Genomic DNA, 288,358 nt, shown 5'->3' on the forward strand with positions numbered 1-288,358 from the left:
TTCATTTTCTTCTTTTATTTCAAACTATTTTAACTTCAAAAACAGGCTCACTATTTTTTTTTTTTCAAGAACAAGCAACAGATGTTTAACTCAGAATAGCCACCTTAATGGTTATTTGTGACACAGACTTGATTATGTGAGCCTAGAGAGCCTCCCCACCTCTGACTCCCCTGGGGAGGGGTGAGTCTTTGTGTGCTTTTCTGTGATGGTTCCACTGAGTTCATTACAATAGAGATGGACATTTGATATTCATAACGATCCAGCATCTGAGCAATCTTCTGTCGAGAAACACCATGTTTATTCCTCCTACCAAAAAAGAAAAAGAATATATTAGGCTTAGAGCTTAAAAGTATTTTAGATTCACATAATATAGATTATAAATCTTTGGCAAACATTAAAAGTTATAATTCATTTACTCACATTTTATACAAAGATTCATATTGGCTGTTGCACAAAAAAATGCTTTTTACCTCCTTTACATATAACCATCTACTAGTATATCCCCTTTACAAAACCAAGATTTTTTTAAAAAAAAGTAAAAGACTAAATTACATAATTTAAAATTAAGAATTAAATGAACTTTGAGGGCTTACAATGCAAAACAGGTTATCATTTCTTAAAGGTATCGTATTTTTTAAATGTATTTTATTGCTAACACATTACTAAAGATAAAACAATTTGGCATGTCTCAGGAACAAATGTTGAATGAAATAAACATAGACAGCATTTGCCTACAACGTGTAAAGATCTGAGTTCAGTACCCAGCTCTATAAAAAATTAAAAATAACTTTGAAAAAGTGGCAAGAGATAACTAAATGCAGATGCCAAAATCAAGGACTCAGTTTCTTCTTCTAAAAAATCAGAGTATGCCAGATATCAATTAAATTGGCTTTCTTATATAAAGATAGGTTAAGAAATATAAAAATACAACAAATGTTAGTGATGTCATGATTTGACGATTTAGTCATCCATTTACTCAGAGTAACTCAATTATCTTTAAATTTTAAATTTCTGTCTCTTCTACCTCAAGGGTGATCTAGTTTGGCAGGCAAGCAAGCAACAGCAGATGAGTATGTAAGAACACAAGTCAAACAGTAGCCAAAGGAATAAATGATATGGCAAAAGAATTAGCTAGATCCCATATACAGAACACACTTTGCAAAGGCTAGGGATGTAACTCAGTGGTAGAACTTGATGATAAAAGAGGGCAGACTGAGAGAAAAAAAAATTAGTTTAGAACATGGAGAGGGAAAGCTGGGCCTGTTGCTCCTCACCTATGGTACCTGGTGATAGAGACATGAGGATCACAATTGGAAGCTTAGCCCAGGCAAGTTAGCTAGAGACCTTACCTAGAAAACTAAACTAAAGCAAAAGTATGGGGGTGGGGGGAATGAATCATGGCAGAATATTGACTAGTAAGCAAGGAGATGCCTTGAGTTCAATCCTCAGTGGTGCACAAAAAGGTGGGGGAGATTTGGGAATGATGGCTGCACAACAACTCTGGAACTAAATTGAAAATTTATTGAAATTGTATGATAAGTGAATTAATCCTCAATAAAATTATTACCTAAGGAGGGAGTAAAAGTACAGAAGGAAAACAGGAATAGTCAGGAAAACCAAGGACACAAATGGAAGAGCTAGATGGAAGAACTATTCTCTGACAAACACTGCAATCAGATAATAGGAAATCTGGTCAGATCAGATCTCTACTCATTTGGCAGCATGACCTACCCAGAAAAAAAATTAGATTGCATAGGATCTTTCTTCTTAGACTGAATAGTCATGATCTGCTGAAGAATTATTACAATGTTTGACTGCAATATACTACTTACTTCTCTGAAAGGGTAGTGTTACAAGGCAAAAATACTGTGTTACCTTCCTAAAAAACCCCCTCCATTAAGAAAAAAATCGATTGTATATAGATTCCCTTCTTGAATACTTGTTTGTTAAACACATCATTTGAAATATGATGTAAAAGTCAATGTTAATAAATTCTTCAATAAAAAAAAAAATCACAAACCAGGGGAGTGGTCTTATGGTAGAGTGCTTGCCTAGCATGCACAAAGCCCTGGGTTCAAGTTCTCTGTAACACATACACAGAAAAAGGCAGAAATGGAGCTGTGGCTCAAGTGATAGAGCTCTAGTCTTGAGAATGCCCAAGGATAGTGCCTGGGCCATGAGTTCAAGGTCCAGGACTGGCAAAATACATAAATAAATACATACATACATATGCACACACATATATCATATACTATACTATATATGTGTGTATATATAGCATATATTATATATATATATGTACATATCACATTGATTATAAGGATCTTGGTGTAGAATTAGGGACCTGAAGTAGTGAATCTGAACAAGGAGAAAGAGAGAGAGAGACAGAGAGAGAGAGAGAGACAGAGAGAAAGAGAGAGAGAGAGAGAGAGAGAGAGAGAGAGAGAGAGAGAGAGAGAGAGAGAGAGAGGGAGGGAGGGAGGGAGGGAGGGAGGGAGAATGAAAGTAACAAGGTAGCTGGGCACAGTGGCTCATACTTATAATCCTAGCTACTCAGGAGGCTGAGATATGAAGATCAAGGTTCAAAGCCAGCCTGGGCACTACAGAGCATGAGACTCTTATCTCCAATTAACCTCTAGAAAATGCCCTATCCTTGGCTCAAGGATAGGTTAGTAGATTTGAGCTGAAGAGCTCAGGGACAGCGCCCAGGCCTAGTTCAAGCCCCATGACCCACAAGGGAAAAAAAAAAAAGAAAAGAAAAGAAAGTAACACGGTAAAATTGATGATGGGGCCCCAAAATGCCAAAATATGGAGATGAATGAGGAAGGGCAAGGCCTAACTAAAAACCATGGAGGTTTATTACCCTCAATGTTTCCTAGACCCACAATAGCATTTAAAAAAACAAGATATAAGAACTCACATTATTAACAAAGCATATCTAATAAATTTTAACAAGATAAGGCTCCTCAAAAAACTTTTAAGTTAATGTTCCTTGAGAAAATAAAAAGCATAAGTAACAGACAACATGCAAAGGCTAGGAAAGAAACTGGCCACATAAAAGAAAAAAAGTATGAAGATTCAAAAAAGAATTTTGAATGCCTTACTTTTCTAATTCTTCAGGATCAAATTTCCACCAAGTTTCAGGTTCATGAAACTCTACTCTGTATCCTTTTCCTATGGCCTACATAAAGAAAAGGAAAAACAAAACAAAACCCATAGAACAGTTCTTAAAAGTAAAAAGAAGGCAGATAAATACAAATTTAAACAATACTTCTAAGTTTGCTCAATCAAGAAAAGTGCTACATTGTAAAATAGTATGCTTGGAAAAAATATTAAGACTACTGAATTGGACATATTTCAATTAGTATTCAAGACAAGAAAAACTAACAATATGTTTATTTCATGATAAGCACCCTTTCCAATGTAAAAAAAAAAAAAGAAAAGAAAATCAACAAAACTTCTTAGAAAACAAGGACAAATATATCAGTCAGATAGCTCACACCAGTAATTTAGCTACTCAGAAGGCTAAGAACTAGAAGCCAGCTAGGGCAGGAAAATCTGTGAAACTCTTCTCTTCAATAAACCAGCAAAAGCCAGAAGTGGAGCTGTCTCTCAAATGGTAAAACATCCATACACAGAAAAAACTAAGGGTCAGTGTCTCCCTGAGCTGAAACTCAGTACTGGCAAAAATAAATAAATAAAAATAAAGATCAAATCAACCAAAATTTCAGAATAAGGAACTGACAAAAACAAAAAACAAAAGATCCCACATCTCATATTTACCATTTCCACATATGGTTTCATTTCCCAAGCTTGTGTATTAGTGTTGTCTATTATAACTGGAGATCTCCCCTGATCAATAGCTTGTTTTGCTGAAACAGAAAATATATTAAAAACAAATACAAAGAAAGTTTTAGTCTAAAATATACAAAATAAAGTTAAATATTTAATTTTAAGAAATAATGTGTCACAGAACTCTGTATTTAAAACACCGGGAGTTTGGCCTAGTGGTAGAGTGCTTGCCTAGCATGCACGAAGACCTGGGTTTGATTCCTTAGTACCACATACATAGAAAAAAAGCTGGAAGTGGTGCTGAGGCTCAAGTGGTAGAGCTCTAGCCTTGAGAAAGTCCAAGGACAGTGCTCAGGCCCTGAGCCCAAGCCCAAGACTGGCAAAAAAAAAAGAAAGACATTTTTAAGACAATTTAGTTGACCTTGGAGCTAATGATGCTTCTAGACTGGTTTCATTTGTAGGAATTAAAGTGATAAAAGAATAAATTACAACTTAATACAGATCCAATACAAAAAGAAGTGAAGAGCCAGGAGTTTGGCCTAGCCATAAAGTGCTCATCTAGCATGCACTAACACCCAGCACAGTGCTAGCCTTGAGGAAAAAGCCCAAGGACAGTGCTCAGGCCCAGATTTCAATCCCTAGGACTAGCCCCCCCCCCAAAAAAAAAAGTAGAAATGTATTTATCTAAAAAGTCAGAGATTAAGCTGGGCGCCAGTGGCCCATACCTAAGATCTGAGGATCATGGTTCAGAGCCAGCCTGGCACAAAAGTCCTTGAGACTCTGATTAACCAACAGAAAACCTGTTGCTCAAGAGGTACAATGGGAGACTTGAGGTGGAGAATTCAGAGACCTCACCCAGGTCCAGAGTTCAAGCCCCACCAAAAAAAAAAAAAAAAAAAAAAAAAGTCAAAGGTTATTAAATGAAAGGGCAATAGTTAAAATACTGGAACACAATAGTTAAATATATATTAAAGTAGAGCTTAGGGGCTGGGAATATGGCATAATGATAGACTGCTTGCCTAGCTCTGGGTTTGATTCCTCAATACCACATACACAGAAAAAAAAAAAAAAGCCTTAAGCAAAAGAAGCTCAGGGACAGTGTCCTAGCCCTAAGTTCAAGCCTCAGGACTGACAAAACACACACACACACACAGTCACACACACACACAGTCACACTCACAAAGAAAGCACAGAGCTGAACTAATGCAAGGGGAGATAGGAATGTTTTCATTTGAGGTTTATCTGTATTATCTACAAGTGATGTTTTTAAATTAACAAAGGCTTGTGGTTAAAAAAAAAGAAGCAGGTGTTACTTAGAAGCAGTTGTTCAATCTGGGCACCAGTGGTCCATGCCTGTAATCCTAGCTACTCAGAAGGCTGAGATCTGAGGATTGCAGTTCAAAGCCAGCCCAGGCACTAAAGTCTGTGAGACTCTTAACTCCAGAAAACAGGAAATGGCACTGTGGCACAGTGCCCAGGCCCAGATTTCAAGCCCCACAACCCACAAAAAAAGAAAAAGAAAGAAAAAAAAAGCAATAACACAATAGAATGTAGTTTTATTCTAAATTTTCAATGTCACCTTTTCTATCATCTATCATGAGATGAGAACCACTGTCACAATGAGGCAGTTTAAAAAAAAAAAAAAAAAAAAGGAGCTGGGTGCTGGTGGCTCATATCTGTAGTCCTAACTATTAGAGGCTGAGATCTGAGATTTCTGTTTGGGCAGAAAAGTCTCCTTGAGACTCTTATCTCCAATAAGCTACTCAAAAACGCTGAAGTGGTACTGTGGCTGAAGCAGTACAACAACAGCCTTGAACACAAAGAGGCTCAGGGACAAGAGTCCAGGCCCAGAGTTCAAGTCCTATGACTGAATGAACATAAAGAAAAAAAAAAATCAAAAAGATTTGATTAAGTAAGGTTAATTTTAACCATAAAATATATGAAATACATAAAATCCAAAAAATATAACTTTCAGAATTTTTCTTTTCTGAGACAAGAATCAGGGTGTCAAGAGGTATTGTGTCACTAGACACTGATGGCTCACACCTATAATCCTAGCTACTCAGGAGGCTGAGATCTGAGGATCACAGTTCAAAGTTAGCACAGGCAGGAAAGTCAGTGAAACTCTTAACTCCAATTAACCACCTCCCCCCTACACACACACACGCACTCACGCATGCATGCACGCACAAATGCACGCTGGAAGTGGAGCCATGGCTCAAGTTGTAAAGTACTAGTGTTGAGCAAAAAAGCTCAGGTCAAGTGCCTAGGGCCAATTTTCATCATATTTTAGAATAATCTGGAGGAATTAAAAAATGTTTATGCCTCATTCCAGACCATTAAACTATAATCCCTGAGAATCAGGGATTTTTAAAAATGTAGAGGATGAATAATATTGAAATGCACTGCAACCACACATCCAAACAGCTTAAAAAAATCAGTGAAAACCAGGAATGAGGAGAGTGAAGACAGAGAAAACAGGTTCTGTTGGGGGTAAAAACCAGGAATGAGGAGAGTGAAGACAGAGAAAACAGGTTCTGTTGGGGGTAGTGAGTATTGCTAGCAAGAGGGCGTTCAACTAACAAGGTAAATGAGTATGAATATAGTCAAAGTAGTTTCCATAGACCACAACAGAACAATGAAATCTGCATTGTCTTAGGAAACGGGAGGAAGGGGTGAGATTGACTGAAATCCACTGTACACACGAGCAGAAATGTCACATGAACTCCCCTACTGTGTAGCAAATGTATGCTGACTTTTTTTTAATAAGGGAAGGAAGGAAGGGAAGAAGGGGGGAGGGGGGGAGGGAGGGAGGGAGGGAGGGAGGGAGGGAGGGAGGGAGGGAAAAAGCCAGGAGTTTGGCCTAGTGGTAGAGTGCCTGTCTAGCATGCATGAAGCCATGTGTTCCATTCCTTCATACTACATATCCAGGAAAGGCTGAAGATCATGGTACTGTGGCTCAAGTGCACAATGCTAGCCTTGAGAAATCCCAAGGACAGTGTCCAGATCCTGAGTTCAAGTCCCAGGACTGGCAAAAAAAGCCAGGAGCACTGGTGGCTTATACCCATAATCCTAGCTACTCAAGAGGCTGAGAGCTGAGAATCATGGTTCAAAGTGGCAGGAAAGTCTGTGAGACTCATCTCCAATTAACCAACAAAAAAGCTGAAGAGCTATTAATCAAGTAGTAGAATGCTGGCCCTGAGCAAAAAAGCTAAGGAATAGTGTGTAGGACTTGGGTTCAAGCTCAGGACCTTCAAGCAAACACATGAAACAAAACTAAAGGAGGCTGGGAGTTTGGCCTAGTGGTAGAGTGCTTGCCTAGGTACCACATACATAAAAAAAAAAAAAAAAGCCAGAAGTGGTGCTGAGGCTCAAGTGGTAGAGCTCTAGCCTTGAGAAAGTCCAAGGACAGTGCTCAGGCCCTGAGCTCAAGCCCAGGACTGGCAAAAAAAATAAAATAAAATAAAATAAAACTAAACTAAAAACTTGGGCCAGAACATAGCCTAGTGGTAGAGTGCTTGCCTAGCATGCACAAAGCCCCTGGGTTTGATTCCTTGCTATTGCATACACAGAAAAAGCAGGAAGTGGTGCTGTGGTTCAAATGGTAAAGCACTAGCCTTGAGAGTTCAAGCCCCAGCACCATCAAAAACAACAACAACAACAACAAAAAAAAAAAAAAACCTGACTACTCAAAATTACAAAGTTGGAGAGGTAAATGTAATATTCTACAGAATCTTAATTTTAATTCAAAGTTACTGTGATTGTTTCTATGATATTCTTTTATTTTTATTATAATTAGTTATGCAAAGGAATTTCAATTTAACATATCAAGCTGTGTATAATGTATCTTACTCAACATCATCTCTTCCATTATCCTCACTGTCCTCCATCTACCCCAACATGATCTTGTTTTTTCTTTTTTCTTGACTTATAAGCCAGGCATGATATAGCTGTAATACTAGCTACTCAGAAGGCTTAGATCTAAGGATCAAGGTTCAAAGTCAACCTGGGCACAAAAGAACCTGAGACTCTTATTTCCAATTAACCTCTAGAAAATGGGAAGTGGGCTTGGCTCAAGGGTAGGATAGTAGCCTTGAGCTGAGGATCTCAGGGACAGCACCCAGGACTAGTTCAAGCCCCATGACCCACCAAAAAGAAAAAAGAAAAGAAATATTGACCTATGTATGTCAGACTGAGTAGGTTTACCTAAGGAAAACAATACTTAAATGTCCAATTTGTAACCGCAGTGCAATCATAATGCATATTCATGTAGGTAAACATTAAAAAGTCCCCAAGTAATTAACCACCATCATCAAGATTGTTGTTCATGAAGAAAAGATACTGACTGACATAACTCAAAAAACAAATGTATTACATAGGACTTTTTACAGCACACCAATGATAAAAATTTTCAATATTAACAGAAATTATACTGAGTTGCGAAATATACTGACATTATTCTCAGGGGAAATAACTTTTACAATGTAACAATAGTGTAAGTTATCTGAATTTATTCACAATCTAAAACTCACTAAACTATGACAGTGCTATTCTTTTATCAGGAATTATTAGTAAATCATTAATAGTTCATAACATATTTTATATAAATTCAATAATTTCCACAACAACTTTGATCTGGCAGGGCAAATATAATTATCAAGTTATCGAAATGTCTTGCCAAAATCATTTAGCTGGTAAAACTCTAAGTCAAGAATAAACCCTATGTTTTCTGACTGTTAGCCAAATCTATCTCAAGACACTTAGCCTAAAACACACCTCTGTTCTGGTTCCAGTCATGGGCATCACCAAGTTGGTTAACATTATACCTGTACCCATCTTGATGGTGAAAATAGTCATCAGTGCTGAACACAATGCCATCACGGCTCTGACTAAGCAGAATTCTGTTAATAGAAAAGAAATCATAAAGGGCTATTTGTAAAATTTATAATGAGAAATAAAGCATACAGAAAGTCATTAAATGTCTGGTATTCATTCTTAAGCAACAGAATCACATTATTTTTTAAATCTTTACAATTAGAACCACTAAGACAAGCTTTTTAAACCAGCATGCATATTGCAATATTAAAATAACACAATATTTAAATAATGTCAAGTAGTGTATATTTTGTGTTTTGTTTTGGGGGGAGTGGTCAGTGGTCAGTTGCAGGGCTTGAACTCTGGGCCTGGGAGCTGTCACTCTACCCCTATAGTCACAGAGCCACTTCCCATTTTCTGGTGGGTTTTTTAATGGAGATAAGAGTCTCACAGATGGGCCGGGAGTTTGGCCTAGTGGTGGAGTGCTTGCCTAGCATGCATGAAGACCCAGGTTCAATTCCTTGGTACCACATACATAGAAAAAAGCCGGAAGTGGTGCTGAGGCTCAAGTGGTAGAGCTCTAGCCTTGAGAAAGTCCAAGGACAGTGCTCAGACCCTGAGCTCAAACCCAAGACTGGCAAAAAAAAAAAAAAAAAAAAAGAGTCTCACAGACTTTAGTGCCTAGGCTGGTTTTGAACCATGATCCTCTAATCTCAGCTTCCTGAGTAGCTAGGATTATGGACATGAACCACTGCACCCAGCTATTAATCATAGTGTATTTATATTTGGTAACTAAAACTGCCTTAATTTGATATAAAAGGAAGTAAGATTAAGTAGTGCAGCCCATCTAGGAAAAGCCATATTTAACCATGTCTGCTTTGCAGATGTTTTTAAAAGATGTCAATACCATTATCCATAGCTGTAGTAATGTATTTGTATCTAAGAGATGGTTTAACAGGGGCCGGGAGTTTGGCCTAGTAGTAGAGTGCTTGCCTAGCATGCACGAAGACCTGGGTTCGATTCCTCGGTACCACATACATAGAAAAAAGCCAGAAGTGGTGCTGAGGCTCAAGTGGTAGAGCTCTAGCCTTGAGAAAGTCCAAGGACAGTGCTCAGGCCCTGAGCTCAAGCCCAGGACTGGCAAAAAAAAAAAAAAAAAAGAAAGAAATGTACTCACTACCTGACTTATGAAATAGTAGCCCCTCAAAACAATATGTTAACAATAAAATACTTTTAAATGCTATACTTACTGGAGGCATGGGTCAAGTGGTAAGAGGCATCGTAAGAATTTGAGGGAGGCCCTGAGTTCATTCCCTTCCAGCACAAAGGAAAAAAAACAACAAAAGCCTTTTCTTTTTCTTTCTCTGTACATACTAAGCAATCACTCTACCACTAGGTCAAACTCCTGGCCCCCAACCAGAAACATTTCTGTCATAAACTCTGCTTGCCTACTTTCTCACTTAAAAAAACAAAACAACAACAACAAAAAAAACAACTAGGGGTCAGGAGCTTGGCCTAGTGGTAGAGTACTTGCGTAGCATTTACAAAGAATTGGGTTTTATTCTTCAGTACCACATATATAGAAAAGGCAGGAAGTGGTGCTGTGGCTTGAGAAAGCCCAAGGATAGTGCTCTGACCCTGAGTTCAAGCGTGGGACTGGCAAAAAAAAAAACAAAACAAAAAACAAAAAAAAAGTAGTCGCATGTGAATAAAGAGAGGCCCAAGTAGCCAAGAAATAAGCCTACAAGTAAGGAACTAAGGTCCTCAACCAAAGATAGTTCACAAAGAAAGTCCTATTAACCTGTGAGAGTGCTTGGATCATACTATCATCAAATTAAGCCTTCTTCATGATTACATTTTTAACTGTTAGAACCTTGAATCAAAGGCATTAGCAAACTATGCCCAAAGTTCTGATCTACAAAAGCTGAACAATAAATGTTGCAATCGTGAATTACTATGGCACTTTGTCCTTATAATTACTCACTCAAAGAACTCTGCTCCTCAAAAGAGGCTTATAAGTTTTATTTTCATGATTCATCCTTTTTTTTTGTGTGCCAGTCAGTACTAGGGCTTCAACTAAGTGCTCAGGGCTAGCTCTCTACACTTATGTCACAGCTCCAATTCAAGATTTTGGTGGTTAATGAGGTAAGTCTCTCATAAACTGCTTAGGCTGGCTTTGAACTAAGATCATCTCAACTTTCTGAGTAGCTAGGATTACAAGTGTATGTCACCAACACCAGGCTCATAATTTATTTTTAAGATTTCTGAGAAGGAGGTGGGGTATTGAGGAGAGAAAGTGTGAGAAAAATTAGAGAAGATAACAATGTTCGACAAGAAATGTACTTATCACTTTATTTATGTCACTGTAAACCCCTGTACATCACCTTTACAATAAAATAAATTAAAAAAAAAATTCTGAGGCCTACAACATTCTGAACTCTGACAACCCTAAGACACCGCCTTACCCAATTAGAATGACCAATATTCTCAACTCAGACAATGACAAATGCTGGGGTTGCAGAGAAACAGGAACCCTACTGCACTGCTGATGGGAATGTAAACTAGTTCAGCCACTCTGGAAGTTTAAGAATAGAAAACAGACCTTCTCTATGATCCCGCCATACCACTCTCGGGCACCATATACCCAGGATATGGTAAGGATACCTGCTCAGCCATGTTCCTCTCTGCACTATTCATAGTAGCCAAGAGACGAAAACAACCCAGATGCCCTACTGCAGATGGATGGATACAAAAAATGTGGTGTGTGTGTATATATATGTACGTATGTATATACAATGGAATTCTACATAGCCAACAAACAAGATAAAATATGGCATTCACTGGAAAGTGGATGAAATTAGATCAAATCATGTTGAATAAGATAAGTCCAGACCAAAGGAACAAAAGGTACATGGTATCCTTAATGAGGATATTTAGATCCAAACAGTATAAGAACGATGACAATATTTGGGCACCCAAGGTTATGAACATGGTCTTGGAGATATAAATATAACTACACAGATATAAAAATCTATGATGGAATATATACTCTATTGATATAATGTTTTATTATATAGATTAATATGTATCTATACATACAAACCCTCAGCTAATTTTTTATGGTCTAAAATCTATGTGCCAGTGATTGCATATAGAGATTCCTTTCTTGAATACTTGTTAAACATGACATTTGAAATATGATGTAAAAATCAGTCTTAAAATCTTTAAAACAAAAAACTCTGAGGCTTGGTCCATGGCTCATGCCTGTAATCCTAGCTACTTAGGAGGCTAAGATCTGAGGATTGATGTTCAAAGCCTGAAGTCTGTGAGATTCTTAACCATCAGGAAACCGGAAGTAGTACCTGTGGCTCAAGTAGTAAGTAGCCTTGAGCTGAAGAGCTCAGGGACAGTGCTCAGGTCCAGAGTTCAAGTCCCACAACAGAAAGAAAGAAAAAAAAAAGAACTGAAAGCTGCAGACTGTGTTCTTAATATATCCATGTGCATTTAAAGTGATTTATAAAGATAAAACAAATATCTAAGCAAAAGACCCTTTAGCCAGGCAAATGGCTCATGCCTGTAATCCTACCTACTCAGGAGGATCATGATCAAGGATCTGAGGATCATGGTTCAAGGCCAGTGGGAAGGGGGGGGTGCACTAAAGATCGTGAGATTCTTATCTCCAATTAACTACTAGAAAACAGGAAGGAGGGCTGTGGCTCAAGGGGTTGGGTATTAACCTAGAGCTTAAGAGCTCAGGGACAACACCTAGGCCCAGGGGTAGGGCAGTAGCCTTGAGCTGAAGAGCTCAGGGACAGTGCCAAGGCCCAGAGTTCAAGCCCCATCAAGGAAGAGAGAGAGAGAGAGAGAGAGGGGGGGGGGGAGGGGGAGGGAGGGAGAGACAGAAAGGGAGAGAGGGAGGGAGGGAGGGAGGGAGGGAGGGAGGGAGAGAGAGAGAGAGAGAGACACAATCCAGTATTCCTTCTTGAAAGCTCTAGAAAAATTTTCCTTGTATTTTTCAGCTTCTATCAGTGAGCAGCATAACTTACTTTGGCCAAAGCTGGCAATCTAGAATCTCTCTTCCCTGACCTCTGCTTCAATCCTTCCTTATTTTTTAACTCTAATCTTCCTGCCTCTCTCATATAAAGAACCTTTGTGATTATATAAGCTAATTAGATAATACAGGATAATCACTTCAAAATGTTTAATCATACCTTCATAAAGTCTCTCTTTTTTTCTTTTTTGTCCTATAGCAGACACTAGTTTTATAAAGGGGGGTTTCATTATGACATTTCTACTCATGCATTTAAATCAACCTAACCCTTTCTATCATTCTTCTCTACCCTTTCCCTGCTTCTTAAAAAATTTCAATGGATTCATCGTTCTATTTTCCTGCATTCAAAATAAACAGCTTTGACCATACTCTTCCTCATTTCTTAGCACAGTTTTAGGAATTAGGTCATAGACATTTGGGAGAATATTACTGAAAAATCTGCAAAAGCCAAAAACAAAAAAATAATATGCTTTCCTGGGCCAGAAGATTAGCCTACTGGTAGAGTGCTTGCCTAGCATAAGCATAGTCCTGGATTCAATTCCTCAGTACCACAGAAGAAGCTGTGACACTGTGGCTCAAGTGGCAAAGCACTAGCCTTGAGCAAAAACAATGTCCAAGGACAGTACCTAGGCCTTGAGTTTCAAGCCCCAGGACTGGCAAAAACAAAAAAGTTTTCTCATGTTTTTTTACACTTAATTTCTTGGATAAGTCCCTTCTCATTATTTCATCCAAATCCTCAATTGTCTTTTCTCTCCACTCCCTCCTCAATCTCTCTGTCTTGCTTTTTTTTTTTGGGGGGGGGGGGTGGTCATTAGGCTTGAACTCTGGGCCTGAGCGTTGTCCCCGAGTTCTTCAGCTTAAAGCTAGCTCTCTATACTTAAGCTACAGCACCACTTCCTGTTTTCTGGGAGTTAACTGGGGGAGGATTAGAGTCTCATGGTCTTTTGTGCCTGGGCATGCTTTGGCTTTTGAATCGAGATCCTCAAGATCTCAGCCTCCTACATAGCTATATTTACAGGTGTGGGCCATCAGCTCCTGGCTTTCAATTTTCCTTTTTAAGTCCACATTTTCTTCTGGTGGCTAATTGGAGATTAAAGCCTGGTCTTTTGTGCCCGATCTGGCTTTGAACCAAGATTCTCAGATATCAGCCTCCTGAGTTGCTATGATTACAGGTGTGAGATACCAGTCCCCAGCTTTCAATTTTCCTTTTAAGTTCATATTTTCTTCTATACAAAGTGGCTTATAGGGGCCGGGAGTTTGGCCTAGTGGTGGAATGCTTCCCTAACATGCATGAAGACACGGGTTCGATTCCTTGGTACCCCACATACATGGGGGGGGGAGCTGGAAGTGGTGCTGTGGCTCAAGTGTTAGAGAACCAGCTTTGAGGAAAAAAGCCCAAGGATAGTGCTCAGTCCCTGAGTTCAAGCCCCAGGACCGGCAAAACACACACAGGCACACAACAACAAAAAAGTGAAGGTAAAGATGTAGGGGAGAAAGTACATTAATATTTTTATCTCATTTTTTTTGTAGTTTCTCCTAAACTAATCTAACCTTTCTTCTTTTACTTGTTCCTATAAAATAAAAATACAACCAACTCATCACCCAAATAAATTTGAAACTTATGAAACAAATGGTATTTGTTGGCATAATCTTGATCATAGATTATAATCTAGCTTGATATATCTTTATATTTAATCTTTCTCTAAATTCCCTTTTCATTTATTTAGACCACTTATATCATTTTATAAGTAAATAAAAACTGCTGTAAAGTAGTTCCTTCAACTTCATCTTCACCAAAAGATAGCAAAGTTTTTCCTTGTCTGGTATAAATACTATGTAACTGTGAAGAACTGATACTGCCTTTTTTTTTTTGGCTAGTCCTAGGCTTGAGCTCAGGGGCTGAGCACTGTCCTTGGACTTTCTCAAGGCTAGAGCTATCCACTTGAGCCTCAGCACCAATCCAGCTTTTTTCTATGTACGTGATACTGAGGAATCTTCGCGCATGCAAGGCAAGCATTCTACCACTAGGCCAAATTCCCAGCCCCATGATACTGCTTTCTTTCTCAACTGAACAACTTCCTATAACTACATAGAATCAAGTACATTATGTTTAAAATGTAAATAAATATAAGAATTTGAAATAATTTGTAGTACACTAAAACATTACTGGTTCTAGCTCCATTAACTCACTTCAAACTCCTTAAATTTTAAGAACCAAAAAGGTTCACTCTGCCAATAAATGGTATGAACAAGGCACACTCAAAATTCCTTATGCTATCTATGTGTTTCTCGAATCCTAAGAAAATAACACCAAACTTGAGCAACTTCACAAAGCGGGGCAGAAGGAGGCAAAGCCCAAATCTAACATAGCCCAACTTTCCTTGAATAACTAGCTGGCTATAAAACACGATCCTAAGTTCTCAAGTAGCATTTGCTTTCATCACTGCCACAAGTATACATGTACAATTTTAAAGCCCTTAGCAGAAACCAAATATAAACATAAAGGGAAATTCTTTCTCTACCAGAAAATATTCAAGGAATAATTACAATGTTAGATGTCATTTTCAAGTACATGAAAGCATCTGTTACTGATTACAAATAATTATTTTTAAGTAACAAATTACCAAGCATTCCCTTGGCATCCTTTACTTACCGAGACAATGTTGTTTTCCCAGAACCAGGCAGACCTCTCAAAAGAATAAGTAACTTCTGCAATTTATTTAACTTTTCCTCTTGAAACTGCTGATTCACAAATCTATGTGTTTCATTATACTTGTCAATAGGGTCCTTCCAAAACCCTTGTCTGATTTCACAGAAATCATGTCTCAGATATCCATCTTGCACAGTGAAGCCATTAGAGGGATGAGCATCACTACTATTTTCAATAACAGTATACTCACTGTTCTGATCAAAAGTCAAACAATCCCAGTTATCATGACAACTATTTTCATAATACCCATTTCGCATCAGGGAGTTATCTTGAGCAGGGAAAATATTTGGTGGTAGATTTGGTGAGGTATTGAATCTTGGAATATTTAAATGGTAGTTAAAACTAGGAAGAGGAGGACCATGTGGTACTATAAAAGGATGCATTGACTGCCATTCAGGCCTGAAGGAAGTAAATGAAATATCACAAAATGTAGGTATTTCTTGTTCATCATAATAGTGGCATAGCTCATTCTCTAAGTACTGCTGATAATCACACTGTGCCTGAAAAGTAGTACAGAGCTCCTTAATGTCATCAGATTTTAAGATATCAGTACTATAGCGCTGGTGATATGGAATAACTTGTTCCTGAGAAGATTCAAGTTCCTTACAAATACCTTCTTCTGGATCATCTTTTTCATTTTCAAGCTCTTCGATTTCTTTGTAAAACTGGGATAATTCAGTGTCAATCTCTGGTTTTTTGGAATTAAATTTCTGTTTTTCCTCTCTTGTTTCTTTATCATTTATACCACTGAGAGTGTTAGTCTGATTTCTTCTTTCCTTGAACTTCTTTTTCTCTGGGGGTTTGTAAATGGGTCCTATGAATGCTTTACTTGTGCTATATATCTCATCATCTGTGGATACTAATGGAGGGTTTCCACCTTGTAAACCTTCTGAATCAGTAGACTCAGTAACATCTACCTTATTACCAGGTATCTCATCATGCAAAGGTTTCAGCAAATCTGTAGTTTGGGTTTTGTCTTCCTCAGGATAACTACGTCCTTTGACATCAATTACGGCCACAGGGACCCAATTATTTCCAGCTTTCTGTTGAATTTTGTGAAAATCAGCACTATCATGATGAGGGAAAACACAAGCCTCTGTAGTTGACTTCAATTTTTTATAGCATGGTTCACTTGTTAGTTCATCTCCAGGTCCAGAGAACTTAGTTTCAATTTTAGCATAAGGCATCTGAGGAGGAAAAAAAAAAAAAAGCAAACAATTAATAGCAAATAGATTTTTAAAAACCTAAACAGTTGGGCCTGGAGTTTGGCCTAGTGGCAGAGTGCTTGCCTAGCATGCATGAAGACCCTATTTCAATTCCTCAGTACCACATACACAGAAAAAGCCAGAAGTGGTGCAGTGACTCAAGTGGTAGGGGTCTAGGCTTGATAAAGCCCAAGGACAGTACTCAGGCCCTGAGCTCAAGCCCAGGACTGGCAAAAAAAAAAAAAATTAACACTTAAATTTGTGATAATAGCATTGAATAGCACCTTACCAGCTACAAACTTTAACTTTATAACCACATTTTTTTTTTTTTTTTTTTTTTTGCCAGTCCTGGACTTAAGCTCAGGGGCTGAGCACTGTCCTTGGATTTTTCTCAAGGCTAGAGCTCTACCACTTGAGCCTCAGCACCATGTCCGGCTTTTTGTAAGTATGTGGTACCAAGGAATCGAACCCGGGTCTTCGTGCATGCTAGGCGAGCACTCTACCACTAGGCCAAACTCCCGGCCCCTAACCACATATTTTTTATTGTAAAGGTGATGTACAGAGGAGTTACGGTTACATACGGAAATGAGTATAGTTCTTGTCAAACATTGTTACCCTCTCATTTTCTCCCACTATCCCTCCCCCAACACAGATTCTTTATAAAGACTGTTATAACCTAGTTATTTATAGGAGGTCTCATCTAAATTAGCACTCTTTTAAACTATTTACCTCACTTTTAAGCAACCCATCTCAAAATTTAGAGAACTTAAGAGTTTGCTAAATTGAGTCAATAATATACTATGTGTGTATCACAAATGAATTTTGGATCCAAACTGGCTGTGTTACACTGCATAATAATCACCTTCCTGTTTAAACCATTCTGTCCTTTCAAGTATATGACTCCAGCTTCCAAACAACAAACAGATAGCATCCAAAGGTTAAACTAAGCTAAACCCAGGTTTTAGTAGGCCATTTGTCTGAGAGTAGTGTAAAACTGGTTGCCAAATGGGTGAATATAATTTGAAAGAAAAAAGAGAAACTGATAGCCACTCAGGAGGCTGAGATCTGAGACACACAGTTCAGCCTGGGGAGGAAAATCTGTAGGAACCTTAACTCTATTCATCAAAACCAAACCAAACCAAAACAAAAATTGGAAGTGAAGCTGTAGCTCAAGTTGCAAAGCACTAGCCTTGAGAAAAAAAATGGTCAATGGCAGTGATTAGGCCCCAAGTTCAAGCCCCAGGACCACCACAAAAAGGGGAGGGAGGGAAATGACAGAGGAGAAGGGGAAGAGAGAGGGGTGAAAAAAGAGGAAGGATGAGTGAAGTAAGAAAGCAAGAACTTGTGTTAAACTGGTAACACATTGTGCTTACAGAAGAAACAGGGCAACTCCTCAAGATCAATGTCTTCAATCTTTTGTATGACTGGTATGTCTCGAACATAAACTTTGTTCTCTTAAAAATTAGGAACCCTAGCCAGGTGCGATGGCTCACCCCTGTAATCCTAGCTACTCAGGAGGCTGAGATCTGAGGATCAAGGTTCAAAGCCAGCCGGGGCACAAAAGGACCTGAGACTCTTATCTCCAATTAACCTCTAGAAAACGGAAGTGGGTCAAGGTAGGACAATAACCTTGAGCCGAAGAGCTCAAGGACAAGCCCAGGCTGAGTTCAAGCCCCATGACTCACCGCCACCCCCCTCACCCCCAAAAATCCTAGCTACTCGGGAAGCTGAGATTTGAGGATCAAGATTCAAAGCCACCCCGAGTAATACAAAGCCGACAGACTCTATCTCCAATTAATCTCTAGGAAACAGGAAGTGGGGCTGTGGCTCAAGGGTAGGGTGGTAGCCTTGAGCTGAAGAGCTCAGGAACAGCACCCAGGCCCAGGGGTAAGGCGGTAGTCTTGAGCTGAGGAGCTCAGGGGACAGTGCCTAAGTCAGAGTTCAAGCCCCATGACCCACCCCAAAAAAAAAAAAGGAACCCTGGGCCGGAGTTTGGCCTAATGGTAGCGTGCTTGCCTAGCATGCACGAAGACCTCGCTTCGATTCCTCGGGACCACAGGAAAAATCCGGAAGTGGTGCTGAGGCTCAAGTGGTAGAGCTCTAGCCTTGAGAAAGTCCAAGGACAGTGCTCAGGCCCTGAGTTTTAGTCCCAGGACTGGCAAAAAAAAAAGAAAAAGAAAAAGAAAATTAGGAACCCTGAAGAAAGCAACCCCGAAGTGTGTTTTATTACTTCTTCAGCTACGGTCTCTCCGGTGTTCCTCTCCATCGTAACCAAAGAGGACAACCCGCCCTCCCCCCTCTACTCTCCTCCCCCCCCCCCCAAAAAAAAGGAACTAGGGAAGGCTGCTGGAGGCAGCCACACCAGAGGAGAACGCCAACCTCCCGGAAGGAGCCTCCCCACGACCCCGGCCTCCTCCCCGCTTCCTTTTCCTCATCCATGAGAAAGGTCAGAGCGAACTACCCGGAAGTGGGAGCGGGCGGGCGGACGGCGTTAAAACTCTTTGCGGCCTATATACAACCGGAGCCTCCCGAGCTCCAAAGCTGCGTGTCCCGGCCCCGCCGTCTCAGAGGGGAAACGTTAAGGCCAGGCCTCAGAATTCTGACGCTGCCGAGGCTCCGGCTTCTACGTTCACAGTCTCCGAGTCACAGCAGAAACCGACAACCAAGCCACCTCACAGAAAATGGGTGTCTACTCACCTTACGCTACAGTCCTGCATGGGCCTTGACCTCTCCTACAAAAACACAAACCTCGTTCGATGAAAACGGGGGGGAAAAAAAATACCAACACGATACGATTTCACCACAAAGCGGACCAACAGGAGCGACGAAACCACCAGGCGTCCGGACAGACGAGAGGCAGCGAGCCGCACCTCCGTACGCAAGATGGCGGCCACCTCTCCGTCCGGCAGGAATTGGGGAACTCGAGCGCCAGGCATTGTGGGAATTGAAGTCCGATATCCGCCCGGACTCTTGAGAACTTCACTCAGCGAGACTTGCGTCCCCAGAATCCATTGCGTAACGCACGCACTCGCCTAAGCGCGAACTAGACCGGAAGGAGTTTCTAGATCTGGCGGTGGGAAGCTGTTTGGTGAAAGGGGGCCAAGCATCCCAAAATAGAGGCGTATGCTCCTCCCAGTGCATGATTTTATGGCTTTCTGGGGGACAGAACTTCTCAAAGGCCACTCAGCATTTTATATTGCAGAGTTGTGTTGCCATCGTTTCTGGAGAAAATTAATAGGGGTAATTATGGCTCGTGCTTTTCTGTTGAAGTGTAAAATGTTTGCAGTCAGGGCCCTGGTCACAGATGTAGACAGAAGCAAGCAAACATTCATTCATTCATTCATTCATTCATTCATACATACATACATACATACATACATACATTTAGTATCTTAAATGAGTTTTGCTTTGTTTGGGAAAATACAAACCAATCACTAAACTTTCCCATTAATAGAGGCAAAACGTGAAAAGCACAGAAGGCACCTCGTGAGAATGAAGGGCTGTTTAAGTGACTACTTAAAAATAAACACTGGATAACTAGCAGCCTCGAGATACTTTTCCTGTCACCTCCCACTCCCATCATCAGGGATTACTCAACTCCATCCTTTGGGTTTCTAGAGGGAAACTTCTAATCCCTTCCTATTTAAATAATTCTTTGAGGTCTCCTGCCTTGGGATGCTCTGATTGATGAATGTAGTTAAGCCGGGCGCGGTGGCTCACGCCTGTAAATCCTAACTAAAGAGGCTGAGATCTGAGGGTCGCGTTCAAAGCCAGCTGGGGCGTGAAAATCCATGAGATTCTTGTCTCCACAAAAGTGGCGCTGTGGTTCAAATGGTAGAGCACTCGCCTTGAGCTAGGGCTCAGGGGCAGCGCCCAGGCCCAGAGTTCAAGCTCCACGACTGATAAAGTATATATACATATACAGCTAAAAGTGGCAGTGTACAATACTTACCTGTGATTATTGAATTAACACACGTCTGTGACCGAGAGTATTCATTGAAGCAACCTATCTCCTGACTACTTCAAATAGAAATTCCCACACAAACCTTTTGTTTCCCCATGGTAAGATCCAAATTTTACATCTTTTGAAATGTGAAGGGTGTGGTCTTGTCAGAATACTACTTCAGAGCTATGGAATGTCTGTCCATTATAAGGCAATACTTACCTTTATTACCCCATCAATGTGTTTTCTTCGAAACTCCTTGCAACTAATAAGCAAGATATGAGGTGACACTTTCAGTCCATGCAAATAACCAGCTCTTCATCAAACTTTACCTGAGGGTTCGGATTCCAGTAATGACTCTGCTTGTCTATGTTCACAATGGCTACAAAAATATTGATGTTCCTCTCCATTTATTCCAGTCCTCCATGTAATCAGCTCAGGTGCTACTGTGAAAAAAAAATGAGCCTTATTATTTGCCATCAATATGAAGTTACAAGTTGCATTTTTAAATGGTTATAACTCATTGAAAAACATGCATTTTTCATTGATAGACATTTTAGTAGAGGTTTGTGTGGGGGTGTTTGTGTACGTGTGTACGTGTGTGTACTAGTACTAGAGCTTGAACTCAGAGCCTGGACACTATCCCTTAGCTTTTGCACTCAATGCTAGCACCCTACCACTTAAGACACAACTCCAATTCTGACTTTCTGGTAGTTGGTTTTGATTGTCTATCCTTAGATTCCAGCCTCCTGGGTTTACAGCAGTGAGCACCAGCACCGAGCCTAATCAGTTTTTAATGCACAGGAAAATTAAGCAGGTGGTATAAAGTTCCTGTGTACCTCATACAAATTACTTATTACTAGTTTCTTACATTTTTATGTAAGAACAGACTCGGATACATTAATATTAGGAAGTTCCATATACTTATTTAGATTGCCTTCATTTGGTGTTTGTTTTGTTTCTTGAGACAAGGTTTGGCTGTGTAGCCTAGACTGGCCTCAAACACAAGATTCTCCTTGGTCTCCTGAATACTGGGATATAGGTGTGAAACACTACAACTGGCTTGCCCTGGTGTATATCTAATGTCTTTTCTTTTCCAGGTTCCTATCTAGGATGCTATTTTAATTGTCATGTTTCCTTACGCCCCCTCCCCTTTTTTGTAGTGGTGGGGGCAAGGCGGGGAGGTCAGCTCTAAAGGTGTCTTGGATTTTGCTAGTCAGAATATTGTGTAGATTTTCTTCACAATCTAACTGGAATTCTGTGTTTGAGGAAGAAGAAAGACCAGAAATGTTAGGTGTCATTTTCTTTCTTCCTTTTTTTCATGCTGATACTGGGACTTGAACTGGGTGCCTCACGTTTTCCCTTAGCTTTTTCACTCAAGGCTGGCACTCTACTACTTGAGTCACACCTCTACTTCCAGCATTTTACTGGTTATTTAGAGATGAGTCTCACCAACTTTTCTACTTGGGCTGGCTTTGAACTTCAGTCCTTACAGATTTCAATAAGAATACAGGCATAAGCCAACAGCATATGCCATTTTCATCACATGATATTACCAAATGACTTCTGATTAATGACTTAACTTGATTACCTGATTGAAATAGTGTATCAGGTTTATCCACTATTCCCATCCCACCCCGCTTCTCCATTGTCTTCTCTGGGATAATTAACTTTGTGGAGTGGAAAGTATTGCAGTTCAAATGCCCCTGGAAATTCAAGTGCTGAAATATAATTGCCAATATGGTCGTATTAAGTAGTGGGGCATTAAATAAATCGTTACCTCATGAAGGAAGAGCCCACCCAAATCATGTTATAAAGGAAGCTATATAAGTGATAGGCTCTTTTATCCTTCTTCCTTCTACCATGTGAGGACACACCATCAAAGTGCCAATTTAGAATCGGAGGGCAACCTTCACCAACTAATCATGCTAGTAACCGGACCTTTTTTTTTTTTTTTTTTTGCCAGTCCTGGGCTTGAGCTCAGGGCCTGAGCACTGTCCTTGGGTTTTCTCAAGGCTAGAGCTCTACCACTTGAGCCTCAGCATCACTTCCAGCTTTTTTCTATGTACCGAGGAATCGAACCTGGGTCTTCATGCATGCTAGGCAAGCACTTTAACCACCAGGCAAAACTCCCGGCCCAGTACCCGGATGTTTTAACTCCTTAATCTCTACTACTGTAAGAAATAAGCTTCTGGATTTCCCCCCTTCCCTATCAAATTTCAAATAATCAAATACAAATAAATTCAATATATCAGATAACAAAGTGAGGTACTGTAACAATATGAGAAGAACGGGGGAGGGGGAGAGAGGGGGGGGGCCGCGGGTAATTGTACCACGACATGTGAAAAGGTATCAATCTATGTGAATTAATGCACCTTCTATATGGCAAATATCATGAAATATCATGTAACCCTTTTACTAATTACAATAAAAATATATATATATAAAAGAAATAAGCTTCTGGAAAGGATGCTGTGGCTCAAGGGGCAGAGTGGTCGCCTTGAGCTGAAGAATTCAGGGACAGTGCCCAGGCCCAGAATTCAAGCCCTGTGACTGACAAAAAAAAGGGGGGGGGTTATTGCAGGGTGTGGTGGCTCATGCCAGTAATCCTAGTTATTTCCAATTAACATCTAGAAAACAGGAAGTGGGGCTTGGCTCAAGGGTAAGGTGATAGCCTTGAGCTTAAATGCTCAAGGACAAGGCCCTGGCCCAGGAGTAGGGTGGTAGCCTTGAGCTGAAGAGCTCAGGGACAGTGCCCCCCCAGGCTGAGTTCAAGCCCCATGACCCACAAAAAAAAAAAGAGGGGAGAGAAGGAGGAGGAGGAGGAGGAGGAGGAGGAGGAGGAGGAGGAGGAGGAGGAGGAGGAGGAGAAGAAGAAGAAGAAGAAGAAGAAGAAGAAGAAGAAGAAGAAGAAGAAGAAGAAGAAGAAGAAGGAGAAGAGGGAGAAGAAGGAGAAGAAGGAGAAGAAGAGGGAGAAGAAGGAGAAGAAGAGGAAAAAGAAAGAAAGAAGCTTCTGGGCTGGGAATATAGTTAGCATACCTGAAGCTCTGGATTCCATTCCTGACTACTGCATAAACAGAAAAAGCCAGAAGTGGTGCTATGGCTTATGTGAAGAGTGCTAGCCTTGAGCAAAAGAAACTCAGGGACAGCACCCAGGCCCTGAGTTCAAGCCCCAGGATTGGAAAAGAAAAGAGAAGAGAAGAGATGAGAAGAGAAGAGGAGATAATTTATGTTCCTTATAACTTTCCCAATCTGTGACGTTATGTTATAAACACACAAATAGACTAAAACAGAGTTATGTTCCACTACCTTTATGGTGGAATATTGGAGAGGAAAAAGATATTTCTTCTACTCTATTGGTTCTTGACTGGGTCTCTGCAACAACAACAAAAAAAGCATGAAGTCTATTTAGTATTAGTTAGAAAGATCTGAAACTAAAAATGCCCAAGTGTTTTATACTAGAACTAATAAAGAGTGAAGAGTTGTGGGAAATTAGCATAGCCTGTTCATTTGACTCCTTACCCTGCCTCTCTCCATATTCATAGTTAACTATGTTCCTTTCCTCCAGTTTAAGTAGTTACTTCTGACATGACCATGTTGTGACCAGTTCAGGAAAAGAACTGGTATCTTCCTGTATCTAATTCCTTCATCTTAAAATATGCAGTTTGCCAAGATAGTACCATGTCCACCTCACAGCGCAAAATGCAGTTACCCAGCTCCACAAGCTTCAGAAACCTTAACAATTCTGTCATCAGAATACCAATGCCTACAGTTCCAACCCAATACCAAACTATGTTTACTTTCCTTTACCCATTTGTTTCTGCCTGATTATGCACTAGGAACTCCTATTTCCCAAGGGCACAAGGTAGATACTCACTTGCTAGATTCTCCATTACTTACAAATTAATTACAGAATTATTACACAAACCCAGCAGAAACTTATAGCTATCCCCTCTCTTCTCCCTTGAGATTTTAAATTCAAAGTTCTGTGTACAAAAATTACACGGATTCATTCTCTTTCTTTTCTCTATCCTACTTAACTGGGTTTCTAATAGTCATTTCAACTCAAATTCATTTGCTTCTATTTCTGAGTTTTTTACTTTCATTGCTCATCATTTCACTTTTATTTGAATACGTAGAATATACTTTGAACACAGCTGGGCGCAGTGGCTCATGCCTGTAATAGTAGCTATTCAGGAGGCTGAGAACTGAGGATCACAGTTCAAAGCCAGCCCAGGCACTAAAAAGTCTGTGAGAGTCTTATCTCCAATTAACCACTTGGAAACCGGAAGTGGCACTGTGACTTAAGGGGTAGGGTGGTAACTTTGATCTAAAGATCTCAGGGGCAATGCCCAGGCCCAGAGTTCAAGTCCCACAACTGACAAAAAAAAGTGAACACCTCTATACATTGCTCTGAAAATAAAAGCAATTAAAAACTAAAAAAAAGTGAGCAAAAGCTGCATTCATAGAAGTATGTCCTATTACTTGACTGTTTCCTATCTTTAATTATGTATATATAATTGCATTATGTCTATGTTATTTTTCTTGGTTCTGGCTATTATTTTTTAATGTGTAGAAATTCTTTAATTTGATATAGTTGTTCCATTTGTCAGTTCTTCCAATCTCCAGGCAATGACATCCTATGTAGAAAAACAATATCCATGCTTATATACTCCAGACTTTTCCCTGTATTTTCCTATAATAGATATAAAGTTTCAGATCTTACTTTGAGCTCTCTGATCCAAATGAGGCTGTAGAATAATTTGAAATCTAGCATTGTAATGATTCTGCTTTTTTATTTTTTGTCGGTTGTGGGACTTGAACTGTGGGCCTGAGTGTTGTCCTGGAAATCTTCAGCCCAAAACTACTGCTCTGCTCCTTGAGCCACAGCTCCACTTCCCGTTTTCTGGTGGTTAATTGGAGATAAGTGTCTCACAGATTTTATTGTCCTGGGTGGCTTTGAACCATGATCCTCATATTTCAGCCTCCTAAGTAGCTAGGATTACAGGTGTGAGCCACCATGCCCGGATTTGATGCTCTTTTTATTCAGAATGCTTTTGCTATTTGGTATCCTTTATTCTCTATACACAAATGTTTAAACCAGGATACTAGAAAGACACCTGCATATCCATGTTCATATTCACAATAGCCAAGTTATGGAAACAAGTCCGGATGCCCTACAATAGGTGAATGGAGCCAAAAATAATGGAATTGTATATAACCATTAGAAAGAATGATATTATGCCATGTTCAGGGAAATGGATGTACCTAGAACAAAAAGAATAATATTCAGTGAGATAAGCTAAGCTTAGAGAGATAAATGGTACATGTTTTCTCTTATATGTGGACACTAGATCTAAAATACACTGTAAGTTGGGTGTGGGTGGTTTATATCTGTAATCCTAGGTACTAAGAAGACTGAGATCTGAGGTCTGCAGTTTGAAACAAGCCTGGGCAGGACTCTTATCTCCAAGTGAGGCTCTTATCACCAAATTGCCATCTGAAAACCAAAAGTGGCTCTGTAGCTCAAAGCGGTAGAGTGCTAGCCTTAAGTGAAAAGGCTCAAGGGCAGAGGCCAGGCCCTGCATTCAAATTCCATATTCAGCTCAGAATGTAGCTTAGTGGTAAGAGTGTTTGCCTAGCATTCCTGAAGCCCAGTGTTTGATTCCTCAGTACCACATAAAGAGAAAAGGGCAGCTGTGGCGCTGTGGCTGAAATGGTAGAGTGCTAACCTTGGGACAGTGCCCAAGCCCTGAGTTCATCAAGCCCCGGGACTGGCAAAAAAGAATTCCATAACCAAATAAATGAATAATTAATTAATTAATTAAATGCATTAGAATTTAGACATTCATACACAATAAGTCCAAAGGAATATACTCTTAGGAGAGGAATGCAAAGGCACAATGCCTCTGTGAAACTAATCATACAAAACAAAATTTACCAAAAATGAACTGCAGAAAATGAAACAAGAGGGTTTTTTTGTTTGGTTTTATTTTTGCCCGTGCTGGGTCTTGAACTTAGGGCCTGCACGTTTTCCTTGGGCTTCCTCTAGCCACTCTCCAGGGCAAGAATTTGTTTTTGTTTTTGTTTTTCCCTTTCTTTCTTTGTCATTTATTCTTTTCTTTTTGTTCTGTTTGCTCACTTTTAGGTCTTTGGAAGTATAAGGGGAGACACAGAAATGGAGGGACAAAGATGAACAAATGGACACTGTTGAAAATGAACTATAGTAAACAACTTGTGGGTGAGATGTGAGTGAAAAACTAAGAGAGAGGAAAGGGGTGACATTCTCCAAAAAGAAATGTACTCTTTACTAGATTTATGTAATGCAACCCCTCTGTATATTACCTTTATAATAATAAATAATTTTACAAAAGGGAATGTTAGGATTGATTTCTCTAATTCTGTGAGAAATTATATTGGGATTTTGTTGGTTATGTCATTGCATCTATTGTACGATCATTTTCATGATCTTAATTCTACCAATCCATGGGTGTGAGAGCACTTTCCATCTTCTGATTCATCTTCAATTTTATTCTTCAGGATTTTTTTTTGCCAGTCTTTGCTTGAACTCAGGGCCTGAGCACTGTCCTTGGGTTTTCTCAAGGCTAGAACTCTACCGCATGAGCCACAGCACCACTTTCAGCCTTTTCTATATTTGTGGTACTGAGGAATCAAACCCCGGTTTTCATGCATGGTAGGCAAGCACTCTACCACTAGGTCAAACTCCTGGCCCCTCTTTAGAATTTTATAGTTTTTATTGTAGATATCTTTCATTCCCTTGGTTGTTAATACCTAGGTATTTTATTGTGAATGGAACTGCTTTCCTGTTCTTAGGAAAAGCTACTGATTTCTGAGCATTATATTTTTGTTGTTGTTGTTGTTGCTGTTGTTGTTTGCCAGTCCTGGGGCTTGAACTCAGGGCCTGAGCACTTTCCTTGGTCTTTTTCAAGGCTAGTGATCTGCCATTGAGCCACAGCACCAATTCTGGCTTTTTCTGTATATGTGATACAGAGGAATCAAACCTTTGTCTTTGTGTATGTTACCCAAGCACTCTACCACAAGGCCAAATTCCCAGTCCCTGAGCATTGTTTTTAATCCTGCTACCTTTCCAAAGGTATTTACCTGTTCTAGAAATTTTAAATGAAGTCTATAAGGTCTGTTAAGTACAAGGTCAGATTATCATTATCTATTTTTTAGCATTTAGTGTTCTTTTATTGTTGTTGTTGGCTTCTTTTTTGTTTTTTTTTGCAGTGCTGGGAATCACATATTTAACATTCATGTGCTTTGCCTATGCTAGGCAAGCACTCTATTATTAAGCTATATACTCAGTGCTTGTTTATTGTTTGTTCTTGATATTCTTGTATATTCTGCAAACTTTAGTATTAAGTAGAAGACAAACCTCCCAGAAAAAGCATTCTGGTGTTTTCCAAAATTGGAATCAAGAAGCAATGTAGAAATAATACTGATATGTCCATACTATGTTGCTCATCATTCTATTACTTTAAGTAATACTTGGAATAAATTGACCCATAAAATGAAAGATTTACTTTGGCTCATTATTCTCAGAGGTTTTAATGCATGGTCACTTTCCCCTGTTACTTTTGGACCTGTAGCGATGCAGCATATCATGTTGGGAGCTTCCCACAGAATGGTGGCCAGGAAATAGTAACAACACTCAGTGAGAGAGCCTGTTCCACAATCCCTTTCGAGGCCACCCTCCCATCACCTAAAACTTTCTATTAAGCCATCCTCATTAAGCTTTCCCACCAAATGTCAGGAGTGTCATGATGGGGGACCAAGACATAAACACATGAAACTTTGGAATACAAGCAAGATCCAAATGATAGTACCAACCAAGAATCAACATAGTTCAAGCCTAATTTTTTTGTTTTTCATGAATATTTTAGTTTCCTTCAGCTTTTTGCTGGTTATTTGGAGATAGTTGCATGAACTTTACTGCCTGGGTTGGCTTTGAACAAAACCTCTAGATTTGGGAGGCTGAGGCCTCCTGAGTAGCTAAGATAACAGGCATGAGTCACTGGTGCCCTATCTTAAAAAATTAGCATATATTATTTGTACAAGGAAGGTTTCATTGTGAAGGTTCTACATATGTATACAATATATCTCAGTCAATCTCACTCCCCCATCACTCTTTATCTCTCTCTCTTAGGCTCTACCAGGTCTCATTCTTCTTGCTAACTTTGGGTTTTTTTGTTTGGGTTTTATTTTTGTGCCAGTCCTAGGACTTGATCTTGGGACCCGAGCATTGTTCTTGAGCTTTCTCAAGGCTAGCAATCTATCATTTGAGCCACAGCATCACTTTCATCTTCTTTTTCTTTCTTCTTCTTTTTTTTTTTCTGTGTACATGGTACTGAGGAATTGAACACAGGGCTTTGGGCATGCCAAGGAGGCATTCTAGCACTAGGCCACAGCTCCTGGCCTAACTTTCTGGGGGTGGGGGGGGTTGTTTGTTTTGTTACAAAATGATTAGAAAGTGTAGTATTTTTAAAACTTTTTTTTCTTTGTGAGACTGTTGTGCCCAGAAGAGGGGTCTCCCCAAAGAAGACCACTGAGATAGAGGCATCTGAAATGCAAAAGCAAGGTTTATTGCGATACAAGCTAGTCAGGGAACTCATCCGCAGGCATTCGGCAGCAAAGCTGGGAGGAGTCATTGATCAGGGTTTACACAGCCTTTTTAAAGGCAAAAATTACACCCATCAGGTGGTCGAGAAAGATAAGATTTAGGGAGCTTCCCAGGCTGGTGGAAACTGAGGGAAAGTTCTCACGCCAGCTGGGTCCCATTCAACTGTCAGAGAGTAGTTTTATGGTTTTCAGAAGTTCCTGTTTGTACCGAAGGGGGTGGGTCTGGGGGGTCTCTACAAGACTAATCCATCCTTCCTTCCTTCCCTCCTTCCTTCTTCCTTCCTTCCTTCTTTCTTTCCTCTTCCTCTTCCTCTTCCTCTTCCTCTTCTTCTTCTTCTTCTTCTTCTTCTTCTTCTTCTTCTTCTTCTTCTTCTTCTTCTTCTTCTTCTTCTTCTTCTTCTGCCAGTTTTAGAGCTTGAATTTTTTTGCTCAAGGCTAATGTCTGCCACTTGAGCCACAGCACCACTTCCAGCTTTTTGTGTGTATGTGGGTACTGGGGAATCAAACCCAAGGCTTCAGGCTTCATGGATGCTAGGCAAGCACTCTACCATTAGGCCACACTCCCTGCCCAAGATTGATACTTTCTTTATGATCTAACATATTGATGACTTTTGTGAATGTTTTACATGACCTTGTGAAAAAAGTATAGTCTCTATAACAGGGGAACATCTTCAACATATTCATAAAGACAATCATTTTTGTGAAAGTATTTGGGCTTGAATTAAGAGCTTTACATTTGCTAGGCAGGTACTCTATACTTGAGCAACTTAAATGTCCCATTTTAAGCTGGCTAAATAGAAAAATAAGCTAGTGCACTAAGTAATGATAACTAAAAATTCACTAACTAAAATGACTAAAATAACTAAAAATTGCTTTATGCACCAGCCAACCTGCAGTCCTTCTATCTGTGTTCCACATAGCTAGAATGAGAGACTTGTCCCACAGTACTAACCATTGCTTAAGGTAGAATCTCAAAAAAAACATCATTTAAAAATTTTTTTGCTTCTTGTTTTGTTTTGGCCTGAGCTGGCCTCAGCCTCGTTCCTCCTCTCCACCTCCCAGGTAGCTAAGATTCCAGGCTTGAGCCACTTTAAGAGGCTTTTATATAATAATCTTGTTAATGCCATTGCTTGAATTCTTATACCCCCTTCCTACTTAGAATCTAACATAAAGCTTCCCATATATTAGGCCATTGTCCTACTACTTGAGCCATGACTCTTGTCCTTTTGTGTGTGGTTTTCTTTTTTGGTTTGTTTGTTTGTTTGCCAGTCCTGCAGACTGAATGCAAAGCCTGAGCACTGTCCTTGGACTTTCTCAAGGCTAGAGCTCTACCACTTGAGCCACAGCACCAGTTCTGGCTTTCCTATGCATGTGGTACTGAGGAATTGAACCTGGGTCTTCATGCATGCTAGGAAAGCACTCTACCACTAGGCCAAACTCCTGGGCCCAGTCCTTTTGTTTTTGAGAAATGATCTTACTACTTTTTTTTGAGGGGGGGGTGCGTGGGGAAGGGTTGAACTGATCTTGATCTCACAATACTCTTGTTTCTCTGCCTTCTGAGTCTAGAGGATTATGGGCATGCACCATGAGATGTAAAAAACTTTCTAAGTCTTTACTTTTGCACCGTGAATCTGGATTATATTGAGAAGGATGTGTCAATATATACTATTATTTAAATATTTATTTACTATTGTTTCAAATATTGTTGAATTTATGTGCTTTGTAAATATATATGTTCTACAGCTTCATCAGTTACCGAAAAACAGTGAAACAAGAAGGGTCAAGTCCAGATCACCAAGAAATCCTCCTACTATAAGCACTGATACTTTGTAATCAGTAGTCTTATGAAATGTATCCAGTTATTGAAATATATTCCTGTTTCTTATCTTTGTTCTCAGGGTAAAATGTCTTATGCTGACAAACAAGGTGATCCATGATTGGTACCAGTAGTTCTTAGCCAGTGATAGGCCTCAGGTCCACCTTCACGACATTGGGGAAATATGCATACCCTGGCTCCTAATTTTTTTTTTTTGCCAGTCCTGGGCTTGAGCTCAGGGCCTGAGCACTGTCCTTGGACTTTCTCAAGGCTAGAGCTCTACCACTTGAGCCTCAGCACCACTTCCGGCTTTTTTGTATGTATGTGGTACCAAGGAATCGAACCCGGGTCTTCATGCATGCTAGGCAAGCACTTTAACCACTAGGCCAAACTCCCGGCCCCATGGCTCCTAATTTTTTAAAAAGTATTATTACCTCAATAATTCTGGGTAGAAATGTACCATGTACATTTTGAAACAGCTACCAAGATAGATGATTCTGATATGCAAATCAATTTGTAAGGAGAAAAAATACGATATAAAATGCTAATTAAACCCATGATAAATTTCCTAAATTATTTTCTCATCACAGCCTCTTCATCATTTCATATTAGTTACCAGAGAAATGTACTGCATGTATATTTGCCAAACCTATAACCAGTTCTGTAATCAGGTCTAGATTTCTCTTCTCTTCTCCTCTCCTCCTCTTCTTCTTCTCTTCTCCTTTTCCTCCTCTTTATTTTTTACTGTTGAGTTACAGCCCAGTTCCTGATTATAGTTATTGATAATAAAATATATCTTACAATGTCTTAGCATGCATCATAAGCTGCTTTAGAAAGCTAGTTATTTCTAAATATTCCTTTATACTTTAATGCAGTTGATGAATGTATATCCCATCTGAACTATGAAACACATGCTCTACCTTAATGATGCTTTTTTTTGCCAGTCCGGGGCCACGAATTCAGGGTCTGGGCACTATCCTTGGGATTTCTCACAGCTAGCAATCTACCACATGAGCGCACTCTACCATTTGAGCCACAGCACCACTTCCTGTTTTTTTCTATACATATGAAATGGAGGAATCAAACCTGCTAGGTAAGCACTCTACCACTAAGGCCAAACTCCCAGCCCCTTTAGTGATTCTTTTATGGGATTCTTCACTTTCTTTTTGCTGTTTTGAATGTTTTGTTTTGTTTTGCCAGTCGGGGACGTCAGCTCTGGGCCTGAGCACTGTACTTGGGATTTCTCAAGGCTAGTGCTCTACCACTTGAGCCACAGCATCACTTTCAGCATTTTTCTATATATGTGGTACCAAGGAATTGAACCCAGGTCTTCATGTTAGGCAAGCACTCTACTGCTAGGCCAAACTCCCAGCCCTGTATTTTGAATTATTTTATCTTTCTATATCCACCTTTGCTTCAGACTACTCCCAATTCAGTATACTCGCAAATACTTTTAGCTAAAAACAAACAAACAAAAAAGACAAAAAAAAAAAAAAAAAGAAGTCAGGCCGGGAAGTCTTGGAGGCATGGCTCAATTGATAGAGCACTAGTCCATGAGCAAAAGCTTTAGGTACTGAGTTTGATTCCTAGTCTTCCACAAAAAAAGTAAGACAAATAGAAATAAAGACAGGCTGGATGCTGGCAGCTCAAGCCTGTAATCCTAGTTACTCAGGAGACTGAGATCGTAAGGGTTATGGTCCAAAGCCAAGAAAGTCCAATTAACCACCAGTAAATGGGAAATGGACCTGTGGCTCAAAGTGGTAGAACATTCATCTTGAGTAAAAATGCTCAAGGACATCACCCAGGCCCTGAGTTCAAACCCCTAGACCTGAAAAAGACAGAAAGAAGGAAAGAAAAAAAGGAAGATAGAAAGGAACGACTAAAGAAAAAAAGAAAGAGAAATAACAACAGAAGATAGCCCAAGTTAGCCTTAAACTCATAATCCTCTCATTTCAATCTCCCAAGTGATGGGATTAAAGACATGTATTACCACATCCAGCAAAAATCATACTTTAAATCAAGAAATGTGATTTCCCCACAAAAAGTAGCTTGTAACATCATAGGTCACATTAAACGGGGGTGTTAGTCTTGGAGTGAAATTGTTTTATATGAGTGGTTGGCAATTGGAAAGTAATTGATTCTTTGTGGAATTTGCCATGTGGTGAGCTGAATTTCAGTGAATTGGCTTTTAATAAGCTTACCTCTAATGCCATAAACTAAACATATCCTACACTTAATATTTTCAGAATACTCTGTACCAGGGAATACAAACTGAAAAATGATAAAGCCAAAGGAAGGAACATGACTGAGCAAAGCCAGCTGTGTACTGTAATAGTATGAAGGCACTAGAGACTTTGCTTCAGCTAGAGGAGGTATCACAACTCAGTTGAATACAATCATGTATCAAATCTGTTGTTTGTCAAGAGAAAGCTCTGTGTGTGTGTGTGTGTGTGTCCTTTTTTTTTTTTTTGTAAGTCATAGGGCTTGAACAGTGGGCCTAGGCACTATCCCTGAGCTCTTCAGCTCTACCACTCTACCAATTTATTTATTTATTTATTTTTGCCAGTTCTGGGCTTTAGCTCGGGGCCTGAGCACGGTCCTTGGACTTTCTCAAGGTTAGAGCTCTACCACTTGAGCCTCAGCACCACTTCCAGCTTTTTTTCTATGCATGTGGTACCAAGGAATCGAACCTGGTTCTTCGTGCATGCTAGGCAAGCACTCTAACACTAAGCCAAACTCCTGGCCCCCACTCTACCAATTTATTTTATTGTTGGGATAATATAGAGGGGCTACAGTTACATTTGTCAGGTCGTGGATGCATTATTTCTCAAACCTTGATACCCCTTCTCATGTTTTGCCCCCTTTTCTTCCCCGCCTCTTAATCATCTTGTCTTTTCCCCCTTCCCTTCCCTATTTCAAATAAACAAATAAACATATATACAATATACCAGGTAACAAAGTCAGATACAGTGACCACATGAGGTTAATCATAAGGGAAAAAAGAGGGAAAAAAGTAACTTCGCATAGTACATTAAGAACAGCAATCACTAAGATAAACTTCTTGTTTCCATATCCTACAGTTCATTTCATTTAGTCTCATCCTATATGACCATATGTATATAGCTTTTGAGCTATTATGATCCCCTGCTAGGAGAGTGCTAAGTGTGTACTAATTATTTATTTGTTTGTTTATTTATCTATTTATTTATTTGCCAGTCCTGGGCTTGAGCTCAGGGCCTTGGACTTTCAAGGCTAGAGCTCTACCACTTGAGCCTTAGCACCAATTCCAGCTTTTTCCTATGTATGTGGTACCGAGGAATCAAACCCGGGTCTTCGTGCCTGCTAGGCAAGCACTCTACCACTAGGCCAAACTCCCGGCCCGAGTGTGTACTAATTATTACAAATGAGGTTACTTCACTTAATATGATTTTTTCCAAGTCTTTCCATTTCCTTATAAATGGGGCGATGTCATTCTTTCTGATGGCAGCATAGAATTCCATTGTGTATTAGTACCACATCCATTCATCTACTGAAGGGCATCTGGGTTGGTTCCATATCTTGGCTATGGTACATAATTCAGCTCTACCAATTTGAGCCATGGTGCCACTTCTGGTTTTCTGGTGATTAATTGGTGATAAGAGTCTCAATATCTTTGGTGCCCAGGCTGGCTTTGAACAGCAATCCTCAGATCTCAGCCTCCTGAGTAGCTAGGACTACAGGAGTGAGCCACTGACATCTGGCTTGAATTGTCTTAATTAGAAAAAGTATTGTCAATAAATTTAAATGCTTTCAACATACTTTGAATGTATACTGAAATAGCGATATCACAAATAAATCCACATTCAAGGCTATATAAAGACTTCAGGGCACTGATTTGCAGATACTCTGGATATTCAATGTGATTTTTTTTCCTTCTCTTTTCCTTGACACATATTGATCCCATGACCTCCTCCTGCTGATTGACATTTTAGTCATCTTTTAAGACTTGAATTGGCTACAATGTCACTCTTTAGAAAATTCTTCTGATTTTTTTTCACATCTCTAGGTTGACATGCCACTCCCTCCCCCCTTTCTAAAATGCCCAATGGCATTTATTTTTATAGCCTTCATCACAGAATACCTGTTTTTGTCTCTGACAAGATCATAGGCTTCTCAGAGGCATATTTAGTTCATGCATTTCTGTTGAGGATACATTGTCAGACAAATTAGCTCTTAGTTTTAAAAAACATACCTTTTCCTCCTTTTCATTTCTCTTCATTGTTTTTGTTGCTGTTGTTGTTTGTAAGATAAGGTCTTACTGTGTAGTACAAACTTGAACCCTCATTTTTTTCTGCCTAAGCCTTATGAATGCTATTATAGACATGTTCTTCTTTTATTTACAATCAGAACTACTGTTGGGCAAATCATGAAAGCAGATGTCTGCAAACCCAGCTACTCATGAGGCAGCAGTGACGAGTTTCAGAGTCTGAAGCCAGCTCAGGCAAACAGTTACCTGATGCTGGGCATGGTGATACAAGCCTATAATCCCACTTACATGGTAGGTATAGGATAGGTAGGAGGACCCAAACAACTCTGAACAAAAATTTGAGCCTCCATACAAAAATAACTAAAGCAAAAAAGGGTCAGGGCATGGTTCAAGTGGTAGAGCACTTGTCTAACAATCATGAGGCCTTACATTCAAATGCCAGAAGCACTACCAAGAAGAAGGAGACCAGCACTGGTAGCTCCAGCACTGGATTACACCTGTAATCCTAGCTACTTAGGAAGCTGAGATCTGAGGATTGAAGTAGGAAGCAAGCCCAGCAGGAAAGTCTGTGAGACTTGAGTTAACCACCAATTAACCTCCAATTAACTGCCAGAAAGCCAGAAGTAGAGCTCTGGCTCAAGTGGTAGAGTGATGCAAGGAAGCTCAGGAACAGCACCCAAGGACAAAGGAAGAGCAGGAGGAGAAGGAGGAAGAGGAGGAGGAAGAGGAGAAGGAGGAAGAGGGAGAGGAGGGGGAGGAGGAGGAGGGGGAAGAGAATTGTTGCTTGAATTCAATTTAATTGTTGGCCATATTCTAGTATAGACCGATTTTTTAAAAAAAAAATCAGTGATAGTAATTTGGCAAGTTTATTCATAAATTCTCACTCATAATTCTTAAATATTTTAATTTACATGAACTCAGCTTAGCTGAGTTCTAAACTAATCTAAAATGTATTCATTCCGGGCAGGGAGTTTGGCCTAGTGGTTGAATGCTTACCTAGCATGCATGATGACCCAGGTTTGATTCCTCCATACCATATGTACAGAAAAATAAATAAATAAATAATAAAAAAAATAAAATGTATTCATTCCTCTCAAGCATTCTTCAAATTAATTTTTTTTGCTAGTCCTGGTGCTTGAATTCAGGGCCTAGGCATTGTCCTTGAACTTTATCAAGGCTAACACTCTACCACTTGAGCCACAGCACCACTTCTGACTTTATCTGTGTATGTGATACCGAGGAATTAAACCCAGGGTTTCGTGCATGCTGAGCAAACACTGTACTACTTTGCCACACTCCCAGCTCAAATTATTATTCATTTATTTTTGGTTGGTTGTGGTCTTGAACTCTGGGCTTAGGTACTGTCACTGAGCTCTTCACCTCAAGGCTACCGCCCTACCCCTTGAGCACTACTTTTGGTTTTCTGGTGGTTAATTGGAGATAAGAGTGTCATGGACTTTAGTGCCCCGGCTGGCTTTGAACCATGTTCCCCAGATCTCAGCATCCTGAGTAGCTAGGATTACAGGCATGAGCTATGGCACCCAGCCAAAATTAATGTTTTAAATTAACATGCTTTTATGCTCTAGCCAAATATTTTTCATTTGATGAATTAATTAGTGATAAAACCGTTTGGGACATTTAATTTCTTAATCTTTCTTTTTATTTTTCAAACAACTTTTAATAAGCCATACTTTATGATCCTTACATTTTTCCCCATAGTTACTTCTCCCAATACTATTCATATAGTTCCAGATTTTATACTATCTTTGTTCATAGCAATAAAAAATCTTAGAATGATGGGGCCGGGAGTTTGGCCTAGTGGTTAAAGTGCTTGCCTAGCATGCATGAAGACCCAGGTTCGATTCCTCGGTACCACATACATAGAAAAAAGCCAGAAGTGGTGCTAAGGCTCAAGTGGTAGAGCTCTAGCCTTGAGAAAGTCCAAGGACAGTGCTCAGGCCCTGAGCTCAAGCCCAGGACTGGCAAAAAAAAAAAAAAATCTTAGAACGTTTGCTATTTACAAACATTTGTTCCTTTATAAAATGATAAAAATATTTATATGGTTTCTTTAGTGGCCTTTTGTTTTCTCCTTTGAATTACTCATGTTTACAAAATCAAAATTACACCTTTGAGAGTTTACCAGTACTTTGGATTTATACCATATATACAGTACTTATTATTGTTCGTGTTTATATTGCTGGTGTTTAAACATTGAGAATTAATAGGATCAGTTTTCTCCTGGATTCTTATCACTTTCTTGTGATGTGTACTGGTTGATGACTTGTTTGTCCCTTTTGAACTCTATCCCCAATTGTAGCTTATCTCATTTCTTTCAGCCCCTGTTCCATTCTGATTGACAAGTGTTAAGAATTGATCCATTAATGATTACTGAGTTATTTTTCCATACATAGCCATCTATATTTACAGATGCAGAAGGACTTTGTAAGGCTATCACTTAGCTACTCTGTTAAATTATAAAGAAAGAAAAGGGACCGGGAGTTTGGCCTAGTGGTAGAGGGCCTGCCTAGCATGCACAAAGACCCGGGTTCGATTCCTCGATACCACATACATAGAAAAAGCCAGAAGTGGTGCGGTGGCTCAGGGTGGAACACTAGCCTTGAGGAAAGCCCAAGGACAGTGCTCAGGCCCTGAGTTCAAGCCCAGGACTGGCCAAAAAAAAAATAAAGAAAGAAAGAAAAACTCAGAGTAAATTCTGCTACATATGTAGACATATGTCATCAAACATCACAAAACAGAGTAAAAATAATAAATGTGTTTTGAAATACTGTTGAAATATAAACCACCATATCTTTGTGTTTGTATGTGAGTGCTAGTACTGGGGCTTAAACTCAGGGTCTCCTGCTTTTACTTGGCTTTTTTTTTTTTTCATTCTAGGGTGATGCTTTTACCACTTGACTCACCTTTCCATTTCCAGATTCTTTTTGGTTAGTTGGATATAAAGAGTTTCGTTGATTTGTCTAAGTAACTAGAATTATAGATGTGAACCACTAGTGCCCATCTCCAACCTTGTCTTTGAAATACATGAACTATAACTTTCATAAAGTACTCATGAGAGGCAGACTCAGACACTTTTTACAAAGTAAGTGGTAAGAATCTTCAGAACTAGTGCCTGACCATAGACTTTCTCAGAATGAAACTTCATATGATAAATTTCAAATCCTTCAATAAAGGATATTCTGCTAACGCAAGGGTAAGGATTATCTTTAGTTTTACATGTTTATACACTTCATTTATCTGTTAGCTGACATTTTTTTTGCCAGGTCTGGGATTTGAACTCAGGGCCTGAGCACTGTTCTTGGGCTTTCTCAAGGCTAGATCTCTACCACTTAAGCCACAGTACCATTTCTGTTTTTTTCTATGTATGTGGTACCAAGGAATCAAACCCGGGTCTTCAAGCATGCTGGCAAGCACTCTCACATTAGGCCAAACTTCTGGCCCCAATGTTATTAATTTCTTCAACAAAAAATGCATTCCTAACATCTTATACTTGACCCAACAGAATGTTGCATAGAAGTGATCAAAGGTAAAACATAGTGGCTATCTATGAAATGTGGATTAAATGCTAGCAAACAGTCTCTGAAATACATATTACTAACTATGTGTAGATTTAAACTAACACATTGATTGCAAATGGTTTCTGCTGAAGTATTGGGGGGGGGGAACAGTCAACAGAACAAGTTATAAGCTAAGCTTTAATACATTTGTTCTTCCTGCCTAACTTGTGTTTGCCCTGCTCCCAAGATGACACTAGAAAGTTTTTTTATAAATGATGAATCAATTTATTTAATTGCCTTTGCGTGTTTAGTGTTTTGTCTCTGAAAGTAACAGTGTGGGTAAAGCAGAGGAATAGGGAGAAGTTAGAAAGAAGCTGAACCTGCTGTAATAGTAAGAAAGGACATGAGGACACTAGTGAGTTGGATACAAGGTCAATTTTCTCAAGTCAGTCTAGACTTTGATGCATCTGAAAAGTAGATCTGCTGGCACCAGTGGCTCATGCCTGTCATTATTGCTACTCAGAAGACTGAGATCTGAGGATTCCTGTTTGAAGCCAGCTGGGGCAGAAAAATTCATGACACTTCTGGCGTTTTCTGTATTTGTGGTACTGAGGAATCAAATGCCGATCTTCGTGGATGATAGACAAGCACTCTACCACTAGGCCAAACTCCCAACTAGGCTTCTTTTTTTTTTTTTCTTTTTTTCTGGCTGTGACTCTTATCTTCAATTAACTAGCTGGAAATGGAGGTGTGGCTCAAGTAGTAGAGCACCAGCCTTGAGTGAAAAAGCTAAGGGAGAATATCCTGACTATGAGTTTAGACTCTAGTACACACACACACACACACACACACAATCTTCTAACAAGTGTATGCTCATAATAGATACCATGACCCCTTCTCATCTTTCTTACAGATATTCCTTACAGATCAAGATTTCATGTTGGATATATAAAGCCAGATTTCATAAAAATAAAATGATGAAGGGCCATGAGTTTGGCCTTAGTGGTAGAGTGTTTGCCTAGCATGCACAAACACCCGGGTTCAATTCCTCAGGAACACATACATAGAAAAAGGGTAGAAGTGATACTGTGGCTCAAGTGGTAGAGCTCTAGTCTTGAGAAAAGTCCAAGGACAGTTCAAGCCCTGAGTTCAAGCCTGTTGACTGGCACAAAAAAAAAAATGATGAGAGAAAGAAAGAGGGATGGCGATTCTTTTCAATAAATTCTAAAAGTTATTTTTTAAAACATAAATTATCTTGCTAAAAGTGTCACAGTTTTTATTTTTTAATGAAGACAGTCTTCCTCTAGTAATTTCTATACCTTAAAAGGACATTGTAGGGGGTAAGGTGGAAAAATTAACTTATGTAGTAAAATTTTTCATAGTTTTATTTCATGAAATGGAATTACTTTCCACAAGTTTTTATTGATTTTTGTAGCTAAAACCATTTAAGTTTATAATCAGAAGTTTGAGAAATAGCACCGTTTTTTGAATGTTTAGCACCAGGGTCATTTGAAATTACACATTGTAGGTAATCTTTTAGAAAAACTAGTTAATAATTAGCTTTTTAAAAAAATGCACAGCCTCAATGAGAATTCATATAAGACTTATCTGGCTTCAATAATTTTCCATCTTTGATGTGATCTAATTGATTTTCATATTATAAAAACTTGTACTCTATCCTCTGAAATTTATTTTAAATATAAGGACATGTCATTATTAGAGAAAACACTTGTCTCTTAGAGCCTAGAAATGCAGAAGCACAATTTATTTTTATTTATTTATTTATTTATTTTGCCAGTCCTGGGCTTGAGCTCAGGGCCTGAGCACTGTCCTTGGACTTTCTCAAGGCTAGAGCTCTACCACTTGAGCCTCAGCACCACTTCTGGCTTTTTTCTATGTATGTGGTACCAAGGAATCGAACCCGGGTCTTCATGCATGCTAGGCAAGCACTTTAACCACTAGGCAAAACTCCCGGTCCCCACAATTTATTTTTTAACAATTGTTTTTGAAGGCTGCTGAAGACAAGGTGATAGTGTGGTTTTCCTTTATAAAAAAAATTACCAAAGTGATGCATTATTATGACAGAACATGTCAAAATACAGAAAGAATAAGCTGCAATACTTGGAAGTATAAATGCTATCTCTGGTTAGGCTAAGCAGGAGGGAATTTATGGATTAGTTCTCAGAGGACATAGAATCCAGGATTAGGTGGGGATTCAGAGTGAAAATAAAATTCAGACTCAATTGATGTCAGGGTTGATAGAAAATACCTGCCTAGAGCAAGAGAAACACATAAGCAGTTTAGTAACGTGACTTGCAGTGAATATCTTTGACCACTACAAATTTTACTTTTAAGTATTAAACAGTACCCCCTCATATCACTTTTATAAGGTCCCGAATCAAGGACTGTCTGCAAGTATCTCAGTGCTAGAATACTTGCCTAGTACATGCAAAGTCTTAGGTTCTATCACCTGCATGATAATGATGATGATGATGACAAAAATAATGTCACAGTATCCATGTCTTAATTATCTTCTAGAGGCTCCATCATCTATACTGTGATGGTGGTGATTAAGTTTCAGCACATGAATTTGGTATAGGAGAAGACACATTCAAACCATAGTACTTCTGTTCAGAAATGAAAGAACCAAAAGATACACCATCCAGAGTAAGGAGCAGGGAGATGAGTAAAAGGAAATGTTGAGAGTGGAAGATGACAGCTGACACTATTGTCAAGATAGATAAATGCTGCTGAAAGGAAGGTTAAGGTCAAGGATGGAGCCGTTGAGGAAAAAGATCCCAGTAAAGAATTAAGTGTGTGCGTGTGTGTGTGTGGGGGGAGAAGTTGTCTTATTTATTTAAAGAACTTAAAGACCATTTATTTATTTTTGCCAGTCCGGGGACTTAAACTCAGGGCCAGGGCACTGTCCCTGGGCTTCTTTAGCTCAAAGCTAGGGCTGTACCACTTGAGCCACAGCACCACTCTGTCTTTTTCTGTGTATGGGGTACCAGAGAATTGAACGCAGGGCTTAGTGCATGCTAGGCAAGCACTCCACCACTAGGCCAAACTCCCAGACCAAGCCCACTTATTTTCATAAAAGAAAGAAATGTCTGTGGGCAATATCCTCAATCTACATGTGTTCAATCCATTTCCATCTTTCTGTTGTAGAGAGGAATCTGGTAAGAGGTTCTGGAAGGCAATACCAAACCAGCCCATCATTGTCTAGTACTGCATCTCTGTATCTACCAGCATCTTCCTACCTCTGCTCCCCTGCTCCTTTGGGGGCAAGGAAAGTGCTGGGCCATTTACAATCCTCACACACCTCACATACTCACTGGTATTTTCTAGTAGCAGATTTGATTTTCTCCTAAAAGTGTACTTACTACTATATATCTGCTGTACATGAATATAGTGTAACTTGAGAACATTCTTTTATTATAATTTAAAAACCCTAGTAAATATTCACACTGTTAGAGTAATTGACAGAGATAACATGTGACTTAAAATTCTCAGTACATGGCACATTTTTTTTCCTTTGGAAGCAGTCACTGGTGGATGAATCACCACTACTGATTTATTATATAACAAGTTGACTTCTCATCAGGCAAGATAAAACACAGCCTTTAAGAGAATGACAAAGTTCTAGTTCTTTCTCTCATTATTGATAATGCTATCTAAAAGTTCATGGCACTTTTACTTATATTTCCCACAAATATTTTACTATGTTGGTTTTTATTACCATGGCAAAATTATTTCAGAAGTTTCAGCTTCTATGATCTGCACTCATAAGTTATATGTTTTTAACCCAGAAACTCTGTTGTAAGTGTATTATATGTTTGACTTATTAAGTCTCTGAAGTTTCTGAAGCTGAACTAGGATAACATTATCATTTCTATTTTACAAACTGTGAAACTTAAGAGTTCCATGCTCCACTGAAAAGCATATAACCAGTAAGATGGAGAGCCTGAATTTGAATCCTTGCAATCTACCTTCAAGAGGCTACCCTGAGGGGGGCTGGGAGTTTGGCCTAGTGGTAGAGTGCAAGCCTAGCACGCATGAAGACCCAGATTCGATTCCTTAGTACCACATCCATAGAAAAAGCCAGAAGTGGTGCTGTGGCTCAAGTGGTAGAGCTCTAGCCTTGAGAAAAGTCCAAGGACAGTGCTCAGGATCTGAGTTCAAGTCCCAGAACTGGCACCAAAAAAAAAAAAGAGGTTACCCTGAACTATAAAGATGTAGATAAACTTAAACAGGAGTATGACTTGTGTGCATGAGTAGGCTTATCATTAACAGGATATGATCATCTTAAAATTATTCTTTTGGGGGGGTTTCATGGAGTTTGAACTCTGACCTGGGTGCTATCCCTCAGCTCTTCAGCTCAAGGTTACAGCCCTACCCTTGAGCCATAGCCCCACTTCCCATTTTCTAGTGATTAACTGGAAATATGAGTCTAATGGCTGTGTATTGCCCGGGCTGGCTTTGAACTATGATCCTCAGATCTCAGCCTCCTGAGTTGCTAGAATTACAGATGTGAGCCACTGCGCCCAGCTTCATCTTAAAATTATTCTAATATTCTTCTTTAGTCACTGTAAAATAACGGTATGAGTGTAACTGGACTTGTAAAAAATTCTATCAGTCTACAACAGATGAAAGACATAGAATTACATAAAAGAAAAGCTAACCACTCCCCCATCCCCCGACACAGCCCGACTCACTATACCAACTGTCTGGGAACCATTGTTAACATCATCGGATGTGTCTTTCCACATCACTCTTCTTATTTCTACAACTATATACACATATGTTTTTCTTGTAGCTTGAAATTGTACCATACACATCCACTTATGGCTTCCATCCTTGCACTTCTTTGGTGCAAGAAAGTACATTGGCATTGTAAACAATTTCTTTTTTTTTCTTTTTTGGAGGTGGTGGTCAGTTGTGGGGCTTGGACCCTGGGCCTGAAAGTTGTCCCTGAGCTCTTCAGCTCAAGGCTACCATTCTATCCCTTGAGCCACTGTGACACTTCCGTTTTTTTGGTAGTTAATTGGAGATAAGAGTCTTTTGGATTTTAGATCCTGGGCTGGCTTTGACCCCAACCTCCTGAGTAGCTTGGATTACAGTTATGAGCCACCGTGCCCAGCAGACAATTTTTTTTCTTTATTAACGTTGAATTTCACATCATATTTTAAATGACAGGTTTAACAAACAAGTGTTCAAGAAGGGAATCTCTATTTACAATCACTGGGACTTAGTATTTAGAACTTAATCAAAATTAGGCTAAGGGTTTGTATGTCATAGAAACATATTAATTTTAGAAAATAAAACATTATGTCTATAGAGTCATAGGTTTTTATATCTATATAGTTATGTTTATATTTCCATTATCATGTCCATAGCATTGAGTATGCAGATAGTGAGTCCTTGCTCTTGTACTCTTTGGATTTAATAGCCACATATTAAGGATACCATGGGCCTTTTGTTCCTTAGGTCTTGACTTGTCTCACTCAACATGATTAGCTCTCGATTCATCCACTTCCCTGTAAATGCCATTATTTTATCTTGTCTGTTGGCTATGTAGAATTCCATTGTGTATATATACCACATTTTCTGTATCCATTCATCTGCAGTAGGGCATCTGGATTGTTTCCATTGTCTGGCTATTGTGACTAGTGCAGAGATGAACATAGCTGAGCAGGTGTCCTTATCATATCTTGGGTTATGATGTTCAGGGTAGATGCCCAGAAGTGGTATGGAGGGATGGTCGGGAAGGTCTATTTTCAGTTCTTTAAGAAACCTCCACACTGCTTTCCAGAGTGGCTGAACTAGTCTACATTCCCACCAGCAGTGTAGTAGGGTTCCTTTTTCTCCACAACCCGGCCAGCAACCGTCATTGTCTGAGTTCCAAATCTTGGCCATTCTTGTTGGGGTAAGGTGGTATCTTAGAGTTGTTTTTATTTGCATTTCCTTTATGACCATAGATGATGAACATTTTCTCATATGCTTTTCTGCCATTTTAATCTCTTCTATTGGTAAGTCTCTCTTTAGTTCCCTTGTCCATTTAGTGAATGGTTTATTGGGTTTGGGGGGGATTAATTTCTTGAGTTCCCTGTAGATACTGGATATTAAGTATTTGTCAGATGTATTGTTGGTGAATATCTTTTCCCAGTTGGTTGGCTGTCTCTTTATTTTTGCAACTATGTTTTTATCTGTACAGAAACTTTTTATTTTTTGGTAGTCCCATTTATTGAGTCTCTCTCCTATCTGTAGTGACCCTGGGATTCTGTTCAGGAATCTTTTGCCTGTTCCTATGAGTTCCAGTGTCTCTCCTACTCTATCATGTAACAGTTTCACGGTTTCCAGTCTGACATTGAGGTCTTTGATCCACTTTGAATTAATGCTTGTGCAAGGCGAAAAGCTAGGGTCAATTTTCAGTTTTCTGCATGTGGCTGCCCAGTTTTGCCAGCACCAATAATTGAATAGACTATGTTTGTTCCACTGTATATCTTTGACTCCTCTGTCAAATGCAAGTTGACTATAAGTATGTGGTTCTATTTCTGGGTCTTCTGTTCTGTTCCATTGATCTTCTGGTCTGTTTTTGTGCCAATACCAAGTGGTTTTTGTCATTATGTCTCTATAGTAGAGCTTGGAGTCTGCATTGCTCTTTTTGCCTAGAATTGTTTTGGCTATTCTAGGTCTTTTCTTGTTCCATATGGAATCTTTTAATTATATATTCTATTTCAGTAAAGAATGTCTTTGGGATTTTGATGGGGATTGCATTGAATTTGTATATCAATTTTGGCAGTATAGCCATTTTCACTATGTTGGTTCTCCCTAACCATGAGCATGGGATGTCTTTCCATTTCCTAGTGTCCTCTTTAATTTCTTTCACTAGGCTTTTGTAGTTTTCATTGAATAATTCCTTTACATCTTTGGTTAAGTATATTCCTAAGTATTTTATTCTTTTGGGGGCTATTGAGATTGGGATCGTTTTCTTGATTTGGCCTTCTGTTTGTGTATTGTTGATATACAAGAAGGCTACTGACTTCTGAAGGTTTATTTTGTATCCTGTTACTTTGCTAAAGTAGTTTATTAATTCTAGAAGTTTGGGAGTGGAGTTTGTTGGGTCACTCAAGTAAAGGATCATGTCATCTGCGAATAGAGATAGTTTAATTTCTTCTTTCCCTATGTGGATCCCTTTGATGTCCTTTTCTTGCCTTATTGCTCTGGCTAAGGGTTCCAACACCATATTGAAGAGAAGTGGAGAGAGTGGGCATACCTGTCTAGTTCCTGATTTTAAGGTGAATGGTTCTAGTCTTTCACCATTTAGTATAATACTAGCTGGAGGTTTTTCATATATGGCTTTAGCTATTTTGAGGAATGTACCTCTTATTCCTATTTTTTCTAGTGCTTTCAACATGAATGGCATTTTGTCAAATGCCTTCTCTGCATCCAGAGAAATTATCTACATTGATTGATTTGCAAATGTTAAACCAGCCTTCCATCTGTGGGATGAAGCCTACTTTATCATAGTGTATGATTTTTTAAATTTGTTTCTGGATTCTGTTGGCTAATATTTTATTGAGGAGTTTTGCGTCTGTGTTCATTAGAGAGATAGGTCTGTAGTTTTCTTCTTTTGTTGGATCTTTCCCTGGTTTGGGGATGAGAGTCATATTAGCTTCATAAAATGAGTTTGGTATTGCTCCTTCTGTTTCTATTTCTTGGAAGAGTTTCAAGAGTATAGGTGTTATTTCATCTTTAAACGTCTTGTAGAATTCCACAGTGAAACCATCTGGACCTGGGCTCTTTTTGGTTGGCATTTCCCTGATTGCTTCCACAATTTCATTGGAAGAGATTGATTTGTTTAATTTGTTAACCTCTTTGTTGTTCAGTGTGGGTAGCCTATATTTATTTAAGAAATCGTCCATTTCTACTAGATTTTCTTGTTTCTTTGAATATAGGCCCTGGTAGTACTTATTCATTATGGACAGTTGTGATTGTTCCCATGGGGTCTCTAATCTTGTTTATTTGAGTCTCCCCTCTCCTTTTTCTGATTAATCTTGCTAGGGGTCTGTCTATTTTGTTGACTCTTTCAAAGAACCAACTTTTTGATTTATCAATTTTGTGTATGGTAGATCTTATTTCAATCTCTGATATTTCTGATTTTATTTTTGTTATTTTCTGTCCTTCTAGTTGTTTTAGAATTAACTTTTTCTTGCTCCTCTAGGTGTTTCAGAGTTTTTTTTTTTAGGTTATTTACATGCTCTTCTTCTGTCTTTTTATTTTTTTATTTTTTATTTTTTTGCCAGTCCTGGGCTTGAGCTCAGGGCCTGAACACTGTCCTTGGACTTTCTCAAGGCTAGAGCTCTACCACTTGAGCCTCAGCACCACTTCTGGCTTTTGTCTATGTATGTGGTACCAAGGAATCGAACCCGGGTCTTCATGCATGCTAGGCAAGCACTTTAACCACTAGGCCAAACTCCCGGCCCCTCTTCTGTCTTTTTAATATGTGCTTGTAGTGTGATAAATTTGCCTCTTAGAACTGCCTTTGCTGTGTCCCATAAGTTCCTTTGTGATGTCTCTTGATTGTCATTACATTCAAGGAAGTTTTTAATTTCTTTTCTGATCTGATCTGTTACCCAGGAGTTATTCAGAAGTGTGTTGTTCAGCTTCCAAGTGATTGAATGTTTTTTGACTTTGACTGCATTGTTCAGAGTTAGTCTGACTCCACTGTGGTCTGATAGAATGCATGGGATTATATCAGTCCTCTTGTATCTCCAGCAGACAATTTTTAAAAAATTGCTTCTTGGCAGAAGGTACTTCAAACAGAAATAAACCCTGCCTACCTAACAGCCAAGGCAGAAATCTCTCAGGGCCTGCATGGCTGTTGTGCCAATCTTCCATGGCCACTGCAGCAGGGATGTTGAAACCACACAGAGCAAGGAATGTCCTTGTGACGCTGTGTAACTGAACACACCACAATTGTCCCTTAGGTACATTTTGTTTTTTTCTACCTATAAATGGTAACACGGAAGTCTATAAAACAAAGACACTTTGTACTTGTCCTTTGAAGCAGAAGCCCCTAATTGGTCTAAACTTGTCCTGGAGTGTCAAATAGTAAAATGAGAGAAATATTTGTTTGCTGATATTTGGCAAAATGGTAGTACTTTGCTTCTAATTTTTACTGATGATCAATCTTTATGTGTGTGTGTGTGTGTGTGTGTGTGTGTGTGTGTGTAGCTTTCGAATTGCTCACTCTAATGACATTCAAGGAAGGTGTTAGAATTGATTCTTAAGGTACTTTGTAATGTGTGTGGCAGAGCAAAGCTTCCTTAAAAGAAATGATCTTCAGTGCCAGAGGCTGGAGGGCAGTGAGGCACCACTGTATAATTGGGAACAGAGGAGAGACCTTGTCACTACCTGATCACAGGGAATCCCTAAGATTTCTTGGATTGAGCAGCCTCTTACCCAAGAAAATTAAGGGTAGAAAACATTTTCATAGGCTGGAAATGTGGCTTAGTGGTCAAGTACTTGCCTGGTTTGCATGAAGCCCTGGGTTCAATTCCTCAGTACTGTATAACCAGAAAATGCTGGAAGTGTTGCTGTGTCTCAAGTGGTAGAGTGCTAGGCTTGAGTAAAAGTAGCTCAGAGACAGTGCCCAGGCCCTGAGTTCAAGTCCCAGGGCTGGCACAAAGAAAAAAAAAGATATAAAAGAAAACATTTTCATAGCCACAGCAATTATTTTTCTTGTTGGGTTGTAAGAGAACCATTGGCCAGGCGCCAGTGGTTGATAATTTTAGCTGCTCAGGAAGCTGAGTTCTGAGGATCATAGTTTGAAGCCAGCCCCTGGAGAAAAGTCTATGATACTCTGATCTCCAGTTAACCAGCAAAAAAGCCAGAAGTGAAGCCAGAAGTGCCTGGGCACTAGGCTTGAGCAAAAAAAAAAAAAAAAAAAAAGGCTAAAGAAAAAACAAGTCCTAATACTCTTCCTCTCTCTCTCTCTGTCTCTGTCTCTCTCTCATACACAAACATTAAAAACAAAATTTATATATATATTAACTCTTCCATATACTGTACAAATATCTGATGCTTGCAGATACACATATCTTAAATTTAGATCTTTTTTAAAAATTTAGTTTCTTTCAAGACTTTTATTTCTATCAAAGTATCTGAAATTTTCTGTTTTTCTATCATTACATCTTTTTTTTAATAGGACCTTAACAAAATATAGTAAAGTACATGAAGGTGATAAGGCAAAATTGTACCATTATAACTGTTTCTTTGTTTTTGTTTTTGTTTTTTTTTTTGTTGTTGGTCATGGCGCTTGAACTAGGTCTGGGAGCTGTCCATGAGCTTTGTCAGCTCAGGGCTCCTGCCCTACCCCTGAGCCAAGCCCCACTTCCCATTTTCTAGAGGTTAATTGGAGAGGTTAAGTGTCTCAGTTTCTTTTGTGCCCGGACTGACAGGCGTGAGCCACTGTGCCCAGTTGTAAGGAAAGTTTTAGAGGTTAGAACGAACAATGAGAGGTAGAAACAAAAGTGATTTTTAGCACAGGCAGGCTTTATTGCAGAAAACCAGAGAGGGTCTCTTTGCATCAGGGCAGAAGGAGGGAGGGAGGATGTCATGAACCAGTCATGTCAAGTTATCTCAGAGGGAAAGTGGTTAGAGATTGAGGAAAACACACACATGTACACTTTAGAGAACGTTGGGACTAGGTAGACCGTCAGCAACAGAAATCTGAGGGACTAAAGTAGCCCAGCATATCTATTTGTCTGTCTGTCTGTTTGTTTTTGAGAGTCATGGGGCTTTCCTGACTTTTTTTACCCAAGGTTAACATTCTACCATGGTACCACAGTGCCACTTCTGATTTTCTGGTAGTTAATTGGAGCTCAGAGTCTCACAGACTATCCTGCCAAGGCTCTTTTTGAATCAAGATCCTCAGATCTCAGCCTCTTGAGTAGCTTGGCTGAGCCTCCAGTGTTCACCCCAGAATATTTATTTATTCAGGATTTGTTTCACAAGGAAGGGAAGGGACAGATCAAAAAGGGTGAGACAAGTTGCGTTCAGCAGGCACCAGAAACTTTAGCAATACAGGAAACAGAAGACTTATGGTTAGAGATAGTAAGATAAAAGAAACATCCTCTTTCAGCCTCTGGGCTGATCAGCTGTTCCTGCTCCAGCCATGGACTGGGGTGACAAGGCTCATAACTGATGCCTCAAGAGTTCATGCTTCTGGGTCCTAATTAGAGGGGAGGAAGAGAAGGAAAGAGAGAAGGAGGGAGGGAGGGAGGGAGGGAGGGAAGGAAAGATTGCCAAGATAGAGGGGTTTTTCAGGGACTGAACAAGGGAAAGGTTAGACTGTTAGAGAAAGTTTCTGGGAGTAGTCAGTTACTGGAGATGAAAAGTTAGGTTCTGCTAAGCCTAAGGCAGCAAGGCCTGAGGCAAAGGTTGCTTCTTTGTTCACTGTTTTGTGACTTTCTTCTCCAGAAAAACTTCTAGACAGCTGGGTGCCAGTAGCTCATGCCTGTAATCTTCTCAGGAGTCTAAAATCTGAGGACCACTGTCTGAGGACCACGGTTCAAAGCCAGCCCAGGTACTAAAGCCTGTGAGACTCTTGTCTCCTATTAACCACTAGAAAATCAGAAGTAGCGCTGTGGCTTAAGGGGTAGAGCAGTAGCCTTGAGCTAACGAGCTCAGAGACAGGGCCCAGTCCCCTGCAGGCTTCAAGTCCCACGACTGACATATACATATACATACATATATATATATATACACATATATATAATTCATTAAAAAATAGATAAACCGGGCTCCATCCAAATAAAAAGCTGAAATATCAGTGTTATACCCCTGACTCAAGCTCAAGGAGTTTCATGCATCAGGGCTGACCACTTACCCCTCCCTAAATACCAGATAAAGAGATACAGTGAAGAACACAGAAGAGTGATTTCATTCGGGGCACAGGCAACCATAGGAGGACAGTACTTCAGCCCATTGTCATCCATTAATTACTAATTGAATTAGACAAAGCATTGGGGGTAGAGGGAAAGGATACAAAAAAAAAAGTCCTATTCAGAGCTGGCCTGACAGTATGTTTTCTCAGGATGGGTCAAGTGGAGCATGGTTATACTAAGTGCTGCTGATGCCCAGCTTCTGGTTTGGGTCTGTCCATTTCTTCCAAGCTTCCATGGTCAGTGCAAACTGACTGCCAGAGAGAACGGCTCAGGGCAAAGGGCATACATAGAAAATACAAGTTGAGGGCTGGGAATTTGGCCTAGTGGTTAAAGTGCTTGCCTAGCATGCACAAAGACCCAGGTTCGATTCCTTGGTACCACATATATAGAAAAAGCCGGAAGTGGTGCTGAGGCTCAAGTGGTAGAGTTCTAGCCTTGAGAAAGCCCAAGGACAGTGCTCAGGCCCTGAGCTCAAGCCCAGGACTGGCAAAAAAAAAAAAAAAAAAAAAAGAAGAAGAAGAAAATACAAGCTGAGATGACAAGATTTTCTCCTGCTTTTCATGAATTTGTGGGTCCATGTAAGTAATGTGTTTCAGCAAAAGTAGCTTTTAAGAGCTATTTACAATACAACTAAGAGAATGAAAAGGCACTCACAGAGAAGGAGAAAAATGTTTGTAAATCTTGTATCTGAAAGGAGTTAATATCTAGAATATATAATATATATATATAGAGAGAGAGAGGGAGAGGAAGAGAGAGAGAGAGAGAGAGAGAGAGAGAGAGAGAGAGAGAGAGAGAGAAAAGGATGAAAAATGGAGGAGGACATCCAAAGCAGGCCACTTGGCCAATAAGCACATAAAACAATATTCGATGTTTCAATGTTTAGCATGATCTTAGTATGTCTCCCATAATTCATATTTTAGAAACCTAATCCCAATACATCAGGAGATGTAGCCTTTGGATAATATTTAGGTCAAGAGAGATCTACTCTCATGTATGGATTAGGGTTGTTATTAAAAGGATTTGTAGAATGTGCTTGCTCTCTTCTGCTCTTCTGCTGCTTGATAACAGAGTGAATCTCTTATGCCCTTCCACTATATGAGAGCACAGCAAGAGACCTACACCCAAAGGCCAACACGTTGATCTTGGACTTTCCAGTCTCCAGAAATGTAAGAATTGAAAGCAGGGACTGGAAGATGTTTGTATCCTCACAATTGTAATAGTGTTATTCATAAGAATCAAAAGATTGAAGTTACCCACATATTCATCAGTGGGTGAGTGGATAAATAAAATATAGCATACACATACAATGGATGATCTTTCAGCTACAGCTACAAAGAAAATCTTGTCACAAGGTATAGTACAGAGGAAACATAAGGGTGTTAACACCAAGTGAAATAAACCAATTACAAAAGGACAAATGGGTATATGATTCTACTCAAATGATGGCCTCCAGCCGGGCAGAATGCAGTGGCTCACACCTGTAATCCTAGCTACTCAGGAGGCTGAGATCTGAGGATCAAGATTCAAAGCCAGCCCAGGCACAAAAGGACCTGAGACTCCAATTAACCTCTAGAAATCTCCAATTAACCTCTAGAAAAATGAGAAGTGGGCTTGGCTCTAGGCTAGGGTGGTAGCCTTGAGCTGAAGAGCTCAGGGACAGTGCCCAGGCAGAGTTCAAGGCCCCATGACCCACCAAAAAAAAAAAAACAACAACAAAAAAAAACAACCCAAAACTTTCCTTACATTCTTCTGGTGCCAGAACCCAGAAAGAACTCCCTCAAAGCTTAAATACTTCCCTTACACATATGACCAGAGCATAAACTGTCCATATATTGTATAGAAAGACAAACTGAAGTGTCAAGAAACTGTTGCTAGTGGATGCCAGTGACTCACAGTGATTCTAGCTACTCAGGAGGCTGAGACCTGAAGATTGCTATTGGAAGCTAGTTAGGAAAATCCATGAGATACCAATTAATCACCCCACATTCAAAAGGGGAGCTGTGGCTCAAGTGGTAGAGCCCCACCTATTAGTGATAAAACAAAGGGGCAGTACTCAGGCCCAGAGTTCAAGCCCCAGTACCAGCACAATATATAAATAAATTAGATAGATAGATACTATGTTGCTAAAACATAATACATCAATGATCTGTAAAACATATTATGGAGTTGGGTTTTGATCTGAACAAAAGGAAAGCAAGAAAATATGAAATTAGAATTGCCTTTTAAAATTTGGGAGGGGCCGGGAGTTTGGCCTAGTGGTAGAGTGCTTGCCTAGCATGCACGAAGACCCGGGTTCGATTCCTTGGTACCACATACGTAGCAAAAAGCCAGAAGTGGTGCTGTGGCTCAAGTGGTGGAGCTCTAGCCTTGAGAAAACCCAGGGACAGTGCTCAAGCCCTGAGCCCAAGCCCAGGACTGGAAAAAAAAAAGAAAACAATAAAATTTGGGAACAATTGGTTAATACAGGGAAAGAGGCTTCAAAGAGGAGGCTATTGCAGTAAAGAGGGAGGATATGAAGATAAAATCTTAGAAATGAGGATCTTGGACAAAGTTACTCCTGTATGTGATTCTTGATTCTTCCCTGTGTCCAGCTTTGGCTCTTTTCTCCTTTGAATGGGCAAACAATACTCTGTCTGTCTGTCTGTCTGTCTCTCTCTCTCTCTCTCTCTCTCTCTCTCTCTCACACACACACACACACACACACACACACACATACACTCATAACTCACAGCTAAGTAAGTTGTTTACTAGAGGCTTACAGTCTGGGTTTCCCTACCACCCCTTTGAAATGCTGGAAGGGCTATTGGATGATGCCAAGTAATGAAGAAAAATAAAGGCAGCAACTTACCAGTTAAGTAATTCAAAGAATGAAGACATGCTATACTTTGTCACACAAGAAATGGTAAATACTGTTTAGAATATGCCCACTTTAGTTTGGGATATTTCACAGAAGATGAAGGGACTTGCTAATGGAAGTAGATGATCATTTCCATTTAGTAAGTGATGACATCACACCAAAAATTGCATTTGGAAATACTCTGAGACTGTGGCAGTTTTATAATATCACTGATGGCAAGGAATCGAGGGCACCTTTCCATGCCTTGCTGGCATTACTGTAGCCTTCCAGAAATTGTACACCATGCAAACCAGAAAACATCTCTCTAAATAGAGTGATCAGGACTTCTTAGGATGGGATTGCCAGATGCATGGCCTTCTCAGACTTTGAGGGGAGTAACATGGGACTGGAGGGGGTCATGGAATACTCTGGTGAGGACCAAGTGTGGATATGAGGAATGATCTTAAAGTGGTTATTTGGGTGGAGGTGAGAAAGTGCATATCAGGAAGGGTGGCCTGCCAGAAACAGTGGAGGTGGGAATAGAGTTATTTTCTGGGGCGAGCTCCTCGACCAGCGAGGAAGAACGACCACCACTCGAGGATTCTTCTCAAATCATACTTTATTGGAGAGCCTTTTGATTGAAGGGGGAGCAGGAAGCGAAAGGGGCTGGGCAGGGAAATGCAGCTGCTTACATACAATCAAGGAACCCGGGGTTTTTTGCCATTGGTCGCTCTGTTGCCAGGGCCGTTTTAAAACTCGGGATTGGTCAGGCCTCTGACGTCATACGCGCAGACTCAGAGGAAAGAGCAAACGCTCTGCATTCACATACCAAATAAGGAGAACTAAGAGGTTGTTTAGTGGCGGCCGCTCCGGCTCCCCACAATTTTCCACAGAGAAAACTAAATCCTGTGCCCCTAAAGTCTAGTCAAATGGTAGAAGTTCTAATTTTTAGTCTTTTTTTTTTTTTTCTGCCAGTCCTGGGGCTAGAACACCATCCATGGGCTTTCTTGAGGCTAGAGCTCCACCACTTGAGCCATAGCACCACTTCTAAGCTTTTTCTATGTGGTACCAAGGAATCAAACTTGGGTCTTCACTCATGCTAGACAAGGACTCTACCACTAGGCCAAACTCCCACGTGAAGGTGTAGTTTTAAGTGGGTTATCCAGTCCCTGTGACATCAACTCTGGGATCTGGGTGAAAGTGGTATTTGTTTGTTTTTCTGCATTAGATGCTCCAGGAGCATGATTATAATCCAACTGTAACTGTGAGTTCCTGAAGAAAAGGGAGATTGGTTATTTTGAATGCAAAGATAGTTAAAGAATGAAGGCTGAAGTATTTCACCAAAGCAAATAACAACAACAAAAAGCTAAGGGACAGCACCTAGGCCTGAATGAAGCCCAGTATCAACTTAAAAAAAGTCAAAATAGTGCATATATGTGTGCATATATATATCTGCACACATATATGTATATATTATCAAGTTAATAATATATATTTCAATCAACAAATTAATGCTATATTTTCTTTTTTATTTTATGTTCCTGAGCTGTTTTGCTTAAGCCTAAGGCTCTATCACTTGAGTCCCAGCTCTATTTCCTGTTTTTTGGTGGTTAATTGGAGATTGGAGTCTCATGGACGTTCCTACCTAGGCTGGCTTTGAACCATGGTCTTCAGATCTCAGCTTCTTAAGTAGTTAAGATTATAGGTGTGAGTCACCAGCTCCTGACTTAAGTGTATTTTATGTCTTATAGTTTATTATTCAACTGTTTAACCAAAGAAGTTCATTAAGTTATGGCATATATAGCAGTATATAGTTACTAAAATATTGGTATAGATATGTATTTATTCATCTGAAAGTTATTTGTGTCTTATGTAAACTTTATAATATTAAGTACACGCTTCTGTGGTAGCAAAGGTAACACTGTGATAAATTTCTTTTCTATTTTTGCTCCTAAGCCACCCTGAATCATTTCTATAATTCTTCTACTCTTGTATGTCCTTGAGTGTTCTACAGATTTCTGGCACTGATAGTTTACCTGTTATTTATTGATGTGATATATACATTGTTAAAATAATGAAACACTTTTATAAGGTTGTTATATAGTCATTTTCCTGGGCTCTTGCCTTTTCCCTTGGGCGATCAACACAAGTAACTTTTGTTACTTCAAAGACCTGGCCAATAATCTATCAGCTAACGGGTTAAGGTACAGCAAAGGCACACAGGGGCTTGCTTAAGCTATACCCAGTGTGCAGTCCTATTGGCCTTGTATGTCCTGTATAGTTACAAATATTTTAAACATAATCCATATATATATATATATATATATATATATATATTTGCCAGTCCTGGAGCTTGGACTCGAGGCCTGAGCACTGTCCGTGGACACTTTTTGCTCGAGGCTGTGCTCTACCTTTTTAGCCATGGCACCACTTCTGGCTTTTTCTGTGTATGTGATATCAAAGAATCAAACCCAGGGTTTCATGCATGCTAGGTGAGCACTCTTCCACTAGGCTATGCTCCCTGCCTAAAGTATATTTTGGACTTTAATGAATATGGAAGCCTTAAAGATCATTTTCTCTGGTGGCATAATTATGAGTGATCTATCTTACTTCCTCTTGCCTCCATTCCTCTCTGTTTTTCTCTCTTTCCCGTGCTGTTTCGAGCTTTTACATTTTTGCTCAAGGATAGCACTATACTACTTGAGACCCAGTTCCACTTCTGGCTTTTTTTTTTCTTTTGTGGGCGGGGTGGGTGGGGGTGGGGGTGGGGTTAATTAATCGGAGGTAAGAGCAGCACAGAGATTCCTGCCCAGGATGGTTTCAAATCTTGATCATCAGATCCCCGCTTCCAGAATAGCTAGGATTACAGGTACCACTGAAGCCTCACTTTTTCTCTTTTTAATCTTTTTTTTTGGTCAGTTGTGGGGATTAAACGCTGGGCCTGGCTACTGTCCCTGAGCTCTTCAGCTCAAGGCTACCTCCCTGCACCTTGAACCACAGCGCCACTTCCAGTTTTGTAGTGATTAATGGAAGATTTTAGTTTTTTAGTGCCCGTGCTGGCTTTGAACCTTCATCAGATTTTAGCCTCTTGAGTAGCTAGGGTTACAGGTGTAAGCTACCACGCCCGAGTCTTGTTTTAATCTTAACTAAATTTCTGGATTTTTCTTACAGAATAAGCACATTATTTGTACAGCAAAATATTCACTTGACACTCTAGTTTTAATTCAGAAAAAAAGTAACATTGTTTTTCAATAGCTCCACCTGCTGGCTGCTAACGAAAGCTCATGTTTAAATATTGCTGAAGTGTTGGTTTTACTGAGTGGCATCTATAGCAAAGAGCATAAATAAAATATTTGTGTTGAAATACACAGTAGTTGTTGCATGTCTGTGAAAAAAAGAGTCTGGGGAGTCAGTATTCTTGTCTAACAGACTGATTGTCTGAATCACAAGGGTGAAACTAAAAATGATTTTGGTGGATTCACCCATCTGATTTTGTTACATGTTCAAAACAAATACTATGTATCAATGGTTGTGTATATGTATATTGGAAATACAGTCATTTCATTTAAATTCATTTGCCTTTGCACAAATATTCAGAGCTACAGTCTATGTTGCATTTTGTCATTCCTATTACTTTTCAAGTGAAATTGCTCTTGGCCTTCAACTCATGATAAATACTTTCCCAAATTCAAGTCTCTGAACAATAACACGAGTTTTGATAATTTGTGTAAGAAGCTGTCATCTGTTTTTGGAATTTTTTTCAAACAAAGTGTATTCTGAAGAAGAACATAAACAATAACTTTGAAGGAGCATATTAAAACTATCATGCACTATTGTTAGTATTGTATTTTTCTGTTGTTCTAATGTCAGCATTTCCTAAACTCAGTATTTACTTGTGACTTAAATGGCCTTTAAAATGAGTTTAACTGTATGTTAACTGGAAGATGGAGGAGAGAAATTCTCTTGGTGAATATTCCTGAAAAAATCACTGAGCCTTTTGGGTCTCAATTTCCTTAAGTAAACTGAAAGAACTGAAAGAGATGCTCATTTCTATGCTCGATTGAGTTCCGAAGTTTTTGTTTTGTTGCTGTTGTTTGTTTTTGGAGGTACCCAGAGTTTGAACTCAGGGCCTCTTGCTGAATTGGCTGGTGCTTTACCACTTGAGCCATACCTCTAATCTGGCTTTTTGGCACGCTTTTATTTTTGTTTTGTTTTGCTTGTTTGTTTTTGGAGATGGGATTTCTAGGACTGCCCATCCAGATGGGCCTCAAATCCTAATCCTCTGGTTCTCAGCTTCCTAAGTAGCTAGAGGTATGGGTGTGAGCCACCTGAATCTGGCTTCTGAATTCTTTTCATGCATATTTCTGACATTATTTTCTAATTATTTCTGAATCAATAATATTTAAACAGATGATAAATTTGAAGAGCCATGATCCTGTAACTAAAGAATATTGGGATTATTTTTATGGAAGAAATGATACCAAATTTGATTCTATAAACAAGGAAATCTCCCCTACACAATGGGGAAAGTGACATGAATTTAAGAACACATTTATTAAATGTTTATTAAATATTAAAACAGATTTGTTAACAGAGAGTTAATATAGTATTCATATCCCATTTGCTGAGGTCTGAGCAATGGCTTGCAAATCTTAAACCAAAAATATGATTCATAAGCTGGGTGCTGGTGGCTTACGCCTGTAATCCTACCTACTCAGGAGGCTGAGATCTGAGGATTGTGGTTCAAAGCCAGCCTAGACATGAAGGTCTGTCAGACTCTTATCTCCAATTAACCACCAAAACGCCTGGAAGTGGTGCTATGGATCAAGTTGTAGAGTGCTAGCCTTGAGCTGAAGAGCTCAGGGACAGCGCCCAAGCCCAGAGTTCAAGGCCCACGACCACCACTACCAAAACAAAAAAGGATGTCACAGACTTTTCTGGGCTAGGCTAGCTTGGAACCATGATCCTCAGATGGCAGCTTCCTATGTAGTTAGGATTATGGGTGTGAGCCACCAGTACCCAGCTGATTTATATTCTTGACTATCTTAAATGATACAACATCCAATTACAACCATCCTGCTGAATTTCAATTTGCTTACTTTAAAACATCCTCGAATGTATTAGAGTACTTTAGTATAATTGTGGAACCCAGTTTTCCTAGAGCCTTGCTTTAGATGAGGGCTTATATTTCTCATGTATGTAAATCCATTGGCTGTTGTATAAAAGTAGGTCTTCCATGAGAAACAATGCTTTATTGAATCATGAAGTGATTTTCCTCTATCCTTCCTAAAGGTAAATGCCCAGAGCTCATCAGGCAGCTCTTTCAAGATCACCTCCTTTCTGCTCTTTTGTCAAGAGTTCAATCCTGTTGAGGTGGTTGCCGATGGTGGGCAAAGTTCACTCATGACACACAATGTTTTTTTAATTTTTTAAGTTTTAATTTTTTGCTAATAACTTATTTATTGTAATTAATAGATGGGTTACATTATATTTGCCAGATAGAAGATGCATTTCTTCACAAACACTGAAACCCCTTCTCATGTTTTATGACACACCATTTTATAGTGGGAAGGGTTTAATGGTATCTTATGGTTTGGATAGGAAAGGTTGTCCAACACTTATGTGTTGAAAGATTGGTACAATGTGCAGAGGTGGAACTTTGGGGAGGTGATTAGATCACGAGGAAAGACTCAGCCCACCTAATCAATGGATTCTTTCACTGATGAATGCATATCTAATGGCATTAGTGGGAGATGGTGGAAACAAGGAAATGAGACTAGGTTAATGGAAGTAAGTAAGTCACAAGGGCATGTCCTTGAATAGTATACCTTGTCTTTGGTCCATTCTTGTTTTGTTTCTGGCTGCCAGGTTTGCTCTGCCATGAGGTCTGGCCTTACCATAAACCCAGGAATACCAAAGCTGGTCAATCTTGCTTTGTTGGTTTTGTCAGATTTTTTTTTTCCACAGTAAGGAAAACTGATGATCATAGTGAAACCTTTTGTCAATTCAAGACTTACTGCCACATATCAGAGGGAAAACCACATTTTTAAAATTTTTTTATTTTATTTTTTTGCCAGTCCTGGGCTTTTAACTTAGGGAGGGGCCTGACCACTGTCCTTGGGCTTTCTGAAGGCTAGAGCTCTACCACTTGAGCCACAACATCATTTCTGGCTTTTCTATGTATGTGGTACTGAGGAATTGAACCCAGGTCTTCATGCATGCAAGCACTTTACCACTAGGCCAACCTCCCAGCCCCCAAATCACATTTTTATACAATTTGCACATTAAGAAATATGTGGCACCTAGCTAGTAAATCCTAGCTATTCAGGAGGCTGAGACCCAGCCTGGCCAGGGAAGTTTGTGAGACTCTTGTCTCTCCAGTTAACTTCCCAAAAGTCAGAAGTGGAGCTGTAGCTCAAGTGGTGGAATGATAGCCTTGAGGAAAAAAAAAAAAAAAAAAAAAAAGAAAGCTCCTGGTCAGAACTCTGGACCAGAGTTCAGGCTCTTAGAACAAACACAGGAGAAAATTTACTGAGCATCTATTATGTGTCAGATAGTGGGGACTAGAACAATAAACATTTTCAACAAAAATTCTTGTACTCCTTTGCTGTTTTGAAATTTTCTTGCTGTCTGTCTTTGGGGGTTTGAAAACTGAAGAGTATAACATGAGAAAGCAGAAAGTGAGGAGGCTGAGACTGGGAGAACATCTGTGTCAAGAGAGCCTGCGTGACTCCATCTCTAATTAACTAGCAAAAAGCTGAGCTGTGGTATGGTTCAAACAGGTCTAGTAAACAATGGAGGCATAAGCACAATTGTCCAAGAAATGCTTGTGGAATTGAAAGAGGTAGGTCTCTGTATCTTTGAGTGCTCTGGCCCCAGGGACATTTGCTGTATCAGGACTTGAACTTGGGAATTTGCATACTTTTTTTTTTGTTGTTGTTGTTCAAGGCTGGCATTCTACCACTTGAGCCATATTTTTACTTCTGGCTTTTTGCTGGTGTGTTGGAGATATGTCTCTTGCATTTGTCTGCCTGGGCTAGCTTTAAAGGGAGATCCTCCCTTTGAATGGGATCTCAGCCTCCTGAGTATATTATAGGTGTGAGCCATCAGTCCAGGCTTGCTAAACTTCCTCCCCCCCCAGTCCTGAGATTTGAACTCAAGACCTGGACACCGTCATTGAACTTTTTTTGCTCAAGGCTGGTGCTCTACTACTTGAGTCACAGATCTACTTCCAGCTTTTTTGGTGACTAAATGGCTCTCACAGGCTTTTGTGCCTGGGCTGGCTTCCAACTATGATGCTCAGATCTCACCATTTTGAGGAGCTAGGCATACAGGTGTGAGCCACAGAAACTGGTGACTTAAGAATTGAGTTAGTTTTATTTATTTTTTTCCTCTCTCGAGGTTAGTATTCTAGGCTTAAGCTACAGCTCCACTTCCAGCTTTTTGGTGATTGATTGGAAATAAGAATCTCACAAATATTTCTGCCCCAGCTGGCTTCTAAGCGAGGTCTTCAGATCTCAGCCTCCTGAATAGCAGTTGTGAGCCACAGATAACCAACCTTTAAGATGCTTCTTTCCCACTAAAATAAGCTTAGTTTGTCAGCACCGCCTATTTTTGTCGTTGTTTCCAATGACAAACATGCGACTTCAATCCATTAACTCACTTTTTGCTTGTTTACTAGTCATGTCTGGAACATCTCAGGATATCAGGGAAAACCTGTTCCCCGCAAGACTGTCCTCTGGCAGGGATCACAGAGCCCCACCCCAGCACACAGCTGTAGAGAGAGGGGAAGGGGAGGGGGCTAAGAGGGAAGACCCCCCCACTTCTTCCTGGAGTGCATCCTTTGTGTACAGTTCTCCCACCCCCCCAAGAACAAATCCGACCAAGTCCTGGATGCTTTGTTTACAGGTTAGAAGACTGTCTCTCTCCCTCCATATCTCCTTCCTTCACATTTGGAAAATGGAGGGCTACAGTGAAAATTCAACAGGCACCGTGTGGGGAAAAAACTGTCCACATTTCGAGATCAGAGCTACCGAGTAGTTAACAGTACTGATTTTATCGACCCTGTACAATATCATTGCAGATGTCAATGTTTTATTATTAATTTTTAATCTCCCGACCTCTACCCTCTAAGTTAGGAGAGCCAACTATCGCCCAGTGCGTAGCTTCGGAAAAGAGAAAGCACCCCAGCAGCGGGACGCAACTCCCGGGCTAGAGCCGCGGGAGCCTGCGCGTGCGCGTCGGTGCGCGCCCCTCCAGGCGGGGCGGAGAGGTGGGCGCGCGCGTGCACTCCCGGGGGCGGGACGGAAGGCGGACGCGCGCGCGCTGACGGGGCGGAGCGGAGGAAGGGACGCGTGCGCGCACGGGGCGGGAGCGGAGGCGGAGCCCGGGCCCGGCTGGCGGGCTCGGCGGGCGGGCGGAGCCATGCCGTCGGCAGGGGGCGCTGCTCCCCCACGCCGCGCTCCGCCTGCCCCCCGGGTGCTGGTCCGCCGCGGTTCGATTGGAGCAGCCGCCGAGGAGCGCTTGGCGCCATTTTGAAGCGGAGAGGAGGAGGAACGGCCGGGGCTGGCTGCGGAAGGGGAGGGGGGGAGGAGAGGAGGCGATTGGATGCGGCGGCGGCGGCGGATCCCGGAGAGCCGCGGAGTAAGAGGAGTACCGAGTCGGACACCCGGAGGTAAGCAAGCCGTGCGGTGAACAGGGAAGGGAACGTCTTGGTGCTGTGTGCTCGCCGCGCTCCATTTTCCAGCGCCCGCCACCGAGGCTGTGTGTGTGTGTGTGTGTGTGTGTGTGTGGTGGGGCTGGAGCGCCGCCCGCCCGCCTCGTCTGCCCGCCGAGTCTCGGGTCCCGCTCCCGCGACCGGGGCTTGCAGCGGCGGGCGGGCCCCGGGGGCCCCCGGAGGGTCGCGGGCGCGGGGCGCGGGGCGGCGCGGTGGGGGCGGGGAGGCCCGGGGCCGGCGCGCTCCTCCACGCCGCCACCGCCGCAGCCTCTGCGAATTAAACTTGCCGCTCTGCCCCCGCGGCGGCCGGGGCTCCGGGGTGGGGGGGGAGGGAGAGGGGAGTCGCGGCGGGCGGCCTCGCCGGCGCCCCGGCCGGGCGGTGACCTTGCGCTCGGCGGGGGTCCCGCAGCCCCGCACCCCGCGCCCTCCGCCGGCGCCCCTCCCCCTCCCCTCCCGCGCCCGCCGGGCGCGTTTCCCGGGCGGCGCGCCGACGGCGGGGCGCTCCTGTTGAATCCCTCCCCGGCCGGGCTGGTTCCCCCTCCATCTCCCACTCCCCACCCCGTTCTTCCGGACGCGGTGGTTCACCCCCCCCCCCCCACACACTCTTCCCAGCCCGCCCGCGCTCCACCCGGCCTCGGGGACACCGGCTCCTCGAGTGACATTTTTACACTGCTTAACTTGGCAGTGGAGCGGGAGAGGAAGGCGCGCACACCGCGCCCGGTGCTGGTGGAGGTGGTGGTGGGGGGGGGGTTGTGTGTGTGTGTGCGTGGGGGGGGGGTGAGCCGAGGAGCTAGTTCGTGTAGGAGGGAGCACGGGGTGTGCTGACGGCTCCCCCGGACACTCCGAGGTTCGAGCTCTCTCCCCCTCCGTTTTTTTTTTCTTTTTCCCTTTTACCATTTAGGACCGTTCGAAAGGCAAAATGGTGTGCGGCGGTGCGCGGCTCGCCTCCCCGGCACCGTTATCTCGGTGACACTTTCAAAGTTTGCGCTCCCAACCAGAGCCTTGGCTTCCTCTTCTGCCTGCGGCCGCGATCCCTGCTGTCGGTTTCTTTTCTTTTCTTTTTTTCTTTTTCCCCTGAGTTCGTTCGAGGCTTGCTCTCTGGGCAGATCGACTTGTTATTTCCAGGAGTCAGTGTGAACCCCCAAAATGCAACTCCCTGGTCCTGAGGACCGTACGCTTTCCGCGGTCTTCGGCGGCCCCGAGAGAGGGAGCTCGGCCAGGGGTTGAAAGAACAGTTAGTTCTCCACCCTCTGCGCGCGCGCGCACACACATGCACACACACACACACACACACACACACACACACACACACACGCAAGGCTTCTCCATCCTCGCTCCTCCCACACTTGTATTGGGGAGTGATGGATGGGCAGTGGTGTCCCTTGTGACCTTACTATGTCTAGGAAACACTTCGGGGAGCTTTGGATGTTGCCCTGCATTGCCAGAGTTTGGCTGTGGTCTCCTGAGAGGTGGGGGGGCGGGGTGGAGTACCGTGTGTAATCTTACCACTCACCTTTCAAAATGCCAGTGGGTTCCTGTCTAGGAGGCGAGCTCTACGTGCCTCGTACCTAAATCCTGAAAGGCAGGGTGATCTTTGTGCTCTTATAAACACATCTTGATGAAGTTTCAAGAGAGAACTCCATGGGAACGTGTGTAGAAGTCGAGCAAGCAGAATATCTGTGATGATGAAAGTGTCATGGCAGGGGGGTGTGGGGGGGGGAGGGAAACGGATACCAAGACATGTGAAAGGGTATCAATGTATGTGAATTAATGCACCTTCTATCTGGCAAATATCATGTAACCCTTTTACTAATTACAATAAAAAAAAAGAAAGTGTCATGGCACTTAAGATAAATGCATTTTTAAAAACTTTGAAGGAACCCCCTTATTTTTCCTGTTTTAGCTTTGAGACGGGATCTCCATATGTAGTCCAGGCTGATCTCTGAGTTGTAATCCTTCTGCTTCAATCTCTCCAAAGTACCAATATTACAGAGGGCTGGGACAAGCTTGCCTCACTACACCTGGCTCACAAGTCACAACATTAGTCTGTACATATGTAAATGTGCACACATGTATACATATATAGCACAACATATACGTAGCTACAACATACATAATTATACATAGGTAGATGTATTGTGTGCACATATAAATATCTTACATAGAACCGGGTAAATATATAACTATATATGTATATAAAATGTACTTTAACTTTTTTTGTTGTGGTTTCTTCAGTCGTGGCACTTGAACTCTGGGCTTGGGTGCTGTCCCTGAGCTCTTCAGCTCAAGGCTAGCGACTCCTACCCTTTGAGCCACAGTGCCATTTCTGGTTTTCTGGTAGTTAATTGAAGATAAAGACTTTCATGCCCTGGGCTGGCTTTGAGCCCCAATTTTCAGATCTCAGTCTCCTGAGTAGCCAGCTGTGAGCCATGGGCAACCAGCCTAAACTTTTTTTTTTCTTTTTCTTTTTGTTGGTTGTGAGGCTTGGACCCTGGGCCTGGGCTCTGTCCCTGAGCTCTTCAGATCCAGGCTTCTGCCCTACCCCAGAATCTGGGGGTTGTTCTGAGCTCTTCAGCTCAAAGCTACCACCCTACCCCTTGAGCCTCAGCACCACTTCCAGTTTTCTAGTGGTTAACTGGAGATAAGAGTCTCTCAGACGTTAGTGCCTGGGCTGGCTTTGAACCATGATCCTCAGATCTCAGCCTCCTGAGTAGCTAGGATTATAGGTGTGAGCCAATGTGCCTGGCTTTTTTTTTTTTTTTAAATTGGAGTACTTCCCCTTTCTTTCCTTCTTTTTACAGCTGGTTCTGGACTCCAGCTGTCCCTGTGCTTTTGAGCTCAAGGCTACTGCTCTACAACTTGAGCCACAACTGTTTCCTTTTTTTTTAAATTTTAACTTTTTGTTTTTAGTATATATGCATGTATGCATGCATGTCAGTTCTGGAGCTTGAATTCAGGGTGCTGGATACTGTCCCTGAGCTGCTTTTGCTCAAGACTAGCACTCTACCACTTAGGCTACAGTGCCACTTACAGCTTTTTCTGTTTATGTATTACTACTAAGGAATCAAACCCAGGGCTTTATTCATGCTAGGCAAGCACTCTATCACTAAGCCACATTCCCAGCCCTTTTTTTAGTGCTTAATTGGAGATCAGAGTCTTCTTGGGCTTTCCTGAATAGGCTGGGTTTGAGTCTCCACATTCAGATCTCAGCCTCCTGTGGAGCGAGGGTTACAGTTATAAGCTACCTGTGGGTTCCTCCTACCCCCTTCTCTGATGGCTTATTTTTTTTTCCCTCTTAGATGGGTGTTCCTTGAAGTGTCATTTAAACAAAGAAATTAATTGCTTGTCTTTATTTTTCCCATGGTTCCCCTTTCCTTAAGAATTTGAGAAGGTGGATGATGGTGATTCTTGGCATGAGGTGGCTTGTAGATGGCTGTTGGGAAAAAAACCTATTTTAATTTTGAGTTTTCTTAAAATTGTTTTGTAGCTTTAACAGTTTCAAAGTGTGACATTTTAAGGACTAAACTATCAATAATTTGTTAAGTAAGTACAAATCAAAGTGGTACCCTATGTTAGACAGGTCTTGCCTTGGCAGAGAGCAAATGTTTTGGTGCACTTAAATTTTTGTGAGGAGAGGAATATTTTGGGAAGCTGTTTATTCCCTTGGCAATTTTAAAGAGTGTCCTTTGGCTCCCACACTGGTATATCTTTTTGATCATGTTTGCTTAGAACTAATAGGAGAGCTTGCTCTGATTTTGCTTATAAACACATAGATCACATGTACCATATATATTAGAAAGTAATAAACTTTCATTTTCTTTGTTAGTGTTAGAGAACTACAGGAGGATCTCCAATTCTGGTAAATGTGAAATTAGATTTACTTGATTTGAGCAATGTCACCATTAGACTATACATTCTTGTGATGGGATTGGGACTAGCCCTTAATTCACTGGAGGCTTATGAGTTTCTGGTAATTTCTATTTTTACTTACAATACTTAACTATTTAATAAAATTTATTTAGCAATGTTTAAAATCACTTGCAAAGGAACACATTATTCTTCATTCCCTTTTTACCTTTTTACCCCTTCTTCCTTCCCTCCCTCCCTTCCTCCCTTCCTTTCTTGGGCCTTGAACTCAGGACCTGGGCACTGTCTCTGAGCACTCTACCACTTGAGTTACAGCACCATTTCTGGCTTTTTCTGTTTGTGGTATTGAGGAATCCAACCCAGGGCTTCCTGCATGCTAGGCAAGCACTCTACCACTAAGCCATGTCCCCAGCTCCCTTACCTTTTTTAATTCATTCAACCACATAGTAAAGCTTTAAGGTTGACCATCTGTTTTGGAAACCGGTTTTAATAACTACTCTCCAGGATTCAGTTCTTAGTTTGTTTCAGAAGATAACCATTGTCTCCATCTTCTGGAGTTACTTACTCTATTGTTGTGTAACACTGTTTGACATGGTGTTTATCTTTGTGAAATTTGTAAGGAGAAATTAGTATGGAACTTTATTTTATTTTCAGAGTTACAAGGTTTAGCATATGTGAGTGTGTGTATTTTCTTTTTTTGTTGTGGTTCTGGGTTTTGAACTAGAGATGTTCTGCCTCTTGAGCCACTTTGATACTTTGATTTACTTTTCTGGTAGGGTCTGCCTAGGCCATCCTTGTTGTAATTCTCCAGCCTATTCCTCTTGTGTAGCTGGGATTATAGATGTGTATCACCACATCTAGCTTTTTTTTTTTTTTTTTTTTTTTTGGTGGGTCACGGGGCTTGAACACTTCCTGGGCACTGTCCATGAGCCCTTCAGCTCAAGGCTACCGCCCTACCCCTGGGACTGGGCATTGTCTCTGAGCTCTTCAGTTCAAGGCTACCGCCCTACCCTTCAGCCAAGCCCTACTTTCTGTTTTTCCTATGGGTTAATTGGAGATAAGAGTCTCAGGTCCTTTTTCTCAGCTTCTTGAGTAGCCAGGATTACAGGCATGAGCCACCAAGCCCAGCCCAGCATGTTTTTTTTTTTTTTAGACTCTGGGCCTGAGCACTATCCTTGGGTTTTTCCTCAAGGCTAGTGCTCTACCACTTGAGCCACAGCACCACTTCTGGCTTTTTTCTATGTATGTGGTACCAAAGGAATCGAACCTGGGTCTTCGTGTATGCTAGGCAAGCAGTCTTACCACTAGGCCAAACTCTCGGCCCCCAGCTAGTTCTTTGAAATAGTCTTCAATTTTATCCCCCCCCCCAACTTGGCTTCAAGCCTTGGTGCTTTTATCTCTGCCTTCCTATAGCTGGGATTATAGGTATAAACTAGGTATAAGTCATTGGTGCTGGTCTGGTTATTTTTCTTTTTTGTTGGTCGTGGGGCTTGGACTCTGGGCCTGGGTACTGTTCCTGAGGTCTTCAGCTGAAGCTTAGTGTATTACCCCTTTGAGCCACAGCTTCACTTCCAGTTTTCTGGTGGTTTATGGAGATAAAAGTCTCATGGAGAGGTCCATGCCAGACTGGCTTTGAACTATGATCTTCAGACTCAGCCTCCTGAGTAGTTAGAATTACAAGTGTGAGCCACCAGCGCCCGGCTGCTCTGGTTACTTTTGAGATAGGTCTCACCTTTTGCCTGGGCTGGACTGGATCACAGTCTTCTGTTAAACTTTCTGCCATAGATGTGCTGAAAAGTGTGGTGTGTGTTACTATACCCAACCTTTGCTGTTGAGGTGGGGGATTGTCTCTTGAACTTTTTGGCATGGGCTGTCTTTGAACCGCTATCCTTTTGATATCAGCTACCCTTGTATATGTGATAATAGGCACATGTCACCAGTCATTATGCTCAGCTACCAGTTGAGGTAGAGTCTTATCAACTTTTTACTTGGGTTGGCCTCAAATAGTAATGTTTCAGATTTTAGCCTTCTGAATAGTTAGGGTTACAGACATGAGCAAGCGGTCCCTGTTGGTTTTTTTTTTTTTTTTGCCAGTCCTGGCTTGAACTTAGGGCCTGAGCACTGTCATTGGGCGTTCACAAGGCGAGAGCTCTACCACTTGAGCCACGGCATCACTGGTACCAAAGAATCAAAACTGGGTTTTCGTGCATGTTAGGCAAGTACTCTACCACTAGGCCAAACTCCTGGCTCCCTGGTTTTACTTAAATTTAAAGTTTTAGTCTTCAAATGGTTATACGAGGGGGTTACAGTTTGACATTTCAGGTGCATCTTGAGCAGAGTCATCCTTTCATTCATCATTCTCCCACATCATATCTCCCTCAGTCATATCATATTTCCTGTTTCCTTTTTCATATTTGTATATAAAGTATTAAGACTTTGGGAAAATATGTAGCCTTTGTCTTTCTGTGCCTGGCTTTGCTCACTATACTGTATATTGATGGCTGTCTATCTATCTTTATTTAGTTTTGTTTCCTTTTTTTCCCTGATCCATCCATTTCCTTGCAAATGACATCTTCCTGATGGCTACATAGATGTGTCATTTATACATGTATGTATGCACATGGATGCATATGCATCTTATTTTCTCAATTCATTTGTCTGGTTTTAGGACATTTGGGTTATTTTCATAACTTGGCTATTTTCATAAACAGTGCTATAATGAACATGAATGTGCCATGTGCATGCCTTTGTTGTATTTTGTCATGCAGTCTTTCAGATACTCCCAGAAGTGCTATTACTGGTCCATAGGATAGTTCTATATTTGTTTTTTGAAAAATCTCCATACTGATTTCCATAGTAGTTGCACTAATTTGCATTCCTAGCAACAGTGTTTTAGGGTCCCTTCTTCCCTATATCCTTGCCAGCATTCGTTTTTTTTTTTTTCAAAGAACTTATTAACATTGATTTTTACATCATATTTCAAATGACATGTTTAACAAACGAGTGCTCAAGAAAGGAATCTATATACAATCACTGGCATTTAGTTTTTAGAACATAATAAAAATTAGGCTAAGGGTTTGTATATCATAGATACATATTAATTTATGAAATAAAACATTGTATCTATAGAGTCATAGGTTTTTATGTCTATGTAGTTGTGTTTATATTTCCAATACCATGTCCGTAGCTTTGGGTATGCAAATATTGAGTCTTTGCTCTTGTACTGTTTGAATCTAATAGCCACATATTAAGCATACCATGCGCCTTCTGTTCCTTTGGTCTTGACTTGTCTCACTCAACATGATTCGCTCTAGATTCTTCCACTTCCCTGCGAATGCCATTATTTTATCTTGTCTGTTGGCTATGTAGTATTCCATTGTGTGTATATATATATATATATATACACCACATTTTCTGTATCCATTAATCTGCAGTAGGGCATCTGGATTGTTTCCTTGGTCTGGCTGTTGTGAATAGTGCAGAGATGAACATAGCTGAGCAGGTGTCCTTATCATATCTTGGGTTATGATGTTCAGGGTAGATGCCCAGAAGTGGTATGGCGGAATGGTAGGGAAGGTCAATTTTCAGTTCTTTAAGAAACCTCCACACTGCTTTCCAGAGTGGCTGAACTAGTTTACATTCCCACCAGCAGTATAGTAAGGTTCCTTTTTCTCCACAACCCCGCCAACATCTGTCATTGTCTGAGTTCCAAATCTTGACCATTCTTGTTGGGGTAAGGTGGTATCTTAGGGTTGTTTTTATTTGCATTTCCTTTGTGACCATAGATGATGAACATTTTCTCATATGCTTTTCTGCCATTTTAATCTCTTCTTCTGATAAGTCTCTCTTTAGTTCCCTTGTCCATTTAGTGAATGGTTTGCTGGGTTTTGTGGGGGGATTAGTTTCTTGAGTTCCCTGTAGATACTGGATATTAAGCATTTGTCAGATGTATTATTGGTAAATATCTTTTCCCAGTTGGTTGGCTGTCTCTTTACTTTTGCAACTATGCTTTTATCTGTGCAGAAACTTTTTATTTTTTGGTAGTCCCATTTATCGAGTCTCCCTCCAATCTGTTGTGACCCTGGGATTCTGTTCAGGAATCTTTTGCCTGTTCCTATGAGTTCCAGTGTCTCTCCTACTCTATCATGTAGCAGTTTCACGGTTTTCGGTGTGACATTGAGGTCTTTGATCCACTTTGAATTAATGCTTGTGTATGGCGAAAGGCATGGCTGCCCAGTTTTGCCAGCACCAATAATTGAATAGACTGTGTTTGTTCCACTGTATATCTTTGGCTCCTCTGTCAAATGCAAGTTGACTATAAGTATGTGGTTCTATTTCTGGGTCTTCTATTCTGTCCCACTGATCTTCTTGTCTTTTTTTGTGCCAATACCAAGTGGTTTTTGTTATTATGTCTCTATAGTAGAGCTTGGAGTCTGCATTGCTCTTTTTGTCTGGAATTGTTTTGGCTATTCTAGGTCTTTTCTTGTTCCATATGAACCTTTGGATTGTATCTTCTATTTCAGTAAAGAATGTCTTTGGGATTTTGATGGGGATTGCATTGAATTTGTATATCAATTTTGGCAGTATAGCCATTTTCACTATGTTCTCCCTAGCCATGAGCATGGCATGTCTTTCCATTTCCTAGTGTCCTCTTTAGTATCTTTCGTTAGGCTTTTATAATTTTCATTAAATAATTTCTTTACATCTTTGCTTAGGGACAATTTCTTTTAAAGTAAGGTTTCAGGTCTTACATGGAGATCTTTTTTTTTAAGTGGGTCATGGGGCTTGAACTCTGGGCCTGGGCTCTGTCCCTGATCTCTTCAGCTCAAGGCTACTGCCCTACACTTGAGCCACACAGCCTCACTTCTCATTTTGTAGCAATTAGAGATAAGAGTCTCATTGCTTTGTAGTGCCCAAACCTAGGCTGGCTTTGAACTGAGATCCTGAGATCTCAGTCCAGAGAGCTCAGCCCCCTGAGTAGCTAGGATTACAGGCATGAGCCACCCTACCCGCACCCCTGCTTACATGGAGATCTTTAATTCACTTTGAACTTAATTAGTGCAAGGTTATATACAGAGATCCTGTTTGTCTTTTGTGTATGTATGTCCAGTTTTCCCAGTACCATTCTTTTTTTTTTTTTTGGGCCAGTTCTGGGGCTTGAACTCAGGGCCTAGGCATTTTCCTTGGGTTTTCTCAAGGCTGGACCTCTATGACTTGAGCCACAGCACCACTTGCAGCTTTTGGTGTGTATATGGTACCAACAAATTGAATCCAGGGCTTTATGCATGCTAGGCAAGCACTCTACCGCTAGGCTAAACTCTCAGCACCGCTCCCCCTCCCCCCCAATACCATTTGATGAAGAACTCAGTAGGTTCCTTCTGCTTCAGCCTCCCTAGTACTGGGGTTAGACCCAGGTGCCATCATGCCCATCTTCGTGTTCTGTTTCTCTTTTTTCTCTTCCATCCCTCCCTTTCTTCTCTCCTCTCCCTTCCCATATAGTAGTTGAAGCATATTTTGTGACATTTCTACAGATACATACAATGTATTCTGATCAGCATCCCCCTCTACTATTATTACCTCCATCCCACTTTACCTTTCCATATTTCTAAGCTTTCAGAAGCTGCCAAATGTGGTTGGCAGTTGTGACTCGGAGAATAGAGACAGGTCTTTCTTCACACTCTCCTGTTATGAAGCACCTGATTCCCAGTACTAGGAGGCTTTTTATAATCCTTTCTAATTAGCTCAGAAGTAAGAATAAGTTTGCTATGTTGAGACTGATTGTTTTTACTGGCATAAGTGTGAACAGTAAAAAAAAAAAGTCATGCTGCTAAAATGCAGATGAATTAGAGTTAGTACAATTTTTTTTTTTTTTTCAGTCCTGGGGCTTGAGCTCATGGCCTGGGTACTGTCCTTGAGCTTCTTTTGCTCAAGGCTAGTGCTCTACCACTTGAGCCACAGCACCATTTCTGGCTTTTTCTGTGTATGTGGTACCAAGGAATCAAGCCCAGGGCTTTGTGCATGCTAGGCAAGCAAATAGTATAAATTTTAAAGCAATTAATCAGGGATATTTAAAAGTATCCATAGTTACCTGACTTATGTAACAGTACCTCTTCTATATATCACCTTTTGTTATAACAAGTGTAATAGTTAGTGTAGTCTAATCATCAGACAACAGTATGTAGTAATTGTTAGTTGAGTTGTGTACAACCTAAAAGTCAGCTATGGAGTGAATAAGAAAGATTGACTAAAGCAGAAAGCTATTCTGAGGCTCCTTTTGGTTTTGAAAGTATTCTTTGCTTTCCTCTTTTATCTTTGACAGAACAGAGAGTATACATATAATACCAGGGACAACACAATAGAAATCATTGAGGCATCCTGTCCTGTAGATATGTAGAGTAAGTAGTTGGTGACCGCACTAGAGGAATGATAGATGAATAAGCTGGACAGTAGCACCCTGATGTTAACTAATTCTGAAACAAGAAGGCTTTCTTTCCTGTTCCTTGACGGTTGAGGTTGCTTTTCATAAAGATTACTGGAATCATTTAAGAGTACATATTACAACTGATATATAGAAGTAGATTTAACCATGGCAATACTCTCTCAGCAAGAATGGTTAGAGACCTGAAAGGAAAGCAGAATTGTGGTTTCCTAGGCAGCAATGTTGGATTCTTGTTCTTTTTTTTGTAGAGGTGATTTTTAGGAGAGTGAGGAGATTTTATGTATCTCAAAGTATATCCCTTACTGAGGTTCATCTAGATGATTTCAGTTAGCCTTCAGATCTGAGACTTGGCTGGGGAGTGGGGAGTTGATGCTAAGAGTGATGGGTAGGATTGGGGCACTAGAGTAATGTATACTTTAAGTTAGAAAATTGTACATGTTAAGCAAATCATTCTAATGATATAGAAAACAAAATAAAAATTACTTTTCCTCTTCCAAAATTGTAGCACTGTTAGCAAATCTCAGATATTTACTTAAATAGTATTATTATTCTCTGTCTATAATGCAGTTTATTTTTTTTCCTTAATGTTATTTATTTTTGCCAGTTGTGGGGCTTGAGCTCAGGGCCTGAGCACTGTCCTTGGACTTTTCTCAAATCTAGAGCTCTACCACTTGAGCCACAGCACCACGTCCAGTTTTTTCCTATGTATGTGGTACCGAGGAATCGAATCCAAGCCTTCGTGCATGCTAGGCAAGCACTCTACTACTAGGCCAAACTCCCTGCCTTCCTTAATGTTATATAGTAGTGTCTCCCCTCGCCTCCGGCCTTTTTAATATACTGGTCAAAGGGCTTGAACTCAGGACCTGGGCACTCTTTTCCTTAAGGCTAGCACTCTACAACTTGAGCCACAGCTCCACTTTTGGCTTTTTTCTGAGTAGTTTATTGTAGATAAAGAGTTTCAGGGACTTTTCCTGTTTGGGCAGGCTTTGAACTGTAATCTTAGACCTCTCATCTTCTGAGTGAGCTACTGAGTGAGCCACTACTGCCCTGCTCTATAATGTTTTTTTTTTATAATGCCACATATAGATCAGTATAACTAGAAATGAAGAATTATTGTAACTATGTGTCATAATTGAGTGATATGAGGTCATAACAACCAGTCATGTATGGCAGTTACATGTTTAGTAAGGTGGGACTTTCCCAGACTTTATGCTTTTTGTCCATTAGTTGGGCTGAAGCTAGTCTTGTTTTAAGTTGCAGTTCTCTGATTTATGAGTTAGGGTAAACATTTGTTCATATGTTTTTTGAGGGGAGGGTACTTACAAAAGCACAAATTTAGTTCTGGTAGTTTAGTTGCTGAAAACTCAAGTTCCCTTTATCTCTTATCTAAGAGGTGAAACTTTGGAGGGAAATAAGATTTCCCTTGAAGGGAATTGATTCTCTGAACAGAGAAGTTACTGTGCTAGACTTTGAACAGCAAGGGTCAGCATGAGACTATTGAAAGCCTTTGACTTGGTGTTTACAGAAAGTAGAAGATGGGGAAGTGGAAATTTGAGAGTCAGAAGAATTAGTATTGTAGTCTTAGTTCTGTTTTGTATTATCTGCTTGTCCTATTCCATTATGCCTTACATCTTCCAGTGCCTGCCTTCCCTTGGTCGCAGTCTGTCTCCCTTCCTCCCTTTTTGATGGCCCCAGGGTTTGAACTCAGGGCCTCATGTTTGCTCTGCTTTCTTCCCTGACTGGAAGAACTACTATTTGAACTGTGCCTTCTGTCTGGTTAATTGGAGGCGAATTCACTTTTCTGCCTAAGCTGGCTTTGAACTGTAATACTCCTGGTCTCTGCTTCTTGAGTAGCTAGGATTACAACACTGGGGACTAGCTGTCACTTTGTTTTTTACTCAAATTGTCATTTAATTTGCTCCTTTTTGGGGGGCAGTAATGGAAACCTGGACCTTGTTTGAAGCTTCTCTTGGCTTGAGAGCTTAATTTTTGGGGGTGGGGTGGGGTTGGTTGTGGGGCTTAGACTCTGGGTTTGGGCGCTGTCCCTGAGCTCTTCAGCTTAAGGCTACCATCCTATCCCTTGAGCCACAGTGCCACGTTTGGTTTTCTAGTGGTTAATTGGAGATGAGAGTCTCCCTGTTTTTAGTGCCCGGCTGGCTTTGAACCAGGATCCTCAGACCTCAGCCTCCTGAGTTGCTAGGTGTAAGCCACCATGCCTGGCTCTGTTTTTTTTTTTTTTTTTTGCTGTCCTTGGGCTTTCTCCAGGCTAGAGCTCTACCACTTGGGTCACAGCACCATTTTTGTCTTTTTTTTTTCCCTTTGTATATCGTACCGAAGAATTGGTACCTTGCATGCTAGGCAAGCACTCTTAACACTAAGCCAAACTCCAGTTCCTCCCCTGCCCCCTATTCCTTTAGTATCTTTATTTTCGGCTTTTTACTCCTTCCCTAGCCTTATGATAGAACATTAGTCTGCTTTTTCTAGTCTTCAGGTGGAATTTGGAAGTTTCTAACATTAAAGATGTGAACATATATAAAGTACATTTTAAGCATTTGACATAATATTTGATGAAGCTGGACACCTGTGGCTTACTCTGTTATCTTAGGTACTCAGGAGGCTGAGATTTGAGAATAGAGGTTCAAAGCTGGCACAGGAAGGGAAGTCCATGCAACTGACTTCCAGTTAACAATCAAAAAGCTGGAACTGGAGCTGTGGCTCAAGTGGTAGAGTGCCAACCTTGAGTGTCTGAAAAAGTTAAGGGACAGTGTCCAGGCCCTGAATTCAAGCCCCAGTACTGGCAGACATACACACAAAAGATATTTGATAAGTGTAGTGCTTTTATAAGGAAGGCAGAACAGCATGAGCGTCAAGTATATAGACTTAAAAGTACTAAAATTTTTATTCAGGCTCATCCCTAATTAGCTGTATCTACTTGGGCAAATTACCCCGTCTTGCTAAGTGTCAATTTCTTGATCTGTAAATATTCTTCTATCTTCTTTCCCCCTCTTAGAGGTACTGTGGTTTGAACTTGGGATTTCACACTTGTTAGGCAGACACTTCCACTTGGATCATATCTGGCTTTTGCCAGTTAATTGGAGATGAAGTTTTGTAGACTTTTCTGCCCAGTTTGGCTTTGATCCTCCAGGTGTCCGCCTCCTAGGAAGCTAGGATTACAGGGATGAGACACTGGCACCTGGCTTAAATAAACATTTAAGTAAGAGCCTTATGCATGCAAGAAGAGGATATCAATATGTGATCTTTTTTTAAATTATACATTTTTATTGTAATTAATAAAAGGGTTACAGTTATATTCACCAGATGGAAGGTACATTACTTCACAAACATTGATACCCCTTCTCATGTTTTTGTTCCCATTTCCCTCCCCCCAACCCCTCCCCTAATCTTGTTTTCCTCCCTTCATATTTCAAATAAACAAATGTATACACAAAATATGTGGTCTTATACCTTCACTTTGGTATTTCCCTTTTAAGTTTAGTTTTATCCCAGTTAATTGACTTAAAATCAGTAATTTCGTAGATAAATTAATTTTTTTGGGGGGGGGGTCGGTCGGTTGTGGGGCTTGAACTCTGAACCTAGACATTGTCCCTGAGCTCTTCAGCTCAAAGCTACCACTCTACCCCTTGAGCCATAGCACCATTTCCTGTTTTCTGGTGGTTAATTGGAGATAATAGTCTCAGGGACAGACAGGTTGGCTTTGGACCAGGATGCTCAGATCTCAGCCTTCTGAGTAGCTAGAATTATAGGCATTGAGCCACTGCGCCCAGCTGACACTATTGTTTCTAATAAGATGATCAATCTAGTCCTCCCTTATAAGAGAGAAAGATTGGGGGAAGGGTAACGAACCAGGTGCCCAGGCCCAGAGTTCAAGTTCCACAACTGACAATAAAACAAAACAAATCAAAACAAGAAACCCTAAAAAACTTCAGTGTCATCCTACCTGTTACCTCCTTTTACCTCTTACATCTAATGAGTTGCCAAATGTTGTTATTCTCATACTATTTTTATTTTTAAAAGTTTACTGTTATTATAGAGGGGTTATACTTACATGTATCAAGTAATAAGTGCATTTCCTTTTGTACAGTGTCTTCCTTTACTCTATCCCATTCCTTCCTTCCCATCACTACCCACGAATTGAATAGTTAGTTCACTTTCATCAGTGTCCACTGTGCTCAATTGCTGTACTTTTTACCCGTTTCCCTCAATTCCATGCCCTCCTTTCATACTATTTTAAAGTTTTAAAATGACTATGCATAAATATACTTCAAAAATAAAGCTAAGGGGCCGGGAGTTTGGCCTAGTGGTTAAAGTGCTTGCCTAGCATGCATGAAGACCCGGGTTCGATTCCTCGGTACCACATACATAGCAAAAAGCCGGAAGTGGTGCTGAGGCTCAAGTGGTAGAGCTCTAGCCTTGAGAAAGTCCAAAGACAGCGCTCAGGCCCTGAGCTCAAGCCCAGGACTGGCAAAAAAAAAAAAATAAATAAAATAAAGCTAAAAGAAGATTGAGAAAATCCCTCATCCTTCTTTTATAATGTTTTGCTTCCATATTCCTGCAATAATTCCTAAGTCTTACTGCGTTCCATTAACCTGAGGAGTTTATTAAAGCAACTATATGATTATATTTACCTGTATGTAAATATCCTACCTCCTCTTCTCCCTCCCCTTCATTTTGCACTAATGTTGGAAATTTGGTAACTATTTTTCACTGAACAGCATATTTTGGAGGTCTTTCTGTATTACTTTGTAAGGTACTTGTGTGCATTTCCCTCTTGACAGCTGAATGTTTATTTTCATTTATATATCAGGATTTAGTCAGTTGGTAGATTGTTTCCAGTTTTTTTTTTTTTTTTTTTTTTGCCAGTCCTGTCCTTGAGCTCAGGGCTTGAGCACTGTCCTTGGACTTTCTCAAGGCTAGAGCTCTACCACTTGAGCCTCAGCACCACTTCTGGCTTTTTTCTTTGAATGTGGTACCGAGGTACTGAACCTGGGTCTTCGTGCATACTAGGCTTGCTGGATAAGCTACCATTAGGCGCCCCCTCCCCTCCGTTTTTTTGGTGTGTTACTGCTATTTCTTTTTTTATTAAGTGATTTTATTAACATTGATTTTTTTTTTCTAGTTGCGGGTCTTGAACTGAGGGTGCTGAGCACTGTCCTTAGGCTTTTCTCAAGGTTAGCACTCTGCCACTTGAACCACTTCACCACTTCCAGCTTTTTCTGTGTATGTGGTACTGAGGAATCGAACCTGGGTCTTCGTGCATGCTAGGCAAGCACTCTACCACTAGGCTAAACTCCCGGCCCTAACATTGATTTTTTTTTACACCACATTTCAATGTCAATTTTTGCAAGAGAATGGGATCTCTGTATGCAATCCCTGGCACATAATTTTAAGAACAATTTAAATTTAAGCTGAGATTTTGTCATAGATACATATCAATTTATATAACATGTCTATAGAGTATATATCTCATAGATTTTTATGTCTATGTAGTTATATTTATACCTCCAAGATCATGTCAATAACCTTGAGTACCCAAGCATTGAGTCATCGCTCTTGTACTGTTTGGATCTAATATCCACATATCAAGGAGACCATGCGCCTTTTGTTCCTTTGGTCTTGACTTATCTCACTCAACATGATTTGCTCTTGTTTCATCCACTTCCCAGCGAATGCCATTATTTTATCTTGTCTGTTGGCTATGTAGAATTCCATTGTGTATATATACACCACATTTTTTGTATCCATTCATCTGTAGTAGGGCATCTGGGTTGTTTCTATCACTTGGCTATTGTGAATAGTGCAGCGATGACTATGACTGTGCATGTGTCCTTATTTCCCAAGGCCTTTTTGAAATCACTAGTTAAGCATTCTACTCCTGAGCTATACTCTTGCCTTTCTGTAGTAGAATCGCTTTTCAGTTTTGTAATTTTGTAGTGATTGCTCTGAGGATTACAGTATTTACCACGAATACTGTAATGTTACGTGGGTGTTCACAGTTTATTTAGTATTAATGTTATGCTATCCCTATACATTAGAAAGTCATTGCAAAGCATAATTACATTTAAATGTAACCTTTGTTATCATTGTATTATATATGCGTCAGCATAATATCCCTTTTGCTATAGTCTTTGAAGAATTTAATGAAGAAAGGCCTGTGTATTTTAGCTCTTCTTTATACATTTGTGTATTTGAGCTAAGTTCCATATAATGCCATATCTTTTAAGCTTGAACTAAATTTTCCACAACATCCCCAGCTTCATGACCATGAAATGAGCATGTTTTATTTTTACTTTCCAGCGTTATTTTGTTGGATATAGAATTCTGGATTTTTTTTCTCAAAGATGCCAGTTTTTCTTTTTTCTAGTTCTTATTTAATTTAGTTTGATGTATAATTTAAGGCTTTTTGTACTTAGGTTGATTTATTGTATATTTATGTTGTATTATGTTGATAATGTTTCAAAAAATGTGGGCCATTTTAATCATTTATTTTTTATTTCGAGCTCTTCTGCTCACAGCTACGACCCTATCCCTTGAGCCATAGGGACTCTTCCGGTTTTAGGTGATGAATTGTAAATAAGAGTCTCTTGGACTTTTTAGTGCCCGGGCTGGCTTTGAACTGTGATCCTCAGATCTCAGCCTCCTGAGTAGCTAGGATTACAGGTGTCAGTCACTGTACCTGGCCCTCCTGAGATTTTAATTACACATGTTTCTTTGCGAAGTTATCTTAGAGGTCTGTAAGTCTTAATTTCTTTCTCTTCAGATTGAATAATTTCTACTGACTTTCAAAGTACTGACTTACTAATGTTATTTCAAATTACTGTTAAGCCAATTTTCAGGTAACCCCTCAATTCTAGTATTTCATTTAAAACTTTTCCATTATTTTTAGAGAGTTCCTCATTGTCACCTTGATCTTTAATTTTTTTTTTTTTATTTGTCAGTCTTGTACTTGAGTTCAGGGCCTGAGTACTGTTTTGTGCTTTCCCAAGGCTACAGCTCTACCATTTGAGCCACAGCACTATTTTTGGCTTTTTCTATGTGGTACCAAGGAATCAAACCCAGTTCTTCCTGCCTGTTAGGCAAACGCTCTACCACTAGGCCAAATTGCCGACCCTAAAATTTTCTTTTTTAATTTTTTTTTTTTTTTATTGGTGCTTCATCTCAGGACTTACTGTCTTTGCTTGACTTTTTTTTGTTGTTGTTGTTGTTGGCCATGGGCCTTGAACTCTGGGCCTGGGCACTGTCCCTGAGCTCTTCAGCCCCTTGAGCCACAACCCCACTTCCCATTTTCTAGTGGTTAATTAGTTGGAAATGAGTCTCATGGAGGACATTAGTGCCCAGGCTGGCTTTGAACCACAATCCTCAGTTCTCAGCCTCCTGAGTAGCTAGAATTACAGACCACTGTGCCCGGCATAAATGTAGATTTTTGATATATGTTATACATTTGTGAGTTTGGGACTAGTGTTGAAGTTAGTAGAACTGGGTCAGTTGGGAAGAAGGTAAATGAAGTGTCCACAGAAGTAGGAGAGAGCATGATTGAATAGGAATCAGCAATGAAAGTTTGGAACTCATGGGAATGAACTAACTCATGCTCAGTAAACAACTTTAACAACTGAGGAATTGCACAAAACCTGACCCAATGTTACATGGAGAAACTAAAGAAAACTTGAACAGGAATTGGAAGAGAACAGAAATTGCAGGAGCCATAGGCCCAGTTGCTATCTATGGTAACAAACATGAGCCAGAGCATCTGTATTTGCCATGTGTTTGTTTTTTTTTGTTGACATTTTGGTAACTTAAATCTCAAGGGAATTCTGTTGAGGAAAACCCTAACTTACAGCCATGCAGGGAAGAGAATTTGGAGAAATAATAGTCCCAACCTAGCTACAGCAGTAGACCATAGAGCCATTCCAATCTGTCTCGTCATCATGGCATGAATACACACCTGCTTAATTGTATTTAACTTGCAAATAAAAGTTACAAAATTATACTGTAGTTGTGTATTAGTGCAGATACCTGTTGTTCACATAATACGCAAACCTCCTCCTAAAAGAGGATATAAAATCCCTTTCTCCATTGTTGGAGTAGTTTCTCTTTTACCTCATCACATTTTATATTTACATCTTGTTATTTAAATGCTGTGCAGTGAGGTTGGCTCCTCATTAGGAGCATGTGGAAAGGAGGATAAAAAATAAATCTGTTAATGTATACATACTTTTTTATATTATAACAAAAACATTAGAGTTCCTATTTCTGAGCTAGTTATGTGTGGTTATAGTTGTTACCTGTAATTACCTTCTTGTACTGTCATTCTATAATCCCTTTGTCCTTGGCAAGTTCCTCATCTGGTTGTGGTTTCTTGTCTGGTGGAGTAGTCTGAATTTTCATTCTTTAAGAGTCTGGGCAGTTAGCAGTTTGCCTGGATTGTTTTCATTGATTTTAATCACAGTATATGGATAGAGTAAATGGCATCCCAGAGGAACTGGCATTCCAGACATATTTTTTGTTAGCCTTTTTGTGTACAAGCAAGTCACTTTTTCCCTTGATAGGAGTGTAAGACCAGTAACCCCCATCAATTCTGTAATAATCCTTCTTTGGTATATCCATTGAGATGAGAAACTCAAAGTGTTGGGTGGCAGCTTAATGGTACATAACATTTCTGCATCCCTTAGAGAAAACATTTCTTTCATTCTTTCCTTAGGAACTGAGATCTCTAGATTACCAGAGAATGGGAATGGCAAAGAAAAAGGTGAAAGAAATAAGTACATATTTATATGCTGATAGAAATACCCTAATAAGAGGAAAAAAACAGATGAAGGCAGGAGAGATGATACAATTGTTGGAACAATGAGGGAAAGATTGACTTTAGTGTAAGTGTTGCCTTTATTTAGAAGTGCTGACAAGTTCTTTTATGAAGAAGACACGTAGTGCATGGGCATAGATTCCCAAGACAGATTATATGATTATGAATTAATCAAAGTTGGCAATTAAAAGAGAATGAGATAACATTAGATACTATGTTGAAAATAAACTACACAGTTTGTGGAGGAGGGACTTGGGAGGGAAAAACTGTGAGAAAATGAGGGAAAGAGGTGATACTGTTCAAAAAGAAATGTACTCATGATCTCACTTATGTAACTGCTAACTTCCTCTGTACATTACTTTTACAATAACAATAAAAAGAATGAGTTAATACAAGTTAGTATAAGGACATTTCACAATACTTGATAAGTTAACTGCATTTAAATATTTACTTTGTTGTTGTTGTTGGTTGGTTGTGGGACTTGAACTCTGGGCCTGGGTGTTTTCCTGAGCTCTTCAGCTCAAGGCTACTGCCCTACCCTTCGAGCGTAACTTCTGGTTTTCTGGCGATTAATTGGAGATAAGAATCTCATGTACTTTAGTGCCTAGGCTGGCTTTGAACTGAGATCCTGAGATCTCAGCCTCCTGAGTGTGAGCCATCACACCTGGCTAAAATATACACATTTTTTAAAAAATTGAAGTTTTCTGATTATTAATAATCAGTAAAGTGCAAAATAAATTAGTGAACAGATGACTTTTTGGTGTGCCATTTTTTATTTTGTGTTGTTTGCCTAAAAGAACAAATAATTTTGTGTTTTTATAGGTTAATACTAAAAATCCTATGTCCAGTTGCTAAGATATTTATTATTAATTTACTGTGCCTAATTTATATATTAAATTTGTGTGTGAAAATATAGAGTAGCACATGTAAGATTTGATACTACCTGGGTATTAGGCATCAATGAGGGGCTGTCTTCAGACTTAACATTGCCATATAGAGGAATGGCTCTTTGGATGTATGCCAGTAAGTGCCTAATAAATGTCAAGTATGATTAACTCAGTAAATTACTTTTAGGTAATTTAAATTTATGACTAAATCCTCTTAACAGTCCTACAATACTTTTATCATTTTCTCATAGTATAAAGAGACAATACCTAAGTTATCAATACATGAAAGCTGGTGCTAGATTCAAATTTGAGACAAAAATTATTTCTTCCACTAAAAATCAAGTTCTTTTCATTGAGAGCCAATACAGTGACTAAAAGTCTGAGCGCTATACTTGAAGGCATCCTATTGAAAATCCTAAATTATAATGTCAACATAAATGACTTTTAAAACAAAATTTGGCTTCTACAATGCTGATGATATCTTAAGAATACATAATTTATAAATATCTATGCATATTTTTATAGTGATATCTAATGGAAGAAAAAAAAAACCTTTATTTTAATTTTAATTTTATTTTATTTTGCCAGTCCTGGGGCTTGAACTCAGGGCTTGGGAACTGTCCTTGGACTTTCTCAAGGCTAGCACTCTACCCTTGAGACAGTACCATTTCTGGCCTTTTCTGTGTATGTGGTGCCAAAGAATGGAACCCAGAGCTTCATGCATGCTAGGCGCGCACTCTACCAGTGGCCGTCTCCTGGCTCCCCCAGACAACCTTTTTTTCAACTTGTAAATTTTATTGTAAAGGTCATGTACAGCGGGGTTATAGTTATATGCCAGGTAATAAGTGCATTTCCTTTTGAACATTGTCATCCCTTCCCTCATTCTTCCCCAGTTTTCCCCCTCCTGAATTCCCTTCGCTGCAAGTTGTATAGTTCATTTTCAACATGGTGCCTAGAGGGTTTCACTGCTGAATTGGTTCACTTTTTGTCCCACCATGTCTATGCTTCACCTTTCTCTCTCCATGACAGAGGGTACAGAAATTTTAAAAAAAAGCAGTGACAGAAGGAATAAACAAAAGCAGAAAGGAAAAGCACAAAACAAAACAACTACAAACAGTACAGTAAAAGATCTCTTGCTTCCCTTTCTTGAAGTTCATATTGATGAACTTGTTATTCACTTCTGGTAGGCTTTCCACTTCAACTCCATCATTCTTCAACTCAAGGCTACTGCTCTACCCTTTGAGCCACAGTGCCACTTCTGGTTTTCTAGTGATTAATTGGAGATAAGAGTCTCATGGACTTTAGTGCCCAGGCTGGCTTTGAACTGAGATCGTTAGATCTCAACCTCCTGAGAAGCTAGGATTACAGGTGTGAACCAGTGCGTCCTGCTTGCATCACCTATGACTATCACAGTGTTTTACAGTATCTCACTGCAGCCTGGGAGGAGGTGAGTAGCTCAGATTATGGAGGATACCAGCTGGTCCAGAAGGCCACCACTAAAGGGATGGGTCCTTTGTCTTTGGGCAAGTAGGTGGTGCAGAATGAATTCTTTGGAAGCATTTTGTTACATTCAGATCTCAAAGTAGGACTGGGACTGCTTGGCAAAGTTAGCCTTCTGTCAGTCACATCCTGGAAACTGTGCCTCCATGGAGGCATTTACTACTCATCAACAAGGCTGAGGACAAGACCTCTTTTAAATTATCATGGTCTTCTTGGCCAGTTAGGGCCAACTTGTGTAGTTGTAGTAGTGCATTTATAAATGCAATGCAGCTTCATTATCAGAGAGGTGTAATGATTTTGGGGCAGGGACTTACATATGTGTACCATAATTGTATTGTTATAGATATCCTGACAATGTGGAAATATAACACAAAAAGTACAAATACTGGAAAGGAAGAGATCAATATGACATTCTCTCTTTTTTTTTCTCTTTCTGTGTCTTTAAATTTAGTAGTCATTCTCATCCTTTTTTTCTTGTGATAGAGCACAGGCTTGTTACATCTATTCACATGAACTGTAAGGGTTACATAATATTATTTTAAGCCAACTGGCAGTGTTCCTTTCCCTTGTTAGTGTCTTAATAATGGTATTATTACCTGCTTCCAGTTTTACTAGTATAGTAGATAAAGTCCTTCACTGTGTCTTTTCTTCAATGTGAGGTGTGATGAGTGGGTATTACATAATATGTAAGTACACAGTTAGTGGTTTTTCCTATAGCATATTTTGTAGCTAATTTTAAGACAAAAAGACGTGTAACATTTATCATCTACTTTTTATTCTGATTTCAACTCTCAGTTTTAAGACAGCAAGAATTCTGTCCAAACACCATTTAATATGTTTTAATAATACATATAAATTGTACAAAGTAGTGGGTTTTAGTATGGCATTTGTATAATAAGATATAATATATTTTGATCACATTCATACCCCACTACCCCTTTTTTTTATTTTTGTGCCAGTCCTGGGGCTGGAGCTTAGGGCCTGAACACTGTCCTTGGGTTTTCTCAAGACTAGAGTTCTACCACTTCAGCCACAGCACCACTTCTGGCTTTTTCTATGTATGTGGTACCGAGGAATTGAACCTGGGTCTTCATGCATGCCAGGCAAGCACTCTTACCACTAGGCCAAACTCCTGGCCCTACCCTTTTTTATTCCCTTCTCCACTTTTATTGCTATCCTTTCTCAGGTTGTCCCCCTTCCCCCCCTTTTTTTTTGCACTAGTCCTGGGGACTGAACTGAGGGCCTGAGCACTGTCCTTGGGCTTTCTCAAGGCTAGACCTCTACCATTTGAGTCACAGTACCACTTCTGGCCTTTTCTGTGTATGTGGTACCAAGGAATTGAATCTGGGACTTTGCACATGCTAGGTATGCACTCTACCACTAGGCCAAACTCCCAGCCCTGTTCCCCTTTTTTCATGTTTTAAAAAACAATCCCGATTTAGCATATAATAGAAAAAAAAGTGATACTTGTCTTTTCTGATGCTGGTTTAATTTCACCGAAGCTGATGGTTTCTATCCATTTCTTTACAAAGGACATGTTCTTTGTGGCTGGTTCATCTAGCCCAATAGATAAATGTGAATAGTGCTTGAGTGAAATGAGTGTGCAGGTATTTCTACTATTTTCTTAGATACCTTGAGGTATATAGAGAAAAGTGGTGCATAGTAGGGTCAAATGGTAGTTCTGTATTTTGTGTATGTGCACGTGTGTATGTGTTGTGCATGCAGGTGATAGGGGGCTTGAATTCAGGTCTTCGGTGTTGTCCTTGAGTTTCTTTGCTCTACCACTTGAGCCACAGCTCCACTTCTGGCTCTCTGCTAGTTAATTGGAGATAAGAATCTCAAGAGCTTTCTTGCTCAGGCTGGTTTTGAACCGTTGAGCTCAACCTTCTGACTAGCTAGGATTATAGGCATGAGGCACCTGCATTCAGATATTTTTAGTTTTTAGAGGAACCTGCATACATATTCCATAGCACTGGATTAATTCACATGTTCATCCATAACGTATAAGGGCTCCCCAGTGCATAGCCTTTCTAGTATTTGCTGTTGTTTGCTTGATGATAGCTATTCTAACTGGGATGACTTGGGATCTCAAAGTAGTTTTGATTAGATTTCCCTGATGACTCAAGTTGTTGAAAGTTTTTTCATGTATTAATTGACAGTTGATAAATTTCATGTGCTCATTTATTGGTTGGATTATTTCCTCTTCTGTACAGAAGCTTTTTTTTCTAACTCACTGTAGTCCCATTTGTCAATTCTTGCTATATTTCTTAAACTACTGGAGTCCTATTCAGAAAGCTATTGTCTGTGTCAATATCTGAAATTGTTTTTCCCAGTAGTTTCAGTGTTTGGGGCCTTACATTAAGATCTTTGATCCATTTTGAATTAATTTGAGAGTTAGGGATGCAGTTTCAGTCTGTATGTGGATATATACCACCATTTATTGAAGAGGCTGTTTCCCCCTCCCCCCACCATATGTTTTTGTCACTTCAGTTAGGAATCAGGTAGCTGTTCGTTACTTACTCAGAGGAATAACACTTGGATTCCTCCCTTAAAGTGTACTTTCTTTAGTCAGTTTGTAAATGTATTGAACACTGTATATGTTAGCATGCATACTCAGTTGTACTTTAGGTCTAGCTTCTACATATGAGAGAAAACTTATGCTATTTGTCTCTCTGAGCCTAGCTTACTTCACTTAACATGATCTGTTTTAGGTCTATCATTCCCCAGCAAATGGCATAATATTTTTTCTCACAAATGAATAAAATTCCATTGTTTTTATATATCTTGTTTTCATGATCTACTCATTAGATGTAGGGGACCTGGGTTGGTTCCATAACTTGGTATTGTGAATAGTGCAGCAATGAACATGGATATGCAAGTGTCTTTATCCAGGCTTGTAAATGTTCTGGGGAGATGCCCAAGAGTTGTTTGGCTGAATTATAGGGTAACTTTTCTCCCCAGTTCTGGGAATTGAACTCAGGACCTGAGGGTTGTCCCCTGGGTTTCTTTGCGCTCAAGGCTAGTGCTTTACCAGTTGAGTCAAAGTGCCACTTTTGGCTTTTTCTGAGTAGTTTGAGATAACTTGAGTAGTGGAGATAAGAGCCTCATGGACTTTCCTGTCCAAGTTGGCTTTGAACTACAGTCCTCAGATCTTAGCCTCCCAAGTAGCTAGAATTATAGATGTGATTCTCTAGTGCCTGACTAGTTTGGTTTTTTCAGGAATCTCCAAACTATCTTCCAACATTGTACTAGTTTATATTGCTGCCACCAATGCAGGGTTCCTTGTTCCCTACATTGTCTACACCACCATTTGTTGTTGTTTGAATTCTTTTTTTTTTTTTTTTTTTGGCCCCTTTCTCTTTCTGGCCCCGCTCGCTCTGGCCCCGCTCGCTCCGGCCCGGCTAGGCCCCCTTTCTAGCTCAGGCCCCGCTCGCTCCGGCCCGGCTAGGCCCCCTTTCTAGCTCAGGCCCCGCTCGCTCCGGCCCGGCCCTGCTCCTGGCTTGCTCTGGCCCCGCTCGCTCCGGCCCGGCCAGCTCTCGCTTGCTCCTGGCTCTGCTCGCTCCGGCCCCTTCTCGCTCTGGCCCCGCTCGCTCCGGCCTCGCTGGCTCTGGCTCGGCTCGCTCCCGCACGCTCCGGCCCTGTTCGCTCCGGCCCCGCTCACTCCGGCCCTGTTCGCTCCGGCCCCTTCTCGCTCTGGCCCCGCTCGCTCCGGCCTCGCTGGCTCCGGCCCTGCTCGCTCCGGCCACCACTCGGTTGGGCTCTGTTCACTTCAGCTCAGCTCGCTTCTTTCGCTCTCTGTCGCCGTCGCAGTCTCGTCTCTGCCACTTCCGGCTTGGTTGTGTATGTGGGATACCGAGGGATGGAACCCGGGTCTTTGTGCATGCTAGGCAAGCACTTTAACCGCTAGGCCAAACTCCCGGGCCCTGTTGTTTGAATTCTTGATGTTGACCATTCCTACTGAGGTGAGATGAGATGGGATCTCATTATTGCTTTAATTTGCTTTTCCTTTGTGGCCAGTGATGTTGAGCATTTCCTCATTGGCCATTCTTACTTTTCTTAAAGGGAAGTTTATTTAGTTCCTCTGCCCATTGATTGGGTTTTGGAGCTGCTTATATATTGAGTAATTACACTCTTGTCTGATGTATAACTGGTAAAGATCTTCTCTCAGTCTGTTGACAGTCTTTTTGGTTTAGTAACTATGTCCTTTTCTGTGCAGAATCTTTTTAGTTTAATGTAAACCCATTTTTCAAGTATCTACTATTTGTAGTGCCTTTTGGGACTCTTCAAAAAGATCCTTTGCCTATAAATTTTATTTTTCCTAATCAATCTTGCAATAGTTTCTTCAGAAAGTTCCTGCTTATGGCCATAAGAGAGCCATAAGTTCTGATGTTTCTTCTACTCCATCTTCAGTAGTGTCAAAGTTTCAGGCTTGATGCTGAGGTCTTCGATCCATTTTGAGTGTCAGTGACAGACTGATCCAATTTTAGTCTTCTGTGTAGTATATGGGCAGTCAGATTTCCCAACACCAGTTATTGAAGATGATGTCTTTTTTCCAACATACATTTTTGGCTCCTTTGTCAAATATCAGATAACTGTAAGTATATGGGTTTATTTCTTGATCTTCCAATCTATTCCATTGGTCTTCCGGCTTTTTTTTTTTGCCAGTCCTGGGGCTTGAACTCAGGGCCTGGGTACTGTCCTTGGGCTTTCTAAAGGCTAACACGCTACCATGTGAGCCACAGCACCACTTCCTGCCTCTTCCTATGTACGTGGTACCGAGAAATCGAACCTGGGGCTTTGTGCATGGTAGGCAAGCACTCTACCAAGGGGTCACACTCTTGGCCTCAGATATTTTATTTTTTGAGTCTATTGAAAATGGAATTGTTTTTCTGATTTCTCTCTCTGCACATTGTTGTGATACACAAAAGTGATTCTTATCTTTGGTTCTGTTAACATGTGGCATATTATGTCTATTGATTTAAATAAATATATATGTACATTCATATGTACACACACACATATATCTATATTTGTAAGTAAATTAAGTTTGTTTTTTTCCTTTGTGCCAGTGCTGGGGCTTGATCTCAATTCCTTTGTGCACTGTCCCATAGCTTTTTGGTCAAGGCTAGTGCCCTACCACTCTCCTCACCACACCTCCACTTCTGGTCTTTTTAGTAGTTTTTACTGGACATAACCATCTTCACAGACTTTCCTGCCTGGGCTGACTTCAAACTGTTCTCATCCACTCTCAGCCTCCTGAGTAGCCTGGATTACAGACGTGAGTCATAGGTGCTCCATTGATTTATGTACAAAAACTACTAGCCTTGTATCTGGTATAGATTCTCCAGTCTTTTTATTTGTATACTGTATGTTGCATGTTCATTTTCTTGAATGTTAATCTGATTATATGAATCTTATTTTGAGGTCCTTGATGATTTTTATTTATTTATTTATTATTTTTTTTTGACAGGCCTGGGTTTGAGCTCAGGGCCTGAGCACTGTCCTTGGACTTCTCAAGGATAGAGCTCTACCACTTGAGCCTCAGCACCACTTCCGGCTTTTTTCTATGTATGTGGTACCGAGGAATCGAACCCGGGTCTTTATGCATGCTAGGCAAGCACTTTAACCACTAGGCCAAACTCCCGGCCCCCTTGATGATTTTTAAAATTACATTTCAGAATTATTTTTTTCCTCTCATTTCAACCATTTTGAAATGTTGGGATTCAGTTATGGCTTAACATGGATAGGAATTCTATGGCCTTGCTTTTTCATATTTGTTAGGTTTCTTAATGTAGAATATCTGTTTTGGTTTTGCTGAGTAGCCTTTTCTTAACAGCTCAATACTGAGTATTCACTCAGAGTGAAGGAAACAGACTGACTTTCTAACAACAACACTAAGACAAACCAGATGTAGAAATACAATGAAAACCAATTAAAGCATTTGATTACCCTTCCAGTCATCATGGAAAGGAAGGGTTACAAGTAATGTAAATAAGCTATGAAGTTAAAAATGAATAAAGACAAAATAGTAGTGATAAAATAATGAAATGTATAGAGGAGCAAGGAAAGGAAAAAGGCAAGGTTAAATAAAAAATGAAAAACATGTGAGGCAGAAAAAAGAGGAAGACGTTAAAAAGTTAGTTTACATGTAATGAAAATGAATGAAATATAAGTAAGAACAAAAGGATTTTAAAAATATAGGGGCCGGGAGTTTGGCCTAGTGGTGGAGTGCCTGCCTAGCATACACAAAGACCTGGGTTTGATTTCTTGGTACCACATACAGAGGAAAAAAAAAAGCTGGAAGTAGTGATGTGGCTCAAGTGGTAGACCCCTAGCCTTGAGAAAGCCCAAGGATAGTGCTCAGGCCCTGAGTGCAAGCCCCAGAACTGACCAAAAAAAAAAAAAAGTTAATACTACAGTAACAAGAAAGAAAAAATATTCAACATAGAATAGGGAAGGAGTAGGGAGAGGAGAAGGGGAGAGAGAATGAATGAATGAATGAATGAATGAATGAGAATGAGACAAGAGAGACTGAGACAGTTGTAGAAGCTTCTTTCCAGTTCCTGTAATAATGGATTCCTCCAGGTTGGTTAGGGAACATGTATGATGGATAGTACCTGATCTGTATTGTAGTTTCTCTGTATTGTATTGGTTGTACTGCTTAGTAAAAGACGATAGCTAGGTCAGTCAACGATATATTGTTAGTGTCAAGGTTGTAATTACTTTAGATGATTCCCTTCTTTTTGTACTGACAATTAATGGCATATTGTTAGTGTCAAGGTTGTAATTACTTTAGATGATTCCCTTTTTGTACTGACAGTTGTCTGTAATGAGTTTGGTGGCTTGTAGCTGGACAAGTTTTTATTTGCTTCATTGACTCGAGTTTGTGCACCCAATATGAGTTCTCCACAGTTTATAGTTCTCAGTGGGTCTGCATGCATCCCAACAACTGTTGGTTGTTGACGTCTTCCATTCAGTGACTTGGACAATGTCTCCTGGCTCCTTCCCTGTTGCTTTTTTTTAGGTCCCCAGAGTAGCTGAATCTCATAGAATGGGTTTCAAGATTCCTGGCTATAACTTTCTGATTCATATAGTGTGACAATGGATTTCTTCTCCAGTGATAGATACCCTGTCACATAGGAGCAGTCAATGTCAATGGATTTAAGCAGTCTCTGGATTTAAGGTTTGGGGAAACTATAGGCTCCTGTGGTTTGGACTGCTACTTTGTTGTCACCAAGGTTGCTTAGACTGTCCAGACTTAACTCGTGGTTGGGGTTTCTAGTTCCCTTCTCCACAGGGGAATGGATGTTATAGACTGGTTCCTACTTTTCTTTATCATTTTGTGTTTCTCTGTATACTTCAGTTGTCCTACTACATTATGATTTTCAATGCTGTTTTATCTCCAGTAGAGGTTCTTCCTCTAATTGTCTTCTCTTTTGCTTCTCAGAATATATCCTGTCCATCATAACCTTGACTCCACAAAGTTTCATGGTAGAAACTTTATTTGTGGTACCAAGGTTTGATCTCAGGGTTTCTTGATCACTGTACAGGTGCTCTACCACTGGGCTACCCAGCCATTTTTATACTAATTTTGAGATAAGGTCTTGCTTCTATCCTGTACTGCAGTCTGCCTATTTTAGGTTTTCTTTTTTCTTCTTGCCTTTTTTTTTTTCTAGTCCTGGGGCTTGAACTCAGGGCCTAAGTACTGTCCTTAGGCTTTCTCAAGGCTAGAGCCTACCACTTGAGCCACAGCACCACTTCCGGCTTTTTTTCTGTGTATGTGGTACATACATAGAATCCCAGTCTTCGTGCTAGGCCAAACTCCTGGCCTCTATTTTAGGTTTTCTATTGTAGCTGGGTGACACATGCAGATTTAAAAGAGGGCCTTGTAGAGTTGAAGAGGCCTTGTAGAGTTTTCTACAATCATGGTCCCTAACCATGATTTTTCTGCTCTAAGCCCCCCAAAGTAGCTAGGATTACAGGCATGAACCACCAGTACCCAGCCTATATAAAGGAAACTTTTAAGTTCTTCATTTTACCTTGGAAGCCACCTGCTTGTTCTTATTTCATGTGCCAGGGGTGTGAAGATTTTCCAAAGAAGATGCGCATGTGTTACAGATACTCAGCATTAGCTATTAGGAAAATACAAATCAAAATGATAATACTATTGCAGTAATGGAATTACTAATTAAATGAAAAAATTCCATAAAATAAAAACTGTTGGAGAGGATGTAGAAAAATTGGAACTCTTATTTGCTGGTATTGCCAACTGGTGGTGTTTTTAAAAGCTGAAAGTGAAATTACCACTCCTAGCTATACACTGAGAAGATTCGAACCAGCGACGTAGATATTTTTACATATGCTCAATTGATAATGTTGTTCACAGTACCTGAGAGGAAAAATTAGTCATGTCAAATCAAGAGGTGAATGGGGACCAGGCATGATGGTGAGTGTCTCTAAATCCTGCCTACTCAGGAGGTAGCCATAAGATGCCATCTCCAAGGAAAAATTAATAAAAAAAAAGTCTGATGTGATGTCAAATTCCTTTAATCTCAAGTATGAAAGAAGCAGGGAAAGGGTTATTGCTGTTGAAGGCTGGCCCAGAAGAAAGTGGGAGGTATTATTAGGAAAACTTAAAACAGCCAAAAGGACTAGGGCTTTGGCTGAAGTGGTAGACCACTTTCTAAAGGACCTGAGTTCAAACTCTAGTCCCACCAAACAACATGAAACAGATTTACGAATTAAATAAATGTAATGTGTTAGTTGTAGAAAACAATGTTCTGATACAAGTCCAACTACATTGTGGATATATTTTGAAAACTATATTAAGTGATTCCACTTACACAAGACTCTAAGGTTAAGCAAATTCATACCTATGGAAAATAGATAGGGTGTACTAAGGGCTGGGGAGAAAAGGGAATGATTCTAAGTTTTTGTTTGGGGTGGTAAAATAGATGGTGATGGCTATAGAATATTGTGAATGCAATTAATACTACTGGACTGAAATGATTGTAAGGGTGAATCTTATGCTATATGTATCCTATATAATAAAGAATTATACATTGCATACCAAAAGCAGTTGAATGGTATGCTCTAAAATATGATCTCTCATGAATTACATTTCAATTAAACAGTTTAAGAAAAAGAAAAAAATAGCAGACAGGGACCCTTGTTTGACTGTAGTGCCACAGAACAGTTGTTGATTTTTGCCAGGCAGAATGAAAGGTAGCTGTTGGCAATTATCACTGTCATAGAACCACCTCTGCCGTGCTTCTGTGGACTGAGCAGCTTTCCAGACAGGGTTATTAACTTGCAAAATGTGTAGGTACAACCACATGAATAACAATTTCATGTGTTTGGAGTTATTGGATGAAATTCAATTAAGAATACTGGGGAATAAAAAGCCAGATGTCTGTGGTACACACCTGTAATTCTTGCTACTCAGGAGACTGAGTGGAAGAAAACATGGGAAAGGGTAACAATGGTCAAGAAGTAATATGCTCTCTGAATGTTGTTGTCATTACCATGACAACAAAATAAAATTAAAAAAATACGTATACATATATATTTATTTATATATAATCACATAGTCCTTTGTTTTTTTTTTTTTCCCCCGTTCTGGGGCTTGAGCTCAGAGCATGAACACTGTTCTTGGTTTTCTCAAGGCTAGAGCTCCACCACTTGAGCCACAGCACCATTTCTGGCTTTTTTCTATGTATGTGGTACCAAGGAATCGAACCTGGTTCTTCATGCATGCTAGGCAAACACTCTACCACTAGGTCACACTCCGGGCCCCATAACCATATATTCCTGAAGATACTAATTTAGAGGTAGTACCTTGTTTAATCTACATTTATGGATTGCTGCTTTTTCCAGGTTTAGGTTTTTTTTTTTTTTTTAAACTTTTTTGGGGGATATTTGGGTTGCTGTTGTTTGTGTCAGCCTTGGGGCTTGAACTCGGGCTGGCTGCTGTCCTCCAGCTTTTTTGTTTAAGGCTAGTGTTCTGCCTGTTGAGCCACAGCTCCATATTTGACTTTTTGGTAGTTAACTAGAAATAAGAGTCATAGAATTTCCTGTGTGGGCTGGCTTTGAACAGTGATCCTGAGATCTCAGCCCCTGAGTTGCTGGAATTATAGGTATGAGCCACCAGCCCTGGTTTTAGGACTATATTAATATGTTTATATATATATTTTTTCCAGTCTTGGGGCTTGAACTCAGGGTCTGGGCACTGTCCTTGGGCTTTCTCAAGGCTAGTACTCTGCCACTTGAGCCACAGCACCATGTATGGCTTTTTCTGAGTATGTGGTACTGAGCAATTGAACCCAGGGCTTTGTGAATGCTAGGCAAGCACTCTACTACTAGGCTACCCTCCTGGCCTAAAATGTTTATAATTTCATCTATGAAATATTCATTATTAATTAACATTTAAAAAAGCAAACTTGCCAATTATTTTGCATATTATATTACTTAGAATTAAGATTTACATTCTGATTTGCTCTGGTTTTTCAGTGTCTTGATTTGTAATTTCCAATTCATAGTCCTTAAATAAAATCTGAAGTAGAAACTAAAAAGCTTTGCCCCCTGTCCTGGCTCTGCCATTATTGCATTTGACTATATATTACTATGTAATTTCATTTTATTTATGTGGAAAGTAAGGATAATTGCTACTTTTACTTTATTGAGTTAAAAGAAAATATGGGAATTAAGAAGCTTTGAAAATCACGGTCTGGTTTTTTTTTCCTCCCAAATTATTAGTTATGCTTACATATGTAAGAAGTGTTGGATGGATGTGGACACAGTTGAATTGTTAGGGTTTGTTTTTTTTTTTTTTTGGTGTAGTATTGGATAGATTTGAAGCTTCATGATACCTCAATACCTAACAAGCCCCAGGTTTGTTGGTAGAGTGCTCGCCTGCATGCATGAAGCCCTGGGTTCGATTGCTCAGTACCACATACTCAGAAAAAGCTGGAAGTGGTGCTGTGGTTCAAGTGGCAGAGTACTAGCCTTGAGCAAAAAATAAAAGAAAAGTGTCCAAAGCAGCCGTGGCTCATACCTGTAATCCTAGCTACTCTGGAGGCTGAGAACTGAGGATCAAGGTTCAAAGCCAGCCCGAGCACAAAAGGACCAGAGACTCTTATCTCCAGTTCAAGGGTAGAGTGGTAGTCTTGAGCTATAGAGCTCAGGGCCACCACCCAGGCCCAGGGGTAAGAGCTCAGAGACAGTGTTCAGGAAGAGTACAAGCCCCCTGGACCCACCAAAAAAAAAAAAAGTGTCCAAGGACAGTGCCCAGGCCCTAAGTTCAAGCCCCAGGACTGGCAAAAAAAGGAAAAAAAGAATTGTTCCATCTCTGTCTGTCCGTCCATCCATCCATCCATCCACCCACCCACCCACCCACCCACCCATCCATCCATCCATCCATCCATCCATCCATCCATCATGCTAGTACTGGCTTGCAGGGCCTTATACTCTCTGGCTTTTCACTCAAAGCCAAGGCTCTACACCTTGAGCCTTGTCTTCATTTTCCGGCTTTTATTAGTTAGTTCAAGATGTGAGTCTCATGGGTTTGTTTGCCTAGGCTAGCTTTGATCTTGAGATATCATCCCGCTGAGTAACTAGGATTTACAGGCATGACCCACCAGCATGATGCTAGAGTGTTTGTCTTTTGTCTTCCTTAGGAGAGAAATAGACTAAAAAAGTAGAATACATAGAGTAAGAAGCAGAGTAAATGATCTAGAATTGAGTTATTAATATTTAGAAGCTGTTTAGAGGAGAAATAAACAGTTGCAGCAAATAGGAATGGCTAATATTTTAGTATGTCAGAAAAATGTAAAATAATAAAAGCTAAAGGAAAACAGTGTTTCAAAAGGAAGCCAGGGCTAATTATATCATACTGCTGTCATCCATTAAATAAAAAGTGGAGACTTATTAATTTGATTTGACAAATAAAGGTCAATGTTGATAATTACTTACTTAGCATAGGATATTGTCCCTGATTTTTATTTTCATTCCCAATTTTTCTCATTTGCAGTTTGGGTTTGGTGGTTCAGCTGATGTCTGCTGGGCCCACTCTGGCCTGTGCAAGCATTTAGAGGTGTGCATTTGTATTTACTTGGTGGTTTGGTGGGGCTGACTTCTTCAGAATGACTATGGTCGCCATAACTCTGTTGCCTTTTCATATTTAGCAGAAGGATACCTTACATCTGCTTACAGGCCCAGTGCCGGGTTCCAAGAGCCGTAAGTTAACAAGTCTAAAGCATCAAGTACTTATTAAGTAATAATAATAATGTTCCACTGGGTAAAGAAAATCAGAGCATTTCAGATTCAAGTGAAAAACAACTTTTCTTGGTGAGAACGTCATGCTGCAAGTGTGTAAATACAGCGAAAGAACTTGTTATTTTGAAGTCTGTCATAATGAGTACAGCAACAGAATTATTGCTGATAATAGTGTGAAATAATGATGTTTGAAAGCTAGATGGATTTAGTATTAAAAGTTTGTGAAAATGGAACATAAATATAAATTACTCTTTAAGAAGCTTGGGTTTAATTTTATTTATTTTTGGTGTTCTTGGGTTTTGAACACGGGCCTCAAGGCAGATACTTCAGCTATGCTTGTTATTTTTCTGGTAAAGATAGGGTCTGTCTGAACTGTCTATCTTGGCAGTATTGGAATTTGAACTCAGGAGTATTGTGCTTGATACTCTGCTTGAGCCATCCAGCTCCCCACCTTTTTGACTCAACTTTTTTTTTTTTTTTTTTTTTTTTTGGAGCTATCTTGCCTTCACCTGCTTCCCCTAGCCTAGGCTGGCCTTTGATTTTCTGCTCTCCAGCTCCAGAGTAGGAGACTACAGATGTGAGTCACCAGTGCCTGGCAGGTCTGACCCATTCTCAGACAGCTCTACCTAATAAGCCTCTTACCCAGCTGATGATAGTCTTGCTAACTTTTTGCTCCGGTTGGTCTCAAACCCAGTAACTACCTTCTGAGTAGCTGGTTAATTACTTTTTGGTTATCTTTCAGGGTGCACTTTGAGGGAGAAGACAATAGCTGTAGCTGGTGGAATATTTGTCCTCCAAAAATATATGTTGGGTTTCTTTCCTTCCCTTCTTTATTTTCTTTCATCCAAGACTGTATTTGAATCCCAAGAGAATAGATCTTGTAGATATAGGGTAGATAAAGTATTAGAATGGATTTGTTTTTGTTTTTTTTTGGCCAGTACTGGGGCTTGAACTCTGAGCCTGAGCATTGTCCTTGGGCTTCCACAATACCACCTCCGGCTTTTTCTGTGTATGTAGTACCAAGGAATCAAACCCAGGTTTTCATTCATGCTAGGCAGGCACTCTACCATGAGGCCAAACTCCAGGCTCAAGAACGGCTTTTTAACAAAGTCAAAGTCTGAGAAACTTGTAGAGGATGGGATTTTGTATTCTTGAGAGGGGCTTAGTTTTTGACATGAAGATAAAATTTCCTTTCTGGCAACAGGAAAGAAGGAAAGACAAAATGGATGCAAGTGTATATTGGCATATACATTTAGTGATGGGAAGGTGAGAAAATTTCTGTTTGACAGGACTTCTGTTTTCCTAATGAAGAGGAGATTTGAACAAAAATGTGTGCTTGAGATTTATGCACACAGAGGAATACATAAAAAACTTATTTGAGAGATTTATGGAGCATTTTCTTTTCTGCTTCTTAGAAATTAATGTTAAATTCCAGGGGGCTGTGATTTAAATCAGTTAGGCTTTACTGTTTTGTTTTTTTTTTTGTTGTTGTTGTTGCTGTTTTTAAAATAAAATCAGTAGTCCTTGAAAAGGATGAACATAAGAGTGACTACATTTGTCCTTTTATTAACAAAAATATGAACTAAAAAAAGACTAGTCAGGATATAGAGAGAGGAAGGGTGAGAAAATACAGTCATTATAGTCATTGTACATGTAGGAAATGCAATCATGTAACTTGACCGTATGAATGGGGGCTGGGAAATATGGAAAAGTTGACATTGATTAAGAGGCATTGCATTCATAACCTGAGTTGTTGAATCGCAACAACTTTGTACAGCTTCTTAAAGATAATTAAGAACAATAAACAAAGACAACAAAAAGCAAACTTGTTCTCTAAAGAGACCTGAAGCACTTAAAGTCACAGTCACCCCTTGTTATTTGTTGGGGATTATTTCCAGTATCCAAAATGTGTGGATGTTAAAGTTTCTTACAAAACAGCATAGTATGTACATAGAAACTTTCCATATTTTCTTGCATACTCTAAATCATCTGTAGATGAGTCACAATGCCTAATGCATTGTTATACAAATAATTGATAATGATAAGAATGATAAGAAAAAAAGATCTGTACCCAGTTAAACATATAATCAGCTTTAAAAAAATTACTTTTGTTCCTTGGTTGATGAGAAACTGAGGCTAGGGACCCATACAGAGAGCGGACTATTCTCTGCTTTACCAGAACACGTATGGACTAGTGGGTAAATACATTTCCTTTGAATTAATAAAGATTAATTCAATCCACATCATCAGTTAATGATATTTTAATCCCTCCTTTCCAATAATAAGGTAAAATTTCCTACTGACCAAAAAAATAAATGAAATATACTACCATCTTACGAAAGTATTACTTTGGTTTAACAGACTAGTTTCTGTGTTGTGAGCAACTGATGCTAGTTGATATGGTTCATATTGCGCATAGAAAAAGGCAGCTTTCTGTGTTAAATAGTTGGAAAATACGTAATTTTAAGGTTATATACTTAAGGGAGAATAGTATCTTACTTGGTCCTTCCCCCCACCCCCACCCCTTAGGAGAGGCTCTTTTTTGTCCTTTGGTAAGAATAAATCTAACTTCTCTAGTTATTATGTAGTAGAAGGGTTATCTTTATGGAGGGCACCATCTGCTGGTTGTTAGAGGTACCAGTTATGGGGCAGGCTTCCTTCTGCAGTTACCAGACTCAAAAAGTCTTACGTTTTTCATCTAATTTCATCTTAAACCTGTAGTGAAATCCCAGGAAGAAGAGCTTGTACTAAACATGGCTGAGTACAGATCCAAGGAGTTAGCGAATTTCATTGAAATTTCTTTCTAGATCTGTTAGTATGATTTAAAATGTTTCTTGTAACCATTTTATTTGAACTTGTGCACTGCTCTGTAGTAACAGACTGTTTTTTATATTACATGTAAATTGGACATAAAATATAAGCAAGACAAAATTTAACTGGTTTCTGAAAGTTTTAAATCACCTACTGAAAGAATAATTCTAGGTAATCATAGTTTTATTTTAAAATGGCAAATTTAAAGTTAATATTTTTTAATTTATTAGTTTTTTAGAGGCAGGATTATACTATAACCCCAGGGTAAGTTCATTATGTGGCCTAAGTTGACCAGGAACTCCTGTCTTGCTTCTGCCTCCTGAGTACTGGGATAATAGGTATTCATAACTACCTAGCTAAACTTATTACTGTGTAGATGAACGACAAAATCGACCAATCTGCATGTAGTATATTATCTATATATAAATATGTATTATATATAAAAGATTCTAGTACAAGTTGTGTGTGTGTGTCTGTATATGTATGTATTTTAAGTAGTTCTCATTTTTGATTTATTTTTCCTACATTCAAGATGAATAATTGAGATTCCCTAAAGAGGAAAGGAATTTTGTCATAACATTTCTTTCATGTTCTTTTTGACATCACAGGAGCATCTCAGTATGCGTACATTTTACCCCCCAAATAAAGGTCTTATTTCCTGTACCTTTTCTTTGTTCTTATGTATTGCTTCTTTTTTTGGTACTATTTTTCTTTAGTTTTTTTTTTTTCAGTGTACATTATAATCACTCATCCTCCCCTCCCCCCATATATTTATTATACTAGGGATTCAGTTCATGGGATGGGCATATGCTTGCCCATGAAGTTATCTACCCCTTGAGCTGTCCTTAGCCGTAAACTTTCCTGAAGACCATCCAACAAACTTCAAGGAAGTATTGCTGAGGTCATGTTGTGTATTTTCACTGAAGTAATGGTCACTCTCTGTTACTCCTCTGTCTTCTGACGTTCTCTCACCTTCTAGCTTTTTTGTAATATGGCCACTTTTGTACCGATTGTGTGTGTGCGTGTGCGGGTGCACACCAACCACTGAGCTTGAACTCAGGCCCTAGGTGCTATCCCTGAGCTACTTTTACTCAAGGTAAGCACTTGAACTACAGCTCTACATCTTGCTTTTTTGATGGTTAATTGGAGATAAGAATCTCCAATTAGTTTTTCTTTACCTGGCTGGCTTTGAACTATAATCCTCAGATCTGTACTCCAGCTTTTCTTCCCTTTTCCTCCACCAATATGGGTATTTCATCCAGGTTTAATTTTGATATCTGAACTCATCCTGTATATTTCCTTTATTAACCTTTTAAAGCCACGCAACACAAGCAGTAGATAGTATTGAAATATGTTTTGGTCTTGACTTTTCTCTAGAACTTTACATACAACATATAGTTGCCTTCTAAATGAAGATTAATTTTTTCCAAGATTTGATCCCCTAACGGGTATTTTAATGAGGACAGATATTTTGTATATTTGCTTATCATTGCCTTCCTAACACTTTGTACGGTGGTAATTATATTTTGGTAGATATTCAAATAAATGTGTTTTCAGAAACAGAGGCTTTGAATTTTGCAATGATCTGCTTCTATGCTATAATTACTTGTGTGAGACTTTGAATTAGTTTTCATGTTTGTGGTCATTGCCTAAAGTCAGGTTGTTATTAATTGCTTACCTTGAATTTTGCAACAGTTTTCTAACTGGTCTTACATTGATATCTTCTAACTAGTCTGTATTGCCTGTTAAAATTTCTTAAAATGGTTCTTGTCATTTATTCATCAAGCATTTTCTGCATATCCATTACTAGTAGTACCTTGAGTGTTAATAGTTGCTACCATAAAAATTACTGGCTATTGGGACATAGTACACCCATGATGTGCAAGCTAGGACAAACATATAGTGCTTTTCATCACTTGCCTGAGGTCTGTTTATCTGTATTGATACTTTCTTATGGACTGTAAGGATATTATAAATATCCAAATGGCTGCTGGTAGAAAAAAGTTTCTTCACTCCTGGGTGGGAGAAACATAAAAAATAAGATGTACTGTAGGAATGACATGATAAATGCATTTTTTTTTGTAGTAGATTGGAAGTGTCAATATCTGTAGTGGGAGGAGACTGATTGAGGTCAGGGAAGGTGGAAATAAATGCCTGAAACATGGAGATCCTTTACTTTTGTTTAGTAGGCAACAGCCAGTGAGTATGTCTTTCATTGAGGAAATAGCTAATGCATATTCATAAAATTATTTTCTACCTCTACTTACAATACAGCTGCTAGTAAGATAAGTAAGACTGAGTAACTGGCCTCCTCTTGGCTGAACTTATATTTACCATTCACTTTTTTCATCAGTGACACTTCAAATTCAATAATGCATTTTATTTGGGGCTTTAACTCAGGTCCTGGGCACTGTCCCTGAGCTTTTTTTAAGCTCAAGGCTAGCATTCTACCACTTTGATCCACAAGGCCACTTTCAGTTTTTTAAGAGGATTAATTGGAGATAAGAGTCTCAGGGACTTTGTTGCCACTGCTGGCTTTGAACTGTGATCCTCAGATCTTAGCCTCCTGAGTAGCTAGGATGACAGGTGAAAGCCACTGGTGCCAAGCCATAGCATATTTTAAACTTCAATTATAGTGTCCTATATCATTACCACCTTACTTGGTTCATTTTAATCTTACAGTTTTTTTTCTAAGCTTCTTGTTGGCTATCTACTTGAGATAACTGCAGGATGTATTGTAATTTAGTTATTTAAGATGTGTGTTCTTTAGGTAGATTTTGAGATCTCTCTTCTGTCCTATAGTTACTGTTAAGGTATTCTGTAAGAAATAAGCTTTTGATGTTCTGTCTTTTCATTCTGATCTTATCCTTCACTATTTTTTTGTGTATGTTTAAAGTTTTTGTGATTCTGTTTCTGGGTTATTTCTTATATCCCATTGATCTTTTTTTGTAGTATGTCTAAATCATTTTATGTAGTTATATATGAACATATATATATACACACTAGGCACACTACACACTATGTATACATATAATCATGTATGTATGCACACACATGTATACACCTACACATGTACACAGTATATAGACAGGCACATGTACATACATGTGTTTGCATTTGTGTGTATCTGTGTATGCTGATAATGGGTTTTGAACTTTGGGTACTCTCACTTTGCTTTTTGTTTATAACTAGTGTACTACCACTTGAGCCATCCTCCAGTTCAGTATTTTGTTGATTGTAAGAGTCTCATAGATTTGTCTGCATGGGCTGACTGTGAACTTTGATTTTTTTTTTTTTTTTTTTTTTTGCTAGTCCTGGGCTTGAGCTCAGGGCCTGAGCACTGTCCTTGGATTTTCTCAAGGCTAGAGCTCTACCACTTGAGCCTCAGCACCACTTCTGGCTTTTTTTTTCTATGTATGTGGTACCGAGGAATCGAACCCGGGTCTTCATGCATGCTAGGCATGTACTTTAACCACTAGGCCAAACTCCCAGCTCCCTGAACTTTGATTTTTATGTCTATCTCCTGAGTAGCGAGAGTTATAAGTGTGAACCGTTAGTACCCAGCTTGTGTGAGTTATTTTTGAGATAGAATCTTCTTTCTCTCCATGTTGGCTTGCATGGTGATTCTCTAAATTTGTGTTTCCTTGGGCACTAGAATGAAAGGCACAGGCTATCATCTCCAGTTTGAGATGATGAGTGTACTACAGTTGCGAGCCCAGCCATGGGTTGAGATGGAGTCTCATGATTTTTTTTTTTTTTTAAATTCAACTGGCTGAGATGCCCTGATCTTTTACTTCCTAAGTAGTTAAGATTACAGGTTTGAGTCACCACACTTGGTTATTTTTGAGATAGTATCTTTCTTTTTGCCCAGTCTATTCTGGATTATATATTCTATTTATACTTAGTGCTGTAGCTGGGATGAGTGTGCACTACAACACCCATTTCTGATCTTTCAATTTCTTCCCTCCCCTCCCTTCCTTCCTCCCTCTTCCTGTCCCTCTTCTCTTTTTTTCTTTTCTTTCACCAGTCCTGGGGCTTGAACTCAGAGCCTAGATACTGACTCTGAGCTTCTTCTACTCAAGGTTAGCCCTCTATCACTTGAGCCACAGCACCACTCCTAGCTTTTTTTTTTTTTTTTTTTTTTTGCCAGTCCTGGGCTTAAGCTCAGGGCCTGAGGACTGTCCTTGGATTTTTCTCAAGGTTAGAACTCTACCACTTGAGCTTCAGCACCACTTCTGGCTTTTTCTAAGTATGTGGTACCAAGGAATTGAACCCCGATCTTTGTGCATGCTAGGCAAGCACTCTACCACTAGGCCAAACTCCCAGCCCCACTCCTCACTTCTTTTATGTGGTAATGAGGAATAAAACCCAGGGTTTCATGCATGCTTGATAAGCATTAAGCCACATTCCCAGCCCCTCCCTCCCTCTCTCTTACTCTCTCTCCTCCCTCCCCTTACACCCCTCCTCCCCCCCCATCCTCTGCGCCACTCCCCCACTTCTTTCTGCTTGTGCTGGCTTGGAAACACAAGTCTTCTGATCCTTCTGAACTTGGTCTCCTTTGTAGCTGAGATGACAAGCACATATCACCAAGTTCAGCTATTGGGTTGGGTAGAATCTTTGTTATTTTTGCTTGGGCTGGTGTTGGGTACTGTGGTCCTCTCAATCTGTTTCTCTAGTAGTTAAGATTGCAAGTATTAGCTGCTTACAACTGGCTATTGGTTTAGATGCTGTTCTTTTCACTTACATTTTATTTTCTAAAATTATTGTCATCATTATTTTGAATTTTAATCCTGTTTGGCCTTTTGAATTTGCAAGTATTTTGTGATATTTGTAGGTATTTGGACTCTGCCTCCTACTCCCAAAAATCATAGGTTGCAGTTAAATGTTGATAATTTCTTCTGATCTTTCTTCCTCATTTTCCCACTTCTAATGGTTTTTACTGTCTGCCAATGAATTTTTGTCTACTGATCAATTTTTGTGTTTTTTCCATTTTATAGTTCTTTTCCATTTATTTTTCTAGCTAATTATATATATTCTTTCCTGTAGCCATTTTAAGACTTGTCTCTTATCCTTGCTCTGGTGGCTCATGCCTGGTGGCTCCTACTACCAAGGAGGCTGAGGTGAGAGGATGAAGGTTTGAAGCCAGCCCAGGCAGGAAAGTTCACAAGATACTTACCTCCATTTAACCATCAGAAAACCAGAACTGGAGCAGTGGCTCAAAGTGGAGAGAACTAGCCTGGAAAAAGAGTTCTGGGACAGTGCCCTGAGTTCAAGACCCATGACCAGTAATTTAAAAAGAATTATCTCTTACTGCTTTAAGATTACAAATATAGCAGTTTTATGATCTCTGCTTTAACATCTGAAGAATTCTGAATCTGTTCTATATTTTTGGTATTTCTGCTGCTTCTTGCTCACATTTTGTTTTCTTAAGTGCTTGGACTTCATAATGTTCATTGTCCTAGAAACATGATACTGGAATTTTTGAACATGCCCTTCTCTAGGAAGGATTTGGATTGCACTTGGGTGCTTAGGAATGGTACCAATTTCATGGTGGTGGTGGTGGTGGGGGGGTTCACTGGTTTATATTTTGAGTTGTCAGGTCTGGGTAGGTTATGTGAGCTTCAATAAACTTGAAAGATCATGGCCACAACTAATTAGCTCTTATTGCTTGATGTCCATTATGACTTTGCCCTGTTTACAACAAAAATAGCCTTCCCTATTATTCTTTGTGGATGTAGGATGAGGCCAAAAGGGTGATTTCCTATTTATTCTGCTATTTTGTAGGTGTACCCTTTTTAAGAGTGGGTTATATAATCTCACATTGTCAGGAGAGTATTATTTTACTTTGTTCATTGTTAGGTGTAGATCTGAGTTCCTTTTCTCTCATAAGAGATCATCAAAACTCAATTCTATTTTTATCAGGATCGATAAATGTCTCAGCATAAGTGAATATAATAATACCCCATGTGTCATTTACTTTTTTTGGGTGGGGGCCTGGTGCTTTCCCTGAGCTCTTCAGCTCAAGGCTACTGTCCTACCCTTGAGCCAAGCCCTACTTCCTGTTTTCTAAAGGTCAATTGGAGATAAGAGACTCAGGTCCTTATGTGCCCAGGTTAGCTTTGAACCTTGATCCTCAGATCTCAGCTTCCTGAGTAGCTACAATTACAGGTGTGAGCCACTGTGCCCAGTGTCATTTACTTCAACATGCACGAAGACCCAGGTTCCTTTCCTTGGTACCACATACATAGAAAAATGGTGCTGTGGCTGAAGTGGTAGAGCTCTAGCCTTGAGAAAGCCCAAGGATAGTGCTTAGGTCCTGAGTTTCTGCCAGGACTGGCAAAAAAAAAAAAAAAAACCCAAAAAACAAAAAACCCCCAACTAAAACAAAACTCCAATTTGGACATTTTCTCCTGTGTGTAAGTGTTTATTTATTGATTGTTCTGTTAAAAGTTAGTGCAAATAACTATGGGAAATAAAAATAAGTTTTTCTAAAACTATAATTTTGGGAACTAGTCAGTGGTATAGAAACATGAATCACTGTAACTTAGTTATAAATTGTTTTGGAGGGCAAGTTAACCTTTTATCTTTACTTATTTATGTTTTATGCTGCTTATACCAATATGTTGTTTGCCTGTAATTTCTTATAGGGGTAAAAATATTTCCATCATGGCTCATTCAAAGACGAGGACCAATGATGGAAAGATTACTTATCCTCCTGGGGTCAAGGAAATCTCAGATAAAATATCTAAAGAGGAAATGGTGAGACGGTTAAAGGTGAGTCACAATTTGAGTATTTGTTTTGGATTTCTGTTTATTGTGTAGGGTTTTGATGGAAATCATTTAAGACTTATCTTCTTAGGGCTACTTAAATGAGGCAAATGTCTGGTGAAGATTCTAAAAGGGGGGAGTAGGTAAGGAATAAGAGGAATTTCTTGGCTACTGCTAATGGGAGATTAATCAGAAAAGTGAAGCTGAGGCTGGGAATGTGGGTTAGTGGTCAAGTGCTTGCTAGCATGCATGAAGCCCTGGGTTTGATTCCTCAGTATCACACAAACAGAAAAAGCCAGAAGTGGCACTGTGGCTGACGTGATAGAGTGCTACCTCAGAGACAGTACTCAGGCTCCAAGTTCAAGTCCCAGGACTGGCCAAAAAATAAAAAAAAGGCAAAGCCTTTGAATTTTTAGGACTTGAGTATAAAGAACAAGCTAACAGTACTCTGTTTTGTATGTATACAGTTGTCTTCATTTTCTAAAACAATGATTTAAATCTTCAAAGGAAGGTCTAATTCTACCAAGTATTTGGGTAGTAGTTTCTTTCTTTGTAAGTTATTATAAGAGTAGGTAAAAGAGTTTCACTGTTAGCTTTTTCCACTGTTTCTATGTAGTACTAAATCAGAACTAATGATGAATTTTTAGAGATGAAACAGTCACATATATGTTTTGAGGTAATGTTTTGCCATATCTTTAACTGCAATGATGGTACCTGTCATTGTTAAAATGATTAATGTAAATAGTAGGTAATATAATACAGTAGGCAATGTGAATGTTAAGCTCCTTTTTTTGGCATTTTATCTACATGGACATTTATATTATAACTTTAATTTCTTTAAGCTAATATGTAATAATTATATACATTGATGGGTAATATTTAAGTACAAAATGCACTGTGTAATATTTATTGATCATTGGTGCTGAAAATGTTATCATTGAGGACCCAGGAACCATAAGACATGATACCACTTCATATAGTTATATGACATGTTTATTTATTGATTTTTTTTTTTTGCCAGTCCTGGGCTTGAGCTCAGGACCTGAGCACTGTCCTTGGACTTTCTCAAGGCTAGAGCTCTACCACTTGAGCCACTTCCGGCTTTTTTTCTATATATGTGGTACGGAGGAATTGAACCCGGGTCTTGGTGCATGCTAGGCAGGCACTCTACCACTAGGCCAAACTCCTGGCTATGACGTGTTTTTATAAGGAATAAAAGACATTAAAATTAATTTTATGATCTTAAGCCTTTATAAATAAAGTATCCACATGTCAGATATCAGGCAGTAACTATTTGAAAAGAAAGGTACCTTTGGGCTGGGTACTAGTGGCTCAAGCTAGAAGCTGAGATCTGAGGATTGTAATTCTTAGCCAGTCAGGTCAAATATCTGTGAGACTTACCTTCAAGTAATCATGATAAACTGGAAGTAGATCAAGTGGTAGAGTGCTAGCCTTGAATAAAAAAAAAAAGCTCTGGGATAGCACTCAGGTCCTGAGTTCAATCCCCCACTCCAAAAAAAAAATAAAAATCTCTGAGCAGAATAATTTACTATTTGGGTATTTTATTTAGTTAGGAACTTGTCTATATGCTATAAAAATAGCCAAGTTATAATCCCTTTCTAGATACAACATGTGGCATTTTCTGTGTAAATCTATTCTGTTGGCCTATTCATTTTTTTTAAATAAAAGTGAATTATTTTATTTTCTTACTTTTGTTTATTTCAGAAATGGTAGGTAGACAGACATCTCTGTTATTTGCTGAGAAACAAAATGAATGCAGACAGGGCCTATATTTATAAGCTGATTAGTATTTAGTGACTTCAGAGATGTTGTTTTTCTTGGACATTTTTTAATTTAGAGAACCCACGTGAGTCATTAGTGTTGAGAGAGAGGGAAAGATTGTGTGTTTTCTTTTTTGTCAGTTGTGGAGTTTGAATTAGGGCCTGAGTGCTATCCCTGAGTTTTTTCACTCAAGGTTAGCACTTTGAGCTACAGTGACGCTTCTGGCTTTCGGTGGTTGGAGCAGAGTCTCATGGACTTTCCCGCCTGGGCTGGCTTCAAATTGTGATCCTCCGATCTCAGCCTCCTGAGTGGCTAGGATGACAGGTGTGAGCCACCAGTACCCAGCATGTTATTACTTTTTTTGATACATACCATTGTCTGTATCAAAATATATAAATATTTATCAAATATATGTAAATATTATCAAAATATGTCTTATAAATTATAAAGATTGCTTTTGTATAAGGTGACATGGTTTATATAGTTTCTAAATTTTCCTGTAACATTTCAGTCAAAATGTATGTTACATTCCATTTTTGTGAATAGATTTGAGGTAAAGAAAATAATTGAGCATATCTTACTCCTTTGCCCCTTGTTCCTCTTTAATAAACACCTAGGTCATCAAAGAATAATCTTAAAAGTAATAAAATTGAAAAGTTAAGACAAAACTTCTTGGGTTATACCCTTTGACCATTGGTCCAAGCTGGAAGGATTGGTTGACTGTTGATTCTGAGATAATAGAACTGAAGTAAGGTTTGTCTCTGTGAGACTCCCCCCACCCCCCCCAATTGCTGCTTTGAGTATTTCACAAGTGGAAATGCTTGTGGTATGAAAGACCAAGATACAGACTTGTTACTTTGGACACTGTGTTTGTTGCTTAGTATTTGTAGCACCACCTAGTGGGTGCTTTCCATTGGTCAAGCTAGGCAATTTAAGTCTCTTGAAGAAAGAACAGTACAGATTGAAGTCATCATGGTTTTTACTAGTAAGAAGACCTACACAGAATTTATACTATATTGTTCTTAACCGTTTTGATTTCATACAACTTCTGTATGTATATTTTTGAGAAAGTTTTTGTTTCTTGTAGCATCTTTCAGCTCAGCACATACATATAATTGAAATGAGGAAATATTCATAGCATATTCTCTTGTATTATGATACAATAAATACTTTGTGTGTAAATACTAGTCAGAATACCTGAGGATGTGTCTTTGACATTCATGTGTGTGTATTCTTTTTTTATCTGAATATGTAGAACTGTATGGAGTGGTTTAGTAGCTATGATAGGAAGCTGACATGTCTAGGTTTTTCTCTAGATACGATTTTTTTTTTTTGGTGGGTCATAGGGCTTGATCTCGGCCTGGGCGCTATCCCTGAGCTCTTCAGCTCAAGGCTATCGCCCTACCCTTGTGCCAAGCCACACTTCCTGTTTTCTAGAGGTTAATTGGAGATAAGAGTCTCAGGTTCTTTTGTGCCCGGGCTGGCTTTGAACCTTGATCCTCAGATCTCAGCCTCCTGAGTACCTAAGATTACAGGCATAAGCCACCATACCCTGCCTGCATGATTTTTTTCTTAATGAAAGTAAAGAAATGTTTCTCAAAAAGTGCTATTTTTGAGAAAGATATAAGCCTTTTAGTTCATTTGTACAAATGAGGCTAGAAGTTCCAATAATAACCATTGAAATTCTTCCAATAATGACCATTGCATAATGTTAATCATAGAACTTAAAAATTAGTAAGCATATATATGCTAAATAAAAATAAAAATAATTTTTCAAGTTAAATTACATTTTTTGAGACAGGGGTCTTTTTATGTAGTGTAGGCTGGCTTTGGACTCATAATCCTTCTTTAGTTACCAAGTGCTGGGATTATGGGCCTGAGCTACCTCAGGCTGAACATGACAAATAATTTAGTTCCTCCTGGAAAAATTATTTAACTTAGAGGCTTAGTCTCTCAAAAAGATATTTTCTGTGGGAAAGCCAAAGTAAATTTAGCATAATTCTTTGTAATTAATGTTACCTTTATTTTAAATGACTGCATTTTTTACATGGCACATTTCTCTATTTGATTGTTTTTGTTTTTGTGTAGATGGTTGTGAAGACCTTCATGGACATGGACCAGGATTCTGAAGAAGAAAAAGAGCTTTATCTAAATTTAGCTTTGCATCTTGCTTCAGATTTTTTTCTCAAGCATCCTGATAAAGATGTTCGCTTATTAGTAGCCTGCTGCCTTGCTGATATTTTCAGAATTTATGCTCCAGAGGCTCCTTACACATCTCCCGATAAACTAAAGGCAAGTACTGATTTAAAAAACTGCTAAGAATGATATTTTGAGTTCTGAAACTAAAAATGGCAGTTAAAAGTTTTAAAATAGTTTCTTTGGATTTTTTTTTTAAATTTGCTGTGGCAATCTTAAATTTTTCTTTAGAATTTTTACTTTTGAATGGTAATCTCTGATTTTCAGGATAAGTACATTTAATACTATATAATGGGCTGCGAGTGTGACCTTGAAGTAATGTTCTTGCCTAACATGCATGAAGCCCTGGGTTTTAATTCTTGGGTACCACATACACAGAAAAAGCCAGAAATGGTGCTGTGGCTCAAGAGGTAGAACACTACTCTTGATGAAAGCCCAAGGACAGTGTTCAGGCCCTGAGTTCAAGTCCTAGGACTGGCAAAGAAACAAATAATATGTCATCATTATCAGCTCTGTTTCTGTATCAGTTTGAGTCACTTTTTTTTCCTTTTGAGAATTTTCATTGAAGACCATGGTTGTCATTAGAAGTAAAATCCAGTAAAACCTGAATTAGAGCTAAACAAAAAATACCAAATGATTATAAGGCAAGGTAGAATTTTTAAATAGGGTAAAGAAAAGCAATTGGGGAAGCCAAGAGTTATAGAATGACTATCTCTAGGAAGATCAAATCACAAAGTGAAAAGGGGCAGACAGTTTTTGTTTAACAAATGGTGATGTTAGTTATGTGTCAGAAACTTTGTTTACAGTGTGGGAAAGGGAAAACAGTCATGAATCTTGAGGAACTTATTCATTTGATCAAGTCTGGCAGAATTCAACTATGGAAGGCCCAGAATGGTTTGGGATACTTGCCTTATATTCATATTGGTCAATGAATCTCAAGACAAGGGAAGTAGAGACAATATTTGACATTTAGAAGTTAAATTATAACATTTGTGAGTAATAACATGAGGTGGTTGTGTATTTTAGGTGAATAACTTTATTACTGATTGTTACCCACTAATTTGGAGATAGTTAAATGGCTTAAGGAATGATTATATTTGTTTAGGGTAGGTTGTGGCTCTTTCTCTTGGTATTCTTGTGAAGAGAATAGATTACTACTACACAACTTTGAGGGCACTGGGGTAATGGAAAGTCCTTCCCAAAAAATAGGTACAGATAATGTATGTATGTGTGTATGTGTGTATGTATATATGTATGTGTTTTTTTTTGACTTATAAGACAAGACACTTTATTTTTTTTTCTCTTTACAGAAATACTCTTTTTTTTTATTGTAATTAGTAAAAGGGTTACATGATATTTGCCAGATAGAAGGTGCATTAATTCACATACATTGATACCCTTTTATGTATGTGTTTTTTTTGTTGGTTGTGGGGCTTGAACTCGGCCTGGGCACTGTCTCAGCTTTTTCACTCAAAGCTAGAGCTCTACCACTTTGAGCCACAGTGCCACTTATCTTTTTTTTTTTGCTGGTAAATTATAAGAGTCTCACAGACTTTCTGCCCCAGCTGGCTTCAGACCTGGATCCTAATATCTCAGCCTACTGAGTAACTAGGATTACAAGAGTGAACCACTGGCCCTGGTTGTGTATCTGCATTTATATTAGAACAATTTATTGAATATTGAAGAGCTGAGATCAAATTACTGTCATTGATTATTTGCTAGTTAAATGTTTAATGTTTGCTTTTTAAATTATTGTTTCCTTTTTTTGGGGGAGGGCATTCCGGGGCCTTGAACTCAGGGCTTGAGCACTGTCCTTGAGCTTTCTCAAAGCTAGAGCTCTACCACTTGAGCCACAGCACCACTTCCGGCTTTTTTTTTTTTCCTGTGTGTGTAGTACCAAGGAGTCGAACCCGGGTCAAGCACTCTACCACTAGGCCAAACTCCCGGCCCTCTTTTTTTATTTTTTTGGTTAGTCCTGGGCTTGAACTCAGGGACTGAGTACTGTCCTTGGACTTTCTCAAGGCGAGAGCTCTACTGCTTGAGCCTCAGCACCACTTCTGGCTTTTTTTCTATGCATGTGGTACCGAGGAATCAATGTGGGTCTTAGTGCATGCTAGAAAAGTACTCTACCACTAGGCCAAACTCCCGGCCCCTGTTTGTTCTTTTTAAATAAAGCCTTTTCCCCCTTGGCATTTACTTAAATTTTTTTTTTCCATAAAGAAAATGCTTTATAGTTGTGGATATTTTCACTGTCATTTGATTAGCATCAAGTTCTGCTGTTGTGTTATATGTATTAGAAATTGTCATATCTCTTATCAATGTATTACTATCACCAACAAACCTACTTGGCTTATTACAAAGATTATAAACGTATTTATTGTTTCCATCTCCAGATAGAGTCAGTGTGCTATGTATACTACTGTACAATCTAGGAAGACATCATAGATTATATTACATAGTATTACTATCATAACAAACATTTTCTGTTTTTAATATTAAATTGTTATTATCTTTAGTCATACAAAGGAGCTTCAATTCACCTGTCAATATGAGTACAACATATCTTGATTATTTGCACCCTGTCCATTATTCTCCCCTGTCTATCCCAGCCCACCTAGTTCCTAAAGTTACCTGATTTCATTTTCACATATATACATTGATTATTATGCTTGTGTTTACCGACGCTTCTTCTTTCCTTTCCTGACTCTTACCTCTTGAGTTCTTTTCCACTCTCTTCAGGGAAGACATATTTCAGCTTCTTGGTATTCATTTGGTTAAACTGTTAATTGTTCAGAGGAGTTACAACATGGGAATCCACCTCTGTGTGTACTGTACTTTAGTCAGCTTGACTGGGTATAAATGAATATGGCTTTGTGATTTTTAATATATTTTTATAATTTAGACCTAACTTCCACATATGAGACAAGAAAAGCATCCTTTTCTTTTTGGGTCTGCCTTCTTTTACTAAACATAATTTTCTCTGGGTTTGTCATCCATTTCCCTGGAAATAACAATATTATTCTTTTATAGGTGAATATAATTCCCGATAGATGAATAAAATCTTACTCTATGTGTGTATGTATGTGTATGGGTGTATATACACACCAAGTCATTGGTTTTAGGACACCTGGGCTGTTTCCATAACTTAGCTATGGTGAACAGTACAGTAACAAACATGGATATATAAGTGTCTTTATTGTATCTAAATTGTAATCTTTTGGATGAATGTCCAAGAGTGGTATAACTGAATCATGGAGTAGTTCTTTGGTTAGCTTTTTTTAAAAGAACCTTCATGGTGCCTTACATAATGGTTTAAAGACTATTCTTTTGATAATATTTTTCTTTAAAAGCTACTCTGTTATTTACCTATTTCTTACTTAAAATGTGTGCTTAGTATTTTGCTTATAAGGAGACATTTTTCTCTCATTGATTGCTAACATACTTCCTTTGCAGAAAGTAGCTTTTATAATTTTTTTTATAAACTTCCCTACCTCCCCCCTCTTTTTTTTTTTTTTTTTTTAAGCTTTCAAAACATCACCCACATTCTTCTGAAACTCATTTTCTGGTAATTTGACTCAAAGTGATACTGAACTTGTCTTTGCCCAGGTACAACATGGGTAATGAAAACATCAAAAATGAGATAGGATTAGAATGAGAAAGGCAGGGGTGGGAGGAGAGTAATTAATTACAGTGATTTAATAGGATGGCTGACAAGTTGATTTCTAAAATGAACTTGTATATTTAGTATTTTAATTTTTTTCCCTTCGGTCAGTCCTGGGGCTTGAACTCATGGCCAGGGCACTGTCCTTGGGCTTTCCAAAGTCTAGCATTCTGCTACTTGAGCCACATCACCACTTCTGGCTTTTTCTGTGAATATGATACTGAGGAATCGAACCCAGGCCTTCATGCATGCTAGGTGAGCACTCTACCACTAGACCACACTCTGGCCCCCTATTTTAAAATTTTTTACTTAAGGTGTATTGCTTTTTTTTTTTTTTTTTTTTTTTTTGCCAGTCTTGGGCTTGAGCTCAGGGCCTGAGCACTGTCCTTGGACTTTCTCAAGGCTAGAACTCTACCACTTGAGCCTCAGGACCACTTCCGGCTTTTTCTATATATGTGGTACCAAGGAATCGAACCTGGGTCTTCGTGCATGCTAGGCAAGCACTTTAACCACTAGGCCAAACTCCCTGCCCAGGTATTGCATTTGGAAAAAAAAAACAAAAAACAATGTAAGGCCTTTTCAGGGTATTTTTTTTATTTCTAGCTTTAAAAATTTTATTTTCAGTGTGATGTATTCAGGGGTTACAGTTACATTCATTCATAAGTAGGGTTTTTTTTTTTTGTTTTTTTGTTTTTTTTTTTTGCCAGTCCTGGGCTTGAGCTCAGGGCCTGAGTGCTGTCCTTGGATTTTCCAAAGGCTAGCGCTCTACCACTTGAGCCTCAGCACCACTTCCAGCTTTTTTCTTTCTTTTTTTTTTTTTTTTTAAATGATCTTTACATTAGCATTTTGAGAAGCTTGGTTTCATTCTCGGAATTAATAACTTAGAGGAGGTTTCCAGATGTACTTTATTTATTTATTTATTTATTTATTTATTTATTTATTTATTTTTGCCAGTCTTGGGCTTGAGCTCAGGGCCTGAGCCCTGTCCTTGGACTTTCTCAAGGCTAGAGCTCTACCACTTGAGCCTCAGCACCACTTCCGGTTTTTTTCTATGTATGTGGTACCGAGGAATCGAACCCAGGTCTTCATGCATGCTAGGCAAGCACTTTAACCACTAGGCCAAACTCCCGGCCCCTACTTCCAGCTTTTTTCTATGTATGTGGTACTGAGGAATCGAACCCGGGTGTTCGTGCATGCTAGGCAAGCACTTTAACCACTAGGCCAAACTCCCAGCCCCATAAGTAGGGTATTTTTTAAAACATCTGATCTCAGTAGAATTTTTGGTATGTTGTTTTGTCACTGTCAATTTTATTTGAAATTTAAAATTTCCTAAGCTCTATTTTTACTAGATATATTTACCATACATTATACTGTTCAGGCAAACTTGTTTAGCTCTGTTACTGCAATATTTTAATTCTATCTATAGTATATTTTATTGACTTGAATTTTGTGGGGGAGGGCTATTTAACTTTCAAGGTAAAGATTGTTGTTTTCTTATATCATGTGATTGATTTTTTTTTGTTTGTTGTTGGTCCTGGGGCTTGAACTCAGGGCCTGAGCACTGTCCTTGGGCTTTCTTCAAGGTTAACGCTCTACCACATGAGGCACAGCACCGCTTCTGGCTTTTCTGTGTATGTGGTACCTAGGAATCAAGCTCTGGCCTTCGTGCATGCTAGGCAAGCACTCTACCACTAGGCCACACTCCTGGCTCTGATTTAGGTTTTTTTTTTTTAATTTTAAATAAATGGTAGTAATGTATGTAATGTTTTTCATATCAGGTTGTATTAGATATACTATGTTATATTGTGTGTATGTATGTGTATGAATGCATGCTGTATGCATATGTGTTGGTCTGGTGTTTGAACTTAGTGCATGAGTGCCATCCCCTCTTGAGTTTTTTTGCCCAAGACTACAATAGCACTTGAGCCACAGCTTTATTTTTGACTTTTTGATAGTTAAATTGGAAATAGGGGTTTCTTGGGCTTTACTTCCTTGGCTAGCTTGGAATCAAGATCCTCATCTCAGATTCCTGAGTAGTTTACAGTATTACAGGCAAGAGTCATTGGTGCCTGCCTTTGTTTACTTTGAAAATATATTTACTGATTAGCTGTAGTACTTTAATGCACATTTTCATTTACCATTTATATTATAAATACTTTTCTTTTCTTTTCTAAAGGATATATTTATGTTTATAACAAGGCAGTTGAAGGGGTTAGAGGATACAAAGAGCCCACAATTCAATAGGTATTTTTATCTACTTGAGGTAAGCAGTACATTATATCTTCAAGTGATGTTTTAAACTTTCTTTTGCATTTGTGTATTTTTATTCATTGAAATATTTACCATTCCCTTTTTTGACTTCATATTTTTAGAACATTGCTTGGGTCAAGTCATATAACATATGCTTCGAGTTAGAAGATAGCAATGAAATTTTTACCCAACTATACAGAACATTATTTTCAGTTATAAAGTAAGTTTGTTTTTTTCTTCAAATAAATTAAAAAAAATAAAAGTAATGATTTTTGTCTTACATGTCTATTTTAACCGATCATTAAGATAACTGATCATTGAGATCTAGGAATTATATCTTTATTCAAATATTTATTTGTATAGATATTTTTATAATGAATAAAACTTTTATATTTAAAGAATTACCGATTGGAAGCCTAATTTAGGTCTTTGGATAGTATCATTTTGGATATCATATTAATTCCTTCATATAAGTTGTGCAGCTTTTTGTATATTTAAAATTACTAGGATTTCAAATCTGTTAGGCTTTTAAAAATTTAAAACAATTGGGGCCGGGAGTTTGGCTTAGTGGTAGAGTGCTTGCTTAGCATGCATGAAGACCAGGGTTCGATTCCTTGGTACCACATACATAGAAAAAAAAGCCAGAAATGGTGCTGAGGCTCAAGTGGTAGAGCTCTAGCCTTGAGAAAATCCAAGGACAGTGCTCAGGCCCTGAGCTCAAGCCCAGGACTGCAAAAAAAAAAAAATTAAAACAATTGAAATTACATTTAATTTAATCATTTAAGTTATATATTTGATTAAAATTAGGGAAGGTAATACAGGAATGTAATTTAAATATATTTTGAATATACTATATTGTAAGATTTGGAGGAGAAAAGATCTGAATGAGTATATATATTTGTCATTTTGCCATCATTTAAGAAAGTATATTTGTTAGCCTCATCATATATATCTCAAATATACTTTATATCAAATATTTACTTTGAATTTCAGCAATGGCCACAATCAGAAAGTTCACATGCACATGGTAGACCTCATGAGCTCTATTATTTGTGAAGGTGATACAGTATCTCAGGAGCTTTTGGATACAGTTTTAGTAAATCTGGTACCTGCACATAAGGTATGTAATAGCATTGTATACTAAAATATGTCTATACTCCACTAATATGTTTATACCCAGAATTTGTGCTTATCTTATAAGCATAATTTGTTTTTTTAATCTTAGTTTTGGAGAATCTGCTGATATACTTACTGTTTAGTGTATATAAAACATCACGTTTATTAACTACTAGCTAAATGGAAAAGAAATAGTAAGTGTAATATCTGTGAAACAATTCAGTTTTGTATAGGATATACTTCAGAGAATGAGTCAGTAGTGAATTCAATGCTTCTGCATTGCTTTATTTGTTGATAGATGAAGCCAACTAGTACCTTAATTTAAAAAAGAGTAGATAGAGTGAAGAAATGAAAAGGGATGTCTACTAATTAACTAAGGGACAGTGGTTATATTGATGACAATATTTCTGCCTGCATGATGGCTAATTAAGATGTGATTATATGTTTGATTTTTATATGCATTTGTGTTTTGAGTTTTTAAAACAATGACCTCTTAGATAAGCAGCTGGAAATACACCTCTGTGATTTAGAAGGGGTCTGCGTTTAGGCAAGAGGCATAGTAATCACTATAAAAATGTCTTCATTTAACATCTTTCTGGAAGGATACCTTACTCTATATGTACATTGATGTAAATAAAATAATAGGAAGGTAATTGAAATAATCTTTTTTTTTTTTTTTTTTTTTGCCAGTCCTGGGCTTGAGCTCAGGGCCTGAGCACTGTCCTTGGACTTTCTCAAGGCTAGAGCTCTACCACTTGAGCCTCAGCACCACTTCTGGCTTTTTTCTATGTATGTGGTACCGAGGAATTGAACCCGGGTCTTCATGCATGCTAGGCAAGCACTTTAACCACTAGGCCAAACTCCCGGCCCCTGAAATAATCTTACAGTACAAAATTTCAAAACCAAATGAAAATAATTCAGTAATACTAAAAGGAGGCAGATGCTACCATAGTCAGATTAGAGTTCAAAAATTCATATTAGCTAAATGATACATACACATATTTATTAATGTATATGTTAGCACAAATGTACATAAACTAGTATATATACACATATAAAATACACATGTGTTCACACATAATACACATGCACATTTATATATGCTTATATGTTTAAATATGTACAAATGCAAATATATACACATACATATTAATATTTCTGTATTTATATATAACATAAATATATATAAATGTATGTATGAGTAAATACAACATACATGCGTATTTTATCAGTATATATAGTCAATATTGTGTGTGTATTTGAGTGTTTTGGGGGGTTATATATAAAAGGTATTTAGAGAATCTATGTGTATGTCAGGAAATTACACAGACACAAGTGATAGTGAAAATATGAACAATATAGCCCAGTATGTTTAACAATGATTTCCTAACAGCAAGGGTCTTCGTGTATGCTAGGCAAGCACTCTACCACTAGGCCAAACTCCCAGCCCCTGATGTCAGTCCTCTGACTGACATCTGATCATGAATCTAATCAAAATAGATTACAAATCTATTAAAATAGATTTCTAATACTTAATGTAAAATTGACATGGAGAAACAAATGATTTGTGTAGCCAAAATTATTTTGAAGAATAGAAAAGTGAAAAACTTGTATATCTTTCTGACTGTAATCAAATGATAAAGGACAAAGAAGCAATTGAGAATTTAAATGCATGTACAGTAATAAAGAATGGATTACAAATCATGGAGAGAGTAATAGGCTCTTTAGTAGTAGTTTAAAGGCTATTGACTACACATATGGAAAATAAGATTCTTTCATACCCTGAACAACAGTAGGTTATAGGATGGAATAAATATATCTGAAGAGCTAATTTAAAAAAATTTCATTTGAGATAAAAAAATCTTCACTGCTCAAATGAATTCTTAAAGACATAAATTCAAACCATATAAGAAAAGTCTGTTATGTTTGATTACATTAAGATAAAAACTTTAATATGAAGTAACACACCATAAACATTGTGAAAAGACAAATACAAGTTTATATTTATATTTATTTATTTATTTTTTGGCCAATCCTGGGCTTGAGCTCAAGGCCTGAGCACTGTCCTTGGACTTTCTCAAGGCTAGAACTCTACCACTTGAGCCTCAGCACCACTTCTGGCTTTTTTTCTATATATGTGGTACCAAGGAATCGAACCCGGGTCTTCATGCATGCTAGGCAAGCACTTTAACCACTAGGCCAAACTCCTGGCCCCTAGATTTATATTTATATATGTGATCAAGAAAGGATTAGTTTATAGAACCTTTTCTTTCTTTCTGCATTTTTTTTTTTCTTTCCAGTAATGGAGATTGAATTTAGGGCCTTTCCCTTGCTGGGCAAGCAGTCTATGATTTGAGTTACACGTTTAGTCCTTTGCTTTTAGTTTGTTTTGCAGGTAGGGTCTCTGACTACTCTGATTTTGAACGGTAGTCCTCCTACATTTACTCCCTGAATAACTACTTAGTCTGTAGTAAGAAATTACAGGACCAAGTAGCCCATTTGGAAAAGAAAAAAGAAAAATTCCACAAAATGACTCTTCATATGTATAAGGAGTCGTGTACAAGACGACATTTATACATTTATTTTTATTTTTGTATTGGTTATGGAGCTTGAATTCTGGGCCTGAGCACAGTCTCAGCTCAAGGTTACCGCCCTACCCCTTGATGCACAACATCACTTCTGGTTTTCTAGTGGTTAATTGGAAGTAAAGAGTCTCATAGACTTTAGTGTCCAAGGTGGCTTTAAACCGTGAACCTTAGATCTCAGCCTCCTGAGTAATTAGATTGTAGGTGTGAGCCACTGCACCTGACTTGTAAATTTATTTATATTCATGATTTCGGGGCTGAGTTGATGATATAGTATACTGTGTAGCAAAATAGTAAGCACTTAGAAATGACTGAAGTAATATGTCAGGTACATCTTAAAATATTAATTTAAATAAATACATAAATATATATATATATATTCCCCCTCCCCCACAATCCTGGGCTTAAGCTCAGGGCCTGAGCACTGTCCTTGGACTTTCTCAAAGTTAGAGCTCTACCGCTTGAGCCACAGCACCACTTCTGGCTTTTTCTATGTATGTGGTACCAAGGAATTGAACCCCCGGTGTTCATGCATTCTAGGTAAGCACTCTACCACTAGGCCAAACCCCTGGCCCAATTTAAAGATAATTTGACAGTGAATTTTTCGATGCTTTGATCTTGGACTTCCAGATACCCAGAATTGTATGTAATAAACTTACTTTATTAAAAAGAAAAGAAAGGATGGGATGGAGTCAAGGCTCATGTAGCAGAGAACTTGCTTTGTTTGCTTAAGGCCCAGTGTTAAAACCCTACTTTTTCCAAAGGGGAAAATGATGTATGTTTCCTACTTTGATCTCTGGAATGTCTCCAATCCCAAGTAGTGACCTCATTTTAGATCCTCTGTTCTGTTCTTTAACAGATTCTCTTAGAATAATGTCTTAAAGCATTTTTTTCCCTCAGATTAAAAAAAAATTTACCATTTAATTTCTTGTTGTGTGTCTGAGTTGTGCTTGATATGTTTGCTTTTCCACAGCTTTCCAAACTATCTCAGGTTCCTTGTTGCATCCACATGAAAACTTTGTCTGTTTTGCCCCTTCTGGATCTACTGAGTAGCAACCGGGGTTTGTGCACAAATGAACTGATTTGAATTTGAAATTAGACTTTGTATTTAGGAAGACTATTCCTCCTCTTATCTAATAAATATTTATAGATCATTTCTATTTGGTTTTCATTCTGTTTCAAACAATATCTGAAGAGAATATTATTGTTCTTGCTTGGAAAGGTTTTTGTGAGCTAGTAGGCCAGATTGTCCTAAGAAAATTGTCATTAATTTTTTATATGTAGTTTTCCCATTCTTTACTCGAGTATCCTTCTTGATTTCTTATATAGTTTTTTCATTTCTTTACTCAAGAGTACAGATAATGTTTTGCTTTTCATAGAAATACAGAATTGTGTGTATAGTATAGAACATAGAACTCAGTGGTAAAGTATGTGCCTAGTTAGTGTGTGTGAAATTCTGGGTTTGATTCTCAACACCATAAACTAAACAAAGCATCGTGTGTGTGTGTGTGTGTGTGTGTGTGTTTGTGTGTGAGTGATAATGTACATATTGGTTATGTTTTTCAGAATTTAAACAAGCAAGCATATGATTTGGCAAAAGCTTTACTGAAGAGGACAGCTCAAGCTATCGAGCCATATATTACCAATGTAAGTCTTGTTACTGTTTTTCAGAAATATCTGGCTAAAAATGTAAAGACTCTTCGAAGCAAAGTTTCGGCAAGAATTACCTGCCTCTTAGTTTCTGCTTTTGCTTTAATGAGTAATGTTTTTTTGCTCCTTTCTTAAATTAACCTTGGTTATTTTCTGGAAGGTTCTCATTTTCTTTGTTCATTCACTTGCTTCTGTCATATTTTCTAGGAAGTACAAGAGGTTGTATTTGAGTTGGCAAGATACACCATTATATTATTAGAACATGGAACTTTTTATTATCCAGAGAAATTGCTTACTGCCTGTTGGATTTTAAATTGATTGTGACAATAAGAAGATAAGAACCAGTGTCATAACCTAGAATCTGAAAATAAGTGTATCGGATAGTAGCAATTTGGTAAAACTAAGTTACTTTCCTAACTTTGTAATACAAGTATGTAACTTTGCAATATAAATGTACTTGCAGACAGCATGGAGAACTCAATGCTGTTGGTCAGGCGAAGGGTTGTAGGATGGGAAATAGATTGTGTGGAGACTGGTGAGGGTGGGTTGGGCTGATGGGAAGGATGAAGGAGTTTCAATACTGTTGAAATAGCTCATTTGTAACTGTGAAAGCAAAACAGTGAAACTTTTTTTTTGAGAGCAGGGAGAGTGATAGAGGGGGAAATTGATTGGAATACACTGGAGATATAACAGTGAAACGTTACTCTGTATAAGGAATATACGTTACCAACAAAAGTTAACTCTTCTATTATCTCAGAGATACCCATTTTGAGAGAAAGGGAGATTTGCAATGAAATGAGAACATTAAATTTCCAGTTGTGCTTATTTATAGTTGACTTTTTTTTAAAGAAGTATATTTTAGCCTCTAGATTCACTGCAAATTGCTTTGGGTAAATTTTATTTTCATCTCCACAGTTCTGTTGAGTTGCACCACTCCAGGTGAACTCACTCCAGTGTATTCCATTGGAATAGTGCCCCTCGGAATGCAAGTTTAGAAAGCAGTGTGAATAGCCTCTGGAATTAACTGTTCTGTCTTTCTACCTTCCTTCTGTTTTCAGTCACATCAAAACAAAGAAAGGATCTGTCTTCTTTAAAGAGCAAGGAAATTTTTTAGAATTATGTATTTAATTCTTCTGTAGTCCATTGAAGGACAGATTTTCTTATAGTGTATAAACATTTAAAGTCAGTTTGTGAGCAACCATGAAAAGATGTACTTTGAAAAGCAATATAAAATCAAACAAGTACTTTGATAGATCCTTAATTTTGTCTCTGGCTTACAGACTCACAGACCCAAATTTAAACATTAGATTGAATTAGTTGCCCTCTGCCTTTACTTTGCTTGGGGTATCTGAATGACCCTTTCATGGCCCAGTAAAGCACACTTGATGAGCTCCTCCTGGTGGTCATTAATTAAACCGATTCTGCCAATCCTTATTTTGATGTTCTTTTCTGGTAAAAAAAGGAAAGAACACCATACCTTTTTTTATATCTCTTCTAGGATTGGAGAAAATATTTGATTGGCCTGATTAAAGAAAAGTGATTAAAACCATATTTAATTGGAGGTATTACAGTTAGATTTATTATACTATTCTCATCAGTTTTGAGGTATGCTTGAAAAAATTTGTAATAAATGTTAAAGAAGACAGGAAATATTTTTTTTTCTTTTTTTCTTTTCTTTTTTTGCCAGTCCTGGGCTTGAGCTCAGGGCCTGAGCACTGTCCTTGGACTTTCTCAAGGCTAGAGCTCTACCACTTGAGCCTCAGCACCACTTCCGGCTTTTTTCTATGTATGTGGTATCGAGGAATCGAACCTGGGTCTTCATGCATGCTAGGCAAGCACTTTATCCACTAGGCCAAACTCCCGGCCCGACAGGAAATATTTTTAATAGTTCCATATTGCTAAAAATATGTGTGAAAACTTTCCCTAGGACTTACAATTTATGTTCATTTTTTGCTGTTTTTGTCTATAGAGTTACACAGTACAAGTCTACAGTTTCTTGTTTTATTTGGTCAGAAGTAAAGAGAATGGGGGAAGGGCAAGAGACTTGTAAAATGATCCTAGCATAACACTTTGACTAATGTCCCTACTTGTTTTCTTCTTCCTTTGCTTCTCTTCTCCCTTTCTCTCCCTCCTTTTCCCTCCCTCCTTCCCCTTTCTTCCTCTTTCTTTCCCTTTCCTCTTCCCTCTCTTTTCTTTTCTCTTTTCCCCCTGTTGCCCCCCTCCTTTCCTTCTCTATCCTTCCCTTCCTCCTTCCCCTCTCTAGGAGTGTATGTTGGGGTATGTATGTGTGGGTGAAACAAAATCTTTCTATGTAGCTAGCTTAGGCAGTATGGTCTACCCTTGCTGGCTTTAAACTTCAGATCTTCCTGTCTCAGCCCCCCCTAGTGTTGAGATTACAGGCATGTACCACTATGCTCAGCGCTTCCTTTCTTGTCTTTTGCTTTATTTGAGGGCTAAAGAAGCCATTGAGAACAATTTTTTTTTCCTCTTTCAATCTCTTAGAAGTGTAAGCCCATGTAACTATGTGTAAAATTACTTTTAAAAATGCTGGTTCTATGACATCGCCCCATTTGTAAGAATATGGAAAGACTTAGAAAAAAATCATACTAAGTTAAGTAAGCCAGACTCAAAGGAACATAGGCCCAATAGTCTCCCTCATTTGTCATAATCAGTAAAAACCTTGGGCTCTCCTAGCAGAGATTTACAATAGAACAAAATCTAGAGACATGAGGCCAAATAGTACGACACTAAATGTAAGGACCTCCAGGATAAGGAAACAAAAGCCGTATAATGAGTGACTGTTGTCCTTAATGTACTATGGTATCGCTCATCTCTTTTGCCATCCCTTGGTTATCTCATATTTGTTACAATATTTCACCTTGTTATCTGATATATTTTATATGTGCTTAATTGGTTATTTGAAATTGTATAGGGAAGGGGGGAAATCAAGATAAGCAGGGGGAGGGTGGGAGGGAAATGGGGACCATATCATGAGAAAGGTTATCAATGTTTGTGAAGTTATGCACCTTCTATCTGGTGAAAGTAATGTAACCCTTTATTAATCACAATAAAAAATTACTTAAAAAAAATGCTTGTTCTAGGATTTTGGCCCTGTCCTTCTTTGCTCAAGGCTAGGCTACCTGAGCCACAGTGCTACTACACTCTGTATTTTTCTGACTAGTTTAATAGAGATAAGAGTCTCACAGACTTCTGCCCTGTTTGGCTTTGAACTGTGATCCTCAGATCTCAGTTTCCTGATTAGCTAAGATTATAGGTGTGAGCTTCCAGTACCCAGCCAATTTTTTTTTAAAGTTACATTAAAAAAAAGCTTTGGGGCCGGGAGTTTGGCCTAGTGGTAGAGTGCTTGCCTAGCATGCATGAAGTCCTGGGTTCGATTCCTTGATACCACATACATAGAAAAAAGCCAGAAGTGGTGCTGTGGCTCAAGTGGTGCTGTGGCTCAAGTGGTGCTGTGGCTCAAGTGGTAGAGCTGTAACCTTAAGAAAGCCCAAGGGCAGTGCTTAGGCCCTGAGTTCAAGGCCCAGGACTGGGGGGCGGGGGGCGTTGCAAATGATAATTGCTATCTTTAAAACTGGTTGATAATAAGATAGATAATTAAAATTTTGCCTTTTACAGCATTTTAAAATAGACTTGCCTTTTATTTTTTTGCCAGTCCTATGCCAGAGACAGCCGGCAACGAATGGGGGTTCCTGACTTAGGGGGTAGGGACTTGGAAAAGAAGAAGATAAGAAAAAGATGGGGTCGGGAGGACTACAGCTCAAGTCAGCAGCCCAAGACTTCAGCCTGAGGGGAAGACTATAGCCTAAGGCTGTGAGCTTAAGACTGTAGTCTTGTTTATTTCAAGTTCCAACCTTCTTAAAACCAGAAAACCTGCCAGGGGTTACATTCATACAAAACAGCAATCAAGTCTCAAATAGGTTAAATGAGAAGTGATTGACATAGCCCAAAGCCATCATGATAACACCTTACTTCCTTGTGTACTCAATTGTGCAGGTCCAAGGTCACTCTGACCTCATGCTCAGTCCCTAACAGTCTTGGGGCTTGAACTCAGGGCCTGAGCACTGTCCTTGGGCTTTTTCTTCAAGGCTAGCACTCTGCCACTTGAGCCACAGCACCATTTCTATCTTTTTCTATGTATGTGGTACTGAGGAATTGAACCTGGGTTTTCGTGCGTGCTAGGCAAGCGCTCTACCCCTAGGCCAAACTCCTGGCCCTAGACTTGTCTTTTTATTGCAATGGTATATTCATACATAGCCTATTTGAAAAGAGATGCTTACTTGACCTTTATCTATCGTCTCTAGCCATTGTCTGGTATACATTTGTGGATTCTCATAGCCCTTGCAATATTCCATTGCAATGGAATCTGCTGTAGGTGACAGTACTAGTCTGCTCTGGTTACTATAACAAAATGGTATGGATTGCTTTGTTACGTGTTCTGGAGATATGACGTCCAAGGTAAGGACACCAGCTCAGTCATGTTAGGTCATTCTCTAGTGAAGCTCATTGTCTTACAGGATAAATTAGTAACTGGCAAAAAAAAAAAGCTTCTTAAAAAAAAAGTTGCTTGCATTAGAAGTAGAATTAGAACTATGTTACTAGTGTTTGAACACAGATTTGCCTTTCAGAGGCAGATGTTTACCACTTGAACCATGCCCATATTCCTGTTTTTACTTTATTTTTCAGATTGGGTCTCATGTTTTAGTCTGAGGCTAACCTCAGATTTGGATCTTTCTGTTACTCCTTTATAGGTAGAATCACAAGTATTCCCCACTGTTACTAGCTTATTGATTGAGATGGAGTTTTACTAACATTTTAAAATAGTCTAGTGTCAAACTGTGATATTTCCAAACTCTACCTCCTCTGTAGTGGGATTATAGATGTTCCTGACCCACAAGACTGTATTAAAAAAGTAGAATTGTCTTCTACTATGAGGTTTAAAAAATGTTTTTACATGTGTATTTATGTGTATATATGTATGTAAGCATATATATATATATTTTTTTTTTTTTTAAGGAGAAAGCATTTCTTTCTCTTTTTTTGCTGTTCCTGGGACTTGAACTCAGGGCCTGAGCACTGTCTTGGGCTTTCTCAAGGCTAGCGCTCTACCGTTTGAGCCATAGCACTTAGGGAATTTTTTTTCTATGTATGTGGTACCAAGGAATCGAACCCGGATCTTTGTGCATGCCAGGCAAGCACTCTACCACTAGGCCAAACTTCAGGTTCATAAGCATATGTTTTTGAGAGAGGGTCTTGCTAAGAAGCCCAGGTGAGTGTTGAAATCATGATCTTCCTTACATACACTTTCAAGGGCTGGGATTACAGTTGCATACCATAGTGCTCAGGTTGAAAACTTTGCAAGCTGCTGTTTCCCATGTGCTAAGATGAAGAAAATGTTATCATGCCATAAATTTATTGATCTAGTGAGGTGATTAAGGCATTGTATTAGAGTTCTCTGGAGACACAGAACTATGTGAAGAAATTTATTAAGGGAATTAGTACATATTGTTGTGTAGGCTGAGGATGTTTTATATAGCTAAAGGAACAACGAAGTAGTGGTTTAACTCTCAGCCCAAGGCTACAGTCCTGAGAGCTCAAAGGAGACTATTGCTGTAAGTCTGGGTTTAGTTTTAGTACCTAAGGACAAAGAAGGATTCTCCAGCTTAAGAAGGTAGTGGGCCTCCAGTCAATTTGATGGTGCCTGTGTCCATTGAGAACATTGTCCCCCACTTACAATTCCATAAACTTAGTGTCTTTAGAAATAATAACTTTACCAGCAGTGCAGGTATTTCTTGATTTAGTCAAGCTGGCACTAAAATTAGCTGACACAAACCAAATGTAGTATTATAATGGAGAGCAAAATATATTTGGAAGATAAAGTTTATTCATTAATTGATAACTCATTACTAATGACTGTCTCATGTTGTGTGCAAGATGAATTCCATGTGTTATATAGCCTACAATTTCACCTTTTTAGAAAATATTATGATGTGTCTTGACTTGTATAATAAATAGTTTGGTTAATGATAGTTAAACACTATTTTATCTGTGGTGTTTCTACTAATTTTTTTTTCTCCTTTACAGTTTTTTAATCAGGTTCTGATGCTTGGGAAAACATCTATCAGTGATTTGTCAGAGCATGTTTTTGACTTAATTTTGGAACTCTACAATATAGATAGTCATTTGCTGCTCTCCGTTTTACCCCAGCTTGAGTTTAAATTAAAGGTAACTATTTAAAAATAATATAGTTCTTTCAGTCAGGTTAGTAAAGAATACTACTTGTGCCTTTTAAATTCTTTATAATAATTTTACCTGAGTCAAACAATTGAGGGACTATTACCATTATTTTACATGTATGCCTGTATATCTCTAATGTCTGGCATATGCTTAACAGGTAACAGGCACCAAATCAGGATAACATTTTCCTTCATATATGTTTTTCTAGATTAATTATAGGATTTGGATAACATTTTGCATTGAGTTTATATTTGCATTGAGTTTCTCTTGTGTGTATGTGTTTGTGTGTGGGTGTGTGTGTATGAATATGTATGAATATATATTTTCATATATATTTTCCGCTTCCCTTTCACCCTTCCCCTTTCCCTTCCCCTCTCCCTTTCCCCCTCCCCCTTCCCCCTTTTCCTTCCCCCTCCTCCCCCTCCCCTTCCTTCTCCCCCCTCCCCTTCCTTCTCCCCCACTCCCCTTTGCGCTTTCCCCTTTCCCTTCCTCTTTCCTTTTCTTTTTGTTGGTCATGCGGCTTGAACTCTGGGCCTGGACATTGTCCCTGAGCTTTTCAAGGCTACAGCCCTACCACTTGAGCCACAGCACCACTTCCTATATTTTTTTTTTTATTGTTACTATAATGTCCAAAGGGGTTACAGCTATGTAAGTCAGGTAATGAATACATTTCTGTTTTGGACAGTATTACTTCAGTTGTCTTAATAATGAATGCTCTACACTGTCTCTGGAACTGAAGCTTCCATCAGAGACAGTGGAGAAGGAACACATCTACCATCTTGTCCAATATCCACTGGCTGATAAGTAACTTCAGAAGGTTGTAGGTAGAAGAATGGAGTAAGACCAGCCAGGAGACTGAGGAACACCCCTAGCCATTGTCGTGGTAGACAACGTGCCAGGGCCTGGTAGTGAGACTTTCTTCCAGTTTTTCCATCCTGTTCCTACCTATAAATTTTATAGCTTATTTTCAACATTACATCTAGCGAGTAAGCTTGTATTTTCAAGTCATAGTTGATGGCAGTTCTCTTGATCTGATTGGGCTAGAAAAATAATTTAACACTCATTATTCACTTAATTTTCTTTTTTAAACCCAGTACCATGGTTGGAACTCATTGTCTTCCACTTATTAGACAAATGTTCTAGAGCCCTTTTCATGTTTGTTTTTGAATGTGGCTTTTCATCTTTGGAACTAGTCTCTTAACTGTAGTTCTTCCAGAATGCCTACCAAGTAACTGGATTATAGGTGTGTGTCACACACCAGTCTCCCAAATGCTTTCTTCATTAATATGCTTTTGTTCCTAAGTTTGTTTACTTTTTTTTTTTTTTTTTTTTTGCCAGTCGAGGGCTTGAGCTTAGGGCCTGAGCACTGTCCTTGGACTTTCTCAAGGTTAGAGCTCTACCACTTGAGCCTCAGCACCATTTCTGGCTTTTTTTCTATGTATGTGGTACCGAGGAATCGAACCCGGGTCTTCATGCATGCTAGGCAAGCACTCTACCACTAGGCCAAACTCCCGGCCCCGTTTGTTTACTTTTTATATAGTGAAGACTCATGCACTCTTTAGGGATCATATTATTATTCCTTTGACATGAAGCTGTTAAAGTGAGTTTCATTGGTAGAATTAGAGAATATATTTTCTCTTTAAAATTTTTTTTTTGGGGGGGGACTGGAGTTTGGCCTAATGGTAAGAGTACTTGCCTAGCATGCACGAAGACCTGGGTTCAATTCCTCAGTACCACACACACAGTATTAAGCCAGAAGTGATGCTGTGGCTCAAGTGGTAGAGCCCTAGCCTTGAGAAAATTCAGGGACAGTGCTCAGGCCCTGAGCTCAAGCCCAGGACTGTCCAAAAAAAAAAAAAAAAATAGGGTGGGGGGGGGGCTCAAACTTTGGGTCTCTGAGCTCTTAAGCCATGCTGCCACAGTGTCCTTTCTGGTTTTCTGGTGGCTAATTGGAGAAAAGAGTCTCACAGACTTTTGTGCCCAGGCTGGCTTTTTCTTTGGTGATACTGGGTTTTGAAGTCATAGCTACCCAGAGTAGTATTTTTTTTTTTTTTTTAATCAGTCATGGAGCTTGAACTCTGGGCCTGGACGCTGTCCCTGGGCTCTTTGGCTCCAGGCTAGTACTCTACCACTTAAGCCACAGCAACACTTCTGGTTTTCTGGCAGTTTATTGGACATAAGAGTCTCACGAACTTTAGTGCCCAGGCTGGCTTTGAACTGCCATTCTCAGATCTCAGCCTCCTGAGTAGTTAGGATTACACGTGTGAGTCATTGGCATCTGGCTCAGAGTAGTTCTTTAATTATTTATATATAGTATTTCTCATTTCTAAAAATTTTGATTTATCATTTTCAAATTAAATAGTTAATGGATAGTTAATAGATACTCTAAATAACTAAATAATTATTCTTGTTTTATTTTGGAGCATACTTTTGGTATATACTTTTTCAAGTGAGTCATTTGATTAACTGGCCTCCCTTTCCCTCTATTAATGTGGCTAGCAATTTTGGTGAGGCGAGGCGGTCACACATCTAATTACTTTGTTGGTTTATCTGATTTTTCTCTAGTAATACTATAAAGTAAATGCTATGTGCATTTTCCTACACACTATGAGAAATATAAAGATAAGGAATTTATCATCCCTGCTTTCAGCCAACTTAACATCTAGTATGGGAGGAAGAGGAAAAAAAAATCCAGATCTAATAAGAGGCCAGATATTATAAGTGTCGTAAGAAATGCAAACAGGATACAATTGAAGCAAAGAAAACAGCATGCAGAAGCACATAGAGGTAGGAAGGTGCTGGGTGAATATGTGGAACACAATTATAGTAGCTTAAACTTTATAGTAGCTAACATAAAGGTTAAATCAGTCCTGGCCATAGATAGTAGGGCATTCACTTGTAGAGCTTAGTAGATTTTCCTGTATTAAATATAATAAAATCAAGGCATCAGGTATTTCTTTGAAGCTTAAGAAGTGATTCTAAATGTATAGCCAGTGCTGAGTATTTATTTAGAGGAATATAAAGATTTATTAGTACTTACTATAGGGGTTATTGAATGCTAGCTTGAGACATTGCTTATGAAGTAAGTAGAACCCGGGTGTGTTGGCTCACGCCTGTAATCCTAGCTGCTCAGGAGGGTGAGCTCAGAGGATCACTGTTCAAAGCCAGCCCAGGCTCGAAAGACTGTGACTCTTATCTCCAGTTAACCTCTAGAAAATGGAAGTGGGGCCATGGCTCAAGGGGTAGGGTGGTAGCCTTGAGGTAAAGAGCTCAGGGGTAGCGCCCAGGCCCAGAGTTCAAACCCCATGACCCATTCCTCCCCCCCCCCAAAAAAAAAGTAAGTAGAGTTTCATCCATAGCACCTTGATTTTTAGTGCTACTTGATGGACACAGTTGCCACACTTTGTGTTCTAGCCAGACGTTGTGATTTCCTTATTCATTTAACTCATTGTGTTATTTGTTGGTAGCACTCAGCTAAAAAATAAAAATGAGTTTTCACCCCCAGGGTGAAAATTGAATTGCCTGCAATTCAGTATATAAAACAGAAATTCTAACTTTTACATATGTCAGGTGTTACAGCTATGCTTTTGAACTTTAGGAATCTGGTGTATATAGATTAACTGACTCTCCAATTGGGAGCTAAGTTATAATCAGACTGAGTTCTGTGTTTATTATAGGCCCGTTGCGTACAATATTTTTCTTTAGAGCCTCATTTTTAAAAGATATTTTAGTAGGTTTTCAATTTGAGATTGAATGGAATAAATTGTAGAAGGGAGTCTATCAGTTAATTAGATTTTTGAGACATTTTTATGTAGGAGGTACTGTTTTAATGTAATTTGAGATAATTAGATCATTTATTATAGCATTTAATTTTGTGAACAGTACAGTGAGCATTTTTATGTAATTTATGTAGTTTATCAATTGGAGTTCATGTAAGGTTTTCTGTGATTGGAGAATAAGGAAACTCAGGATAGGTTATGTTGTGAATTTCTACCTCATAGTTTAAAAAGTATTTGTGCTTTGTTTTAGAGCAATGATAACGAGGAACGACTTCAAGTTGTTAAACTGCTGGCAAAGATGTTTGGGGCAAAGGATTCAGAATTGGCTTCTCAAAACAAACCACTTTGGCAGTGCTACTTGGGAAGGTATACGACTGGTTTCTTGGTTAAAAGCAATACACATTTGTATTTACTTGGATAATTTTTTTCTTAGCTTATATTATTATGAGAGGAGTTCTTTGTTCTATCTCTGTGTTCTATGCATGTTCATTATGTATTCCAATCATTTTCACTATCTCTATCACTGTACTCATGCTTCTTTCTCCCTTCTAAAACAAATTCAGCTGGGTTCATTTCCTATATTCATGTTTTATTTTCATAGTTACAAATGCCTTTTTGACAGTATTTACTCTTCTTTCTCCTTGGTAGCCATATGTTTTTTTTTTTTTTAAAGAATTTATTAACGTTGACTTTTACATCATATTTTAAATGACAAGTTTATGTTTTTTTTTAAATAACACCATCCACATTTAAACTATGTTCTTTAAAAATCATAAAAATGAAGGGTTTGGGCCTAGAGTATGGCCTAGTAGTAGAGTGCCCAGGCTCTGAATTCAAGCCCCAGGATTAGGGGGCAAAAAAAAAAAAAAGGTTTTATATATGGAAATTTTGTATGTTGATGATTGTTGTATTTAAAATTTCCTTTTATCTTTGCAACTGTTACCCTGTTTTTAAGATACTTCATTTTAAAAACTACCTCAATTATTAACGAATGCAAAACTTACTTTTATTTATTTATTTATTTATGCATTTATTTATTTATGTATTTATATACTTACTTACTATATTTATTTATTTATTGCCAGTCTGGGGCTTAAGCTCAGGGCCCTAGCACTGTCCTTGGATTTTCTCAAGGCTAGAACTCTTAACACTTGAGCCTCAGCACCATTTCTAGCTTTTTTGTCTATGTTTGTGGTACCCAGGAATCGAACCCTGGTCTTTATGCATGCAACGTATGCACTCTACTACTAGGCCAAACTCCCAGCCCTAAAATTACTATTTCAAAGCAACGAATGATTAGTTCTAGTTGAAAATTCCTGTGGCAAGACAGTCTACAAAAAGTTATATTTTGTTAGGTTATTTGGATATATTCAAAGATAAGGGTATAGGATATTAACAAAAAGGATTGTGTATTTCTCTTAATTTTCCTTCTGTATTTCTTAAAGTGATGATCTGGATTCCTTACTTTTTTTGTGTGTGTGGTTCACAAAACAAAAAATGAGTTTTAGAACTTTAAGTGTGCTGTACATGTTCTTTTTGTGTGGGAGAGGTTCATTTCTTTGTTGTTAGTAAGTAGTTATTGAACCAGAAAAATACTAAAAGCATTACAGGTGTTCTGACCGAAATCTGTTTTGATTAATCTTGAGATTAAAGGAGGACTTTTTTAACCCCCCCTTTTTTGGGGGGTGAGGGGCAGTCCTGCGGCTTGACCTCAGGTGCTGAGCTCTGTCCTTGGGCTTTCCTTAGGCTTTCTCAAGGCTAGCACTCTACCACTTAAGCCCACAGCACCACTTCTGGCTTTTTCTGTGTATGTGGTACCAAGGAATCAAACCCTGGTCTTTGTGCATGCAAGCACTCTACCACTAGGCCAAACTCCCTGCCCCAATTCCTTCTAATTATTGTCATAACAAAGAATGCTGTGAAGTTATTAACAGATGGGGATTAAAGACTCTTTTATTGTATTTTCTTTGTGTTGAAATCCTTGTGCCAGTGTCACCACTTTTATTTCCAATGGAACAGCTATCAGTTTTTAAATTTTATTAATGTATTTATTTTGGTGTATTGGGGATTGAACTCAAGTCCTTGCTAGGTGGGTATTTACTACTGGTCACACCTCCAGTCATTTATTTATTTCAACCGTATTCAATCAATGAAATTTATATACTGGCTTGAGCTCAGTACCTGGGCACTGTCACTTTGCAAGGTTAGTGCTCTACCACTTGACCTGTAGCTCCACTTCTGGCCTTTTGGTGGTTATTTAGAAATAAGAGTCTCATTATGTTTCCAGCTTTGGCTGGCTTTGAACTGCTACCCTCAAATCTCAGCCTTACTAATAGTAAATCTAATCCTTTCATCTAATTTTTCTAATTTGTTAAGTGATTCTCTCTCCCTCTCTTATACATGTTAAAATCTAGATTCCTAATCTTATTCCTTAGCTTTAATTGACATTTACCAATAATATTTAATGAAGTTGAGCTCATTAAATATTACTTTATGATTTAATTTTTAGACCTCTTTTTGGACAATAGATGTCATCAGATTATGCAGCTGCATTTCAAGACTTTAATGTTTTGAGATAGAAATATACTTTTAAATATACTTCTAATGTATAGTCGTGCATCATGTAACCACAGAAATGCACTGTGAGAAAGGACTTACACAAACTAAGATGTCTAAAACATCCCTTGGTGATATCATTGTAATGGAATACTATTGTGTGTGTGACCTGATGATGACTGAAGTACTATGTGATACATGCCTGTATAGATATTGGCTGGATTTTTTTTTTAATATAAAAGGTGAAATTATTGGGGAAGTAGATGTTGAACTGACTGGCCAGGGACACAATGCAGACTCGGGAGCTGACACTGTGACCCCGAGCAGCTCTTACGCTGGGTTTTTAAGGGCCCAAGTCATGCGTCAAGCCTGGCCGGATATAGGTGGCTGATGGAATTGTTACATACACAGAAGGGCCATATAGCCAGCTATTGGCTGGATTTTAAAATCAAAACAATTTTAGACAGACTTTATTTTAGTTATTTCCAAAGGAAAAGTAATATGCCACCTATTATATTTTTTCTTTTAATATATTAATAACATAAAACTCACGCAGTATTAAATACTACCAAGTTTTAGGGTAGGAAGTATAGCTTAGTGACATAACACTTGCCTAGTATGCCAGTACTACATAAAATATTACAAAGAAAACACCCCCAAAGTGAAACCAGCAGAGCCTCACCAAATTTAAGGAGTCAAAACATCTCATATTTTATTTTATATATATATATATATATGTAAGTAAGATGTATTGAAATGGGAAAATACTTTTTTTTCTAATAAACTAAGAAATTTTGAGTTATTTCGTATTGATTTGGAAGACTTTTCTCATATAAATGCCAAATTTTATTTCTAAATCATTAGAAACTGGATTTGTGAACCTTTTAATTTTACAGAATTAAGGCAGTACTTTGAAAATACTTTGGTGTAGACAGAAATCTTTGTTTTACTTTTATGTACCTTAAAGAATTTTTTTCAGGGCCAGGAGTTTGACCTAGTGGTAGAGTGCTTGCCTAGCATGCACAAAGACCTGGGTTCAATTCCTTGGTATCACATACACAGAAAAAGCTGGAAGTGTTGCTGTGGCTCACATGGTAGGTAGAGTGCTAGCCTGGAGAAAACCCAAGCCCCACGACTGGCAAAAAAAAAAAAAGAAAAAGATTTTTTTTTCAATTGCTGTTTTGCTTTCCCTGATGAAATTTATACTTTGAATATTGGTATTTGAGAGATGACTAGACACCATATGTTTCTTGAGGAAGGTAATACTGCTTGTCTTGCCTGAGAAAAGGCATTCATTTTATAAGAGTGAGGAAAGGGGTAGGCAGGGGATGATGAGTGAGAATCTTGAAAGGGGTGAAATTGATCAAAATGTATTAATAAACTGTTTTGTTAAATCACAAACTCTGTTATGTAACTACTTAAAGATAATAGAGTTGGAAACTTAAGAAAATGGGATTCTCATGTGGTGAAGTTTCTAAAACCTAACTGCTGATTTCTAAGATTAAGAAATGAGGGAACCTTTTAATGACATCAGCAAAATAGAATTAAAGAAATCTAAACTTGGAAGAAGTTGCACATATGCATGTGCATGTACATACATACACACACTGACTCCATAAACTACAAGGCAAAAGAGAGATGGAAACACTAAGGTTAAAACAGTTTTAAATTGAATAACCACTAGAGAATTTTAATTTTTATATTTACGTCATATTTAGATGTATATTAACAATTGGCTTTGCTACTAGTGAAAATATAACAGGGGTATAGTTTAGAATCTCAGTGTGAGATTTATCATTTACTTGTGGATATCCTGTATTTAAGAAATAATATGTGGCTGGGAGTTTAGCCTAGTGATAGAGTGCTTGCCTAGCATACACGAAGATCTGGGTTCGATTCCTTGGTACCACATACATTGAAAAAAAAAAAAAAAACCAGAAGTGGTGCTCTAACTCAAGTGGTAGAGCTCTAGCCTTGAGAAAGCCCAAGGACAGTGCTCAGGCCCTGAGTTCAAGGCCCAGGACTGGCAAAAAAAAAAAATAAATAATATGTTGAGGGAAAATGTTTTTTGAAACATGGTAGGATATTTATGTAATATTTATTTGCAATATATACATATGTAAAGAATATATACATACACTATGAATGTATACTTGAAAGTTATTTATAGAAGTTTGTCATTCTGTTTTTTACATCTTAGCTTTTCCTCCTACATTGGTTTTTCTTACTGTGAAATTAAATATGAATCTATTAAGTATACATGTAGTATTAATAAAGCTTGTGTGAATAAACTTTGTTTTTCTTACTTTAAAAATTGCTCTGCCTTTTTATTTTATCAGATTTAACGACATCCATGTACCAATCCGCCTGGAATGCGTGAAATTTGCTAGCCATTGTCTCATGAACCATCCTGACTTAGCAAAGGATTTAACAGGTACTATTTATATGTAACAACAAATACTACCACATGCTCTTTGGTGAAAATATAATAATAAGTTTTATAGAGAACAATCTTTGGGTGAATTGGTGGTAAAAAGTAAACTCTTGTTTCAATTTATCATCATGTAATTTATTTTCTGAAGCTAGAATATTTATAGTATTCCTGTGTAGATTAGAAACTCCTTTTTTTTTTTTTTTGGTGGGTCATAGAGCTTGAACTCTGGGCCTGGGGGCTGTCCTTGAGCTATTCATCTCAAGGCTGTCACCCTCTCCCTGGAAACACAGCCCCACTTCCCCTGTTGTAGTGATTAATTGGAGATAATAGACTCATGGTCTTTAGTGTTGGGCCTGACTTTGAACCCTTATCCTCAGATCTCATCTTCCTGAGTAGCTAAGGGTTATAGGCATGAGCCACTGCACCCAGCCAGGTTAGAAACATTTTATAAGAAGTAGTGCCCTCTTGAGCAGTTAGTTTCTTAGCTTACAATTAAATATTTTTAAAAAGCATTTATGTTTGAGTAGATCTTACTTAAATATACATTCTTAGGGGCATTCTTTAATATTTTAAGAACTTAAATGGAAAGTGATTATAAACTAATGGTGCTAAATGTTAAAAAAAATCTAAGGCAATTTACACCTTCAAATTTTTGTATTAATAAGGTTATCTGTTGCCTATAGGTTTTAAGAACAAGGAAATTGTTTAGGAAGTATAGATAAAACATGTTTCCTGCAAAACTGTTACTATATCTTCTGTGTTTAAGAGGTTAAAGATAAGAACATAAATCACAGTGAAAATGCCCCTTCTCAGAAAATGTTCTTCCTGTTTTTATATAATTATGCAGTGATTTGTTCTGCAGCCTGTTCATGGTTTTTTTTTTTTTTTTTGGTCAGTCCTGGGCTTGAGCTCAGGGCGTGAGCCCTGTCCTTGGACTTCCTCAAGGCTAGAACTCTACCACTTGAGCCTCTGCACCAGTTTTGGCTTTTTTCTGTGTATGTGGTACCGAGGAATCAAACCTGGGTTTTCGTGCATGCTAGGCAAGCACTCTACCACTAGGCCAAACTCCTGGTCCACCTGTTCATATTTTTATAACTATCCTCTATATGTATCTAATTATTATGTACCTACAGCATTTTCTCGAAATATTATTTGAATTTGATAGAGTCGAACTTGCTTATTGTATGGCTTTCTGTTTTGCTCTTTAATGAATGAATGAATTAAACTACTGTTTATTTCTTTGCTATTCTCTTGTCTTCTGTTTTATGTGTAAAGTGGGTTATTTTCTTTTGTGCTTTTTTTTGGAGGGCAGGAAAGGATACTAGTACTGGCTTGAACTCAGAGTCTTGTTCTCAGCTGGTTTTCTTTATTATTGTTATTACAGAAGGGTTACCATTTCATAAGTCAGATGAGTATAATTCTTTTTGAATAATGCCATCCCTTTCTTCCCCTTTCCCCAGTTTCTCCCTCTGTCCCTGCCCACAAGTTGCACAATTCATTTTCTGCTAGTGTATACTGAATGCCATGGCTGCATTTGTCACCCTTCCTCCATTTCGACACAACCCTACCTCCCCGGCTCCCCCCCCCCCCCCAAAAAAAAAAAAGGTCAAAAACAAAACCAACCATCACCACCACTACTACTGCTGCCGCCACCACCACTACCACATACTATAAAACCATGTTTCTAATTCCTAGAATTCATTTTGATAAATAATATTTTGAATGTTCAGTGAAGTTATACCTTTGGGTTTGTCCCCTAAGAGTATCCTTCTTTAGTCTTGATTGTGTGTGAATGCCTAGTCTGTATAAGTTATCATGTCCAGTTGTATTTTAGATCTAGCTTCCACGTATGACAGGAAATGTGTCATTTGTTTCTCTGAGCTTGGCTTACCTCATATAACATGATTTGTTCTAGGTCCATCCATTTCTCTGGATTATTATTATTTGTAATGGATGAATAAAATTTCATTGAGTACCCCATTTTTTTTGTGGTCCATTCCTGTATTGTAGGGTATCTAGGCTGTTTCCGTAGTTGGCTGTTGTAAATAGTGCAGCAGTGAACATGGGTGTGCAAGTGTCCTTGCTATATCCTGGCTTGTAATGGTCTGGATAGATGCCCAGGAGTGGTATGGTTGTGTCATAGGGAAATTTTATGTTTAGTTTTTTGAGGAATCCCTAGACTGCTGTCCAGAGTGATTGCACTAGTTTACATTCCTACCAGCAGTACAATAGGGTTTTCCTCTGTTCCCTCTTTGCTTTACATTCTTGCCAGCATTTGTTGTGGATTCAGTTCTCATGTTGACCAATCTAATTGGGGTGAGATGGAATCATAGAGTTGTTTGGAATCATAGAGTTGTTTTGATTTGCATTTCCTTTCCAGAATGTTGAGCATTTTTCATGTGTTTATTGCTCATTCTTCTTTGGAGAAATCTCTGTTTAGCTCCTTTGCCCATTTATTGATTGGTTTATTAGTTTTGGGGGGAAGTTAATTTTTTTAACTCCTTATATATTTTGGATATTAGGCCTCTGTCAGGTTTATAGCCGGTAAAGATAGTCTCCCACAGTCTGAAGTTCTTTCTACTTCGGTAATTACCCTTTGCTGTACAGAAACTTCTTAAAGTGATGTAATCCTATTTGTCAAGTCTCATTAATATTTGTTGTGTTCCTGGGACTATTTTGAAAAGTTCTACCTTATACTTGTAAGTTCTAATATTTCCTCTATTCTGTCTTGCAATAGTTTCAGAGTTCAGGTCTGAGGCTGAGGCTGAGGCTGAGGTTGAGGTCTTTGAGTTGATACTGATTTAGTTGGTGTTCTTGTTCTCAGTTGGTCTTTGAGTTGATACTGACTTAGTTGGTGTTCTTGTTCTCAGTTGGCATGATCCTAGTTTAGTATGACATCTCACACTTGACCCATGGCTCCAGTTTATCTTGTTGCTAGTTAATTGGAGATGGAATCTCAAACTTTACTGTCCAGGCTGTCTTTGATTTTTCTTTTATAAAGCATAAAATTTATGAGTATGTTTTTCTATAGTCAGACACAAATGTAGAATTTACTACTGGCCAAATAAAAATACATTGTAGATATGAATAAATTTACCAGTAACTTTTTTTTTCCAGTCCTGCGGCATGAACTTAGGGCCGGGGCACTGTCTTGGACAATTTTTGCTCATGGCTAGCGTTTTACCACTTGAGCCACAGTGTCACTTCTGGCTTTTTCTGAGTATGAGGTACGAGGAATCTGAATCCAGGGCTTCATGCATGCTAGATGAGCACTCTACCACTAGCCCACGCTCCTGGTCCACCAGTAACCTTTTTAGTCCTTATCATAGTTTTGAATGTTTTACCTGGAGGTAATGTATAGTCTCAGCTTTTATGGCATTTTTATGTTATATTATTTTTCTAGTATTCAGCCTCTTTGTGGTTGGCTAAGACAAAGTCCAGGTTTCTTCCTACTGTTCATGCAAATTTACAGCTACTTTTTGTTATTCTTGGAGCTTGCTCCAGTGCTCAGGGCCTGAGCACTGTCCTTGACTTTCTCAAGGTTGGAGCTCTACCATTTGAGTCACAGCACCATTTCTGACCTTTTCTATGTATATGTGGTACAAAGGAACTTTGTGTGTGCTAGGCAAGCATTCTACCACTAGACCAAACTCTCCGCCCGTTCCTTCCAGCTTTTTCTATGTATATGGTACTGAGCAATCGAACCTCCTGGGTCTTTGTGCATACATGGCAAGCACTCTACCACTAGGCCAGACTCCAGCCCACAACTACTTTTCATCTGTAGTCTCATCTTTTTCCTTCTCTTGTTGCCTGAGATTTCTAAAGATTTCTGAGTTATAAGCTTGCCTGTCGTCATCGTCTTCGTCCTCCTCCTCCTTCTTCCTCCTCCTCTTCCTCTTCCGCTGCTGCTGCTGCTGCTATGATTTCTTGTTTTTCTTTTTTTAGGCAAATTGGGATTTGAACTCAAGGCCTTGTGCCTGCTCTATCACTTGAGACACACCCTCTGCCCCTTTTTGGCTGTTATTCTTCATGGAAGGTCTCTTGTGTTTACTTGAGGCTGCCTTTGAGTCAAATTCACTAATATTACTGGTCTTGCTAACTCTGCCTGGATTAGCCTTGTCACTGTGTTCCTCTCAATCCTGAGTAGCTGAGAGTACAGACAGAAGTCTGTAAAACAATATTTTACATAGGATATGGTGGTAGTAAGACTCTTATAAATTCCAGCTACTTGGAAGGCATAAATGAGAAGATAGAGTTTGAGACCAGCCTAGGTAAAGTTATTGAGGCCAAAAACATAAGAACTGGTAAAACCTGGCATGAGTAGAGCCCTTAATTCACAACAAAATTTTCCCTTCTCCAAACAAAGCATTAGCATTTTAGTATTTTCTCCCATGTGTGTAGAAATAAACGTTTGTCTCAAACACACCTAGTCTTTAATTGTTGACCTTGTTTAATATTCATTCTAAGTCTTCAACCAAATTTTGAGGGGCACAGGTTCAATGTTTTTTGAAGAGTTTGGCAGATTCTTTGTTGAATTTCCATGTTCTCTGCTATGTCTTCTCATGGCTTCTGTCTGTGAACTAATAGCTTTTGTGTATACATGTTTAAGTTGAATGACTGGTTCAGGAAAATTGGGATGATGCTTAAAATTGTTGGTGAGTTTCTTTTCTTTTCCTGTGACATAAAATAATGTGTTGCTTGAAATATGAAGTATAAAACTGTATTTATCTTAGAGAGGAGATGAGCTTGATCAAATTAACATGCTTCATTTGAGATGATAGTACTAAAAGCTATTTACTGGATAAGATAACTGATGACATTAGCATTTCTTCAGTAGTTGTGTTGTTTTATTAGCACTTTCTCCCCATTAGAATAGCTTGTGTTAGTGTAAAATGCTGAAAGTAGACTGATTTTAAGGTACAGTTAGTAATCGCCATCTCTGGAATATAATTAAGTGTTAATTTATGGAGAAGTACATTAATTCACAATCAACATTAGTGGGTAAGCATGGCTATTTTCACTAATCGAAATGCATCCAGGTAAGCAAATTGTTATTCTTACTGGTCTCTAAATAAAAATAGATGATCAGTATTTTATTAAATATATGTTTATTGCAAATACTTCCTTAGATCTCATTGTTAAAGTGTGTTAATTTTATTTCATATTACTCATTGTAGGTGTGAACTCCACAGTTTGCATTTAAGAACCTGTTCTACTGATTGATCAATTTTAAATGTTCGTTCTTTCTTCTGTGTTTATTTTGCCCTTTTTGTTTTTTTAATGTTCACATAATAGAATTGTTTTGTCATCTTCCTTGTTCATTTTCTTGGTAGCTAGTATTCCAACTTTATTCTTTCAGTTTAATAAAGGTTTCTTTGGTTAATATATGTTAGCCCTTTCCCATTATTTTACCCATTTATATAAAAAAACAAAGTGAATTTTTTTTTCTAGTGGTACTGAAGTTTGAACTCAGGGCTTCATACTTACTAGCAGTTCCCCTATTTTGCATTGATTATTTTGAAATAAGAGCCCACTTTGTGACCAGAACAGCTTCAGCTGACATCCTTCTACTTTATTTTGGGGCCTCATGGGGCTTGAACTCTGCCTGGGTGTTGTCCCTGAGCTCTTCAGCCCAAGGCTACCCACCCTACCCTTGAGCCAGCCCCACTTCCTGTTTTCTAGAGGTTATGGGAGTCTCAGGTTCTTTTGTGCCAGGGCTGGCTTTGAACCTTGATCCTCAGATCTCAGCCTCCTGAGTAGCTAACATTACAGGCGTGAGCCACTGTGCCTGGCACATCCTCCTACTTTTTGTTGTATATAGTTGTGCCCAGCCATTGGTTAAGATTGCATTTTAGGAACTTTTGTGCCTGAGCAAACTGCAGTCTCCCAATCTCTGCCTCCCTTAGGATGGCAGATTTGAGCTGCTGTAGCCAGGAAAAATGAAATGCTAAATTGTTGATACACACTTCTTTATTTATACAACTCAGCTAATTTGGTTCGAAACTACCTAGTCAGCTTCCACCCAGAGGAAAATTTTACTATTCAATTACATGTATGTCCTGTGTTTTTAGTAAAGGATTGGCAATCCTCTTCTCTTTTTTCAGGATCAGTTTTTTTTCTTGAAATGCTGAACATTTTATTCAGGTTTTGGCTTTGCTGTGATTGTGCAATCTTTTAAAATATTTTAACTGTTAAAGTTTCAATTTTAATCAACGAAAAGCTTCTCTTTCAGAATATCTCAAAGTGAGGTCACATGACCCAGAGGAAGCTATTAGACATGATGTGATTGTGTCCATAGTTACAGCTGCTAAAAAGGATATTCTTCTCGTCAATGATCACTTACTGAATTTTGTGAGAGAGCGAACATTAGACAAACGGGTAAGAAGGAATAAGTAGTTATTAGAATTGCTACTAGAGCTTTAATTTCATACTCTAAATTTAATTGGAAATACTAATTTTCTCTAATAATTATTTATTAATAGTCAGCACCTTAGAATTAAAGAATATAATATGGTATAAAATGAGGGGAAATGGAGAACTGCATTTATATAATGAAAATGTTTTTACATTAAAGGGAAGGGTTTTGTCTGTTATAGTAAGCAAAATGCAAAACTACACTAGCAGTCTTTAGTGAATTTATGTAATGACAGCATATTTACATTATAAATGGAACTTTTTATTTTTAAGTGGAGAGTGCGTAAAGAGGCCATGATGGGACTTGCCCAAATATATAAGAAGTATGCTTTACAATCAGCAGCTGGAAAAGATGCTGCAAAACAGATATCATGGATCAAGGACAAATTGCTGCACATATATTATCAAAATAGTATTGATGATCGGTAAGTTAAGGAATATATATATATCCACATACACACTTAAATGTGTGTGTGTGTGTGTGTGTGTGTGTGTGTATTTGGTGATTTGAATTTGTATTGGGGGGGTCGTCATGGGGCTTGAACTCTGGGCTTGGATACCCTCCCTGAGCTCTTCAGCTCAAGGCTACTGCCCTACCCTTGAGCCATAGCCCCACTTCCTTTTTTCTAGAGATTAATTGCAGATTAACAGTCTCTCAGCTTTATTGTGCTGGGCTGGTTTTGAACCTTGATCCACAGATCTCAGCCTCCTGAGTAGCTAGGATTACAGGCATGAGCCACCAAGCTGAGCATGAGCATGCATGCACGCACGCATGCACGCATGCATCATATATATTCCCCCCACTGCCCCCAGTCTTGGGGCTTGAATTTAGATTCTGAGCACTGTCCTTGGGCTTTCCCTAGGCTAGAGCTCTACCACTTGAACCATGCACAGTACCACTTTTGGCTTTTTCTGTGTATGTGGTACCAAGGAATCAAACCTGTGGCTTTGTGCATGCTAGGCAAGCACTTTACTGTAAGCCAGACTTCCAGCCCAGTATCTGGTGATTTGCTTATTTTTTAAATTTTATTATTATTATTATTATTATATTTATTTATTTATTGCCCAATCCTGGAATTGAGCTCAGGACCAACCACTTCCTTGGACTTTCTCAAGCCAGAGCTCTACCACTTGAGCCTCAGCACCACTTCTGGCTTTTTTTCTATGTATGTGGTACCAAGAAATCGAACCTGGGTCTTCGTGAATGTTAAGCAAGTACTCTACCACTAGGCCAAACTCCTGGCCCTGGATATAACTTCCTGATCTGTTGTTTTGTACAACTATTTTCTTTATAACTTCAAACTTTTTTTTTTTTTTCTTTTGCCAGTCCCGGGTCTTTAATCAGGACCCTGAACACTGTCCTTGAGCTTTCCTAGAAGCTACTGCTCTACCACTGGAGACACAGCACCACTTCTGACTTTTGTATATATGTGATACTGAGGAATTGAAACAGAGTCTTCGTGCGTGTTAGGCAAGCACTCTACCACTAAGCCAAACTCCTGGCTCCTTCCTTAGTTTTTAATACAGGATAAATGGAGCCAGTAGTTTTTTTTTTTTTTTATACAAATGAAATAGTAAATGTATATGTAACATTAGGGATGGGTATAGCTTTTATATTCATTATCATTCACTATATTTGAACAGAAAAGTATTTAAAAGTAGGACTTATATGATTGTAACTTTAATTTAGTTACAATTAACTTTTTCAAGTAATAGTCAAATGAAAATAAACTTTAGGGAACTTGGCCTAGCAGTAAAGTGCTTGCTTGCTTAACATGCATGAAGACCAGGGTTTGATTCCTCAGTACCACATACTTAGAAAGAAAGCTGGAAGTGGTGCTGTGGCACAAGTGGTAGAGCTCTAGCTGTGAGACTAAGGACAGTACTCAGCCCTGAGTTCAAGTCCCAGGACTGGCAAATAAAAATAAAATTAAACTTTAGATTTTAGAAAATTAAAAACAACTCCTCTTAAAGCTAAAAGCAGGCTATACATTTGTATAAAATTATATTATTTATCTGGGTGCTGATGGCTCACTCCTATAATCCTAGCTGCTCAGGAGGCTGAGATCTGAGGAGCACACTGCAAAGCCAATCTAGATTGATAAGCCTGTGAGAACTCCCCTCCTCCCAACACAAACACAAACACACGCACATGCATGCACTCGTACTGGACCTGTGTGAAATTCTTATTTCCCTAACCAGCAAAGAGTGAGAACTGGAAGTATGACTGGAGTAGAGCTTCAGTCTTGAGTTTAAAACAAACAAGAAAAAACAACAAAAAAAAGGTGAAACATGAATTACGGTCTCAGTATTGGCAAAAAACAAAGAATAACAACAACAAAAAAATAAGCCCTCCTCCTACGTTATTTGTTTAAAAATAGGTCTTGTATTGATAATATCCATTTAGTTGTTAATAGAGCCTCCAAACTATTTACAGTTGATTAGTTGACAAATTATTGGTTGGATCCAAATGATTATGCTTATGGCAAAGTCTGAGTGAGAAAAGAAGCATTTTAAAGTTGTGTAGAAACTAATTAGGATACACATTAAGAAACTTTTTAGTTATGTTATAAAATCATTTTGTATAAGTATATTGTTAGACTTTTTGAATATATATATATATATAATCAGTACAGAGAGATTGAGTTTATAATTTCCTATGACTTTTTGTTTTATGTTGGTGGTGGTGTCTCCTTCTAGGTTCCTCTGGAAGCAATAACCAGCAGTGACAGTGATATTGTCCTATCTGGCTTGATGCATCTAATAAAAGAAATAAAAGAGGAAGGACTTCTTTGACTTTTAAACTATGTATCTCTGTTCACGTTAGGTCATTATGATAGCTCAAAAAGTATATGTTTTTCTTAATAAAAGATACTGGCTTTTGAACTGTGAGTCTCACACTTGCTAAGCATGTCCTCTACCATGGAATGACACCTCCAGTTCATATGTTGATTTCTGTGAAAACTGCAAAGAACTTAGCAAGTTTTCCTGGTAAACTTTTAATGTACAGAAATTTAGTATTTGGTGATTAGAATGACCTGGTGTTGTTCTTTATTAAACAGTCAGGGAATTGAGTCCCTGATCCACATCTTGACCAAGTTTATGATGCCATAGTTAACTTGCTTAGGTATTAGGGGTGTACTTTTCCTGGATTCTTGAACAGAAAGAATCAGTTGGGCAATTCTGCCTTTACTCAGCAGGTCTCATAAAGTGGGTTTTTTTTTGTTGTTGTTGTTGATTGTGGGACTTGAACTATGGGCCTAGGCATTGTCCCTGAGCTCTTTAGCTCAAGGCTACTGCTCTACCACTTGAACTACAACACCACTTCTGGTTTTCTGGTGATTAATTGGAGATAAGAGTCTCATGAAGTTTACTGCCTGGATGGCTTTGAACTGTGATCCTCAGATCTCAGCCTACTGAGTAACTAGGATTACAGGTGTGAGCCACTGCACCTGGCAAGTTTTGTTTTGTTTTGTTTTTTTTTTTGGTGGGGAGAAGTCTGTTGCGGGGTTGAACTCTGGGCCTGGGCACGGTCCCTGAGCCCTCCAGCTCAAGGCCACCGCCCTGTCCCTTCAGCCACAGTGCCACTTCCGGTTTTCTAGTGGTTAATTAGAAATAAGAGTCTCATGGTCTTTAGTGCCCAGGCTGGCTTTGAACTGCGATCATCCGATCTCAGCCTCCTGAGTAGCTAGGATTACAGGCGGGAGCCACTATGCCTGGTTTAAACCATATTTTGTAATTTTGTCTGCAGATGTAGTACATTTAACAATCAGTACTTTGCCCTCTCTCTCTCTCTTTTTTATAGATTACTTGTTGAACGGATCTTTGCTCAATACATGGTCCCCCACAATTTGGAAACTACAGAACGGATGAAATGCTTGTATTATTTGTATGCCACACTGGATTTAAATGCTGTGAAGTATGTCTCAGATGTCAAATTCTTCTTTTCATCTTTTGCAATACATTAGAAAAAACATGGACGCTTATATTTTTACGTGTAAACTATGCAGTGTAAATGCTGTTGAAAGACTTAAGACACAAGAAAGAACTTTTTAAAAAATGCCTTCAACAATATTAAGTTAAATAAAAGCAATCAAAAATGAGATAGAGGAGCCAGGTGCTGGTGGCTCATACTTGTAATCCTAGCTACTTAAGAGGCTGAGATCCGAGGATCACAGTGCAAAGGTAGCCTGGGCACGAAGGTTGGTGAGATGCTTATCTCTAACTACCAGAAAACAGAAGTGGTACTGTGGCTCACTGGTAGAGTTGTAGTATAGAGCTAAAGACCTTTGGTACAGAACCCAGGCCCAGAGTTCAAGCCCTACAACTGATCAAAAGCCCCCTAAAACTAGACAGAAATCGTTTATGTAGAATTGAAGAATTTGCTTTTTTTTCTTCTTCAGATATTTACCAAGAAATATAATACGCATATTTCAGAAGTTTTTAATTTGGTTTCTGTTTCATTTAATATGTTAAAAAAGGGTCCCTTACAAAAAACTACTACTACTACTACTTCTTTCTTCTTCTTCTTTTTTTTTTTTTGCCAGTCCTGGGCTTGAGCTCAGGGCCTGAGCACTGTCCTTGGACTTTCTCAAGGTTACAGCTCTACCACTTGAGACTCAGCACCACTTGCGGCTTTTTTCTAGGTATGTGGTACCAAGGAATCGAACCCGGGCTTCGTGCATGCTAGGCAGGCACTTTAACCACTAGGCCAAACTCCTGGCCCCATCTTCTCCTCCTCCTCCTCCTCCCCCCCTTCCTCCTCCTCCCCTTCCTCCTCCTCCTCTTCTTCTTCCTTCTTTCTTCTTTTTCTTTCTTCTTTTTTTTTTTTTTTTTTTGCCAGTCCTGGGGCTTAAACTCAGGGCTGGAGCACTGAAAGTCCTTGGGCTTTCTCAAGGGTAGAGCTGTACCTCTTGAGCTACAGCACTACTTCTGAGTTTTTCTTTGTTGTGGTACCAAGGCATCGAACTCAGGTCTTAATGCATGGTAGGCAAGTACTCTACCACTAGACTAAACTCCAGCTCCAAAATACTAACTTATTCACACATGGTCTTGGTTTATATCATGGTGGTAGGCAGTAGTGCACAAATTTTTGAGCAACATAGTCTTAGCAGTGTTGCATTTTAGCATAAGGAAAAGCCACAAAAATATTTTTATTACAACATTTGTTTTTATTTGTTATAAATTTATATAACAAATTTAAATGCATCCTGGAATTATTGGGTTTATCATAACTAGTTGATGGTTATTTTCCTCATGATATAATCAGTAGCCTCTAAGTTGAATGAAATGTTATATCTATCCTATTTGAAACTCAAATTTGTTGGAAATAATGGTAAATCTGACCATCTTGACTCATGATTAAAAGTTATATTTAAGTAAACCTGAGAATTGGCACTTATCCATCCTTGTGGAAAAATTATTATAAAGAATAATATTTTGCTTAAGGAAATTAAATCCACAAAGAGAAGGTTAGTGTGGAAGAAGTAGCAAAAAATTTAAATCGTTTTGCATATCTAGGTAGCCAAAGATAATAAAAACAGTAATAACAACGTTTTCTTTGCCAACAAAGTAGGTGAGGGTTTAAAATTTGGCAGCATCTGTTTTAACCCGTACACTGGAACCATATGTGAGCTTTGTCAAATGTCCCTGGAACCCTTGCTTCCATACCTCCTCCATGCCTAGACAGAGCTAGAGGGACTAGACCACTGGTCTAATTGTGTGGTGCCATGCTTTTGTGAAGTTTTGAATACTAGGTGTACCCTGTCAGATAACAGCATGTAAGAAAATAGGTAAGTAATAAACATTAAGTGTTCTAAATATTATTTAGTTTTATAAAAATCTTGGCAGTCATATCAGCCATGTCAGATGTACATGTTAAAACTTAAATGGTTACCCCAAAAGAGTAAAGATACAAATTTAAGGGTTGAAAAATAATTAATGGAAATTTTTTTGTTGTTGTTGTGGTTGGGCCTGGGCACTGTCCTGAGCTTTTCAGCTTGAGCCACAGCACCCAGTGCCCAGCTTTGTGTGTGTCTGTGCGTCATGGGGCTTGAACTCGGCCTGGGGTGCTGTTCCTGAGCGCTTCAGCTACCACCCTACCCTTGAGCCAAGCCCCACTTCCTGTTTTGTGTCTGGGCTGGCTTTGAACCTTGATCCTCAGATCTTAGCCTCCTGACTAGCTAGGATTACAGGCGTGAGCCACTGCACCTGACTTTAATTTTTTTTTTTTCCCCAGTCCTAGGCTTGGGCTCAGGGCCTGAGCACTGTCCCTGGATTTTCTCAAGGCTACTGCTCTACCACTTGAGCCTCAGCACCACTTCTGGCTTTTTGCTACGTATGTGGTGCCGAGGAATTGAACCCGGGTCTTCCTGCATGCTAGGCAAGCACTCTACCACTAGGCCAAACCCCTGGTCCGACTTTAATTTTTTTAAAATGCCAGCTCTGGGGCTTGAATGTAGGGCCTGGGTGCTATCTCTGAGCTTGCCACTACCCCACTCTTGCTCTTCCTCAAGGGTGTAGTGCTCTATCATCTGAGTCACAGCTCTATTTCCAGTCATTTTGATACTTAATTTGAGATAAGTGTGTGCTGGACTTTCCTGCTCAGGTTAGCTTTGAATTGTGATCCTCACAGCTCAGCATCCTGAGTAGTTAGGATTCTATGTATGAGCCATTGGTGCCTGGCAAATTAATGAAAATTTTTTATTTCCCTTTCAGTTATGGGATTGAACTCAGGGCACTGTCCTTGAGCTTCTTTTGCAAATTGTCTTATTTAGTAGTTGTATCTAACATACGTTAGATGACAGTCCCCTTACATACTTTTTAACATAAATTCCTAGTGATGGTCACTTTTTGATTTTAGCAATAGTCATCACAGTTTCAGTTTTCAGTATTGCTTGAGATTTCACATGTAAATTAAGAAATTCCTGAAATAGACTAAATTTCCTCTTTTAAGTGTAGCAAGGTTCAGAATCAGGATCTTTCAGAAATTACAAGTAATGATAAGTTATAAAAAAGTGAATATTGACTTTCGAATTCACATTTATTTTTGAATGCACAGATGATTACTGTTACCTTAATTGATTTTTTAATTATGTAATTCTTACTAATTTCCATAATCATCTGATGAAATTAAAATTGTGCTTCTGATTTTTACATTCATAACTTTTGCCTGTGAAACCTTTGAAACTTCCCTACTAGCTTTAAAGTAATAGGGTATTGAAAATTTCATTTATGAAATGAAAATAACCTAATACTGTTACTTTACTGGTACTGTTTTTCTTTTTCAATGAGTACATTGATTTGTTTACAACTTTTTTCCATATTTTTTAGTGTAATTAATAGAACGGTTACATTATATTCACCAGATAGAAGGTATATATTACTTCACAAACATTGATACCCTTTCTCATGTCATGGTCCCCATTTCTCTCTCTCTCTCTCTCTCCCTCTCCCTCTCCCTCCCCTTCCCTCTCCCCCTCCCCTTCTCTTATGTTGTTTTCCCCCCTTCACTATCCAATTTCAAGTAACCAGTCAAGCATTTATACAATATATCAGATAACAAGGTGAAATACTGTAACAATATGAGATAACCAAGGGATAGCAAAAGAGATGAGAGATAACATAGTACATTAAGGACAACAATCACTCATTATATGGCTTTTGTTTCTATATCCTGGAGGGCCTTTCATTTAGTGTCATCCTATATGGTCCTATGTGTCTAGGTTTTGTTCTGTTGTAAATCTCTGCTAGTAGAGCCCAAGGTTTCTACTGATTATGACAAATGATGGGAACCATTGAGCCTATGTTCCTTTGAGTCTGGTTTACTTCACTTAATATGATTTTTTTTTTTTTTTTTTTTTTTGCCTATTCTTGGGCTCAGGGCATGAGTACTGTCCTTGGTTTTCTCAAGGCCTAGAGCTCTACCACTTGAGCCACAGCACCATTTCTGGCTTTTTTCTATGTGTGTGGTACTGAGGAATCGAACCCGGGTCTTAGTGCATGCTAGGCGAGCACTCTACCACTAGGCCAGGCTCCCAGCCCTTAATAATGATTTTTTCTAACTCTTTCCATGTCCTTACAAATGGGGCAGTGTTGCTCTTTCTGACAGCAGCATAGAATTCCATTGTGTATAAATACCACATCTTGTTGATCCACTCATTAATAGAGGTACATCTGGTTTGGTTCCATATCTTTGCTATAGTAAATAGTGCTGCAGTGAACATCGTTGTGCTAGTGGATTTTATATGTCCTTGTTTCTGGACAGCAAAGGACATAGCTAGCAAATTAACTAGAAAACCTACGGAGTGGAAGAAGATCTTCACTAACCATACAACAGACAAAGGCCTCATATCTAAAATATATCAACAGCTCAAAAAATTGAATCACTCTAAAACTAATCTCCAAAGAAACAACCATCCCATTAAAAGATGGGCCAAAGACTTAGAGAGTCTTCGAAGAACAAACAAAAATGGGCTATAGACACATGAAGAAATAAATGCTCGATATCTCTGGTCATAAAAGAAGTACAAATCAAAACAACTCTTAAGATTCCACTTCACTCTAGTTAGAATGGCCAGGATCAAGAAATCTAATAACAACAGATGCTGGAGGGGATGTGGCCAGGAGTGATCACTACTACACTGTTGATGGGAGTGCAAACTCATTCAACCACTATGGAAAGCAGTTTGGCAGTTCCTCAAATGACTAAACAAAGAGCTCCCCTATGACCCAGCAATTCCACTACTTGGCATTTATCCAATTGTCCAGAAAAAAAGGACATACTAAATCCACTAGCACAATGATGTTCATTGCAGCTCTGTTTACAACTTTTTAAAGTAGCTAATCTCCTTTATAAAATCTGAAGGTAGTTTTGAAAACATTGTTAAAGGGATGGATACAAATATTAAGCCATTCTTTTTCCTTGAAAAGAAACAAGGTTATTTCATGTTTTTTTTTTTTGTTGTTGGTTTTTTTTTTTTTTTTTTTTTTGGTTTTGGGGCTTGAACTCTGGACCTGGGCACTGTCCCTGAGCACTTCAGCTCAAGGCTACCACCCTACCCCTTGAGCCACAGACCCACTTGTGATTTTCTGGTTGTTAATTGGAGTTAAGAGTCTCACAGTCTTTAGTGCCCGGGCTGGCATTGAACCGATCCTCAGATCTCAGCTTACTGAGTAGCTAGGATTACAAGTGTGAGCCACTGTACCTCTCAAATTAAACTTAATTGTTTTCTCTTTTCTCCTCTCTCCTTTCTTCTTTCCTTTTTCCTCTCTCCTCTCCTTTTTCTTCTCTCTTCTCTCTCCTCTCTCCTCTCTCTCCTTCCCTCTCCTCTCTCTCCTCTCTCCCCTTCCCTCTCCCCCTCCCCCTCTTCTCTCCCCTCTTCCCCCCCTCTCCCTTCCATCCCCTCCTTTCCCCTTCCCTCCCCTCCCTTCCCCTCCCCTCTTTTCTGATGGTCATGGGGCTTGAACTCCAGCTTTGAACATTGTCTAGCACTTTACCACATGAGTCACAGCACCACTTCCTTTGTATTTTTTTTAGTAGATGTTTATCATTTAGTAGTTGTTTCATATTGGTGTAGTAGAGTTTTGATAGAAATGTAAGTAATTGAAATGGAAAATATTTTTTTTAAATGTTCTTTAAAAATTAAAAATACGATCGGGTCTGCTATTCTATAACATCAACATTAATTATTCTCGGATATACTATATTTCTTGAGTACCTATATAATTTTTTTTTAGATTTAAATTTCTATACAACAATGCTACCAGGAAAAAAATCAGAATTTTTCCATATGTAAAGAATATGCTATTCACATAGCATAAATAATTGTAGTTTAAAATTTAAAAGTAATATATGCTACCTATTTTGGGAAAAAGTTTTTTCATCATTCTTTTTGTTCTTTGTTTTTTTTTTTGGCGGGTTATGGGGCTTGAACTCTGGGCGTGGGCGCTTTCCCTGAGCTCTTCATCTCTAGGCTACTTACTGCCCTACCCTTGAGCCACAGCCCAATTTCCCACTTTCTAGAGGTTAATTGTAGATAAGAGTCTCAGGTCCTTTGGTGCTGGGCTGGCTTTGAACCTTGATCCTCAGATGTGTCAGCCTCCTTAGTAGCTAGGATTATAGGCATGAGCCACTATGGCTCTTCATTCTTTTATGGCAACTTTATTTGTTTTCTATTGCAATTTACTACCTTTAGGACTTTCCTTCATCAGTTATTCATTATTTCTCAGTTTATAATTTTCAGTTAAGTATTTCCCCTTATGTACAAATACCTGCTTTCATATCAAACACAATAAAATGAGAATACATCCCTATTTTAGCCCCTACTATTTATTATCTGTTACATTGATTTCTTCTTCCTCTGTTCGTTATTTGTTGCTTACTCCTATGAATTTTACCCTATCACTTTAATTTTTATATCAGAAATTTATTTTTTACAAGTACGTAGATGAAAGAATTTATAACCTGTTTTATGTTTATACTTTTCAGAGCATTGAATGAAATGTGGAAATGTCAGAATCTGCTTCGACATCAAGTAAAGGATTTGCTTGACTTAATTAAGCAACCCAAAGTATGTTGGATTTTAAAGAAAAGCTTTCTTTTGATGACATTTTATAAAACAACATGGACCTTTGTTTATATATACACAATTTGAACAATGCTTCTTTGAGTTAACTCTGTGGAGAGAGTGACTGTAGATTTAAGGTTTCTGACTTACACAACTACAAATTTGAAGAAATTTGTTGTATGGAACATTTAAAAATTAATTTATTGTAATTTACAAAGGTACTCCCAAGATGAAAGAGAATTTTTTTTTTAAGAGAATTTGTTTTTCCATGCTCAAAATGAAGGTTTTTGGCAGCTGAAGATAAAGAAGCAAAAATTTAGTATTAATGAAAGCTTAAAGCATAGAGCAAATACTGCATTCTATTTTGTCCCACTGAGTTGCTCCCAGCATCTTTACATGCTTTTGTGGTTATAGTAAGTTTATGCAATCATGTAATTATTATTCAGTATGTTTATGTTTTTACTTACAGTTAATATTAGTCATTTTGTTTTATTAACCTTATTATAATTACATCATACATCATTGAATGTTATTTACCCAGTAAACGTGTATTTCATTTGTTTACGGTTGGATTCTTAAGTTGATTTTTCTTTTAAGAATGATATCATATGAGAGGTATAATTTATCTGAAAAGCAACATTCCTAGTCATTTAAAATTAAGATTGCTAGAATGTGTTTTCTTACATAATAGGTGACTTAACTAACAGTGATTCTACTGATTTCTTCTTCCTAACTAGTGGAAACAGTATTGCATGCAATAAGTCAGTGTGTTTTAGTTTGTAATCTTTGAGTAAGAAGATGTTTCTTTGTTCTCTAGGGCTATCCTAATTTGTTTTCTTCTGGACAAATATGAAAAAGTGTTATATACATCTATATGTAGGTGTATGCAGTTATTCTTCATTTTTTTAGGCATTACTGAAGTTTTAATACCAGCCAGATGTTAAGTATGTAGATCATATGCCCAGCAAACCTGCTGTGTGAGATTGCAATCAAATATAGCCATTTTAGAGACTCTATTACCTCTTTCAATTTTATTTACTACTTCTAAAGATACTACTATAAAATACAATAACTTGTCAGAAGATTTAGTAGGTTTTTTTCTGATTATTTAATGTTTATTATATGATATTGGACAGTACTATAGTTAAATTTAGGAATAAATACCCATATATGTGTAGCTTTCATGTTCATGGTTCTTCCTGTTTTACCAAGAATATTCTCAAATGCTTAATGTTTCTTTTCCTTTCGCTCCCTCCCTCTCTCCCTCCCTCCCTTCCTTTTTTTTTTTAACTTCATCATTCAATCCAATTAAATCAGTTTTGAGTTTTTAGCAACATGGTCTTTCTATTTTAACTGAATTACTTGCTTAGTGTCATTCAGAAGTGACTGTTGTTTTCAGATTGAAATGGAAATGCTGTTTTATACTCATGTGGCTGAAATTTCTAAAAGCTTAGCCCTATGTTCTACTCCAAATGAAGCAACACAAATCTTAATATTTCCTTATGTTATGGTTTAAAAAATTCCAGATACTTGAGGATCAGTTCTTATACTTTAACTTTCTTTTTAGCAAACCTTTTTATAGGGGTGGTTGTTTTATTTATTTGATTTATTTCCTTGACTCCATCTAGCATTTATGTAGATTAGTATTTTAAACAATATTAGGAATCCTAATTTTAGATTTTTTGTGTATGATTTACAGACAGATGCCAGTGTCAAGGCCATATTTTCAAAAGTGATGGTTATTACAAGTAAGTTATTTTAAATCTAAATAAAGTTTGAAACATTTAATAATACAATGAAAATGCAGTTTTATTTTATACTACCATATAGGAAATGAGCAAAATGCTTTTGCTTAATTTACACCAGTTCACTTGATTTTTGTTTTCACATTTTCATTTACTTTGAGTAAAGAATTCTAAATTTTCAGTATCTTATATGAACTGTAAGAACTTGATGAAGGATTTATTCATAAATTCATTCTTGAGAACTTATTTAAATCAACATTGTGAAGAGTAAATCTGTTTACTATATTTTGCTTTAACATAAATCCATCTGAGGCTATTTTTACATCAAATTAAAAATTTGATTCCGGGAGTTTAGCCTAATGGTAGAGTGCTTATATAGCATTCATGAAGACCCCGGTCGATTCCTTGGTACCACATGCAAAGAAAAAAGTCAGAAATGGTGCTATAGTTCAAGTGGTAGAGCTCTGGTCTTAAGAGAGCCCAAGGACAGTGCCCAGGCCCCGAGTTAAAGGCCCAGGACTGGGGCCCCCCCCAAAAAAAATATATGTGTGTATATATACTTTTTTTTTTTTTTTTTTTTTTTGCCAGCCCTACAGGGCCTGAGCACTATCTTTGGAATTTTTCAAGGCTAGAGCTCTACTACTTGAGCCTCAGCACCACTTCTGGTTTTTTCTATGCGTGTGGTACTGAGGAGTTGTACCCGGGTCTTCGTGCATGCTAGGAAAGTACTCTACCACTGGACCAAACTCCCGGCTGAAAATAATAACTTTATAGAAGCTAATAGTATTGTGAGAAAAAGTTTACATGTTAATCTGTTTGTAGAACACTAAATTTAAGGTTTAATGTTTTTTAGTTTTCCATTTTTGTTTTTTCTTAAACAGTAGACTTTTATATTCTGCCTGTCTCTTAGGAAAGGATTGTGAAATGATATTTTCCAAATTCTTTAAAAATACTTTTTAGCTGCCTGCTGCAGAAGGAATGCCTCACATTATTATCCTGGCTACCTGGGCGGCTGAGATCTAAGGGTTGTGGTTCAAAGCCAACCCGGGCAGAAAAGTCTGACACTCTTTATCTCCAATTAAATACCAGAAAAACTATATATGGAGTCCATGGCTCAAGTAGTAGAGTATTGGTCTCGACCAAAAAATTGCTCTGGGACAAAATTGCTCAAGTTCAAGCCTAAGTACTGCCACCCTCTTCTCCCTGATGAAAAGAAAAAAAAAAGCCCATCCTGAATACCATTAAACACTGAATTGCTGTCTGGACTGTGTTATTTTAGTGTCTTTTAAAGGTGTTCATTATATTTTAAACTTACTACTTAAAAATTACTATATGAATATTTATTCTTCTACCTTCTGTAAAACAATCGTACTTATTACACTATAATGCAGTTCTGTTTCTTTACAATAGATTTTTGTATTTATTTAGAGACCTGAAAAGAACATAGTGGAAATGATTGAGCAATTTATTTTTACCAAAACATATTCATTTTCAGATGTAGCTGAATTTCTACTATTTTGTGGCAGTCTAATGTTTTATATTATTTCTTTTATTGAAGAAATCCTAGTCTAGTTCTTTATAGAAGTTAGTAACCTTAATAAAACAAAGAACAACATGAATAGCTAGTATGACATCCTCAAAAACTATGCTTTCTACTCTAGTAGTAACAAGTTTAAGTAGTTAAATGAGGAACAGCTTGTTCAGTATATGTTTTATACAGCGTGTGTATGTGTATATGAATTACAGCAAAATAATTTATTTCTTTCTTTGATCTTTTTCTTGTGTGTGTGTGTGCATATGCCAGTCCTAGGGCTTGAATCCAAGGCCTGAGTGCTGTCATTGCACTCTCATCAAGGCTTGTGCTCTATTAGTTAAGTTGCAGCTCCATTTCTAGCTTTTTAGTGGTTAATTGGAGATAAGTGTCTCCTGGACTCTCCTTTCTTGAGTGGCTTTGAACCATGATCCTCTTGAATAACTAGATTACAGATGTGAGCCATCAGTGTGCAGCTGAACAGTAATTTTTTTGGGGGGGGAGGTCAGTTATGGGTCTTGCACTCTGGGTCTGGTTGCTGTCGCTGAGCTCTTCAGCCTCAGGGCTTACAGCTCTACCCCTGGGCCTGGGCATTGTCCCTGAACTCTCCAGCTTAAAGCTACCACCCTATCCCTTGAACCACAGTCACTTCTGGTTTTCTAGTGGCTAATTGGAGATAAGAGTCTCATAGTCTTTAGTGCCCAGGCTGGCTTTGAACAGCAGTCCTCAGCCTCCTGAGTAGCTAGGATTACAGGCATGAGCTACTGCCCCAGTGTGAACAGTAATTTCTTAAAGGTAAAATTTCTTGCTATGAATGATGCGTAAGCATTGTATGTAATGAGGACAAGAGAGTAGTAGTAAAACATGTATTTTTCAGATTGGCAATTAATGTCTTTAAGAAATCGTAAGGGGGGCCAGGAATTTGGTCTAGTGGTAGAGTGCTTGCTTAGCATGCATGAAACCCTGGGTTCAATTCCTCAGAGCCACATACATAGAAAAAGCTGGAAGTGGTGCTGTGGCTCAAGTGGTAGAGCTCTAGCCTTGAGAAAAGACAATGACAGTGCTTAGCTCCTGAGTTCAAGCCCCACTACTGGGGAAAAAAGAAAAGAAAAAAGAAAGAATTAAAGGAGCGGCACTGTGGCTCAAAGTGGTCGAGTACTAGCCTTGATCTGAATTGTTCAGGGACAGGGCCCAGAGTTCAAGCCCCATAATGGAAAGAAAGAAAGAAGAAAGGAAGGAAGGAAGGAAAGGAAGGAAGGAAGGAGGGAAATAAATATAAAGAGAAGTTATTTAGGAATAGTTATATTCTTATCTTGAATAAATGGTTCTTGTCATTAATCCTGCTTTGTATTTCTACCAATCTGACTTAATTGTGAAAATAGTCTATGTTACCTCACAATTTATTACTCTAAATTGAATTTGTAGATAAAATAGTGATTTTTTAAAATCATTAAGAAATTGAAATTGTTTATATTCTGACTTATTTTAAGGAAACTTGCCAGATCCTGGTAAGGCTCAAGATTTCATGAAGAAGTTCACACAGGTGTTAGAAGATGATGAGAAAATAAGGAAACAGCTAGAAGTACTTGTTAGTCCAACGTGTTCCTGTAAGCAGGCTGAAGGCTGTGTGGTAAGGAAAGAAATTCAAAGAGATAATATTTAAGCAATAACTCCAAATGTTTTGTTGTCTACTCTCTTGTAGTATTTATATCTATGTATAAAATTTAGAAATTGTCACATACACAGCAACAAACAATTTATAAACCCCTTGTGAGCAGATATTATTAATATATATCTTTCTAGAATAAAAATAATTTTGTGCACATTTTTATATTTTTTAAAAATTTTGTGTAGAATTGTATTTAGTAGCTACATAGCACACCAATCAAAACGTTCTATTCGATATGTGCTACTTTGTTGAGTCCATTACATTACATGTTTAGTTTTATTTTTCTCACTTTTTTCTTTTTCTTCGAGACTAGATCTTGTTATGTTGCCCATGCTAGACTCAGTCTTTCTTTTGTTTTTTTTTTTTTTCCAAGTATGGATTAGATATCACTGTGCCCAGCTGCACTTTTTAATTAAAATGAATAGCTTTGTAGTATCCTTTGAACTATTTTCTACAGTGTAAGACCTTCCTTCATTTTTCACTCGCTCCCTCCCCTCCCCTCCCCTCCCCCCTCCCTTCCTCCTTGTTCTTCTGCTTTTCCTTTTTTTCCCTCTCTCTTCCTCTGTGCCTCACATGAAACTGTAACCCTTACCCTTTTCCTTGGCTTTCTTCCTCATGCTGGTGCTCTACCACTTGTACTATACCATTGTCTGTTTGGCATTTTCCTGGTTAATTGGAAATGGAATTTTCTTTCTGGACTGTCTTAGAACATTAGTCCTCCAGGTTTCAGCTTACTGAGTACTACAGATGTGTGAGCCAGTGCCATCTGGCTTGATTCTTCTTCTTCTTTTTTTTTTTAATGAATTCTTAGAAGTACAGTTGCATGAGTTAAAGGTTTCATAAAGCTCTTATATATATTGACAAATACTTCTCAAGAGTAGTAGTAAGAGTGTCCATTTTCCCATTCCTAATATTGGCTGGTTTCCTTGCTGTAAACTAAACTCAGTAACATTTAATAATAATAATAACTTACTGGTTACTAGTTATCTCACCACCTTCCTTAGTGTGATTAGCCATCCATATTTTTTTACACTTTTATGTTTATAATCTTTGCCTATTTTTATTGAGTGGTATTTATCTTTATTAATTGGCTGGCAATATTGTCTGTGAAGTTGCAAGTAATATCTCTGTTTATGATGTTTTTTGATTTTTTTTTTTTTTTGCTTTTTGTTTTGTTTTGGGCCTATTTTGGGGCTTGAACTCAGGGCCTGTGTTCTATCCTTGGGCTTTCTCAAGGCTAGCACTCTACCATCAGGCCACACTCCTGGCCTGTCTCAGCTTCTTTACTCAAGGTTAGAACTCTGCCATTTGATCCACAGTTCTGCTTTGGACTTTCTTTGGCAGTTAATAAGAGATAGAGTCTTATGGACTTTCCTTCTAGGCCAGCTCTGAACCATAGTCAGCTCTCAGCCTCTTGAGTAGTTAGGATTACATACATAGGACACTGGCACCAGGCTTTATGATATTCTTTATATAACATGATTTCTGTTTCTATCTAGCTGGAAGCGGGGAAAACAAGATGGTTGGGAGGGCGTAGGAGGAAGAAAATGGGGGCAAAAACATGAGAAGGAGGTATTAGTCTGTGAGAAGTAATACACCTACTATCTGACGAATGTGACTGTAACCCCTTTATACATTATCCTGACAATAAAAAATAATATAAAAAAATAAAACCATAAAAATAATTTCCATGTCAGTATTTCTTAGTCTGTTAACTATATGTCTTCTGATATGCATTTTAGAGAAAGATGGATTCTTAGCTTTACTCTAAGTTGACAGAATGAGATTCAGTAATCTAGTGTTAAGAAGCTTTGGGCCAGGAGTTTGGTCTAGTGGTAGAGTGCTTGCCTAGCACACACAAAGACCCGGGTTCAGTTCCTTGGTACCACATACATAGAAAGCTGGAAGTGGTGCTGTGGGTCATGTGGTAGAGTGCCAGCCTTGAGGAAAAAGCCCAGGGACAGTACTCAGGCCCTGAATTCAAGCTCCACAACAGGCCAAAAAAAAAAAAAAAAAAAAATTCTCGTATATTTTTGCTCAGTAAAGTTTGTGAATCCATTTCTCCTTTGTTTTGTATTTTTATCCATTTATTCTGTTTTTGGTATAGACTGTGATATTGGGATCTAACTTTGTTTTTAGTCCAAATGTTTTCCAGTCATTTCTAAATTGTATTAAATAATCTATTTTTTAATCTATTTTCTTTTTCCGTGTTTGCCTGAAATGTGACTTTTCTTTATACTCAGTTCTTTCCTAGCTGTTTTTACATACTTGTTATTGGTTTTCTTTTTATTTTTTTAATTGTAACACCAACACTACATACTTTAATTGTTTGGACTTCTTAGTAACACAATTATGTGTTTAATGATTTTGTAATATTTTAAAAAATCTGCATTACAGCGTGAAATAACTAAGAAGCTGGGCAACCCTAAACAGCCTACAAATCCTTTCCTGGAAATGATCAAGTTTCTCTTGGAGAGGATAGCACCTGTGCACATAGACACTGAGTCTATCAGGTATTTGTACATAAAAATACTAACATTTCATTGCTGTTCATTCATTCCTGCATTCAGACCCTCAGTCAGTCTATTCAAGTTACCAGACTAGCTGCTTACTATGCGTTATATACTTACACAAATCTTTGCTTGCACATGCATATATGCTCTGTATGTCTGCCTGTGTGTAATTTTTCTTGCTGTTTAAGTGTTAGTTCAAATTGTGTGAGAAATTATTAATCTAAGCCCAGTTTGGTTTTTGGTATGCTCATAGTAAGTCCCTTTCTTTGTTAGTTTGTTATATGCTAGCTAATAATAAAAATAGTTACAACATTAGGAAGAGACAAATAGGTGAATCTGTGGAAAAGCAGCATGTAGTACATTTTCAGAAGTGTTTGAGAGCTGATTTTTTATTAATTTAGTCATGGCTAGAACTGGGGCTTGACTTCTGCTTCATCTCTTGCTCAGCTTGGGAGATCAAGATTAATGGAACCTATGATAACTGGTTAGGAAAGAAGACAAATATTTAGAAAATGACTCATCTGATTATTTTATAGTGTCGACAAGTATAAAAGCTCTGTGCTTTGATTGGGGTCAGATTGTGGAAAGTTTATTCTTGGAACTTCTGGGAACCTCAGATAATTGAGATGATGGTCAGGAGGAGGGAACTAGAAGAGAAAGAGTGCTAAGGAGTTGTGATTGCCTATAGGTGTTAGTGAGGTGCGAAGCAAAGAACGTATTTGAGGGAAGATTCAAAACCTAAGATATTGTCACCTTCCTGAAAATAAGGTAAAGATTCCAAAATGTAAAGTTTCAAAAACAAATCATGTTAATACCTAGCAAATGGTGACAAGACCTGCTTTTAAAGATGGGAAAGAATGTCCTTCCTACCTAGACATAGGAAATAATATTCCTGAAATGCAGTTATTTTGAGTTTAATATGAAACCATATAAATGGATTAGTATGCTGAGATTGAGTAAAAACATGGACAGAAGCATTTTACAATAGATAGTTTTAACTATAAAATGTAAATTGATAAGTTTGCAGAGTTAAGATACCATGGCAAGTAACAAAGACTAAAGTAGACCTTTGGCTTTAGCAGTCAGAAAATTGGTGATAAAAGAAGGTTGTTAAAACATAATGATGACAAGTAGCAATATACTACTTATGATGATTGTAGAGGATTCTAAAATTTAATCAGGTTGTAACTCATTTACCTTAAGAGAAAGGAACAGATGAGCCCATTCTGGTATATAGAAACCTGTAGAAAAATTCTCATTTTAGTACTAGGTAGCCCATGTCCACATTGCCCAAACCTTCTAACCTACAGATAGTCTTATATTTTGTAGGTGGCTACATGATGACAACCTTAAAATTTTTTTTATTACAAATAAAGTTTATTATTAGTAAGATGGAAACCTCTCCTTACCTCATTCCCCATATTTCTTGGCTAATTGCTTCTTTGAAGAATGCCTGTTACTTTTCTATGAAAGGTCACAAAAATTGTGTTTTTTCCTCATTAATTAGAAGACTTTATAAGATAAGGCTACCATTCCATATTCTTTGCCTTAATCTGTACTTGATTGTATTAAAATATATAATTCTTGTGCTGCCTTTTTACTATCAGGTAGTTCTACTTCTGTCTGTCTGTCTGTCTGTCTGTCTGTCTGTCTGTCTGTCTGTATCTATCTATCTATCTATCTATCTATCTATCTATCTATCTATCTATCTATCTATCTATCGCTACTCATGGGGCTTGAACTTAGGGCCTGAGCACTGTCCTTGGGTTTTTCTCAAGGCTAGCACTCTACCATTTGAGCCACAGCACTACTTCTAGCTGGTTCTATATAGTACCAAGGAATCTAACCTTGGCCTTCATGCATGCTAGGCAAGCACTCTACCACTAGGCCAAACTCCCGGCACCAGTTATATTTTTTTTGTGTGTGTATGTATGTATGTGTGTGGGGGGTGGGTGGTCATGGGACTTGAACTCGAGACGTATAGGCTGTCTTTGGTCTTTTTTTATGCTCAAGGTTAGTTTTGTTTTTCTGGTGATTTAATTGGAGATAAGAGTCTCACAGAGCTGGGAGTTTAACCTAATGGTAGAGTGCTTGCCTAGCATGCACAAAGACCAGGTTCAATTCCTCAGTACCACACGCACACGCACATGCACACGCACGCGCATGCGCGCAAAAAAAAAAAAAAAAGTCTCCCAGACTTTTCTGTCTGGGCTGGCTTTGAACCACAATCCTCACATCTCAGTCTCCTAAGAATCTAGGATGTAAGTCACCAGCACCTGGCTTCTACTTTTTTCCCTAGTCCTAGGGCTTGAACTAAGGGCCTGGACATTGTCCTTGGGCTTTCTCAAGGCTAAGCTCTACCACTTGAGTCACAGCACCACTTCTGGTTTTTTCTCTATGTGTATTGAGGGATCAAACATAGTTCTTTGTGCATGCTAGACAAGCACTCTATCACTAGGCCAAACTCCTGGCCCTCTTTTTGTTATTTTTAATACACATAATTGTTTTAACCTTATTGAAAAATTAATTAATGTTGATCCTTACTAAGGGTTCTCTTTGTTTTTTCTGAGGTTTTTCTATATTCTTATAGAGGAAGTTCTGTTGTTATTCCTAAATTTTATTGTTTATTAATACTTCAGTTCTTCCCGATGAGTCACAATGTATATCTGTTGGATCTTGTTTCATACCAAATGACCTATAAAGATTCTGTGCATTTTAGCTTTTTATTCCAACTTGCATATTCTGACTTACTGTTGGTAATATATATTTCCTATTTTTTGGATGGTGTTTTTGTTTTTTTGGTCAGTCATGGGGCTTGAACTCAGGGCCTGAGCATTATCCCTAAGCTCTTCAGCTCAAGCCTACCGATCTAACCCTTGAGCCACAGTGCCACTTCTGGTTTTCTGGTGGTTAAGTGGAGATATGAGTCTCATAGATGTTAATACCCCACTAGAACCTCAGTCCTCAGATCTCAGCCTCCTCAGTAGCTAGGATTACAGATGTGAGCCACAGTGCCAGCTGATAGTTTTGCTGATACAGAAAAGCACTATGATTTTTGAATCGTTTATGCATGTTAACCTTACTAAATTCTTTTTTTTGGCCAGTCTTGGGGCTTGAACTCAGGGCTTGGGCACTGTCCTTGAGCTTTCTCAAGACTAGTGGTCTATCACTTGAGCCACAGTGCCACTTCTGGCATTTCCTGAGTATGTGGTACTGAGGAATTAGACCCAGGACTTGGTACATGCTAAGCAACTCTAGCACTAGGCCATACTCCCAGACACCCTAAGGTCTTAAATAGTTAAAAAATTAATATTATTATTATTATTATTTTTTTTTTTGCCAGTCCTGGGCTTGAGCTCAGGGCCTGAGCACTGTCCTTGGACTTTCTCAAGGCTAGAGCTCTACCACTTGAGCCTCAGCACCACTTCCAGCTTTTTTTTTTTTCTATGTATGTGGTACCAAGGAATTGAACCCGGGTCTTCATGCATGCTAGGCAAGCACTTTAACCACTAGGCCAAACTCCCGGCCCTAGTTAAAAAATTATTATCAGGAGACATAGTATTTCAGGTTTGATACTTTTCACATCTTTTTAAGAAATAATTTTGTTATGTTTATCTTTTGTCCTCTATTGGACTTGAGAATTCCTTTTCCTAGTTATCTCAGCTAAGGAACTCCATATATCTTATCATGGACTCCCCTTTGTCCTCTCCAGTCTATGATCAGAATTTATGCACTTGTATTTGGCTTTCTTTAACTAGACTGAAAGCTGCATAGTCTTAGTCTTGGATGAAAATGCAGACGGAACTTTGTATATATGATGTTGAATTTGTATGCAGTTGCTAGAAAAGAAGATTAAGTTACAAGTTTTATTTGAAGCAGTTGAAAATAGTGAAAACTGATTTAGGGAAAACAATATGAAAAGAAGAGGAAACCCCCTTGGAAATACACTCTAAAAGTTATTTTTGGTAGTACCTTGTGTTTCAGCTCAGAGTCTTGTGCTTGATAAGCAGGTCCTCTACCATTTGAGCCATGCTCCCTGCCCCTTTTTGCTTCAGTTGTTTTTCAAATCAGGTCTCCTATTTATAGCCTGGTGGTCTGGATTTCACTCTTCCTAGTTGCACTTCCTGTATAGAGGGGTGAAAAGAATGCATCAGCTTGCCCAGATTTTTATTGGTTAAGGTGGAGGGTGTCATGAACTTGTTGCTTTAATTGGCTTTGGATTATATTCCCCCTGGTCTCTTTTGGCCACTGTGCTACACAGGGTCCTGAAGTTTGGTCCTCCTATGTATACCTTCCCAGTGCTGTGGTGACTGGAAGAACAATTTAAGAAGTCCTTATGAGAAACTGATTATTAGCATAAGAACAAAAAACATCAATGTCATTGATAACTGTTAGTGCATTACAAACATGGACTCTAAGGACACTTGAACCTACTTGTAGAAGGAAGCTTGAAGACACTTACTTTCCCTTTTGTTCTCTTTTCTAAAGTATTTTGTTAAGTTTTGCCTGTGATGGTTACCTAGGTGTTAAACCTTTTAGTAGCATGTTTATGGTTCCTGGCTCTTAAAGCTGTGTCTGACACACAGTGATATTAGCTAAATAATTTGAAAGTGCTTAATTTTGCTCTTTATCTGAGATTAATACAGATGATTGATATGATCTGTATTAATTGAAATAATAATGAATTGTAGTTAACTAAAAATACATTTATTTGTATGGCAATAGGCCTAAGTCAGTGTCAGTGAAGAATAAAGTAAATAACATTCTGATATTTATATGAGTGGGTAAAGGAAAGTAACTAAGAAGTTGCTCAGAATCTTTTACGGTGATTGATTGTGAAACATAATCTTGGAAAGCAGCTCTACAAAATTTGAATGCAATGTGTGACTATAATATTTAGTATTGTTTTCTCAGATATTGACAATAAATGATAGTTGAACATGTCAGTTTTATTTTTTTTGTCATGCTTTAGTGCTCTTATTAAGCAAGTGAATAAATCGATAGATGGAACAGCAGATGATGAAGATGAGGGTGTTCCAACTGATCAAGCAATTAGAGCTGGCCTGGAACTGCTCAAGGTAACTACGTAACTAGCTAATTAAATAATTGTGAGATATACTTTTTATTCTTTGCTCTTAAGTTTCTATAGTCCAAGGTAAAATTTCTCAGTTGCTTTGGGATTTTTTTTTTTTTTTTTGCCAGTCCTGGGCTTGAGCTCAGGGCTTGAGCACTGTCCTTGGACTTTCTCAAGGCTAGAGCTCTACCACTTGAGCCTCAGCACCACTTGCGGCTTTTATCTATGTATGTGGTACCAAGGAATTGAACCCGGGTCTTCATGCATGCTAGGCAAGCACTTTAACCACTAGGCCAAACTCCTAGCCCCTGCTTTGGGAAATTTAGAAATTGTCTATTTATTCAAACTTGTAAGCTGCATGTTTTTAGGCTTGATTCAATCATCTTAACTTATTATCAACTCAGATATTAATTTAGGACATTTTCAGTGACCAAACTGGACTGCAGAATGATTCAAATGTCACATTTTTTTTTTTTTTTTTTTTTTTGCCAGTCCTGGGGATTGAACTCAGGGCTACAGTACTGTCCTTGTGTTTTTTTTCAAGGTTAGTACTCTACCACTTGAGCCACAGTGCCACTTCTGGTTTTATCTATGTATGCAGTACCAAGGAGTCAAAACCCTGGTCTTTGTGTATGCTAGGCAAGCACTCTCTCACTCGGCCAAACCCGTGGCCCAGTCAAATTCTTTCTAAAACTGTATTTAGTATTTTGTTTTATTAGATAATATGCTTTTTCAATCAGTTTATTATTGACAATATTAATTTTAGACAAAACATCCATAATTCCTGTTTTATATAATTGAAATCAGAATGAATATTTAATTGTCTGGCTTTTATTAAATTATAACAATCTTTTTTAGCACTTTAATAGTTTTGTAAAAACTGGTTTTAGCTGTCATTTTCACTCACTATGCTCCTAAGTTTATTATTTACCTCTGCTTCACTTATGCTAGAGATTATAATATTCTGGAGAAAAAATAAATTCACACATACGCATTTCTTGGCACAGTGCCTGCTTTGCAGTAAAATACTTAAAAAATTTGGGCATGGAAGCGACACTATGGCTCAAATGGTAGAGCACTTGCCTTGATCTGAAGAACTTAGGGGTAGAGCCCAGGCCCAGAGTTTTAAGTCTCATGATCCACTAAAATAAAATAAAGTAAAATAAAATTAGGGCAATAATAGAAATTGGACCCAGGGCCTCAATGCCTATTCTCATAGATGCTAGGATGTATTTCTTTCCCTTTTAGTTCTCATGATTTTCCCATGGTTATTGCCATATTGATTTGGTTATTATTACATCTGTAGCATCTTTTACTACTTGATAACTCTTTCCCTGATTTACTTTTTTTTTTTCAAAAAATCTTCTTAGCTGCTTTCTAGCAGTTGCTTTTATTTAGAAAAATAACAAGATTTTGTAAAATTCGCTATTAAGTTTGTTTTCTATTACTCCTAATCCCTGTTCCCCAAGGGTGGGCAACTTTAAACAATAATCACAATCTAAATTACATTTATTAGAATTATATCAACAGGGGGCCAGGAGTGTGACCTAATGGTAGATTGCTTGCTTAGCAAGCATGAAGCCCTGGGTTCCTCGATTCCTTGGTTCCACATACACAAGAAAAAGCTGGAAGTTGTGCTGTGGCTCAAGTGGTAGAATGCTAGCCTTGAGAAAGCTCAAGGACAGTGCCCAGGCCCTACAACTGGTAAATAAAAAAGAAATAAAAATGTATCAGCAGGATTTCTGTTATATGTTTTAGTGTGATTCACACTTTGTTTTTATTGCTGGTAGTTTCTTATTAGCATAATTATTTTCGTATTGATTTTGACTTGTATTCCCTAGTAGTATGTACAATATCTAGGTATATTATAAAGATGAAAAGCTTGATAGTTTTGTACACTACTTTTTCTAGGTACTCTCATTTACACATCCCATCTCATTTCATTCTGCTGAAACATTTGAGTCACTTTTGGCTTGTCTGAAAATGGATGATGAAAAAGTAGCAGAAGCTGCCCTACAGATTTTCAAAAACACAGGAAGCAAAATTGAAGAAGATTTCCCACACATCAGATCGTAAGTTAAGCTTACTCTAATAAATATTCTGGATGTATTGTTTTTTGATTATAATGGAAACCTTTGAAGTTTTGAGGAAGTTAAGTTATTTTACTTTAGTAGTATTCAGTGCAGAACAGTATCTCGTTCACTATCCTGTGAAAAAACAAATTGGTATTTTTGAAAGTATTGATGAAAGTGGAAGATAATACGGCATGTCTTCCTGCAGCATTAGTTTTGCTTGTACTTTTTTGAAGCTTTTTTGGGGGTTGTCTTGAGGCTTGAACTCAGCCTGGGAGCTGTCCCTGAGCTCTTCAGCTCAAGACCAAGACTCCCGCCCTACTCTTTTTTTTTTGCCAGTCCTTGGACTTTCTCAAGGCTAGAGCTCTACCACTTGAGCCTCAGAACCACTTCCAGCTTTTTTCTATATGTGGTACCGAGGAATCGAACCCGGGTCTTCATGCACTAGGCAAGCACTTTAACCACTAGGCCAAACTCCCGGCCCACTGCCCTACCCTTGACCAAGCCCCATGTCTGTTTTATGCCTGGGCTGGCTTTAAACCTTGATCCTCATATCTCAGCCTCCTGAGTCGCTAGGATTACAGGCATGAGCCACTGTGCCCGGCTTAATTTTTTGCTTACACATTTTGATGGAAGCAATTTTATAATCTGAATCTAGAATCTGTTTTATATAATAGATAATTCACACAAGTTGAAGTGCACTGACGGATTTCATCAGGCCAGTCCCAGTATTCTCTAGTTTCCTCTATAATTGATTAGAGATATTGGATGGGACAAATTTTTTGAGAAGTTGAGCGTGACCTGATAAGCATGGTGTTCCAGCCAATATTTCTAATAACTTGAAATTGGGCTGCTACTTTAGGGCTCTCTAATACTGTATGATCATTGTTCAAGATCTCTTCTTGTATGCTAAATAAAAGAATAGTCTTCGTTTCAAAATTTTTTTTTTTATATTTTTCTAGATCAATCTCCTCTCTGATTTTGTAGAAAAGAGCCAATGCTAATTTTATTGCTGTAGTCAGATAGCTTTACTTAATCAGTTCTGGGTTAGCTGCTAGTGTACTTAGTTGTGATTGCCTAACCATGGAATTGACCAATTTCTTCAGAAAGAGACTGGCCTAAGGTAGCTCAAAACAGAGGCATGGTTTTAATTATTCCTTTCTGTGCAAGTGACTTTAGTCATTTAATTTGGTCATTAAAACATACTAGAATTTGTAACTGTGTGTTTCCTCTAGGGGTCTACTATTTGAGATGAATCTTAATTTTTACTTGATTTCACAAAGTTTCTCTATGGAATAATGTACAAACTGTATATAAATCTAGTGTTCTGGATGTTTACCAGGCAGGTTATTTCATGCTTTCTAACAAATGATTCTTGATCAAATAGTTAGGAAGTTGTGTCAGAGGAACAATTTAAATTTAGCCATGATTTGACTCAGTACCTATGGAGCTCTTTCCCATCCTTCCTTTTTTCAGTTTATTTTTACTTTTTCAAGTTAATTTTTTTCATATATTTTTATTGTAATTAATAGAAGGGTTACGTTACATTTGCCAGATGGAAGGTGCATTACTTCACATACGTTGATACCCTTTCTCATGTCTTGGTCCCGATTTCCCTCCCCCCCACCCTCATCTTGTTTTCCCCCCTTTCCTATCCAATTTCAAATAACCAATTACGCCTATACCCAATATCAGATAAAGTGAAATATACTGTAACAATATGAGATAACCAAGGGACAGCAAAAGAGATGAGCAATAACATAGTACATTAAGGACAACAATCACTCATTATATGGCTTTTGTTTCTATATCCTAGAGGTCCTTTCATTTAGTGTCATACTGTATGGCCTTATGTATCTAGGTTTTGCTCTATTTCAGATCTCTGCTAGAAGAGTCCAAGGTTTCTACTGATTATGACAAATGAGGGAAACCATTGAGCCTATGTTCCTTTGAGTCTGGCTTACTTGACTTAATATGATTTTTTCTAAGTCTTTCCATTTCCTAATAAATGGGGCAATGTCATTCTTTCTGACAGCAGCATAGAATTCCATTGTGTATAAATACCACATCTTGTTGATCCACTTATCAACTGAGGGACATCTGGGCTGGTTCCATATCTTTGCTATGGTAAATAGGGCTGCAATGAACATCATTGTGCTAGTGGATTTAGTATGCCCTTGTTTCTGGACGGTTGGGTAAATGCCAAGTAGTAGAATTGCTGGTCATAGGGGAGCTCTATGTTTAGTCATTTGAGGAACTGCCACACTGCTTTCCATAGTGGTTGAACGAGTTTGCACTCCCACCACCAGTGTAGTAGGGATGCCTCCTGGCCACATCCCCTCCAGCATCTGTTGTTATTAGTTTTCTTGATCCTGGCCATTCTAACTGGAGTGAGGTGGAATCTTAGAGTTGTTTTGATTTGCATTTCTTTTATGACCAGAGATGTCGAGCATTTCTTCATGTGTTTATAGGCCATTCTTATTTCTTCTTCAGAGAAGACTCTCTTTAAGTCTTTGGCCCATCTTTTGATCAACAGCTCAAAATATTGATTTTTTTTGTTTTTATTCCTACCTTATGCTCCATTCACTTCTCCCATTTTTTCAAGCATTATTTGATGGATTTTATACTCTTGTCTTCATGTATGAATGTATATATATATATATATATATATGTATGTAACATAATTCAGTCTTCATCATTTGTCACCTTTTCTCCTTCTTCCTCTCACTGATCCTCACAGACAGTTCCCCTTTTCCATTATTGCTCCATTACCACTTCTGGTATCATTACCATGGTGTTTGGAGCTCTATTGTCCACAAATGGATAAAAACATGATATTTGGTTTTGAGCATGGCCATGTTATAGATCTTTGATCAAAGATCAGATGGCTATAATTATATTATTTCTGAGTCTTGTGTTTCATTTGTCTTCAGGTCTGTTTTTATTCTAATAATACTGTTTTTGTAATTGATCTATAGTATAATTTGAAGTCCAATATTATGATGCAACTCGTCCAGTATTGCTCCTTTAGTTAAGATTGCTTTGGTTATTTGGGATCTTTTGATTGCATATGAATAAGGATTTATTATTTTTATTTTTGTGAAAGACAGCCTGGACTTTTGGTGTGCATTAAATTGAATCTGTAGATTTTTTTCAGTAGTGTGCTAATTTAACAGTATTAATTCATGTGATACATTTTTCTTTCTTCAAGGGCTTACAGTTTTCACTGTAATAATCTTTTGTCTCCTTTAGAATTTTTGTCTCCTTAGGTATTTTATTTTTCTGATACTTTTGTAAGTAGATATTTTCTCAAGTTCTTTATTAGCTTATTTGTTATTGGTATATAGAAAAGCTACAAGTTTTTCTATAATTTTACAGTCTGCTGTACTGCTAAAAGTGTTTTTTAAATCACTGGGATATGAACTAAGGGCCTCACAGTTATTAGGCAGGCCTTACATTTTTGTCAGTTAGCCCTGTCTCCAGCCATATTTGCTCATTTCTGAGATAGGGTCTTTCTGCCTGTCTAGATGGCCCATAGGTTGAGATCTATCTATGTTATTAGTCTCTTTTTGTCATAACATGCCATTGGGCTCAGGTCTAGTTTGAGACGGTATCTTGTGAACTTTTCTACCTGGATTGGCCAAGAATTGTGAGTCTTTGAATCTTAATCTCACAAGAAATTAACTCCCAAGAAATCAACTGTCTCATTTCATATAATCTTTATAGGATCATAAAATTCAAGAGTAGGACTAAGTAGATTTTTTTTCCTTATTTGGTTCCCGTTTATTTCTTCCTCCTGATTTATTGTTCTGTCTAAGAACTCTTGTACTATATTTAGGAGAGTGGGGAGAGAGAATACTGTCTGATTCTTACCTTCAGAGGAAATGATTTCAATTTTTTTCTTTGTAGTATGATTATGTGATTTTTGTCCTTGATTCTCTTCATGTACTGTATCACATTTATTAGTGCATGTATGTTGAACCATTCTTGCATCTGTGGAATGAAACCAGTTTGATCATAGTATATGGTCCTTTAATGTATTAAGAAATTTAATTTGTCAGTATTTTATTGGGAATTTTTACATCTATTTTTTTTTGTAATGGAATTTTCTGTATGATAATAACTTCATAGAATGAGTTTGGTGTTTCTTTCCATTCCATTTCATGGAAAAGTCTGAAAAGTACTAGTGTTAATTCATCCTAGCAGTTTGGTAGAATACTTCAGTGAATCTGGTGGGCTTTTATACTTTCTGTGAATTAGAGCTTTTCTTTCATGGTGTACGTTATTTATTTCTGCTTCAACCTCATTGCCTTGTTATAGATCTAGTTAAGTGGTTTATATCTTTTGGGTTCAATTTTGGCAAGTCAGTTGCATCTAGAAATACATCAGTTTCTTCCAAATTTTCCAGTGAGTTATTTGACAATATATTTTGAAAATAGTCTCTTACCCTTTTGATGTTGGTATTTTGTGATAGCCAAAATCTTATTAATTTGGACCTGTCTCTCCTCCTTTAAATTAGATTTTTAAAAGAAATTATCAATATTATCTTTTTTAAAGAACTGACTTTTGGTTTTATTGATTTCCTTGCATATACAGTATTTTTAATTTTAAATTCATTAACTTCTTCCTTAATCTGCATTATTTCTTTCCATGCACTTCTTTTAGGTTTGGTTTATTCTTGTTTTAGTTTACAATATATCATTAGACTTATCTACTTGAACTATTTGTGGGGCTTTTTTAGGGTCTTTAAAAAAAATAATAAATGCTTACAAAGTTTATAATATTTCTTCTTTATACTGCCTTTGTTATATCCCAATGATTCTGATAGTTTATATTCTCATTTTCTTTAGATTTTAGAGCTTTTTTATTTTTTTATCTTTTTAAAATTTTATTTTATTGTTGGGGTGATGTATAGGGGGTTAAAGTTGTATATCAGGTTGTGGGTATATTTTTGGACGTTGGTACCCTTTCCTATGCTTTTTTCCCACTTTCCCTCTCCTCACTCACTCCTATTTGTCTTGTTTTTTTTTATTTTCCTTTCCCTTCCCTATTTCAAATAAACATATATACAGTATACCAGGTATCAAAGTCAGATACAGTAACAACAGGGGATAACCATAAAGGGGAAAAAAAAAGAAAAGTCTATTATTATTGATCCAATGAAATTCAACATTGTGTTCAGTCTACATGTGTATTCTGTGGTTTCTTTTGCTGTATACTCCTACTTATATTCTACTTTAGTGAGATACAATATAGGACCTTATTTTAATATGTTGTTAAATCTTGCTTTATGTCTTTTTTTTATTTTTTTTATTGTAATTAGTAAAAGGGTTACATGATATTTGCCAGATAGAAGGTGCATTAATTCACATACATTGATACCCTTTCACATGTCTTGGTACCTGTTTCCCTCCCCCCCAAAAATCCATGAGACTCTTTTTTTTTTTTTTTTCTTCCAGTCCTGGGCTTGAGGTCAGGGCCTGAGCACTGTCCTTGGACTTTCTCAAGGCTAGAGCTCTACCACTTGAGCCTCAGCACCACTTCTGGCTTTTTTCTATGTATGTGGTACTGAGGAATCGAACCCGGGTCTTCATGCATGCTAGGCAAGCACTTTAACCACTAGGCCAAACTCCCGGCGCTTTATGTCTTAAAATGTGATGTTTTGGAGAAATTTGCCTGGGCCTCTGATTGAATTATTTATATGAATGTGCCAATTCATTTTACATGGTATGTTTTATCATTTAATTGTTACTCTATTGATTTTGAGAAGGGTATCTGAGGAGATATAATGAGGTCTTTTGTATTTTTGTGTTGGTTATATAAAGCTGTGTGTACCAACATTTGATTTGTATGTGTTCATAATTATTTCCTCTTGATTGAGGCCATTATCATTCAGTGCTATTGAAAGGTATGTAGTAATTCCTGCCATTTCATGGGTTTGAATCTTTCCTACTTGATCACATGTTTATCTGCTTGTCTGGTGAGATATATTTTCCCCTCTATTGTCATGATTGCATTTATCTACATCTTTGGTACGAAGGAGTTCTTTTGAAAAATTTCTGTAGTCTTGGTTTCATGGTGACAAATTGCCTCTGTTTTTGTCCATATGGAGGTTTTATTTCTGTTTTAAGTTTGATAGCTTTATAGAATAATCTAGCTTTGCAATTATTTAATTTATTATTATTATTTGCTAGTCCTGGGGCTTGAACTCAGGGCTTGAGCACTGTCCTTGGGCTTTTCTCAAGTCTAATGCTCTACCACTTGAGCCACAGCACTACTTCCAGCTTTTTTCTATGTATGTGGTACCGAGGAATCGAACCCAGATCTTCGTGCATGCTAGACAAGCACTCTACCACTAGGCCAAACTCCCGACCCTGCAATTATTTTCTTTCAGCCCTCTAAATATATCATTCGACCCTGCAATTATTTTCTTTCAGCCCTCTAAATATATCATTCTATGCCCTCTTGGCTTCTAAGGAGAAGCATGAGATTTGCTGTTATTCTGATGGGTTTACCATTATAGGTAACTTTGTACTTCCCTCTTGCAGCTTTCAGTCTCTGTGTGTGTGTTTGTGTGTGCACACAAACGTTTTGTCATTCATGGAGCTTCAACTCGGGGCCTGGCTGCTGACCCTGAGCTTTTTGTTCAAGGCTAGCACTCTAAAACTTTAGCCATAGCTCTATGTCCTATTTTCTGGTGGTTAATTGGAGATAAGTGTCTCACAGAATTTCCTGGGAGTGCTGGCTTCAAACCATGTAATAATAAAATCAGTAAGATTCCTATTGTAGCTAGGACAAGAAGCATGTATCATTGTACCCAACTCTCAGTTGCAGCATGATCTCAGGAATTTTTCACTGGCAGGCCTTAAACAAAAAATTTCCCATAGCCAGGCGGCAGTGGCTTACCCCTTAAAATCCTAACTACTCAGTAGGCTGAGATCTGAGGATAGAGGTTCAGAGCCAGCCTGGGCACTAAAGTCTATGAGATACTTATCTCCAATTAACCACCAGAAAACTGGAAGTGGTGTGGTACTATGGCTCAAGGGGTAAGATGGTAGTCTTGAGCCGAAGAGCTCAGGTACAGCTCCCAGGCCCAGAGTTCAAGTCCTAGAACCACCAAAAAAAAAAAAAAAATCCCAATCTCTTTCCCTATTTTCCCTATTAGATGGGATTACAGATTTTTAAGCCTTTTATGCCTGACTGACTCTACTGAGTTTTTATTTGACTTATTGAGCCTTTTGGTTCCAAAATTCCAGTTTGGCCCCTTTACAGTATTTCTATATCTTCCATGTCCTGCATTGTTTGCCTTACTTCATATAGCTGTTTTAAAATTTTTTTTAGGTTTATTTATCTATTTGCATTCCGTCTTAATTAATTCAGCTTTTCCATACACATTCTCTTCGATTTCTTCTTTTCTTCTCTTTTCTTCTTTCTTCTTCTCTTCTCTTTTCTTCTTTCTTGCCATCATGCTTTTGAGTACTTTTGGGTTTCCTCTTCACTATTGTTAGTGTTTGTTGCTGAGAGCTGTTGACACTTGGAGGTGTTATGCTGCTTTTTCTTTTCATATTTCTTTTGTACCTGTGTTTAGCTCTACACGTCTTGACACCAGTTCACCTTTTTTTAAAAATTTTAAATCAGCTGTAGTCTGGTGTTTGCGGTGTTAAGGTGGGTATAGTTAGTGGGAAAGGAGAGGTGTACTTTCTTCCCATTGGACTGGGAAGAAACTGAGCCCAATCCTTGTTCCTAAGAACTGGAGTCTTCTGTACATCCTTTTGTATTTGGTGGGTATAATATATTAGTGGAGGGGGTGGAGGGTGGAGCTGGTCAAGTGTTGGCTTTAATCTATGTGCAAAACGTCTTGGTATATGGAAGCTCCTGCTAGTTACACAGTCTTTTAAAATTTAGGTGTCAAACTCTGGTTTGCTTCACAGGACCTTCTGTTTGTGCCCCCTATGACAGCAGCACACTGAGTGTTACCCACAGGCTGCCCCAATAATATACCTGATGATGAAGGGAACAAATGATCTATTATTTCACCATAGCAGGTGGAAACCTGAGAGACTCAGGTTCACTGCCTATGGTATCAGTTCTATTAGCAGTTCCTCACCCAATGGGAAGAGATTGTGGGGTATCATGTGTCACAAGAACTGTATTTGGAGCTCTCATTTATGCCTGGCAGCAAGCCCCAAGCCACTAGGCAGTACCTGCCAGCTGCAGACTTGGTACTGTTCCTGCAGTGATCAGAAACTGGGACTTACTTTAGTGAGGGGCTGCTTTAGTGTCACCTCCTTCAGAACTTTCAGTGTCTGAGTTCCTGATGATTTAATTTCTGTATGCCCTGGACTAATCCTCACTTTCCTTTGCCATTCTTTCCAATATCTCTGGATTACTTTTGGTTTTCCAGCCCCTGGGTTGTATCTTCTCCAGACTTTTCCTGCCTGCTGGTCTCTTGTAAGCAGATAATGTAAACTAACCATTTTGTAATCTGAGCTGTGGCAAGTAGATGCTAGTTTCTTTGTTTTCTGAAGTCTTCCTGAGGTAATTGGGCTACTCTCACAGGGCAGATTTGTTTATGGGGATTCTGTAGTTTTGGGACACTTGCTTGAAACAGTTAAGGCAGTCTGATCCCCAGTGTATCACATTCTGGAACAGGAGGCTTTCTGTAAGATATAGGGAGTGAAAGGTTGCCTTAAGGTGCCCCGTTGTACTGGAAAAGTCACTGCAGTGTCAAATCTCCATTCTGGGAGTTTAAGGCTTGTGAGAGGTGTGAAGTCTCATAGCTAGGAATATCCAACTATGGTTGAGGCTGTCAGACTTACCTTGTGTTAGAAGCTTTGGCTTCTCTTTCCCTCTATCCTCTGGGAGCAGAGGAGCTAGAACAACAAACCATTTCTCTGTCATCTTTCTGTTTTGTCACACTTTCTCTTTCAGTATTCCTCCTCAGTTTGGCTCTTCTACCTTTAGTCTCTTTTATTACCCAGACTGTTCTCATTCACAGAGTCCAATGGAGAAAGCTACTGCTGTGCTATCTGACTATTCCAAGAGTCATTCTTTATTAGAGATTTGAACAAAGTTTATTTCAGTTTACTTGTTGGTAGCTCATATTGTTTCATCCCTGATTTTCCCTCCTGGTATCCTTAATATTTAAAAGAAACATTGTTTAAGAATTGAACAAGATTAAGACAGTTTAGAATACTATTTTAAAACATGTTGCTTTAAAGTGGAACTGAAGTACTAAAATTATTTGATGTGTATATTGAGTATATTTCAAATGTCTCTCATGAACTAATTGAATACCTGCTGTATATACTCACTATTCTTAATGAAACAATTCATAGTATGTATCACCTGTGACTAAAATATATTCATCAAGTTTTGTTTTAATTTACTAAGTTTGGTGAGTTGATTTGGGGAAAAAAAGCAACACGAATATGTGACTATGTATCTTTCCTTGATGTACAAAAAAAGGAAGAAAAATGTATCTAGTTAGGAGCCACCATAAACTGGTTATAGCTGGTACCAAGTATGCCGAATTAAAGGAATTAATGAATTAAATGAGTTAAGCAGAATTAAATGTAGAACATAAATAGTTTATACATATCCCCAATCAGATGTGTGAGGCAAGGTGTACCTTGTTACTTGCTAATTTACAGAGAGGAGTTAAAAGCCCTTGAGAAATAAAGAAAATCTGATTTCAGCTGGAATAAGCGTACAGGAGAAACTTGGATATTACTAGTTCATTCAATTAATTATTCATTATAGGGTAGTGTTTTTGTTAGGAAATAATAAAAGACAGAAGCTGAATTATTATTATTATCTTTTTTGTAGTACTTAGGTTTGAAATTAGGGCTTTGAATTTTCTTTTTTTTTGACATTTTATTATGTAAGCCTTTTTATTTATCAAAAAGGTTCTTTCTTTGCTAACACTGTATAGACCTCTTGCACCCTAGGCAAACACAAGCAGCCTCCTATTTAGCCTTCTTACTCTGCTGTGCCTTCAGCACTTTCACGATAATTTTCTGCTCCCTGATAAGGAAAGTGTGGTTGATCCTGTCCCGGACTCATTTGGCACACATGGAACCACATAGGCCCTGCTGACATGTTTTTTCCTTTTCGACAATCACATGAGGACTTTAGGTTTCACAGCATGAACCTGCGGGAGTTGGCCTGGGCACACACAGTACAGGCAGATTTTGATGCTTTCCTGACCTTTTTGGTGTAAAGGTAAACAATTCTATTGCCAAGGGTTTGGGACAGCCTGGTTTTGTTAGAGGCTGTGTTGGAAGAAACCTACGGCAGAATATCAATCGCTGGACCGTTTTTTAATGTTCTCTAGGCACTGTCCCGGAAGAGCAGTGCTTTGAATTCTCTAAGGTCTACCACTTGAATGCAGCAGCCCTTTTCCTTTTTTGCTTTAGTTAGTTCTGAAGAATGGTCTCACATTATACGTTGGCTGGCCTTGATTGTATCTTCCATATGTTTTCTGACTATCTAGGAGGGTAGACCTACATCACAAGGGTCAGGAGAGTAGACCTACACCACAAAGGCCATGTTTATTTTAGTTTAACGATCGAAGAAATTCTTGTAAATTTTTTGCCTGGCCTACATCTAGCAGTGATCCTCCTGATTTCTGCTTCCTGAGTAGCTAGATTGACAAGACATAAACAACCATATATAGCTGAAGGAAATGTTTTATTTTTGGCTTTTTAGGAAGAGAAAAATACTGTGTGCTAACCTACTTAACAAAATGATGATGAACCATGGGTTCCATTGTGATTCATCTTATATCTCAGGAGTCTGGCTTATCCTGAAGTAGGCTAAAGTGGGAAAACTTATGATGTACTCATAGGTTAAGTGGTAACACTTGTAAGGCTTTTACCACATTTGAAGAGAAATTACACAGTTTATTAATCAAGAGATACACTGTATACATTTATAGCAGAGCTAGAGAGAATTTCCAAATTCATACCTCTAATAAGCTTTAAACTCTTTAAGACTAGGAAGGATGGAAAGAGAGAGGAGAGGGAAGATTTCATAGTTCTATGCTTTTTCCCGCATATGACATGATTTCATTTTCATTTATGGCTCTGTAACATTCCATGCATGTACATGTGCTCTCCATATTAGTGTGTGTGTGTGTGTGTGTGTGTGTGTGTGTGTGTGTGTGTGTGTCTGTCTGTCTGTCTGTCTGTCTGTCTCTGTCTGTCTGTCTGTCTGTCTTTATCCCACTTTTTATTAATTCATGTGCCCTTGGCTGATTCTGTCACTTGATCATTTTGAACAATGCTTCTATAAACCTAGGTATTTAGGTAGAGGGGTGTGTGTGTGTGTGTGTGTGTGTGTGTGTGTGTGTTGACTTACTGATTGTGGTTGTGTCATAGGAAGGTCTGTTTAATTTTTAATGAAACCTCCCTACAGATTTCTATAGTATTTGCACTAGTTTAATTTTCTTCAGTAGTATAGCAGGGTTTCTTTTCCAGCATTCTTGCTCCCTCCCCTGTGTGCACGCGTGCATGTATACAAATGAGATGGTTCTGGGACTTGAACTTGGGCTGGGCCCTGAGCTGCTTTAGCTTAAGGGCTAGCATTATACCACTTGAACTACAGCTCTACTTACTGCTTTTTTGGTGGTGAGAGGGGGGAGGGTGGGAGTATGTTAATTGGAGTCTAACAGACTTTCCTACCATGGCTGGGTTTAAACTGTGTCCTCAGGACTCAACCTACTGAATAGTTAGGATTATAGTTGTGAGCCACTGGAACCCAGTTTCCTTAATGGTTATCTTTCTGACTGGAATGATGCAGAACCTCACTTTAGTTTTGAGTATATATTTCATTTATTGCTAAAGATGTTGAAAGTTTTCCTAGCCGTTTTGCATTTCTTCCTCGGAGAACTCTCTTTTCAGTTTACTTGCACATTCATTACTTGATAATTTTTTTTGTTTATTTTTTGTGCTTTTATTAGTATATTCTGGATATGATCCTTCCTCTGTTGATATCTTTCCCCTTTCTGTAGTTTGTTTCTTGGTTCTGAGTTTATTCTTTCTTGGTTTTGTTTCATATTTCCCCTGTGGTTAAAATTCCTTTAAGTAGTACATTTAGTAGTCAGGAATTCCTTTAGCCTGTTTTTCATGGAAGATTTTTATTTCTATGTCAATTATGAAGCATAGTTCACAGAATATACTAGTCTAAGTTAATAATTATTTTCTTCCAGGGTTGATTTAGGTTCTTCCATTTGCTCCTTTCATTTAGTTTTTGTTGAGAAATCTGTTATATTAATCAGCTTTGCAAATGTACATTGCTAGTCGGTTTTACAGCTTTTAATCTTTATTCAGTAAATTTAGTGTTTTAACTGTAATATCTTTAGTGAAATTTCTCTTGGGTTATTGTTTGGTATTCTGTATATATCAAGATGGGATAAACTTTCTGCCGTGTGTGTGTGTATAAAAAATTATTTAAGTCATTTTCCTCAATCTTTTTTTCCCTATTACCATAGTTCATAGTTTTATCTTTTGAGAGTCTCTTGGGGTCTTTTAAGGCCCTTTAGTGTCTTCAGTGCCTTTAAACTACTTTTAGTTTATTCTGTTTTATTTGCTAGACTTGTAATTGAGAATTTTTTTTAATTTTAGGCTTTTGAGTTCTTATTTTCCAGGATTTCAAATTATTTATTTATTCATGTATTTATTCATGTATTTATTTATTTATTTATGTATTTATTTATTTATTTTATTTAGTGCTGGTCTTTGATCTTTAATACAGGACCTTGAGCTCTTACCCATCTTTTTTTCTCATGACTAGTACTCTACCATCCAGATTACATTTCACTTCATATTTTTTTGTATTTTTTGTTATTAAAGAATTTATTAACATTGATTTTTATATCACATTTCAAATGACATATTTAACAAGTATTCAAGAAGGGAATCTCTATATATAATCACTGGCACTTAGATTTTAGAACATAATCAAAATTAGGCTGATGGTTTGTATGTCATAGACACATTAATCTATGTAATAAAACATGTCTGTAAAGTCATAAGTTTTTATGTCTATGTAGTTGTGTTTATATTTCCAATACCATGTCCATAGCATTGGGTATGCAAATATTGAGTCCTTGCTCTTGTACTGTTTGGATCTAATAGCCACATATTAAGGATACCATGCACCTTTTGTTCCTTCGGTCTTGTATCACTCAACATGATTCTCTCTTGATTCATTCAGTTCATATTTTTGCTGGCTAATTGTAGGTAAGAGTCTCACAGAAGCTGAGTGTGGTGGCTCATGCCTATAGTTCTAGCTACTCAGGAGACTGAGCTCTGAGGATCAAGGTTCAAAGCCAGCCTGGGCACAAAAGGACCTGAGACTTTTTTTTTTTAAATTTTTAATTTATTTTTTTCGTATATTTTTTATTGTAATTAATACAAGGGTTACATGATATTTGCCAGATAGATGGTGCATTAATTCACATACATTGATACCCTTTCACATGTCTTGGTCCCCATTTCCCTCCCCCCACCCCCACCCCTCATCTTGTTTTCCCCCCTTCCCTATCCAATTTCAAATAACCAAATACAAATATATCCGATATATCAGGTAACAAAGTGACATACTGTAACAATATGAGATAACCAAGGGACAGCAAAAGAGATGAGAGATAACATAGTACCTTAAGAACAACAATCATTCATTATATGGCTTATGTTTCTATATCCTAGAGATTCTTTCATTTAGCGTCCTACTATATGGCCTTTTGTATCAAGGTTTTGCTCTATTTCAAATCTCTGCTATGAGAGCCCAAGGTTTCTACTGATTATGACAAATGAGGGAAACCATTGAGCCTAAGTTCCTTTGAGTCTGGCTTACTTGACTTAATATGATCTTTTCTAAGTCTTTCCATTTCCTAACAAATGGGGCAATGTCATTCTGACAGCAGCATAGAATTCCATTGTGTACAAATACCACATCTTGTTGATCCACTCATCAACTGAGGAACATCTGGGTTGGTTCCATATCTTTGCTATGGTAAATAGTGCTGCAGTGAACATTGTTGTTCTGGTGGATTTAGTATGTCTTTGTTTCTGGACGGTTGGGTAAATGCCAAGTAGTGGAATTGCTGGGTCATATGGGAGCTCTATGTTTAGTCATTTGAGGAACTGCCATCCTGCTTTCCATAGTGGTTGAATGAGTTTGCACTCCCACCAACAGTGTAGTAGTGATCCCTCCTGGCCACATCCCCTCCAGCATCTGTTGTTATTAGTTTTCTTGATCCTGGTCATTCTAACTGGAATGAGGTGGAATCTTAGAGTTATTTTGATTTGCATTTCTTTTATGACCAGAGATGTCGAGCATTTCTTCATGTGTTTATAGGCCATTCTTATTTCTTCTTCAGAGAAGACTCTCTTTAAGTCTTTGGCCCATTTTTTAATGGGATGGTTGTTACTTTGGAGATTCGTTTTGGATTGATTCAATTTTTTGAGCTGTTGATATATTTTAGATTTGAGGCCTTTGTCGGTTGTTTGGTTGGTGAAGATCTCCCATTCTGTTGGCTTCCTAATTAGTTTACTAGCTATGTCCTTTGCCATACAAAAGCTCCGCAGTTTAATGCAGTCCCACTTATCCAGCCTTTCTCTAATTTGTTGTAATTCATGGTCCTTATTAAGAAAGTTTCAACCTGTGCCAAGGAGGTCTAGTGTATCTCCTATTCCTTCTTGTAAACTTTTCAGAGTGTTGGCTTTTACCTCCAGGTCTTTGATCCATTTGGAGTTAATTCTAGTACAGGGTGACAAAGAAGGATCCAACTTTAGTTTTCTGCAGGTGCTTAACGAGTTCTGCCAGCACAACTTGTTGAAGAGGCTATCTTTCTTCCATTCTATTTTTTTGGCTCCCTTGTCAAAGATTAGGTGGCCATAGGTCTGTGGTTTAATATCTGGGTCCTCAGTTCTATTCCATTGGTCCTCAGGCCTGTTCTTGTGCCAGTACAAGCTGTTTTTATTATTGTAGCTCTCTAATAGAGTCTAAAGTTTGGTATTGAAATTCCTCCTGCACTGTTCTTTCTGCTAAGAATTGTTTTTGCTGTACAGGGTCTTTTATTATTCCAAATGAACTTTTGGATTACCTCTTCTATTTCTTTAAAGAATGCCATTGGGATATTGATGGGTATTGCGTTGAATTTGTAGATAGCCCTTGGCAAGATTGTCATTTTCACAATATTGATTCTTCCAATCCAGGAGCATGGGAGGTTTTTCCATTTCCTCAGTTCTGCTTTAATTTCCTTTTTCAAGGTTTTAAAGTTTTCATCAAAAAGGACCTGAGACTCTTATCTCCAGTTTACCTCTAGAAAATGGGAAGTGGGGCTTAACTGAAGGGTAGGGCCGTAGCCTTGAGCTGAAGGAGAGCTCAGGGACAGCACTCAGACCAAGTTCAAGCCCCATGACCCACCAAAAAAAAAAAAACAAAACGAGTCTCACAGAGCTGTCTGGGCTTGCTGAGAAGCACAGTCTCCAGATGACAGTCTCCTGGGTAAATATGAAGATGATGGGCATGAACCTCTGGGCACCCAACAATTTTTTCCCCCTAAGATTTCTGTGTCATTAATGAATACTTTCGTACCATTCTCTGCCTACTTTATTTCATTAAGTTATTTGAACTCTGTGGTTGGTTGTTTTGACTTCATAATCATTTCTATTCTCTTGGAATTTGTTCAGGTATTTAAATATCACCTTGTTAATTTGTGACTCTTCTTGCCATTATTTCATTGAGCTTGTTATTTGGCCTTTCTTCCTCTTCACTATTACTTAACTCCTTTATTTGTAAAGTTGTTGGCTTTTGAGGCAGTAGTGTTGCCCTGGTTGTTTCTGAATTTAGTAATACCTTTCCCCTCCTAGGATTTATGTATCTGAAACTAAGTTTTGGTAGAGATTTTAATCTGTACCCTTTTAGTTGGTGATTTATTATAGATTTCAGATGAATTAGTCATGGCTGGGTTCTGGTGATATTGGTCAGTGGATTGGCTCCAATAAGAAATATTTTCAATGCTCAACACACTGTATACAGAGCTCTTATCTGCTAGGTATGAGGAAGCTTGTGTAAATTAGTTATTGTATTTGATAAACTACAACCTTATTTTCATAGCAGTCTTTCATAAAAATTAGTCACCAGTACTGCTCCAATATTTTCATTTAATATAGAAGCAAAGAGGGAGGGGCTAAGCGTAGTGAGAAGGGTAGTGATGAAAGACAATAGAGAAAAATCTAGTCAATCTATTATAATGCGCATTGGACTTGAAAGGAGAATTGAATACACACACATTCATACTCATAAAGGAGAATTGAATACACACACACATACACACACACTCAGTTATACACACATACCAACCTGAAAATGTAAAGAAGCAAAACAACTTTAAACAACTGTTAATACAAGATCAAAATATAGACACAATGGTTTGGGGGCATTGTAGTTATCTCGTAAGAGTGTAAGTAATACAGAGGGTAGAAAGAGAGAAGCACAACTAAAATGTGAAAAGCTATTTGCAAGGGGCAAGTAGTTTATACTAAAAAGTAAAAGAAAAAAAAAACACGACCAATATTAGATATACAGGAAAACTCTGTATGCTTGAGCCAATAAAAAATATGAAACCAAAATAGAAACAAATACAAACTTAGATAAAACAAACTGAATTTTTAGTTGATGATGTATACACTAATATATCCACACACTGGGAGGTGCAATGGCTGTGAAGAGCTCGTTGTTTAGATCTGGGTGTGAGAGCTGGACGTTTGGCCTAGTGGTAGAGTGCTCACCTAGTATGTGTGAAAGCCCTCGATTCGATTCTTGGGTACCATATACATAGAAAAGGCCGGAAGTGGGGCTGTGGCTCAAGTGGCAGAGCACCACCCTTGAGCAAAGAGTGTTGAAGGACAGTGCTCAGGCCCTGAGTTCGAGTCCCAGGACTGGCAAAAAGTAAAAAATAGATCGACCTGGATGTGAGGGCACAGGTGCTCCACAGAGCCAGGAGACAGGCTGTGGACAATAGACCTCCCTTTGAAAAGTTGCTTGCCGAGCCATCCTCAAACTATGTAGTTTCCTCCTAGTCAGTGAGTGTGGAACCCTGGGAAATCTGCCACAACCCTGCTTCTGCTATCCTAACTGCCAAATGGTGCTGCCTCCACTCTGTGACATGGCATAGGCTCCCCTGACTTCTTTACTACTAGACCCATGCATCTCTGTCTCTGGCAGGCAGGAAATCCTAAACCTTACTCACTGACACAACCAGGCCTTTTGAACTTCTATTGTTTTAGGTGACAGTGGGTCTTCTGTCATTTGAGATTCTACCCTGTGTCCTGTCAGCTACTTCCCTTTCTTCAGCAATACCTGATGGCCAAATGTTGATGTTGTTTTTTATTCTTAGGTTCCCCAGGCTCCCCATGTGCTCTTCTGGATGTGGAGACCCACAGAAAGCTTTTTTTTTTTTTGCCAAAGCTTGTCTCTTACATCACTAATCTCTGCACTATATTTAAAACTTGTATCTTGTGTTGATTCTTCCTGTAGCTAGAGTTGGCAGTCTGTTGGCAAAACTGCCTGATTTTACCCTGTATTGCTGTCTTCAATCTCCCTGCTCACATAGGGTGGCTCTAGATTGCTTGCTGCTTTTTTCCTGCCGGATAGTATCTGTGCAGTTTTCTGCCTTGCTGTCAACTCTTCTGTGGATTTGAACTCCTTCATCTCTTCAGAATCGAGTCTCTTCTATGATACCAGATGTTCTCTTTCGTGGAGCAAAAATAGCAGAAGCATTTAGTGCACCAGCTTCACTCACCCTTTCCTACCTCTTCTTTTCCCTCTTTCTTTCTTTCTTTCTTTCTTTCTTTCTTTCTTTCTTTCTTTCTTTCTTTCTTTTTCTTTTAGCTGCATATACTTAAAGTTATTTCATATTTAAATATAGAGGTCATTTATTCTATCAATGTGTCATTTGTTTCTGGTCACTTAAATTATTTCCACTTTCACAAGTAATCCTTCAGTGAATTACTGTAGCACACATCTTTTGTGTGTGTGTGTGTGTGTGTGTGTGTGCGTGTGCGTGTTGCCAGTCCTAGGACTTAAACTCAGGGCCTGAGCTCTGTCCTTGGGTTTTCTCAAGGCAAGAAATCTACTATTTGAGCTACAGCACCACTTCTGGCTTTTTCCATGTATGCAGTACCAAGGAATTGAACCTGGGTCTTCATGCATGCTAGGCAAGCACTCTACCACTAGGCCAAACTCCCGGCCCCATCTTTTATGTTTTTGACAAACAACATTTGGGAGTGGTTCCTAGATACAGAAAAATTAAGGCATACATAATTTTGGAATTACATTTCCATCTATAGTGGCTATATACTGAAGATTCTCATTAGCATTTTGATATTGCTTGATTCCCTACTCCTATAGACTTAGTGAAATCTGTCTTTAATCTCTAGTTGTGTTCCTCATTCCTGAGTTTCCTTTGTCTGAGAATAGCATTACTAATTGGTTTTGTGTTAGTGTTGGTGTTTCCATTTTCAAAATAACCCCTACCCTCCTCCCCGCATTCCTGGGGCTTGAACGCTGAGCCTGGGTGCTTTCACTGAGCTTTTGTGCTCAAGCCTAGCAGTCTACTACTTGAGATACAGCTCTATTTCCAGCTTTTTGTAATTAGTTGGATATGAGAGTATGCAAATTTTTCTGCCTTGGCTGGCTTACAAATGATCCTCAGATCTCAGCCTCCTGAGTTGCTAGAATTTCATGTGTGCCCCACCAGCACGTGGCTGAAAATAACTTGTAAACTTACTAGGACAACATTCGATCTTTTTGTTATGTTTTGTGTGTTGCAATTGTTTTTTTAGTACAGTGACAAACTTTCAGTTGGATTCTTTATATGCAGATATTAAGGCTGGATTTGATTTTATCTTGTATCCCCTCCCCCCCGCTGTTTCTGCTTTCATTGGGATTGACTAACATGATTTTATTTTCACTGTGTAAATTCTACAGTATATTATATCCATTTTCATTTTTTGAATATCCAATCATCAGTGATCTATTTGTCTGATAAATAATATACTATATACATTCCTTTTGGTGGTAGGTAAGGCAGATTTAAGACTTGAATTCGGAGCTTCCTTTCCTTTCCCTCCTCGCCTCCTTTGCCTGCCCTTCTTCCTGCCCTCCCTTCTCTCCCCTCCTTACCTTCCCTCCCTTCCCTCATTTTGTGAAAGTAGTAGAAAGTTTCACCAAAAAAAAGTATACTGAAAGAGATCATTTCTAGAGCATAGCGATCACTTCTATTCAGCTGTAAATTTTTAATTGAACTGTAAGGGGCTTAAAGTATTAAGTCCCTCCTCAGGACCTGACCACAGGCAGAATCACAGTGCCAAGGGTAGGAGAGTTTTATTGGCTGTACATTGTAAGTAACTAGGACTACAGGATGTATCAAGGTACTCAGCTTCATACCTTCTTTGTGTGTGTGTGTGTGTGTGTGTGTGTGTTTCTGGAATTTTTTTTATTAAAGAATTTATTAACGTTGATTTTTACATCATATTTTAAATGACAAGTTTAACAAACAAGTGTTCAGGAAGGGAATCTATTTACAATCACTGGGACTCAGTATTTAGAACTTAATCAAAATTAGGCTAAGGGTTTGTATGCCATAGAAACATATTAATTTATGAAATAAAACATGTCTATAGAGTCATAGGTTTTTTTGGGGGGGCCAGTCCTGGGCTTGAGCTCAAGGCCTGAGCACTGTCCTTGGACTTTCTCAAGGCTAGAGCTCTACCACTTGAGCCTCAGCACCACTTCCAGCTTTTTTCTATGTATGTGGTACCGAGGATTCGAACCCGGGTCTTCATGCATGCTAGGCAAGCACTTTAACCACTAGGCCAAACTCCCGGCCCGAGTCATAGGTTTTTATGTCTATATAGTTATGTTTATATTTCCATTACCATGTCCATAGAGCTTCATACCTTCTTGAAAAAGTTTCTTCAATACTTTTTGTAGTGTATTTTCATTACATCAAATTTCTTGAGCTTTGTTTGGTCTAAAAGTCTTTACTCCTTATTTTTCCCTACATTCCCAGCAACTAAATGATTTAGTTGTATCAAGGTAGTTTCATTTTGACATATCCATATATGCATGCAATGTACCTTGATCAGATTTGGCTTCCTCCATCTTATTCTTGAATGGTAACTATCAATGGAATAAATTAGTTTTTTTTCCTATTAGAGGTTGATTCAGATTTTTGGATCTGTGGGTTTATTTTCATCACTTTTTAATTTTTAATTTAACTTTTTATTTTACTTTCCTTATGGTATGTCACCAGACTACTGTTAATGTGATGATTTGTTTAAAAAATTTTAATTTGCTTCACTGGTTGTGGAAGATTGTTTTTACTGAGAGATAATTGAATAGTAATTTAGCTAGGAACTCCTTTATTCATTATGCTTTCTTTAGGTTTCAGTAGTTCTGGGGTTTTTTTTTTGTTTGTTTTGGGCCAGTCCTGGGCCTTGAACTCAGGACCCGGGCACTGTCCTTGGGCTTTCTCAAGACTAGAGCTCTATCACTTGAGCCACAACACCATTTCTGACTTTTTTCTCTGTATGTGAGGAATCAAACCCAGGTCTTTGTGCATGCTAGGCAAACACTCTACCACTAGGCTAAACTCCTGGCTGTACTGGGGTTTTAACTTAGGAGAGAGAGCCTTATGCCTGCTAGTGCAAGTGTTCTACCTCTTACACTATTTGTTCCCTTCCTCCCTCCTTCCTTTTCTTCCTACTGTTCCTTGTGCCAGTCCTAGGGCTTGAACTCAGGACCTGGGTGCTGTTCGTGTGTGTGTGTGTGTGTGTGTGTGTGTTATTTTATAGAGTGTTTATCACAGACTTTAATTGAGTTTTATTTTCATGGAAGCAAGAATTTGTAGTCTTAATAGTTCCTGTCATTTAATGCAAAATAATAAATGTTGGATAATCAAGTTTACTTTATGTTGGTTAGGAGAAGAGACTTGGGGAAGAATAGTTTCAGCTCCAGCACAGTAATATGTCAATCTGTCAGGTGGCAGAGGATTTGCTGGAGTGATAACAGTGAGAATAACATAATTTATTTATTTATTTATTTTTGAGAATAACATAATTTATTAAGTAAGTTAAGAGAGTTACTTGTGATTGTAATTATTGAATCAAATATAAAAATACATTTTATTATATTTTAAGGTAGATATTTACAAAGCAAAATTATTTACTAGTGAAAATAAGTCTTGAGTAAATACTGTTGTACTTAAAACAAGCCAATAAATGTTCACTGTGTAATAGGAGTCATATTATGTTTTTCTGGTTCACTTTTTTCTTTTTCTTTTTTGTTAGAGCTTTGCTTCCTGTTTTACATCACAAATCTAAAAAAGGACCTCCCCGTCAAGCCAAATATGCTATTCATTGTATCCATGCAATATTTTCAAGTAAAGAGACACAGTTTGCACAGATATTTGAGGTAATGGGATTCTTTAAGTGTATTTTGTATTATTGTTTCAGCATGTTCACATTTGGAGATGCATTATATTGTGCATACTGTTAGAATCAGTAAAGTCAACATTGATGAATGGTTACAATATAAAAGTAATTGATTATTCAGATGCCTCATGATAATTCAAATATAGAAATAAATAGTGCAATACTTTTTACATTGCTTTATGTATTTGCATTTGTACTTTGAGAGGTAATTACATATAAAGTCATAGTTTTGGTAGTGAGTAACAGACTACACAAATTAGTAAAATTTTGGGACATTACTAAAATGTAGGGTTTGTAAGTATAAATTGGTTATGTACATAAACAAGTATGTACTTTTATGATGGACCTAATTATGTGCCAGGTGAAAAGTATAGCTTTTTAGCTGGGTGCTGGTGACTCACATCTGTAATCCTAAACTACTCAGGAGGCTGAGATCTGAGGATTATGGTTCAGAGCCAGCTCATGAGATTTTTCTGTACCAAAAATGGAAATGGAACTGTGGTTCAAAGTGGTGTAGTGTGCTAGCTAGCCTTGAGCACAAAATCTCAGAGACAGTGCTTGGGTCCTGAGTTTAAGCCTTAGGACTGTTAACTCCCCTCCCGCCTCACCCCCCAACAAAAAAAACAAGCAAAACCCTAAAAAGGGTGTATCTTTTTAATATGTCTTTCATGTTGTTTCTTTTACTTTAAATAACTTTCACCTGCACTGCGGTTTATGATAACCTGTTATGATGACAGACACTACTCTAGCATGGTCATTGGAAATGTAAAATAAAAATTCTGTTGTAATTTAGATCAAGAGCTTTGAATTTAGTCAAAACAGTTTGTAACCTTTACCTTGTTCTGAGAATACCCCTTGCTTTCAAACCCCTTGAGTTACTCTTCCAGAAGCAAATATTGTTGGTACTTACTAATGTATTATTCCAGAGATGCTTTATTCATATATGTGTACGCTTGTGCACGCTCACACACACCTACACACTCTTTCAATTTTGTATTCTCTGTTTTCCCGTTAGGCTGATGAGTAAAAAGATAACCACCGTTATTTAGTTCTGATTTGTCAATGTTTAAGACAGTACACTTTGGATATTAGTATAGATGTGCATACGAAGAGCTTCATTCTTTTCTCATGGCAAAATGCTTATTAATGGTTGAGTTTCTGGCCTTAATAACGCAGTAATTTTATGTCTTTTGATATTGTAATGAATCATACCCCCAAATACAATCTACAGGACCTACAAAAAGTTTTGGGTGGCTTATTAATAGGGACACAGTTTTTTTTGTTTGTTTTTTGGTTTGCTTGGTTTTTTTTTTTTTTTTGACAATCTTGGGGCCTGAACTCGGCCTGGACACTGTCCTTGGGCTTTCTCAAGGCTAATTCTTTCCCGCTAGAGCCACAGCACCGTTTCCAGCTTTTTTCTATGTATATGGTACCAAAGAATCGAATTTGGGTCTTTGTGCATGCTAGGCAAGCATTCTACCACTAGGCCAAACTCCCTGACTAACACTAGTGGGTCTTTCTTAAGTCCCACTGGATCCTTGGCATTAAGCCAGGCACTGAGTAACAGAACTAATAGACAGGGGCTGAGAATTTGGCTCAGTGGTGGTATGCTTGCCTAGCATGCACAAAGACCCGGGTTCGATTCCTTGGTACCACATATATACAAAAAAACCAGAAGTGGTGCTGAGGCGCAAGTGGTAGAGCTCTAGCCTTGAGAAAGTCCAAGGACAGTGCCCAGGCCCTGAGTTCAAGCCCAGGACTGGCAAAAAAAAGAAAAGAAAAACTAATAGACATGCTGTTAAAATCATCATACCATCACATATCTTGACCTAACTGTACAGGAAGCTGCAGTATGTAATCACCTTTATGCCCAGGAAGTGGGAGTAAAGTGGATATTGGTCTCCCAATGTATTCATGTCTTCATTAGATATGCTATGTAATGTGATTCTATGTGCCTAATGTTTATTTAGTTTTGAACTGTAAGTTGGACAAAATTCAAAATGTTTGAACTTAATATCTTCTAGACATAGATAATAGAAATCTAAATGTAGGATTGAGTTACTACTTACATCACATACAGAGAGTGAAACTTTTATAGTTGCTAAAATTTAGAGATGAAACACTTAAAGTTTACTTGCATGTAGAGAGTTGAATGTATTTCTTCCTCCCCTTTTCAGCCTCTTCATAAGAGCCTAGATCCAAGCAACTTGGAACACCTTATAACGCCATTGGTTACTATTGGTCATATTGCCCTTCTTGCACCTGATCAGTTTGCTGCTCCTTTGAAGTCTTTGGTAGCTACATTCATTGTGAAAGATCTTCTCATGAATGATCGGGTAATTTATCTTTAACACATATTTTTTTAGATAATGTAAAATTTGATATAGCATAAAAAGAATTGGAATGACATCATGGCACATTATGAAATGGCAAATGGCACTACCAATGATTGCCTTTAAGTGTGTGTTTCTTTTCTTTTTCTTTTTTGTTTGTTTTTTCTTTTGCTAGTCGTAGGGTTTGAACTCTGGGCTTGGGTGCTATCCCTGAGCTCTTCAGCTAAAGGCTCTACCACTTGAGCCACTCTGCCATTTCTGGTTTTCTGATGGTTAATTGGAGGTAAGAGTCTCATGGACTTTGGTGCCCCAGCTGGCTTTGAACCAGGATCCTCAGATCTCAGCCTCCTGAGTAGCTTGGATTTTAGGTGTGAGCCACCAGCACCCAGCTTGCCTTTAAGTTTAAAAAAATTTTTTTAAATATACTGTGAATTTTAGTTATATGTGTAATGATATTGAAACATCTTTTTAATTGAACATAGCTATATGACCTAAACCACATGCCTTTGATAAAGTGTCACTTGATTTAGTCAGGTCTGTTTGCCTCTTCCTTCCTCCCTCCCTCCTTCCCTCCTTCCCTCCTTCCCTCCCTCCCCCCCTCCCCCCCCTCTCTTCCCCCTCCCCCCCCCTCTCTTTCTTTCCTTCTTTTCTTGTTAGGATGTTGTATAGAGGGATTATAGGTAGGTGCATTACTTCTCGAACATTGATACCCCTCCTCATCTTTTTGTCCCTGTTTCCCTCTTCTCCCCACCCCTTCCCAATCATCTTGTTTCCTCCCACCTTCCCTTCCCTATTTCAAATAAACATATATACAATAATACCACAAGGGTAATTTGTATAGGACCCCCCCCCCTCCCCAAGTGTGCAGATTGACACAGCATTTCACAAGTCTTTGCTGGCCTCCTAATCTCAAGCCTGTCAAGTGGCTGGTATTAAGAGGTATGAGCCACTCATACTCTCTCATCCTTCCTCTCTTTTCTATACACACACATAAAGCATTTTGACTATATTTATCCTTATTCGTTTTATTTGAGCTTCTCCCTCACACTAGTGTTCCAGCTGCAGACAGGACCTGCTATATATTCATTATCTCTTTTTTTTTTCTTTCGCTTGCTAATTGTCAGAGATTTCACTTGGGTATGTTATATACTGTATACTGTATGTATACAGTATTTTAATCAAATTGACTCCTGACTTACTCTGACTTTCCCTTACCCACTAATTCTCATTATTCAACAACTTTCAATGAGTCTGTGGTTTGCTACATTCATTGACAAATGCAATATATTTTAGTACTATTTACACTCTAACGTTCTTCTCATCCCTACTCTTCTCAGATAGTTAACACCATGATTTCATTATCCATGCATTGGTTGTTGGAAACCTAGCCCGATTCCTTTTCCTATGAATAGTTAAGCACAGATAAGCAGCTGTTTCTTTTGTATGCTATTTTAATTTTGTTTAGATATATACTCAGGAAAGGAATAAAAAGAGCCTACAGAAATTCAATTGTTAATTTTGATGTTTTTTTAAGTGCCTTGTATACCGTATATACATAAATTATGCTAGAATATATATTCTCACAACTGTGTAAGTTTCTTTTTCCCCTGACATTCCTGCATTGTTTTTGGAGTAGACAGCTATTTTAATTGATATGAGATGAAATCTCATTGTAGCATTGATTTGCATTTTTCTTAAGACTAATGATACGGAACATTTTCATGTGCCTATTGGCAATTTGTATTTATTCTTTTGAGAAGTGCCTATTGAGACCATTTTGTCCATCATTATAATTGAATGAATATTTCTTTGTTATGTTCATCATGTATTCTGGACATCAATCCTTGACTGAACGGCAAAGATTTTCTATTCAATAGGTTATCTCTTTGTTTTCGTTTCTTTCCTTTGCTATCGAAAAACTGTTAAAATTGATATAATTTCATTTGTTAATTCTTATTATTTTGTTTCTTCCTACTTGTGCTTGCCCTTGTAGCTTGGGATTGTAGATAAGAGCAATTAATGTAATAACAGATTTAAACTTCATTTTCCTGATGGGCCCAAAAATCATAATCCTGCAGTGTCTACCTGCCAATTAGCTAGAATTATATAGTCTTGCACTACCATACTCAGCTGTATCTGGGAAAATTTTTGCCTGTGCCAGCATGTTACCTTTCTTTCCTGTATTACATATGTACATCAAATATTCTAACCATATTTGGTCACCATTTCTCTGCTGCCTCCTCTTAATCTTCCTCCAAATAATTATTTGACCAAAAAGTTCTGTTTTGTGTGTGTGTGTGTGTGTGTGTGTGTGTATTTTAATTATTTGACCAAAAAGTTCTTTTGTGTGTGTGTGTGTGTGTGTGTATTTTTTCTTTTTATTTTACAATTTCCTTCTTTTCCTTTCTGTTTCTTTCCTTTTTGTGCCAGTCCTGGTGCTTGAACTCAGGGCCTAGGCACTCCCCCTGAGCTTTCTGGCTCAAGTCCAGCATTTTGTCACTTGAGTCACAGCTTAACTTCTCACTTTTTAGTGTTTAATTGGAGATAAGAGTTTGGTAGACTATCTTTTCCAGGGTGTCTTTGAACTACAATCGTCTCAGCTTCCGGAGAAGCTAGGATTACAGGTGTGAGCCATTGGCTCCTCCTGGCCTCCCCATCTCAACTTTTTTTTTTTCCCTCCCAGTCCTGGGGTTTGCAATCAGGGCCTGGGCTTTTTCCTTGGACACTTTTTGTTCAAAGTCAGTGCTCTACCACTTGATTCACAGAACCACTTCTGGCTTTTTCTGTGCATGGGATACAGTGGAATCGAACCCAGAGCTTCATGAATGCTAGGCAAGAAGTCTACTACTAGGCTATGCTTGTCGCCATCTCAGCTTTTGAGTTAACCATTTTTCTGACTTTTTATGTTAAGTTTTATCTAGTTTTGAGGTTTTATAAATAAGATTTTGCCAAGTAAATTGTTTTCTCTGGCTTTCTTTACACAGTTATGTGTTTGTGAAATAAATACTTGTTGTTGCAGATAATACTTGGTTTCCATTTGTTGCTGCATCATTTGTATATGCCACTATGTATCTGTTATTTTATAGCTGTGCATTTAGGTTATTTCCAGTGTAACATTGCCTTGTGAATATTTGTACTTTTCTGTATGACCTTCTGTTGAGGGTAAGGCTCATTTTTAATAGTTTTTTTCAAATTGATTTTCAAAATGGTAATAAACTTAGCATTTCTAGCTGTACTGAATGAGAGTTGTGGTTTTACCACTTCTGTATGAGATATACCAGTCCTTTACATTATAACTATTTTGTAAGTGAGTAATGCATGGCATGCTTTGGAGCACGTTTTCATATATATGTGGACATTGAGGATGTCCTAGTTTATGAAGTACCTATTCAAGAATTCTACACATTTTCCTACTTAGTTATGAATGTCTGTCTTAGTAAACTTCAATTTTAAAAATATATTCTGTTGATGTTTTTCCCTACTCTCCCTAGCCTTCTCCATTCAAAACATATTTTAGATTCCTGATAATTATTTTGTTAAATTCAAATGGCCAGGCATTAGTGGCTTATTCCTATAATGCTAACTACTCAGCAGAATGAGATCTGAGGATTGTGCTTCTAAGCCAGTCTGGATAGGAAAGTTCATGAGACTCATATCTCTAATTAACTACCAAGTAACTTAGAAATGGAATTGTGGCTAAAGCACTAGAGTGCTAACTTGAACACAAAAGCTCAGGGACAGTATAGGTCCTGAATTCAAGCCCCAGGACCAGCATCACCCCCACCCCCACCAAAAAACAAAACAAAACAAAACCCGACAACAACCCCCAGACAAACCCACCTCAATTGTTTAAAGAGAATGCACCATGGAGTTTCATTCCTGAATGTACTATAGGCAGCTTGATCACATGTATGCACACCACCTTGTATTTGCTTGAAAAGTTGTGTTTTGAGGACATACTAAATCCACTAGCACAACGATGTTCACTGCAGCACTATTCACCATAGCAAAGATATGGAACCAACCCAGATGTCCCTCAGTTGATGAGCGGATCAACAAGATGTGGTATTTATACACAATGGAATTCTATGCTGCCATCAGCATAGTGAAGTAAGCCAGACTCAAAGGAACATAGACTCAATGGTTTCCCTCATTTGTCATAATCAGTAGAAACCTTGGGCTCTCCTAGCAGAGATTTACAATAGAATAAAACCTAGATATATAAGGCCATATAGTATGATGCTAAATGAAAGGACCTCCAGGATATAGAAACAAAAGCCATATAATGAGTGATTGTTGTCTTTAATGTACTATGTTATCTCTCATCTCTTTTGCTGTCCCTTGGTTATCTCATATTGCTACAGTATTTTACTTTGTTATCTGATACATTGTATATATGCATATTTGGTTATTTGAAGTTGGATAGGGAAGGGGGGAAAACCAAATGAGGGGCAGGGGTGGGGGGAGGGAAATGGGGACCAAAACATGAGAGAGGTACCAATGTTTGTGAAGTAATACACCTTTTATCTGGTGAATATAATGTAACCCTTCTATTAATTACAATAAAAAATATAGGGGGGAAAAAAAGTTGTGTTTTGAATCTAAGATCAACCGTTGATAAGAGCAGAAATTCTCTGTCTCCTAGGACTGGCTTATATCACTCAATATGACTTTTTTCCAGGTTCATCCATTTCCTTGCATGTAACATAATTTCATCTTCCATATTGTCTACTTTGCTGAGGTGGATTTCCACTTTATTTTTATTTTTTTTTTGCCCGCTCTGGGGCTTGAACTCAAGGCCTGAGCACTGTCCTTGGGATTTCTTAAGGCTAGTGCTCTACCACTTAAGGCACGCACCACTGCCAGCCTTTTCTATGCATGTGGTACTGAGGAATCAAACCCAGGTCTTTGTGCATGCTAGGTAAGCACTCTACCACTAGAACAAACTCCCGGTCCTCCACTTTTTTTTTTTTTTTTTCAGTCCTGGGCTTGAGCTCAGGGCCTGAGCACTGTCCTTAGATTTTCTCAAGGCTAGAGCCCTACCACTTGAGCCTCAGCACCACTTCTGGCCCTTTTCTATGTATGTGGTACCGAGGAATCGAACCCGGATCTTCGCGCATGGTAGGCAAGCACTCTAACACTAGGCCAAATGCCCGGTCCTCCACTTTATTTTTTTATCCCTAGGACTTTAGTTTAATATTTTTCTAGATTTCTGACTCAGTAAGATCCTTTTTCATATCTACTGTTTCTGAATGTCTTCATTAACCTTCCTGAGATGTCTAGCTATATATTCTGAGCTCATTGAGCTGTTCATTTGTATTTACTTGAGATTGATTTTTTTTGTGTGCAAATAAGAGTTTGATACTCACAAATCTTCATACAGAAATTAGAAATATATTACTTTCTTTTTCTATCTTGCTGCTAACATAAAGATAATCATTTTATAATTTTCTATGTGTTTCTTTTTTCACTTTTTAAATTATTTTTTATTGTCGGGGTAATATATAGAAGAGGCTAACATTCGTCAGGTAGTGGGCGCATCACTTCTTGCACATTGATACCCCTTTTCATGCTTTTGTCCCCCTTTTTCTCCCCCCCCCATTCATCTTATTTTCCTCCCTTCCCTTCCCTGTTTCAAATAAACATATATACAATATACCAGGTAACAAAGTCAGATATAGTAACCACATGAGATTAACCATAAGGGGAAAAGCAGAGAAAAGAAGTAACATAGTACTTAGAACAGCAATCACACAAGATAAGCCTCATTTCCATATCCTACAGTTCATTTTGTTTAGCCTCATCCTATATGACCATATGTACATCGTAGTTTTTGAGTTCCTGTGATCTTCTACTAGGAGAATCCTAGATGTGTACTAATTATTACAAACGAGGGAAACCATGGAGCCTATGTTCTTTTGGGTCTGGCTTCCTTCACTTAATATGATTTTTTTCCAAATCTTTCCATTTACTTAAAAATGGGGCGATGGCATTCTTTTTGATGGCAGCATAGAATCCCATTGTGTATAAGTACCAAATTTTCTTGATGCATTCAACCACCAAGGGGCAACAGGGTCGGTTCCCTATCTTAGCTTTGAGATTGATTTTTAAAAGAAATATATCCTCATACTTTGTATTTTTGATATTTTTATATAGGTGCTTTATAAATGACTTGTTAGAATTTGTTGGTTCTTATTTCTTTAAGCTCTCTATATGTTTGCTTCATTGTAATTATGATCCTTTCTTATGTTATTGATGATCTCTAATTGTGGTATAGTATGTAATTTTCTCTATTTCTTGGGGCTTGAACTCAGGGCCTAGATACTATCCTTGGGCATTCTCAAGGCTTGTGCTCTACCATTAGAGGCACAGCAGCACTTCTGGCCTTTTCTGTGTATATGGTACTGAGGAATTGAGCCCAAGGCTTCGTGCATGCTAGGCAAGCACTCTACCAATAGGCCCCGCTTCTGGCCCTGGGAGACCCTTCATCTCCAATATACTACCCAGGAAAATGTCACAAGTGGAGCTCTGGTTCAAGTGTTAGAGTGTTAGGCTTGAGTAAAGAAGCTTAGGGACAGTCCGCAGGTTGGAAGTACAAGCCCTAGGCAGCACAAAAATAAAAACCTATGTTCTTCAGTCTTTGCTTGGTGCCTTAAATAATTGAGTAACCCGAAACATATGGAAATGTGTTCAAGTGGTTTAAATCAGTCACAGGGCATACTTAGAAAACATGTATGTGAGAGTTCTGAGTGAGAGTATATCTTTCAATGATTTTTTTTTTTTAGTAAATAGGATTAGATAAGGTAATTCAACTATCACTAGAAGGTAAACATTTTATTAAAAAATGAACCCCAAAATTTATATTCATATTTTATGTCTTTTTCTTTAGCTTCCAGGAAAAAAGACAACTAAACTTTGGGTCCCAGATGAAGAGGTTTCTCCTGAAACAATGGTTAAAGTAAGAAATACATATATGTATTGATTTTTAATATACTTAGTATATTGTAATATTATTAAAGGTATTGAAAATTTTAATTCTGTAAGAAATATATAGCTACTAAAAACACTGAAGTATTTATATTTATTGTGTACCATTGTCGACATGAATATAGGGCAGTCATGAGCAACTAGGACTTTGTGGGTAGCAGCATATAATCTAAATTGAGAGGAAAGGTTTAAAAGCTTCTTTCATGGTTCTGCTTTTTTAGAATCAGCTTTTTTTTTTTAAGAAGTTAAACAGAGTTTTATTCCGCACCTAGCATCAAGAATCATACTGACCGGTCAGGGCTGTCCCTAAGATGTGACTGAGAGAGCCACCTAGAAATCAGCTTTTTAATGGAAAGAGACAATGCCACTTTTCTTTCTGCTGTTTAGTAAAGATGATAATCCAGACTTTAAAGATGGACTTCATCTTTTCCATGGAATTAAAGAAAACTTTTTATTCTTTAAAAAATGTAATTCCTTGAGTAAGGAATTTTGGGGGGAGGCCTTCAATATAGTTTTTTAAAGGATGGTTTGGAAATTCTTTTTACCTGTAGTAACAGTGTTTTATCTGTTAATTTCTCTTTTAAACAGATTCAGGCTATTAAAATGATGGTTCGATGGCTACTTGGAATGAAAAACAATCACAGTAAGTCAGGAACATCTACCTTAAGATTGCTAACAACAATACTGCATAGTGATGGAGACTTGACAGAACAGGGGAAAATTAGGTATGTAACTGTTATCTCCAAAATCTTTGGATTTCAGAGTATTTTAACCCTTGACATAACTGTTTTCTTTTAAAACCATAAAAGTATTTCACTGTTAGTCTGCATATATATTTTGCTGTAATATCCTTTTATTCAGTATTTACTGAATTCAAAATAATCTTCGCACGTCTTAGTACATGGTACTGCTATGTTATATATTCCTTTTAAACAATGGATTCTTGCATTTTGGATTATCTAATGTGTAATTCGTTAGTCTACAAATCATCATTGAAAATGTCTAACGGGAAAAGAACAGACCTGGTGGAAGATAAACTTAGGTCTAGAAAATAAATGCAAATTAAAAAAGTTACTTGATTTTTTAAAATAATGTTTGTACTTTATTATTTTTATATTTTTGTTTGAATGACTTAGTAGGCCATCTATATCCTTGAGTTTTACATCTGTGGATTCAACTAAATTTAGATGCTTAGAAACTAAATCTAAAATGTTTAGGGGAAAAAGGTACCAAAAAATGTACTTAGTGCCCCTTATAATTTTTTTAACATCTAGTGTAGTAAGTGCTTATATTGTGTTAGATATTATAAGTAATCCAGAGATAATTTAATGTATATGGGAGGATATCAACAGGCTACTTACCATTTTATAAGGGCCTTTAGTATCTTTGGATAGTGGTATCCTAAGATTCTAATGGACAGCTATGTGGTGATTAAGAACTTTGAAGACTCTATGACTTTGAGAGCTCACATACAGATCCTGGGTTCTTCCAAGTTACTTGAAGCTTTCAGTTCCTATGTTACCTTACTTATCAAGCTATTATGATAGAATTAAATAAATTAGTATTTCCAAGTTATTTTAAACACCATATAGCATATGGTAATTTGAAGCACTAATGATAGTAATGGTTATTAGGTGAACACTAGCTAAAGTACAGAGATTTTCTGTGTAAACATGGATACCATTTAGTGCCCCTTTTCTATTATATTAATTAGGAGAGTAACTGCTTTCTTGCAGTACCACTTTGTAGAGAGGGTGGGGGAGAGGGAGAGAGAGGGAGAGAGAGAGAGAGAGAGAGATTGTGTGTGTGTGTTTCCTTCCTGGTCCTGGGACTTGAACTCAATGCCTAGGTGCTGTCCCTGAGCACTAGTACTCTACTATTTGAGCCACAGGCCATCTACTTCTGGCTCTGTATAAGTAGTTTATTGGACATAGAGTCTCATGGATTTTTCTGCCTGGGCTGGCTTTGATCTCGGCTTCCTAAGTAGCTAGAATTATATTATAGTCTTGAGCCACTGACACCTAGCTGGAGTTGGTATTTTTAAATGTATAAAAAGTTTCAGTGATATCTATTATATATTGCTGTGTCATTTGTATACTCGAAAACATCCTTAAGAACATTTAGGGACTACCTGGAATTAGAATGAATGAGGATTACTGATACAAAGCACTTGAGGTTGGCTGTTAGGAGGAGAGGGGGTAAAGTTTTTTGCTTTAATAGGAAGCTTGGGTTTTTGTTTTTGTGTTTATACTTTAAACTTCTATATGAGATTTTGTTTGATGAAAAGTTTTTACTTTACAAAGTCAAAAAGACAAAGAAAAACTGAATTAAGTAGAAATCCCAGACTAGATACAAATTTTTAAGGACAAATACATAGGAAACATTTGTTACCCACACCTGTGAGGAATAGCTTCCAACTACTGATTTTTGTACTTTTGGATCTAAGTACTATGATTTACCTATTAACAGCTTTTTGGCTTATTGGTAATGATTAACTAAAAAGCATCTTTGAGATGTATCCTCCCAGTACATAACCATAATGTTGGGATGCATTTGGTTAATATTTTTCTAAATTTTATTGTCGGGATAGAGGGATTACAGTTACATTCGTCAGGTAGTAGGTATATTACTTCTTGTACATTAATACCCCTTTTCATACTTTTGTCCCCGTTTCCTTTTCCCTACCCCTTTCCATTCATTGTGGTTTCCCCCCTTCCCTTCCTTATTTCAAATAAACACATATACAAAGTCAGGTAACAAAGTCAGATACAGTAGCAAGATGAGATTAACCCTAAGGGCAAAAAGAGAGAAGGAAACAACAATCACACAAGATAAACCCCTTGTTTCCATATCCTAAAATTCCTTCCATTTAGTCTCATCCTATATGACCTTATGTACATAGCTTTTGAGCTATTGTAATCCTCTGCTAGGAGAGTCTTAGGTATGTACTAATTATTACAAATGAGGGAAACCATTGAGCCTATGTATGTTCCTTTGGGTCTGGCTTACTTCACTTAATATGATTTTTTCCAAGTCTTTACATTTCCTTAGGAATGGGGTGATGTCATTCTTTCTGATGGCAGCATAGAATTCTATTGTGTATAAGTACCACATCTTCTTGATGCATTCATCTACTGAGGGGCATCTGGGTTGGTAAATAATGCTGCAGTGAACATAGTTGTGCTAATGTCTTTTGTATGTCCTTGTTTCTGGACATTTAAGTAAATGCCAAACAGTGGATTGCTGGGTTATTTTTAATGGGATGGTTGTTTCTGATTAGTATTTTAAATTAGTCTTTAGAAATATTTTTTTTCCTCCAATCCTGGGGCCTAAAATAAACACTGTCCTTGGGGGCTTTCTCAAGGCTAGAGTTCTACTACTTGAGCCACAGCACCACTTCTGGCTTTTTCTATGTATGTGGTACTGAGGAATCAAACCTGGGTCTTAGTGTATGCTAGGCAAACACTCTACCACTAGGCCAAACTCCTGGCCCTTTAGAAATATTTTTTAAAAGCCTTTAATTAGCTGGACACTGGTTACTCATGCCTGTAATCCTAGATCAGGAAGCTGAAATGAGGGTTGCCTTTCAAAGCCAGCCTGGGCAGGAAAGACTGAAACTCTTGTCTCCAGTTAACCATCAGAAAACTGGAAGAGGCGCTGTGGCTCAAAATGGTGAAGTGCTAGCTTTGAGCAATAAAGCTCAGAGACATTGTCCAGGCCCTGAATTCAAGTCTCACAACTGACTGCCTCTCTCTCCCCCTCCACCCCAAACACAGACACAAATAACAAAAAGTCTTTAATTAGATTATATGTTAGAAGACTAAACTGATTTCTTTTAACTCTATCCCAATACTTTATATAATAGATGCATATTTATTTGTGGATGTTGACTAAATAATCCTTTGCTATAGAATTAAGAGGGTTTTTTATATATTTTTATTGTAATAGAAGGGTTACATGATATTTGCCAGATAAATGGTGCATTAATTCCCATACATTGATACCCTTTCACATGTCTTGGTCCCCATTTTCCTTCCCCCCTCCCTCACCCCTCATCTTGTTTTCCCCCGTTCCCTATCCAATTTCAGATGAATTATGAGGTTTTTTTAATTGTTATTTTCCTTCCTTAACATTGGTTCAAGATTCCTATAGTTGAACTAAGGCACCACTGTTTTGGGAATGGTTTTCTTTGTTTTGTTTTTTGGAGTTTTTTTTGGCCAGTCCTGGGGCTTGAACTCAGGGCCTAAGCACTGACCTTGGGCTTTCTCAAGGCTAGAGCTCTACCACTTGAGCCACAGTACCACTTCTGGCTTTTTTACTGAGGAATCAAACCTGGGTCTTTGTGCATGCTAGGTATGCACTCTACCACTAGGCCAAACTCTTGCATCCCCCCCCCCCCTTTTTTTTTTTGATGGGGAATGGTACTTAGATTTGAACTTGAGGGCCTTACACCTGCAGCCTTTAGCTTTTCAGCTAGGGGTCTATCTCTCCATTTTTGTCGAGACAGGCCTTTGATCATCATAATTCCTCTCAGGTAGCTGAGATTGCAGTGTATTTGACTTCATTGTTTGAGTCTTGCTAACCCTGTCCAAACTGAACTTGAACCATGATCCTCCTCAGTTCCACTGTGGCTTACATTATTGCCATGAGCCCCTGCACCCAACTGGGAAGGGTCATCTAGATATACTGGTGTAGAATTTTATGAAATGTATTCAGTTTAGCAACTTTCTAAAAAAAAGAGCTTTTTAGTAAATATTTGAATAATGAAGATAAATAGTGGTATTTATCCACTACACATGCTTTTATTATACTTTTGTGCTCAGTATAGTAGGTGAGGTCATCACTGTATTGAGGCAATTGAGGTAATATTAAGTTATTGATTCCAGTATAGACTTAACATTTATAAGATTTTTTTTTACCAGAAGTTTTTTTTTTTTTTTTTTTTTTTTTTACAATATGAAATGTCATCTTCCAAAGTTTGGTAACTATAATATGACACTCTTGTGTCACTGAGTTGTCTTGATCTATTCAGGCTACTCTACCATAGATTTGAAAAGTTACAAATATCAGATACTGCAAGGTAATAGTGCTAGTATGGCTGGGTCTGTGGTATACTGCTGTATTTTTTCACACGGCAGTGAGGACAAACAAAATTTGTAAGCCCTCTTGTATAAGGACCTAAATTCCATTCTTGTAGGGGGTGGGAGGGGGGGGTCTGATTCCATGGTCTAATTGCCTTTTCTAGACCTTTCCTCTTAATGCTTGTCACCTTGGCCATAAGGATTTTGACATAATTTGAAGAAACAAGATATTCAGACCATAACATTTTTCTACTTTATTTTTTTAGCCAGAAGAATATTTAGAAAATTAAATGCAGAGCTGGGTGCTGGTGGCTCACACCTGTAATCCTAGCTACTTAGGAAGCTGAAATCTGAGGATCACGTTTCAAAGTCAGCCCGCATATTTAAGTCTGAGACTCTTACATCCAATTAATCATCAGAAAACTGAAGGGGTGCCGTGGCTCAGTTAGTAGAGTGCTAGCCTTGAGCTAAAGAGCTCAGGAACAGTGCCCAGACCCAGAATTCAAGCGCCATGACTGACCAAAAAGAAAAAGAAAAAAGCAAAATTAAATGTAGAACATAGTAATGGTTTTGTACAAACACTTAGACATTTTAGCCATGTTCTTCCTACTTATTTTCCAGTAAACCAGATATGTCACGTCTAAGACTCGCTGCTGGGAGTGCTATTGTGAAACTAGCTCAAGAACCCTGTTACCATGAAATCATCACATTGGAGCAATATCAGCTGTGTGCATTAGCTATCAATGTAAGAAAACCACCAGATGAGATAGAAGTTTATATGGTCTATATTAAGAAGAAATGTTCACTTTGAGACCATCAAAATTGTAAATGTTTGTGTGTGTGTATGTGTTTAAAGTATGCGAAACATTTCAATGTTTTGAAATTGTCATTTGAGTTTTAGGTTTCTAACATAGGGTAGTCAACTTCATACTCAAGTTACTGCAAGTACTTAATTAAATTAGCATGTACTGAACCATTGTTCCTGGGGGAAATCTAAGAGTATCTTACTTCAACGCTCTGTTTACAGATTTTTTTTTACTTGCCTAATCAATACACATACTTATTTTTATGTGTGTTTAAAGATAACCTTATTTTATATAAAAACAGCTTAGATAGTTTATGTCTTTGTAAGGGACATCATGATCTTCTTAGGCCACCAGACGGCATTTTATCATATGTTTAGAAGTTGTTTTAATTTCAGAATCACAAGCAAGATAAAAATGTGAAGAGGGGCATAGAAGAGATCATACAAAGAACCCACATCTACTCTCTCAGAGCTGGGACAGTGAATGAGTTCATCTTTCATCTCAGTTGGGGACATTCATATCAGACTACTCATTTTTTTTGCTTTGTATACACATCTACTTGCTACTGACCATAAAATTGTTGCAAGAATTGATTTTTTTTGAATTTCAAATAAGTAGGCAAATACAACATCTGTAAATAATGAGTCAACTATATTTAGTTCCTAAAGTGAATAAAAAAGGATTCAGCTTTATAAGGACGTACAAATATGGTTATTTCTTAGAGGTAAAAATACAAGTTAGGAGTGATGCTTATGGTCTCATTCCAATTTTTCAGATTTCTTAGAGTAGTTTTTATATTTGAGTTAATATTGTTTTTATGGGTTTTAGTTTGAGAAAATTAAAGCAAAAGGACTTTTGTAATAGTGAACTATATTATAAATAATACTCTAATAATATTCTAATGAATTTTTTAGTCTTCATTTGGTCATTTTACCCAGAGTTTTTATATTCTTTAGAAACATGTTAAGTATTTGCAATAAACAGGAGGCATTTTTTTTTTGTCAGTTTTGGGACTTGAACTCTGGACCTGGGCATTGTCCTTGAGCTCTTCACCTCAAGGCTACCACCTTGGTCTTTGAGCCAGTTTTCTGGTGGTTAATTAGGGATAAAGGTCTCAGTCTTTAGTACCTGGACTGGCTTCGAACCATGTCCCTCAGATCTCAGCCTCCTGAGTAGCTAGGATTACTGGCATGAGTCACTGTGCCTACCATGATTTTTATTTCTACTTTTCCCCTCATACTTTCTTTATATTGCTGATTTAAAAATAATTATTTGTGTATAATAACTAGACAGTTTTTTTTTCCTGTCCAGTTTTCAGGTTTGAACTCAGGACCTTGCATTTCCTAGTCAGAGACCATAGTCCACCTACTTATTTTTCCTCCTTGCTCATTTTTTACGTAGGCTGGCCTTGACTTGTGATCTTCCCAGACTTTTATTTCCTGTGTGGTTGGGATTACTGGCATGTTCCTCTGTGCTTAGCCGATCATATAGTTTCGAATTGTTATCTTTTTTTTTTTTTTTTTTTTTTGCCAGTCCTGGGTTTTACCTCAGGGCCTGGGCACTGTCCTTGAGCTTTCTCAAGGCTAGCACTCTACCACTTGAGCCACAAAACCACTTCTGGCTTTTTCTGTGTGTGTGGTATCAAGGAATTGAACCCAGGTCTTCGTGCATTCTAGGCAAGCACTCTACCACTAGGCCATGCTCCTGGCCCTTTAATTGTTATCTTTTGTCTATTTTGGTCCTTAAAATTGCTGTTCAAAATCCCAGTTTGTATATATTTAGTTTTGTTGTTGTTGAAGTAAGATTTGGAAGAGCCAGTTAACTTCCTGATTTAATTTTCAGTTTATATTTTGGAGATCATCTTATTTTGTAAGAAACTGAAAATTGTTTAAGACATTTATATTGCATTTCTTTAAATAAAATGTAACTGTTTTTAAATTGGTAAAATTTGAAGTCTCCTTATCTTTCAGATTTTTGCTTTGATATTAAGAATACTGTTGCTGATTTATTATTGAAGTAGAAATTTCCAAAAATAAGTATGAAAATAAAATTTTAAAAGATAGGCATTGTTTTAGGAAAAGGTGCACTTTGTTTAAAATTTAAGGTTGTGCAGATAGTGAAATGTTTCTTTGCAACATTGGTTAACATTTTTAATTTAGTTACCAAGTATCTAAGATTAAAGTTCAAATCGCCCAAGTTTCCAGATTTTTTAGAATGGCTAGGGTACACGTGTTAATGATTAAAAGTTAATTATTGGCATCTTCACATAACTTGCACTCTCCATTCTAAACTTTCCCCTTAAATTCACTGTTTCTTTAAGCCACAGTGCTGCTCATTAATTTTTCTAAAAAAGAACCTAGTATAGGAACTTTAGTGTCTCTTGTTAACCCTTTTTGTTGTTCATATTACAGTGTTTGTCTTGTTTTGCCCAAGTGTCCAGTGATCTTAGTTTTCATTGTCTTTTGGTGATATTTAACACAGTCCTGTTGCTCTAGTCTAGAAATTCTTTCCTTTATTTCTGTCTCTTGATTTCTAGCTGTTTTCTGTGGGTTTTCCTTTAATTTCATGTTTTTTGTTTTGTTTGCTTCTGTGCTAGTACTGGAGTTTGAACCACTCTGTTGTTTGAACACAAGTACACCCTGGAAAATCTTGTTTGGTGCTAGAGACATGGTTCAAGTGGTAGTGTGCATATGTCATACCTGATCTAACTTTCTGTTCCTCTTGTAAGTATAATGTGTGGAATACTTATATCTTTACAGGATGAATGCTATCAAGTAAGACAGGTGTTTGCACAGAAACTTCACAAAGGACTTTCCCGATTACGGCTTCCACTTGAGTATATGGCAATCTGTGCACTTTGTGCAAAAGATCCTGTAAAAGAGAGACGTGCTCATGCTAGACAGTGCCTGGTTAAAAACATTAATGTGAGACGCGAGTATCTGAAACAGCATGCAGCTGTTAGTGGTAAGTACACAGGAAAAGTAAAGTTTTCTACCCACTGGAAAACTTTCATAGAACACTTTATAGAACACAAATTTTACTTGTTATGTTCTAATCAGCATTTCTTAGATCAGAAGTTAGCACTTTTTCACTGACTTTCATTTACTGTTAATGTCATTTAAAATATATGAATGCATGAACATTTAAATTAAAACCTACATCTTTCTGTGTATATGACTAAATGGAGAGAGAAAGTAAGTAGTGACATTAGAGGTACTTAAAATAGAACATGTGTACATGTATACAGATTGTGTAAACATTGCCTTTTAGTTGAGAAACCACAAGTTATCAATCTTTGTTTTTTGCTCTTATCAGTAACTAACATTAATAACAGATGCTCAGATGACTGCTTTTCATCAGCTTGCTTTACCCTGTCAGAGGTAGTATGCCTATTGACCTCTGTGACTCATTTTATATAATAAGTAGTGTAGCATAAAAAAAAGGATGCAGTTATCCAAGACAGAAACCAGAGGCATTGTTTAGATTTTTTTCTTTGCTCAGCAATCACCTAATTAATTAATTAATTAATTTTTGTTGCCTCCAGTCACAGGGCTTGAAATCAAGGCCTGGGCACTGTCCTTGGGCTTTCTCAAGGCTAGACCTCTAACACTTGAGCTATAGCACCACTTCTAGCTTTTTCTATGTATGTGGTACTGAGGAATCGAACCCAGATCTTTATGCATACTAGGCAAGCACTCTACCACTAGGCTAAACTCCCAGCTCACCAAATCTTTTTTTATATAAGTAAACTCCCAGCTCACCAAATCTTTTTTTTTATAAGTAATGTAGCATTAAAAAAAATCTTCTCAGTTATACAAGACAGAAATCAGAGACATTGTTTATATTTCTTTTTCCTTGTTCAACAATCACTGCATCTTGTTAGCTCTTCCTCAGGATGTCTTGAACATTTGTTCTTTCCTCTTGTTCTTTGATGTATTTTACTTGGATTATTATACTTTGAATTGCTTTCCTGTTGTAAATGTTCCCTGCCTCTGTAACCTCTCCTGTCTTCCACTTGCCACACTGCTATCACAATTGCCCTTCTCAAACAGATCTCAAACCTCTCATCCTTGCTTGAAGTAAAGCAGATTCTACAGTTCAGGGTATGAAGTTTAAATACCAAAGAGTTTGTACTCAGCCTGAATTTCACATTATCTTTCCATGACTTCCTGCTTTGAACACTGTGTTCCATGTACTCTGGATTACTTTAAATTTGTGCAACTGTCTTTTTGCCTATAGACTACTATATTTAAGAAATTCTTTTTCCTCCAGAGAAACAAACAGACAAAGCGAGGGAGCATAGTTTTCACCTTTGGAGTCTTTTAAATTAGAATTTCGATATTAATGCATCACTCTACTCTTAGAATTTCTGCTTGTAAAGTGAGAGCTCCACAGTCATATCCTACCTCTGTAATTCACTGGCTGATTTGGGCAAGTTTGTTTCATCTGTACTTCAGTTGCTTATTTGTAAAATTGATACAATTATATCTGCTATTGTTATGAGGATTAAAGCATGATATGGATAAAGTATGTGGCATAACAAATGGCCCAAAGAAGTTATCATCAATTGATAGTAGCTAACCTCAGTGTAAGAAATATAAATAGAATTGTTCAGAATCTGAATTGTACTCTTTTGAATATTAACTACAGTTAACTATTCTGATCTCTATAGCAGCATTTGTCAATCTCAGTCAAAATGAATGAAGATATTTGAAGTTAGATGTTAAAGTTCTTTGTTATTTAAATTGTCCTAAAAATGTCATACTTTTACATTTATAGTGTGCTACAAATGATACATTGCTTTTTGTTTTTATGTCATTTTGACTGAAGAATATGCTATAAGTTTTTCTTTTTGCTCACCACTTATAAGAAAATATCAAACCTAGAGTTGCTTATATGATCAGGGAAATAGGCTCTTGCATTTCTCAAACTTGACTATAGTTTGTTTGGGTCACTTTTACTATATACATTTGAAAACTGAAAGATTTGCTTTTGTAGCCTCAGCATGTGGTATAAGTAGGCATTTCAACATTGGATGTGACTGATGAGTGAACAAACTATCATGTTCCTTAACACATGTATTTCAGTGTGTTTCTTTAAGCCTTGTTGTAGTAAACTGTTAAAATGCAGAAAACACACATGTGAAAGGCAGAGTATATATTTGTTTTCCAAATCTGGATGTTTTGTTTTGTTATGTTATTTCTTTTTCTTATCCCTTTTCTTTTTCAGAAAAATTATTGTCTCTCCTACCAGAGTATGTTGTTCCATATACAATTCACCTTTTGGCACATGACCCAGATTATGTCAAAGTACAGGATATTGAACAACTTAAAGATGTGAAAGAGTAAGATTTTTTTCCATCCCATTTTCCTATTTTCTAAAAGTTGTTTTTTTCCCCTTATTGCTGATAGTGTAACTTCACTGATAATTAACTGATACATTCCCTTTCTTAGGAATTTAAGATTCTGTTTACTTTTCTGACTTTTTTCATATCTCTTCACATTATATTTCTTACATAATTTTCTAAAACTTGATTTAGCATAATTATTGTACTCTAGTTCTGTTCCTCTACCCAGTGTGGTTGCATTCCTTTTCCATTTGAAGTTATCCATTAAAAAGTTTTCATTCCTATTTTTATCTTCCTATTTCTTTCTAAAATCAGATTTTCATAGGAAGCGAACTAATACTTTCCTTAATTCACATAGTAAATGCATTTTCTTTCCCTTTGCAGTAACTGTCTTCCTCTATTAATAAGAAAGGATGTTCATGACTAGCAAAATTCGTAAACAGGGATGTAGTCCATTTTGGCTTCATTGATAAAGTCAAATTAATTCTTAATTCTAAATTTGACATTGAAATTCCTTCAAAGATTATTGATGGTAGATTGTAAGCACTACACCCTGGAGCAGAAAGAATAGAAGACATAGTAGTAGTAGTGGTAGTGGTAGATGTGGTAATAGTAGTCGTGGTAGTTTAGTAGTAGTAGTAGTAGTAGTAGTAGTAGTAGTAGTAGTAGTAGTAGTTAGAGATAATTTTCTTGAGAATATTCTTTAACTGAGTTTAAGGCTGTGGTCTTCTTTCTGTTAAAATGAAAGATGACCTTTGTGATTTTGAATCCATTTATTGTGCTTTTAATACTCTAGGAAACGAAAGCAAGTCTTGGTTTCTTAATTCATAGCATTTTTATGAGAAATCTCAGGATAGTAAAATTAAATTTAATAGTATCTTCTCATAGCAAAGAGGAAAACTATTACCATTTTACTTTGACATATTTCCATTTTTAACAATGTAAGCATACAGTTTTCTCAACACTGGTTTTTTATTACAGTGGTTATAACTTTTGAAAACTTACAACCACCCTTCTTTATCAGAGAACCAATGTTCTCTGATAGACAATGGTAAATAGACAACTACACTTAAATGGACAACTATACTTTGGATTCACTAGATGGTTTTGATTGTCTTTCTAAATTGCTCTGATGTAGCCACAAATAACCTCCATACTACCAGAGTCACTCCATAGGAACTTCTGTACCTATTATCCTAAAGGATATTGGTTTCCCTTCTAGAATAGTATCTTGCTTCATATGTCTGTCTTCCCTTCTCCCATTAGTTTTCTCCTTTGTATATCAACTATAGCTCTTTCTCTTTCTGTCTGTATAGTATATAGAAAGCACTTGTGTTTTTTATTCAACAGATTTTTTTTCTTAGTAATTAAAACTGGGTTTCTGAAACTTTCTCTTAATTTTTTTCCCTCCCTCATTAAGGAAGACCCAGTGTTAAATTGTTGGTCACAGCTTTTTCCTGTCTGATTTATTTTAACTATTTAAGGAGGTGATATGTTCTACTGAAGACTTCATATCAAGCCTTGAGTCAGCTTGCATATCTGATGCCTCACTTAATCCATGGCCCAACAATTCTTTGAGACAGTCTTCCTTTACTGTCATGGTGTGGGATTGACATTCTTTCTACCTATTAATGTTTTCTTTGTAATCTTCCTTCCTGGGGTATCTCTAAGACTTCAGAAAGGAATCTCAGGGGCTTATGAACTGTGTGCCTTCCTGGCTTACTACAACATAGCCAAGTGACATATACTGTTTCTTATTTATAGCTACATTTTTTTTCTCTTGGGGTTCATTATATTAATGGTTGAATTGTTTTATCTGTGTTTAACATAAATTTTTTGTGTATTTCCTTCTTTCTTGTATCTCTAGATGTCTTTGGTTTGTTCTGGAAATATTAATGGCCAAAAATGAAAATAATAGTCATGCATTCATCAGAAAGATGGTTGAAAATATTAAACAAACAAAAGATGCCCAAGGACCAGATGATGCAAAAATGAATGAAGTATGTAATTCTTTGTAAATAATGATAATTCTTTGTTAGTATAAACATTTTAGGAATGAAACTAGTATGTTTTTTATAGAGAATGTCAGACTGTTGCTAATTTAGTAGTATGATACTACTAGATCTAGTACTAATTAAGTAGCACTGAGGAAAACAATAGTATTAACTAAATACTTACATTAATTATTAATTGCTCAAACCTGGAGCTCTACTACTTAAACCAGACTGTCATTGTGAATAGTAGAGCATCAGGCTTGAAAAAAAGAGTTCAACCCCCACGATAGATAGATAGATAGACAGACAGAGAGACAGACAGACAACAGGATGATCTGTTGGTTATTTTTAGAATGAACAACATTCATTCAACATTCTTAGTATGTGAAGCCATACTAAGAGCATGGCAACAATGTGATCAAAGCCTACAGATTAGTGAGTTGATAGCTGTTAATCCAAAATGGGCAACTACTATACTGCTATAGGTAGTCTGAAATATGAGCATTTGATTGGAGTTTATAACTAATGGGAAAATGTACAGAGTGAACTCTAGGCTGAAGATAACCGTGGAACTTTTAAAATGTTACTCAAGAGTTAAAGATCTCTGCAAGAGAGTACATTTTTGGAGTACAGTTTTCTAGTGGTTAATTCCAGTCTAGAGTCTTATGGGCTGATTATTTACATTAATTTACAATTTAGACTGGATGCCTGTTCTAGAAGTATTTTAGGAATTACAGAGTGTAGGATGCCATCTTATATATCTAATTTAAAAAATATATCATTGCAGAAACTGTACACTGTGTGTGATGTTGCCATGAATATCATCATGTCAAAGAGTACCACATACAGTTTGGAATCTCCTAAAGACCCAGTACTACCAGCTCGTTTCTTCACCCAACCTGACAAGGTAGTTACTTTAGGATTTGTGTAAGTTGAAATAAAGTATATTCTTAGCACCAGATTGTAGAAGACCAAGAAGAGAAAATTGGTAACAATAGCTGGCCCATGCATGACTAATAGTGTAGAAAGACTGTTAGGAGTTTTATAAATGTGATTCTTTTATTCCAAAGTTGAAACATGTTTTCCAGATTAATGGAGAAAGGAGGGATAGGCAAATTCAGCCATAATATTCAGTATACCTATGTGAAAATGGAACCAGGCAACTTGAGGAGTTGGGACTTGGCTTTGGAAATAGCTGGAAATAGTTGGGAAATATGGAAGGGGTGACACATTGCATTGAGAAACTGACATGTTTAATTGAATTTCCTTTGCATAAACTACTTAAAGGTAATAATAAAAGAAGACATTTAAAAATGCAATATCAGGCCAAAATATGAGCCAAACTGAAGGATTAGAAGTCAGAATGAACTGCTGTTATGGAGTTTCATGCCTCGGCTGGCTTTGACCCTCAATACTCATATCTCAGCCTCTTGAGTAGCTAGGATTTGTGCAGTTAGTTTACTGTAGTAATAAAACAGGATAAGTAGAAATTCAGTCTTTTGAGTAGCTAGGATTTGTGCAGTTAGTTTACTGTAGTAATAAAATAGGATAAGTAGAAATTTTGTATTTAAAATGATTACCTTAAATACATTTAAAATAAAAAGCTATTTTGTGCTTGGTTGGTTTTTAAGTACCTTATTGAAAGTTGGATTCAGTTTTCACTGATTATTTCTTTTTCTCTTGCTTGTAGAATTTCAGTAACACCAAAAATTATCTGCCTCCAGAAATGAAATCATTTTTCACTCCTGGAAAAGTATGTTTTTAGACTCATTTTAATTTTTATGTAGTAGTTTTTTGTGTTTTTCTGTAAAAAATTTTGTGACTCCTGGTAGTGAATATGTTTCATTTGCTTATAAGAAATCATTTATAGATCAAGCTGAGATACATAAACTTATTTTTATTTAGCTTGTAATGAAAGCTAGAGACCTTGGTCTCTACAGCTTCTTATCCTAATTTTAAAACAATAATAATAATCTTAAAAATACATCTATGTTGTTGCATAGCAAGAGTCTAGTCAGTTTTCATGATTGCCCATGGCAGTTCATTTATTCTCACATGCTGTTCGTCTACGTTTTGTGTTTAAATTGATTAAGCCTACTAGGGTAACTGTGATACTGGCTTCAGATGTGACAATCCTGCTTCAACTTCCTTTGTTGGGATTATAGAGGTGCACATCTTCATGGACTATGTCTGGCAAATAAATGGTGGGATGAGGATTCAGGAGTAAAGCAATCTACCACTTATACCACCTTTCTAGCCAGCAAATTACCTATATGATTTTTAATTTATTCAAGTTACATTCTATTTATAATGCTCACTTCACTTACAGATAAACATTTTAAATAAAAATGTTTATATGTAAATGCAAATTATTTATGGTTATCGATGTGTAAAGCTTTTGCTCTAACCAAATAGAAAGAAACACAAGTTTCTCATTTCAGCCGAAAACAACCAATGTCCTAGGAGCTGTTAATAAGCCACTTTCATCAGCAGGCAAGCAATCACAGACCAAGTCATCACGAATGGAAACTGTAAGCAATGCAAGTAGCAGCTCAAATCCAAGCTCTCCTGGAAGAATAAAAGGGAGGTAAGTACATAAGAAATACTACTTTCTGTGTTTCACTATTTCAACAAGCTGTGGAACTCTAAAATAATGTCTATTCTCAGTTGCATGGAGGTTAATGAGTAACTTGCCTATTATAACACTTTTAGAAATTCATAGCTTGCTTTTCATTTTGGCTTATTGAGATCATTTTAGCACACATGTCTAGTTTTGTACCTCATTATTTAGCACGTGTAAAACTGTTAAATTACAGTATAGCCATATAGTAGAATACATAGTCATGAGAAATGATAAGGTCTGTGCATGGAACAGATTCCACAGTTCTCAGTGAGTGAGAACTGCAAGTGAGCTGCAGCAGTGTTAGAAGAGAAAGGATTTATATTTACATTGGTTTATGTATGTCTAGAAAGTTTAGGGAAGAATATGTAAAATCTTCAGCAATGTCTATGATAACCATGTATAGGAGGGAGATTAACCTTGTATAGAAGGGAGATTGTTTTTCCTTCATTTACTACAGTTTGAATTTCCTTTTACTATGTCTATCCGTAAACTTTTTTGTTTGTAAAAATAGCTTTTAAAATGATTGTTTTTTTTTTTTTTCATTGGAAGGGAAATAAATTTCACCTTCTCAATGGTCAGAGATGGAGAATTAGGGTTTTAAAATGTGTAAGTTTAAGTAACAGGCCATGGATGTCATAGAAGGATAGGCCTTTTTAAAGTCATGAGAGCATGTACTATTAAATTTGTAACAAGTATTTGTTGAGTTCCTGCTCTGTGCCAGACACAAGTTTAAGTGCTTAGCCTACATTGGTGAATAAAGTGGTAAAGTTCCATGCTTTCTAACCAAGAAAGCCAGGCAGTGAATACCACCAGTGCCATGTTAGGGTATGCAATGCAGCAGAGACCAGGACAAGGAGTATAGAGAGTGGCAGAGTGCTATGAAGCATTTTAGTTTTCTTTATATTTCCACCTCAGAATTTAGCTTTCAAAAAATGAGCAAAATAAACTTGTGATTTATTACTTTATTAAATGATTATAATAATAATTTCAAATGTTTATATTAAAGGCTTGATAGTTCTGAAATGGATCATAGTGAAAATGAAGATTACACCATGTCTTCACCTTTGCCAGGAAAAAAAAGTGACAAGAGAGACGACTCTGATCTTGTAAGGGTGAGATACTTGGTTTGAATTCACTAATATTTTTAATAAGAATTTACTATATAAATATTAATTTTTATACTTTAACCTATTAGCATTACTATCATATTTCATATGATTCTAGTGGTTTTAAATTTGAGTTGACAATTTTTCTCTATCATGTAATTAACTATATTGAATTTGTATGATTCTTGTCATCCTGGTAATTATACTTTTTTAGGCCTTTGGATTTAAACAAGAGAATTCTAATCCCAGAACTAGTTGGTTTTATTTGCTTTCCCTCCCCTTCCCCTTTCCCTTCTTCCCCTCTCTATCCATTGCTTCTTCCTCTCCTGCCTTTCCTTTCGCTCCACCTCTCCCTTCTTCCCCTACATTCTCCTCCCCCTTCTTCCCCTACACTCTCCTCCCTTCCCTCTTTCTCTCCTTCTCCCTCCCTCCCTCCCTCCCTTCCTCCCCAATTTAACACAGCATATTTAGACTTAGCCTTAAAAGAGAGTAATGAATGGAATAAAATTCTGAAGGCTGCTCTCTTTTATGTTTTTGAACCATGTAGTGAATAAGCTGCTAGTAAAGGTATGAAAGAGTACAGTTGTTGTTTGCCAGTCTTAGGGCTTGAACCTTCCCAGTCCTAGGTGCTGTCCCTGAGCTTTTGTGCTCAAGGCTCAAGGCATTCAACCACTTGATCCAAAGCTCCACTTTTTGCTTTTTTGGTGTTTAATTGGAGATAAGAGTTACACAGACTTTCTTGCTTGGGCTATCTTTGAACAATAATCTTCAGATCTCAGCCTCTTGAATATATGAGAATGTATGAGAGATATGAGCCACTGGCAACAGTAGAGAGAGAGAGAGAGAGAGAGAGAGAGAGAGAGAGAGAGAGAGAGAGAGAGAGAGAGAGAGTGTGTGTGTGTGTGTGTGTGTGTGTGTGTTGGTCATGGGACTTGAATTCTGGGCCTGGGTGCTGTCCCTGAGCTCTTTACCTCAAGGTTACCAACTAACCCTTGAGCCACAGCACCACTTCCGGTTGTCTAGTGGTTAATTGAAGAGTCTTACTGTCCTGAGTAGCTAGGATTACAGGCATGAACCACCACACCCTGCTAACAGTGAAGTATTTATAAAGATCTTTTTTTTTTTTTAGAATATATTTTTATTTTATTACTATTATTAAACCATTGTATAGATTATAATTTCTTTTTTTTGCATTTTTTATTGTAATTAGTAAAAGGGTTACATGATATTTGCCAGATAGAAGGTGCATTAATTGACGTACATTGATACCCTTTCACATGTCTTGGTACCCATTTCCCTCCCCCCCCCCACCCCTCACCCGTCTTGGTTTTCCCCCCTTCCTTATCAAATTTCAAATAACAAAATACAAATAAATTCAATATATCAGATAACAAAGTGAGATACTATAACAATATGAGATAACCAAGGGACAGCAAAGGAGATGTTGTCCTTTTTAAATTTTTTTAGATATATTTTTATTGTAATTAATAGAAGAGTTACATTATATTTGCAAATAGAAGGTGCATTACTTAACAGACATTTAGCAATGATTTGGTATAAGTACAAAATACATATTCTAATGTAATTCACTGGAGTTAATAACTGAATTTATTATGGTTTTTCACTTCAGCTCCAAACATTTTCTAAATAACTCTTAGATTCTCTAAATCAGTTTTCTATTCTGAAATTGTGGCTAGTCGTCTGAATAGATTAGTCAAAATATAATAAATTATTGCTCTTGTTTCATTGTTGTTACAGTGATTCATACTTTTGGATAATGGTTATTATAGTAATAGTTACTATATTTTAATCAAATTGAGAACAATACCAAACAAAGTATTTTCAGAGAAGAGTTTTGAATGTCTAGTTCTTGAGATTTAGCTGTATTCTTATAGGAAGAGGACACTTTTTACTATCTGTTGTGGGATGTAACATTTTTAGAGTTACCAGAGCAAGCTTATTAATATAAACTAGGTCCTCCCCCCCTCCCAGTACCATTGAAAGAGGAGGATCATGTTCTGAGACACAAGTTCAGTTTTAAATCCCATAGAGTATAATGAGATAGTGCTGTTTGCAGGCTACCATTTTACATTAAAATTTCACAGCAAAGCAATTATTCCTGTTAGAGATTGACACTTGAAAAACATATTAGCATTAAATAATGTATTTTCCCCATTTCTAGCTTCTAACCTGTATTTACACAACCTGTTTCCTCCTTTCCTTTTTTTTTTTTGGCCAGTTCTGGGCCTGGGCTCAGGGCCTGAGCACTGTCCTTGGACTTTCTCAAGGATAGAGCTCTACCACTTGAGCCACAGCACCACTTCTGGCTTTTTTTAATGTATGTGGTACCAATGACTCGAACCCGGGTCTTCATGCATGGTAGGCAAGCATTCTACCACTAGGCCAAACTCCTGGCCCCCCTCCTTTCCTTTTTATCCTCCCCCCCCTCCAGTTGTGGGGCTTGAACTTAGGGCTTAAGTGCTATCCTTAAACCTCTTTGCGTTCAAGGCTAGTGCTCTACCACTTGAACCACAGTGCCGCTTCTGGTTTGTTGTTGTTGTTGTTTGTTTTTGTTATTTTTGGTGGGTCAAGGGGCTTGAGCTCCTCAATCCTTTCATAACAAGTTAGTTTTCTTTTTTTTTTTTTACTTGTCACCTTTTTTCCCCCCATATATTTTTTATTGTAATTAATAGAAGGGTTACATTACATTCGCCAGATGGAAGGTGCATTACTTCACATACATTGATACCCTTTCTCATGTCTTGGTTTCTTTTTTCTTTTTAAATAAGTTCTGGGTCTTGAACTCAGGGCCTGGGCACTGCCCTTGGGCTTTGCATTCTACCACATGAGCCACATTGCCACTTCCAGTTTTTTTGTGCATGTGGTATCGAGGAATCAAACCCAGGGCTTTGTGCATGGTAGGCTAACAAAAGTTACTTTACCATTCATGAATATAAATTTCAAATACTAACCAACTAAATTTCAGTCACTTGTAGGTCTTTTCTTTCCACCAAAAGAGAAAGATAGTTTGACAGTAAAGTTGATAACCAAATAAGGACAAGTAAAAAGTAATAATCCTAGATTATGTCAAAAAAACATGAGCAAAGATTAGAACCATTCTTTTTGGAACGCTGGGCTTGGACACTGAGCTACTTAATGCTCAAGGCTAATGCTATACCACTTGAATCACAAGGGCTGGCTTTGAACCTCGAACCTCAGTTCTCAGCCTCCTGAGTAGTTTGGATTATAGGTGTGAGCCACTAATGCCAGGCCTAGAATTTATAAAGAAGCTCCTGATAAGTCCAGTCCTGTGTTATGGTATTGTGTTTAAATGATTTTGTGTGTTGCCTCCCTTCACTTTATAAAATTATGCCTTCCCAAAACAAATGGTGCCCCAAAAGCAGAATAAAAGTTATGGTGATCCCAGCAAGTCCAAAGGGTTATAAGTGATACAATAAAAATGTGTAGATTTGTTGAAAGGAAGCATGTCTTTAGAGGAAGCAGGGCCAATGGGAAAAGCATCCAAACTTTGTACATCTAAACATTCCACATTGGCCATCTCTGTGGAAACATATACTGATGACATAGAGTCTTATCATGTTACTAGATCTCTTCATAAACTAATACCAGAACAATACTTCTTTAACATTTTAAAGTTTTTATCTGCTTTCAGTCTGTAATAATTGTTATTCATAAAAGCAAAACACTGAAAAACATTCCTCAGTGGTACACATTCATAATTCAGCTACTCAGGATGCAGAAGTAAAAAGGTTAGCGTTTAATGCCAGTTTAAGCAAAGATAACAAGATACCATATCTAAAGAAAGGGGCAAAAGCACCCTAAAATAATAAAAAAATTGTTTGGGGAGGCTCAATGGCAGGTAATCCTCATTACATCAAAGGGGAAAAGAAACTTGGGAACAAGAAAGAAGTGACTATTATTATTTATAATTGTTCTTCCTACAATGTTGGTCCAACTCAGAAAGACTTGAAATAATGAAAAAGAAGAGACAAATCCATCACTTTTTTTGCCTTTTTTTTTTTTTAATGTTAAGAGAAAAAGAAATGAAAAAGTAAGGATGTAGTATGGCTACTCATATATGTGTCTGTATGTATCTTGGCTTTGAAATCTTTAGATATAAGTTCATCTATTTTTTAAGATTATGTTTATATCGATCTATTGATCAGTCTAACGAATCTATTTATTACAGAAATTATTGTAATGACAAAATCTCAAATATATATCTGATATAAAACAATGTAAATTATTGAAGGGGAGATAGGTGGGATTGGGATAGACAGGGAAAAATGATGGAAGAGTGAATCAATGTGCAGTATGCATGTAAATTGATAAGTGTTGAATGAAATTCCTTTGTATTTGCTATTTAAAGTTAAAATAGAAATAAACTTAGTAAGCCACAAGTCTTCAAGAAGACTTGAAGAGATGCCATATTCCTGCATGAAAAGAGGGAGTAGAAAAATATGATAATGAATCTATAATTATAAAATTCCAGTGTGATTTTTTTAGTCCATGTGGGAAAATAAATACATCTAAAAAAAGAGGCATAATAACATAGGGTACAAAAATGTCTCCTTATGTAATAAAATATCGTCCTGTTGTTTTATTAGCCCAGAATTATTCTTATTTTTGAAAACATAATTCAAAATAATCAGACGTGTTATAAATCAGTAGTTTTCGAATTCGTAGGTGTGTCTTTGAACGCGAGAAAGGGGAGACTTTAGAACATACACAAAAGGATAGAAAAGAAAATTAGTCAGAATGTCTACTTTTAAATCAGAAGCCAATAAACAAATAGGAGAGGAGAGTAAAAATTACAAGGTCATGGCTGAGCAGTTTATGATCATTTTTGTTGCTTTTCTTTCATTGATTTTCTTTTCTGTTTCTTCTTGCTCACCCTTCTCCCCTCCCCATTTCCCACCTCTTCTTCTCTCTTACCTATTTCTATTTTCTTCCCTCTTTGATTTTCTTTTCTCCTTTCCCTTCAACCTTTGTCTCCCCTGTATTTCCTTTCTTTAAAAAAAATTTTATTGGTGATTTGAACTCAGGACTTCTCACTTGCCAGGAAGGTGGTCTACTACTGAGGCATGCCTCCTGCCCTATTTTGACAAATATAAGTATAAATTGGTACAGACATTTTGGAAAATAAATTTGTATTATACATGACTTTTCATTCTTGGGTCTGTGGAGAATTTCTGAATCTCCGCATCTGCTTGTACCTGCATAAATTCTCTGAATATCCAGATTTAGGAGTTAATCTTAATTTTTAAAGCCATGGATTAAAAAAAACGTTTTTGTTGTTAGTTGTTTACACCCTTAATACCAATTTAGGGTTCAGAAGTTATTTCCAGAATGTCTTTGGGGAAGGTACAGTACTCGTTTTAACTCAGAGCCTTGCATTTTTTTTAGACTCACACTGTATCATCATGTGTACCCATGCTGTGCTCCGAATCCATTTTTGGTTTATTTATTTTTTGAATGGGGTATTGTTTTAGTTTGTGCGAGGCTAATCTTGAACTGCAGTTCTCCCTCCTGTTATTCCAAGCATGTACCGCCATGCCTGGCTTGCTGGTTGAGGTAAGGTCTGGCTATTTGCCCTGGCTGGCCTTGTACTGAGATCCTCCTGGGCTCTGTCTCCTGACTATCTGGGATTATAGGCATGAGCCACATCATAGTCTGGAATTGTTAACTAATGTATGATGAAACCTCCATTTAGAAAATAAAAATAGTTCGTCTGTGATGTTGTAAACATAATACCTAACATAGTATTTAATGTTCCATTATGCATGTATCATATAATTATTCATTTAAGTTTTATTTATCAAGTTTATTTATCAAGTTTTATTTATTAAGTTTTATTTATCAGTCTGGGGTCTTGAACTCAGGTCCTGGGCACTGTCCTTGGACACTTTTTGCTCAAGACTAGTATTCTGTCATAGCTCCACTTCTTGATTTTTCTGTGTGTGTGGTTCCGAGAAATCAAACCCAGGCCTTCGTGCATGCTAGGCTATGCTCCCAGCCCTAATACTTTGTTTTTTTTTTTTATGACTAATTCTTTTCTATGAAATAACTCTTCACCAATAAGATACATTGTTTAATAAAATACTGATCTTGAGAGATGTATGTCCCTTTGAGGCACTTTAGCTTGGAAATGAGAATTGTTTTTCAAAATTTTTGTTTATATCATTGTTCAAAATCTGCACTTTTTTATTTATGTATTTATGTGTGATGCTAGAGATTGAACCTAGGTAGGGCCCTGCACATCCTAGCCAAGTGCCCCCCCCCAACAGTTTGTTGTTAACAAGAAAACTTAGCTGAGTGTCTTTGTCTCATGCCTGTAACCCTTGCTACTCAAGACAGAGCTGAGCATCATGGCTTGAAGCCAGCTTGGGCATGAAAGCCCAGGAGACTCTGATCTCTGATTAAGCACCAAAAAACCCAGAAGTGAGTTATAGCTCAAGTGATATAGAACACTAACCTTGAGCATAAAAGCTCAAGGACTTTGCTTGGGCCCTAAGTTGAAGCCTTAGGATTGGCATGCACACACACAAAAGTAAACGTAAAAGTAAACTTTTCAAAAATTTTATCTCTTGCTTTTTCAGTCAGAATTGGAGAAGCCTAGAAGCCGGAAAAAAACTCCTGTCACAGACCCAGAGGAGAAATTAGGAATGGATGACCTATCTAAATTAGTACAGGAACAGAAACCTAAAGGCAATCAGCGTGGTCGGAAAAGAGGACATACAGTTTCGGAATCAGATGAGCAGCAGTGGTCTGAGGAAAAGAGGCTCAAAGAAGATCTGTTAGAAAATGAGGATGAACAGAACAGTCCACCAAAAAAGGGCAAAAGAGGTCGGCCACCAAAACCTCTTGGTGGAGGGACACCCAAGGAAGAACCAACAATGAAAACATCTAAAAAAGGGAATAAAAAAAAATCCGGAACACCTGCAGTAGAGGAAGAGGAGGAAGAAGAGAGACAGAGTGGAAATACAGAACAGAAGTCAAAAAGCAAACAGCACCGCACATCAAGGAAAGTACAACAGAGGTAAGTGTGGGCAGCTCTAGACTACATCTGTTTACTTCCCATATTACAAATCATAATTTGATGCTATCCACATTTGGGTCTTCCCAAAGCAGAGCAGAATCTCCTGAAACTAGTGCAGTTGAATCCACACAGTCCACACCACAGAAAGGACGCGGAAGACCATCAAAAACGCCATCACCATCACAACCCAAAAAAAATGTGTAAGTTGTAAATGATATTAAATTCCAAGCCAATTTTAAATTATCTTGCAAAAAGTTCATTAATTTATAAATATACATATTGCTGTATTTAAATTCCAAATACCTAGTTCCATTATACTAGGTAAAATACATTTCATAACCTTTACCTAGGGGCTTAATATTACAGTTAACCCTTAGGTAATAGTTACCTAAAATATGTACATTTTTATAGGTCTTCATATAAATGAATACCAAAATAATGTACAGATTTTCTCTACAGATTTTATGGTACCTGAAACTGATATTTTCAAATAATCACAACACACTAACCAGGTTTCTTTCTCATTTCAGGCTACAAAATTGTTACTATAGAGCCATCTATTTTGTATTTAGGACATTTGAAAGTATTGCTTTGAATGATACAACTCTCTATCAGAAATTGTGCTTATTTTTCTGAGAATGATCCAGCATATATCAGTAGCTTGACTTTTTAGAGTTGCCTATATATTTTGGTTAAATATTTGGTTATCTTAGAGTACATGAATGTCTAGCCAATACTTTTTGCCTTCATGTAATTTTTCTCACAGGTTAAAGATAAAGGTAAGTACATTATTATGGCAGCTTCATACATGTATGTATGTGGATTTCACCAGCCAGAATCACTGTTTCTTAACAAAGGATTTTCACGCAGTAGTACATACTTGCAATTAATTTTATAACAAAGCAGTGATAGATGTTAAATTGTTCTCACCGTCCTAAGTTTTGTTTCTTTATAGCTGGGTACCATTAAATTGATCATTATTTGATGATAATTCTGGTATTTCCTAAAGTATGTCTTCCCATGAATGCTTGAAGCTGAAGTATTTCTTTGACAAAGTCAATAGAGGAAAAGATTCCATGTTCTACTTTGTCTTGTTCTAGCTCTTAATCTGCAAAGATTTTTCTGTAGCTAGAATAATAACATATATTGTAATTTGTCTTTCTCTGTGTTCTGCAATGGAATTCAAAAAAGTTGTGATTTTCTCTGTAATTGCTGTATAGTTGCACATAGCAGATATGGTTCTTCTCTTCATGAGACTATCTGATGGGCATGCAGTCTTTAAATAATGATATTTGCATATGGGATTAGAACTTCTGTTTGATTTTTTTGTTGTTGTTCTGGTACTGGGACGTGAACTCAAGACCTTTCACTAAGGCTTTTTCACCCTAGCTTCACTTCTCACTTCTTGCTTATTGATTAGAGATAAAGCGGCTCACAGATTTGTCTGCTGACTGTCTTTGAACCGTGATCCTCAGATCTCAGCATTCTGAGTAGCTAGGATTGCAAGCATTAACTGCCAGCACCTAACTTGAATTAGGACTTCTGATACGCCCTGAAGGAAAAATCTTGGGAGAATTGAGGAGTATGAGAAGTTTCATTTTGGAGATGAGTTTTCTTGAGAGTGGTAGGGATCATATAGTCATAGAATATAGTGGATAGAGAAGTATATCCGACATTTCTGTTTTGGTGAAAAAAAAATGGCACATTTAGAAAGGGGAAGGAAAACAAGGCTTGGCTAGTTGACTGTAGTTGCCAAGAATTGGGATGGAGAAAGTCATGAGAATACAGACAAGCATTACAGTCCTCATGTAGTACAGTATTATTCTCTGCCCAGTGGAAAGCTATCTCTGAGGAGGGACATCAGCTGTTCTTAGGCTTTTTAAACATTGTTTTATAAAGAGAAGAAGCAAAAAGTTACAAATAGCTTGGATTGGGTAAAGGCAGTGGAGGTAGAGATAAGTGAATGGGTTTAAGATTTTTGTAGGTGGTTTCTGTATTGCCCAACATAGGCTGACACGCTGTTTTCTACTTAAAGAATCTCTGCACTGAGCAGCTCACTGCATAAGATGCCTTTACTAAGTTGGGAAAGATAAAAAATTGGGCAGATTTCAGGTTGTGTTTTGAAGCCTATTATGGCATGGTCTTAATCATACTCTTGTTTTATGTTAGATCACTATATGAAACTGTAAAAAGTAATTTAAGAGCCAGGTCCCAGTGGCTCGTGCCTGCAATCCTGGCTACTCAGAAGTCTGAGAGCTAAGGACTGCAATTCAAAGCCAGCTTGCGCAAGAAAGTCTTTGAAACTCTTTATCTCCAATTAACTACCCACCAAAAAGCCGAAAATGGAGCTGTGGCTCAAGTAGCAGGTCAAGTAGCAGAAATGTTCCAGGACAGTACCTGACCAGCCCTGAGTTCAGGCCCCATCACCCCTCAAAGAACAGTTCAAGGATCAGAATTTAAAAACACCGCATGACATAATTAAGGATAAAATTCATGGAGGAATTTATGAAATGCTTGAAGCACTTGCTCTGATATAATCTACAACTTAAAGATCATAATGTTGATTTTATTTTATGTATTTTTTTACTTCAGCCGTGTAGGACGCTCCAAACAAGTAGCTACTAAAGAGAATGATTCAAGTGAAGAAGCAGATGTGTTTCAGGGCAGCTCTCCTGTCCATGACGATGCTCCACAGGAAGAGACAGAGGAAGAGGAGGTTTCTGTAATAAATGTATGTTTATATATGTCCTCTGTGGGATACAAAAGTTATATTTTGTTAAGGCCATTTAACACTTGCTCTGTTTTCTAAGAATCTCCCTGTGTTTATTAGTTTATATCGTGTCCTTCTTTTACTAGCTTGAATAATGGAGAACAAAACTTTGATAGGAGCTGAAATTAAGTAGAATAGGTGTAGCCCAGTGAATGATCATCTAAGCATCAAGTCTACCTGAGTATCATCAAGTTCAAGTAGCAGTTTAATATTGGTGCTCCAGACACTTGTTATTCTTACCTTGGCTTATTTCTTCAAGGGTTTGTTGGGGATATAAAAACAAGAGTGAAGAGTCCATAGCAAATGATGTTTTCATCAGAGAAGAACTACACAGTAAACTAGTCATATTTCAACTGTTCTTTTTACATTCCTGGTGTTAGTACTGACCTCTATTGAACTAATGTTTTAAGTTGTCATTAGTACTTACCAGTAAATGCTGATGTGTTTGAATTTCAGGTTGCTTTATGTAATTGGTACTTGTTGGAAACCAGGTTCAGTTGGGCTTTTCCAAAAAGACAACTGTCAGTGCATGCTCATGAGCATCAAGCATTTTCTTTACCACAGAAAGAATGAAAATATGTTTGCTTGAATTTGTTACTGTAGAGCTCAGCTTCTGTAAATCACCTTCTAAACAAATGTAAATTATTTGCTGCTTGGGAAAGGCTACTTTATGGGCATGTAAGGGTTTAGCCAGAGGCAGAAAGGTTTTTACCTTTGGGAGAGTGGCTTTAGAGAAGGAGCAAGCAAGAATTAGAATCAGTTAAAAAATGATTACTGACCTTGGGCTCTCCTAGCAGAGATTCACAGTAGAACAAAATCTAGATAAATAAGGCCATATAGTATGATGCTAAATTTAAGGACCTCCAGGATAAAGAAACAAAAGCCATATAATGAATGATTGTTGTCCTTAGTACTATGTTATCTCTCATCTCTTTTACTGTCCCTTGGTTATCTCATATTGTTACAGTATTTCATCTTGTTATCTGATATATTTTATATATGCTTAATTGGTTATTTGAAATAGGAGAGGGTAGAGGGAAATCAGGTTGTGCAGGGAGGGGGGGAAAGGGGAAGGGAAATGGGGACCATGACATGAGAAAGGGTATCAATATTTCTATCTTCTATCTGGTGAATATAATGTAAGCCTTCTATTAATTACAATAAAAATATATGAAAAAAAAGTATATATAAGAAAAAGAATTTAGACAAGATCAGGAGCGTTCAGGGAGGTATGGCTGTAGACAAAATATTTAGTAAAAATTTAGGAAGCAAAATTGCCCCCATACTTTTTATGGATATGTAGAATTATACTATGAAAGAATAGGTTGAAACATAAATATTATTAAAGAAAAAATACTATTAGAAAAAAAAATGATCACTGAGCAGGGAGTGGTGGTTTACCGCTGTAATCCTAGCTACTCAGGAGGCTGATCTGAGAATCGAGGTTCAAAGCCGGTCCTGGTTCTAAAGTCCATGAGACTCTCTATCTCTACCAGAATACTGGAAGTGGCACTGTGGCTAAAGAGGTGGGTGGTAGCCTTATGCTGAAGAACTCAGGGACAGAGCCCAGGCCCAGAGTTCAAGCACCATGACTGACCACTCCCCCACCCAGTGCAAAAAAAAAAAAAAAAATCATTGAAACCTGTTTAAGAATAAGAACATTATTTTAAAAATGAAAAAAAATGATTATTTATGCATGCCCATTTTAATTAACCATCTGGTGACTTTTCTCTTAAGGTACGACGGAGGAGTTCTAAAAGGGAAAGGCGATGAAACAGATGTAATTAACTTTTCTTTGTGAAAGCTTTGGGAATTTTTATTTCCAAGTGTGAGGCTGAATAAAGCCCTTGATACATAAAATGCAACTGTTGGAAGCAGGACAGTGGGCCTTTCTCATGACCTCACGTGAATGGTCACATGCTGGCAATGCACACAGCGGTAATGATGGCCGAATGAAGTCTTGTGATGTTTGATGGCTGTGTAGACATAAACTACGAAGAAACTTGTAAATAAATTTTTTTTTTTAATTTTTATGTTTCTGACTTCTGAAGTGCTTGTATAGCTTTTATCTACGGCTTTAAACTGACAGTACCCAACTGTTTATTGGATCTATTGATTCGAAAAGAGCTTGTTAGGAAAGGCCTTAAGCAGTAATCTGTCAGTGTTTGTATTTGTATTCTCTGCAATTTTACTGTGAAAAAATACTTCTCAACAATTGGTGTCGTTTTTTCTTGATGTCACTGTTTGTTGGAGAGCTGCTTGGTCTCTCCTCCTTGTGTATCTTACCTAGTGTCTACTTCTGGGCACCTTCATCTTCAGTGGTGCTGACCTGTCCGCCAGTGCCCCCAGAACCATGCCGCAGACGGGAGGGCACCATACAAATTATGAAATAATCCTGGAGTTGTCTGATTGCTTTACACCTCAGTATTGGTCCCAGAATTGTCTGGCCTTTCATGGCAATGAAAATTGTAAGAAGAGAGAGATTTAAAATATTTTAATTTTAAAGAGTGTGTTATAAAATAATGTACTGAATCCTTTATCCTGTTTTATCATCCCTTTTCAGTTATTAATCTACTGTATCAATAAAATTCTGTAACTTGAGTTTTTAATAGTCTAGAATGTTATTGTGTATAGATATTTTCTCTTGAACATTATGTTCAGAAAATTCAAATTACTAGACTATAAGATCTGATATATACACATTAGAAAAGTCCCAGTTCTCCATAACAGTGTAAAGTTAAGCAGAAAGAAAAATTTTATTGATGCAGTGTCCTTATAAATCTGTTCTTGAAAGCCAAGTGTTTTGTATTTTATAGTGAGTTGCATGTTTATGAAAAAAAGTGCTGAAAATGAGATGTGCTTTTTTCTGTAAATTCACATTTAGCCATAGTATATGATAGATTGCCCTATAACATAGTTTTTCATCAAGAGTTTATTATTGTACTTTATTTTGGAGCCAAAAAAATTGTCTTTTTTGGGGGGGTGGGAGCAGGAAGGAGGTGACATAGGTAGCTACACCAGTTACTGTGGACAGCGTCTTGCTCTTTCTGATACTGGATCAGAGCGAGTAGGCTTGCATTTATAGCAGATCTGCAAAGTACAGGAACAAATTATTTATGGCAGTATCCTTTATACAGTTGTGTAAACTGTATTTTGAACCAAAACATACATTACTACTTAACTAACATCGTTCAGTTTAGTGTTTCAGGTGCTGTTCTTTTGTTATTTTCATGGTTATTGACAACAGAGAAGAAAATCGTATTCTAACTTATTAAACTTTATCACGATGAATAGTGGAGCGTTATCATATAACACACCATTATGTTTAAGGTATATTTCCAAAATTGGTTATGACAGATGGGAACTGTAATAAAGAAGCTACTATTTTAGAAAATGACATTTTACTATTTTCCAGTGAGTATCACAGTTGATGTGATTATTTTCCTTTAATGCTTAGGAGGCAACCTTTTATTTTTACAAAGAGGTTTTAAAGTGTGTCTTAATCTGTCAGTGCTGAACTTCATTCACTTATAACAGTACAGAACACCAGTGATGACGGGAGGCTGCTGTATAGTGTGTCAGCTAATGTTGATCAGGATGCAATGGTTCTGAAATGTTTGATTAGCTCAGCTCCCAAATAGTGCTGTTTCTGTTTAGCAGTAACAAGGCATGTTTTAAAATCAACAACGAATAAAGGATAACTTTGTATTTTTGTCATTGCCTAAATTGCATTGGAAATATTTATGGAAATATATCTTTAAAGCCATTTTATAAAGCATACAAAAAATGATTGTGGAGGATCTTTATTTGCATGATTGTAGTAAACCAAATTTCATTGCACATTAATATTTTGTATATCATTTCACAAAAAAATTCGTTGTACATTTTGTTCATGTTTAATGCCAATAAGTTTGTAATTTTACAACCTGTCTGTTCACTTTTGGGGAGGATTATGATGTAAAAATTTCATTTTTCTGTAGGAAAATAGGTGCAATAATGATCAAGGTTTTAGATGTCCTGAATCTCCATCGTAGGGGCTTATCTTACTGTGTTTAAACTTAGCATTTCATGTATTAACATTTGGAGAGCCACATACCTTAAATAAAATTACCTATGTATAAAACATTAATTGCTAACAATTGTTAGCACATTCTGCAGTGATAATGGTCATTTTTATAATATGTAATGTATAGCATTAAGAAAATACTTAACTCACTGAAAATAGTTCCATTATGAAAATGTTCAGATTTCCTCAGTGAGTTTATCTTGCTGCACTCTGTAGCAGTCTGTCTACATTATCATACAAGTTCTTGCTGTGTGTTGCAACAGGAACCTTTTTCAGTGAGCTCCACTGTATATGTAAATTACAACTATGGCTGTAAAACTTGTTCCAGGTATTAAAGGTGAAATGAATTTCTGTATCTTCTTACACCTTGAAAGTTTGATTTTTATTATTATTTATTTATGTTGGTTGCTGTGCTTGATCTCAGGGCCTGGGCGCTGTCTCTGAGCTCTTTTGCTCAACAACTTGGAGTCATAGCACCACTTCTGGTTTTCTGGTGGTTAATTGGAGAGGAGACTCTCACAGACTTGCTTACCCAGCCTAGCTCTGAACTGTGACCCTCAGATCCCAACCTCCTCAGGATATCAGGTGTGAGGCATGACTAGCTTCTGGCTGTAAGTTTGATTTTTTAAGGTTTCCCTTTGCCCATTTGCAGAAAGGTCAGGAATGTTAACAGTTTGTTTAATGTAGGCATATCTCTCTGCCACACATTATTATGTCACAATAATGAACAATTGATATTTAGATAGCTAATTTTTCAGACACAGTTTTGGGTTTTTGGTGAAGCTGAATAAATATGAAAGCTCTCATGATTGTATTTTTATGTGAATATCTACACATATCTTTCACTAAATGAAGAAAGTCATGTTTTGATCATTTTTAATTTTGTTTAATGAGCAGGAAATGTATTTCCCAGTATCATTTTCCAAACTTTGTGTTTACACTTCTCATGCAAAATCTTGGCTGGCAGAAATTAACAAAATACTAGTTAAGAACCTTATAATTAAGTGTAACAAACTTCAAAAATAAGCACTAAAAATACATTGCTATTGGCATTTATTTAGCTGGTACTGGGGTTTTCGCTTGCTGGTCAGCCTCTCTCACTTGAAACATTTCTCTCCTCTCCCCTCTCCCCTCTCGCCTCTCCCTTCTCCCCTCTCCTTTCTCCCCTCTCCCCTCTCCTCTCTCCCCTCTTTTTCCAGTCCTGAGATTTTAACTCAGGACCTGGGCACTATCCCTGAGCTTTTGTTTAAAGCTGGTATTCTATTACTTAAGCCACATCTCCACTTTGACTTTTTCTGTGTATGTGGTACTGATGAATCAAACCCAGGGCTTCATGTATACTAGGCGAGCACTCTACAGCTAGGCCACACATCCAGCCCTCCTAGCTCTTTTCTTGGTTATGTTTTCAATAGAGTAGATCAAGGTCCTCTTGTATGTGCTGCTCACACAGCTAAATGACATACGCACCACCACCCTCAGTTTCCAGTGGTTGACATTGGGGTGCTGGGGAGGGGGGAGCGGGGCAGTACCTAGGAACTTTTTTACCCAGGCTGGCCACAAACCACAGCCCTCCCAAGTACTCTCCTAAGTAGTAGCTGGACTGACAAATGTGAGTCACTGTATTTGACTACTTAAGTTATGCTTGCAATCCAAATTTTCATTTTTTAAAAAAGAGATCGACCAGGGCCTTGCACATGGCTAGGCCAGTAGTGTGCCACTGTGCCACATACCTACACTCAGTTTTACCCATTTGTTCAGCCAATATTCAATAGTTAGGGTCAAGTTTGCTTTTTAGCAAAAGCAGCTTGGAAGCATTTCTTAAATTGTAAGATCCTTCAGAAATGATCTGCTTATTTCCTTGAGTTTTTCTGCCCCCCCCTTTTTAAAATTAATGTAGTCTCTTTTAGTTTAAGTTCTTGTCCTGTCTTTGACTCCAAATTGAGCTCCCATTCATCCTTAAGTGAAATTTGTTTTCCAGGAATCAGCAGAGGTCTTGTGAAATACAGTTCTGCCAGCCGCAACACACAGCACAAGCCCAGCAACACTGGTGGACCACTGCTTTTAGTGTTACGTCTTCAACACAGCTGTGCATCTTTGGTCATTTCTCTGGCTGGTGTTTCCTTCTTGTTCTGTGCCTGCTACACTGTTCTCCCTATGTGTTGTACTCAGTTATCAGTGACTAGGTCAGATAAAGGTGTGTAGAAATTCGAAGACACAGCATTTTCTTGTATCTGCAATACTCTTTCTTACTCCACTGGGCATCTATTCACCACACAAGAGAGAGTTCTTGGTTTGCGCAAACCCACCAATATTTGACTTGTTAGTTCACTCCTGGATAGTGCTTAGCAAGTGGACATTTAGATTACTTGATTAGTGTTTGTCTCACTGCCTCTTTACAGTAGATGGTACATAGGCAGTGTTTTCATTTCCTGGTTTGGCCTTAACATTGCACAGGGTTTAGTATGCAAAGTGAGTGCTCAGAATTGAATAAGTATAAAATTATGAAAATGTATAGAATAGACATTAAAAATGTTTAGGAACAAAGGAGCTTTATACTGTATTAAATACATTAATTACTAAAGGCTATGTAGACACTGTCATGTCTTTTAATCCTCACTGTAAGTCATTGATGAGTCCTTACAGAAGAAATGGGATCAAAAGTTGGTTTACTCAAAACTCAACTTTTAAGTGGTGAAGGGAAGGTTCAACCATATCTGTTTTGTTCTTTCTGTTCTATCTCAAATATTAGTAATAAAAATTGACTGACTAATGCCAGATAAAGTGGCTCATGCCTGTGATTCCATTTACTCAGTAAATGGAAATCAAGATGCAAAAAGTAGTCAGGCACTGGTAACTCACACCTGTAATTCTACTTACTCAGGAGGCTGAGGTCTTAGGATCATGATTCAAAGTCACCCTGGGTAGGAACGTGGAATGTCTGTGAGACTCTTATCTCCAATAAAATACTCAGAAAAAGCAGGAAGTGGTGCTGTGGCTCCAACTCTAGAGAGCTTGCCTTGAGCACAAAGAAGCTTAGGGACAGCATCCAGAAGCCCTAGAACCAGCCAAAACCAATGACAATAATTAGCAAGACCACCATCTCAACCAACAAGTAGGTATGGCAGTTGATTTCTGTAATCTCAGCTATGTGGGATGCTAGATTGTGTATGTGTACACATACATACATGAAGGTTATTTGTCTATAGGTTTTCCTGGCAGAAATGAGACCTTATTTGAGAAAACTACAAGTACAGAAAAGGGCCTGAGGCATGGCTTTAGGTGGCAGACCACAGGGACAAGGCCCAGAGTTCAAACTTCAGTACCTCCCTCTCAAATTGAGTAAATATTAATACATGTTGATAAAATTGTAGTTCTCAAATATGTTATATTTAGCCAAGAGAATGGGCAGAATACTGGCCATGTTATCTAAAATATGTTGGCAATATTTTATGGACTACTACCTAGGTTATCTTTCATGAAGTTAAACTTTGCCTGTGGCAAAATTGCTGTGTCAGCAGTTTACAATAAGATTTCCGGTGACTACGCTTAGGTCACAGAATAGAGCCAGTCTTGCCCAGTATTTACCATTATTGATTTGGATTAGTATCCAAATGGTTTGTTTAAATCAAAACTGCTTTTTTATTCATTAGAGATATAGAAAAAATACTTTGGGCTGAGATGTTTAGAAGTGATGGGTAAAAGTACATTTTTTTCATTTAACAATATACTTTTGGGGGGAAGGATACTGAAGCTTGATCTTGGAGCCTTTTTTTCATTAGCTGTTTTTGATGTGGGATCTCACTTATGCTCTGGCCATTATGCCCAGGGCATCGTGTGCTTTCCAATATTCCTGAGGTGATGGGCAGGTACCATTGGGCTTAGCTCTTGGTTGAGATGGAATCTGGTGAAGTTTTTGTAGAGCTGGCCTTGAGCTGTGGCACCCCAAGAAGCTAGGATTACAGGCTTGAGCCTCCGTGCATGACATAATTTATATTTTGGGCCTTATATGTCCATTATTTTGTTTTCTACATCAAGACCCAAAGTAGTGCATTATGCCCTATACATAGCATCACTATTAGGGGCTCGTGTGTGTTTTTCATGTTTATTTGAGAACCAAATAGGCCAGCTTGTCTGGAGAAGGTAGCTTGTTGATTTGTGGTTCAGTAATGTAATTTCTTGCAAAAGTAGCACATTGTGAAGCTTAGTGCCAAGATTTACACCTAGCTACTCAATAGACTGAAATACAGAATATTGTTGTTCAAAGCCAACCCAGTCACCAAAGTTTTTAACTCCACTTTATAGGCAAAAAGCCCAGCCGGAAGCTTGGCTCAAGTGATAGAGGAAGCAAGTACGGCAAGTTCAAGGGTTTGACTTAAAATTCCAGTACAGTAGGTCTCCCAACCCCCTCCCAGTTTACACCAGAAGGTTGTAAATGAATTTTCCATAGAAAGGAGATAAGGGCAAGATGGATGACCAGAGCAAAACAGGAAAATCATACTCAGTTCATTAGATTGAGATTTCAGTCCTTATATATTTGACCAAACTGCTTTTAGGAAAAACAGTGATGTTTTAATTTTTTGTCAGTTCTGTGATTAAAAACTTGTTCCAGGAGCTGGGAGTGTGGCCTACAAAAAAGCTGGCCGGGGGGGAAAGATGGTTATATTTTCATGTCTTTAGACACATTATTGCATATTTTATTTTGGTTTGTACAATTCATATGTTTTTGTGTTCATATTCTTTGGCCAAATTTTGTCAATCCATATTGTTACCTTGGGGTAAAAAGGAACGATGGGTTGTAATTCACACCTTGTAGCCACATATACTTAACATCAAGCTTACCATCTTTTTTATTATCTCATATATTCTAATATTAACTTTTTTGTCCCCCAGTCCTGGGCTTGAGCTCAGGGCCTGAGCATTGTTCTTGGGCTTTCTCAAAGCTAGTCTTGAGCCACTTGAGCCATAGCCACCACTTCTGGCTTTTTCTATGTATGTGGTACCGAGGAATCGAACCTGGGTCTTTGTTCATCCTAGGCAAGCACTCTACCACTAGGCCAAACTCAACCCCTCCAGTATTAACTTCTTAATGCCAGCCCTGGGGCTTAAACTCTGGCTCTGGGTACTGTCTTTGGAGCTTCTTTATGTTCAGTGCTAACACTTCCACTTGAGTCACAGCACCACTTCTGGTGCTACTTTTCCATTAATCTCCAATAAACTACTTACAAGTAGTATTAGAGATAAGAATCTTATGGACTTTCCTGCCTGGGCTAGCTTTGAACCTTGATCCTCAGATTTCAGCCTCCTAAGTAGTTATGTGTGGGAAGTATCTTTTAGTGAGTTCTCTTCAAACTTTCTTTATAATATCTATTATCACATAATACTGAAGTGTTTACATTTTACGATTTCAACCTGCCTTTGTAGCTTGTAGGTTTTGTGCTCACTACAAGATTTTTTATAATACTTTCTTCTTTTTTTCCCTAGTACTTATATTCCTCTTACTCTGATTTGAAATGCTGCAGGTATCAAGAACTAAAATTCTCTAAAGACCTGGATACATTTTGGATTCGTTGACATTTTTTGCACCCTTACTAATTTATAACATACCTATGCAAATGTGCTTTCATATTTGACTTAGTCTTACTAAATTTTTTTTGTGTGCTTTTTCTTGAGTCTGCCTAATTAACCCCTGTCTCAAAGGTCCTGTTGACAGATGTGGTGGTACTTGTAATTCCAAGTTAGTCAAGAGACAAAGGTAGAACATGGTGTGAAGCCAGTCCAGACAAAAATGGGAGACATCTGAAAAATAGCACAAGCACAAAGGACTTGAAGTATGACTCTAGTGGTGAAGTGCCTAAGCAAATATGAGCAGATAAATCTAAGAAATTCTTATCTCTGATTTAGATAATTAGAAATGTGACTCTGCTCAGGCTGACCTTTAAACCAAGATCCTCAGAACTCAACCTCCAGAGCAGCTAAGATTACAGGTGTGAGTTCCTAGTACCTAGCTGTGTTGGTATCTTGATAGGGAAAGCAAATAATTGTGTAGCTTGCAATAAAAAAATTAACATCTTTATAATATTAGGTCTTCCCTTTGAAAAAGTGGTTTTTTGTTTGTTTTGTTTTGTTTTTGTTTTTGCCAGTCCTGGGCTTGAACTCGGGGCCTGGGCACTGTCCTTGATCTTTCTCAAGGCTAGCGTTCTACCACTTGAGCCACAGCACCACTTCGAGCTTTTTCTGTGTATGTGTTACACAGGAATGTGTTACTGAGGAATCCAACCTAGGTCTTCATGCATGCAAGGCAAACACTCTACCAGTAGGCCATGTTCCTTGCCCATATTCTATTCTTGCTTGCTCCTTCCTTCCTTTATTTTTTATCTCTATTTCTTTTGATTTTACCTTGTTTTCCTATATTCCTAGTTCTTTTCCCCTTTCTTTTCATTATCTCATTGATCCCTAGTTGTTTGTGAGTTTGACTATATTTGTTTTCATTTTGACCCTGTCTATTTGGTTCATCCTCTTATCTTTTTGGTTTGGAATGATTTATCCAGACCCTAACAACAGATTTGCTCACTGGCTATAACTATATATAAAAATCTCTTCCTGTACCCCAATACTCCTCCCCAAACAAAAATGAAGGACTATTTACTAAGGGAATACCTACCTGTGATAAAGAAACATCTGATTTAAAATCAATGTAGTTGTAGGACTCTGGTATTTAACTTTAATATTGTGTTCTGTTGTGGTTTTAGAATTGCTTTTATTCTAATAGGGTTTTTTTGGTACTTGTCATAGATTTTTAAAATAATACTATCTACAGAGTGTTCTATCAGAGTCTTAAATTGCTCTCATACATCATGTTTTTTTCTTGTCTGATTGTACTGGTTGACTCCTCTAGTCCACTGTTTAGTAATAGAATTCTGTCTTCCAATCTCAGAGAGTCTTTCTAATCAAGGTTATTAAAAATGAAATTATATTGAATTCTGTTTACTTAGCAGCCTGTATTTTTAAACTACATTAATATAATGAGTTATATCTATAGATTGCATATGTAAACCTATGCATGCTTTTATGGCATTAATCCTACTAGATCCTGATTCTAGACTCAGCTCACGTATGTCTTCATCTGAGACTGTTTTATAGTTTTCATTATTTCTCTAGTACCAATGATGCTGCGAAGTGCTGCTAGTGCTTTAGAATTAGTTGGAATTTTCTTCTGTGTAGAAGTTGTGTCTGTATGAGATGTTCCTGACATTTTGATAAGCTCACTTTTAAAACTGTGCTACTGTTTTGTTTCTTTTTTAATTTTAGCTTTAGGCTTTTTCAAAAAATATTCCCAGGAAATAACGTAATAGATATTCATGATCTCATGCCCCTAGTTTAAAAAGATCTTAACATTTTACTATGTGAGTTTCATTTTGCAAGAACTTCCTTCCCCAAATACACATACACAGACACACATACACACACTTGCATATGTTCTCCCTCTGTACTTCCTGTGAGTGCATAGTAAAATCTCTCGGGATGTTTAACTGTTAGAAAAAGTATTCCATAATTGTGCAAAGACTATGGAATACTTGTAGCTAGCAGGATTCAGAAGGTAAGTAAAAGCTGCTGTCCCTGTTGTTTGATTTTAATATTGAAAGGTATAGCTAAAGCTTACAGACCTTTTCCTCTTTTTTTTTTTTTTTGCCAGTCCTGGGCTTGAGCTCAGGGCCTGAGCACTGTCCCTGGACTTTCTCAAGGCTAAAGCTCTACCACTTGAGCCTCAGCACCACTTCTGGCTTTTTTGTATGTATGTGGTATCAAGGAATCGAACCTGTGTCTTCATGCATGCTAGGCAAGCACTTTAACCACTAGGCCAAACTCCCGGCCTCCCTTTTCCTCTTTTTGCCTTTAAGAAACTAAGATATTAATTTATGCCATTCCCAGGCCTGTTTTCATCTTTATCCTACAGATGTGTTTTCAACACTTAGAACAATTTTGTTATTATGAGAAGATACACCTATCACCTTGAAAACCGTTTTTTGCCCAATAGTGTGTGTTTGCTATTACCCACTCCCCTTTTATTTGTGCCCACCTGGAGCTTGAACTCAGGGCCAGGGTACTGTCTCTGAGCTTTTTGACTCTACCAGCTGAGCTACAGCCCTACTTCCAGCTTTTTGGTAGTTAATTGGAAATAAGAGTATCATGGACTTTCCTGTTCAGGCTGGCTTTGAACCTTGAACGTCAGATTCAGTTTCCTGAGTTCATAGGATTTGTAGGTATGAACCACCAGTGTCTGCCTAGCAGCATTTTCTTAGTAATAAAAAAATGAGGTACCTTATAATTGATACCATCTTAGATTTTATTATACATAATTTGTTGTCATTGGTGTAAAGCATTCAGTTGTTCGAATATACCACAGTTAATCATTTTTTTTTTGCTTACTGATGGATAATCAGAATGTGTTTTTCTTATGAATAGCACTGAAGTAAACTTCCTTTATGTCTCAGATGCAATTATTCTGAATCCAAATTTTGAATTTGGCCAAGTGCCACTGGCTGTTGCCTATAATCTTTTTACTAAGGATGCTAATAATCTCGGGTCACTATTTGCAACCATCCTAAGAAAGACAAGTCCACCAGACTCTCATCTCCAATTACCAGCCAGCTGCCAGGATTGAAGCTGTGTCTCAAGTAGTCGAGGAAGAGCCTTGAGAGGAAAAAGTTAAGTGAGTGTGAGACCTGAAATTCAAGCCCCAGCACTGACTCAAAACAAAAGAAATTCAAGTTTAGTGAACATGGACATTCTACTTTGTAGACATTTCAAATTTTTATTCCAAATTAGTTGTCTGACTTTACAGTGCCACTAATAATACCTATCAATGCTCTGGTTTGCTTTTCATTTTAGGACTTATAGGCACTTGAAGTTACTCTTGTGTATATTGGAAGTAAAGATCTCACATTACCTTTTATAGTTTGCCTTGACACTTTTATAAATGGAGTAGTTTAGTCTTTCTGTTTTAATGTGTAAAGCGTTTGTTTTTCCAACATTGACTGTCTTTATATGCCGAGGACTGTTTCTAGGCTCCCTTTTTCTATCCCATTAGTTTATGACATGTTCCTGAAACCAGAATATTTTCATCACCATAGTTTACAGTAAGGCATTTCCCTTATTAATACTCTTTAAAATCCTCTTGGGTTTTTTTTGTTGTTGTTCTTGTTTTTCTTGTCTTGAACTCTGGGCCTGAACACTGTCCCTGAGTTCTTCAGCTCAAGGCTAGTGCTTTGCCCCTTGAGCCACAGCACTACTTCTGGTTTTCTGGTGATTAGAGAGTTCCATAGACTTCTGTGCCTGGGCTGGCTTTGAACCTTAATCCTCAGATCTCAGCTACATGAGTAGCTAGGATTACAGGCATGAACCACTGGCACCCGGGTTAAAATTCTCTTGTTTTTAATATCCATTTTTGAATCAAGTTGACAAATTCTGGAGAATAGCCTGAAGATTTTTAGTGAAATTGAAGTGAATTTTTTAAATGTATATAAAGCGATTGGCTATCTTTATGATACCGAGTCTTCTTACTTATGAATATATATTATTACTCAGTGGGTGTGTGTATGTGTGTATGTCTATTTGTATTGTCTTTAAAAAAAAGTCTTACATTTTCCTTCCTTGTCTCTCTTTGTTGCAATTAGTGTTCTAATTGCTGAGTGGTGCATAAGAAGATAAAGTTAGTCTAGTATATTAGTAAAGCTGGGTGCTTCTTTTGGGCAATAGTAAGTTTTAAGGAACTGAAGCTTTTTATCTTCATAACTTCTTTTTTTAGGAGTGATATAAACTTTTTCCCTGTTTTAGTAACTTACAGTCCCTTTGGAAATTAGGTTTGAAATTTTATTTAAAAAATGGGGGGATACTACTGGAAATTTGAATTCAGGTCACTCTACCACTTGAGCAATATATCCCACCCTTTTTTGTTTTAGGTTTTTGTTGTTTTGTCTTTCCTTACTAGGTAAGATTATAGGTGTGACCACCAAGTGTTTGTTGAGAATAATTCTCTAGATCTCTAAGTGGCTAGAATTACAGGCTTGAACCACTACATCTTGCTTGTAGGGAAATTGTTCCATTCACTCTCCTTTATAAATCGTTGCACCAGCTCTTCTCTTGGTTCTAATTTCTTTCATCAACTTTTTTCTTTATCACTGGAATTCACTTAAAATGTCCAAGAATCAACTTTTGGTTTTATTGATAAACTGTTTTGGTAATTTCTGTAGTAATCTTCATTCATTCTTTTAAACATGATTTGAATGTATGCTTCTGTTCACTTAGATTGCATGCTTAGTTCACTTGAGTTTTGTCTCTTGTTTCTCATACACATCCTGCTTGATTACTTCATGCAGGCTTTCTGTATCCATCTACCCGGGCATGTGTTAGTCAGTCCAGTCCATAGCGAGCACACACCACTGCCGCCTCTGGAGAGCTCCAGTGGTAGAGTCTTACCCTTCCTGCCCAGGCTATGGCCAACTTTCTGCTCAGCCCCTGTGCCTCTGTCCTTGTAGGGCTTTCATCCTGCTTTTCTAAATAACCTCTCACCTCCACTGGCAATTTGTTTTCCCTTTCACCCATTCCTACATTGGCACTGTAACAATATAAGAAGTAGCAAATGATACACTACCAAGTGGCAGACCAAACCAAATAATTTTGCTGACTTCTGAATAATAGCAATGTTTGGGTTTAGTATTGTTTCAGAAAAATGTATGTTTATACAGAAAAGTCATGTTACTTCAGTACAGCCACATCATTAATCTATGTGGGTTTTTTTTTTCTTTTTTTTTTTTTAAGAATTTTTCCCTTTGAAAAGTTTGGTTTCATTCTCTTCAATCTTTCCAAGAATGTGTAACATAGTAAGGTGAGTTATGAATGAAAGTTATGTATAGCCATGTAAACTCCTTTTTTGAGCAAATAGGAGTAACTCTTACAAGGAAGCCATAACTTGAGCTGGGCGTGGTGGCTCATGCCTGTAATCCTAGCTACTCAGAATGCTGAGATCTGAGGATTGTAGTTCAAAGCCAGTCTGGGCACTAAAGTTCATGAGACTCTTATCTCCAATTAACCACTAGAAAAGTGAAAGTGGCACTGTGGCTCAAGGGTTGGGTAGTAGTAGCCTTGAGCTGAAGAGCTCAGGGACAGCACCCAGGCCCAGAGTTCAAGACTCATGATGGCAGAGGGGAGAATCTAGGAAGGGTACCTTTAACTATTTTTGAGTATTCTATAGGTGCAGGTGGTGGCTAGATTTGCCATAGTTGATAAGTATTTATTCTTCCTTTAGCAACTGATTTTTGTTTTCAGTCCTATTTATTATGCCTCAGTTTGTGGTTCTAACCACACCTGAATCAAGGTGGGTCTTCTTTCCTCACCTTCTGCTCTTGACCTGGCTATCCATAGCTCATACCTTAATGAAGGGGCTCCATTTGATAGAACTGTAGCAAAGATCAAATATTTTGAGTATGTGTGATTTTTTTTAAAAAACTTCTTTCCATTGGTGCTGGAAGGTCTTGACACAGTTTCACCTCTAATACACAATTTCTAGCCTAGTTCCAGTACTGATTTCTAAACACTAATAGTTATCTGCAATTGCCAATTATTTGGATTTTGGATAACTTGGTCTTTTCTCTTCCTGCCAAAATCTCTTCTAGTAACTGTCATGGTACTATTGTTTTCTCAGTCACCTGGGCTAAACAATCATGAAGTCCTAATTATGTAACTTGAAAAATAAGAAAAACTAGAAGACTTTTTGTTTTCTTCGCTGCTGCTGCCATTGAACACAAAACAAAAAATAAACTGAAAAATATATTTTCTTAAGGAAAGAGCCATAGATTTATATCACAGATGAGAGGAACAATCTGCCAAGTAGTTTGGGACTACAAGTAAATCCTAAAATTGCAAAAACAAAAAAGGTTCTCAAGCTTGGGAAAGGAATTCCAAAGCAAAGTATGGCCACTTATGAAAAGTCCAGTGGTGGGGTTTTTCTGGCAAAGGCCAGACAACTTTGCAGGAACTCTGTTCACGCCTGTGTGATAAGGAGTATAAACCAAAAAGAAATTCATTAAATCACTAAATTTTCTGTACTTTCCAAATGGAGGGAGAAATGATGTATCTCCAGAGAGAAATCACCAAGGGGGAAACACATCTGTACACCCCACCCCACTTGCAGCTGGTGGTTGGATTCAGCCATGGAAACATCAAATGGCTCTCTAGAGAATCTGTGTTGGGTTCACTATGAACTACAATGACCTCTTTTTCTGCAGGGATGACACAGCAGTAGAGCATTGATGTGCCTCACATGCTTGGTGAGAAAGTATTGTGCACACACACACACATGCCAAATTGAAACTGCCTGTAGCCAGTTCCCTTGACAGTGTTCTGGATATTGTAAATAGAGGGTCTGGACAAATCCACCATACTTAGAAGGAACCATTGGGAGAACTGAACAGTCACACAGCCTGATACCTGGGCCCTATGTACCCTTATTAACCCCTCCCCCACAGCAAGGAAAAAAGATCAGAATAAGTCAAAGGAAGATGGAGAATATTATCAAAGGAATATCCTGAGTGGGGAGAGGGGAGGACTTGAATTCTGAAAAAGAATACAGACTACTCAGAAATGATTGTAAGAACAAAGACTGAGCTTACAAATAGCTATAGGTATTTTAGACACTGAAATAAGACAGATCTAGATGAGGGTTAAATCGTGCTACCGTTGATCTAAGTAGTGTGGCCTCTGGGTTTCAATGGGTTAAAAACATGTAAGAATATACTTTGTATGTAGTTTCCCAGAAGTATTTACTGCTGTTGATATTTTCTGATATGGCTAATGTGTCTGTAGTGCAGTAGAAGAGAGAGCTACATACTAAGTGAGGTCAGAGATGGAGCATGGGTGTGGAAACAAATAATCTGTTACAAGGCAAGGACTATGTAAGGATCTGGGAAGACATTTGAGGACTTAACAGGAAAGTCACACTTAAAAGCATCCTCTTTGTGTGATAAGGACAGCCTAGGGGAGGAGAATGGAGGCCAAAAGACTAGCTCAGGAGTGTGTTGGGTTCCAGAGATTGAAATTACCTTGATGGACTGGAAAGGTATTGGAAAGGGATGGGTCCTGAATGTATGCTAAAGGTAGAGCCAGCAGAAGTGGCTGAGAGATGGGTGATTGGATATGAACTGTGACAGGAAGCCCCTGACCTGAGGACTGGGAAGACAGAGGTATGATTAACTAAGGGGTACCTATTCACTCCTAAAGAATAAGACTCATCCATAGAGAGGGGATGGATGTCCTTTCCTAAAATAGGATTGCAGACTATGAATTCCCCTCAAGAAGTTATGAGCTGGGCTGAATTCGTAGCTGCATGGGGATGAACAGATTGTAGTTGGGGGAGTCTAAGGTGACACTTGGAGACTCCTAATCACCTTGCTCCTACAACTGTAGTCCCACATAAGAACCTACAGTGAGGACAGCAGATAGTGACACATTTGGCAGAAGATGCTGGAAGAAACCAATGGTGACATTTCTTCCATAGTAAGGATGTAATGTGAGATGTTCCTTTCATGAAGACGGGCTTAGTGACTCACACATATAATACCAGGTGGAGTCTGGAATGCAGATGGTGGCTTGAGACCAGCCCAGGCAAAAAGCAAGATCCTCATCTTAACAAATAAGTGGTACGTAGTTGTTTTACAGTTGGAATCCCAGCATATGTGGGATGTGGAAGGAGACGGATATTGATCTGAGGACAGCCCCAGGCTAAGACATGAGACCCTTCCTGAAAAAACAAAGACAGAAAAGACCACTGGTGTGGCGCAAGTGAAGAGCCCCTTCTTAGCAGGTGCAAGGCTCTGATTCCAAACTCCAATATGGACTTGATGAAAAACTGGTGGGTTCTATGTCTAGTGGACAGAGCAAAATCAGAAGCATAAAACAGCTAAAGTGCAGGATGATTCACCTGTAATGTGGGAATAGATGCCCGTGGCCGTGCAGATGGAAGTCAGGCAGTAGGAAGACTTGGGCACTAGTTTGGAGAAGCTTGATTGAGAAGGAAGAAGTCATTTTTCCCCATTAAGCTTACATGTTTTTAAGTGCTTTGCCCTGATCTATCATGTCTACTGAGACATCTGGCCCTCGGGTCCCTCCAGCTCTACCTGACAAGGCAAGGGAAGCTGTTCACAGTGATTCTTCCTCCAGGAATTTGAATTCTAAGCATTCGTTTCAAGCTAGGGGATGGCAGTTTCGGGAGAAAGGTAAATGTAGCAGTTGTCCCAGGAGGAACAGAGACATTCTGAAGAGACTGACAACGCAGTCGTTTGTCTTCAGCCCTAGATTAGTGTCTGTACTTTCAGAGCTCTATGGCCTTAAGATTACCATCTTTCCATTTTCTGTCATTCTCACTAGCTGGAAGTGATTTGCAGTTTCTCCCAGATGAAAGGAGCCTTACTTCAGGGAGGACATTCCTTGCATCAACTCATCTTTTGCCCTTCTTGTGTTTCTCTGTCTCTGTCTCTGTCCCTGTCCCTGTCTCTGTCACTCCCCCCCCACACACACCTCTCCAGTTATGTGGCTTAAACTCAGAGCCAGAGCACGGTCCCTGAGCTCTTTTTGCTCGAGGCTAGAGCTCTACCACTTTGAGCCACAGCACCACTTCCACTTTTCTGCTGGTTAATTAGAAGAATCTCACATGCTTTCCTGCCCTGGCTGACTTTGAACTGTGATCCTTAGATCTCAGCCTCCCAAGTAGCTAGGATTATAGGCATGAGCCACTGGCACTGAGCTCATTCTTTTCGAATGTTAACCTTCACCCAGTGAGACTGTCTGATCAGCCCCACACTGCATGACTTTGGCCTAACTCAGACCATTCTCCTAAGCTGTGACCTTCAGTGAAGGTCAAGCAGCAGCATGAACATCTCCCTTGGTTGGGTGGCAATCACATTACTGTCTGAGAAGCATTGGTTCAATGCTGTATGTGTGTAAATCTCAATGTAAGTTAGTTTTCTGTTCCCATGACCAACCTCTCTCCCCCCAAATACTTGAGAGAACTAACACAAAAGAAAGAAAAACTTATTTTTGGCTTACAATGTGGGAGGTTTCAGCTCCTGGTTGGCTATTTCAATTACCTTTTGTCCCTGTGGTGAGGCAGTACATTGTGGTAGGAGTACATGGCAGAGAAAATTGCTTACCTCCTGGGGACCAGGAAGAAAAGAGAGACCCTGGAAGGGGTCAGGGGTGGAATATATCCTTCAAGAACACACCTCCAATGAGCTATTTTCCTTTGCTAGGCATACCACTTAGTAGTACCATTAACTGCTGAATAATATTTTGAATACATGAGCCTGTAAGGAACTTTCTCAATGCCCTTCTATGTGTTTCTTGATCATTTAGTAGTAGCTTACCTCAACTGCATTCTTATCACACCATTAGGGACCAATAAGACAACTTGAGGAGTACTATAAATTGATCTGGACTGGACACTCTATTTATGCTACCTGGGTTCTCCTCACAACTGTTTTAAAAGGAATTTCAATCACTACATTATAGGTAAAAGAACTAGACTTTACGATGTTCAGCTGTCTAGTTCAAGAGTTCATGAAACCTAAACATCTTAATGGTAAAAGGGCTAAAGACACACTAGAGTGTATGACTCTTACACATCCATGGCATATATCATATATGTGAATTCCAATGAATATTTTAGAGTATTAACTGTCATGATATGTAATTAGCAGCCCAAGAGAAACTGATTGCATTATAGACAAACCATGCCTAGCCTCTGGCACTGCTTAGTTGTGATATTTTCACCATTTGCAGTTTGTAGCCTGTGTTTGCACAAACAGACTTGAAGAAAGAATTTTCTTTGAACACAGTCAGCAGTCAACAAATATGTACCGGGTTGTTTTTGAGTTTCAGTGAATTGTGTTTTCATGATCTCCAGTTACATATTCAAAATGGAATTCCTGAAATTTTCCACCTGTCCCTACCTCCAAACTTGCTGCAGCTCAAGCACTCTGTATCTTAGTCTGTGACAATTTTACCTTGGCATTTATTTAAGCCCAAACCTGGAAGTCAATTTTGACTCCTTTTTCAAGAAATCCTGTTGGTTTCCTACTAAGGTGTTTCTAAACGCTAACCATTCTCATCACTGCTACCTCATGTATCCATTTGCTAGGGCTGCCTTGACAAAGTGGATAAAGAGTTAGTAGTGTAAGCAGAAGAGATTTATTATGCCATAATTGTAGACAAGTCCAACATTAAGGTGTTTGGAAGAACTGGTTTCTCTTGGGAGTTGGAGGGGATGGTTCTTCCCTCTCCTTGCTTATGGCTGTCCATCTCCTCTGTTTCTGTATCATCCTGTCTGGGCACACATCTCTGTCCAAATTTCCACTCTTCATAAAGACAGCAGTCATTTGGGTGGGTCTCACCTCTATGTTTCCTCCTCAACTTGTCATGTTGAGACTCATCTTCAAATAAAATTATATTCTGAAGTAACAGCAATGAAGATTTCAATACATGAATCTGAGGGGATTTAGTTTTCAACCCATAACATCTGGACTACTGTAGAAGCTTCTTAGCTGATCTCTGGGCCATTGTTTAGAGCCTACTCTTTGCACTGAAGCCACTTACTCTTGGAATATAGAAATCAGGTTAAAATCCCCCAGTGCCTCACCAGTGGAGTAGAAGCTAGAATTCTTACAATGCCCTGCAGGTGCAGTGATCTGGCCTCTGCTATGTCTTTGACATATGTCCTCCTCTTCTCATGCATTTACACTCTTGCTTGAGAAGGGATTTACCCATGGAAGCACTAGGAAATTTCTACATAATAATATTTGGATATAATATATCTGAGTCTAGAGAGTTTCTCCCCAAAGTGTTGAGAAGTATGTCCTAGACTTGTCTTCTTCTGGCTTTATGATGCTTTTTCTGACTTCCATTTTTTAATAAAGAATTTATTAACATTGATTTTTACATCATATTTTAAATGACATTTAACAAACAAGTATTCAAGAAGGGAATCTCTATATACAATCACTGGCACTTAGATTTTAGAACATAATTAAAATTAGGCTGAGGGTTTGTATGTCACAGATACATATTAATCTATGTAATAAAACATTATGTCTATAGAGTCATAGATTTTATGTCTATGTAGTTGTGTTTATATTTTTAATACCATGTCCATAGCATTGGGTACGCAAGTATTGAGTCCTCACTCTTGTACTGTTTGGATCTAATAGCCTCACATTAAGGATACCATGTACCTTTTGGTCCTTTGGTCTTAACTTGTCTCACTCAACATGATTCACTCTAGATTCATCCACTTCCCTGCAAATCCCATTATTTTATCTTGTCTGTTGGCTACGTAGAATTCGATTGTGTGAGTGTGTGTGTGTGTGTGTGTGTGTGTGTATCTATCTCTATCTATCTATCTATCTATCTATCTATCTATCTATCTATCTATCTATCTATCTATATCACATTCTCTGTATCCATTCATCTGCAGTAGGGCATCTGGATTGTTTCCATCGCCTGGCTATTGTGAATAGTGTAGAGATAAACATAGCTAAGCAGATGTCCTTATCATATCTTGGGTTATGGTGTTCAGGATAGATGCCCAGAGTGGTATGGCAGGATTTTAGGGAAGGTCAATTTTCAGTTCTTTAAGATACTTCACACTGTTTTCCAGAGTGGCTGAACTAGCTTACAATCCCACCAGCAGTGCAGTAAGGTTCCTTTTTCTCCACAACCCTGCAAGATGCTGTCATTATCTGAGTTAAAAATCTTGGCCATGCTTATTGGGGTAAGGTGGTATCTTAAGGTTGTTTTTATTTGCATTTTCTCATATGCTTTTCTGCCATTTTAACCTCTTCTTTTGATAAGTCTTTCTTTAGTTCCCTTGCCCATTTAGTGAATGGTTTGTTGGGTTTGGGGGGGGATTCATTTTTTGAGTTCCCTGTAGATACTGGATATTAAGCATTTGTCTGATGTATTATTGGTAAATATCTTTTCCCAGTTGGTTGGCTGTCTCTCTACTTTAGTGGCTATGCTTTTATCTGTGCAGAAACTTTATTTTTAGGTAGTCCCATTTATTGAGTCTCTCTCCAATCTGTTGTGACCCTGGGATTCTGTTCAGGATTTTTTGCCTGTGCCTATGAGTTCCAGTGTCTCTCCAACTCCATCGTGTAGCAGTTTCAAGGTTTCCGGTCTGACATTGAGGTCTTTGATCTATTTTGAGTTAATGCTTGTGCATGGCGAAAGGCTAGAGTCGATTTTTAGTTTCTGCATGTGGCTGCCCAGTTTTGCCAACTGAATAGGCTGTGTTTGTACCACTGTATATCTTCTGACTGCCTTTTTAAAAACTAACTGCCACCCCTCTCCACCCATCCAATACTTCTTAGCAGTTTTGGATGCTTATGAGATCTTCTTCTTGGAACTCATCCTTTTTTAGTCTATCTTACATTTGACTTTTTGTTTATTGCAATTTCCCTCTATTGCAATGTGACTGGGGGTTGTTTGATCTCTGTTATATCCTCAGAGTCTTTAGAACAGCCTACCAGCAGGCAGGAAGTGTATATGTTGAATGTGAGCAAAAGCATTCTATTTTTTTTTCTTTACCATTCCTGGGCTTGAACTCAAGGCCTGAGCACTGTCTTTGGACTTTCTCAAGGCCAGAGCCCTACCACTTGAGCCTCAGCACTACTTCCGGCTTTTTTCTATGTATGTGGTACCAAGGAATTGAACCTCGGCCTTCCTGCATGCAAGGCAAGCACTCTACCACTAGGCCAAATTCCCATTTTGTAAATGCTGAAACAAAAGAACAAAATCCAGGAATTTTTTTTTTTCCCAAGATTACACAATGAGTGGAAGAGTCAACCTGAGGCTGGGCCTGGGCGTGTGCACGCGCGTGGTCCCTGAGCTCTTCAGCTCAAGGCTACCACCATACCTCTTGAGCCTCAGCCACACTTCCTGTTTTCTAGTGATTAATTGGAGATTAAAGTCTCACAGACTTCAGTGTCTGGGCTGGCTTTGAACCATGATCCTCGTATCTCAGCCTCCTGAGTAGCTAGGATTACAGGTGTGAGCCACCTCACCCGCAAAAGGCAGAGCTCTTTGTACTCAATGAAAATATATTTTGTTTGTTATAATGATATCAGTATATGTGCTAATCAAAGTTTAAAATATAATTTTATCTTTTGCTGTCCTCATAGCCAACTTAGCTTAATGTGTTGTCGTCTCTAATTAGGCTTCCTCTGACCTATACAGCAAGTACCATTAACAGAATCCCTAAACACCAACAGCTTCAACTGTTTCAGTGGCTTCCTATGGGGATACCAGTAGTGGTATACCAGTATTGCTTTCAATTCAGTTATGTAATAAAAGAAAGAAAGAAAGAACCAAAGAAAGGATAAAAGAAAGAACAAAAGAGAGAGAAAGAAAAGAAAAGACAAGCACAATAGATGTAATCTCTTTACTTGTGTGGAGAAAATTGTTTTCCCTTCTCCTGCTCCAAGAAATCTAAATCTGGTGAACTTGAACCCAGTAGTTCAAATTTGAAGAAGTTTATTTACTTTGCCAGAAGGATTATTTTGAATGTGGACTTTCTTCAGAGAGTTTTGTGTTTAGAAGTCAGTAGATGAAGTGAAAGGCAGAATTGCTTAGAGCACATAGAATGAAGAGCCACCATCAGTAGAAGACTAGAGATAGACCATCCTGTGTGGGTGCCTGGGCTCACAGCAATAGTCTTCACTACTCAGGAGGCTGAGGTCTGAGGATCATTGTTAGAAGCAAGTTGGAGCAGAAAAGTCTGTGAGACTCTTTTTTTTAAGTCTGTGAGACTCTTATCTCCAATTAACCAGCAAAAATCTGGAAATGGAGGTATGGTTCAAGTGGTAATGTGCCAGCCTCCAGTTAGAAAGCCCAGTGAGAATGAGGCCAAGTAAGAGTTCAACCCCCAGTAACACACACACACACACACACACACACACACACACACACACACACACACACACACTTGACTAGAGAGGATATAGGGAATCTTACATATATAGTAAGATAGCTAGTTAACTGTGGAGGGGAGATTCTCTTTGGGAAGAGCTTTGCACCAGGTTGTAGTAAGGGGCATGGTCAGTGTTCTTCTCTGGTGATGAGACTCAGCCACAAAGAGCTTGAAAGAACCAAGTAGTTCAGAACAAGCTGCATCTGGGTTTTGCCTTGGAGTGAGCCACAGCCTCTCCAACTGTCAGCTCTCTACTTGCCTGGATGATCACCCCAGGATCTCCTAGGCCCCATATGGGGAACCTGCTTGGAGGCAGCAAGCTGGGCTACAGAGACGGGGACTAGCAGGGCATGAATGCTAAAAGGCTGAAATCAAGAAGAGGATCCAGGAACAGCCAGGGGAAAAAGAAGCAACTGAAGAGGTGCTCAACAGGGAAACATGGTGAACCAGTGAAGAAAAGAGCATGCTAGAAACACCTACAAGCCTTGGCAGAAACATCTACCTTACCTCCCATGCCACCAAGAAGAGCTTTCTTGCCCTGATCTTAGAAGTAGAGTTGTGGCTCAAGTGGTAGAGCACTGGCTTTGAGGCTAAAAGCTTAGGGATAGTCCCTAGGCAAGTCCAGTACCAATGTACAGACACACACACACACACACACACACACACCATAAATGTTGTTCTCAGACCTCTTCTTCTTTACTACACTCTCTAGAATTGTATAGGCTCCAGCCTAAGCAGCAATCAGTAGATAGGACAGCACACGGAGCATAGCCTGCCCAAGCAGGCTCTTGCTGTGACCCCAGAGAAGTGTGGTGGTCAAAATAGAAGGGAGGGAGTCCAGCTAGGGAAGTGTTAATATACTGGATCAACCATTTCAAGTTTGAGTTTAAGATGGATGGCATAAAGTAACTGAAGATTTTTTTTTTTTGTCTGTCACGGGCCTTGAACTTGGCCTGGGAGTTGTCCCTGAGCTCTTCAGCTCAAAGCTATCACCCTACCCTTGAGCCAAGCCCCACTTCCCATTTTCTAGAGGTTAATTGGAGATAAGAATCTCAAGTCCTGGGCTGGGAGTTTGGCCTAGTGGTAGAGTGCTTGCCTAGCATGAAGACCCGGGTTTGATTCCTTGGTACCACATACATAGAAAAAAGCTGGAAGTGGTACTGAGGCTCAAGTGGTAGAGTGCTAAGCCCTGAGAAAGTCCAAGGACAGTGCTCAGACCCTGAGCCCAAGCCCAGGACTGGCAAAAAATAAATAAATAAATAAAAAGAATCTCAAGTCCTTTTGTGTCCAGGCTGGCTTTGAACCTAGATCCTCAGATCTCAGCCTCCTGAGTAGCTAGGATTATAGGCATGAGCCATTGCACCCAGCTGTAACCAAAGATTTTATATCTCTAATGCTGGTCAGAAGGGCCATGTCCTGTGCAGTGTATGTAAGAAAATGCAGAGGTAAAGAGACTAATAAAAACAGAAAAGCTGCATCTGACTGCATTAATTCAACCAGACCAATATCCTGGCAACTAGTACTTCATAAGAGGAGGGAGGGATTTGAGAGAAAGATTAATAGAGGCTGTGTGGGTTAAAACAACCATCAGTATTTGTGGAAAACTTCCTAGTGTGGGAACAATTGCCATAACACATTTTAATTGTCACCAAATGATTTTTATTTTTTATTTTTTTATTTTTTGCCAGTCCTGGGCTTGAGCTCAGGGCCTGAGCACTGTCCTTGGACTTTCTCAAGGCTAGAGCTCTACCACTTGAGCCTCAGCACCACTTCCAGCTTTTTTCTATGTATGTGGTACCGAGGAATCGAACCCGGGTCTTCATGCATGCTAGGCAAGCACTTTAACCACTAGGCCAAACTCCCGGCCCCTACCAAATGATTTTTAAGTGACATTCAAGTTAGAAACCAATACCAAACAATGCAAAATTAGAAGCAGTCTAACTATGTTAGAATAGAGGAGACCTGAATAAATCCCATTATTAATACAATGTAATAATTTGTATTCATTAAAAAGTGTTTTCAAGGATAATGAGAAAAATGCACCTAGTCTGTACAACATGAAATTTCCATATGACAAGATGTTTACTTATATACAATATCTTGTTACAGTATCTGATTTTGTTACCTGGCATATTGTATAAATGTTTGTTTATTTGAAATAGGAAAGGGAAAGGGGGAAAACAAGATGATTGGGAGGGGGTAGGGGGAGGGAAATGGGGACAAAACATGAGAAGGGGCATCAATGTACGAGAAGTAATGTGCCTACTACCTGGTGAATGTAACTGTAACCCCTCTCTACATTACAGCAAAACAAAAACAATACCAGTGGCTGGAGGTATGGTTCAAGTGGCAGAGCAAACACACGACCCTGGATTCAGATTGTGGTACTGCCAAAAAAGAAAAAGAAAAAAGTCAATATTCCAATTTTAGAAAAGGGAACTACACAGAAATCCAACTGAGCTGGGAGCTGGTGGCTCACACCTGCAATCCTAGCTATTCAGGAGGCTGAGTTTGAAGCCATCCCAGGCAGACAGTTCTAAGAGACTCTTTTCTCCAATTAGCTAGCAAAAATCTGGAAGTGGAGGTGTGGCTCAAGTGGTAGACCACTAGCCTTGAGTGAAAAAGCTAAGGGAAAGAGCCCCTTAGTACAGCCCCAGTATTGTGATAAAAAAAGCAAATCAAATCTTTCAGCTTTATAAACAAATCAGTTTTCCTTATCTATAGGCTCAACATCCACAGAATAAATCAACCACAAATAAGAGATATTTGGGAAAAATTGTATTCATACTAAACATCTGTACTGAGCAGATTTCTTTTCTGGTTGTTAGTCCCTCAATAATATAATAAAATAACAACTATGCACCTAGCATTCAGTTGCATTAGTATGAGTCCTCTAGAGATTATTTAAGTGTGTGGGGCCACTGTGTAGTGTATATGCCAATAATGTATGCCATGTTATAGGAGGGAGTAGAGCATGTTTTGAGATTGTGAGATTTGCATGGCATAGGGGCTGGGGAGGAGCCAGTCCTCTGTGAACATTAAGAGACTACTGTACATACTGAGGGCATTCACATGACCATCTCCGAATCTTTCCTGTGTGGAGGTGATGGTCTCTGAAAAAATGGTGGTGGGAATGGGGCCTGTTATCTACAATGGCTATCCCAGCAGGTGCCAAGGTTGGTCCCAGTGGAGATCCAGAGAAAAGATGTAAAGAAGGACAATACATTCAGCATGCTGCTGGACATTCAGGGACAGCTGGACCTTGCAGAATGCCTAGACATAAAGGTGGATGGGAGTGATATAAATTTGAAGGTAATCAAACATTAGATAATAAAACAAGCAGTGGAAATAGCTCTTAAGATGGAAGTGCATGGATATGACTGCTTTTTGAATGAAAGGAATAATGTTAGAGATTTGCGGGAGAAGTACAGGCCTTGCTGTTAAATGTCTACGAAAACATCACCCACTCCCTTCTGCTTTCTAGGACTGAGACTAAAGAGATGGATCAAGTAAGAAAGCGAGGCTCTGGTGGCTCATGCCTATAATCCTAGTTACTCAGAAGGCCAAGATCTGAGGGTCGTGGTTTGAAGCCAGCCTGAGTAGGAAGATCTGTGAGACTCTTATTTCCAATTAGCCATCAAAAAACTGGAAGTGACACTGTAGCTCAGGTTGGTAGAGCGCTAGTCTTGAGCAAAAGAGCTCAGGGACAGGTTCTGAGTTCAAGCCCCATGACTGACAAAAACAAAACAAAACAAACCCCAAAAACAAATTACCAAAAACCAAGAAAAATTCATGCCCATAAAAAAGCAAAGATGAAAAAAGGCAAGGAAAAGGAAGAAAAAGAAAGCAGGAGAGGAAAAAGAGAAAGGTCTGGAAACTCAAGAAGATGCACACCTTTTTCTTCAAGAAGGGCATCTTTCCTTTTTCCTTCCCTCCTTCCTTCCCTCCTTCCTTCCTTTCTCCCTTCCTCCCTCCCTCCCTCCCTCTCTCCCTCTCTCCCTTTCTTTCTTTCTTTCTTTCTTTCTTTCTTTCTTTCTTTCTTTCTTTCTTTCTTTCTTTCTTTCTTTCTTCTTTCTTTGTCTCTCTCTCTTTCTCTTCCTGGGCTTGGCATTGAGCTCACGGCTCTCATGCTCTTTCTTTTCTCTCTTGTAGGAGAGAAAAAAGTCAGTTTCTAACTCTCCATCATAGACTTAAGAGCAAGGGTTGTCCTGCTCCTGGAAAGTAGGAAAACACTCCAAGGTACACAGAACTTGCAACACAACTAAAGGGACCTTCAGTACAACCAGCCATTAGTAGAGGGGCCAACCTGGCTGTTCCCAAACCTGGGCCTGTATTAGCTCCTAAAAGATCTTCCCTGGAAGACATTCATCCCAAAAGAAAAGATCCAGCCAAGGTTGTGCTCAAGTCTCGGTTCTGGACATGCCCTTGGCTAGGTGGCACCAAGGGGGCAGAACTAAGGTGAGACTCACAAAGTGCTCAGCTCATTCCTCTTTAGCCCAGTGTCCACCTTCTCCAAGGCCTTGAAAGAGGTATGTGGGACAAGGAAAGGGCTCAGCAGGGTGTCTGTCTGAGCTGACTGACTCCTTGTCCTTCTATCCTAGTCCTTGTCACTTGTGACCCAGCCTCAAGGTTGTCCCACATGCTTGTGCGAAAATTTTTATAGCTAGGTAAGTTTTTATTTAATATGACACAATTTGGTTCCCAAAGTGCTTGAATGCATTTGAACTTTGGATTATTAACACACTTTTTATAGTAATTATTAGGTTGGAATAATTGCTAGCATTTAAATAAGAATGAAGAGGGCCTGGACAAGCAGAGGGAGAGGTTGCATTAATGGGCTAGTGATTTTCTTTCACCAACAGCTGTCATTTAAAGTGGAAAAATTTAGGACAAAATCTCTCTTCCTTCCTTCCTTCCTTCCTTCCTTCCTTCCTTCCTTCCTTCCTTCCTTCCTTCCTTCCCTTTTACTTCCTTCTTTCCTCACCCTTCCCTTTCATCCTGGATCTGGGGTTTGAATTCAGGGCCTTATGCTCTTTCTTGTTTGGTTTTGTTAAGCTGATGCTCTACCACTTGACCTACACTTCCACTTCTAGGTTTGTTTTTTTTTGTTGTTGTTCAGTCCTGGGGCTTGAACTCAGGGTCTGAGCCCTGCCCTTGGGTTTTTCTCAAGGCTAATGCTCTACCACTTGAGCCACAGTACTACTTGCAGCTTTTTCTGTTACCAAGGAATCACACCCAAGGTTTTGTGCCTGCGAGATGAGCATTATCATGAGGCCACTCTCCCAGCCTGCACTTCCAGCTTTTTGCTGATAAATTGCAGGAAAGAGTCTTAGCAGAAGAGTCTGCTGACTTTGAGATGTGATCCTCAAATTTCTGACTCTTATGTAACCAGGATTTCAACATGAGCTACTTAGCAACCATGCAAAAACGGCTATTTTTTTTAAAGGGAACATACATCTTTTTGTAATCCTTTTGATTTTTGTAAGTACCCCTGGCTACTTACAGATTTCTTTTCATTCTTTTTTCTTTCTTTTTCTTATTGGAACCTTACTATCCATTAATTTACAATGCTTCTGATCTTGTATGTATGGTTTCTAAGAGTTTGCTATAATAAATCACGATAGGAGCTCTAGGAGGAGAAAGAAAAATATTGCCTTGTTTACCAGAACATGTTGGGTTTATTTTGATTGAAACAGGGTGACATAGAATAGTTGGAATTTCATTCTATCTCTGTTTTGCTGTTTTTCTTTTGAACAGACAATTACTAGTCCCAGGAAAGATCCTCCAGCTATATCAAATTTTGTTGTATGAAATGTTTTGGCTCCATGTATAATTTTGCCTTGTTAGAGCTTGTGTATTTGGAAAGGGCCCAGATTTTCAAATATCAGCATATTTTCATTGGATTGCCCCACACCACCACTAATTCTATATAAAGCTTTTAGATTAAACATAATAGCTTTCTAAACAAACAAAACCCCATGTCCTGGATCACTCTGTTCAGGAATAAAATAAATGAAAATATCTCTACCAAATAATACTAAGAAAAAGAAGAGAAAAACAGGGACTTTAATATAAAACATTATTCTTGTTTATCAGTAGATAATAGTAAGTGGCTCATTTTACTGAGGATATGTATCACTGTAAATTTGTGCATGAATGAAATAGTCTAAAATATCTGGAGAAAATGAGAGAGCTGGGCAAATCTGATCCTATATTTCATATATGATCTCTCTCTCTCTCTCTCTCTCTCCCTTCCACCCCCCCCCCGTCTCTCTCCTCTCTCTTTCTCTCTCTCATCAGTCCTGGGGCTTGAACTCAGAGCTTGAGCACTGTCCTTGAGCTTTCTCAAGGCTCTACCATTTGAGCCACAGCACCACTTCTGGCTTTTTCTATGTATGTGGTATTGAGGAATCGAACCCAGGTTTTTATGCATGCTAGGCAAGAACTCTACCACTAGGCCAAATTCCTGGATCCTCCTCTATTTTTATCAAAGTAATAGAAAAATATTAATAAGGATATAGAATACCTGAATAAAAACCATTAAATTTACAATTCATGTTCAGAAATATAGTTGAGAATGAGTCAGAAATTGTCCTTAAAGAGATAATATGTAGCATTAAACACATTATGGGGAAAAGAAACAAGACTAAAAATGAATAGCTGAGCACTTAATATGCTGGAAAATAAAAAAATAGAATAATTCTTTTTTCTGACATATAGTAATTACAGCAAGTAATGTATTTCATTGTATTTCTATACAAGTGTAAAGTGTACTTCATCCTATCTACCCACCTTTTACTCTTTTTTTGTTTTTGTTTTGCCAGTCCTGGACTTGAGCTCAGGACCTGAGCACTGTCCTTGGACTTTCTCAAGGCTAGAGCTCTACCACTTGAGCCTCAGCACCACTTCTAGCTTTTTTCTATGTATGTGGTACTGAGGAATCGAACCTGGGTCTTCGTGCATGCTGGGCAAGCACTCTACCACTAGGCCAAACTCCTGGCCACCACTTCTGGCTTTTCTATGTGTGTGTTACCTAGAAATCATGTGGTCTTCGTGCATGCTAGGCAAGTACTCTACCACTAGGCCAAACTCCTGGCCCATCATATGTCTTTTTGTTTTTTTTTTTTTTACCAGTCCTGGGCTTGAGCTCAGGGCCTGAGCACAGTCCTTGGATTTTTCTCAAGGCTAGAACTCTACCACTTGAGCCTCAGCACCACTTCTGGCTTTTTCTAAGTATGTGGTACCAAGGAATCGAACTCGGGTCTTCGTGCATGCTAAGCAAGCACTCTACCACTAGGCCACTCTTTCTTCTCCTTCTTCTCCCCTAAACCTATCTTTTAAACTTCCTTGCAAAATATTTATAAGGAAGTCTCATGCCAGTGGCTCATGCCTGTAATCCTAGCTACTCAGGATGCTCAGGTCTGAGGATAGGATTTGAAGCCACTCCTAGGTATATATCCACATGAGAACAAGCCAGTGTCTTGAAGTGATATCTATCCTCCAATGCTTATTGCAACACTATTCATGATTACTAAGATATAGAAACTGCTTAAGTATCCATCAAAGGCTAAAGAGCATGCTTCTCCACGAGAATGTTCCTACCAGCATTTTTACTGATTGCTAAAATGTAGAGACCAACCAAATGCCTTTTCATTAATGGTGAATAAATAAAATATGTTTGTGATATCTAGGCTCTAAACTCTAGCTCCTGAGCTTGTTTCCTTATATGATAACAAAGGAAATTGCCAATGTGGTTAATTGTCTTGAGATAGGAAAAAATCAAGTGGACCCTGTGTGATCTGGGTAGTTTTTATGTAGGGAAAAAAGAGGTCAATGGAATTGCAGAGCCAAAGGCAACATGACAACTGAAGCAAGGTACTACACAATTGACTTGGAAGATGGGGAAAAGGAGATGTCACATATCAAGGAATTCTAGGAACTAGAAAAGGCAAAGAAATGAATTCTCCCATCGAAGAGCGTGGTTCTACCAACACCTTGACTTCAGCCCAGAGACACTGATTGAAGGCTTCAGAGCTGTAACAGAATGTGTATGGTTTTAAGAGAATTTTGTTACAGTAGCTATATGAAACAAATGCAGTGGAACACTAATGTTCTGGAATATTATTCAGTCACAGAAAGGAATTAAGAATTAATGTAATGTGAATGATTCTTGAAAAATATTTTGCTCGGGCCAGGGGTTTGGCCTAGTGGTAGAGTGCTTGCCTAGCATGCACGAAGACCCAGGTTCAATTCCTCGGTACCACATACATTGAAAAAAAAAATCCGGAAGTGGTGCTGAGGCTCAAGCGGTAGAGCTCTAGCCTTGAGAAAGTCTAAGGACAGTGCTCAGGTCCTGAGCTAAAACCCAGGACTGGCAAAAAAAAAAAAAAAAAAAAAAAAAAAGATAAAAAAAATTGTGCTGAGAAAAGCCAAGGCAGGAGGCCCTACATTGCATGATTTTACTTATATGCTATAGTCAGTACAGGCAAAGATATAGAAAGCATATTTGTCATTGCCAGGGATAGAAGTAAAGACTTTCTTTTCAGGATAATAAAAATATTGTGGAAAAAATGTCTGGTGACTGATACACCATGCTGATTTCAATATACTAAAACACACCAAATACATAAATACATAAATACTTCAAAAGTATGGCTCATGGCTCCTTGAATGGTGTAAAATAATTATACTTTTCTCAAAGATTAAGTCTGTTGTGAGTGGCTTACATCTGTAATCCTAACTGGTTATTAGCCTGGGGATCATGGATTGAGCCTGAGCAGAAAAGTTCGTGACAAGCTCATCTTCAGTTGATAGCTGGGACAATAGCATACACTTATATGCAATCCTAAACTGTATGGGAGGCTGAGATTAGGAGGGTCAAAATTTCAAGCCAGCCAAGAGAGAAAAGTCTGAGAGACTCCATCTCAAACAAAAGCTGCTGAGCTTTGTTGGGTGAGCTTTTCATCCCAGCTAGAACAGGAAACTTAAAACAGATGAATTTGCAGTCTTAGTGCTGATCCAGGCATGAAGTAAGAGCCTCTCTCAAAATAACTGGAAGAAAAAAAGTGCTGGAGGTAAAGTGCCTGCCTAGCAAGCACCAGGCCTTGTCAAAACAGGATAAAAATGATGAGGCTGAGGATTTAGGCCAGTGGTGGAAACTTGTCTAGCAGGCCCAGGACCTAGGGTTCCAACTGCAGTACCACCAAAAGAAAAGACAAAAAAAAAAAAAATAGGGCTGGTTGCATGTTGGTGCAGAGTGTTAAGAACTTGGATTCTGGGACTACACTGATAGATACATTTGGAGACCACACACACACACACACACACACACACACACACACATACACACACACACACACACACACTGCTCTTTTCATCCATGGAACTGACAAGTTGAACATGATGTAGAGACAAGCGTTCTTTGTGTTTGTCTGCAACACATCCTTTCTCATTTTTGTTTAGGAGAAATAATTTTCCCGACTGAGCAGATGCATGAAAGATTATCGGGTCAAGTTAGCTACTCACACCTAAGGAAACAGGCCAAGGAAGGTCTTGTGACTTTTTCAGGATCTTAAGCCAGCACTCAGGCCCAGCTGTGTCATTTTGTCCTAATTCACAGCTCCTTCCACAGCCTTAAGCTTTCCAGCCTGGATGTGCTTTCATTCCTATAAAAATAATTTTATTAGTTCTGCCAACAATCATCTTGTAGATATTATTTTGAACTGAACCTGGTTGAAGTTGATGTGGCCTTTAAGTTTCCCCACTCCCCAACTCTGCTTTCAACTTGTGGCTCTCTGGTGATGGAGAGTCGAAAACCCTGACAAGTAACAACAAAGGAGCTAAACTTCAGAACAGTGAGCACTGTCAGGTGCTAGTGGCTCATGTCTATAATCCTAGCTGTTTAGGAGGCTGAGATCTGAGGATCAGGATTCAAAGCCAGCTCAGGGAGGAAAGTCCATGAGACACTTCTTTCCAATTAAAGAGCAAAAAGCTGGAAGTGGAGTTGTGGATCAGTGGTAAAGCACCAAGGCCCTGAGTTTAAGCCCTGGTTCTGGCAAAAGAAAAAGAATAGCTGCAACTACGTTAAAATGAATATTCTCTTTGCTTTCCTCTTCTGCCAGAGTCTAAATGTGCTAAAGATGCTTTTGTTTTATGTTGAAATCGTACTTGGAAGATTCAAAACCAATTTTAATATTAAAAATATCCACCGCAATTATCTCGATTAACATTACATTGTTTCTACCACACATGTATTATTTATGATCAGAGCATTAATTCGCTAGGTCCTCAGGGATTAGATAGCAATCAATGTTTATTTAATGTTGACAACAAACCTAATCATATTTTAATAAGTAGCCCAGCAGAGCTCATATAATTAATGAAGCTGTTGCTTTCTGCTAATGTCTAAGGATGTCCACAAACTTGCTTTTGTAAGAAATCCGACCCAATTACAAAATGTGACTTCTGTACTTACAGCTAGAAAGGCAAGGCTGTCATTTCAATGGTTCCATGTATTGATCTGGCAATCTCATTTCCATTTGGTGTAAGAAAAATGAATTCTAAAAGCCATTATTTCCTGTCAGAGATAGTTGTCTGTTCTTACTTTATATAACACTCACCTGAACAAACAATCCATTGAATGGTCTTTGAGACATGTTTCAAGAACTTGGGACTCAGACTATTGCTTAGCATTGGTGGCTATTGTTAGATCCTGACAAACTTAGCTCTGCAGAGATTTGAATTGTGGAGTAAGACTGAATCTGTATAATTTGAATAGAAGGATACACTTCAGTTTTTGCCATCTGAGTCAAATAATTCGTAGCTTAGTATCTCCTGGGTTCCAGCATATTATATTCTCTTTATTCGTAAATATAGGCAGGAGCAAATAAAAATGCCACTTCTCTCAATTTTCAAATGAATGTATTCAGTTTTTAATTAAGTGCCTCAGAGCAGTTTGTCAACCTTGGCATTTACGCATAAAACATAGATAATTATATAAAGATTCTTAAAAGATTTGTTTGGAATGAGTCTAAGGAAGGAGCACAATACTCAAGAAAGGGCAGAGTCAAAGCATCAATGTAGTGTTAGTCAGAGCTCAGCCCAAAGTGGCACAGGGGAGCGGGAGGGGGCTATGGGGATAGGGGCTAGCATGGTATTCCTTCTACGAGAATGGGAGTGATGGGAGAGAGGGAAACAGCTAGACAGGGGAGTAAGGAGGGGAGAGAGGAAAACAAGAGCATAAGGAGAAGAGATCAATGCCAGCGATTGGGTGAGCCAGCAAACAGGGAAACAACACTTCATAAATGCCATTCTCTTGAATGGAAATAGTATCTGGGCTGTGGATATTGAAGGGCCAGAAACTGGCACCAATGATCAGAAAATGTTTCTAAAGGCCTCTTCTTTGTCATGCTTATTTTCCACTAACTTTCTCAGATATTGAAGTATATCTGATAAATAAAAATAGCCAGGTGCAGTGCCTCACGCCTGTAATCCTAGCTACTCAGAAGGCTGAGATCTGAAGATCAAGGTTCAAAGCCAACCCGGCTCTGAGGACTTGAGACTCATCTCCAATTAACCTCCAGAAAGTGGGAAGGGGGGCTTGGCTCAAGGGTAGGGTGGTAGTAGCCTTGAGCTGAAGAGCTCAGGGACAACACCCAGGCCAAGTTCAAGCCCCATGACCCACAATGTGTGTGTGTGTGTAAACACTTGAGATCAACTCTTTCCAAAAATTTTTTGTGTGTGCCAGTATGGAGTCCTAAGCTCAAAATCTTGAGCTCTTGTTTGACTTTTTCACTTAAGGCTGGTGCTCTACCACTTGAGCTACACCTCCACTTCTGGAGGAACATAGTTGGAAATAAGAGCCTCTTGGATTTTTCCACCCATACAGGCTTCAAACTGAGATCCTTAGATATCATTTTTTTGAATAGCTTGGATTCTGAGCCTCAGCCCCTGGTACCTGCCTGAGTATACAGTTCAGCACTGTTAACTCTACTTGCCACGTTGCACATGAGAGCTTCAGATCTGACCCTTTCTAGACACATAATTGAAGTTTGGCCTCCATGGGCCGACATCAGCCCATATTCTCCCCCTTCTAGCACTGACAGACACACATTCTTCTCTCTGCTTCCATGATCCACAGAGACGGAACACCATGAACTACTTGTCCTTGTGCCTGGCTTATTTTATTGAGTATAATGCCTTCCAGGTTAATCTATGTTGTTAAAAATGGCAAGAATATTTTCTCTTTTAAGGCCAAATAGTGTGTGAATGTGTGTGTGTGTGTGTGTGTGTGTGTGTGTGTGTGTGTGTGTGTGTGTTTCCTGAGGGAGGTGGTGATATATTTAATGGTACGTTTGGTATCCTGAGCAGACATTTTCTGCTATTGATTTTGATTTTTTTTTTATACTTCAAGATACATTCCCAGCAGGATCTTAATGCAGTGAAATTAGCTTATAATGGCTAAGGGGAGAAAATGGACTCCTAGCTAGCATATTAGAATGCCCCTGTGAGAAAAGAATTACAGCAAAAGTTGGACCTAATTGCAAGAGCATTAAACTTTATAAGAGCATGAAATTTCATTGCAGGGTGTGCATAAATGAACAACCTTTTTCATATTAATGTTTTTTCATTTATCCATATTATGTTTCTATCTGTAGATAGATAGGTGACAGATAGATATTGCTAGCACTTAGCAACATACGTGTTTTTAAATCACTGAGAATTACCATGCACCACTGTAATGAAGAAAGGGATTAAAAAAAAGAAGCAAGAAATATATGTCATACTTTAAGCTAGTGCGGGAATGAAGGATTCTGCAAAGACTGCCGATATCCTAAATTCCTTCTCATACATTTTTCCTTGAATGGAGGATATTCTTTTTTTCTTTTCTTTTTTTTTTTTTTTTGTGGGTCATGGGGCTTGAACTCGGCCTGGGCACTGTCCCTGAGCTCTTCAGCTCAAAGCTATTACCCTACTCTTGAGCCAAGCCCCACTTCCTGTTTTCTAGAGGTTAATTGGAGATAAGTCTCAGGTCCTTTTTTGCCCAGGCTGGCTTTGCACCTTGATCCTTAGATTTCAGCTTTCTGAGAAGATTACAGGCGTGAGCCACTATGCCCCGCTTAATGGAGGCTATTCTTTATGGACAACCTGGTGAACAGGTGAAAATTTTTCTCTCTTGGTCTCCTGGTTCGATGGGAACCCCATGCCCTTACATCCAGAGGCTCTAAGTCTAGTTGGCTCATTGCACAGACATTTGGCTCATTGCACAGACATGCAGCAAACTGAACTCCAATGTGACTTCTTCTGCAAAGGACAAACCCTCCTCCCTGCAAAAGCCACAAAACTGGGCTCTGTGAAGAGGGTGTACCGCCTTTGAACTCACTAGGAAGTTCCTCAGAGACCTGCAGACTTCAGAGCGCAGTTTTCGTTGATGGAGTTGAAAGGCAAGGGGGAAAAAACGAACTAATTCCTGCATATGTACCAGGGTTGTGCTCTTTTGATTTTAAATAAAAGTGACTTCTTTTCTTCCAGGCAGAAATTCAAAAATGGTATTCTGTAGCGAAAGGTGGTCTTACATATGTAAACACTGACAGTAACATGTTTAATTTGTGAGGACCTACAAGAAGCTTCCTCTTCTGGAACCTCTTCTGGAACATTCTCCTGGCTCTGAAATCAGAAAAGGCAAGCAAGCGTGTGTGTGTGTGTGTGTGTGTGTGTGTGTGTGTGTGTGTGTGTGTGTGAGAGAGAGAGAGAGAGGTGGGGGGAGGGAAGGATAGGGATAGAGGGAAGGAGAGAAAAAGGCTCAGGGGTTTGTGCTGAGATTTAGCAGGGCTGAGCATATTTTGCTTACTATTTTGTCCTCAGTAACTAGCACACTGACTCAGTGAAGAAATTCCACTTAGATTTCTCTAAGTACCAGGCTCCCTGATCGTCTTTGCTATCGTTACTTTGTGGCCTTCAGTAAGTCCCAATGTTTCTCTTTCATCCAGGTGAAAATGATTTTTAGCATTTGAACAGTAGAACTTCATTACTGATTTTTAAAAATCCATCCTCACCACGGGACCTTCATGGTATTTTGTTACTGCTGATTTGTTTAGAAATAGCCTTGTAGTTTTCTCTTTTCCATTGAGCCCAGGAGGAATTTTAATAAAGAGGATAATACATATGCAAAGTCGTATTTTTATTTTAGTTTATCTCCTTCAGTCCATGGTAGAGGTTAAGAATATACCCTTCTGAGAACAAAGAACTTTTACTATCTCTCTTCAATTGACTGAATAGGCAAAGATGACACATAATTGTATGAAATTGTCTGATTTAGAAACCAATTATAAGGAACATAATTATCTACTAATGAAATATGCATGTGAGTCTTTGGTTTGCTGTATCCAGTGTCACTGTTGACAAGAGGGGTAGCCAGCAATATGCTGAGTAAAAACCCCACTGGTTCTGATTGTATCTGAAGACCTCATGACAACTAATATCTCAGAATCAAAAAGAATACTTAGTTTTTATCCTTTTATGGCCTCACTGTGGTGTGTGGTATGCGTTTGTGTGAGTGTGTATGTATCTGTGTGTGTGTGTGCGCACGCGCGCGCGCGTGTGTGTGTGTGTGTGTGTGTGTGAGAAAGAGAGAGAGAGAGAGAGAGAGAGAGAGAGAGAGAGAGAGAGAGAGAGAGAGAGAGAGAGAGTGTGTGTGGAGGGGTGGTGATGGCTTTGAAATGTTTTTATCTGGTCTAACATGAGGTCCTCAACTCCCCTTTTTTAGCTGTAACTGAATCTTGAAAATTTAACCAATACATTTGTCTGCAACTCAAATATACTAACTTTAAGGATGAAAATGAATACAAGCCCAGTTGATTCTCTTGGCAAATGCATCATTAAGAACAAGAACAAGAATATTAAAAAGGGTGACATGGGTCAAAATACATTACATTACCACACTGCTCTGTTAAATGTCACCTCTTTTATTTTTTGACAGTTACTCAAAGATAATAAGAAAAAGAAGTAAGTAAAAGTTTTGGATGTTTGTACCATAGAAGAAAAAAGAAAAAAGAACAGTTCACCGTCTACCTTCTGTTTCCTAAGCTGTGCACTGTGAAGCGAGGGAGCGGCGTTGGTGGGTACTTTTCAGGGTAGCTGTTAGTCTCTTCCTGTGGGAGGGTGGCCTGTGATGACTGTGGTTCTACTCTCCCTCTCCTCCAGCTGCAGAAGCGCTGTGACCCTTGGCGTGTTGGCCACAGTCAGAAAAGGTCACACAACACCGCTGGTGCATTCTCCTCCGGCATTGAAGTGCCTAGTTGTGCTGGACTATTAGGGGCATGAAAGGAGCCCGATGTGCCCACATGTTGGTTACTCAGATCCCAGGTCTGCAAGCTAAAGGCCAAGCATGTGTGCTTTATTGTAATCATCTTTCCGATTCCTTCTCCCCAGGGGACTACTTTAGTTATCTTCATATTTATCATAGCTCCTCCCCTAGTTTTTCTCTTTCTTTCTTTTCTTTTTTTTTTTTTTGCTGCTGTAATAAAATACCACAGACAAGCTAGTTTATAAAGAAAAGAGAAGTAAATCACTTCTCATGGGTCTGGGAGGCCCACAGTCAGAAGCAACCTCACACCAGGACCTTGCTATTGTATCATTACTATGTGGTAAGAAGGCAGAAGGGGCCGGTCTGTGTGAGTAAGCAAAAGGAGGCCAACTTAGGACAGACCACTCTCCCAATAACTAACCCACTCTGATGACAGCAACATCAATCCATTTAGGAAGGCAGAGCCCCCCTCCCTCCACCTAACCAGCTCTTATAGACACATGTTCCAAACTCTTACAGGCATGTGAGCTTAGAGGGACATTTTCCCAACTATTTAGGGAGTTATTTGAGGACTGTGTGTGTGTGTGTGTACATACACACACATGCAAGTACTTGAACCCAAGGCTAGAACTCAGAGTCTGAGTGCTACCCCTTCAGCTTTTATGCTCAAGGTTGATGCCCAACTTTTATGCTCAAGGTTGGGCCACGGCTCCATTTCCAGCTTTTTGATGGTTCGTTGGACATAAGCAGCTCACGAACTTTCTTGCCTGAGCTGGTTTTGAACCTCAGTCCTCAGATCTCAAACTTCTGAGTAGTTAGGATAACAAGTGCGCCTAGCTCATTTTAGCACCTTGTTTGTCTGCTTTTGTGCCAATCCAGGGCCTTGAACTCAGGACGTGGGAGCTGTTCCTGAACTCTTTTGCCCAAGGCTAACACTGCCACTTGAGCCATACCCTTACTTCTAGCTTTTGGCGACTAACTTGAGTTAAATGTCTCACTGACTTTCTTGTCTGGTCTGGCTTCGAACCATGATCCTTAGAGCTCAGCCTCCTGAGTAACTAGGATTACAGGTGTGAACCATCAGCACCTAGCTTCATTTAACAATCTTTAAAACTGTGGCCATCTTATAGTTAGTGGCATATTGAAGATTAATTGGCAGCACTGAGTCATAAAATCATGGTGAGCTTCATGATGAAAGAAAGCTGAGGTATAATGAAATGCTGTCAGTCATAGCAGGTACATGGCCTTTGCCAAACGCTGCATTTTCAATCTTGTTATCTGCCAGTGCTTCACATAAACTTTGTCCTGGTGACCACCCTGTGTGTGATTGAACTCTGTTCCCAGAGAACACCTCAAATTTTCTTGCCTGCTTATCCCCATTTTGGGATTTCCTGAGTTTTTGATGCTTTTTTGCTCCAGCAAGGCCTATGGAAATTGCACTGGTCGTTGGGGGTCAACTGAACAGCTCACACCAAACTCCAGTAAGTGTTTCTTGGGTATCTACATCTAGAAACAGTTGTTCTCGTCACTAAAAGCCATGTTGGGATTTGGTCAGAGACCTTTCCAATGCTGATGAACCCCTAAATTTCTCCCTTCTTGGTCTTGTTATTTGGAAACAAAGGCACATTTCCATTTTAAAACACCTACTTGCAGCCAAGTGGTTTATATCTATAATCCTGGCTGAGAGCAGAGGAGTGTGTGCTTCTTTGCCAGAGCTGGCAGGACAGTCTATTAGATTCTTATGTCCAATTAACTAGCAAAAAGTCAAGAGTGGAGCTGGGTCTCAATTGGTAGCACGCCAGTCTTGAGGAAAAATGATCAAGGTCACTGCCTAGGCCCCTGAGTTCAAGCCTCAGTACTGGTAGACAACAACAATAACAACAATTGAAAGAAAAAAAAGAACAACAACCAAAAAACCTCAACAGTGCCTGTCCCATAGAGAATTTGGGCAAGAAATATCGACCAACTGCATTGTGAGGCATTAGTTTCTTGAGTTTCCTATAGATACTGGATATTAAGCATTTGTCTGATGTATTATTGGCTGGCAGTCTTTCTACTTTAGTAGCTATGCCTTTGTATGTGCAGAAACCTTATATTTTTAGGTAGTCCCATTTGTTGAGTCTCTCTCTCCAATCTGTTGTGACTTTGGAACTCTGTTCAGGAAGTTTTCTGCCTGTGGCTATGAGTTCCAATGTCTCTCCTACTCTATCATGTAGCAGTTTCAGGGTTTCATGTCTGACATTGAGGTCTTTGATCCACTTTGAGTTAATGCTTGTGCACGGTGATAGGCTGGGATCAATTTTTAGTTTTCTGCATGTGGCTGCCCAGTTTTGCCAGCACCAATAATTGAATAGACTGTGTTTGTTCCACTGCATATCTTGGCTCCTTTGTCAAATACAAGTTGCCTATAGGTATGTGGTTCTATTTCTGAGTCTTCTATTCTATTCCATTGATCTTCTGGTCTATTTTTGTGCCAATACCATGCTGTTTTTGTTATTATGGCTTTATAGTAGAGTTTGAAGTCTGGTATTTTAATACCACCTGTATTGCTCTTTTTGCCTCAAATTGCTATGGCTATTCTAGGCCTTTTGTTGTTCCATATAAACCTTTGTATGACACCTTCTATTTCAGTAAAGAATGTCTTTGGAATTTTGATGGGGATTACATTGAAATTGTATATCAGTTTTGGCAGTATGGCCATTTTCACTATGTTGATTCTCCCTATCCATGAGCATGGGATGTTTTTCCATTTCCTGGTATCCTCTTTAATTTCTTTCTTTAGGCTTTTATAGTTTTCTTTAAATAATTCCTTTACATCTTTGGTTAAGATAATTCCTAAATGCTAATTCCTAAATATTTTATTCTTTTGGGGGCTATTACAAATGAGATCATTTTCTTGATTTCTCCTTCTGTTTATGTATTGTTGGTGTACAGAAAAGCTACTGAACTTTGAAGGTTAATTTTGTATCCTGCCACTTTGCTAAAGTGGTTTATTAGTTCAAGGAGTTTGGGAGTGGAGTTTATTGGGTCATTCAGGTAGAGGATCATGTCATCTGTGAATAGGAATAGTCTGATTTCTTCTTTCCCTATGAGGATCCCTTTGCTGCCTTATTGCTCTGACTAAGGGTTCTAGCATTATATTGAAGAGAAGTGGAGAGAGTGGGCATCCCAGCCAGGGAAAGTTTTGAAGCAAGAGAGGTGATCAAAAGAGAGACAAGGATTGGGAGGGGATGGGGAAGGGAAAGGGGGACAAAAACATGAGAAGGGGTATCAAGGTTCGAGAACTAATGCACCCATTACTTGACAAATATAACTATAACTCCTCTATACATTATTCTGACAATAACATATGAGAGAGAGAGAGAGAGAGAGAGAGAGAGAGAGAGAGAGAGAGAGAGAGAGAGAGAGAGAGAGAGAGAGAGAGAGGGAGGGAGAGGAGAGACATGAACTGGGTGAAGCCCAATTCTGTAGGTGGCCTGGAAGGATGGGAGTGGTTGTCAGGGCCTACACACCCACTCAGCCCACAGTTAAAGCCTGCAGAGGTGCCACAGAAGAGGACCATGTGTGTGTGTGTGTGTGTGTGTGTGTGTGTGTGTGTGTGTGTGTGAAAGAGAATGGGTCTGTGGTCTAACTTCAAGTCATAACCTTGCTTTGTTCTCAAACCACAGCATACACACACAAGCTGTTCCTAAGACTTTTCTGGTCTTCCTATGGAAACATTATTGACAGAGTCATTTTTTTTTAATGTAACTTCAAAACACCATGACATTTATTGAGCATTTGGTATGGTCCAAACTCTGTGTTAGGTACACCAGGCATGATTTCCACTTTTTTTTCCTTCTGGTTCTGGGGCTTGAACTCAAGGCCTGGGCACTGTCCCTGAGGATTTTTTGCTTAAGGTGAGAACTCTACCACTTGAGTCACAGCCCCACTTCTGGCTTTTCTTTTGGTGAATTATTGGAAATGAAAAGTTTCATGGACTTTCCTGCCCTGGCTGGCTTTGAACTATCTCAGCTTACTGAGCAGCTAGGATTACAGGGGCCTGCCCCTACCTCCTCCTCTCCTCCTCCTCTTCCTCCTCCTCCTTTTTCCTCCTCCTCCTCTCTTCTTCTTCTTCTTCTTCTTCTTCTTCTTCTTCTTCTTCTTCTTCTTCTTCTTCTTCTTCTTTCTTCTCCTTCTCCTCCTTCTAATCCTTCTTCTTCTCATTCCCCTTCCTCTTCCTCTCTTCCTTCTCCTCTTCCTCCTCTTCTTCCTCCTCCTCCTCCTCTTCTTCCTCCTCCTCCTCCTCCTGCTCCTTCTTCTTCCTGTCTTGAGAGCCTAATCTGGAAAAAAACTATAATAAACATTTTGGAGAGTGTTATGGAAATCTGAGTACAAGCTGGGTATTAGGTACTACAAGGAGTTTTGAAGTCTATTCAGTTATGATGACGGTATTGTTGAATATGTAAGAGACATTCTTAAAAATTTGAGAGTTGCATGTGGTATGTAAAATGTCCACAACTTATTTGCAGTTTCTCCTCTCTGTCAACATGCACATAGAAAATTGTTGGCAGGTTATAGCTAGTTTTCAGGGATGGCTCCTGTGGGGTCTTCACAGGGGAAGTGTCACAGCTTTGTGTCACTGAACATAGCAACATCTCACCCAACTCCCTTCTCTGAGTACTCAAACCTCAGTGGTGCGTTTTCTGATCTTTGTGGGGTCAGAAGAATGGTTATTATGCTGATAGAAATGGGATGCTCACTGCAATAGGCTGATTTCTGGTGACATCTCTCATGCCACACATAGTGGGCAGGTCATTAGAGGAGCCAGCTCAGAGGCTGGCTTTGCTGGGGATATCACACTGCTGTCCCTCCAGACTTGCCTGAAGCTTAGAGCAAAATGGTCCTCCTTCCTCCTCTGAGGGAGAACTGGAGGAAGCTTGCTTCAAGTCTGCCCTTGTTTTTTTTCTTTAATTTTTCAGAAGAAATTTGCTTTTGATGTTTTGTCCAGTTCCTTCTTTTGTTCCTTTTTCTTTCCTTCCTTCCCTCCTTTTTTAGTGAAAGTACTGGGGGCTTGAACTCAGAGCCTGGGCACTGTTTCTTATCCTTTCCACTCAGTTCTGGTGCCTTCTACTTGAACCACAGCTCAATGTCTAGCTTTTTTTTTGTTGGTTGTGGGACTTGAACTCTGGGCCTGGGCGCTGTCCCTGAGCATTTCAGCTTAAGGTTATTGCCCTATCCCTTGAGCCACTGTTCTACTTCTGGTTGACTGGTGGTTACTTGGAGATAAGAGTCTCAGGTCCTTTTGTGCTTGGGCTGGCTTTGAACCTCGATCCTCAGATCTCAGCCTCCTGAGTAGCTAGGGTTACAAGCGTGAGCCAGCACACCTGGCCACTTCTAGCTTTTTGCTGGATAAGTGTAGTAAGAGCCTCACAGATTTTTCTTCCTGGGCTGATTTTGAACTGAGATCCTCAGCTCTCACCTTCCTGACTAGCTAGGATTACAGTCATGGGTCATCATCATCTGGATCTTCTGTCCAGTTTTATTTATTATATTTATTTCCAGGAACTGCTCTCCTTTGAGGAGAGTACTCAAGCATAAGGGTGGGTTGTAGGCAGAGGCAGATATGAAAAATAGGCAGGCAGTTTTTGCTACAAAAACTTCCCGGATGTTTACAAGAGGAATCTGAACCCTGGATCTCCAAGAACAGCTTTAAAAATGGTTTTGTTTGGTCATATCTGGTTTCATTTGAAATGTTTTTCCCTGAGGTGATTTTGTGAGTGCAGTCTAACAACCAAATCAATAAACAATTCAACAGAAGAAATGAATCACTTTGGCAAGCTAAGAGAAAAAGAATCACTCCTTCCATGAAAGCTTTGCTACCAATGAAATGACTGGACAAAACTTCAGATGTTGGCATTATTCTGTTCTCAGGCATAGAATAATAAGTCCCATGTTTCTGGCTAGTTCTAGTCCCTTAGAGGGAGATTTTTCCTGAAGCAGGCATCTTCAGAGATTGGCCAGTTGGGACCACCTGAGGGCCTTATAGGCATTCAGTAAAGGTCTAGAACATGTAGGCTCTGCTTGCATTCAGCTTCATAACATAACTGGGAGATAATCCTGAGCTGCATCAAATGTCCTGGGACCCAAGCTCAAAGCTACACACTGACAGAGTAAACAATTAGAGGCCAGCCTTAAAACTACATCTGTTTAATTTCCTCAGTAAAGTAGTTTTCCCTGTGAATTTCTGTAAACCCCCCTACCACCTCTTCTAAGTGCCATTTTCTTGACGTTACTGCTTCTCATGTTCAAAAAAGGTACTTAAGAATTTGTCTTGAACTTAAAGAGAGTCTTCTCTGAAGAATAAATAAGAATGGCCTATAAACACATGAAGAAATGCTCGATATCTCTGGCCATAAAAGAAATGCAAATCAAAACAACTCTAAGATTCCACCTCACTCCAGTTAGAATGGCCATGATCAAGATATCTAATAACAACAGATGCTGGAGGGGATGTGGCTAGAAGGGATCACTACTACAGTGTTGGTGGGAGTGCAAACTCATTTAACCACTATGGAAAGCAGTATGGAGGTTCCTCAAAAGATTAAACATAGACTCCTCCATGACCCAGCAATTCCACTACTTGGCATTTACCCAGTCATCCAGAAACAAGGACATACTAAATCCACTAGCACAATTATGTTCTTTGCAGCACTATTTACCATAGCAAAGATATGGAACCAACCCAGATGTCCTTCAGTTGATGAGTGGATCAACAAGATGTGGTATTTATACACAATGGAATTCTATGCTGCCATCAGAAAGAGTGACATCGCTCCATTTATAAGGAAATGGAAAGACTTAGAAAAAAATTATATTAAGTGAAGTAAGCCAGACTCAAAGGAACATAGGCTCAATGGTTTCCCTTATTTTTCATAATCAGTAGAAACCTTGGGCTCTCCTAGTAGAGATTTACAATAGAGCAAAACCTTGATACATAAGGCCATATAGTATGATGCTAAATGAAAGGACCTCCAGGATATAGAAACAAAAGCTATATAATGAGTGATTGTTGTCCTTAATGTATTATGTTATCTCTCATCTCTTTTGCTGTCTCTTGGTTATCTCATATTGTTACAGTATTTCTCCTGGTTATATGATATATTGTATATATGCGTGTTTGGTTATTTGAATTCAGATAGGGAAGGGAGAAAAACAAGACGAGGGGCAGGGGTAGGGGTAGGGAAATGGGGACCAAGACATGAGAAAGGGTATCAATGTATGTGAAGTAATGAACCATCTATCTGGGAAATATAATGTAACCCTTCTATTAATTACAATAAAAATATATGAAAAAAAAGAATTTGTCTTGATTTCCTCAGTTGTGTGTTTCTTGGAAACTATGAGTTTATACTCATCTTGGAAGCCTTTTTCAATATTAGACTCTTTGTCTCTTTTGAGTGAATGACAAATGGAAGTTTAAGTAGGCACAGGTCAATCTCAGAGGGCTTCCAGAAGGAAGATGACTTTCCTCTACGCTTTGAAGAAAGTGATGGTCTTGGGTTCATTGAAATAACCCTTAAGGTTTCTTCTGTTTTGTAGCCTTTTCTACCTCCCTGTTTTATACATGTAATTTCTCTATAAATTTACCACCCCCTTTTTTCATAATTCTAAACCTCATCTATCTACATTGAAATGATTTCTCTCCTGCTCCCAAATGAATTCCATATTTTCAAATATCCCATGGCAGGTTGGCAGTCTTTAAGATGGACCCCAGTGATCTTACCTCTTGATATTGATGGCCTTGTATTAAGTATGCTTTCCATCATTGTAACAAAACAACAAATTAATCAGCTTTCAAGGAGGAAACTTTTACTATGACTCGGGGTTTCAGAGAGCTCAGTCCAAATGATAGATCGTCTAGTGCTTCTGTTGAGACAAAGCATTATGGTGAGAGTGTGTGATAGAGCAAAGCTGCTGGTCTCATGGCATCTAGGGAACAGAGAGAGAGAAGACAGGGTCTTGACATTATCTTCAAGGATGCGCCCCCCAATGACCTAACTTTCTCCCACTAGTTCCTCACTTCTTGCAGACTGACAGTAGCACCACAGGCTGGACTCAGCTTTTAGCGTATGGGACTTTGGGGACTGTTTCATATCCAAGTCTTAACACTTTCCTTGTGTGACTTGCTTCTAAAATGGCAACATTGAAGGATACTGCTTTCATGATAGGTCACAAAGGGTCACTGACTATTACCTTCTTGGCTTTTCCATTTGAAGCACAAAACACAGCCAAGGTGGGCCCAATTCCTGGTCCACAGAAATTATGATGTAAGAAATAGGTGTTGTTTTAAGTCACTGGTTTTTAGGATCATCTGTTACACAGCAATAAATAATTCATGTCCAGTGATTTTTGTTGCTGGGATATAAAAACTGTACTTTCGTCTCCATGTTTCCCCAGTTCAGATTCCCTCTGCTGAATCTCCTGAATTATTTCCTATTATCTCAGTTCCTATTTTCTCAGCCTGGAGCTGCAGGAGCCCTTTCTCATTCTTTTTTTTTCCCCTGGCCTTCTACTTCTAATTTCTCAAGGCTTGCACATGTTCTCAGTGGCTCCTCTGCTTCCTTCCTGAGCAGGGTCAGTCACAGAGATCTTTTCTGAATGTGATACTTACTTCCCTTGGTCATATCACAGCACGTAGCTCCTCTGCTTCTAGATGCTTCTGCCTTCAGGCAAAATGCCAAATAATTGCTCAAGATTACTTTGTCTAGGATTTTATTGTTTAAATCACAACCCTGGGGGGACTCTTTATTTCCTCTCTTCAATCAACTAGTTTATCTCCAAGGCCTTCCAGATCTGAGCCTCTTTTACAGTCCTGTCTTTCTGCTCTGAGATAGTTAATCTTGATCTTCAATTTGACTTAGTTGAGAAGCACCTAGGAGATTAGTAAAACCACACTACTGGTGTCTGTGAGGGCATTTCTAGAGAGGATTCAGAATATGGGCGGCACCATCCCATAGGCTTGGGACTAGATGGAATAAAAGGAGGAGAAAGTCCAGGAATGCAGGTATTTTATATGTCTCTATGTGTTTTGTCCCTGCCTGCCTGCCTGCCTGCCTGTCTGTGTGTCTGTGTGTCTGTGTGTGTGTCTGTCTGTCTCTTTCTGCTTCTTGCCTATGTGATATGACCATGAGGTAAGCTATTCTGCTCCTTCACACCCTCCCAGCCACAATGGACCAAAACCTCTGAAACAAGAAGCTAAAGGATGGAATGTGGACTAGCAAGCACTTTCTGTCTTCTGCCCTGCTAGGTGATTCTCCCTGCTGTTCACATGTGTGTCTGTGTGTGCCAGCCTTTTAGGGTTTGGCTTATTCAGGAATCTCTTGGGGGTTGGGGAGCCTGCAACTTGGGTCTGTTGCCCTTCCTTCACAGCCCCGCTAATGCTTTATCACCTTCACATAGTAACATATTTCCTTTAAGTACCTAGAATGTGTCAGGCTCTGTGTAAAGGTTCTGAAGTTGAACAGCGAGCAAAACACATATCCTAGTTTGAGTTAAGCTTGCAGTTCATCAGGAGAGCAAAGACAGTGCACAATTACCACAAAGTAAATTGATACCAAAACTTGTGTCAAACAGAAAAGTCAGTGGAGGCTCAGAGAAGGTTCCTTGAGGAAGTAATATTAAAAATGGCCTTTGAGCAAGAGTCGGGATTAACTAGATGAAGAGATGGGAAAAGCCTCTCAGCAGAGGGCACAGCACAAGAGAAGGCTCTTAGGCACTGGTATGCTGATCTCTTACTTTAATCTTTTCTAGTTTCATATAGTCAGTCAATTACCCATGTTTAGTCATTTACCACACCTTGCCTTCTGTCTTTCTCATGATTTCCCTTGTCTTCTCACTTAACCTGGAAGCTATAGTCCTATCATGATTATTTCTCCAGGGCATGAAAACACGAAAATGACAAACATGTAGTGGATTAAAATGAAAAGGCATTGGTTCTTGGACTAATGCTCAAGGGTACAAGACCCCTGTACACCCCATGTGGGTATGAACCCAGTGATATGACTGGAGTGTTCCTGTATGAGCATCTCACCCCACATGCTGGTAGAGATCCCAACTCACAGAAAAGACCATTTCTGCCTTCACAGATTGAGCTACTGTGCTAGTGGCAGGTGGGAACTTCCTGGCTCTCGAGTTCACTGGAATCTCTCTGGGACAGCAGGGCTATTCCCTGTGGTGCACTCAATAGAGAGCCAGCCTTGAACAAAAAAGGCTAAGGGACAATACCCCAGACCCTGAGTTCAAGCCCTAGTGCACACACACGCGCACATGTGCGTGCGCGCGCGCACACACACACACACACACACACACACACACACACACACACACACACACACACAAATTGCTTGGCATAGCTTGGTGCTCAGATCTCACGTGGGGAATGCTGGCCTCTGAAAAGATCTGGAAACCCGGGAGAATACCTCAGAGGAAAACCACAAGACTCTGAGCAGAAGAATGGGAAAGGAGAAAGTCAGTGACTCAAATGCCCACCTATGCATTCATCCTGACCTTTTGTTGGGGAGTATCTTGAATGTTCTGATCTCTGGGATATGCTGAGCTCCATGGGATTTGAGCTGCCGTGACTCAATTCTTCCTGCCCAGATCTGAGTCTGGTTGGGAGGGCAATTGGGGAATGTGGCATTAGACTAGAGATCTCCTAAGTGTCTCAGAACCCAGAAGAAGTGACTGGGGGTGGAGGAAGGACTTCTTAGAGGAGGCAAAGGCAGACATGTTCTTGAAGGAGGCTGTGCCTCTGAGAGGGCATAGCTGGTGGGAGACTGAGTGGAACATTCTAGAAGCTCAAGATAAGTTGAGGATAATATTGGCATATGTAGACTCTCACAAACTACAGAGTGGAGCATATATTCCAAATACTTTTTGAATGTGGAGCACATTCCTACTCTTGCCTATTACTGGGGTGTGCTCCATCAGCTCTGAGAGATTGGTGGGGTTCATTGCCTCACTGCTTCCTTTCCTCAGGGAGGCTGATAGTATTTGGAGCCTGGGAGAACTTGCTGGATGCTTACAACTCAGTGGTCAGTACCCAATGCTGGGAGCTCATTGCTCAGCTCTCCACGTTCACATGGCACTTCATGCAGAGAACAGAGCTCAATCCAGGGTGTCAATCACTTGCTGACTTCTCAACGGCTTCAAAATATTTGGCAATGTCTCCTTGTAACCTGTTTTCATTGTGCAGGACAAAAATCTCAAGAAAACAATTCTGTTTTGTTTTGTTTGTTTGTTTTTGGTCTTGGGGCTTGGACTCTGGGCCTAGGCTCTGACCCTAGGCTCTTCAGCTCAAGGCTAGGACTCAACCACTAAAGCCACAGTGCCATTTCCAGTTTTCTGGTGATTAATTTGAGATAAGAGTCTCCCTGGCTTTTGTGCCTGGAGTCACTTTGAACTGCGATCCTCAGATCTTAGCCTCTTAAGTAGTTAGGATTAACAGGCTTGAGCTTGGGGGCCTGGGCACTGTCCCTGAGCTTCTTTTGCTCAAGGCTCTAATTCTACCACTTGAGCCACAGCACCACTTCTGGCCTTCTCTGTTTATGTTATACTGAGCATTCAAACCCAGAGCTTCATGCATGCTAGGCAAGCACTCTACCACTAAGACACATTCTCAGTCAAGAAAATAATTCTTGAACTATCAGTGCTGCTTCTAATATACTTTGGAAAGAGACATCCTGGGAAGATAGTGCAGGTGAGGGTTCTAACCTTGCCTTCTCTCAGCCTGGGTTTCTTTCTTCATGTGCACCAAAAGGAGGTGAGCCCAGAGGTTCCTTCTCAAAAGGAACATGGAATTTTCCTCTGCAGCAGCGGTTTGCAATCACTCTCCAGGCAGATCAGGCTCTTTCTCTGCCCTGTTGCTCTGTCTGCCAAAGGTGTGGCTTCTGGGGGCAATATCAGCTTTTAGCTTCTGTGTGACGTCTTAGTTGACCACAAACATAGTTACCTACTTATAGTAACCAGCACATCCCAAATATGTCTATAAAGACAGAAATTTCACTGGAGAAAGTAATATCCAAGGAACAATGATGCTAGGGTCCCACACATCAGAGAACTTTACTAATACCCTTGATTTGGGTAGTGAGGAGCAGGGGACAAACAGACTGACTCTGCCTCTTTGAGCCACAATAAACCTGAACTACCAGCCTACTTTCCCTTCCTGAAACTGTCAGCCTGCTTCTCTTCTCTTTCTCCTTTAGCTGAGCTGCGGTGTGGGTGTGGGAGGATGGCGCACACACTAAGAGGTCAATTTTAATAGAAAGCTTATGACACAGGCAAAAGAAGCAAAAGGATTTTTATTAGAGCCAAGAGTAATGACATCAAACATATTCTTTTCCCTTCAATATATATCTAAAGGCCATAAAGTAAGCCAGTATAAAAGAAACAACAAAACATAGTGCATTGTAATAAATTCATCTTCCTAGCAATCCCTATATAAAATGTGATTGGAAGGTTGGGATCCAGGGGTAGTAATATTGTCTATGTACAAGATGCATAATAATTTCGGATGATTGAGTGAGCCAGTGTTAAGCAGACGATAATACTAGAAAGGCATATTAGGTGTCAGAACTTGGGTGCTAGGCTGAGGCTGTGTAGTACATTTTATGGGAAGTTGCTAGAGGGCTTGGAATATCCTGTTTAATCATAGTTCATGTAATCTGAAGTGAAATCTCACCTAGATTGATGAAGCACTCACAGTGTGTCAGCTCTCCCTGGAGTGTAATGTTCTCCCTACACTTATTTGGAATTCTATTGTGAAGAACAGCTAGGATTACAGATGTGAGCCACCAGGGCCTGGCTACAGACCTTCCTTTTAAATTAAAAATAAAGCAAAGATGTTCATTTTCATTTCTACTTAACCTTTCCATTCTACTGTTAGTCTTCACAAATTGGAAAAGACATAAAAGATCTGAAACATAGATTAAAAGAAGCAAAAAAAATCATTATTCACAGATGGTATAAATGCTTCCTTAGAAAATAAAATTGGGTCTATAAATTTTCAGAGCTGTTAATTTTTTTGTGTGTGTGGGGTCTGAACTCCAGATCTGGGTGCTGTCCCTGAACTCTTCAGCTCAAGGTGCTCTACCACTTGAGCCACAGCACAACTTCCATTTTTTTCTGGTGGTTAATTAGAAATAAGAGTCTTATGGACCTTTATGCCAGGGCTGGGGCTAGGATTACAGGTGGGAGTCACCAGTACCCGGCTAAGAGCTGTTAAATATTTTGATTCTAAAACTAATATGTAAGATAAATTATTCCCATTAATGTAACATTAAAAATAAAACCTGAGAAATACTATTTATTAAAAACATAATGAGATATACCTTTTTATAGGGAGTAAAAATCAAATAAAAGGTGCATCATGTTTTGTTTTGTTTTGTTTTCTGCCAGTCCTGGGACATGAACGAAGGGCCTCAGCACTGTCCTTGGGCTTTCCTCAAGGCTAGACCTCTACCACTTGGGCCACACCACTTCCTGGGTTTTTCTGTGTATATGGTACTAAGGAATTGAACCCGGGTCTTTGTGTATGCTATGCAAGCACTCTGCCACTAGACCAAACTCCTGGCCTTGTATCATGTTTTAATACATATTTTAAAAAGCTTGTAAAATTTCAGTGAAACTCATAAAAAACCCTAAACAAATGAAGACATAGTCCATCTGCAGAATTGGTCAGTAAATATAGATATTTGTGTGTTCAGTAGATACTTTTATGGAATTTGAAAAGTTGATTCTAAAATTTACATGGAAGAATCAATGTCAAAGAATGATTGTGATAATTTTGAATAAGAAAAATGAACTTGGTCTAATATGTCTGAATAGTTTTTATAGGAATTAAAAACAAGACTTACAGGAATTTAAAGTAGCTTTGTATTGTCATGAAGCTAAGTGTAAGTGCTGAGAGAATGGACCAGAGAAAGAAGAAGATGGCTATGGGAATTGATCTTATGTATGTAGGGCTTTATAAAACATGAACGCTTGGATTAGTGGTGCTAGGACAGTTTAGTGTCCATGTGAACGAAATCCTAAAAGCAAAATTTTCTCACACTGTACATTAAAAATATATTTCAGATGGATTCAACATAAATATGGAAAGCAAAAATAATTGTTAAAAAATTGCAAGGGAGAATATTTTTGTCCAAGTAACGATTTTCAAGGAAACCAATAGAAGTCAAACAAACAAACCAGGGAGTGGATGTGTGCCTCAAACAGTAGAATATCAGCCTTGAGCAAAAAAAGCTAACTGAATTATAAGGCCATGAGTTTAAAGCGCTACTGGCAAACCAAAACAAAGCAGAACAAAAAACACACCACCTTTCCCCACTACCAACAAAAAATAGGCAATGGTGGCTTGTGCTTGTAATTCCAGCTATTGGGAGATGAGGATTTCAGTTCAGAGAAGCCTGCCTTATAAGGGTAAAGTCCTGAGTTCAAACAAACAATAGTCTCAACTATTGTTTACTAGTAAACAAAAACAAAAGCAAACAAAACCCCAACCTATTAGAAAATAAGATGGAAAAGAAGCTGAGAAGAAGCTGAGGAAAAGGCAGAGAAGAGGAAGTTTGAGGCTAGTCTCTGCAGAAAAGATATGAAGCTCTCTTCCCAACCCAGAACTGTGCATTGTGTTGTGACATACTTGTCACCACCTTCAGCTAAGTTGGCCGGGGTGGGGGGGGGTGGAATGACGTTCTAGATCAGTGAATATAATCAGTGAAATACAGGTCTGGAGGTGAGGATCAAGTGGCAGAATGCCTGCATGATGAGCCTGAGGGACTCAGTTCAGAAGAGGAAGAGGAAGAGGAGGAGGAAGAGGAGGAGAAAGAATTCGTTTTTGGATAAAGAACAGAAACAGGCAAGTCACAGAGAAAAGACAAGCCCAATTTCATGAAAAAAACAAAAACAAAAACAAAACAGAAGATAGAATAAAACCATCTTACACTAACCTGACGGACAAAAATAAAGCTCTCTTTATCATGCCAAGGGTTGAGAAAGACTTGGGTAAATGGGAATCCTAACTTATTGCCAGTGGGATTATAAATGGACACAGCTGATTTGAAGGAGATTGGGGAATTTATCCAGGTTAAAATGAAGCATGCTCAAAGAGCGAGAAATTCTTCTTGTAAGTATATTTCTTGGAGAAATTTCTGCACATGAGTGCTACTGACTATGGCAAAAAGGCAGAGCTTTCTGTTGGTGAGAGGACACTCTGCAATGATGAAAATATTAGGGCAGATCTACAAGCATTCATGCACGAACTTAAAAAATAATTGTATTGAGTGAAAAAAAGAGTTGCAAGAGGATGAATAGAGTCTGACAGAATATTAGCATGCATATGAAACAATGCATTATAAACAATTATGTGCAAATCATACATACAGACTTCAGGATGGGCCTGGGAAGAATGATGGTGTATACATGAGCTTGTTTCTTTTTTTTTATTGTAATTAGTAAAAGGGTTACATGATATTTGCCAGATAGAAGGTGCATTAATTCACATACATTGATACCCTTTCACATGTCTTGGTACCCATTTCCCTCCCCCGTGAGCTTGTTTCTTGCCTTGTTGTTTTCTCTTTGTCTTATTCTTTCTTGAAAGGACCAATTGGAAACTTGTGTTCCAAGCTATTTTATGTTTATTATCCATGATGGATGTTGCTACTTTCTTTGCAGTTTCTCAGAGGTGTCACATTTAAGTATGTGTGGAGGGGAGACAGGGGAGGTACTGGGGCTTGAATCAGGAACTGGGCACTGTCTAGGAGCTTTTTTGCTCAAGGTTAGCACTCGAACACTTGAGTCACAGCTCCACTTCTGGCGTGAACCATCACTGTCCAGCATACTTAATTTTTTTGTCAGTGTGGAGCTTGAACTCTGGGCCTGGGCACTGTCCCTGAGCTCTTCAGCTCAAGGCTATTGCTCTACCACTTGAGCAACAGTGCCACTTCTGGTTATTAATTGGAGATAAGAGTCTCATGGACTTTAGTGCCCAGGCTGGCTTTGAACCTTGATCCTCAGATCTCAGCCTCATGAGTAGCTAGGACTGTAGGCATGAGCCACTGGCACCTGGTGGCATATTTAAATGTTTTTAAGGGATAGAATGTTCAGGAAGGTCAGATAGGCTGGACATTGGCTGTTCACTCCTGTGATCCTAGCTCCTTAGGAGGCTAAGATCTGAGGAGTCAAAGCCAGCACGGGCGGAGAAATTCAAGAGACCCTTATCTCCCAAAAGCCAGAAGTGTAGGTGTGACTCAAGTGGTATAACACTAGCCTTGAATGAAAAAAAAATCAAATAAAAATGCAAGGCCCTCAATTCAAGCCCCAGTAATTCAAACACCAGTCTTGAGGGGAAAGAAACCATCCCCACCCCCAGAAAAAAAAAACCCAAACTAGAATGACAGATCAGATAGATGGTCATGGGTATAGATGGTTGGAAGAATAAAAGGACAACATGAGAAATGAGAAGGCCAAAGAATTACCAGGCTAAGCCGTATTGCCATCTTTCAGGAAGTCTGTCAAAAATATGAATGGTGGGGGTGCGAGATGGGGGTTAGAAAGTGTGGTAGAGCGCCCGTCAATAAGCATAGCCTCAGGTACTGTATAAGTCCTAGTCTTACAACCAAAAAAAGAAAAGACAAGAGAAGAAAAATACAGGTGGAGGATGATCTTCAAAATGGGCCTGATTTGCCAATCCTGTAGTAAATTCTAATGGACAATACACTAGTCCTGGCACGGGACTCCCCTTTGAAGTCTTCTGAGAAGCTAGAATACTCTGACAGGTTAAAGTCTTCAGTGAATGGGGCTGCATAGCAAGGGGACGGTGGATGGTTGACCTCCACAAGATCTTGGGCCTGCTTATTGGAGCCCAGGCACTCGACTCTACATCCTGTCACATCTATGGAACACGCTCCTCTCACCAGTGCCACTCTGCATTGGGCTGTTCGGCTAGGGGAGAAGATGAGTGCACAAAATTAAGATTTAGTGAGCTATGACTGGTGAAATCGAGTTAAATTTTCCTTCTTGCCCCCAGAAAGATGTTTGCTCTTTCCTACACAGGAACTGGCATTGCTCTACTCAGGATCCTTTCAGGATAAGGGATTGAGGCTGCAATCAGAGTTCCTGTCTGAATTTGATCCTGTGGAGATTGTGAGAAGTAAAAGAAGAATCCAGACCCTTTGCACAAAGACAAAACCTTTCTAGGAGAAGGGATGACAAGAACAGCTGAAAAGGATGAAGGGCTAGATCAGACCCAGTAATTTGTGCATAAGGTAAACTCTGTAGGGTTTGATTTTCCTGACTTTCTGTGTAATCGGTTGGCCAATGGTGAGATTCTTTCCTCCTTGGTCACACAGTGTCCTTTTCCATTTCTCCAGTGCTGAAGACATAGCCTTAGACGTCTTAATGTTGTACAGTTAGACAAAGTATGATAATTGAATGTCTGTCTTTTGACAGATTACTTCAATAATCACACAAATATTTTACTAAACATTTCCCAGTAATATCTTTTTTTTTGGCCAGTCCTGGGGCTTGAACTCAGGGCCTGAACACTCTTCTTAGGCTTTCTTAAGCTAGTGCTCTACCACTTAAGCTAGAGCACCACCTCCAGTTTTTACTGTGTGTGTGGTACTGAGGAATTGAACCTAGGGCTTCTTGCATGCTAGGCAAGCACTCTACCACTAGGCCATGCTTCCCCCCTTAATATCTTGATTCTGCATTTGCTCCAGTTTCAGAGTTTGCTTTATTCCCTCTGTTAAAAATCAAACTATTCCAAAACATGATTTTTAATCATATCTCTATTTTATTATTTCCCTTCCTTTCCTTTTCCTTATGTTCTTCCTCCTCCTCCTCCCCCTCCTCCCCCTCCTCCTTCTTTTTCTTTTGTACGTGTGTAAGTACTGGGATTTGAACTCAGGGGCCCTGTGGTTTTCCTCTGATTTTCTGCTTAAGGCTGGTGCCGTATCACTTGAGCCTCAGCTTTACTTATGGATGTTTGCAGGTTAATTGGATAAGGGACTCTTGGATTTTTCAGCCTGAGTTGCCTTCAAGCTGACATGCTCAGCTCTTAGCCCTTTGAGTAGCTAGGATTATAGGCAGGAGCTACCAGTGCCCGTCCCTAAATTGACAAGTTAATGATATTGTAGGTGGCACATTTGGGAGGTGAGTGTGTGATGAGGGCTCTGCCCTCATGGATTGATTAACTTCCATGGATTAATGGATTGCCATGGGTTGGCTACCTCTTCTGGTTATGTAATGCCGTTTGCTATGTTGTGATATGGTAAGAAGGTCCTCACTACATGTCAGATACTGGACTTTTTAGCCTCTAGAACCTTGAATCAAAGGAACTTCCATTCAAAATGTAATGCCTAGTCTCAGATACTTTGTCATAGCATCTGAAAGTAACAATAAAGGAACTTGAGTTTAGCATAGCAATTGGTCTGAGCACTTCTCAGACATGAGATACTGTGCCAGCCTGGGACAGCCTTTATGTAGCTAGGTTTTGGTGGATCTTAAGGACAGGAAGAAGGAAATGCAAGCCAAGGTCTTGTCTCAGTTCTAGATCTTTTTTCTAGGAGAAACAATTTCATTGCACTGCAGATATAAAGATGAGACCTCCCACCCCCGCCCCCATCTATCACACAGAGTGGCTAAGAAGACAATGTTTTCATCAGAGCTTAAGAAAAAAACTAGATTAGTTTTTGAAGTGAGTGGGAGGCGGCTGGGTGTTATTTGTTGATGTCAGTGACCTTGATAATTCCAAGTGAGATTGTCTTTCGTTTTTCTGCTCCCGGGTAGGCTCTTTTTGTGGGAGCATCATTCTCTTCCTACGCCTTGTCTTGGAGAGTGCCTGTTTGGCCATTAGGGGTCAAAGTCAAGTGTGTTCCCATGTCATTTAATATATCTTTTTCTCCACAGAAGCAATCAAGATTCCTTGAGGGACAATGACCAGGAACAATTTCTAGTGTGCACATACATAAAAAACCTATTCTTCACAGGCTCATTTTCCAAAGCTCCAAGAAGACAATTTATGAGGGAACTTAGGTTTGAGCTACTGCAAAATGGTGAGATATTTATTATTATTATTAATTAATTCACCCATACATAGCTTAAAAAAATCCAAGTGACTCAGTCTGAGAAGAATGAAATTGTGTCATATGGCTTCTCTGTGGAACTGGGCTTGTACAGCGAGAGGTCTGATGGGGTTTGGGATTAGGCCTGGGAAAGGGCCTTTGGTGTGAGGACAGGGGTGGGGGTGAGGATGGGGAGATGTTCTATGGGTGGTGGTTTGAAGGTCTAAAAGCTAGGATTTCTGTCAGTTGGGGTTTTGTTTGCCTTTTCCAATAGAAAGGCCTTCATATTCATACTCCCAATATTTGCTTTGTCACTATGCCTTGGGGTAAAAGTAGCCATTTTTTTCTTAGCAGCTAGGCAGAGGAGAGGCTATCCTTGCAGGGTCTGGCCCTGCTACCTGTCTTTGCTGCTCACCATCATTAGAAGAACAGATCAGGAGTGGAACAGCCTCAAGGTCTCCAGAAGGGACCCTTGGTACCGCAGGGCTGTGCTGCAGAATCACTCATCCTTCCCTATGGGCTCTGTAGGAAGCCCTTGTTCCTGCAACAGAAGGCAAATCCAGAGAGCTACTCCTGTTCTACTATTTCCCATCCTGGTCACAGAAAGTCATATAGTTTGCCTGATAGGCTTTACAGGCTAGCTCCTCATTTGAATAAAACCTACAGCTTTCCCCCTGCTACATGGCTCACCCCAAAATGCCATAAAAGGATCATGTGGCTACTGGTTTAGTTCATACTTGTGTTTAGAAGTAAAATCCCTACCCAGATTATATCATGGTGGCTAGTAGCAATCAATCACCAAGAATACTAAATGACCAATGATTACTTTAATGACCTAATTTATCTACTTAATACAATCATATATGTAATGCCAAACAGGCTAGATAAGCTCTTTTCCCCTTCTTGCTATTATGATTATAATTAGCATCCTTTTGTGGTTGGAAACATGTAAAGGTGTTACAGGGCAAGAACACAAAGAATTCATTCATTTTCTTTACATTCCAACTATTCAAACTTGTCCATTGGAAATATCCCACCCCAAGAAGAAAGATGTTCTTTCCACAAGTGAAGGCTCACTACTCCCCTGGCTCTCGAAGCTGCTCCTTCCTGGACTTTTATTCCCACCATCCTATTCCTGGCTGTGTCTTTTTTCCCTCTGGTCCTGGGGCTTGAATTCAGGGCCTGGACATTGTCCCTGAGTTTTTGCTCAAGTTGAAGTCTAACTGGTGCCATCTTGGCCACATGGTAGGTGATAGGTTGTTAGGTTTAACTAGTGTCTTCCTGGTGGAGGCAGGGAAGTACCACCCTCCCAGGTGACACACGTGCCTGAATTCCTAGAGGCAGGGGTGGAGAGTTGGGCAATAGGTTACTGGACCTGCCAGTCTTGGGTCATGAACTTTCAAGCTCTCTGTGACCATGCCCTCTGAAATCTGACTCGGTGTAAGCCCAGAACAGCTCCAGCATGGGCGGCACCAAGCCACATGTCTCCTGTTTGCTTGTCTCCATGTCTCTTGACATTCCTCCCAGTCAACATGGCATATCACTGTCAACTCCCCAATGGAGTTGATCTAGGTTGTTGGTACTATTTTCTGCTCTTTCTTTGCTCTCCGGCCCTCATGGCTCAGTTTTCTAATGGTATTAAGTATATTCTCTGGGCTGCAGATCTTTGTGACTGGACTCCATATTTAGATCACTCCAAAAAAGGCTCCAAATTTGATCTCTCAAACTGATATTTCTCTATTTTCTCAATGTACAGCAAAGTCTAGCATTCAACATCTTGAGCCACAGTTCTGTTTCCGGCTTTTCTGGTACTGAATTGGTGTAGACTTTCCTGCCTGGGTTGGTTTTGAACAGAGATTCTCAGATCTTAGCCTCCTGAGTAGCTAGGATTACAGGCATGAATCATTGGCACCTGGCTCATGACTGTCTTTTCTTTTTTTTTTTTTTTTTGCCAGTCCTGGGCTTGAGCTCAGGGCCTGAACACTTTCCTTGGACTTTCTCAAGGCTAGAGCTCTACCACTTGAGCCTTCGCACCACTTCTGGCTTTTTTCTATGTATGTGGTACCAAGGAATTGAACCCGGGTCTTCGTGCATGCTAGGCAAGCACTCTACCACTAGGCCAAACTCCCAGCCCCATGACTGTCTTGTCTTAAGCTCTCTGATGCTTCTATATGACTTTTGGGAATTTGTTTCTGTTTTGAAATGATGTATTTATTTTTTACCCTTTTTAGCAAATCACACCCCTTAAAAATAAATGCTAATTATATAGATAGAGTTCATTAAGGAGGTGAGCGTTAAGAATTGGAAGAGATATTCATTCACATTTTCTTTTTTTCTTTTTCTTTTTTTCCTGGGAATACTGGGGTTTGAACTGAATGAAAGCTTTGGGCTTGTTAGGCAAGTATTCTAACATGAACCACACTGATAATTTGCTGTGTGTGTGTGTGTGTGTGTGTGTGTGTGTGTGTGTGTGTATGTGTGTACGGAGTTTGAACTCAGGGTTTGGGTTCTGTCTCTTAACTTTTTCACTCCATGGTTCTCTACCATTTGAGTCATAGCTCCATTTTTGTCTTTTTGCTGATTAATTAGATATAAGACTCTCATGGACATTCCTGTTTAGTCAGGCTTTCAGCTCCAATCCTCAGATCTCAGCCTTCTGAGTTGCTAGGATTGCAATCAGTCCTTTTGCTTTTGTCATATTTTTAAGGTACAGTCTGCTTAGGCTGGCCTTGGGCTTCAGTCCTTGACCTTCTGTTTCCTGCATATCTGGGATTATGGGTATGCATCCCCAACCCCCACCCCTGGCACTGAAGTTTATATTTTCTAAAAACAATGGTTTAAAAACAAGGACATACTTTCAAAAAATTGGTATAGTGGTACAAACATGATTTTGGCTGCCAGAAAGTTCTGGATTCAGATCACTCCACCATTTATTGGTTGTGTGATATAGAACTAATTACTTGTGATCGATTTATACATATCACTCTTCCCCCTTTTTTTTCCCTAGTGCTGGGGCTTGAATCAGGATCTGGGTATTGTCCTTGAATTTCAATTTTTTTTTGAACTCAGGGCCTGAGTACTGTTCTTGGGCTTTTCTCAAGGCTAGAGCTCTGCCACTTGAGCTACAGCCCCACTTCCACCTTTTCTATGTATGTGGTACTGAGGAATCAAACCCAGGTCTTTGTGCATGCTAGGCAAGCACTCTACCACTAGGCAAAACTCCCAGCCCGTCCTTGAGTTTCTTTTGTTCAAGCTAGTGCTTGACCATTTGAGCCACAGCTCCACTTTTTTTGGCGGGGGGGGGGGTAATGTATTGAAGGTAAGAGTATCACAGACTGTCCCACCCTGGCTAACTTTGAACCCCGATCCTCAGCTCTCTGCCTCTTGAATTGTTGATTACAGGTATGAGTTTTTGTTAGGATCATCAGTGCCCAGTTATCCTCACTTTTATAGGGGAATATGATAATAGTTATTCCATGAGTTTGTAAATATTAAAAAAATATGTACAACCTGTGTCAGTCACATGTAGTAATTAATACAAGATGGTATGTTCCTACTACCATCAAAAGTGTTGAATTTGAGCCCTGTTCATGTACCAGGCATCCTGTTCCATGTGTTCTGGATGACTTTGAACTCTTGGCACCTGCTCAAAGCATGCAAGAGCTTTCTCTGCAAGTGCATAGGCTGCATCGCCTACTTTCCCAGCAAGCTGGAAACAGTGTGAGATTCACAGTTCCCTAGGATCAGCCTTTAGCCAATAATAGACAGAGGCTGCTGTATAACTTCCCTGCCTCCGTCATGTGCTGAAAGTGTGTTTAGACACGGAATTTACACTGTTTCCTGTTTTCTGGGGGTACTGAGCTCCTGACAGGTTGTTTATTCACAGTCTTTCTTTCTTTAGGTCATTTCTTTCCCTCTCTGCAATTGTGATCTTTTGTGTAATGTTTCCACCTTTATTTTCCTATTGTGTGGACTTCTGGCTTCCATTTCCCATTTCTGTCACACCACATGTCTCCTTCCTCTTCTTGAACAGTGCTTTCAGGGATGACAAGCTCCTATAGTTCCCTTGACTCTACTGAAAGTAATCTAGTCTGTAACTTCCGGGACCCCTCAAGCAGGCAAACACGACCACCTGGGAACGGAAAGCCCAAACTCAAGACACTAAGGCAGCTTAACAAAAGCCATCTGCTGTTAGCAGTCAAGCTGGAAATAGAACAGTTTTCCAAACAGATGTGTCCTTTCAAAGACAACAGTGTCGGCATGAGTTTCATTGGCCTGGGAGTACAAAAGTTCACCTTAGGCCTTTTCATGACAGCAAGAACTTCACAACCCTCAAAGATCCTATCAGTTATTACAGAGTGATTGATTCCAGGTTGGTATTCCAGAACATTCTCCTCTCTCAGGATCCTTTTCTCCTTCATTGTTTTTTTTTTGGTCCTGGAAATCTGTTAATGTGTACTTAGTGAGAGTGGCAACATCTTTGCCAAGGTTCCTGTGTTTCCCTTGGTTAGTAGACACAGTACAGGAAGCTGCCATGTTGGCCTTCCAGCCATGATGTTATGATGATGCTACCTTCATCCTGTGTCTACACTAAGGGGTTACCTCCAAGGACCACACAAGCTCCTGGAACAGAACACACAGCTAGCCCAGTGAGAACAGCAGGACAAAGCCCAGATGGAGCAGGAAGCAGCATTGCTGGTTTGGGGTTTTAGCTGGTTCCCCCCGACAACCCCCCCACCAGATAGTGCCTGTTTTTTTTGTTTTTTGTTTTTTGTTTTAGTCCTGGAGTTTGATTCAGGA

General features: G+C 38.6%; 2 protein-coding genes and 1 pseudogene across 11 annotated transcripts in view; 1 reads left to right on the forward strand and 2 right to left on the reverse strand.

The window, feature by feature from the left end:
• Positions 1-20,613, reverse strand: part of LOC150057050 (uncharacterized) — a 69,684-nt gene extending 49,071 nt beyond the window's left edge. The window contains exons 1-6 of one of the 5 annotated variants that reach the window (XM_090342239.1): positions 19,035-19,146; positions 15,312-16,555; positions 8,569-8,693; positions 3,784-3,872; positions 3,105-3,181; positions 160-306 (exon numbers count right to left, since the gene is read on the reverse strand). In XM_090342239.1, the coding sequence (XP_090198365.1) occupies positions 160-306; positions 3,105-3,181; positions 3,784-3,872; positions 8,569-8,693; positions 15,312-16,555 (1,682 nt within the window). In that variant the 5' untranslated portion in view covers positions 19,035-19,146. The other 4 variants (XM_090342236.1, XM_090342238.1, XM_090342237.1 and 1 more) reach the window with 4 other exon arrangements.
• A 41,503-nt stretch (positions 20,614-62,116) lies between these two features.
• Pds5b (PDS5 cohesin associated factor B) lies at positions 62,117-229,497 on the forward strand. Of its 6 annotated transcripts, none has more exons than XM_090342241.1 (35): positions 62,117-62,197; positions 105,482-105,608; positions 109,473-109,676; positions 115,418-115,504; positions 115,614-115,711; positions 116,485-116,611; positions 120,759-120,839; positions 126,945-127,085; positions 131,127-131,242; positions 135,772-135,866; positions 142,099-142,244; positions 142,554-142,705; positions 146,086-146,199; positions 152,770-152,851; positions 154,548-154,596; positions 157,615-157,754; positions 160,191-160,306; positions 165,279-165,384; positions 167,292-167,452; positions 188,818-188,941; positions 191,139-191,297; positions 198,184-198,252; positions 198,870-199,006; positions 203,984-204,107; positions 206,928-207,132; positions 209,398-209,512; positions 211,383-211,515; positions 212,297-212,416; positions 213,200-213,262; positions 213,951-214,096; positions 215,139-215,244; positions 221,859-222,298; positions 222,388-222,498; positions 224,891-225,029; positions 226,806-229,497. In XM_090342241.1, the coding sequence occupies exons 2-35, from the start codon at positions 105,501-105,503 to the stop codon at positions 226,839-226,841; spliced, it is 4,350 nt and encodes a 1,449-aa protein (XP_090198367.1). In that variant the 5' UTR covers positions 62,117-62,197; positions 105,482-105,500; the 3' UTR covers positions 226,842-229,497. The 6 variants fall into 6 exon arrangements, with proteins under 6 accessions (XP_090198367.1, XP_090198368.1, XP_090198369.1 ...); XM_090342242.1 differs by having other exon boundaries at positions 222,391-222,498; XM_090342243.1 differs by having other exon boundaries at positions 215,139-215,238.
• Positions 177,421-184,519, reverse strand: LOC150057053 (large ribosomal subunit protein eL34-like; annotated as a pseudogene).
• Positions 229,498-288,358: the final 58,861 nt, after the last annotated feature.

Source organism: Megascapheus bottae, chromosome 11, assembly GCF_031878675.1.
Source record: "Megascapheus bottae isolate mThoBot1 chromosome 11, mThoBot2.hap1, whole genome shotgun sequence".
NCBI classification, from domain to species: domain Eukaryota; kingdom Metazoa; phylum Chordata; class Mammalia; order Rodentia; family Geomyidae; genus Megascapheus; species Megascapheus bottae.

Excerpts from the sequence above, each read along its gene's own strand:
- Pds5b (XM_090342241.1), top strand. The coding sequence starts at position 105,501 with ATGGCTCATTCAAAGACGAGGACCAATGATGGAAAGATTACTTATCCT. Across the intron at positions 105,609-109,472 it reads AAATGGTGAGACGGTTAAAG|ATGGTTGTGAAGACCTTCAT; the intron begins GTGAGTCACAAT and ends GTTTTTGTGTAG. Across the intron at positions 199,007-203,983 it reads ACAGAACAGGGGAAAATTAG|TAAACCAGATATGTCACGTC; the intron begins GTATGTAACTGT and ends CTTATTTTCCAG.